Raw genomic sequence first — 284,100 nt, 5'->3', positions numbered from 1 at the left:
ATGTTAGTTAGTATAGATAATCTGTATTTCGACTGCTCATTATCAGTAGTTTTCATTACTCAGGAAATAATTTCTGCATCATTTTTAACTTGTGCTCTGAATAGAATTTAGATCATGTTTTTAAACATCACCAGTATTGAACAGAAACTTCAGATTTTCTCAGCATGTGCCTCCATTATGCCTTTACACTGATAAACCAACAAGAGTCACGGAGGCCAGCCTGATTTGAGATAGATTGTCCAGTCCCTTGGTGATCCTGCACCAGTGCTGCACAGCTGTCTGGGAGCTCTGAGGTAACTCCAGTCCCTCTGCTGGTGCAAAATTGTGTGTGTGACAGATGCCACATAAAGTGGACCAAGATATGACATCTTAACAGCTTTTGAAACAGCTTTTCATGCACCTCATAGCCTGGTGAATGAGCAGAGACAGTAATCAGGCCTTCTGAATTACTTGCCTACAGAAAAAGATAGTTAAGGGCTGAATTCCTGCCTCTGGTTGTTCCGAAAGTTCTTGTCTGTTCTCCCAAGCTAATACATCAGAAATGACTGCTCAACACATTGCTTACCTCCTGACATTACAGTTTTGAAGAAAACACATTTAGTTTCCAAAAAGGATCTGGTGGCAAAGTGGAATTTGGGGAACCAGGTGGGGCACAGCACCAGACTTTTTTTGTATTATGCTGATTTAAGATGCTCCTTCAAAACTTCTGTGATATGCAGAAGAGGAAATCACTGTAGCCAAACCTTAACACTGGCATAGGAATGGTAAGAATTTCTGCTATCATAGACATATTTATTTCACATTTTAAATCTTACAGGGAATTTTTTCATTGAATATCAGAAATCCAGGATATGCAAGTATGCACCAAATAGAGAAGAATAGTAGGCAGAATTCAAATCCAAATGCCAGTAGTGTCTTACAGTCTTTAGCAGTGGAATGCAGTACTTACATAGGTAATTTGTCCACAGAAATAAACTGATGTGAAGTGAGGAAAAAACAGGAAGTAAATGTGACTTTATAGTGACTTTCACACAAAATAAGGTTCTTAGTGAAACCCCACTAATATTGTTGGTGCCTGATACAATCCCCTGCTCCCATAAATACTTTCAATAAACGTGTCTTCTCTTTTTCTTGCACGTGTAGGGAAAAATAAGAGATCATTCCTTACTGGAATAAAAGCCAACAAAGAATTTCTGAGTGCATAAAAAGTGGAAACAAAAACAAAAAGTGCATATGCAGAGAGACTAAATCTTCCCAGGAGGGTTTTTGCAGGCATTCGGGTAGTGTATGGGACAGTATTCTATTGCTTATCTCACATCACAACCTGTTTCTGAATACCAGTAGAATAAATGCAGTAGAAAACATTTAGAATAGTATTTTCAAATGTAACTTGGGTTTGAATACATACTAGAATTTATTGAAAACCTCCACTTCAGATATTTGGGAAGTCACTTTATTTAGATTCTTAAAAAAAATCAGTTGTTTAAAAATGTGGGATATTTCAAACTATTCAATTTTGGACTGATCCTTCTTGGTCATCAGTATTGTAAATCTATTACCTGCATAAGCACACAAGTAAACGTTTATGAAAATCTTTGCCCTTTCACAGGTATATAGTTCTGTTATTAAAGTGGACTTCTTTTCATGTCATCTTTTGTTCTGTAGCTAAGAGGCAAATGAGATGTTGCCCCATGGGCTGCTGATCTCCCATTGAAGTTGCTGGACATCACTCTCTTGATACTTAGTATTTGGGTTAATGATTTGATTAACTCATGACTAATCCCCCTGATTGCAAAGAGATTAGCCATTTCATGGAATGAAATAGTTTCATCATGTGTTCCTTAAAACAAGCTAAAATGCTCTCTATTACTGCTCATCACAAGTCCTCAAGATCTTCCACTTTTTCCACGGTCTTTAGTGAGTTTTGTTCTTTTTTTCCTAGGGAAAGTAAATAATCTTTACTTACCTGAATAATGTGTGGAATAAACAGAAGCAATTACATTCTCACCACCATAATAATAATAGTTATTTAGCAATTGTTATTAATACCAAAAGCTTTTTTTCTGAAAATGCTAGTTGTGCTCTTTTTATTGTTACATGCAACCTTGCAGAGACTCAATTATTCTTATAGTCTTTTTAAAACCTGATGGAGTAGAGTCTTCTTTAAAGAGTGTTACCTGTTGCTGCTCTGTAAGACAGAAAGGTCACATCTGCATCACCACATTGCATCCTTGGAAAAAAATCGATAGTATTCAAGGATCAGTGAAAAGGGAGCCTAGAAAGTTGCTAGGCAGGCATTATTTGCTTCCTATGTTCAGCAACATAATAAAAGGTTCAGTCTGGCTAGGTTTAGCGGTATTAAAATGGAGAGCTCACTTGGTCACAGTTGAGAGACAGCTTGGAAAGCTGTTCCTTACTGTTTTCCCATTGTTAGCCGTTATTTTGAAACTGAAAGGCTGGTGTCTGGCTGTGTCTTATTTTGAATGTTGCAAAAATTTAGGAGTCCCAGGCACAGGCCAAATATTTTGTGTGAACATAATTTTTAAATGGTTGACAATTTTAAACTAGTGGGATGAAAGGAAATACTTGCTCTCTAGAAGAGCATAGGGGGATAAATCCTAGGAAAAAAAGAGAAAGCCATCAAAGCTTTAAGAGTTATAATCACAAAAGAAAGAGACATCAGCCAAGAGTGGCTTCAAACAGGAAATTAAAGACAATTGCAAATTGTGAGAAGAATGTGTTTTTGAAATATTCCTCCAGTGGAAATGGCAGCACAAACTCTGACTATGTTCAAATAAAATATGCATGTGTTACCTGCATATCAAATCCTGCTAATAAACAGAACTGTAAGATATATTTGCTTCCAAAAGTCAGTAGCTGATTAAAATTTAAATAGTGAGCCAAACTGAATAGTTGCCATTTCATGGAGACAAGCATTTTGCATCTGCACAGACCACCTGAGGCTGGCAGGCCTCCTTACACTTGCATTGAGATCATCAGTGGGTCAATAGTGCTCAACCAGCATTGTTTCAGACAAAACTCCCAACAAGCTAGAAAACTTCTATGAGAAAAAAAATCAGTCCAGGAGTAGAATCCAAATCCCCTAATAGGCTCAATAAACATTAAAGTTATAAATAAACTTTCGTTCCTGTATGGATAGGTAAGTCATTAACCAGTTTGAAAATATATAATTATTTTATCACTTTTAAAAAATTTGTATTTAAGTGGCAGGACAGTATATCCTGCCAGATCCAAAAGCCTGGGGGAGGCAAGGCTGCAAGGCAAGGTCCCTGTGTCCAACCAGCAGTGAGGCTGGAGATGCGTTCCCAGAAGGCAGAAGGACATAGGGTATGTGTACACTCCACATACCGGCCAATACGCACATCCAGACAGACATCCAGAGTGCTCACACAGACACAGACTACACTGAGGCTGTCATTCCACTCCCTTCTCCAGGGGAGTAGGATAGGGGTCAATAAGTGACAAAATATACACATTTGTGGATGAGGTGTGTCCCTCTGGCGGCTCTCTTAGACCCTGTGTCTGCCTAGCCACCGCCCCTTGATTGCAGTCTCCCCAGCTGCTAACATTAGGACACACAGCCCCTGGGGTTTCAGCATCACACCAGCTGCTGTGTGTTGCACACACACACACGTGCACACCGAGCTGGCTGGGACTCCTCTGTCCCCACAGCCAAACCCCATGTGCTCTTGCCCTCAGAGGACCCCACACCCACTTACTCCTGTCCACTTCACCAGATGAAGATTGTCATCCAGCATGATCCTCGCTGGTGCTTGTACACCCACTCCTACTATGGATACTGCACCACAGATATAGGTCTCTGACTCCAGCTGCTGCATTCAGACTCTGTATGTGTGCACACAAGTGCACATATGCAGCATACATACACACACACACATAAACACAGAGCTGTCAGAGTGACAAAGCAAAGAAGGACTCTGGTGAGCAGCTGGGACAGGCACCATAGCCTAGGAGCGGGGCATGGCTGACAAGCACACCCACTGGCTGACTACGTACCTGTCACCAGCTCTTTTTGCCCCCTCTCTCCTCATTTTCCTGGTCCTCCCCAAATCACCTCAACCTCTGACCCTTTCCCAAGCATCTCATAGTAAATCCTATGGGACCCCAAGCTACTCTTTCCTTGCATGAAGAACATGTCCCCAACCCTTGGCAGCAGCCCCCCACAGTCAGACTCACAGAGTGATAGAATCATTAAAGTTGGAAAAGACTTCCAAGATCTTTGAGTTCAACCTTTGACCAAACACCATCATGTCAACTAGACCAATGCGCGAAGTGCCACATCCAGTAGTTTCTTGAACACTTTTGAGGATGGTGATGCCACTACTTCCCTGTGCAGTCCATTCCAGTGCTTAACCATCCTTTCAGTGAAAAATTTCTTCCTGGTGTCCAACCTGAACTTCCCCTGGTGCAGCTTGAGGCTATGACCTCTTGTGCAGTAGCTAGTTGACTAGGACAAGAGATTGATTCCCACCTGGCTACAATCTCCTTTCAAATAGTTTTAAAGGGTGCAAACATCTTCCTTGAGCCTCCTTTTCTCCAAGCTAAACACCCCAGCTCCCTCAGCCTCTCTTCAGAGGACTATATCTCCAGACCCTTCTCCAGCTTTGTTCCAATCTCTGGACATGCTCCAGCACCTCAATGTCTTCCTTGTAGTGAGGGGTCTGGAACTGAACACAGAACTCAAGGTGTGGCCTCACCACTGCTGAGTACACACTCACTGACAATCCCTGCCTTGATCCTGTTGGCCACACTGTTGCTGATACACTCCAGGATGCCATTGGCCTTCTTGGCCACCTGGGCACACGCTGGCTCATGCTCAGCCATTCTGATGAGCACTCTCAGGTCATTTTCCATAAGGTAGCTTTTAGCCAAGGTTTTTCTCAAGCCTGTAGCACTGTGTGGGGTTTATGTGACCCAATAGCAGGACTCAGCGCTTGGCCTTTTTTCACCTTATGCAACTGGCCTCACACCAATGATCCAGCCTGTCCGGATCCCTCTGCAGAGCCTTCCTACTTTGCAGCAGATCTGGGCTACCCCCCAACTTGGTGTCATCTGTGGTCTTACTGAGGGTGCACTCAATACCCTCATCCAGATCATCAGTAAAATATTAAACAGGACTGGCTGCAATCCTGAGCCTTGGGGAACCCAATTAGTGACTGTCCAACAACTGGCTGCAGCACCTTTTACCAGTCATCCAGACATTTCTTAACCCAGAAAAGAGAGCTCCTGTCCAAGGCATGGGCTGCCAGCTTTTCCAGGAGAATGCTGTGGGAGACAGTGTCAAAGTCTTTACTGAAAACCATGTAGACAGCACCCACAGCCTTTCCCTCATCCATGGGGTGCGTCACCTGGTCATAGAAGGGGATTAGGTTGGTCAGGCAAGACCTGCCTTTCCTAAGCCTGTGATGGCTGGGCCTGATCCCCTGGTTGTCCTGTACAGGCCATGTGTCACATGCCAGATGATCAGTTCCATAACCTTCCCAGGCACCTGTCAGGCTGACAGGCCTGTGATTCCCTGGATCCTCCTTCCAACCCTTCTGTAAATGGGCAACACACTGGACAACCTCCAGTCATCTGGGACCTCCTCAGTTAACCAGGACGGAAGATAAATGATGGAGAGTGTCTTGGTGAGCTCTTCTGCCAACTCCATCAGCTCCCGTGGAGGAATCCATCTAGTCCCACAGACTTGTGAGCGTCTAAGTGCCACAGCAGGTCACTAATGATTTCCCCCTGAATTGCAGGGGGTCTGTCCTGCTCCCTGCCCTGTTGACCAGCTCAGGGGGCCTGGGAATAACTGGTCTTACTCTTAAAGACCAAGACCAAGAAGGCATTAAGTACCTCAGCCTTTTCCTTACCCTTGGTTACAATGTTCCACCCTGGGTCCAATAAAGGATGGAGGTTTTCCTTGGCCCTCCTTTTGTTATTAATGTATTTATAAACACATTTTTTATTGTCTTTCACAGCAGTTGCCAGATTAAGTTCTAGCTCAGCTTTTCCCATTCTAATTTTCTCTCTACGTGACCTAAAAACATCCTTCAACTGTCCCTGAGGTTCCTGCTTCTTGATCCAAAGCTCATATACTCTCTTTTTTCCCTGAGTTACTGCTGAAGCTCCCTGTTCAGCCAGCTTGGTCTTCTTCCCTGCCAGCTCATCTATTGGCACATGGGGATGGCCTGCTCCTGTGCATTTAGAGTTCCTCCCAGCCTTCCTAGACCCTTTTGTTATTACGGGTTTTTTCCTGGGAAACCCTCTGAACCAGTGTCCTGAACAGGCCAAAGGCCACCCTCTGAAAGTCCAAGGTCCAAGTGTTTTGCTGATCCCCTTCCTTACTTCTCCAAGAATCAAAAACTCTGTGACTGATTCCATGGTCACTGTGCCCAAGATGGTCTCTGGCCACCACTTCTCCCACAGCCCTTCTCTGTTTGTAAACAGCAGATCTGGCAGGGCATGCCCTGGTAGGCTCCCTGACCAGCTGTGTGAGGAAGTTACCTTCCACACTCTCCAGGAACCTCCTAGACTGTTTCCTCTCTGTAGAGAGATTCCATGTGGAACAGGAGCATATGATACCCCAGGACAGCCTGGGCAGTCTGGGCACCCCAGGGTTGCTAGGGAAGAACCCCTGAAGGGGCCTCAGGCTGCAGACAGGCTTGAAAGACACCTGGCAGCAGGCAGCCTTGAAAATCCTTGGCAAAGTTACACACTGGTCAGCTCTCCTGCTGCTTAGAGGCTGTCCCGTGGGAATAGGGCGTGAATCTTTGTAAAGTAGATATAAGTGAGTGTAAGTAAACAATAAAGGGAGCACGATGCTCAAATCGTATCGGTGTTCGTATTGTGACTCCAGCCGGCTCCCCTGTGCTTGGAACCCCTCCCCCTGCTAAACCTCTCCACTGTGCTGTGTTTCCAGCATTCCAGCAGACATTTGGCAAGTTAAAGTCTCCCACAAGAGCAAGAGCAAGAGGTCATGAAACATCCACTGATAGAATATTTCACTTCTTCCTGGTTGGGTGGTCTGTAACAGATTCCCAGCAGGATCTCTGCCTTGCTGGCCATCCCTCTGATTGTCACCACAGGCACTCAGCCTCATCCCCACTGTCCCTGAGCTCTGTACAGCAGAAACCCTCCCCAATGCACAGAGCCATCCCATGGCCTCTCCTTCCTCACCTGTCTCTTCTGAAGAGCTTGTAGCCATCCACTGCAGCACCCCAGTCATCCCACCACATTTCCATGGTGATAACTACATCATAGCTTCCTGCTTCCGTTGTTTGTTACCCATGCTGGGTGCATTGGTGCAGATGCACTTCATCTGGGCTGTCGATATCACCCCCAATAACGGCGTGTCACCCCAGGCTCATCTCTAGGTAGCTTGATCTAGTCCCTTTCCCTTTTTAAGCCAGCTCAGTCAGCACTGCCAACTCACGGGTTAGAATCCTTTTCCCTCTTTTTATACAGGTGAATCCCACTTGTCTGCAGTGGGCCTGATGCCACAGAAATATTCCCATGATCAAAACAGCCAAAATTTCCTCAGTGACACCAATCTATAGGAGAAAGTGAGAAGCATGGCCTGGAGGTGCTCCTGATAGCTAGGGATGGGTTTCTTGCTGGATGCCGACAGGAATCGTCCTGTGACCGCCCTGGGAGGGCCATGGCAAGGTGGTTTGTTCCTCAGGAGGCCTTGTTTTGGGTTCCTGCCTGCCATCCTGCCAAAGGGCTCCTCAGGGCTTGTGCTATGGGCCTCTGATGGGCGGGAGCAGCCAGGACAGGATATTATTTGGGGAATCCCCCTCCTGCCGTTGTCACTCTGTGCTCCTTGGTGGGTGTGCCTACGAGCTTCATCATGTATCCTAACAAAATCAGTTCAGTAATCAGATATTTACAACATTCCATACATAAAGAAAGCAAGTACCAAACAACAGTTTGATGACTAATTTTCTTTCATCTTTCACCTCACGTGCCTGTGAACACCCATATAATAGTACCGGAGGATGACTTGTTGCATTGTAGTCTTTCATCTTTGCTTGAAAGAAAGCAAGTAAGGATGACAAAAGAAGGAAGCAATGCTTTCATTTTTCCAGGGTTATTAGCTCTAGTAAGTCTACCATTAGTTCCTCCATACTGTCTCATTGCTGGCTTTTAAGAATTGACTCTCTTGGCATCGTTTACTATTGTCTGAGAAGACTGGAATAGTAATTAATTAAGTATTCAACCTGGGGAAAAATTGTCTGCATGACAGGAAATGATGAACTGGAAAAGCTGGGTTGAGCAGGCAAGGTTGATAAGAGACTTTAAACCCATTAAAACAAAATGACATTTGACAAAATCAATCACATTGGTACCTCTAGTCTTATGAAGGAAAACAGAAATCAGTTTGGTTCCCTTCAATTTTTCTTCTGTTTTCTCAGTACCTGAGATAAAAGGAAGGTAGAGATTGCTTGCTTGTTTCATGTTGGCTTTGTAATGAAGATTTCTAATTAATACTTAAATTATTATTTTTCAACTATGTTAAACAGTATTACCTTTGAAAGTAAACCTGTATTTCCACATGTCCCAAATATGACAATGACTTATATTGAATATGTTCATTCCCATGACATTACAATAATTCTTTTTTAAGGGCATTTTTTTTCAGGATTATACATCTTTGAATTTTTCATATGTAAATGGAAACATCTTACATGTCATCATTAAAGCAAGGTACCACATTTTGAAGTCTTAGGTAAAAATAAATTAATTTTCAGCAGAATGTGACTTCAGATGCATTAAAGCAAGCCAATTAAACTTCAGGTATACTGCTTTTCAGCTTTTTTTTTTTTTCTTTTCATATTTCAAAATTACATGTGCCCCGAACATTTTAAGTAAGTACTAGTGTTTCTTTGGGACATCTCATTGCAAGTGTAGTTTATCACATAGGAAGGTCTAAATTTAATTTATTCTTTACATTCATTCCTGACTTGCTCTTTCTGCTTGGCATAAGTAAAGCCTATTTACTTGTAGCTGTCCAGAATTGAAAACTCTGAATGTTCAAGGCTAGCTATAAAACTCCTCTGTTTTCTATTTTTGAATCCCCCCTGCATGCATGCAAGCGCACACACACATTCGCGTGCTTTAATTGGGGGGTTTGGTGACACTTCATAGCATTTTAGTACTTCTAGAATGTCTCGGCTTCAGAAGCCAGTGTCCCTCCCAGCAGGTTATAGAATATAGCTCCATGGCAAGGGGTTGGACTAAATGATTTTGAAGGTCCTTTCCAGTCTAAACCATCTTACAATTCTATGATTATTCATTTACCTTAATAGCTTTTTGCACAAAACCCCCGATGCTGCAAATCTCTGGTGTATTTTGCTCTTAACTGGAATGATTGATGATCCCATTATCATTGGTTAACTTTCAATTACAGTGCCTTGACAGTGATAACAACTACATCTTAACAACTTAACTTAGTGGTAAGGCCTTGAGTACTTTTAAACAACTTAATGTCTATTATAAATCTTTATGTTTAAATACAAATTCTGCTTTCCACATGCTGTTCAATTTTGCGACATATTGGTTCTACTCTAATGTGGCATTACACATGTATCACTAGACACTTGTAGCGTGCAGCCCCCATGCTAATACCTCTTTTGTGGTCTTGCAGATGATAACAGTATTTTCTGCTGTCTTTACAGAAGCACATCTGATTGGAAAATGTAGCAGCATGGAAAACGTGAGTCCACATAATCTGATTGTGGACAATAGATCATTCTGACTCTCTTAACTAAGCAGCCATACAGGGGAGACGCTTAAGAGTCAGACTCCCAACAGCTGGAAGACATAGATAGGTATACATCAGGCTACAGGAGGTCTGCTTCAAGACTGACCCTGAAGAAAACATGATCTGGAAGGGTATTAGATAGCAGAAGCAAACCAAGGAATGCACAGTTGTCCTCGTTGCCAGTTTCCCCAGCATACTGTAATGGAAACTCAGGAGCCAGCCAGAGGCAACATGTGAGGAGTTAATATGGGAGAGACAGACGTTGTGTTTAAAGTGAAGTTTAGCAGACCAGTAGCCATGGGGTTACCACTTCTCAAAATATGGATAAATATGATAATGGAGAGGGGACTGATGATCACAATGTTGTTATTCTGCTTGTTACTTTGTCAACAGTCTCTTGAACCACTTATCAAACAGTTACATTAACCTTCCACTTAGTTATGGCAACTCACCACAATTTCTTGAATTTCAGAGTGATATTTCTTTTTGTCAATATATTTGATGGTGCTTTTGGGGATTTTAAAACCATGAATTAATAGATGCCTAACAAGATGTGAAAAAATATTATGCTTTCAAATTTAGACAGAGTGGATGCAAACAACAACTTAAAGAACATTTTTTAATGTTCTTTAATGTAAAGGATCGCACATGCTCCGTCTGTAATGCACAGATTTTGATCTTAAAATTTAATGAACTTTTAATGACAATTTAATGAAAATTTAATGATCTTCTTTTATGATGAAGAGCTAGGCTGCCCACACATCTTATAAGCAGTAATTTTGTGCTTAAGATAAGGTAACAGAAGTTATTTCAACCAATAGTTGCTGTAACACATGAAATCTATATATATAGTGGACAATAAGCTATTTCTCACACACTTCCAGAAATTAAAAGGAATGTGCTCAGAGCTGCATAATCAAATATGGTTGGATTGTGATATCCAAAGGCCAACCACATTCTGTTAATAAAAGTCACAAGGGCCTGGAAGGTATCTGCTCTCAGGATAATCTTTTAAGTGCACTCATAGGTTAATCAGTAACCATGTGAGCAAGACACTCTGGAAACAGGCACATGCAGTACTTTGGAATGCATTAAATGCTGGAAAGGTGAAGAGACAGAGCAAAGTACAATTGGGCAATGCTTTGCAGGTAAATTTGGATTCAGAGGACAATGCTTTTACAGGATATATTTAACCCTTGGAGGTATAACCAGCCCAGGCTTACAAAACATCTGTATTTACAGATGAACTAGTGTGATTTGTAGATGTTTTCATCTGGGACTTCAGTTTGGGCATCTTTATAGCTGGACGTGCCAAAAAGGCCAGATTCAAAGCTCTGATGTGAGGTACAATGATAAACATGCAAGTGTGTTTGATGTAATAACATGATTTCTGAGAACAGAGATTTCACATAGAGAAGACCAGTCCTTAAATTCTCCCCTATAATGTTAGTTTATTTTTATCCTTTTTTTTTTTCCTGAGAAAAGATGTAGAATCTGCTAGTACATAGTAATTTGAAGAAATAGGATTTTATTAACCTTGGGAGAAAATCTTACTTTTAAATTCCTTAAGAGCTCTCTTGCGCTGATTTGGTTTTCTGTGATTTCTTTAAATAAAAAGATACTATTTTTTCTACTGGAAGATAATTTGGAAATTTAAAAAAATTAGGAAAAATCTACTTTTTGTTGCCACCATGCTTGGCCTACACTAGAAAATTGTTTTCTCTCTGGAAAATTTATTACAAGGAAACATAGCCAAGATGCTTTTAGCTTATGACCTGGCAAAGAAATATTGGTGGAAAACAACATATTCATTGCCAAGATGCAGTCAGTAAACACAGGCTGGAGAAACATGAAGCACCTTAATTCCTTTATGCATTTCAGTGGCCACGAAACGATTTAAGTATCTACTTGTGTACCATGACCTAACAACCCTATAGAGACATTTCCTAAAGAAAAAGCTACATATAAAAACAAGCTACTCTTACAAAACGGTCCTGGTGTTTACTTCTTCCCTGTTTTAAGAATATGTATCAAAGGTGCCTGAAGGAAAGCTTTTCCATTTGAATAGCGACGGAATTGATACACTGATGCCAACTATGCTTGGTTTCTAGACATAATAATAAATGTGTGTGGGAAACAATCAGACAGCAGAGATCCTTTAAAGCATGACATGTTCAGTGTGTTTTGTACAGTGTGCATTTATGTGTTTGGTCTCTGCTGAATGAGACCTGTACCTTGTACTACCAGCCACCTGTCTGCCACAGATCTCACTTTTGGACATTGGGTCCCAGAGCACCTATTTCCTTTGTAATCACTGTCAAGGGTCAGGCCATCCACATTACAATAACAATCCCTCCTTTAATTTTGTCTAGGAAAAAAGAGCTAAAAGCTTTATCCATACTTTCATGGTGACATGGATGAGATAAATAGGAACCCAAGAAGGATTTTCTATCAGAGAAAGGGAAATGGTGCAAAAAGGAGCCTGGGGTATGTTGTCTCTGAAAGTTGCTCAGAAGTGACTGTTCTAAGCCTTCATCTAACCACTTTGGTTAAAAGTTGATTAGAGGTACAATTAATATTTAAAGGGGCTTAAGTTATTCCCCTATTTTAGATAGAGACAATGAGTACTCTTAAGCCTTGCATTTCCAGACCTCTAATTGCTGAAAAGCTCTTTCACTCAGAAATATCTCACTACATTAAGTAAGATCTTTGTCTTCCCTCTTCTCTGGGATGACTTCTTGACAGAGTATCAATCAAACCTGAATGTTTTCAGCAAGAGAGTTCTGGTGATCTGCCTAAACCAAAGGCACATGCAACGAATAGGCAATGTTGTGAGGGATCACACGGTCTTCAATGGCTAAAGAATGCAATCTGTAAATTAGAAGTCTATTTTTGTTAATACGAGGTAACTGAACACAGAAATATTTGAGCATCAATTATTGTTGCTTTATATTATTAATAGTTTTCTAGCAGTAACTGTTAAGGACTACTTGGCACAAACTTCACAAAATTCCCATGGCTTTGTTTTTTAACAATTTCTAGTAAACTTGACACATACTATTCCAGTAAAGGTCAGCTACTTCTTTTGTTTCAGGAGAAATATATCCAGCAGGTGGTTATTTTCTAGTATTCAGGCTATATTTACACTGAAATAAGAATGGTGTATTTCAGGGAGGTTTCAAGCATCCTCTGAGGAATGCAATTAAAGGAGTGGGAGGTCCTAGGGGTATTTCAGAAGTTTACCTTGAGTTCTGCTACTTTTCTGCTTCGAATTGTAGACTTATATAATATCCTGAGTTGGAAGGAACCCATCGGGATCATGGAAACCAACCTCTGACCCTGCACAGGACACCCCAAAACCATGTACCACAGAGCATTGTCCAAATGCTTCTTGGTCAGGCTTCTTCTGTCAGGCTTGGTGCTGTGACCACTTCTTTGAGGTGCCTGTTCCTGTGCCCAACCACTCTCTGGGTGAAAAACCTTTTCCTGACATCCCACCTAAAGCTCCCCTGATTCAGCGTCATGCTGTTTCCTTGAGTCCTGTCACTGGTCACAAGAGTGAAGAGATTGGTGCCTGCCCCTTTTCGTGAAGATGTTGAAGACCTCAGTGAGGTCTCCCTTCAGTCTCCTTCAGGCTGAACAGACCAAGTGACCTCAGCTGCTCCTCATACAGCCTCCCCTCCAGACCCTTCACCATCTCCATGGCCCTCCTTTGGATGCTGTCTGATAACTTAATGTCTTTTTTATATTGTGGCACCAAAACTGCCCCCAGCACTCAAGGTGAGGCCACCCCAGTGCAGAGCAGAGCAGGACAATCCCCTCCCTTGCCCAGTTGGCAATGTTGTGCCTGATGTCCCCCAGGACACGGGAGGCCCTCCTGGCTGCCAGGGCACTGCTGACTCATGTTCAACTTGCCATTGAACAGAACCCCCAGGTCCATTTCCACAGCTCTGCTCTCCAGCCTCTCGTTGCCCAGACCACACACACATCCAGAGTTGCCCCATACCAGGTGCAGAATCCTCGTTAAACTTCATACAGGTGGTGATTTCCCAGCCCTGTAATTTGTCCAGGTCTCTCTGCAGGGCCTCTCTGTGATTTACCAAAATATGAATATCGATCTAATATCAATATCCAACTGAGATGGACAAAAACTCTCTAACAGTTTAGAGTTAGAAAGTGTATGTTTTATTTGGCTCCAGGCTCTACATGGGATAGCTCCCTAAGACACAGGCCCTGATATAAGCAAACATGATACCTTTTATTTCCAAATATTATGAATATCCAAAATACAAATGCATATTCATAGCGTTAACACCTCCCATTCTCCACTTCGTATGGAAATGAGCTTACATGTCATTAAGCATGCATAGTGTGTGTTCTGAATTGAGTCGGTGGTCTTGAATTGGGTCAGTGGTCCTAAGGAAGATGAAGTAACTCATCCTCCTCTCTTTGACCTTTTTGCCTTTCTGAGTTTTAACAATCCTAATTACTTTAGTGACCTCTAAGCTTCTTCTTACATGACTTTTGGACGGGTTCCCACAAAGGGAGGAAATTGGTAATTGTCCTTGTTCCATATACCAACTTATCAATGTTTCTACTCCTTATTCTAAGCACAGCTAAACAAACATGCAAATGACAGATCATCAGTTATTTGGTAATCAGTTACTAACATCTAAAACCCTATTTCAGGTCCAGCTCTCCTAACTATTTTAGTTAACCCTCACTGGGCCCAAATTCTTTCCTATTCCACCTTTTCCCTTTGGAGGAGGCACTCATTTTGGAGCACTTCCTCCTAAAATTTCACCTCTCAAAACTGAGCATGGCTAGCTCAGTTGGTAGAGCATGAGAGCCTTAATCTCAGGGTTGTGGGTTTGAGCCCCATATTGGGCAGCAAATTTATGTCCTGGTTTTTGGAGACAAAATTTTAGGAGGAATGAGCACCTCCTCCAAAGGGAAAAGGGGCTCCCTTTTACCTCCACCAATGGGACAAATTGGTAACAAGAAGTGAATGTAGGAAAAAACAAACTGTTTATTAACACAAAACAAAACAGAGTAGAACAGGATAAAAAACCAAAACTCAAAATACAACAAATGCCCAGAGAGGGAACAGACACGCATGTTCGGACCAGCTGGGGCCACCCTGTGGGCCTGTTGGGACCACCCCGAAGGCTCCCCAGACCAGAGGGAAGGGAAGGGAGGCAGTGAGGCAAGGGGAAGGGAAGAGAAAAAACAAAAAAACCCAACAGAAGCTTTTTCCAGAGAGGCGGAGCACAAAAGGAACCCAAAGATGAACGCAGCGCTCCCGGCGCACTCCCTGCCGAGCCCTGCCGAGCCCCAGAGCCCCCGAGCCGTCGGGGCTGAGCCGTTGAACCGACCCGCGCTCGGTCCCGTGGCTCCGCCCCCAGCCCCGGCTCCATCTTAAAGGCGCAGCGTCCTTGGGCAGTGAGCGGACGGTTAAGGAACAGAGCGGCCTCATAACATCACCCGAGGACAGCTTTCCTCTCATGAAGCCATGCTGGGTGTGACCAATGGCTGCATTGTTCTTTTGAAAACTTCCCAGAAAAATATTTTCCATTATTTTACTGGGCACAGAAGTGAGACTTACAGGCCTGTAGGACCTCCTTTTTGCTCTTCTTAAAAACTGGAGCAACATTAGGCAGCAGATCCTGCACAAGTCCAGGGTCAACAGGAAACTGATCTTTCTTGCAGTCTTGGTCCTCCACCTCAGGGCACTGACACCCCCTGGTCTGTCATCTGTGTTGAAGACAGAGGTAAAGACTGCATTAAACACCTCTGCCTTGTCCATGCCCCTGTTTGTGAGATGACCATCCTCATCCTGTAACTGGCTGACGTAATTTCTACACTGCCTTTTGCCGTTAATATATTTGAAAAAAATCTCTGCTTATTTCCCCCCAAAGTTCTGCCAGCTTCAACTCTAGTTGAGCTCTGGCTGCACAAATTTTCTTCCAACAAAAAGAGTTTGTGGGGAAGTGAAGTTCCTCCCTCTACAAAAATAGGGCAGGTTCAGGACTACTTGAACTTGAAGAGCCACCACTTGACGAGACTTGATGAGATACGTCCTAAGATCCTGAGGGAGCTGATGCTAATGTTTCCAAGCCACTCTCCATCATATTTGAAAAGTCATGGTGGTCAAGCAAAGTCCCTGGTGACCCGAAAAGGGTAACATCACTCCAATTTTTAAAAAGAAGAGAAGGGAAGATCTGTGGAACTACAGACCAGTGAGCCTCCCCCCTGTGTCTGGGAAGATCATGAAGCAGATTCTCCTAGAAGATACGCTGTAGCACATAAAGGACAAGGAGGTGACCTGAGGCAGCCAGCACACCTTTAGTAAGGGCAAATTGTGCCTGACCAATCTGGTGACCTGCTATGATGGAGTGATGGCAGCGGTCAACATGGAAAGACCAACAGATGTCATCTATCTAGAATTCTGTAAGGCCTTTGATACGATCCCACATCCCATCCTTATCTCTAAATTGGAGATACATGGATTTAATAGATGGACTTGATCATATATTTGGTTCAGTGGATAAGAAATTGTCTGGATGGATGCAGCCAGAGAGTTGCGGTCTAAGGCTCTGTGTTCAGATGAAGGCCAGTGACAACTGATGTCCCTGAGGGCTTTCTCTTGGGACTGGTGCTCTTCAACATCCTCATCAATGGCACAGACAGTGGGATTGAGTGCACCCTCAGCAGGTTTGGAGATGACACCAAGCTGAGTGTGCAGCTGACACAACAGAAGGATGGGATGCCATCCAGAGGGGCCTTGATAAACATGAGAATTGGGTCAAAGAGAACTTCATGAAGGTCAACAAATCCAAGTGCCAGGTGCTGCACCTGAGTTGGTACGATAGACTGAGAGAAGAAGTCACCGAAGCAGCCCTGTGGAGGACTTCTGGATTCTTGTGGGTGAAAAGCTGGACACGAGCTGGCAGTGTACACTTCCAGCCCAGAATGCTAATAATATCTTGGACTACATCAAAAGAGAAGGGATCATCAGGTTGAGAGAGGCAATTCTCCCCTACTACTCTGCCCTTGTGAGACCTCACCTGGAGTTCTGCATCTGGCTCTGGGGTCCTCAGCACAAGAAAGATGTACACCTGTTAGAGCAGGTCTAGAGGAGGTCATGAAGATGATCAGAGGGCTGGAGCACCTCATGTGAAGACAGGCTGAGAGAGCTGGGGTTGTTCAGCCTGGAGAAGAAAGTGTCTGGGGGAGCCTTCTCTTCATTGTGGCCTTCTAGTACTATGAAGCGGCTTATAAAAAGGAAGAAGATAATGCTTTTATTAAATTTACAGCCCCAAAGTCCTGCTTCAGGAGTGGTAATGGACACTTGCCTTCACCTCCCTTTTTGTAAATAGAGTTGGGATTGTTCCTGCCAGTATACATCACCTTGTGTTTACTGACACTGTATTTCATTCACCCTGTGTTTTGTTGCCCACTCAATGGATTTAGTCAGGTGTTTCTGCCATTTTTCCCTTGGCCCTTGTAATTAAAGATTTTTTAAGCTTATTCAGCAAGCCATTACCTTACACACATTTTCAGGTCATTTTATTCATGTATTTCATGTTACTTGCTTTTTCTCATGAATTTAGTGTAGTATTATATAATTTTTCCTTTAAAGCAACCTTCTTTACTATAGGAAGATCCCAGGAAAAAACACATTTTGTTGTACACCCTTATTGATTTGCTCTTCTTACTGCTGAAAACACGCGGCTGAATGGTTTTTAAAACTTAGAGAAAGGTATAGTTCCTCAAATATGAATTTATATTTCATATGTGTTTAAAAACCCCAAATAAACAATACTCTCGAACATGTAAGTTCCCAAGATGCAAATATTATCTGGAAGATGGCTTTTTGAAACAAAGTGCCTTATGCAGCAACTCACACAACATGTCCTGCTTCAGTGGTAGGTTCTGATGTAAGTATTTGATTGAAAAGACATCTCTGTGGTATTCCAGAAGATGGAGAATCTGGCCAGTATCAAAGAATTAAAAAACCAAACCCACAGCATGGAAGGTGGTGGTAGAATAATGACAAGAGTAAAATGAACACATTTTTAAACCTAGCTCTTTGGAGACAAGTCCAGAAGTAGGGACAGAAAGCTTTTAGATCTGATTAAAAGATTCAAAAACTGAACGGTCTGAGAAAAAAAACCAACAACCTCTTTCAAAGGCAGCTGGTTCTACTAGAGTTAGAAAGAACAGGATGAGATATGATTTTATGCTATTTAAGAGCACAAGTGATGAACAAATGTACATACTTCGTTAGACAGTCTTGTTTTGACCAAGTAAACCTGAGAAATCTTTCAGAACAGTTTTATAAGGGTGGAATGTGTTTGTAAGAATTACATTTTTTTATTTATTCTGCTTTTCCTTTGTGGATTGCTTTATCTTAAAAAAAAAAAATGTTCCCCTGGAGTTAATGAGTTGGATTAATATAAACTGCTTTCCTGTTCCCTGCACTGACTAGGAACCACTCACTAATTATCACAGGCAATCAGCTTGCCTATGAGTATTTAAGAAGCTTGTCTTTTTACTTTACACTGATTTTTTGAGAAAGATAAAAAATTCTTTCCTATTAAGACTGTGCAGTCAATGGAACAGAAATCCCACCTTGTCAGAAAGCCCATGAAATATCAAGTACCTTCTCAAGAATAAGCAGAAGGAGAAGGAATAGGCCTCCATGCTGCCTTTCTTCTTCCTCACTGTGTGTCACTCTCTCCTTAGATGTTTACAATTGGCAATATTTATTTTCTGGAGGAAATGCCGAAGTATCTTAACAGATGTGTACTTCTGTACATAACATTTTCTAAGAGAAATAGAATTTCCAAAGGGTCAGGAGAGACACAGATCCCTAATTCCACACGGCTTAGTGTGGTCCAGTTGTAGTTTCTCCACTGAAATAATAGCAGAAAATATTAGTGGAGAATATATAATATAGAGAGTGCAGTAATTTTCATGCAAATTTTCCAGGTGAACTCTGCACTTTCAAGCTCATCCAATTGGCCTTCAGGGGAATTCTCCTTTTTCAAAGATGTGTCCAAAAAACAGAATTGGAAATGAAAATGTTACATAGTTGAAATGAAACCACTTACCACGCCCCTTCAGAGGGGCGTTCAAGTCATATGTTCAGGTGCCCAGGGGGCCACATCCTCTCCTTATCTCACCTCCTCAGCAGCCTCCAAAATCTCCACTGAACCACAGATAGAAGGCTTTTTTAAAAAATCCCATCTCTTTTAAAAGGTGTTAAGAATTTCTGTAGTGTTGCCACTGGCCACAGTATAAGTGTGAAGATTCAGGGGTCTCATTAAAAAGTATAATCAAATTACAATGAACCTAAGGAGAATTTAAAAAATATCAACAAACGAATATGAAATTAATTAGTATTAAATTATCTTTTTCTTTTTCCCCCCTCTAATTATTGTAGAGCAGTTGAGCAACATTTTATTGAGAACCAAACTTCAACAAACTCGGTTCATCATTTCGGGTGCAATTTGTGGAATAAAAATGCTCTTGCTACAATTGCATGGTCTTTCTGCATGGGCTAATGCCTCTGTGTCGCCAGGCACTGGCCATAGGTGATAGTCCAGCACTGGTGTTGGGGTTGTGCCACTTCTACACACTTTTTGTTTTGTGTTTTCCTTGGGAATATGCAAGTTAGAACTGGTTGGATCACAACATTACTCCTTCTTCAAATAGGAATATGAAGTTAATGTCTTGGTTTGAAAGACAGGTGTCTGCAAAGGAAGGCAGAAGTCTCCCTTGGAATGGCAGATGCAACCCCCTTCCCTCCGAGTTATTATAATTTTGAAATTAAGGGGCTTTCAGGCAAAGGTATGAGGAATAGGAATAACAGTTCTTTACTATTATATATCTATATGTGTATAACCAGTCAAACAAACAGCAATAACTATGCAGTAACAGCAAACAATCCCAAACCCAGTGCCAGCCTTCTCGGCTGTCGGGCCCTTTCCCCTCGGGTGCAGTTCCGCTCGCAGCCGGCAGGGGCGCTGGCGGCTCCCGGTGAGCAGGGCAGGTGCGATGGTTTCCCCGCGGCTGCAGGGGGCGCTCCGGAGCGAGCTCGGGGAGCACGCGGCAATGGCGGCCTGGGATCCCGGGAAGGGATGGGACAAAGGCTTCACAAACCCCTGGGCAGCCGATCCCGGTGTCCGGCCGGACCCTTGGGAACAGCAGGCTGGAACGGCAGGCTGGAACGGCAGGGGCAAGCACAAATCCCGGGTGGCAGATGCGATGTATCCAAACGGGGAACCCCCCCGGAAGTCTGGGAAGGCAGGGCAAGCACAGCTACAACGTGGCGAAGGCTCAAAGCAACGGCAGGGGCAAGGGCGGCCACAGACTGGCTCCAAGCAGGGCAGGGAAGGCGGGCTTTGGGATTCCGGGGCTTCTCCAGCAGAAGGAAAAGCAGCCGAAGAAAGCAGCCTCCCTCTCTGTCTGAACACTGGAGACCTAACTGACCACACACCCAGGTGAAACAAAAAAAGTAGCCAGCTCTTTTGTTTTTCTTAAGTACCAAGCCATTTGTTCCCCTAGCAACATGTATCGGGGAAATTCCTTTAACAGAAAAAAACCCAAAAAACCCAAGAGAGCTCCTAAAACCCCAACAGTTAATTAGTTGTAATTCTACAACCTTTAATCATTTGTAGAATTTAAATGCTTGTGAAGTTGTTTTTAGTTTTTAGTTGTTCTTTGTTTGGTTGGTTGTATTTTGGGGGGGTTGCTTTTTTTTTTTTTTTTTACTTTCCTCTTCTGCACACTGAGGTAATAAACACACAGAAGAGATTATTTTTTTCCTCAACTGAAATGGAATTTATTTTACACCATGAAAGCTTTTGCTGGACATAACTTCTGAAATTACTATGAGACAGGACTTTATTCAGTGTGTATATAGGCTGTGATGGATGCCCAAATAAAATGTTGAATACCTGAATTTCCTAAATTATTCTATTGACTAATTGTAAATAAAAATACTTTACAGTTCTATATGCTTGTTGGGGTTTTGGGAGTTCCCCTTCTGCTTTTTTCCCTCTTGAGGAATTTTCCCCATCTATGTTGTCTGGGTGACAAATTGCTGGGCATTTGGGGAGGACAAAGGACCTAGCCACTGAGGGTGTGGGCCAACAGGCTGCTCTCTTTCACCTGGGTGTGTGGGCGGTGTGTGCTCGGCGTTCAGAGGAGGGAGAGGCTGCTGCCGTCCTGTCAACACTGCAGGCTTTCTGCTCCTTCAGCTGCCTTCTTTCTACCTACCGGAGAAACCCCGGGATTCCCAAACCCGCCTTTCCCTGCCCCTGCCGTTGCTTTGAGCCTTTGCTACTCTGTAGCCCTGCTCACCCTGCCTGCCCAGACCTCCCAGGGTTTCCCACCGCAGCTCCGCAGTTTGATCCATCTCATCTGCCACCCGAGATTTGTGCTCGTCCCTGCTGCTCCAGCCTGCCGTTCCAGCCTGCTGTTCCCAAGGGTCCGGCCGGACACCGGGATCGGCTGCCCAGGGGTTTGTGAAGCCTTTGTCCCATCCCTTCCCGGGATCCCAGGCCGCCATTGCCGCGTGCTCCCCGAGCTCGCTCCGGAGCGCCCCCTGCAGCCGCGGGGGAACCATCGCACCTGCCCTGCTCACCGGGAGCCGCCAGCGCCCCTGCCGGCTGCGAGCGGAACTGCACCCGAGGGGAAAGGGCCCGACAGCCGAGAAGGCTGGCACTGGGTTTGTGATTGTTTGCTGTTACTGCCATAGTTATTGTTGTTTTGTTTGACTGGTTATACACATATAGATATATAATAGTAAAGAACTGTTATTCCTATTCCTCATACCTTTGCCTGAAAGCCCCTTAATTTCAAAATTATAATAACTCGGAGGGAAGGGGGTTGCAATTTCTTTTTCATTTCAAGGGAGATTCCTGCCTTCCTTTGCAGACACCTATCTTTCAAACCAAGACAATGCTGAAGGTTACAACTCTGAAAATGCCTTCTGCAAAATGGAAAATTCTAGTTCTTAAGGGAGCTTGAGGTGGGGAGGGGCACTTTGAATGGAGTGAGAAAAGCTTAGATACACACAATCATTTTTTCTACATGACTTCAATGCTCCTGAAAGTGAGAAAATAATAGCAATGGCTTTGATTGGACATGGTGCAAACAACCACTCTGAAATTCTCCCCATACAACTCTCCTAATGCACCTCAGTGCTGGCTTGTGACATCCCTCACAGTTCTGGTTCTGGACCTTTCTTGAGCAGAGGCTGCCAACTGTATAGCATTGTGCCAAATTACATGGTGGTTTTCAGATATGTGCAAATTGTGCCAAAGAGAAATTTATTTGAAGAAATGAATCAGATGTTGAGATGAGGTTCGAAATAAAATAGTACCATTTATATGCTGAGTTTATTTCTAAGGTCTCTTTGATACACAGGTCTAAACAATCCAACTCTTGTTAAAGTGCTGGGGTTTGGGTTCTTTTCCAGATATAGAACACGAAAGCCACTCTGAACACGCTCAGCTGAGAAGAAGTTGGTTAGTTAGTATGCATAGTAGCAACCTCCGGAAATATTTGGAAAGAGCCAAATGTGGAACAACTGATGCAGTGGAACAACCTTTTCCAAATTTTCAAGGGTTTGCTTCTTGGAGCTTGTTCTGTTCAGCACACAAAATGACAGAGAGATTCGTGTTCCCATGTAAACCACATGTTGCTAGATCCCTCAGTAGGACATGTGTGGATGTAAGACGGGAAACTTCCAGTTTTAGGTTCAGCTCTGCCACAGAGCGTCAAATCATAACAAAATTATTTTTAACATGGTAACTGCATACCCTAATTTCTTGTTTCTATTGTTCTGGAACTAGCATTGATTAAAGAGGAAAAAAAAGGCCTGGTCACCATGTTGTAAGTGTTTTTGAACCCTTAGGGTAGAATTTTTAAAAGTGCCTAACCCTGGCCTTTCTTTGTCCCTCTGACATCAAGAGGAGCAGAAATAAGCCAATGCAGGCAACACTATCCTTAACATGTTTTGTAGCAGAACTTATACCTCAAATGACCCCTTATTATTCCTCTTCTCTTCTTTACTTAGTAGTCCATTTTAATTCACTTAATCTCCAAATTGGTTAGCCGGGAATATTTGATGGCTAAAGGCATTTTTGTTACTTCATGACTATAAAACTTTCATGCTTTTAGGAAATGCAGGGTAAATGCATTCAATTTCAGAAACTATCTGAGCATCACAACATCATACTGACTAATACAACAAAAATACATGAAGTCTGTTAATATAAGGATTAAAAAAAGGATGATTGGTCAGAGCATCTAGTATACAAAATGGTCTAGAAATCTTACAAATGCAGTGAGGTATTTTTATGAGGTTGCTAGTGTATCTTGCTTTTAACACAACTGGAAGGATCACAGTAAAAAATACATTTTGGTCTTTTCTTTTTGGTTGTCTGACTGCTTCTCTTCTCACCAAGACTAAAACTTAAAGGGGTAACATAAACCAGGCACTTGAATATTTTGAAAATGTAAAGTTTAAATGTACCTTTTTCTGTAAGCTCTGGTCTGGTCTTTTTTGATGGGATCATAAATCGAGAAAGAATATCATGGCAAAATTCCCCCCCTTGATCTAAAACTGAAGACTAAGATTCTGTTCTTGGTTATACCACAGCAAGACTTGGCTGGTATTAATCAGTGAATTTTCACTTTTATCATACATGAGCACTAGACAATTTAGAATTTTGCACAGAGACTTTTTTATATTTTGTGCCAAACACTAATGTGATAATACATGGAGAATAAAACTAAAAAAATGCTAACTCTACTTCAGAGCTAGCCTAACATCTCATTTTGACCTGAGGGAAATTCTAAAATCTTGAAGCTTTTACAGAATTCTGGAAAAAGTTACAGAAGAATTTGATGTTACCAGGGAATTACTATATGCAGTGATACAATTCTTCAGTGATGAACTAGATAAACTGCGCCACCATCCTTGGTCATAATTTTTCCAGTTTTTGACCAATTACCTTATTTAAAGATGGCTGGAGTCAGCAAAGAGTACCTAAACTCCAGGGATTTTTTGATCTGATCCTGTAATCTGGGTTGGAACATAATGCTAGCTTTGAAAATGAAGGAAATGTGAAGGAGTGTAGATCCTGATCAAAGCAGCTTGTCTTAGACTCCTCATTGTTCTTTTGCCTGTGGATTTCACTGTCAGACACCACTGGCTGGGTTTTTTTCCAAGCAGATAGTTAAATGGGGTCTTCTGTTCCTCTTTATTTGGATATTTAATGGAACTTCTTGATAAGACAATTTTGTTAGAAATAATTTTAGGAGAGATTTTCTGCATTTTTCTACTAAAACATTATACTTTTCAGTGATTATAGTGTTTCCCTTTATGTATGAATTGTTAATTGCTAAGGCAGATGCAGTAAATTTTTAAACATGGAGTTATATTATTATCATTAACTTTAATTAACATTAAGGAATAAGAACTTTTCCTGCCATAACCCTGCAAGGTTCAGTTGTCATGACAACTACTATATGTCTGTCTTTTTAATGCAAAGAAAATACTTTCAACTTTTCAACTTTTTCAATAAACTTCTTAAATTTTTATTTTCTGAATTACAGATGCCATAACAATGAATTCAACACTGTCTGAGCTGGTAAAAGAGTAATATGGAGTACCAGCATATTTGCCTCTTCAACATGGAAGACTGTACACAGCAGACAACAGTGACCTAGTTACAAGGTGTATTACAGGGAATAAAAGTGAAAATGGAGGAAAGTAATCACAGGCTACTCTTACTACCAGTGGCTCTTTCTGCAAATAGCAGGATTTTTCAACTTATGACACTAACATTTTTCATCTATGACAATAGAAAGAGATGAATTAGACAATGTTGATGGAATAGCAAAGCAAAATTATTTTAAAAAAGCATTTCAGAATATGCTTTTCCTCCTTTTCTCCTTTCTTGCTTTGCTGATGAGCTAGTAGACTCAAACATAAACTAGCCAGCAGGTGGTAGCAGTGTTTAAGATTTCTGGAACTGCTATATAAATCATGCAAATTACTAATACATAGACAGAGAAAATATTTCAGAGTACAGACCACACAGTCAATGCCTCTGCAAGTTCATGGCAAAGTTCTTCCATCTTTATTAATGATGTATGGACATTTAGTTGACATCTTTAAGCAATTTAAAAGTTTATTTCATGTGCAGGGTAGTAGTCAAATGAGACTAATAGGTTGTGGGGGGTTTTGTGCAGTTTTTGTTTTTGTGGGGTTCTGTAGCAGTTTTTTTTCTGGCTTGGTTTGGGTTATTTGGCAGGAGATGAAATATTAGCCTAACACTTCAACTTCACTCATTTCACTGCCGTTTCCTTTTCATCTGTAAAACATAGAAAGGTTTTGACAGTGTTCACATCAGAGGTTGTATTTTTATTTCATATTCACTCCAATTCCAGTAAATTTCAGCTTTATCCTTTCATTTTGTTTGGCTTCTTTTATTATAGTTGTTAAAGTGAGTGGAAGAAAGGTACCCTATGGAATCATGTCTTTGCAATTCCTTTTGTTATCTAAAATAAGTAATTGCGAGCAACATGAGAGCTCTGGTTGTTGTAGCACACACAAGGAGTGTTTTTAACTGGAGAACTTTTGTGTAATAGGATAATTTTGGGTCATGATACATGCAGTCATTGGTAATGGCTAAAATTTTTCTGAAAAATTCCTGAGGCAGGTGCCTCTTAATGAAAATTTTGTGATACCAACTCTGTAGCAAGGTACCTGTACTTGAGTAAGTGACCCTAATCAGAGAAATTTTGATCCATACTAGACAATCACTAAGAACAACATAGTTGTGTTAAAATTACTGATGCATATAGTCATGGAATTTCCCAACTGGTAAGTAGAAGGAAAAAAAGCGTATCTCCCCACACCTCAGTTTTAAGATGTTACAATTAAAGTGTTCAAATTATACTTAAAGGCCTTTCAACAACTCCCCACATTCATGTAAATACTAACATGAATAAAATATACCAGGCATGAATGACATATCAGGTCTTTTCTTTTGTATTTAAGGCATATTCATTGCTCTTCTCCATGACAGGCAACCCAAAATATCACAAAATGGGAAGGAAAAGAATGACTGATAGGATATAATTATGACAGAAATGGAAAACAACTTATACTGTAAAATACTTCCAGGAAACTATTTTGTACTCCATATCCCCTCTGATTTTAGAGGGGAGAAGAAAAAATAGTTAGGCACTGAGAAAGAAGAAAACATATATCTGAGTCACAAGTTTGAAACACAGAATGATTTAATCGTAACGTACCATCTAAATACAGCCATGGTAGACTCTTGCAATAGATCAGCAGACAAAAGGGCCTCTAAACAATTACAGAATCAGAGAATCACAGAATATGCAGAGCTGGAAGTACCCTCAAGGATCACAGAGGTCACCTCTCAGCCTTGCACAGGACCATCCCCAAGAATCATAGCATATGCCTTGTCAGACTGTGATCACTTCCTTGGGGATCTGTTCCAGTGCCTGGTGGTTTTTCTGTGTGAGAAACCATTTTCTAATATCCAACCTAAACCTCCTTTGACACAATTTTGGGCCATTTCCTCAGGTCCCATCCACTGATCACCATAGAGATCAGATCAGTGTCTGCCCCTCCTCTTCTCCTCACGAGGAAGTTGTAACTGCAATTAGGTCTCCCCTCAGTCTCTTCTCCAGCCTGAAGAGACCAAGTGATCTCAGACACTCCTCATATGGCTTCCCCTCAGGGCCCTTCACCTTTTTCATGGATGCTGTCTGATAACTTAACGTTTTTTTAATACTGTGGTACCAGAACTGCCGCAGCACTTGAGGTGAGGCTGCCCCAGTGCAGAGCAGAGCAGGACAATCCCCTCCCTTGCCCGGCTGGCCATGCTGTGCCTGGTGCCCTCCCAGGACACAGGAGGCCCTCCAGAATGTGGCTGAGGTAGTTTGATCTGTAGTGATGTACCTAGTGACCTTATTTATGAGTTACTAAGTTCTATCTGTATGGCATATTCACTTATCTATACAAATAGGCTCTGCTTCAAGAACATTGATACAGCTGCCCTGCACAGATATTGCATACAGAATATTTCATTATAAACTATCTGCAGTTATTTTGGCATTAAAATAAATTCATCATATGATTTTAGAGAGATACTTTAAATATTCCAGATCACAATGCACATATAATGTTCATTTAGTATCGTACCTGTCAGAAAGTTTTGTTGGTACAGCAGCATATTGCAATTCCCATCTGGGGATGTGTAGCTTCTCTGAGTACCTTGACATGCTACACCTCTTAAGAAAAGAAACAGAGATCTTGTGTCCTTGGTACTTGAGAGGTAGTTGCAATATATAAGCCTCATACAGCTGCCAAGAGCTGTTCCTCTTGGCAGGGTCAACCACATTTTTGGTAATCCAACTTTCTCTCTACCATTTACAGCTGGTAATTAATGTAAAATGTTTTATTTCTTCAGGTTGTGTTTTTATTTCTCTTTGATAATGCTTTATAATCAATTGATTTTTGATTCAAGAAACTCCCTAGATGTATGTTGTCAATAATGTTTTCTTTTTCTTGTGTGAATTTAGTTACGAGTAGTGCTAGTAAAACTTCTTTTACTGTCTTACATCCATTAACAGTAGAAAGAATAGAAAAATGCAGTTTTTTGAAAAGAGAAAAAAAAGCTAATAATTAGTGTAGAATTTAGTTAAATATTTGCTTTCACACACAAGTTCACAGGGTATTCTTAAGCTTGTAAATGTAGGCAGTTGCTGAATTAGGTCATTTATAAATTACCATGTGTTACCTGTGCTAACTTGTTAAGAATTCAGTGGCAAGTAGACAAGAAAACCTTTGCTGATTTTCCTTAGTAAGTGGGCGCAATCAGTTGCCTAGAAGTTATAGGGTTGTGTCAGCATACCATGTCTGATGTATTTCATTGGCTTTTCCACACAAATGCAAAAAGAAACATATTTTTTTTGTAGAGTGTATTGTTAAGATTCTTAATATAGTGGGCTTTTTCATGTTTATTACTTGAAATGTTTGATCCTTTGATGCTTTCTGGTTTTCAGGTCATAAATTTCTGGAATGAGAAGTAGGATTTGACACGTGGTCTTTCATTTCCATTTATTTCAGCTAGCATTCTTTCATAATTTATAGATGACTTTCATATCAATATTTGCTTCATGAAACTCTTTAACTTGCCGATACTAGCTTTTTAACGAGTAGCATATTACACAGTTAATAAATCATTTTCACATTCACTTTTCAGAAAGAATCATAGAAATGACTAGAAGTCTTCAGTACTTGAACATGATGGTTTATTGTCTGTTTCAGTTGTGCTTTGTATGCACTCATAAATATGTTGCACTGCCAGCCAGTAAGCAATTCCAAGCACTCTTGTTTTCATCTTGTATAATGGTCAAAGGACAGACATCTGCAGCAGCTGTCTTAAGTGTTTGGCTAATTCACTATATTTCTATACTTCTGTGAAAATACTTAATCCCTCCCTACATTTTTTTACCTATCAGGAGCCCCCACTGCGAGCATTCCTCTCAGCAGCATGTTCTACACTGACTAAGCAAAAGTTAGCAAGGCTATACTGTTATTTCCTATCGAGCACAATAAGACCATCTTGTTTGAGGTTTTCTTTTACATTCCTGCCATAGCTTCTTCTTCTTGAAAGGCTGAGTGAATTTCTATATAGTAAACATACCAGGTATTGCCAAACCAGTTAGTCCATACGATAGCTGTCTTACTAAGGTAAAAGTTAGGACTTGCTTGTTGTTTTGAATATTGAACAATCCCTTCCTTCCTTCCTTCCTTCCTTCCTTCCTTCCTTCCTTCCTTCCTCCCTCCCTCCCTGAATTCCTGAATTCCTTCCTCCCTCCCTCCCTCCCTTCCTATTTCCATGCATGTAAGGGATGATTACCTGCCTGGGTGAATAGGATATTGAGATACTAAGATTCAAAAAAGATAACACGACCTGTTTTTTGTACTGATCCATAGAAAAGGAATCCTAGGACATACAGTAACATGAAAAAATTGCAGTGTTGGTCCAACTAACCTGACTTCTCACCAGGCACTAATTATCCTAAGAAAAACAAGCTGTGAATAATCAAGTGCCTTGTTTCTGTGATGTAGCACCTGGACTTGTTTAAGGAAGGGATGCCATGTTTACAGACAGCCTAAGGAAGCTTATCAGATGCTGCAGGTGGTGCAGTCAGTCTGTGCATGTCATTTCTTTTTATAGGATTGATTTGTGGATGAATCAACCGTAAAAAATTATTTAATATATTCCATAACTTAGAGCAAAAGAAATTACTGAGTAAAACTGAAGCAGTTGAAACACTTTTAAAATGAATCTCACAAGTTGCTTATTTACTTTTCAGAGTATAAAACTGAGAACTCTGGAAAAGGATCAATCTCCTCTCCAGTAACCACCCACACTGTCCCTCAAGCTCTGTGCTATCATGACCTGTTACTTCACTTCCTTTTTCTGGTATCACCATCTAAATATGATTTACATGTGTAAATTGGCAAAACCTTATTCAGTAATTTAACTCTGTCATTCTGGATAACCTCTCCACTTTCTTTGTTAGATTGCTTGCAGTGACTGTAACATGAAGTACTAATCAGCAGTAATCAGCTAGCAAGCTTGCCCTGTTTTTCCATACATCTGCTGCTGCTTATTGTTGATGTTTGGAAGTACACACGCTTTTCTCTATTGAAGAATGTAACTGAAAATTCCAAAGAAATGGATAAAATTTATAAGCAAAATTCTACAAACTAGAAATGAGAACTGAGGAACACATACTCTACTTTGGCTTAGCAATACTTTGGTTGAGTCCTGTTTTTTTATTTGTTTTTGATGTTGTTAGGGTTTTTTCCTGTCAGAGCTTAAGTCTAGGGAATGTCTATGTACTTGTGGCAGAACAATGGTATGGGAGGATTACTGGGCCAAGATTTTCATTAGAATGAAAATTAGGAGAAATTATTTTAAAATGTGAACACACGTAGATGACAAACTACTTCAATATATTATTTTTAAAATGCTTTTTATTTAGTTAGTTTATGGCTATGAAAATGCTGCAGGCATGTTCACAAGTGTTTCTTTCTATTCTTTTCTTCTGGGTGGAGGGCTTGGGGATACACTTTTGTTCTACATTACAGTTTCCAGTATGTTTTTGTTTCCAATAGTAAATCAATTCCTACAGTATATGATCTTCCCCAGTGTGGCTAAGCTTCAAGTCAGACTAAAACAGGAAACCACTCTTAATCTTACCTGATAGTAATAATCTGTTCAGTAGAAAGGTCAAATGCCTACCACATCTATCACAGCCTTTCCCCTTGCAATGAGACATTGCTAATAACTCAATTAAGGGACCTTGCAGATTGTAAAAACTTCTAAAGTCTTGATTTGACTCCTGTTCAGAAGATCGCATGGAACAGAATAATTTCTGTTCCTCCCTGGGGGATCTTGTCCATGACAACATTTTTGACCTCCCTTGGCTGATGTTCAAGTATACGTACACAAATTAACGCAGCATATAAATATGTATTTACACACATACACACATGTTCACATATACACATATGGGTATCTGTAAACACACAAATATATACAAATAAATATATCTCTATCTAAACAAATATGAAACTCTTCTAGCTGTAAGAAATTATGAGTTTACAAGGATGATAGACTCATATAACTAAGTAGTACCTTTCAGACCATGATTTGAAATTTATAAATTTATTTTCAGATACTGTCCTCTTAGCATGCTTATTCTCTCTTTCATTTTGGTTTATATCTAATAAACATATATGGAGTTTCCCCCATTTTTCTCCCTCAAAATCCGAGTAATGGTGGAATAAAGTTTTTAAAACCATATGTGAAACTGTGCTCAAGGCAGCTATGTTGACAGGGTGCTAGTAGTGATGACTGGCATTTTGGCATTACCCAGTACTGTTTTCTTCTGGCTCATGGTTCTGTAGATGTGTGTAATGTCATGTGCAACATTATCAAAAGCTTTTCTAGACAAACCCAATACTTGTGATTAGTGCTTTCCTTTGCTCAGGAGGCTATTAGGTTGTTTGAGGAAGAAAAGGGATTGTCTTGGCATTATTTGGTTTTTGATTCAGTTTGCAATTTGGTCTATTCTTGTCTTGTTTTATTTGAAGAGCTGACATTCATTTACTTGCTTCATGTTTACTCACTCTTTCCCCTTGCCCTCATGGACGTTAAACTCAGGGTTGTGTATGTATCTCTGGAGGTCATCTGGTCCAAGCCCCCTAATGCAGCAAGGCCACCCACACCTAATACAGCAAGCCCGCCCCCAACAACTCATGAAAGCCACTCCCTAATTCAGGCCACAGTCAGTTGCTGAAAGTGGTATCCTGACAGATTTTTGGTATCTCTAAGGAGGGAGGATCCACAACCTCCCCAGGAAACCCATTCCCTTTGCAATTATTAAACCTGTTGTTGGAAATATTTACTTGGCAATAATAAAGTGAATGAGAATGATCTCATTCTTCACCTGGCAAGCAAAAGCGGTAATAGGTACCACCTCCACCTCTCTCCTTCTCTCTCCTGTTTTTTCTTTCCAGATTTAGTTTGCAATTGGAGTTTTGACAGATGTGAAAAGCTGAGTTAAAATAATGAAGCTGTGTTAACTTCAGGTCGTAATTCTAGGTCCTCTATTGGGACCATATCTAGAATCCCCAAATTTGTGCTACTTCTGCTGCCATCAACTCCACTGTTTCACCTATCTGCTGCCAAGCACTCTATCTATGGTTAGTGGAGTACATGAAGGAAAACACCTTTTCCTCCTTTTTATGTAGAAAATAAGGTTTATCATATGTCTTCCTCTGATCATCAAGGTATAGGACGTTTTTAAATAGGCTGTTTTTTCTCTAATTCTATTTTCATTAGATAATTTTGGGTATCTGGTCATGAATGAATGCCCTGAACAACAACTAATTCACTCAGCTATTGTTTATACTGAATATCCAATAAAATATTTGGTATCATAAAACTAACTGTAAGAGTGTCAGAATACCCTACAATGCACAAATGAAATTCCCTGTGAGGAACAAGTTGCTCTTTCTCCTCTCTATCTCTGCTGGAGAGGTCAGATTTGTAGTTAAGGGTCCCTGACTTCAGTGAAAATCTTCATCTGAAGAACAAATATTTTGTGCTGTGAAAAGGAAGAACTGGACTTAGTAGAGATCACAGGATTCTAGTAGAAAATAAAAACAACTTGCCTTCTGAAGTTTATTGCTGGGGCAGTTAAACCTTACTCCTTCAAACATAACATAAAAAAAAGTAATTTCAGAACAAAATTAAAAAATAAAGTGCTTTAAAAACTTATTTCCTTGAAAAAAATTATGAATTGTCCTAGTATTTTTGCTTACTGAAGTATACTTAGGCAGTTTAAGTGTATGAAATATACAACATACATACAAGCAGAGCATAATTTAGAATTATGTCATCTGTGCCTAAATGTCTAGACCAGGTATCCTGTTCAGTTCAGCAGCAGGCCAGCTATTACAGTATACTGTAATATACTATATACTATATAACCACTTGGAACTTGGATAGGTTTCAAAAATACTAATGGTATTTGCTTTTCTAGTCTGGAAAGTGACCCATTAGCTCTTCACCTACTGTATGTAGACAACAAACAAGACCATTTCAGCTATAAACTTGAAGACCTCTAATTAATTCAGTAAGATGATTTATTTCATTATAGAAGCATAACTGTTGGACTTGTTAGTCATGGCCTTTTTTTTGTGCTGAAAGTATCTTTGCCTGGGTAGAGTACATGATTAACAATCGAGATTGTTAACATTTATCCCTGGTTCTTGAAATTATTTGTTGCATTATTACAGGTAAATCACTTTCTCATCTTTCAAAATGCATCCCACAACTTTTAACTACTTTTCAGAATATAATACTGATGTCTGTACAACTATTTGATATCATTGAATAAGCAGTATTAAAAGTAACAAAAACTCTTTCTAGATATGAGAAGGTTCAGATACAAGTCCAAACATAACTGTATCGCAACCACCTGTCCTTTATCAATAATATTGTATACTTATATTTTCTTAAATCTGGGACAATAATAAAAGAAGTATTAATTACTTTACTAGGAGTAGATAGCCTTGATGACTTCTTTGCTCTTTGTCTTGGAATTTTATTTGTGTCAGTGGAAATTCCACATGTAGTTCCAAGATTAAGGAGGAAAACTTGCCTTTTAAAAAATATTACCTGGAAAATGTTCATATTATTTAGAGTGTTGGGTACACCTCCTTGCTTTTTCACTAGCTCTGGACTTGTTGATACTTGCCTTTTATTAAACTTACAGGTGTTCAATATCATGCCAGTTGCAAAAATTAGGAAACACTGAGCATTGTTTATGTATCAGTTCTGTCAGGAAGTGTCAGGTGAATGTTACTCTTTTAATCAGATGATTTGAAATACAGGAATACAGCATAGTATCTTGCTTTTTCTATGATATTAGCTCTTACATATATAGTGTTACAGACACATTCAACTCAGCTTTTATTAAAGACAAGATGCATAAATATTAAGAAAAAGGTATAATAAGTAAAATGGAAATAGTATCGTTAAATAACTTCAGAGTGTAAAAGACAGACATAATGTCAACGTCTGATTTTTAAAATCTATTTATAGATAAATATAGTCGAATATGCTAAAACTCGGAGAATAATTGGCCCCATAGAGTTTCTTTCTTGCTTGCAGAAATAAGGTTTTCCAAAGGTAATAAGATTACCAGCCTTTGTCTTTGAATTACTTAGAGGGCAATTGAGTAGTATCAGTCTTGAAAGTGCGGAGATAAAAACATTTAGTTTCCAATGCAGCCCTGGAGGCCACACACTGCCTGCTCTGCGCTGTCTGAGGAGTTCATGTTACTGAAATATAACAGTCTAAATGAGGGAAAGACAATTGCAATGTGACCTTTCGGCCCCATCAGAGTGACCACTGTGCTGAAGTAACAGGCCCATTGCAAAGCTGAGGGCTTAAACATACAGTCTTTTGAGATATGAGCTTGGGGCAACATTCTTGATTAAAATAACACAATATAAACAAGGAGTAATTTGGTTTATTTTACCTGACCCAGAACAGAAATGGGATCTTCATATCTATACAGTGGTGATGCACTTTTGATCTTACACTCCCTGCAGAGACCCAGTATCCTTCAGTCTTCCGCTTTTCGGATGAGATCAACACTGCAGAAGTTCCTGTCTCTGTGTCTTCCCCTCAGAGCTGTGCAGAAAGCACACCTGGTCAAATTTGACAGTTGACAAATCCCAGAAACTAACATTCAGAATTATTTTCATTTTTTTCTATCATTATAAATTTTGATTTTAGCCAGGAAGAAGGTCTGGCAGAACTGGAAAACAGAAGTAGATGATTAATCTGAGTGGTCCCACCAGGAAATCTTGGCAAATCTTAGGTTACAGGGGATGATCAACTTCTTACGTGATTAATTTTAAAACTTCAAAATTGGCCTATGCAGGACATGTTATCACAATTTTCAGATCTGGTAAAAAATGAAGTTGTTTATGTAGGGAAAGCTAAATAAAAATTAAGAAAACTGGAAGAAATTATCCAAAGAAATGATTTCTGATGTTTTCTGTATAGGAGATAGTAAACATAATGGTAAAGTTGTAATAAGGATTTCTATGAAAAAAACATGTGTTAAGCAAAAAAAATTAGCCTCCAATCTATGTAATATGGCTCTTTTTCTGCCTTACCTGTAAATTTCAGCAGAGATTTAAAAGATTCAGCTTTCAGTAACAAAATCATTACCATATAATTAGCCTAGAACATTAACTGAAATGCAGAACAAATTAATTTGCTTTACAATAATGAATTAGTGGTATTTGCGAGGTGAAAATATTGTAATGTCAGTTTTTGTATTAACAAATTATTTGTTAATTAAGATGTCAGAAATGCTTCATTTGTATTGCACTACCCTATTACTTCCATGTGACAGCTAAAGTTACTTTAATGGTAAGTACAACACAGTATTTATTTTGCTAATTAATCATAAATGGATTATTTAATCTGTTTTCCTGTAATTAAATATGGATATATAAGAGCTATTGTGCTCTAATAATGGCATCCCATACCAAAGCAAAAATCATTCTAGCTATTGTGTCATTTCAGAGTGACCATACTAATGCTCTTCTTGTCATAGTGTCAAAGTAGCTGTGAATTTAGGATTAAATTAAATCTCAGTGCCAAAGGGACAAACTTAAACGACTTCAAAGACATTACTCCTGTATATCTTTGGCCAGCTTCTAGTACCCACTGCTCATTCTGAAATACATGTTAAATCCCTGTAACACCTTTGTTGCTTCTTTCCTTGTTTTTGCTGAAAGCACTTTGGCCTGGTATATTGAATAAAAACACTAAAAGTATTTAGGTATTTAAAATGTTTATTTAATTGCTTTGACAGATTTGAAAGCTCACATCACCAATCCCTTGGATAGATATGAAAATTATTATTGCACTGTATTTTTCATTGGTACCTAGTCTCTGTGCTGTTCCTACCTCCTATCAGAATGTCTGAATTTGTATCCCGAAGCTGAGTCTTGCAATGCCTTTACAATAGATACACAAATAACTGCATATTAAGTATAGGAGAATTCAGATAAATGGATAGTGATATCTTTGAAACTAGTGTCTCTGACTGTGTAGTATTTCCATTTTATTGTGTGCATTTGATTCTTTATTTGTAGGTATTTTAAAAGAATTAAGACACTAGATAGTCTTCTAGGCCAGAAGAATTCTAGAGTTAGATTAGTTCTAGAGTCTCTAGCTTCTAAAGTTCCTTGCAAGTAAAAATATAGGAACAATTTTCATTCATTACTTTGTGCCACAAAAATATCAAGGCAAACTAACGTGCTACCTAAAAGCCTTTTTTTTGGAAAATAATCAAAGAAGTCTTTTGCAAATATTTGTTTCAGCCTAAGGAACATAAGTATTAGTTAAAGAAAATGGTTTTGCCCAAGAGTTACACTTGCAAGACATCTTTCTAAGTATGTGGACTTCTCGTGGTATCACAGAGAGACTTATGTTAGAGAAAGGCTGTATCAGACTCAGTCCTGTTTGTGAACTTGCTGTGTTGGACCTATGCAGAATTCCACTGATACAATCAGAGTTCAGGGAGGCATAAAGCCAGCTATGCAGCAAAGATTTATTTGCAAGGATCAGAGTCTTGGATGGAGAATGTGTGAATTTTGTTGGATGGTTCATTAATTTTTCACAGCTTTGATGGAAACACAACCGACAACAGAACTATTAGTTTTACAGCTCATAGATCACAACTACCAGAAAAGGACAGAGTCAGCTGGCTGGGGTAGTGTAATAACCCACCAAGGGCTCCCACCATCAGGAGCACAGACTTCCTGTTACATGGTGGGGCGGCATCCACTGCACTTGGTAGCAGGTATCAATTATTTCAGAAGTTCACTTTGCTACAGTACAAGGCTGTAGGATTTTACAGAATAATTCATAGGAATGCTAATGGTTTGTTTTGCCAGTATTTATCAGTGTTGGGATGTACCTTTAGACTGTTGAAAATATATAGATTTAAGTGGATCTGAGACTTTGACAAGATATGACCTTGAGAGCAGGTGATCTTTTTCTCTGATTATATAATTTTTGAGTTGGCAAGTGCAGCATTGATCCCTGTACTTTTTATTATTAGTCTCATTGAAAATGCTTCATGGTTTAGTTGTTTCTCAGGACAGTGTCAAAATAAGGACAAAGGTAACCAAGACTATGAAAATAAAATACTCTTTTCTTCTATGCCCAGAAAAATTTTTATTTCCTACCAATGGGCTCCCTCAGGAAAGAACAGAGGGAAAGAGGAAAGAACAGCTAATCACGTTTTTCCTAGCAGTAGCACACCTGGAAAGCTCTGACCTACACTGCAACCCCTGCTAGGCAGGGCAAGACTTCCAGGACCATGGCAGAGAGAGCTGTGGATAAAATAGTTGTTGAGAAAGGAGATTAAATAAATGGGATTATCTTTAATAGGATCACTCAGTAGGGCAGAAAACTGTGAAAGAATACTCCTATAACAAAGCAAACAAACTCCAAATTAACAGTAGGCTGATGTGACACAGGGCTAAGGGGAGTGGAAATTAACTTCATAATGGGGCTATTTGCCTTTCTGGAGCTTAGTTTAATGGAGGGAATTTAATAAAATTTGTCTTTGACTCTTTAAATATTAGATATAATATGAAGAAGTGGATTTCTTTAAGCTTAGAGAACTTTCACTAAACAAGCTTACTATGTAAGACTTTGTAAAATGTGCATTCTTACTGGCTTGCCCAAACCTAGAACTAGTATAAAACATTTTTTTTTTCCATAGTACCGTAGTTTTGTTCTTGTGCTAAGCAAAGTTGAAAAATTAAACTTTCAGAATGCTAATCCCAGAAAGAGTGTCAGGAACTTTCAGTTCATTAAAGGAACATATATTTCCTAATTGACTTCCTATTTAAATAAGTGTAACATCTCCAAATGTTTTTGTTCAGCTTGTTGAACTGCCTTTCTTCTTTTATAGAGATTTAATGGAGGATTATTTATCAATTCTACAGGTACATGACAGGTAATGCCTCCCAGATAAGGCCCATGGTAAGGCTTGATAGAAAGGTAGGGTGCACTGCAATGCAGAAGAGGAAATCTTAAATGGATCTAAGGCTCAGAAATAAGTATGGTACCTTGTATTACTTATAGGGCAAGGTGTTGCTAAGAAAATGTTGAACTGATTAGTTCAACAAAAAAACCCATTCTGATGGACAACACATTTTATATCAGTCATTGACAAAGACGAATTTTAAGCCTAAACTCTATTCTAATTTTAAACCTAAACTTTTCAAAAATGACTGATCAGGTGTAAAATGTTGACCAGTTACATACTGAATTATCTCTTGCTGAATAGCAATGTTACATTTGATGCCATTACTTTTGACAAGCCGCAGAAACTCTTGAGTGTGAATTAGGTTCATTGACAGAATGTGTTCAGAAACTGCTGTCCCTAAACCAGTAATTTTAACACATCCAACATCTGTATTACATTAGATTTAATTCATACAGAATAATTCCAGTCATTTACAGTAAGTATTGAAAGCAATATAAAACATATGTCTCATAAACTGTCTGCCATAATCTATGTAGGTTCTTTGCTACAGTACAAATGCTTATGTTCAGGATGCTAAAGAATGGGTTTAAGCATATTTTTGCATTTCATGAAAATCATAGGAAGTTTCAGTCAGATTTTTACTTTTGTGCATCCCATAGAACTGACTTGTCTTGGGATAAGCTACCAAAATTACATGTCTCTAGTTGAGCTGGACAAATAGATTCAGCTCACCCTATGAGAACTGGAAAAAACCATTTGTTTATTGACGAATCCATCCCTTAGTGGGTGTGTCATGCATTCCAATAGCCATGACAAATTATCTATAGTTCTGTGTATATAATGTATATATATGTGTATTCCTATGACACCTGTCCAGCTAATTCTACAGAATGGGTCATAAAATATAATGACTCTGATTGCATCTTCAAATATTCACCTTGTGCCCCTGCTAGTTATATGACTTGTTATCTCTCTTTAGCTGTTACGTTTTTATAACAATAAGCTTGTTTAAAATTCTGCTTTAATTGTGAGAAGTAGGATGTTTCCCATGTTTGTAGTAAAAGCTACTATCACTATGACTGTGATTCTTTCTTTTTCTAGGAAAAAGAAATCTGATGAATGACATTGGATATAAACTAATTGAAAAAGTAGAAGGAAGAGACATGGAGCATGGGATACAATGATATTTACACACTTTCTGGGTACTAACTAAATTGTTTTAATCCTTTTCTTAAGTGGGCAATGGAAAACCTAATCTCAGTATTCTAGTCTCTAGGAGAACACAGGGCAATTATGTTCTTTGTCCTGGAACTAGGGGAAAAAGTGCCAAATTATTAGAAAGAGCAATTTAGGTTCTTAGGACTTCAGGGAGCATCTGCATTTACATATATGTACATATATACAGGTATGTATGTGTTGTCACATATTTTTATACATACATATTTGTAAATAAATACAAAGATAGTTACAGACTTGAGCAATGGGCCAGCTCCTTCTGAGGTGTTTCGACTTTCAGTTGTGTCACACAGGGATTCTCCAGCTACATCTGGATAACAACAGTGGGACTTAATTTTGTTTCCACGATGGGGTAATGAGGTTCATCTGCAACAGTTTTAGAGGTACAAGGGAACTTACGATGTGATAAACCTCATCCTGTTTTAATAAGCACGTCTGCTTCTTTTCCTAAACTACAACAGGACATCCACTCTGGTACGTCCAGACCTTCTCTTTGAATGTTTATTCCTGCCTACTTTTCATGAAGTGGCTTTAAATGTGAGGTTAAAAAAATAGTGGCATAGAAATCATAATTTTTATACCTTGTATTCACTTTCAACATAGGTTAATGTTCCAACATATTAGGAAATCTTCAGTAAAGAAAAAGTAAACTTTGGGCAATAGCATTTTCTTAAGAAATGTTTCAAGGAGCATATACATTTAGCAATCCTGGTCCCTCTGATTGAACCACATGGGCAAAATTCTGGCACCACTTGAATCAGCTGAGGTTTGCCTGTTCTATCCACTGAGACAGGATACCCTCTCCTGTTTTTCACCATCTAGTCAAATGAAAATAAAGGAAATATTATCTCTATGAGTTTTGCAATGTCAGCATCAGAAAACACATTTTTTCTGTCACTTTTAGTTGTAGATAAGATCCTTAGATGCTACTGACAATTAATAAGTTAATTGGTAATTGCTAATTAGTCATGTTCCTAAAAAACCACAACCAAATATTTCATTAAAGTAGAAAGAGGATAGGAGTCACAGACATTTCATGTGAAAAAGCCACATACAAATTAATGATTATCCTCCTGACCTTCCAGAAACATCTTTCCAAAATCTATGAGAAACCTACCAGGAAACAGGAATCTAAGTCAGTAGTCCCTAAGGTAGTTAAGCATTGGTTGCTACAGTAAAGAACTCTTTGTTGCCTGAACATTTCCTTTGATTTAACTTGGAAGGATTGCTGGAAAATTGTTTGAGTTGGCCTTTTCCCGTCCAGTGATTTTTGTGTAGTCCACATCTAAGTAAATATGTAATCACAACAGCATAGAATTATGTTAAAATCTGACTCTAGAATAGTAAAGTATTTGGAGACTTTGATAGCCTTGCCTTTTTACAGTTGAGAGGTATTTGAGGGGGCAGAGAAGACAAACCATTCTGGTTCTCAGAACCCTACAGAATAGTGTCTAGATGAAATCTGATTCTCATAAAACAAGTACAAATCCAAGAACACCGCACAGAATGACATGTGAGAGGAACAAATACAAGGAATACAGTAAAATAAAATTTCAAAGGAAATGCACATTGGAATTAATATCATTTGTGGAGTACATCTGTACCAGTGAGTACAGAAAATTTGATTCTCTATTAAATTCTGACATTTCACACTTATTTTACTAAGAATCAAATCAGCATATTATGAAGCAACCTACAAAATCACATTCCATTAAGTCAAAGCGCATTTCAACCTCGGTGATGATTCATTACCTTCCACATAGAATAAAACTTTGCACCAACCTCAAAGTTTTCTTTCACTGCCAGCCAGATTATATATTAAGTTCTACAGAAATAATTTTTATAAGTTTGCTTTTGGCAACACTTACAGTGTGAGTGATATGCAGTATGACACCAGATTGAATTCCTGTTACACATTATAAAAGACACCTAGGTGGCAGTTTCTCCTCTCCTCTCCTCTCCTCTCCTCTCCTCTCCTCTCCTCTCCTCTCCTCTCCTCTCCTCTCCTCTCCTCTCCTCTCCTCTCCTCTCCTCTCCTCTCCTCTCCTCTCCTCTCCTCTCCTCTCCTCTCCTCTCCTCTCCTCTCCTCTCCTCTCCTCTCCTCTCCTCTCCTCTCCTCTCCTCTCCTCTCCTCTCCTCTCCTCTCCTCTCCTCTCCTCTCCTCTCCTCTCCTCTCCTCTCCTCTCCTCTCCTCTCCTCTCCTCTCCTCTCCTCTCCTCTCCTCTCCTCTCCTCTCCTCTCCTCTCCTCTCCTCTCCTCTCCTCTCCTCTCCTCTCCTCTCCTCTCCTCTCCTCTCCTCTCCTCTCCTCTCCCCTTTTATTTTTCTGCTTCTTTCTTTTCTCTCTTGCTTTATACCAAATCTTGTAATGATTTCTGAGGAACAAGAAAGCTGATAATGAATATACAGAGATTTGAATAATCAGCCAGTTCCAAGAAAAACACTGGAACAAGTAGTTCTTGTACTGCAGTATTATCTGAATTCTTCTTTCCAATTTCTAAGAACAGATTTTACTCTAACGGACTGTGGAGACTTTGTAAGTCTATATGAATTTGACTTTGAACATATATTTTCAAAAATATACTGTGTTATGTCACAGATACATATCACACAGATACATTCAGGGGTTACATAAAGGTCAGGCCATTTAGTATTTCTATTTAATTTTTTTACTGAAAAAATTTTTCCAGTTTTCAGTTTTCATCTTTATTTTCCAGTGACCAGGATGTTATAGCTTGAAGAAATGATCAATGCGAACAATTTATGAAGGAATAATACACAAGTATTAAAAGTCAGTATAACAGGAAATGTGAGCAGAATTGGATGCAGAATGCTCGAATTCTGAGACTTCATATAACAACATTTCTGTCTTCAGAATACTAATGAAATTTCTTATCTATATATTTTACTTCACAAAGGCAGAAGTATTTCTGAATCTACTCCGTTTACTGCTGTGAGAGGTTTCTTTTGCCATTGATTTCCATGAGCTTGAGTTGAGATCAAGATGAATAGTAAGTACTTTGAAGCATTTATTGATTGAAAAAAACCCCATGATTATTTTTTCTTTACTCATCTCCTTAAAAGGCTATATTGAGCCCCTTCTTTAGACAATATATAGAGGTTTGAGTGTCTCTGATTTTTTGCAATTTTCAGCTTGCAATATTCAGATAAGGATTTCTGCACTCTCTTTGTCAAGAAATGTGTGACTGACACTGATACAGCAGCCCACACATATCTGTAGCTAACTGAGAAGGTGGCAGCCTGTTGAGACAGAAGATTTCTTATAAAGAAAGTATGTAAAAGTCTTAATCCTTCTTCCTGTAGAGGTCGGCTGGAGTTTTGCATTTGATTTTGTGGAAACCAAATTGGTCCCCAGTTGAATAGAAAACAATCACTCACTGTATAGTGAGAATTTATATCCTGCAAAAAAGTATACATTATTAAAAGGGACTGACATAGGGGTCACTGAGCAATTTTAGTAGCCTACAGATCATTACATTTATTACTCAATTTTTTTTTCCTTTTATGCAAGAAAAACTCACAGTGACTTCAGTAAGAGTTTTTCTTACTTAAGGAGTACAGAACTGAGTACTTAGTTGAGAACGAAAGCAACATTAATGACTTCCATATGTTATTGCATAAAACTCATTCATATGTTTTTGATTTAAAATATTATAAAACAGAAAACAAAAATATTCTGTGTAACTTTTTGTGAGAAGTAGAAATGCTCTAAAGATCACGGATGAGAACAATTGGATTTTAGTTAGATGTGCAGTAATCGTTTGAACCCTGGAAATAATTTCTTCAGAATAGTCTCTTGTTCTTTTTGTTCAGTCTATCTGTCTTACATACTGTTTCCATTCTCTTGTCTTCGCCTTTATTATTTACAAAAACCCTGTGGGGATATTATGTCAGCACTTCTTGACCTCATGTGGTGAAGTTGTCAATGTTGAATTAAGCATTTTTTTACTATAACCATACTAATCCCATGCACAGATCTTTCCTGCAACATCCTTGATCATGGAGTGAGGTGAAAATACATAGGAAAAACCTGTAACTGAACTACAGTGAAAATGTGGGAGCTTACAAACCAATTTAAACTTGTTAAATAAATTATGACTTGACATATGAATACTGTTCAGCTCCTGTTTTTATGTGGAAATCCTTAAGCAGAGACAAAATCCCCTGTCCAAAGATAAGGAATTGTAAACACATCAAAACTAAAATTCAAAAGAGGAAGAAAACCTTTTGCCACTGAATCTGCAAATAGTATTAGCAGCATCCTTAGGTACTGAAAATAGTAAACTTTGTTTTTCTATTTTTTTGAAATAAAACCCATAAGAGAATATGCTATAACCCACTACTGTAAGGACAGTAGTCCAAGCTGGACTTCTACTTCAATCTTGGTATCTGGAATTTGAAATTATGTGTGCTCTCTAGCTCAAGTTTTTCTCCATGGCCATTATTTGGGTTCCTCTGCCAGAGGAACTTTCATGCTGTAGCCAGACAGCATGAAAACAGCTGCAATTTTTGCATTTACTGTATTCAAAATTTAGCTTGTAATTTACCTGGATGTGAACCATGTAAAATAGTGTAATCCTTAAATCATAATACAAGCAGTTCATCTTTTTCTTCATATTTATTTAATGAACTGTGCTGTGTTATTTTGTTACTGATGAAGTGAGGAAGAAAGCATGAATATGGTAGTCTTCTAATGAGATGTGTTCATACCAGACTAGCAGTTTTCAAGCAAACATGCTGTGGCTGGAGATTTAGGTCAGTAGGTCAGGAATTACTCTTTTAGAGAAAAAAGGCTGAAACTGACTCACAAGACTGTAAAATTTAGTAGCACATGTTAAGTCAGACATGTATAATAATAGCAAATAATGCAAGCTGAAATGAAATAAAAGGATCAAGGAACGGGAAACATCTCCAGTCCTCTTCCTTTGTATTGCTACATTTTTAAGAGCATTGAGGAAGACGAGTCAGTAGGATGAGAGGAAAAAGCAATCATCATTTCATAATTTTATACACATATTAGAGATAAATATAAAACATAAAAATATATATTATATAACATATAATATACAAACAAATATTTATATGATTAGAAAAAAAAAACCCTTGAAATCTGTAACTCAGTAAGAAGAATCTCTCATTGAAACATTATCTTCTTAATGTTGACAGTAAGTGAACATGGCATTCAAAATTAGAGGTGGAGAGTCATCTTGGATATCTCTTTTCATTGCCTTGCATCCTTGATTCACCTAAAGTTCCCAACAAAACAGACCAGCAGCTTGTGCCCCATCCAGAAGCAGGAAGTCCTTACATTCTCTAGAGGTACATTCTATTGGCTCACTTTCTCCAAGATCTTGCTTTCTAGGGAGGCATCCAAATTCAATGTAAACCTCTGAGTCTTTTTATAGAAATTCAGTACCTTCTGCTTCACATCAAAGTAGTAGTAGTTGCTTACTATATAACTGAATGCATATAGTTAAAAAAAAGTGTGTGCTCATCCTCATCCTGCCTACAATGATGTAATTAGAAAAGTAAAGGGAAACATTGCATGCAATTTATTTCCTGGGGTAATTCCTGCAAAGCTGTTTTAAACATATAGCATATTATTGCATTATTAGTGCAAATTACTGTGAGGCTTTTCTAGCACTAGATATCAACTAAAAAGTAGATAACTTGGATCGATATTTTTAAAAAACTTACTCTCCAGCCACTATGCCCCAAACCTTCAGCATTTGTTTTTCTTTTGGTGGGAGAACATTGATCACATTGTGTCAAAGACTAAAGAAATATCACTTTGACAAGAAGGATTTAGTTAAAGAGTGCACGTTGTTAACAGAGGTGGTAGTAATAATGTACGGAGTGTAACATACACACTTGGTCTGGCTTCCAGCTGTTTGGCTTCACAGTTATTATGTGCACTGTGAAATAAATAAATCTTTCAGTAATATAGCAAAGTATTTTGGATTCCACCAGTTACTCTTTTTGAAGATGAAATAAAAGTTTTCTTTCACTATTAATTTTGAGGTTCTACATAACCTCTCTCAGGTAAATCCTGAAACCTTAGGATGACCAGTGAATTTTGAGAGTGAACATAAAAGTTAGTTCAAGAAAATCCACTATTATTTTCCTAGATACAAACATACTCACTGTTTAAAATTCTTAGCTTTCCAGAAGTAAACACAATTTCAAGTCAGTAGTATAGTTAATATTATTTCAGAATCCTCTCTTCTGATACTGATTTAAATCTAGTCAAGTATAAGAGAAAATATTGGCAAATTCAACTTTTGGAGAAATTGTCTCAGGTCTCATCAGAAGGATGTCTGTATTTTTCCAATTTCTGTCCAGATTTGTTTATTTTTTCTTTTTTTTTCTTTTTTTTTTTTTTTTTTAATTTAATGCCAGATGTTCTCCAAAATGCATTTGATGGAAGTCCTTTAAGGCAGCTTTATAATTTTTACAATACTTTCAAGTGATCACATTTTTAATAGGGCAGTATTTCTATTTCTTGTACTTGTGTGTAAACTCTTTACAACATAACCCAAATCTGTGTTTATATCTAGGAAGAACTGTACAAGTCCAGAAAAAGAACAGAAGCCAAAGATGGAGGTAAATACAACATAACATTGGATTTCTAATACTTGGGTGGAAGGAAACCCTGTTCTGGCATTATCACATCCTACTGGCTGTAATACGTTTGTTACTGGGACACTAGAAAGTTGAATTTTAAATCAAGTATAAGGACATTCTGAACCTGATAATTTCTGTAAGACCCAGCATTTAATGAGCAACACTGAGATTTGAATGTGAAATGTACAAATCATTCAATGTGTTGAAAGAATTGACTGTACAAGACCTGACATGCTTAGCAGATGGGAATCCTATCTGTTGTCCTATTTAACTGCATTTAAATGTTGCTATTTTCACCATAAACACAAGAACAATACACAAACAAGAACTTCTCTTGCTAACATCCTGATAATTTTGCCAACAAATTTAAGAATTATAACAGAAAATAAGAGACATTTAGGAGTTTAAGTATTTCTTCAGTCTGATCTGTGGGCTTCAGCTTGATATATAAATGCAGAAATATATAAAAACACTTAAGCAGTGAAAGTAATTATCGTCTTTCCCCTAGGTGTTTCATTTCAGCAGATGGCCAGTATGCTGGAACAAGACACAAACACAGTAATTACACCTGTATAAAATGCAGGGCTCTGTGTGTGTTTGTATGCCCTATTACCCAGTAAAGTGAACTTGTTGTGATTTTTTCCATCTTTGTATCCAGGTTTCACCTAGATGAAAAATGACTGTCTGTGGGGAAACACAAAAGGTGGAAAGCATTTTAGGTGTGAGAAATAAAAGAAGGCTTCAGAAAACAAAGCAAAAGGATTTAGAATTCAGCTTTCCCTGTGAAAACTAGAAGAAAATAGAGTTATGCAGTACCAAGGACATTAAAACAATGGTTAGGGTTTCTAGGTTTGGCCTAGAGAGATTTTGGAGTTGCAAAAAAATATTCTTAGCAAGACAGATAAGTTTAGGCCTTATAATGGGATATTGTGTATTGTTATGTCAGGGCATAACAAGCCAGTATGGTATTCAACAGTTGTACGTGTGCTATTACGAATTGGTTAAGACAGCTGTCTTCAACTTTTAGAAGCATGCTGATTGGCTAACAAGCTTTTGAAAATGCTTTGCAACCAGGAAGTTGTTGGATGCCCTTGGCAGCGCGAGCTTTATACCAACTTTGTCTGAACTCGGTTTGTGAGACTGATAATGGAATAAAATAATAAAAGGCTCCTGGAGCACCTGACCAGGCTCCCTGTCCCATTTGTCGATGAAGATGCCAACATCTGTCATTTCAGAAAAATGTTCTTTTTGGGAGAATGGCTACTGCGGAGTTTGGGTTTAACTGTGAGCCAGAGCATAGACAGTAACTGTCTGGGTTTCTCTGTGTTATTCTATCCAATTCACTGATATTTCTGCATCCATCTTACAGCACTACACTTGACCTCATCCTCCTATCTGAGGTGAAGTCATTCATCACTACTGTTTTCTTTTTATCACTAGGATTGGGTTTTTTTGTTCTGTCTTGCTGTTAATAGTTTTCTTGGTGGACCTTCTGTGATAGTCTTGTTACACTACCAAAAAGTATTTTCTCAGCTAACGTAATTTAGTCCATGTCTTAGCTGTTTATTCACATTGTATTGTAAGAAAAATAAAAGTACATTGATGGTGCTGATTCTCAGTCTGGAAAAGCACAGAGTCCCAAGCTTGTAGGTAGCTACTTTGAAGATAGATAACAAAAGAAGACAACAATAGAACTATATAAAAGCTCAGAGTTTTGTTCACATGGGTCTAATGGGATTGGGATCCAAAAATTATGTCCTTACAAATGATCTGAAAAACTTCTCTTTGTCCAGGTACTTCTTTTTTATTTTGGTTACTTGTGAAAGTCACATCGCTATCACTATGTGTGTGGGAGCTCCAAAGGCTAAATTATATTTTACAAGTGGGCTCACTTGTATAAAGTGCTAGAATGACTTTCCAAAGACCACAGAGGAAGTCTGGGGCAGAAAAAGAACAGAATGTGCATTTCCTACAACCTTGTCCAGTCTTTGAACCACCGGTTCAGCCTCCTGTTTCACTGTTACTGTCATCACCATGACTCACAAGTTGTCCAATCTGCAGTCAAGCTTGAACATTTTAGTAATTAGAACTGGCCAAGTTTTCCTTCTAAAAGAAAAACTTGAAGTATTGAAACAAACATGTGAAAAGGGGGCTTTGGTCAACTTTGAACACCACTTGTATTCACTAATTATTGCTAATTATGCAACGGAACCTCCTTAAAATGATTTTTCTGAGAAAGAAAGCCAAGTGGTGGACATTTGTAATACATAATGGGATCATTTCACCCATTTTTCATGGGTAAAAACTGAGAAACTCTTTTAGATATTAAGAAATAAAAAAATATTGTGATCCTCTTTAAGGAATTCTGAGAAAAAAACCTAAATGAAAACATTTAATAAACAATTACATAAGAAAAATTTTCTCCTCTCAAGGATTTAACTTCTTGTCTTTTAGCTAGATCAAAACAAATTAAACCATTTAATTCAGTTTATGCTGAAGAAATCTCTTCTAACAGCCACAAATTAGGAGCTTCTGTTGTGAACAGAAGCATTTTTGTCATGTGTTTTAAACATCTAACATTTTAAAAAAAGTTTTCTTAAAATAATATTTTTATGTATCTTAGAATTGCTATATTTTAAGGGTTTTTTTTTGCTTATCACTAAAGCTTACCTCATTTGTTGGCACTTTTCTTCCCTCTGGAAAACTTTGACATACATATTTATTGCAGTTCACAGTTTTTTGTGTTTCATCTGTCACTAAGGTCTCCTTACACAAGTGGAGAAGTATGCAACAATGAAAAATAATGGCAAGAAAACACTAAGACAAACATTTCTAACGCTGCAAGAGAGTTTGATCTGGCATCAGAGATCTGGCATAAAGGTTCAAGTCATGGGGTTAAGACAGGTTTCTTTTTTTTTTTTTTCTAAACTCCTTTCCTTTCTTCTCAGTGATACCATGAAAGAAAATCTACTAGCACCATGAAACATTCCACTGTGTCACTGAATTTATGTACATCTGTATTCCAGGAACTGCTGCAACTAAGAAAGAAGCTGCTCTTACTTTGTGAGACCAAACTATGTCAATATTTTAAAGAATGATGCAACTAAGGTAACTAGTTATAAAAATAATTCTACATTTTTCAGTTTACTAAAATGCATCTTGGACTTCTGACCAAGACAGAGCTGTCAAAAATTGCTTTTGAAGTGTCTACAAGTTTGAGTAATTTTTCACATCCTCACTGAAAGCACAGGTCTAGGGGAAAGAAAGGTGCCACTCTACTGAATGGGAAGACAGGTAAGAATGCCTTTGCAGTTTTTCTTTGGGGGAAAAATCAAGGTCACTCACTTTAATCAGCTGTGACAAATAGAGTTTGGACATGGATTTTAGCTGCATGTTGCCTGCTTGCAGCTAGTGCAGAGGTCGCCTGGCACCAAGTGAAATGACTTTCTATCTGTTCTTATCTCGTCTTCCACTTCTTTCTAGCACAAAGCCAAGCACAGTATCTTAAATCTGCTTAATTTCATCTGCCCAAGTAGAAAGAACCAGAAATATTAAAAGATAGAAATATTTGAAAAAGTGGGTTAGGAGAAACTACCCTATGCTTTTCATATACTGTCCTTTATTTTATCCAAGAGATTACCAGTACTTTTGTGAATGGGCTTAGGCAGATGTTAGCAAGTCAGAATAGCATCAACAGGAAATTTATGAACAAATCTGAATTGAAAATTTAGAGGTATACCTCTGTTGCAGTATCTCCTGGGAAAGCACTTCAGCAGTGCACAAATCTCATTAGCTCTGCGACAGAGCTCTGCATAGGGCTCTGCTGCCTTCCATGCTCCCTCATTCACCATAAAGATCACACCTATTGCCTTACGTTCTTTCCTCTTCAAGAAGAAGATAATGAACTTCCCAATGGTAAAATACACAAATATGAAGGAGCAGACAAGTGGATGAGTGAAGAGCTGAAGACTAAGATGAAGCAGCCTTTTAATTAAAAAAAAAAAAAAAAAAAAAAGTACACACATAAAGATTTATGTTAACATTAACCAAAAAGCAAACTACAGCGATTTTTTTGGTCATTTTACCACTGTATTATACTTGATTCCTCTTTTGTGCAAAAACCTATTCTAGAAAGAAATTCTTGTCCAAAAATTGACCAAGCATCTAGACAGCTAGACACTCAGAGGTGTACAGTACTGACTCTAGCAGGACTTGTGTGCATAAACACAGTTGTAGAACTGAGACGTAGTATTTAGCACTGGAATGGTTAAGGATATACTAGGAATCTCTTGCAGTTGAATCTGCCTAAATATCTTTGAATTATTAGTGGGTTAGCACAGAAAGCAGGAGGGGTTACTAAAGCACTTCTTACCCTGTTCAAGTTGTTTATCAAGTTCAGCCAAAGTTAAATGTTATGCTCAATGCACTTCAAGTTTTATAGGTGGTATGGGGATAGATACATGTAGAGCTCTGCTACTTTCTGCTCGTATTCAGCAATTGCTAACTTTCTTTTGCTCATTATCTAAAGCTGGTCTCCATGGGTCGCAACTATTTGGGACACATACATTTAGCAACACCCCTATGTTAATATGGTTCTCCAGAGATCACAGCTGGGACACAGCGTTTCTGTAGCTGCTTGTGATTAGATTAAGACTGTTCTCTTTCCAACCTTTACTTCTTATGTCACTGTAGAACCATGAAGCCTGCTTTTGCAACTTGTGCCCACTTAAATTCTGGAAACATCTCAATGAGATTATGGTTTCTTGTAGTTTTCTTCTTTTTTTGTGTGTGTTGTTTGTTTTAATTTGGTTTTTTTAATATTAATTTTTAATTACTCCCGCTGACATTTAAACAATTTTACTGTAAATATTTTTAAATCACTCTTATTCCTGGAGGAATTACAAAACAGTATGTTCACATCCCCCTTCCCTTGCTCTCTTATTGTGAAAAAGGAAAGTATGTTCATCACTGCATTTATACAAGAGGGTACCATTTGCTTAAAGCTGCCATCCAAGTTCCTTGCATAACAGCTATTTAACCCACTTCAGATGAAATCTGCTCTGCAACTGTAAACTTACTAAGTACTGCATGTGCCCTGAATACTTATTTTAACTGTAAAAAGGATAAGGCATACCAGATGAACATCTTTACCACTGGATACAAAAGGGTGTGCCTGAGGAGTCTGCAGCAGAAGACTTAATTTCCGGCTCTGACATTGCTAGATTTCAAAAAGGACACCCCGTGCCTGAAACTGGGCTTCCAGGCCAGTACAGATACAGACTGGGAGTCCAAAAAAATCTCAGATTCCCTTCGCAGGAAAGAGCCTCTTTCAAGTTTTGGTTCTTGACTTGCTGTGTCTAGATTTGACCCTCCTCTCCAATGTGCACAATTGTGCACGTATCCACAGTCTTTCCTACTGATCATATTCCTCTGCCTCTGTAAGTGGTACACTATTTTCTTTCTTTTTAACTGTTCCTGGTTTCTTTTTGCAATATTCCTCATGGCTGCCTCCAAAAGGCAAAGCCCTTGTCTTGTAATGGGTGTAGTGCAACCAGGTTTCTGTCTCCTGGTTAGACAGGGTACACCTAAACATCTGCAAAGGTGTACACATGTTGTGTACTGAGTGAAGAAATATACTGAGTGCTTTCACATGGATACATCTATGTATCCTTGTAGAGGACAAATCAGGTGTAAGGCTATCAGAAAGTTCTCTGGTACTAAGTGAATTTATGATATTGCCTATTTAGTAATGAAAACGATCTTGAATTAATATTGCTTAAATGCATTTTGTACTTGCGAGGATTCTTCTTAGGTGAGGCTTTTAGTTTCATTCTACTTACTGCTGTCCTTGCTAATATTCTTCAAAAATTAATTGATTAGTTGTTTTGCTTTTCTGGAAAAACCTGGAGAAATGCAGTGAAGTTTAGACGCCTGTCACCTTGTGAAAGACTATCAGAATATCACATGTGAAAAACTAGCTGTGGTTTAACAACTGCACATTCATTTATTAACTACCTGGTACAAGCATTGTGATCGTATCTTCCATCCCTGAGATTCAGCTCTGTGGGACGGAGACCCTGAAATGGAGTCAGTGAAGCCCATGAGCAGGATAGCAAAGCCAGCTGCTTGCTGGAGACCAAGGAGAGCAGGCTGACATCCCGCACCCATACAGTGCACGCCAGATCAATGGCCCCCAGCTGTTGCAGGAAGTTTGTAAACAACTGAAGAAAGCCTGAGCTGCACTCCATCTCTCATCTTCCCTTTTTATCACCCAGCTGTGAGTATTCATGCAGACAGTTTTATTGATGTGGAGTTAGTACAGAGCTACTAGCTCACATGATCCTTATGTTGCAGCATTTGTTTGTTCGCGTTTCCTAAAATCCTAACTCCTGAATACCTGTGATTGAATGAAAATTTAAACTCAGAATATAAATTTCTAACCTCCATTTTACCATTTTTGCAGGACAAAGCTCTTCACATGTCACAGCCTCCTAATGGGTGATACTTTGCATTTAGGGACTTTGGTCAAATTCCTTTCTATGTTCTTTCCTTCTTTCCTTCTCCCTAGTCCATCTTTATAACATCCACATTTGAAGAGAAAGTAAATTATGACACAATTGCTGAAAACTTGCTTACTTTTAAGGTTTGGTACAGTCATTGCAAGAAAGCATATGTAATGTATATAAGGATCTAATTTCTATTAACACACATTTATTTTATAACTTTTGCATGATGCTGATATTTCCTGTGTAATGGATGGATGGACACATATGGTGCATGTACAGTATATGGTGTATGGCATTATGATGAGGGCATTTTGACACTCTAGCTGGCAGCTGATTCTTTAAGTAGTAAAAAAAAAAAGACTCTCTTGATCCTGTCTGTTCTTCTATATAGTGGCACTGCAAGTGTGCAGATAGACATAAGTATTAAATCACTAAAATGGTGTAGTATGTATTTCTTTGAAGAATAAATTATGTCCAAAAATTACTGTTAAAAAGTAATTAAAATTTTATCCAGTGTAAGACAGGGCTAGTCTCATAGCTGAGCTTTGTAGGTCTCAAATTTGTTAATGATTTTTATTGGTTTTCCACTGCTCTTCTTTTTTGATATAATTTTTATTTTTATTTAATTCTTCAGTACTGCTGAGTACTTTTTCAGCTGGCTTATTTCTGAGTAGGGCTCTAAGGAGGGGGCTTGACATAGCAGAAAGAGCTGATAGCTGCTCCTGACACTTCACATGGTGGCCACCTTCAAGATAGGATTTAAAACATGTAATGAAAGCTCTCTATCTGTAGCAGATTAAAAAAAAAATCTTGACCACCCGGCAGAGCTACCAACTCACATGATCCTTACGTTGCAGTGTTTGTGTTTCCTAAAATCCTAACTACTGAATACCTGTGATTGAATGAAAATTTAAACTCAGAATATAAATTTCTAACCTCCATTTACCACTACCCATCTATATCTTCTCTGCAACCTCCTAAAATTCACTCCAAGGTTTGAAACTCTGTGTGGAAAGAAAATAATATTTAAGAGCAATTTTTGAAAACCCTGCATTAGCTGGACACAAAATATTAACTTTATTTTAGTTCACATTTTTAGACCTTTCCCATGAATGTTTTTATAATATTAAATTTTAAATATATTATAGCACTGAAAAAATATGTTCACATTTCACATAGTTATTTAATCTAGTTGATGGTTATCCCATGAAACAATAAGGACTCAAATCAGAGAGGGGTGTAAATAATATTGTTTGTGTCAGTACTGTCAGCTCAGCATTTTAAAACTGGCAGAAGACTAGGTGAACAACATGTCATCATAATGACATTTTATATCATTAACTGAGAAAGCTGATAATTTTAACAAGTGCAATTTCATTCAATTTAATTTATGTTTAATAAACGCTTTTAATATTGTCATAAGCATTGTTTTAATATAGACTGGGAAAACAATTGGAGTTCCCTCAGACTCTGAATTTGCATAATAGCTGTACTCCATACAGCGCTTCACTCCATAGCTACTTTCACTAGAATAACAAGCTTTAGAGGAAGTTTTTCCTATCAGTCTCCTAATTCCTTCACTATTGCAGCTGCAGAGCTGCAGTTGTAGAACTTCAGAACTTCAAAGGGTATAGTGACAGTAAATCTGCAAAGAAATGTAGAGGCTTCAGTACAATCTAGAACATCAAGGCCATCTTTGATAATTTAGAAATGCTTTGGTATGAGTCTGGTTTTAGACTTCAAATTTCAAAAGAATTATTTCTATTACACATAGTTTCTTTTTTTTTTTCCCTACTCATTCTCTTTTTTGATTTGTGCACAGTTTCTTTATGATTCCCTATCAGATCAGAGAAGCTCTTTGATCTCTAGAATTTACAGACTATGCACCTGGTGTTTGCTGAACAAATTTTGGAAGTGGTAATAAACTGGAAAACATACGACTTAATTTTGTTTCTGTATCCTTTCTTTGGGGAGAGGGGAGGAAGGGATGAAGGTGTTTTGCCAAGTTTAGAACAATTGGTTGAATTTGACTGTTGAATGCTAAGTTACTGGAGGACTTGTCTGACTTGCCAAATCCTAGAATGATTCTTGAATGTTCAGTAGAATGAAAATTGACAGTCTTATGGGTTGTTAGTTTAAAGTTTGCTGCGTTTGTTGGCTACATTTTTTTCCTTTTTTTTTCTGGCAGAATTGATCTGGATAAATTTTTTTCTCTCCCCTTATATATAATAGTAAAAATATTTTGGAAGAGAACACTGAACTTCTTTACCTATCCAAAATCTTGGAAAGTTGCTAACAACTTTGCTATTTCCTTTCAGCTCATCAGCTGACTGTAGTTTAGTCATAACCTAAAAATCACTGTGAAGTGAGTGGTCAGTTCCTAGAAAAGGATAGAAATCAGCTGCCACTTCTTATGTGACCCTGTAGTCTTCAGAACAGGACTCTGCTATTCCCCAAAACACTGGTTAAGTGTGAGGCTTGGGAAAATGAAAACAGTAAAAAGCTATGAGAGAGAGAAAGAATACACCCAATAATTTCCTTTTTATTGCTTTGTTTCTTTGCATGCCGTCCTTTCTCTCTCTATGTCCCTTTTCCTAAAGTGAGAAATGTAGTACTGTGATCAGAAAACTTAGGTAAATAGTACTTTAAAAATATTTTAGTTCCAGGGTTGAGTAAAATTTTAGTAAAGAGGCTCTGATATTTGGTCTTACGCATTTCCCTCACTAGCATCATGTAAAGCTGTGGAATCTGCTAGAAACCAGCATTCTAATCCCTAAGATAAATATTTTTTAGTTCTGTAAGCAATATTGTGAATGAGAACATATGGCTGAAACAAATGGTAATAATACTCTTTTTTCACCAGGTCATACCAGCATGAAATACGTGTTCTGTCATTTATAACAATAAAGGGATTTGTTTTATTAAAGAGTTGTTTATTCATACACGCTATGCAGCTGCTAATGTCAGTTTATCATTGTGATCTTGTTATGTTCATTATGTGGCAGCTGGAGGTTTGCTCTCCATGGGCTTTCCAGAGGTCGAAAGAAGTCTTTCTTGTAATTTAAAAGGCTCTATTCCTTAAAACGAGCTTGACATCTTTCAGAACATAGTCTACTTTGCTAATATCAGACTATTCTACATAGACATGTATTTCAGATATGTTTTGTGGTGAGGTATTTTATATATATACACGAACCTTTATACATAGTGCTAAAGACAGAGATTCTTATCTGTTTTCTGTTCTGATTTTCTTGTGGACCATTAAAAATCTGTCTCCTTTATCAAACACAATTTAGGGTTTGGGGTTTATTTTAATGACTTATTAGAGTGGTAAAGTGAAGCAGTAGGATCAATTAATTACATGACTAAGCAACTTCATTTGTATTTTTCATACTTGTTTTTTTCTGCATAGATTTGTACTGTAACTGACTGAAACTCACAAAAAATTAAAATGTTTCTATTTCCTTCAGAAAAGATCCACTCTGGAGGAACAACTACGTGTGATATCTGTTCCTTTCAAAACTGGTGAAGGATTTATTTATCTAAAATAAGAAGAAAAAAGAATCAAATTTATTATCTAGATTTCTTTGATAAGAGTCTGTGAATGCTTGTGTGTAAATGCAGAGTGAACACCATTATTTTTAGAGGTTGCTTGCAAATGAGAGAGAGTTTTGGTTTTGTTTAGCAAGCAGATAGAACTCTTATGATTTTGTTTTACTCCTCACATTTAGGAAGATCAGGGTTTGACATGTTTCTTTTTTATTTTGCTTCAAGGGTAGAAAGAACTGGAGTGAGGTGCAGCATAGTTTTGTTTTGTCCAGACAGAAGAAAACATGTAGGCTGAAGGCGCTCATTTGAATGTAGCCTATAATTTGGATGGAGAAAAGAGTGAATTTCCCATTCAATTATTAAAAAATGGTTATTTTAGTCCAGAGGGATTTAGAAGCTGATACGATCTTTGTTTGCATGAAAGTAAAATTTATACTTCTTTGAAAAGTGAGTGTGTTTAAGTCTGCATGAACTGTTTTGAGATTAATTTTGGTATAGACTTCTAAGAATTTTCACAGAATTAAAGCAACACAGGGGAAAGAAGCAGCTTTTCTCCTGTGTAAACCTTGATCATCTTCTCTGTCTTCTTGAACTTCGTTCATTCAGCCCATTGGGGCCAAACTCTTACATACTATACCAATTTTCAGGATTTTCCATCTCTTCTATTTTGAATTGTTTGATTCTGTTGAGTGCAGTTGTAAGTCCTGGCGAGAGTTTTAAAGATGACCTTTATATTTAAACTGTTATGAGGAATATGTCCTCAAGGAATTAAGCACATACATTTCAGTGTAACACTGTTGATTGAGACACTCCTCATCATCTCCTAAAATCTCTATCTTTGCCCCCAGTTTAACTTCTAGAGAGTGAATTAACTTGGTGACCTAATGACTTAGTTTTTTAATAAACATTTGGATACAATGACATAAACCAGCAAGACAGGCTTATAGCCAATAAAAAGGTTTCTTAAGATAAAGTTTATATATCAAAAGCAGCTGGTTTTCCAAGACATACTTCTTTCTAATTATGCTTGTTACTGGAAATCAAGACAATAAAATAATAGATATGCTATCCTATATAGTAGAATGAAAATAGACCTAAAATGTTAATGTCCTTTAACTTTGAAGAGCAGAGAGTAGAAAACTGATTTGTTAAACTTAATTAATATTTTAAAAACTTCTTTAAACAATTCAATTTTATTTCCCTTCCAGCTTTAAGAGTGTGAAAAAACTAGCTTATATTTTCCTGATTGTTATGCTTACTTCTAGAGAAATCTTCTAATTTTCTACTTGATACACAAAGTTTGCATGAGGACAAGTATCATTTTTGTTCCAGGTCCACATTTATTCCAAGTACGTGACCATAATGATGTAAAACACATAGCAATGCATAACTTGGATTAACATTTATGGATCCTTCTTAACAATAAACATACCTTATATTTCCATTATGCACATTTTTTAGATTTTTATATGTAGCATTCATTATTCCTTCAGTAAAACAATGGAGGGAACAAACAGTTTCTTTGTTGAACACCATTTCATCTGGAATTCTGAGGATACTTTTTTTTAATATTGTGTTAAATTGTTTTGCAACAGATGGCTCTAAATCCAGTTGAAGAACATGTATTTGGAGTAAAATTGTTCTTCCAAGAATACACACATGTTATATTTTTTGGACAAATTAATTTACTACTTTAAAAATACGTACATACTAACATTCATGACAATGATTAATCAAGTTTACATAAGAGTTTTAGTGTAACTGTAGAAGATCAGTCATGTTTATCAATCTCATGCTAATAGCATTCCTTAGTAGTCCAGCTCTTTCATGTTCCTGTCTTAAGTCTTTACTCTTGTAAACTTCTCACTCATGCGGTTTTGTACTCATGAGTGAAAGATTAGCAATGAACCAGACTAAAATACACTCAAGATCTGTCCCCCTTTTTCTGACCTTTTTTTCTTAGTAGACTGCGAAACTGCGAAAGTGCTGAGATTATTTTTCCGTTTTCTTTATGAAGGAGAAGAGACTTAGCAACTTATACTTCTGTTTATGAAACACTGTTTTGACATGAGGTATCTCACACTTTGTACGTGTTTCTATATTATATATTGGCTTTACAGTGAAAAGTCTCCCATTACATTGTGAGATGTCTATGGGCCCTTGAAAGTCCAAATTCTATACATGCTTGACTCTGTGTCCCCAATGATGTTCTTACTGACATAACAGTGTATGTGCACATTTTAAAATTTTATGATACTGAAATGAAATGCTGAAAAAAGCAATCCTACCTTTTTATTCTATTTGCTTGTTGATAGTCTCACATGAACTGGATAGACAATAAAAGCTATTTTCACTTTCTTTCATGAAGGATCTAATCAATCTCATATTTACCCATGTAAACTGTAATTTTTAAATCAGTCTTTTAACAGGTCTGAAAAAAACTTCATCAGTTGTATACTGCTGTCCTTGAATTTAATAGGTTGATGTTAAAAAAAGATCTCACTATTGAAGGCACTGAACCCATAACAACAGAGGATTTCAAGGGAAATCTGTGTCTTCCATCTCTGACTCAGTGAAGTACATTATACAGTACTGCTGATTTATAAGTAACAGTTCTTAGATCTTTAAATTAGATTCACTGTGACTTGGATAATTTCCAGTATCATTGAAATACAGCAAAGAGTATCAGTAAGTACTCAGTACTGCTCTTAGAAAATGTCCTCAGGAAATGACTATAATAATATTTTTATGCTACCAGTCTGAACTATTACTATGTGTTATCAAATAATTTCTATGAATTAAAAATCTTGAATGTAAATGAAGCTGCTTTTTACCTGCCTCCTACTGCTACTATCTCACAACTTACTTGAGAAAAAATCTCGGTTTTTTGTGAAAGGAGCTGTAAATCGTAGTGTCATTAATACATGTAAAAATTAGGTGAAATTTGCTCTCTTTAGAAATAGTTCTTTGTCAAGGGAAAATGATTTTGTAAAAAACTAGGTAAACCCTAAACTAGTAGTCATAACAAACAAATGGAAATAAAAATATGTTTCTAATAGCCATGTCTTCTCAGTACAATTAGAGCAAGAGACTAAACATCGTAAACAACTTTTTATATGCCAAAACATGAGTTTAGAGCAATTATATATACAAAGCAGCAGTATAACTTTGCTCTTCATATTTGCTTTGCATTTTAAAGATGCCATCAACACCAAACCACAAAATAACCAAGCAATAACCAACAGAACAGAAAACAGAAAACAGCCTTTTAGGCTTTGGTATTTAAATGAAGAAGGAAATAATTTTAAACAGTTTGGCTTAAAAATGTATTATAAAAAATTCATTAGTATTTGACTAAAACTTGAAGATACTGTACATTTTAGAACAAAAAGAATTAATTTGCTTTAAAATTATATTTAATAGAAGGTTTAATGCCTGAATATAAAAATAGAAAAAATACTTTAGAAGCATAGAAATATAAAACTTTATGCACCTTTCCAGATAGGTAAAGCAGCAGTTAACCCTGGCAATACTGAGGCAGGGTGGGGTGTTGAAAGTTATGAAGATACTAGTCAGTGTCTGCTGTATATGCCTCTCTGCTCTCACCATCTTTTGATGGTTTTCAGTTGCACTTCAATAGCAGGTGCTGTGCTATTTAAAACAGAGCTGGAAAATTAAACCCATTCAATCTGCTCCTTTTTTTGCCCACCCCCTCCGATAATGGAGGAATTTTCGGAGGGATTATAAATTGGAATCCCAATTTACTGAAAATCGCCATATTAATAACAAGGAGTCTACAAACAAGAGATGGTGTTTTATCGGCAAAAGGGTATTCACCACTGGACAAAGGAGAGTTTTCATGGCTTAATGCCTGCATCCCCTTCCACACCCCTTCAGTCCAAGAAAACAATGAGGAGCTGCATCAAACAAACCCCCTCGGAAGCTAGATCATCCCTGTTGTACTACACACTCTCCTCAGATGTCTCTACATTGGTTCGACTCCGTGCAGCTGCCTCCAGCACCAGCACCTCTCCACTCAGCTCTGCTGGGATTGGGCACCACACAGCTTGGCCCTGTGCCACTGCTGCTCTTTCTCATTTCTTTTTCTCAGAGTGGCATCTTGGGCTTGCCATCTCTGTCTTTCAGCACTAAACCACAAAAGCTGTGTTTTAGAGCAACAGGAAAAGGAACCACCAGTGCTGAAGAGGGTTTAGACCTGCCTGGATGACCCAATACCTTTTTCCAGAAGAGATCCAGGCAAAAAAGGCCAACTTTCCATTTCTGGGCCCATATTTTTTTCCCCATGGAAAGCTTGCTTCCCCAGCGATGACATGTGTGGTATTGAATAGACAGTTCTAAAAGCTCCACCCTCTTGTCTCTGTAGCCAGGACAGGTCCGTATCTGCATTACAGGTTCTTGATACTGTATGTCTGGATAGTCAGTCTTATACAAAGAATATTCTTTCATCCAGACTTGTTAATTTGTATTCCATGTTCAAGATATGTGAGCCTTCTCTTCAATTAGTAACATAGGATGTGATCTGAAAGTCCTGAGCAAAACTCACAAAATATCAGACCAGATAAACAATGAGTGCTGTACAGATATTTTTGCAGAAATGGAGGGCATCCATAAATATTTCTGGAGAGAACAAAAACATGACATGCAACAGAGAATGGGACAACATTCTGAGCACATCTAATAAAGTTAACCTTCTTCAACAAGAGACATGCTATCGCTGTGGACTAGTTTGTAAGCATTTATAATGAATAGTCATTTACAATTGTTTTAGTTATTGGTGCTGATTTCATTTAATTGTAAATTATGGAAAGCAAAGGCACTCCTTTTCAGTTCAAAATCATTGGTTTATACAGCACTGAATGGATTATTACTCTTCTTCTCATTTTGCACATTGAAACCTTCCTCCAAATAATATGTAGTGTAGGTATTTCTTTTCCTCATCCTGAGGACTGCTTAACAGTTTGCGACATTAAAAATATCTCCAGGCGCATTTTTAGCCTGGTTTCCTCAGGAAACAAGGCTTAGGCACTCATGCTGTCTGTGTGTCTCAGTTTCTCTCACTGGTACCCTGGAGCGCCTTGGACAGTTTCAGCAAAATTTGACAGACATTGAGTTTTCAAAGTATTAAGCTCTTTCAACCAGCCTGCACAAAATATTGCCCTGGGGCCTCGTTCAGGCTCCAGAGCTGTTTGTTTGATCCATCAGAGTTGAGTTGTTCTGTTTAGGCTCACCCAGCAGCCAAGAAATAGTAACTAGCCAGGCACTAAGCTTGCAGAGAGCTGCTGGTCAGTTGGCACAGCACAAAGCCACAGTGTGTGATACTTGCTGAGCTATCAGGTCAGGAAAAGATTGATAGGGACCTGACAAGTTGTGGGTAGACTCCATGCAGGCGTACAGATATGGCTGAGTAGAACCGCAAAGGACTGGGTTTTTAACCATTCTATAAAATAAATACTAAGTGAAACCCTGAAAAACCAAATAAACCCAATATAAAAACCTCTGTAATTTTATTTGTCACAGAACTACTTAAGTGATGAAACGAAACAAAACACAGGGTTCAACACTCATCCAAATATGTGCATAGCACATCTGTTAGGAAGCACTCAGTATCTGAAAGCTACAGAAACAGACACGCATATCCAGAACGCATGTGAGCATGTGTGTGCATGTAGATATATATGCATACTTGCATATGAATGAACTAATCCTTGCATCTTCATAAGCTGATGGACACACTCCATATAAAAACCCTCAAATTCTGTGCCCTTGGTATTACCAGCACATTCTGGCCTCAGGACACCTAGTTGCTACTCTACTAGATGGTGGAGCATAGTATTTGGCCAGTAAGATTAGGGTCAACTCTACCAATTTTAATCAAGCTTACTGATTTGGCTTTTCTAAATAAAAATTCTGGATAAACTATGTTGTTTCTCACTAGCAGGGCTCATAGTACATAATTACTATGTAAGCTGCAAATAAGCTTCACAAGGGCAATGGTATCACAGAAACTTTCTAGTAGTTCTAGAAAGCAGCTTTGTTTCAGGAAAAAAGTCAGAAACTATTTCACAAATTTCTTTTATTGCCAAAAATCTATTTCAAAATGTGTTAACCATTTGCCTTTGCTCTTTACCATGAATTGCTGTCTGTCTTCGTTTAAGTGCAAAGTGATTGGAGCCAAATGATTAAGGCAACAATTTAATATTTTTGTATCATTTAATGAATGTGTATTAAAAATTAGTAACAAAATTGAAGGAAAAAAACCAAAACCAACATTTGAAGGGCATTACAGAGTGGACAGCAAATGTCCTGTAAGTAATGCCAGCAGGCAGGAAATAACATAGATTAAATTCAAAGCAGCCATTCGTGTCTTCAGTCTCTCCAAGAATGCTAGTATAAATCCAGCTGGCACCTCAGGTAGCTTCTCTAGCCACATCTGCCTGACGCATTTGGCTGTGTCTGATACTTTTTTTTCTTTCTTTTTTTTTTTTTTTTTCTTTTCTTAAGGAATGGTCTAACTGCTAGGAAAAGTATAATTCATTTATTTCAGAATTTCACAGAACAGATAATTCACCACGTGGCAACTTCTCTCCTCTTTCCTCATCAGGTTTTTCCTACTGTTGAATGCTGAGCAGGAATAACTGAACAGCTATGATTGCCATGCTTCATATTATTTAGAGAGGCATGGCTGTACTTCCATCACATGCCTGTGGTTTTCCTTTTTCAGCAAGATGCCCAATCATGAGCTTGAAGAAATGGTAACTTCTTGCTGTTGCACCTAGAAAGCCCTGAACCAAAGCCAGCAGTATATCAGCAAGCAAATAGGTGTTCAGTCCAACTACGTAAAGCACTAGCTGGTTAGCATCGTGCTAGTCCAAAATGTTTTCACAAGAATATAGAAATAATTTTGCACCAAAAATTATCTGGCCAGATCTCACCTTCAGTTAATTCTGCTGAATTTTGGCTTAAAATCAGGAAGGATTTGGACAACTGACTAGAAAAGGATCATAGTCTCAAAATGTGAATCAAAACTTTCAAAAGCCTCTAAATTAGAAGTGGAGTTTTGTTACAAGGTGTCTTTTTTTATAACAACAGGACAACACGGGATTACGGAATTTAAATGCTTTTTATTTTGGTTATATGTTTTTTAGCTCAGGAGAGTACAAACTATTTCTCTACTTGAAATAGATGTCTTTTGTATATCTGCATGTATATGATGCAGTCATCCTGGAAAATGGTATATAAATTCCCAGTTCAGATTTGAGTTAGAAGTGTTGTGTGAAACCTCAAAATGACAATACTCTATTGCACCAAAAAAAACCCCAAACAAAAAAACCCATAAAAAAGTGCATTATTCAATCTATTTCTTTATGCCTGCACAGCATCAAGCAAACAACTCAATAAACCGTACGAAATAACAAATAAGCACAAGAGAGTACAGCTGAAATAATCCCAAAGAATTAAGGCCAAGTAATTACAGCTTCTTAGATATGTTGACTATAAAGTAGTGTTTTCCTTGAGGGAATTTGAGGTTAACCATATGGCATACTGACCTAATCTTCAAAGGTACAAGAATGGGAGGCTTTAGATGAAGCATGGTATTGCTGTCTAATTCTGTGACACAGAAGAACAATTTATGTAGCTCTGTAGATATTTTGGTAGTCTTTATTATTAAAGTAGTTGTGTAAGTTAGTATTATGGCCAACATTCAAACATAATTTTTTAGGATATAAAGAGAGGAGTGATAGAGCCAGGAAACCAAGTTGCCTATGTGGAACAGTGATTCACTGCAGAATGAGTCACTTGTGTCTAAGGGCAGAACTGGTCCTATTTGTGTTTTGCATTGTGTCAGTATTTCCATGGCAAATCATTGTTTTCAGGGCTTCTATCCATGGAGAATGGATTTTAAATTAAAACTGGTACACAAAACACCAGGCCAACAGCACAAGTGTTAATTGGTGGAAGTTGTAAGTGTTTTCCCATATAAAAGCCATTTGGATCATTTGTATATATTTTTCAAGACAAAATTGATTTTGAAATGAATATTTGAACCATATTTATATTTTGTGAACTTGAGAGGAAAAGATCTGTGAATTTTTCTGTCTCTCATTTTTTTAGCTTTTATATTATTGCTCATTCTTTCCACTACCTATTCTTTGAATCCTTACTACTTTGTACCACAGGCATTTTTGTTTCAGGATTTTTTTAGCTAAGGTGTAAACCCAGTTGACCTCTGAGAGCCTGATTACATAGTCAAACAATAGCAGACTTTTAACTCCCAATATGTTCCCTGCAATGGGACTTATCTTTATGGTTTATTTTCTAACTATTTCATAACAGGTAAGATGAAAATTTGGGTTATAAGTGTTTTTAGTTTAAAAATATAAAAGGTTTCAATGAAAACTTCATGATCAGAGCAAAATCTTTCCAAGTAATGACAGTACATGAATAATTCTAGATCTCCCAAACAGATAGTATGAACCCAAGTGTCATTGGTTTCTGTCTGGCATTTGACAGGCATACTTAAAACTTCAGGTGTGACAAACGGACTTCTTCAGAAAAGTTATAGAAATGGAGGGGGAGATCTTTTTCTGTCCAGTTTGGGAGATGGATAAACTGGACACTTTAATGTAAGCCTGTTACCTGTGTATTAAACATCAGTAATATATCTCTATAATTTGAAGATTTCCCACCATGAAAATTATTTTTTTCTTAACTTTTTTTCACCAGATTTTAGTACTTTGGGATTTATATGCATGTATTTCATTACCAGGCACCTACCTTGAAATAAGTAAGGCTGCCTGACAGTTTGGTGAAGAGGGAGGAATTTAATAAGTGGTCACAAAGATTAATAGTAGTAGGGCATCATTATACATTCTGTGAAGCTTATTTATCCTAGAACAGTCTATCTTGGAAATATTTGAAATGATCTGGTGTAACTCAATGTGGGGTTGCTTTTTTTTTTTTTTTTTTTTTGGCACAAAGCAAAACAGCTAGGTCAAGTTATAAAAGTTTTTGCTAAGGGGAACTTTTACCTCTGAAGATATGATGGAGTTTAGACACCTGCTTTTTCAGATGCAAGGAATTATCTTTTCATTCATGATTATACCCACTGTTAAGGTAAATAAAATTACCATCTCACAATTATGAAAATGTCCAATGAAATTAATAACACCACTTAAATTATCTTTAAAGTGTGTTTAGGATAGCAATGCAAACTCTAATAAGTATTCAATAAAATATCAAATCAGAAACATAATGCTGTTTAATAAATACTAAGGACAGAAGATGATGATGATGATGACGATTTAAAATCTTAGAAATTTCTTGCACTGAGGTCAATACTACAACACACTGTCTTAATATTAAGAGCTTTAAGCCCCCCCCCTTTTTTAAAGTTTTAGGTTTTATTAAATTAAAAGGACAACTCAGAATTACTACATAACTGTGACATCACCTTTGACACCACCTATTACCCATGCACTAATATTCTGTCACTTGTCTCATAAGAGTTTCTTCTTTCACAAAGAAATGTAGCTAATACCATGGGTTATAAAGAGTGTTAAAGATCTGAAGTCCAGCTTTTCTTTTTAATAGGGTACAGAGACCCTAATGTGAAGTTGTAGATTTTTCAAAACTTCCTTTTTAAAATTTGAATAATTGTATTTAATATCAGGAAAAAATTATTTATTACTACCACAAGGTATTCAGGTCTAAAATTTAGAAAGAAGATTAAGAGTTCCTTCTAAAAAACCTTTTTCTGCATAAAGTAAACGTGGTGAACTTCTACTGCCACTTCTCATTTTTGTGGAAGAAATTTTGTTTTCCTGGCTTTTTGTGTTTCTTTTCCTCTTCTGGCCTAAATTTAAAAGTTTGAATTTAGGTTTTAACCTGAAAGTACTCAGGGAAGATGATGGAAGAAATCATCACCCCTCCACTTCTTGGAGTGGAAGGTTGCTGAGAACAGTGAACCAGCCTACACAAAATAGGAGTGAGAAACAGATGGGAATAAAGACCATAATCTCGTTTTCCTCTCCATATGACTCAGAAGAGCAATTCCTTGTGTGGGTGATATATACTTCATTTGAATGGATGTGATATTTCCATTTTGCCCTTGCAGCCCAGTAGTCAAGAGCTATGCATATGTCACAATTCTGACTCCAGGCAAGAAAGAGGTGGTCAAGATAAAGGGGAATGGTTAAAGGTCTTGGGTTTCCTGTGGTATACCCACATATGCACTGTGGAGACTGTAAGAAAATATTTCACACCTCCTCTTGTCTTTACTTTTCCAAAAGCGGAAAATTTTCTCTGAAGTGTCAGTGGATTCATTATCTCTGGCACAGATTATCTGAGTGCTTCTGCAGGGAGATGTTGCTCTGCAAGACTTTAGCAGAAGTTTCACAAGAGGACATTCACTTTCACTGGGAGCTCCCTCCAACACTTAATTTTGTCTCATTCAATTATTTCATTCTTGAAGATGCTGAGTGGAATTTCAGCTAATGCCTACAGAGAGTTTAGCAATAGTACTTTGCCCACTGCACTCTGTGGCAAGGCAGGGCTGCAAGAGCTGTCAGTATGCTTGCAATGTAGTAGGATTTCTTTGGAGTAACTCTTTATTTTAGAAGCTTACTGCCATTAATAGAAAACACCCTCAATGGTATGTATGCATGTTTCTTACATAGTGAAGAGATCCATAGTGTTGCATCCAGAAATTTGCCTGGAGTTTGGATGTGTCTCTTTAGTCAAAATTAGAAGAGTTTTATACTATATTCATCAAAACATGACTTTTCTTAAATGAAGATTACAAAGCTATTATAGATGTCAAAGAGTAGCAGTTGTCTGCTCAGCTGGAAACCACGTATCCAGTAACAGCAGTCCCCATGATGTGGCTTACTGTGCATAAAAGGATATAGGTGAAAGATGATTCATAATGTTAGCCTAACAGGCTCTTGAATGAGCTGAGATGCATGAAAGACTCAATACCTTCTGCTTGTATGCTGCAAAGGGAACTCTGTTATACAAATGTGCACCTACTAAAGGATTTAGCAATATTTCCACCCTTAGAGATATCCAAAGCCTGTCTGGACACAGCCTTGAACAATCTGTTCCAGCTACCCCTATTTTGAGCAGGGATGTTGGACTAGTTGATCTCCACAGGCCCCTTCCAGCCTCAACCCCTCTGTGATCGTCCATAATAACATCTATGTGATAATGTGCAAAGACCCATTAAGTTGGGTGCCTTTCCTTCCTCAGCCATATCCCAATTGCTAATTAATATCATTTAGGATGCTTGCAAGAGTAAGAAAATCAAAACTGGTTTGACTCCACCTTTTTTACACTTTTTATAGCTCTGAATCCCAAGGAAAACAAATTTAAAAATGCTTTTACTCCCAAAGAAGTAAAAATGCTTTATTTTTTTTTAATTTTACCATTTTGTGTAATTTATTTTCTGTCAGTAGAATGATAATTTTATTATTCATAATTCAAATAATTTCTCTATATTGCCATGCTTCTACATACAGAGTTCAGTAGCAGAATTAGCTGATTCATTTTTGATAGTAAGCAATACCTGCCCCTGAGCCATTGGGAGTTGTACTTAAATCCTTGTCAATCTAGAAATAGGAGATGAAAAATGATAACTCTTTTTCATCTTTGAAGTGTCAGTACTAAAATCTCAACATGAAAAGCTCCTGAGACATGAAATTTTATAGTTGTGTGTTTTCTGGGTGAAAAACATAGTGGAAATCATTCCGGCTTTTTAATAATTATCTCATTTTGAGCTCAGTGCAGCTGGTTTCATAGTAATTAAAGTACTGGGGGTTAAAAATTCAATACAGAGACCATAGAATAAATAGAATTGAACTTCACATTCTGCACACACTGAATTGCACTAGGTAGTTGTTGTATTGTTGTTCCTAATACTTGGGTTTTTTCTTGGTTGGTCTGATCCAAATGGCATGCAGGCTCCTCTTCTAAAGGTTATAGTTCCAAGCCCTGAGTTTGGAGGTTTGCATGTTTGTATTTAGCTTATGAAGAGCATCACATTGTGGAAAGACACTGGTATAAATATTGTAGGCAATGGAGCTGGATAAACTTTCATAAAAAAGAAGCCAAATGTCCAGTTTCATATGTGTATCTGGTTTTGTTTTTTGATTTTTGGGGGGTTTTAAAGTTTTGGTTATTGGTGCTTTGGGTTTCTAAAATAATTTTATTTATGCAGAATTTTTTGCCATTCAAGGGTTAAATCAGAAACCACACAGACTTTGACTACATTGTCTCCCCCACCCTGCATCCATTAGAAGACTTTGAACTCAATTCATGTCTGCAATCCTCCTTCCATTACAAAGTAATGTCAAGATCTCTGCAAAGACTGTGCTCTGTTTAATGTCTTATTTGTCATCTAGTTAAATCCTACTGTTTGACATTTAGAATTATCTCTAATAGCTTTGCCACTTTCCTAGGATCTTCATCCCCATTCAGCATAGTTGTTGTATAATCTTTACTAAAATAGTATGCCTAAAAACAAATAAGGTATATGTTACATAGATTTTGGAATTGTAAAAGGCTATGTAAACATCAAGTCTGTGGAGATTCAATCATGTTATTTCAAGTGTAAAGAAAAGAAAACAGATGTCATACATGAAACTTAAACTACCTTAATCATAAACAGAAAAGATTAAAAGAAGGGAGAAACTAGTGGTTGCTGTTAGTCTTATTACAATCAGCTTCAAGATTACTTCTCACAATTATCCCCTTTTCAAAATGGAATTTAAAAAACATCTGGGACAATCTGAAGTCTTTCCTTTTCCATGCTGAACAAACCCAGTTCTTTCAGCCTTTCCTCACAGGAGAGGTTCTCCAGCCCTCTGATCATCTCTGTGTCCCTACTCTGAACTCACTCCAACGGGTCCGTGTCCTTCCTGTGCTGAGGATCCCAGAGCCGGATGCAGTGTTCCAGGTGAGGTTTCACCAGAGCAGAGTGGAGGGACAGAAACTGTAGCCTTTATCTTGTCCACTGATGGAGTCACTCCATCATTCAAGGCCACTGGGTTGGTCAGGCAGGACTTGTTGTTGGTGAAGCTGTGCTGGCTGTCTCAAGTCATGTCCCTGTCCTTCATGTTCCTTAGCATGGCTTCTACATCTTGTAAGTAAAAAATAACTTTCCCTAATATGTAATTATTAACATGAATTAAGGGAATAATTCCCACTACACTATAGGCTTGACTGTACAGTAGTAGCATTAATCTGATGTTCAGACCAAACTTCCTTCTTTGAGATCAGTCATTTAAATTATATGCTGCTTTAGTCTGCAAATTAGAGCATTACATTTCTTACGCTCAAACTTCATTATTTAGATGGAGAGTTAACTTTTTTTTTGTCAGAATTTATTCTGTTCGCAATTTTCTGGAAGCATTTGGCACACAAATTCATTGCTACTTTCTTCAGGGAACAAAGTTGAATGAGGTGTACCCTTTCCTTCCCAAACCTCCAAATGGTGCTTCTGATTCTCTGTCCCAGTATACCAAATCCTTGTCTGTACCTCTCCAATTCTCTGTGGGATAGCATTGCAAATGAAATGATCTTTGCTTGAAGTGCAACAGGTAAACTTGAAAGAGTCATCAATTAGCAAGCATACCTGTAGGGGTGGTGAGGGATTCAGCATCAGGGACATTCTGGCTTTTTGCTGTTGTTTGCACTAGGAGAAGCTCTCTACCTGGGGATTGTTCCTACTGACATTGCAACGTACAGACATGGTGAAAAACGTTCACTGTTAACACAATTACTCAGTCAAAATGCAAAGGAGAATTACAATTTCTTGTGTTTACACAGGAAACAGGAGTGGCCAGAGACGAGGACATAAGTATACATCATAATATATCAAACTGGTTGTTCTGACATGGATAAGGAAAGCCATGTCCATAAAACCTGTTGTACTCTTCCATGGGTGTACCATCTAAAATTAGCAGGATAACAAGACCTTCTGAATGACAGAAACTAGCCCTGAATCATAGTGAGATGCTTACACCAAAATGACTAGAAACAGCACATGTCTGTGACTTGTTGCAGTGCAGGTGGCAGTGGCCACTGCAGCAGAGCATTCAGAGGACTGGTGGACAGGCTTCCAGAACACAGAGGTCTGATTCTCACCCCATGGTTATGGCGAGTTCCCATGTTCCTAGTGGTTCTTAGTTTATATGTTTTAAGTTTATTGGTTCAGGAGTTCTCCACCCAGTTTTATGTATAAGTTTCATGTTTATGTATTTCCCCTAGTTGCCTTTGTATTAGTTCTGGAAAGTTCTCCCTTCTTCGATGCTTTATATGCCTACTTATGTAATTCCCTCCCTTAAGTTATCCCTATTGGATATTCCTCTGTTATCTCTTCCTCCTCAGTAGATCCCCATTGGTTATTTCCCTTTGTTCCACTCCCATATAAAATAGTGTGTTCTCTCCTTTTTGGTGGTCTTTGTCCCTGGACCCTCCACCAGCAATAAACCAGCTGGAACCTACACAAAGACCCCTCTCTTGTCCTTTGCCTCTGCTGATGCTTTTACACCACCTTTGTTTGGGGCTTGCTCCTTGTGAAGGAGGCAGCTTTCCCTGCAGGCTGCAGCTAACCCCCAGTGGTACGTTGCCAGTATTTTGTCCCCCATCTGCAAACAGGCCAGCAAAGCCATCATCCATCATTATATGGATGATGTGTTGATCTCTGCCCCAACCAAGGAATATCTGGACTGGACATTACATATCACTACCAAGGCCCTAGAAAATCAAGGCTTTGAATTGCAACCAGAAAAGGTACAAAGAGCGAGCCCATGGAGATACCTTGGCCTTAAGATTACAGAGTGTACCTTCACAGCCCAGCCATTGGCCATCAATAATAACCCCAAGGCCCTACAGGAGCTATATCAACTGTGCGGGTCCCCTAACTGGCTAAGGCCATGGCTGGGCATCACGATGGAAGACCTCGCTCCTCTTTTTAATCTTTTGAGGGGGAGTGATGAACTGACCTCCCTGAGGACCCTCACAGATGAGGCCAAGGTATCAAAAAAGCATAGGATGCTTTATCTTCAGAACAGGCTCACCGGTGTTCACCGAGTCTTCCTTTCCAGCTCGCCATCCTTGGAACACATCCACCTACACAGCCTCATGTTCCAGTGGGACGAAGGGCAGAAGGACTCCCTCATAATCACTGAATGGGTGTTCCTTCCGCACCAACCATCCAAGAGTATCACGACACCACAAGAACTAATGGCACGGCTTATTATGAAGGCTAGAGCTCGGCTCCTCACCCTGGTGGGGTGTGATCTTACATGCATTTACTTACCAATCACAAATGAATCTTTGGAATGCCTAGTAGAAAATAATACAAATTTGCAATTTGCATTGGACAGTCACCCTGGACAAATTCTGGTCCATTACCCTAAACACAAACTGTTCAATTCGACATTCAATTTAATTCCAAAAGAAATCCAAAGCCACAAACCTCTCAATGCTATGACTATTTTTACAGACAGCTCTGGGAGATGCTATAAATCAGTGGTGACTTGGAGGGATCCCCAGACACAGAAGTGGGAGTTTGATGTGGAGGTGGTTCATGGATCACCACAAGTTGCTGAACTAGTGGTTGTTGTCAGGGCATTTGAGAGATTTAAGGGACCTTTCCATCTGGTTACTATTTGACCTGTGTTGCTGGGGTAACTGCAAGAGCTGAGAATGCTCTTCTAAAAGAAGTATCCAACAAAAAAATATACAACTTGCTGTCAAAGCTCATTTATTTCATCTCCCACCGAGAGCAACCTTTTTATGTAATGCGTGTGAGATTGCATACCGATCTCCTGGGACCATTGCCAAGGATAATCGAAAAGCAGATGCCCTAGCCATGCCTGCTCAACTTACCATCTTGCCAGACATCTTCCAGCAGGCGAAGCTGAGCCATTCGATGTTTCACGAGAATGTTCCAGCTCTTATCCACATGTCCCACCTCACACGGGAACAAGCGAGAGCAATTTTGCCGACATGTCCTAACTGCCAAAAATATCAATTACCATCCCTAGGCAGTGGAATGAACCCTAGAGGCCTTAATAGCGGTGAGGTGTGGCAAACCAATGTCACCCTCTTTCCTGAGTTTGGGAGACTTAGATATATTCATGTATTGGTGGACACCTTTTCAGGAGCCGTATATGCCTCAGCCCATGCGGGAGAGAAAGTGAAGGATGTAGAAAAACATCTGATACAAGTCTTCACTACGCTTGGTACCCCCCGTGAGATAAAAACTGACAACGGGCCTGCATATACCTCTCAATAGCTTCAGCGATTCCTGCAGCAGTGGGGAGTGACCCACAATACTGGTATCCCTCACTACACCACTGGTCAGTCAATTGTGGAACAGACCCACCAAACCTCGAAAAGGGTTTTGCAACAGCAAAAAGGAGGATCGGAGATAAACTCACTGGTGTTAAGGATATGTAAAGCCCTATTTACTATTAATTTCCTCAACAACTCCTTTGATGACCAGAATCCTCCAGTGCTCAGGCATTTTCAGAACATGAAACAGCAGAAATTGAAAGAGAAGCCTCTGGTTCTTACAAGACCCGGAGATGTTACAGGTCCAAGGACCTTACCAACTAATCACCTGGGGACGTGGATACATGTGTGTGTCCACACCCTCAGGCCTAAGGTGGATCCCAAAAAAGTGGGTTAAACCTTATATTCCATCAAAAAACTTAAAATCACAGGAACAACAATCCTCACGGGCAGACAATGACCCAAAGGATGTAACATTTGCCGCCTGGAGGAGACGCCGTCGAGAAGAAACAGGAAACCCTGACCCCCTCAACCCCAACAACCCTAATAACCTGTTCTTCTTGCTCTTTCTGGTGTAACCCAAGTTTACCTAATTCCTTGTATTTACCTGTTTACCTGTTTTTGGTGAAAAAACCCCAAAAACCTTTATGTTGGAAGGAAGAGCCAACAGAAAGTCATTTAAAATACTTACCTTATATGTTTTTCCTTTTTAGAGCACTCATCATGGCACCCATGAAAGTTCTGACCTACCTCTGGTTCCTGATGTGGAGATGGATCCTCCTGATGTCCTCATCAAGTATCGCATGGATTGTCCCTCAGCCTCGCGCAAATATGTGGACAGTTCTGGCCAAGATCATTGGCCAGGACCACATGTGTTTGTCCATCAGTAGTGTGGATAACCCATTGTCATCATGCCTGGTGGGCGTCCCCTTAAGGCTGAATGAAATGCCGGTTGTTGGCCCAGCAAAAGGTTGGGATATCTGGGTGAACTCTCTAAAAATTGTTCAGGATGAGCCCCAAGAATTTGAGTTATTGGGGTCTTACAAAGCGGAATTCAGTGTAAATTGGGATTTAGGCTGACAGTTAGAACATCATATAAAAATTTGAAAAATGTCAGCCCCAAAGAGGCTTATTAAAAATTTAAAAATTGGTGCAATCTCACCCAGGTGTCTCAACTCTATGGTGGAGTCCCTACCTCTGCCTCAAGTGTCCACCACACAGAACTCCCTAAGGGGATGTTCTAAGTATGTGGAAGGAGAACTTGGGCCAGCATCCCATCCAGTCTTCTAGGAGTACCCTGCATGCTTGGCCAGCTCTCACTGCTCCCCCCCCCCCTAAGACCCAGCTCCTCAATTGGAGGAACCAGGCACAATTGGCACGACCAAAAAGAGAGGCACAACAATTGGACCCAAATTGTGATGATGATGTCCACGCCTGGTCCCATACACAGAGGGTGGCTGCATCCATCTTTGTGCCATGGATAGCAGCAGCAAAAGCCCTGGGGGAACCTTCCCATTTGGAGTGTTGGGTAACGAGGCAGGCCAACCTGACCTCTTATGCCATCAGCCAACTGCTGGAGGATGAAGAGACCACCAGGTGGGCCATGCTGCAGAACTGAGCAGCCATAGACTATCTGCTGGTCGTCCATGGACATGAATGTGAGGACTTTTAGGGAGTCTGTTGCTCTGTTTATCATCAAACAGCAAGAGCATTCATGCGATGTTCCAAGGAATGAAAGATCACATCAGGAAAATCCAGCAGGAGATGGAGGACTGGTTCAACGGTTTGCTCAAAAACTTTGGGATGTCAGGATGGGGTGCTTCAATTATTAAGTTAATATTTTGGTTTATATTGATTTTTGTTCTTATTCTGTTTGTTTTGTTTCAAGAATTATTTAGTTCAAGCTGTAACCAATTTCTTCTTAAAAACAAAAGGGGAGATGTTGCAGTGCAGGTGGCAGTGGCCACTGCAGCAGAGCATTCAGAGGACTGGTGGACAGGCTTCCAGAACACAGAGGTCTGATTCTCACCCCATGATTACAGTTCCCATGTTCCTAGTGGTTCTTAGTTTATATGTTTTAAGTTTATTGGTTCAGGAGTTCTCCACCCAGTTTTATGTATAAGTTTCATGTTTATGCATTTCCCTTAACTGCCTATGTATTAGTTCTGGAAAGTTCTCCCTTCTTCGATGCTTTATATGCCTACTTATGTAATTCCCTCCCTTAAGTTATCCCTATTGGATATTCCTCTGTTATCTCTTCCTCCTCAGTAGATCCCCATTGGTTATTTCCCTTTGTTCCACTCCCATATAAAATAGTGTGTTCTCTCCTTTTTGGTGGTCTTTGTCCCTGGACCCTCCACCAGCAATAAACCAGCTGGAACCTACACAAAGACCCCTCTCTTGTCCTTTGCCTCTGCTGATGCTTTTACACCACCTTTGTTGGGGGCTTGCTCCTTGTGAAGGAGGCAGCTTTCCCTGCAGGCTGCAGCTGACAGCTTTGCCTGCTTGCTGCAGCCAACCCCTGCCTTTTGCAGCTGACAGCTTTCCCTGCTAGCGGCAGCTGACCCCTGCCTGTAGCAGAAGAAGTCAAGGACGTCTGCAGCTGGACGCTGTGCTGCCTTGGGCAGCCCCAACAGTGTCAGTGACTGAATGCTTTCAAATAATCCTGGCATTTCTTTTCCTAGCTGAAATCTCCTGTTGACTAGCTTATCTATCAAGGTCGAACTTAAACACTGATGTCAATGGAAAAAAGTTTCTTTAGCCTGACATTTTCCTCAAACTGGTATTTGTGGCACAGTCATCTGCTACCTATCCTGGTAGAGAGGTTTGTAATTTTATTTAAGCTTTTACTGACAGCAGTGACTGATGTTATAAACAAAGTCTGTTCCCAGATTAGCTAGTGAAAACCAAGCCCAATTGTCAAATCAAGAGGGTGACTGTACTGATGGTGACAGACTCAGCATCACAGACAAGTATGGGGTAAGTCTCCACCACCACCATGCTAGAAGAGAATGAACACAAGCAAGCAGGGCCATAGGTGAAAAATTTGTGGCAAATGCTATGTAAACACCTAGTTATATGCTCCAGCTAATTAATTAAAAATACATCTAATCCAGATTCAGTTTACATTACCTAATGATCAAGCAGTGCAAATATCTGGTATCGAGGACCACCAGATCTTTGGAGGGGTGGGAGGGAGAAGGCTGGAATGCATTTTCTGTATCTTAGTTTCAATGTTTAAATCAATTTTTAGCAAACTTTTGAAAATTTCCTGCTAAGTGCTTTTGAAAACAGCCTGCTAAACTGTGGTGACTTGAGCATTGCAGAAGTCTGTGTATGACTGCAAGCACTCTGAAGAATCTATTTTTGGTGGTACTGTGGCATGGAAGCTGGACACGTTTCTTTGTTTTGAATCAAATACTATGTGTGGAGATAAGTAACAGTAAAGGAACAGCTGTAAATAGATGTAAGTCTTCAAACTGCCTGAGAACTGACCAAAACTGTAAAGGATGAAAGAGAACTACAAACTGAGAAAGAAAAGATGAATTAACACATTCCTCTCCATTAGAGCTAAGAATGCTGCAAATGTGTTGGGGTTCAATCCAGGACATTTAATGTTAGAGAAGTGTCTATATGTAACAAAGAAGCAAATGTAGCTCCTGCTGCTCAGCATTTTTCCAAGTTTGTTTTATTTTCCTGGTCACTGCTATTTGTATTCCTGATGCAATACAGTAGGAAAAGTACCATGAAATATTTAGAGACGTTGTTCCTAGGAAACTGCTTTTGGACAAGGTGGCATGAGGTTCTACAAGTTTACTGTAAAGTTACTGAAAGAGTATATTTACTACTCAGAACGTCATGTTGACTCTGAAAAACACCAAGTGCAAACTAATCAACATTATATTCTGTACAGACTACCAGAAACTGTATGGAAATGCATTGTTTCCTATATAGAAAACTGCAAAACACAGTCTGTAAAATAACAAACCTATGTGGCACAATTTACTCAAATGCCTTCACTTCCTGTGCCTTAAAGATGAGTTTGAAAGACTTAAACTCTGTGTTACATTGTGCTTGGCTTGGAAATAGGAAACACATTTTAAAGCTGAGATTTGGGTTTCTTTTTTAGACAAAAAAAGCTAAACTCCCTGCTCAAGTTCCCTTCTGGAACAAAAGAAATTCCAGCCCGAGATCACTACATGATTGCAGCTGGCTGGCAAGGCAACCTGAGGTAGACTTGGTCTCTGTGTGCCCCATACCTTCCCCTCCATTCAGATGCACAGCAAAACCAGGAATGTCCCGGAAACTAGAGTGTCTAAAGCATCCAGTGGGAAACACAACCTACCACCAAACCCTGAAAGCCTTCACATTCTCTTCTGTGTCAGAGCAAAAATACACTAACCTGCTAGTGACTCATATATGGCTGAGTGTCACAGAGCTAGAAATCTACCTAGAATTTCCCAGTGTTGGGAATTTTTTGACAAATGGTACGCCCACCCTATAGTAAAACCAGAGTAATCAAACCCAAGCTATGCTTTGTTGCAGTGGGGATACTGCAACATGCATATACCAAACCAGGAGTCCCGTGGAAAGGAAATATATATGGACTGACAGATTCTTGATAGCTGTTTCAGAGATGTTTATTTCTCCAGCCGCATGGCCGGGGCTCTGCCCAGGAACTGTTCCAGTCACCGCACCAAGGGTCCTTCTGCCCGCGCAGGGAACACAAACCAACCCATGGGAACGAGGCTGAGCAGGGGCAGGGAAACCCCGTGTCTGTGCCCTCAGGGCCCCTCTCCCAGGGCTCCATGGCAGGGGAGGGACCCCAACACCTCACCCGTTTTATTTTAATAAATGGAGAATGAAAACAACTGGATAAGCATAACAAGAACAGTTTCAAAACAAAACAAGCCACCCTCCTGAGTCTTTAAATGTCCAAACAGATTCTGTGGAACATCTTAGGGCTGACAGAAGGGAGACAGAACTCTCTGAGCATGCTTTGTGGGGAAACTGAGGCAGGAGAGGGTTTAACTTCTTCCCTCCCCCTTTTCATCCCCCACTCGGCATTGGAAAGGGATTTTTGGGGAAACAATTGGCAAAAGCATGGTTTTGTGAGGGAAACCACGGATGAAAAAACGGATTGGGAATACACTGGGGGTAATAGGATATAGGATAAAAGGGAAAGGTGGGATTAGGAAAGGGAGACTGTAGGGGGGATTTACAATGGAGATATTGTCTAACATGACTACAATTTTTTGCATATATACTGCCTTTTACAGGAACACCATCAGGCCCAGTGACCTGCGATGCTTGTAACCCTTTTCTCCCTAGCACAATTTTGAATTCCACCACCTCTCCATCTCCCAAGCTTGGGATGCATTTTTCAGGGTTATTCTTTTTAATAGCAGTTGTATGCACGAATATGTCTTGCTGGTTGTCACACCTTGTTATAAAACCATAATTTTGCTTAACATTATACCATTTTACTGTCCCTAAGATCTTTGTTACTATGATCTTTTCCTTTTTCCGAGTGGCTGCTGTTTTCTGTCTCGCTGCGTCTTTGCTCTCTCTTTCGGTCGCTCCCGTGTTGGAATTGTCGGAGCTGCTGGTGCCTGCGCGCTCTTCCCGGGGTCGCGTTCGGGGCTGCGCGGGCCGGGCCGGGCCGCTCAGTTCTCCGTGCGTCGCCTCCTCTGGTCGCAGCTTCGCTGCCGCTGCCAGGCGCTGCACCCACGTCTCAGCCGGGCCCCCGAGCGATGACCCCCCCGTGCCCTGCTCCAGCGCGCGTCTCGGCTGGGCTTGGTTCTGCTCCACCGCCATCGCCGCCAGCCGCTGCCCGCGCGCTGCCCCTCTCAGTCGGGTGTTCACGGGGCTCGCCCCACCACGCGCTGCACGGGGCCATGAGGGCACCGCCGGGTCCCGCCGCTCCCGCCGCGCCTCGCTCCGCCACCGACACTGCGGCTCGCGTGGCTCCGCCCGCACGCGGGAACTGCCTCGCTGCTGCTCGGAGAGCGCTCGGTGCACGTGGCCGAGGCCACACGGTCCCTGCGCCAGGCTTCCCTTCGCCAGGACACAGCTGACATTGCTCAACAGTCTCGGTAACTAAATAATATTCACGAAAATATTCTTCCATTGGCATATATTTTGACTCCAGTATTAACTGTGTCCAAATGGTTTTCCAAAAGCCCTTGGTAATAATTAAATCCCAAGAAACATAGAAAATGTTCTTAAACAACCATGCCAGGAAGTGTTTCAGTTCTTTTTGAGCTTGAATCAAGCTGAAATTTACAAATCGTTGTTCAAGAATCATTTTAAGTTTGAGATAAATGTCCATATGCGGCTCTGAAAGCCAAGAGTCTTCCCACGGTTCCTCTATAGTTTAGATATGGAATAGCAAAGCAAAACCAAGAAGAGGAATCCAAAGTTTCCAGGGTTTACTCACACAAATCAGTCGCTTAGAGATCGGGGATCGTTCTGCTCACAATTCTCTACCATTATGTTGCAGTGGGGATACTGCAACATGCATATACCAAACCAGGAGTCCCGTGGAAAGGAAATACATATGGACAGACAGATTCTTGATAGATGTTTCAGAGATGTTTATTTCTCCAGCCGCATGGCCGGGGCTCTGCCCAGGAACTGTCACAGTCACGGGACCAAGGGTCCTTCTGCCCGTGCAGGGGACACAAACCAACCCATGGGAACGAGGCTGAGCAGGGGCAGGGAAATCCCGTGTCTGTGCCCTCAGGGCCCCTCTCCCAGGGCCACATGGCAGGTGGGGAGACCCCAACAATGCTTTATGTATACTTTATCTTAACACATGGTAAATTGCCATCTCTGAAGGGATGCAGATGGCTTCAGGCTAGCAGGACACCAGTTTGCCATTACAGTTAGCATGAGGCAAAAGCAGAACACAGCAAAAATATCTGGCAGCAGCTCTTAACCTGGTGGGGACATATAATTTCTTCAGATTCACTGACTCTTGAGTTATTCCAAGCTCTATTATCACAGGTGTTCAGCCATCCCCTATGTATCTCCGGTTGCCTTATTCCCATTATCTCAGTAAACAGAATAATGAAATACCTTTGGGTTAGAGTGTAAGGGTAGGCATTAGGACTTCCCTGTGGTCCTTTCCTTCAATACTTTTATTTTGCTGGAACTTGTTTCATTTTACCCTGCTGTGACGTGGCCTGTCAGGACATGACAGCAGACCTAGGCTCCTAATTACCCTTCCAGCCCTCAGGAGAGCTGGCATTTGGATTGTGAAAGGGATCTTTTGAGCCACAAAAGGTCTCTGCCATCTCTAATACTAGCTAAGCACAACACTGCAATCATTCTGCTTTGCTGAGTAGTGGGCAATGTGAGGTATAAAGTAAGAGCAAGAATTTATGTTAGCTACCAATGGAGACTTTATTGCAGAGCTCTGGCCCTGCATGTTAGATTTGCTCATTTAGAAAGCGTACGTCAAATCACCAAAATATTTTCCTTTCTCTTTTCAAATCATCTGCATATAATGTATGTATATAGCAACTTACTGTTCTGAAAAATAATTAATAAATTATATGTATAAAATATCTATAGAATGACAATAGTTTAAAAAGCATGTGCATTTGTCCATTTCTGGCATATATTTTACCCATCTCTGATTTTTAATCTCTTGAATAGCTGTCTTTTGTACAAAAATGCCCTAGAATTTTCACACAGTTCAGTCTTTCTTTATTTGTAAGTCCTTTTTCTACTCTTCCCCTTTCTGCTCTCCCCTTTTTTAATGGCACACGACTTTTTCTGAATAGTAATCTCAGTCTGCTTTCAAAATACATTTTTTGCTTTCCTGTTAAAGACAGTTTTGCTGACTGTAGAGACAAGACAGGCTATTAACAAGCTTCCCATGAAACACTCTATTTCTGTCTAATACTTTTATAGCTATTACTCCTGTCCAACAGAAGGCCATTCTGCTATCTATGACTTCAGAACAAGAGTGACTCAGAGCATAGGTCCCAGGTTTATTTCTGCTTGAAAAGCAGCTCTAAAGTATTTGTGTTTTCATAATCATGAACTGCTCAGTACAATAATATGCAAAACTGCCAGTATGTCAACCCTGCCCAGTCTTCTTGGCCATCAATTTTATATATCTGTACTAGTTTGAAAACAAACCAGTGGGAGGCACCAAGTCAGAATAACAATTTAATGGGGAAGTTAAAGAAAAGGAAAGAAAAAAAAACTAAAAGAAAACACTGGTTCAAACTGACAGAGTCAAGATACAACCTGAGTCCCTGTTAGGCAGGGTGGTGGTAGCAGTCTGCTAGAATGGTGGCTGCAGTCCTCTGAAGCGGTGATCCTGTAGAAAAGAGGGTCTGCTCTCCCTCAGAAGGTCCAGTGGTGGCTGTGTAGCTCCTGTCCTCTGGAAATCCAGTGGAAAGGCCTCCTCTCTGGTGTTCAGCCTCAGCTTATATCCACGCTGGGATGCTTGGTTCCTCCCTCTGGGTGGAGCATCTCACAATGGGGTAATGAGTCATGAGGCCAGGTGTTGATTGGGCCCATTAACAGATGATAGTCCAGAGGGAGTTATCTATGAGTCATGCGGCAGGACAATGATGGGCCATTAACAGCAAGATAGTCTGGGGGGAGGAGGCAAGGAAACACTGCCCCACCTGATTTCAACGGCTGATGGGGATGGTAATAGAATACACTGCAACCCAGGACATTATCCACCCCTTATTCTATTACCATCTACATCATCCCAAATCAATACCTTCTTTAAACTCTACACACACATACATATATATATATATATATATATATATATATATATATATATACAATGAAACCCTACACACCGTTCTCACCTAAGATTAGGTCTCCTTGTGGTACACAATGGGTTTCCCCATCTTTTTGCATTACCCACCAAGTGCAACCAGGTCCTTGAGCAAAGACAATCCCACGGATGGGTTTGCCTTTGCCTGAGGTGGGATTGATCCAAACAGTCTTTCCTAAAATACCCCTCAGGTGTACCGCAGGGACTCTATCTCCATCCACTGTGTGCAAGGGTTCAGACTTGGCGGGACCAGCTTGATTGATGGACCCTCGGGTATTGACCATCCAGGTGGCCTTTGCTAAGTTCACTTCCCAATTTTTGAAGGTACCCCCACCAAGTGCCTTTAGGGTGGTTTTAAGTAGTCCATTGCAGCGTTCAACTTTTCCGGCAGCTGGTGCATGATAAGGAATATGATATATCCATTCAATACCGTGTTCTCTGGCCCAGGTGTTGATGAGGCTGTTCTTAAAATGAGTCCCGTTGTCCGACTCGATCCTGTCAGGGGTGCCATGTCTCCACAGGACTTGCTTTTCCAGGCCCAGGATGGTGTTCCGGGCTGTAGCATGAGGCACAGGGTAGGTCTCCAGCCATCCAGTTGTCGCTTCAACCATGGTCAACACGTAGCGCTTGCCTTGGCAGGTTTGGGGAAGGGTGATGTAATCAACCTGCCAGGCTTCCCCATACCTGTACTTTGACCATCGTCCACCGTACCACAGAGGCTTCACCCGCTTGGCCTGTTTGATTGCAGCACAGGTCTCACAACTGTGGATGACCTGTGAGATGCTGTCCATGGAAAGGTCCACCCCTCGGTCACGGGCCCATCGGTATGTTGCATCTCTCCCCTGATGACCAGAGGCATCATGGGCCCAACGAGCTAGGAATAATTCTCCCTTGTGCTGCCAGTCCAGATCCACCTGAGATACTTTCACCTTAGCAGCTCGGTCCACCTGCTCGTTGTTGCGATGCTCTTCATTAGCCCGACTCTTGGGTACGTGCGCATCCACGTGTCGAATCTTCACGGTCAGCTTCTCTACTCGGGTGGCGATGTCCTGCCAAATCTCAGCGGCCCAGATGGGTTTCCCTCTGCGCTGCCAGTTGGCCTTTCTCCAGCGATCCAGCCATCCCCACAGAGCATTAGCTATCATCCATGAGTCGGTGTAGAGATAGAGCCTCAGCCACTTCTCTCGTTCAGCAATATCCAAAGCCAGCTGGACGGCTTTAAGCTCTGCAACCTGACTCGATCCAACTTGTCCCTCGGTAGCTTGTGCAACACATTGTGTGGGGCTCCATACTGCAGCTTTCCACTTCCGGTTAGCGCCTACAATTCGGCAGGAACCATCAGTGAAGAGGGCATAACGTCTTTCAGTCTCCGGTAGCTCGTTATATGGTGGGGCTTCCTCAGCACGAGTCACTTGCTCTTCCTCTTCTTCAGAAGATAATCCAAAAGTCTCACCTTCAGGCCAGTTTGTTATAATTTCTAGAATCCCAGGGCGATTCGGGTTTCCAATACGGGCACGCTGTGTGATGAGGGCGATCCATTTGCTCCATGTGGTGTCGGTGGCGTGATGCGTGGAAGGAACCTTTCCCTTGAACATCCAACCCAGCACCGGTAGTCGGGGTGCCAGAAGCAACTGTGCTTCAGTGCCAGTTACCTCAGAGGCAGCTTGGACTCCTTCATAGGCTGCCAAGATTTCCTTCTCTGTGGGAGTGTAGTTGGCTTCAGACCCTCTGTAGCTTCTGCTCCAGAATCCCAGTGGTCGGCCCCGAGTCTCACCAGGCACCTTCTGCCAGAGGCTCCAGGACAGACCATTGTTCCCGGCTGCAGAGTAGAGCACGTTCTTCACCTCTGGTCCTGTTCTGACTGGGCCAAGGGCTACCGCATGAGCGATTTCCTGCTTGATCTGGGCGAAGGCTTGCTGCTGTTCAGGGCCCCAGTGGAAATCATTCTTCTTGCGGGTAACCAGGTAGAGAGGACTCACGATCTGGCTGTACTCAGGAATGTGCATCCTCCAGAAACCTATGGCGCCTAGGAAAGCTTGTGTTTCCTTCTTGTTGGTCGGTGGAGACATTGCTGTGATCTTATTGATGACCTCAGTGGGAATCTGACGCCGTCCATCTTGCCACTTTACTCCCAGGAACTGGATCTCTTGAGCAGGTCCCTTGACTTTGCTCCTTTTGATGGCAAAGCCAGCTTCCAGGAGAATCTGGATGATTTTCTCTCCTTTCTCAAACACTTCCTTTGCTGTGTTTCCCCACACAATGATGTCATCGATGTATTGCAGATGTTCTGGAGCCTCACCCTTTTCCAAAGCAGTCTGGATCAGTCCGTGGCAAATGGTGGGACTGTGTTTCCACCCCTGGGGCAGTCGATTCCAGGTGTATTGCACACCCTTCCAGGTAAAAGCAAACTGGGGCCTGCATTCTGCTGCCAAAGGAATGGAGAAGAAGGCATTGGCAATGTCAATAGTAGAGTACCACTTTGCTGCTTTGGACTCCAGCTCGTACTGAAGTTCCAACATGTCCGGCACAGCGGCGCTCAATGGTGGTGTGACCTCATTCAGGCCACGGTAGTCCACCGTCAGCCTCCATTCTCCACTGGACTTACGCACTGGCCATATAGGGCTGTTGAAAGGTGAATGGGCCTTGCTGACCACCCCTTGGCTCTCCAGTTTGCGAATCATCTCATGGATGGGAACCACAGAGTCTCTGTCAGTGCGGTATTGCCGGCGGTGCACTGTTGCTGTGGCGATTGGCACCGGTTGTTCTTCAACTCTCAGCAGTCCCACAGCAGAGGGGTCATCTGAGAGGCCAGGCAATGTACTCAGTTGTCTGATATCTTCTGTCTCCACAGCAGCTATCCCAAAAGCCCAACGATGTCCTTTTGGGTCCTTGAAATACCCATTTCTGAGATAGTCTATGCCGAGAATGCACGGGGCCTCCGGGCCCGTCACGATGGGGTGTTTCTGCCACTCGTTCCCAGTTAAACTCACTTCAGCTTCCAGTACAGTCAGCTGCTGGGATCCTCCTGTCACTCCAGAAATAGAAATGGGTTCTGCTCCCACATACCTTGATGGCATCAGAGTACATTGAGCACCGGTGTCAACCAAAGCCGTGTATTTTTGTGGGTCAGATGTGCCAGGCCATCGGACCCACACAGTCCAAAAGACCCGATTCTCCCTTTCCTCTACCTGGCTAGAGGCAGGGCCCCTCTATTCCTGGTCATGTTGCATGTTGCTCCCTTCCGGTGAATACGTTCCTGAGGTCCCTTCAAGAGGATCGGTCATATTATCATTCCGGTACCGTCTGGAGTTCTGTGTGCGAGAGACCGGAGCAATATTGACTCTAGATGCGCTTCTTGTGGTAGTTGTCCCTCTTTTTAGTTCACGTACCCGAGCTGCTAAGGAGGAGGTGGGTTTTCCATCCCACTTACTCATGTCTTCTCCATGTTCCTGAAGGAAAAACCAGAGGTTACCTCGTGGGGTGTATCCTCTCTCCCTGGCTGGGGGACGCCGGCTCCTAATGGCAGAGACTCTTGTTGGTTCTGGCGAGATTGGGTAAATCTCTTCCTTAAGTTCCTTTTTCAGTTTCTGATGGCCTTCTTCAATCAAGCTCCGGACTTGCTCAGCCAAAAGACTTGTTTCCACGGATGAGACATGGGTGCGAAACGGGGCTGTGACGGTGTCCTCGTAAATCCTCAGTTTGTTCACCAAGACGCCCACCCTGTCCTCGTCTTCCCTCCATTGCAGCGTTGCCAGGTAACGGGAGTATATCTCTGGTCCAAGGCGTGCGAACCTCAACCACATCTGTGACGTGCACTGGACACCATCTGGGCTCTTAGGAAATCTCTTGTCTTCTGAGAAAATGATCTCCAGCACAGCCAATTCCCTCAGGCACCGGATACCTTGTTCCATTGTGCTCCATTTCCCTTGGTGCACCTGGAGGTCTTCTTTACAAAGGTACCTGTCCCTTACACTTGTAAGCAGTCGCCGCCAGAGGCTGAGAGTTTCTTGGGTTCTCCCGATCCCCTGGTCAATGACCACATCCCGGGACAGAGATCCCAGCTGCCTGGCCTCACTTCCGTCCAGAATGGTGTCATTGGCTGCAGCGTCCCAGATGCGGAGCAGCCAGGTCAGGATAGACTCATTCGTCTGGCGGGTGAATTCCCTCCGCAGGTCACGCAGCTCACCCAGGGATAGCGACCGAGTGATGATCTCTGGCTCTGCCTCTTCTGCTGGGTGCGAAGGTCCTGCTGCATCCTCGTCAGTCACAATGCGGGCTGATTTGCTTTTTGATTTCTTCTTCTGAACGGGGGCAACTGCAATTGGTTTAGGCTGTTCTGGTTCGGTGACGGTTTGCATGGGGACACTGAGAGTGCTTTTGGTTCCCTTCTCCTCTGTGTCAGTCTGAGTGGACATGGACGCTGTTGTCTTGCATCTGGGTCCTTTCTCCTCTGTGTCAGTCTGCATAGACATGGACGCTGTTGCTTTGCATTTGGTTTCTTTCTCCTCTGTGTCAGTCTGCGTAGACATGGACGCTGTTGCTTTGCATTTGGTTTCTTTCTCCTCTGTGTCAGTCTGCGTAGACATGGACGCCGTTGTCTTGCATCTGGGTTCTTTCTCCTCGGTGACAGTCTGAGTAGACATGGACGCTGTTGCTTTGCATTTGGTTCCTTTCTCCTCTGTGTCAGTCTGCATAGGCATGATGTTTGTTGCTCTGCTCTTTTTCCCTCCCTCATCCTGAGGATGCTGTGCCATGGCTCTGATTCTAAGCATGGTGTACATGGTGCAGGCTGTACAGAGAAGACAAAGCAGAACTGACAGCAAGTTTATGCCGTCTTTGACATCCAGAGGGAATTCAATATTTTCAAAAACTGCTGTGCCTGGCCTGAAAGGCTGGAAGAAACCACTCTCTACTCCTCCCACCAGGGGCTGGGTGCGATTGTTGAGGAGATCCCAGACATAGGAGCCCAGACTAGGACAGCCAAACAAAACTGAGTATATACTCCGAATGGTATTCATCGCCTCGCAGGTTATTATGCTGTAGACATAATAAACCATTAAAGCAATTCTCATACCATTCCCTGGTTTTAACAGGAGTAATACTACAGGCAGGTAGTTCCCCATGTGAGGAAAAATATAGAGAGCAAGATACAGTACCCACGTAGACAAGCTGAGCATTATGGTGAATAGGTTTCCGTTAACACAAAATTGTAATTCTGACTTTCTCTCAGAGCGGCCCCACATTGGGCGCCAAATTATGTACTAGTTTGAAAACAAACCAGTGGGAGGCACCAAGTCAGAATAACAATTTAATGGGGAAGTTAAAGAAAAGGAAAGAAAAAAAACTAAAAGAAAACACTGGTTCAAACTGACAGAGTCAAGATACAACCTGAGTCCCTGTTAGTCAGGGTGGTGGTAGCAGTCTGCTAGAATGGTGGCTGCAGTCCTCTGAAGTGGTGATCCTGTAGAAAAGAGGGTCTGCTCTCCCTCAGAAGGTCCAGTGGTGGCTGTGTAGCTCCTGTCCTCTGGAAATCCAGTGGAAAGGCCTCCTCTCTGGTGTTCAGCCTCAGCTTATATCCACGCTGGGATGCTTGGTTCCTCCCTCTGGGTGGAGCATCTCACAATGGGGTAATGAGTCATGAGGCCAGGTGTTGATTGGGCTCATTAACAGATGATAGTCCAGAGGGAGTTATCTATGAGTCATGCGGCAGGACAATGATGGGCCATTAACAGCAAGATAGTCTGGGGGGAGGAGGCAAGGAAACACTGCCCCACCTGATTTCAACGGCTGATGGGGATGGTAATAGAATACACTGCAACCCAGGACAATATCTTTAGTCAGATTAACCAGTTTCTGTTGAAAACTCCCCTTTCTTCAGCTGTCCCTGTGAAGTGCCTAGAAAATCATTTCAGTATAGACTGTCTGATGTTCCACATCTTGTGTTCTCTTTGTACCAAGTATTTCGGTCAAACAAATATTAAACAATGCTGTACCAATTGAAAAATTTTCCACATGGAGAAGGGAATGTTTGGTTGTTTCTATTTCTTTTTAAAGTGCATTGATTTCCAAGGAAGCATAATAAAGTCATGTTTTCATGCTTATTCGTGACCTGAATAAACAGTACTTTTGTAAGACCTTTTTTTCAACATCTACTGTCCAGAAATATTGACAATCAATGAAATCATTAAGCTATAAAACTTCTTTTTGCAAATAATTTTTCAAAGTTCTGTGATGAGTTTACTCTGAACAACTTGGTCTGTTTCTTTTTCCCCAGACTATGTGAGACTGTGAGATGCACAAGTAATTGTGATGATTCTTGAAGCATTTCTAATTCAAATAGAGAGGGTTATTGAACTGACATGGCATGGCCATACACTATATTATTGACAGAATGGATGGGTTCATTTTTTTTTGAGGAGGGAAAAAAAAGGCTTTCACATGAAAAGGACCTAAAAAAGAAAAAAAAATTGTTTACCTGTGTGTTCCCAAGATTTAGAAAATAAGAAGGGCAATCCATTCTGAGATGTTCCGTAGATCTGGGAATTTTCCCTTGAGACTTGTTGGAAGGCATTCATTAAGGCAATCATTGCGTGAAACAAAAAAATTTGTATTTTTAAGATGATGTAGTATAAAACTCTAATTTGGCAAAAAGAGAAATGCAAGATTTTAATGAATTCATCACGTCAGAGTAAAAGTAAAAATTCATGATGAAATGAAAACAGTAAAGGACCTGTGTGAGAAATTCTGGCTGTGTGTAGAGAAAATAGAGTAGAATCCAGAGTACACATATATTTGTAGGCAACATGTTAAAGAAGTAACTCATTGAAGACAAATTTGCTCCAAATAACAAAATCTACCAATAACTGTTAAACAGAAGACTGCTTGTTGAAAACCATTGAAAAAACCTTGCCCTTTTGAATTTATTAGATTAAAGGGATTAATTAATGATCTATTCAGTGATTGAGAAGTCTCATCTTTTTTTGCCTGCACTTGCACACTAATGTTGATTCTAATTAGGTAAGGTTCATACAGCTGAAACTAAACTAGTTTTCAGAGCTTCAGTACCTGCAGTAGCTGACCTTTAAAAATCTTTCTGAAGGTTAACATAATTCTGAAGGTGTTTCTAAAATATTTTTCACACATCTAATGTGACTTTAAAAACCCGAGCTTTTGACCTTTATGAACATATCAGGAAGACTGATGAGAAGTTACTCAAGCAGGAAAAACAAATGAGTGCACACTTGTTATGAGTAAATATAGACTGGAAATTATACTTCTAGGAATTCAAGGAATCGGATTTTGGAGGAATTTTCATACAGGGATAAAAAGGAACAAGTTATTTTTTAAGCGTAAGTTTATATTTTTGTGGAGGACAGGATAGAAGATTATTTGCAGTAAAAAGGGTCTATACTTACTATTCCAGGAGGGTCTTTCCAGTTTTATGTTCTTATATCACATTAGAGAAAACTGCAAGCTGTTGGAGTGTATGATTTTTATTGGGCAGTTGCTGAAGCTCCACACAGGAACAAGGGTTAAGTCCTTAACCCAAGGGAGTCTGAGTTTGGTTTTCAGAGGAACAGTACTCAGCACATTACACAGTTGGAGCTGGTGTCTAAAATACACAAAAATACCAAAGTTAAATACCCGTTTTCAAGAATTTGCTACTTAGCAGCTTACAACCCACTCTCTTAAGTAAGATGCTACTAGAAATAGAATTTATTTTCTTAAATCATCTAACTGCTTTAGAAATACATACTCATTAGCTTCTCTAAGTGCATGATCAGAGAAACATTAATTTTTTTAAAAAAAGAATATTTTATTAAGAGCCAGCAGGAAATGACAGAGACATTCTGGGGTTTACGATTCAGCATATGACTTGATACAATGTTTCATCTTATTTCAATATGTCAAATTAAATTGGATAATTCTGAAATATAAATTATCTATTTTGCCACATTACAAAATTGCTACATTTGAATGAAGAGCACTACAAATCTGTAAAATACTGGTCAGTTTTTCTATTTCCGTATTTCTTCAATTAATAAAAGCAATGTATCAAAATTTGTTACTGTTCTAAAATTGCTGATTACTATCTGTTATTTTTTAAGCTAGTTTTGGAGTGAAATTTTAATGTAATTGCTTTTTTTTTTTGGTGACAATATTCCACAAGTTGCAGCTCAGCAGACATTTGCCACATTTATATGCTTAAATAGCACAGATCATGATTCTTAATTGAACTTACAGTTAGGCAAGGTTATGCTTTCTACAAGGAAACTGTGGGAAAACACAGGTAATTAAGCCGGGTTGCAACCTTGCATAAATCCTTAATTTGTAATAGCCTTGACAAGGCAGCAAATAAATAGTGTATCAATATTTGGCTCTTTTTTCCTCTGAAAAGATCTGTTTCTTCTTGTGAGTTTCAATGAGCTCCTTCCCACGCCATACATCTGAAGGAGAGCAGTAGAAGCCCCAAGGAACACTTTCTCTTGGTTTCACAGCATCGTTCTATCTTCTGTGGACAACAGCTGGCAATTAATCACAAAAACCCTGGTCCTATCCAGACGCATTTATATTCCAGGTGTTCTTCTGAAAATCTAGGCTGTGAATGAGATTATGTCTGCCTTTTTAACGTTGCTTGCTCTCTTGGCTTTACAGCACAGTACCCCCAAGCGGCCTGTTTAAGTCAGGATTCAAACATAATAGTTCACTGACGGGTTTTTAATGAACAAAGCTGAAACTAGACTAAGATTAAGAAAATAAAGAGGGTAGCAGGGAGCATTTCAAAGAATCCTATGTAAACAGAACTCAGCTCAGCAACCATGTCAGAGGAAATTAGTGTTTTACTTAAAATCACTCAGAAGACAATCACCTAAATTTTCACTTTGCAATGCCTTTCAGTGGCCTGTGGTCCTGGCTCATGATTTTGCTCAGAGTGTCTGTAAAATGGTAACACTAATCTTTGGAAGTAATTTTTTCCCTCGTCATGGAGGTTTTGTGTGATCATGAGCCAAGAAGGACTGGGTAGAACTCAAACTTTTTATCGTGTTTGTCACATGGCATTAAAAACATCTGGGCAAATTCTAGCCTCATGACAGTGACACTGAAAGGATGGCAGAAAGGAGAGAAAAGGAGAGAGGGAGCTTCACCCATACCGTTTTTTTAATTGGCAGTTCCCCTAGTTTTTATTCATGAACTAAAATGTTGTACATTCTGTACTGGAAACTTCTGCTTCAAGTAGCCAGTCAGCTTGTTGAAGTAAAAACTCCCTGGACAGTTGTCATCAGGTGTTTTGATTGAAACCATGTTGTTTTAAACAGATGAGGGATCATATTCTACAAGGACCCAAGTGTTGAACAGCCTCACTGAATTCAGTCGCAGGTGAAGCTGCACTGGTTGGTATCAATCAGGGAGAGTGCAGTTCCTCCTTCAACATGCAGCCTTCAACGTGTCAGAGGAACTGGCTCCATAATTGGCTTGGGACTGCCGAGGATGCTGAATACACTCTTGCTGTAGTCTTTACTCACAGCCCAGTGAGAGTTATTCTGGAGCTGAATGGTGAATCAGATGATGAATGAATATTTGTTTTAAGGTCTGGCTGGTTTATGTACAATGATAAGGATGTTTTCATCTGATTTGTTTCTACCACTAGCATAATCCTTACATAAAGGCTAAATACTGCAGCCATTCTATCTTTCACCATAGTATGGTAGGATATCATGCCTTGAACTGAGGTTTCTGGGATATATCTCTCCCTGAACAGTGTCAGTTAATTCATCTGAGTGAAAGACAATCATGTGACAGCAAACAAAGGGTTTCATGTCATATGGTAACTTCAGGATTTTTTCCTCTTGTTTTCAAATATGAAATATATAGTACTGTATGTGTTTAGGATTTTGTGTCAAAGACAAATTTCACCTCATTGAACATGATAGCTGAATGATACTGCCAATTGAAATACCAAGTTAAGATGAACCACATATTGTCAGAGTCCACATGGTGCTTTATACAAGAACTGATATGTGGGGTTATATTGGGGGTATTTCAAAAGTGATGCCAAAAATGGCTGGATGGAATTACAGCAGCAGTAGTTACAAGTTAACTACCAACTTACATTTTGGATTTTGTTTCTTTTTCACCACATAATTATTTCATCAAATAAAAAGAAAAGAAAGAGAGACGTTAAAATAAAATTGATTAGTTAGGATTTGAAACATTACTACACAACTCTGAGTGCTCGAGGGTCTTCTGTTAAGGGCCGCAACCAGAAAACTCTGACCACCTTCCCTACAGCAGCAGCTCACCCAAAGCCAAGGCAGTGTGGCTTGCATGGGGGTCCCACCAGCAGAACTTTTGAATCTGCATCTTCATTTTTAGAAAGATACACTAGTCTAGAAATCTTATTACTCTCTGACAATAATCATGATAATTTTAATGAAGTGCCATAGGGTAGATTAAAGAGCAAAATAATGAAATTACATGGGGAAGCTATAATCTACCCTCTTAATCAGTTTTATTGTTAATAGTGTAATTGATTATTGCATGCTACCAACATGCACATGAAAGGAAGTCATATGCCCAAGGGATTTACAGTCTTACAGACCTGTTCTTGTCTACTGCTGTATGTGATTGTATACATGTATATATGTACCATATATATGCCTGGTAAAAGGAAGGTTTCCCTATCTTTGTGGTATCTCTGGGACCAAGTAAATTTAAATCTCACATTTAAATCTCTCATTTTATTTTAAGGTAAGTTGTTTCATTTTGTGTAAATCCATGAATGATACAGAATGGTATTTCAGAATTTGCCAATACAGGACTGCAGAATTAAACAAGAAGATAATGCCATGTAATTCAGTAATTTTTTTCATTTGATACTAGAGAAGTCAAGCTGACATGTGATTTTGATGCAGCTTTTGTTTACATGAGTCACCCCAAACCAGTCCACAATATTTGTTCTTTTTAATCCCCTAAATTAAAAAGGGAGTATACATTAAATACACATATGTAGAAAGAAAAAATCTATAGCTACATGATGAATTTGAAAGTTTTTAATTCTAGAAACCATTCTGATTAACCAAAGATTTAAGCACATTAATGCTTGATTTTAAAAAATTATTTAAAAATATCTTTAAATCAAGATATGAAATGAAGTTGATGAAAATGCTCTGGCATGAAGCATTATAAAAGTTGTGAGAAATGCTTTATAGAAGGCAAAAAAAAATTTAAATAAACAAATCAAATAAAATCCACATTAGCTTTTTCCAGTAGGAAGGAGTTTGTGACTAAGTCCCTTTCAAGCTGAGTAAAGACCATTTCTCTGTTCATAAAAGCATCCAACATTTGTAAGGCTATGGGGATATTGCATTTCCTGTCTGAAAAAACAGATGTATGACAGTCAAAACAACCTCATACTGCTCCTCATAAGGGAAGCCTTAAATTTATCCCAGCACCCACTTTTAGGCAAATGTAGACTGGGAAGCTTCCTTTGATACTATATTAAAAAATTACAAAAATTCAAATATAGATTTTTAAAAATAAATTCCCATCCATGTCACAATGAGGCTAATCTATAGCACATGAGCTCTGTTTTCTTTCATGTTTTAAAATGTTGACTTGCAAACTGAAGTAGGAAGTAATTGCACTACAGGAGAAACCTTCCTTTTACCAGGATAATTGAAAGAATTTTTATTCTTTTGTTTAAACTTGAAGAACAGATCTGTAAGATCTAATTTAAAGTAATAAGGATGCTACAATCCAGAAAACTGTACTTATGAAACACCCTGACTTTTCAATGAGGTACAAAACATTTCGTGGTATATGAAATCTGCCAGGAGAAGAGTAGTAGAGAGAAACAGAAACAGAAAACAGGGACAAGGTCAAGTCTGGAATATTTCAGAGACTGAACAAATGACAGATGAGTGTGATAGAGGCATGAAGGAATAGATTCCTGGAAATGTATTTTATAATTAGAACATGAGTCCTGAGTATCTATCTGGTGGGCAATCTTCAACTCTAGTTAGGTCAACAGATTAAATAACTTTGTGTTTTCTTTCAATATAATGGGTAGGTCACCGCAACTTCTTATATTCAAATCCAAATTTGGCATACTGTCAGTAGTTGGCTATTCACCATTTCTTTGGTTACTCCAACTAGAAGTCAGAAAACTGGGCACAATGTATCTCGACAAAAGGAAGAAAAGGTATTAGATATTCGTAATTTCTCTGGAGTTTGGTATAATTGTACACATTTCAATCAAATGCCAGTTGCGAGATCTGTGTAACCCTACTTTGCATCATTTAAGCTCATCTGTTAGAGCTAAAAATGATTTAAATAAAGATCTTTGGATGCAGGTGAATTTAATTTATAATTACCATTTCATAATTTTAGAATTACTAATGTGGAAACAAGCCAATCTTTTTCCATATGAAAACCTGATATAGAAAATTGTTCTTTTTTCACTCCCTTTTGGTACAGACTACCACAATTTCTAGATAAAATCATGTGATGTGAAAAAGGAAAGCCAAACATACCAAAACAAAGATTTATTTTTGTAACACTGAAGACAGAAAAAGGAGATAAAATTGAAAATCGATGAACAGAAGGTATAAGATTTTCTGATACACCTAAAAAAACAGCTTGAAAGAGATTTATGAATGTGATGACAGTACAAATCAGGGGAAGGCTTAGGAACCACTAGCTTAATGAAGATGTATTGATTACTGTTTTAGCAGTTGCTGAGCTTTGTCTGCAGGCTTTCCACCTACCATAATGTAATCAATGTTATACACACTTCTTCAGTGCAGAATTAAACAGATCGGACCATTTCATCTTGGATCCCCAGGGAAGCCAATCTCAGAGGCAGTAACAGTGAGGAGCTCTGGAGACAAAAATTGCAATTGCAAAGATACACACAGCAGTTATAGTGGGATTATTAATTAAGATGTTTACTTCATGAGGTATTGCCAAATGGTACGCTACAACAGTCATGACCATGCTCTTCTGAGACCCTAAGCCAACAAGAGTCATTTAACTGCAATTAGAATATCACAGAGCCCAAGCTAATAAGCCTTGACCTGAAGAATGGTATATTATTTTAGGAAAGATGCCATGCTAATGTGGCATGGATTGTATTGGTTGAGAGTGCAAAAGAACAAGATTATTTGCTAGCTAAAACCTGTGCAGACACCATCATACTTTCAGCACAGAGTTTAGGTTGCTCTGGTAGTTCAGTTGTGTATTTCTAAATTGAGTATTTTCTACAAAAAAAAAGCCAGAGCCCCAGCTAAGAACAAGGTGACTGTGTTTCCACATAGAAGTTATGATATCTGCTATGTAATAGTTTATAATTAATCTAATCAAATCCTAATTTCATTGCTTTTTAGCTATCATTAAACATAATGCTGAAGTTGGGGAGAAGTGAGATTGCAAAGAGGTTAACTGCTCTTTCTCTCTCTTTGGAAATAATTGAGGTCCCCACAAAATTACAAAAACATGCTACTTTGCCAGAATTGTATGTTTTAAATTAAGATTGACTTGCTGTTAATGGATAATACAGAATCACAGAATCACAGAATCACTGAATGACAGAACAGGTCAGGTTTGAAGGGACCAAAGTGGGTCATCTGGTCCAACCTCTCTGCTCAAACAGGGTCATCCCAGAGCACATGGCACAGGGTTGTGTCCAGATGTTTCTTGAATATCTCCGGTGAGGGAGACTCCACCACCTCTCTAGACAATATTCAGGCAGAACTTCCTGTGCATCAGTTTCTGCCCATTGCCTCTTGTCTTATTCCTTATACCAAGAAGAGCCTAGATCCATCCTCCGACACTGTCCCTTTAGATATTTATGCACATTGCTGAGGTCCCTTCTCAGTTGTCTTTTTTGAAGCCTGAAAAGACCCAGCTTCCTCATCCTTTCCTCATATAAGAGAGGCTCCAGTCCTTTAATCATCTATAATCATCCTCTGGGCCTGCTTCAGGAGCTCCACATCTCTCTTGTACTGAGGATCCCAGAACTGGACACATATCTGTACATTCTTAGAAAATACATTCTATTCTCAGGACATCATTATGACTGTTAAAAGACTTCTTACTTTGGAGGATAATATGACTTGCTGTGGAGCCATCTCATATGTAGGTGCAAGGTGACAGGAACTGAGACGCTGGAGGATGCAGAACTGCAAAATCATGTTCCATGAGGGGTCCCTCATTCTGTGCTTATCAAACAAACGGGTACCAGTACAAATGAAGATTTTCAGACAGTGGCTTTTTTTAAAAAGTGTCTTGGACTAAAACATTTACTGTGTTTAGCAAGTGAAACAGGAAGTAATAGACTGGTATTCATGTTATGAGCTAGGACTGCCTTCTAAAGGAAAGGAAAAAGATGTGTTTGAGAATACAAGGGAAGTAGAATTGTGGAAGAATCTCATTCTTCCCCTGCAATTCAGTTACAGACTAATTTTGGCCTATCCAGGACCTTTGTAAGGCCATCAAAAAGAGGAGCAGTGAGGGAGTTCTAGAACAAACACAAACAATTGGCAAAATATTTAGACCATTTCATATTTTCCTGCATATGCCATAAGTTAAGCCCCCCCCCCACCCCTCCCCCAAATAATAATGTTTTGTAGTCTGAACAAAAGCTTTCAATCCCCAAAGCTAAGCAGGCAAAAACTGCTACACTGACTGAGGACAAGTGGGACCATACCCAAAGCAATTTGAGAGTCAACATCCACAATAAAGCTACAGACCCCAGAACTTCTCCAAGAGCCTGGAAACCTGATTTTCCAAATGTAAGTTTGCTAGAAAACAGATTAGTTGGAACTCTATTTTTCAAGATGCTGTATTTCTAGCATAGCAGCAATGTATAATGCACAGACCAATGACCGTGACTTCAGGTATTGAAGTCTGGGGTGAGACATAAAATCCTTCATCCCAGTCCAAAAAGAAAACTACCTCAGTAGCAAAACATCATTAGAGAAATCATGTGGTGTCATTCATACTTTTCTCAATCAAATTATACTTTGGCATCAGCCAAGTACAGCTGTCATATTTAATAGAAACATGGATGCAGTGAGCCTGTAATATTTAAAACTCATGCCAGAGGAAAAAAGGAATTGCAGACTTACAAAAAAGCAAAAAATGACAAACAGAATAGCCAATATAGTACAGTACCTGAAGTATTTTCCCATTCAGAAAAAATGTACTATATATCTAGCAGGGGAAAACAACAGTAACAGCTTATAATGCAGTCCTGAAAACTTGGTGGACACAAACTGAGACAAGTTTCATTGTAGCATCCAGCAAAAATGAAGAGAAGGGGTGATATAAACCTGCCAATTTGTACAAGAACACTGAAACTGATAACACTAGAACTAGCAACCCTACCAAAGCAAAGAGATCCCTTAAACATCTTTAGCAAAAGTAATGCCTGTGCCGGAGGGGGAATCTACAGATCCAAGTCACTGAGACACATCACACATACATCAAAAGTATCTGATACATCTTATGGAGTACTCTGCTTTCAAACATCTTGCCTTAACTACACCTAATATGCCATATTATTTGTGCTTAGCAGCGCCTGAAACTCTAGTAAATTAGCACAGCATCACCAACAGGGCTGTGTGTGTAATAATCCTCATAAACTGCTGGTAAACGCGGTTTCTAAACTAGTAGCTTTCCTGCAACTAACAGCAGTGTTGTGCCTCAGAAAAATCTGACTTTGAAAATCCCATTGTGCTACTACAGGGGTTTGGTATGCTCTTTCTTGTGCTATCTAGACTAAAATGGTTTGTTCTGGTTCTGTGTTCATCTTCCCTGACAGCTCGGGAAATGTCTTCATGTCTTTTCCTCCTGAGATGTGGCTATTCCCAGAATGGGAACTTCTTTAATAAGAAATCTTGTTTTACTTCCCTCTTACCAGTTGTCTTAGTTTTTTCCCCTCTGTGTGGCTCTTTTATGAGATATGACGAACTGTGAAAAAAGGTCTGCCATCAACACAGTTCTGGCACTTTTGTCTACATCTTGGTACAACAAAAATGGAAAGCAAGTCAGTGAAAGAACCATAACCAAATGCTACTATCAGAGATGAGGGATCGGAACTAATACGAATCAATGTAATTGTTCAAATCATTAAGATTTGACAGACTTAATTGTCCCCAGTATGCTCCTGTGCCAGTAGGAAACAGGATATTACCCAATGCGCCAAAATGTTTTTGAGAGGAAGACAATGCATTGGATGAAGTAGTGCTTTTGAGGATGAGTTCTGCAGCACAGAAGTACTGACCTCAGCTTAGCGAAGGTTGAAAGTAAAGGCTGTGTCCATCCATTTAGCCTTCTTGGCAGCGTGCTCCCTGGGGTGACAACTGTGAACAAAGGGGTGTCATCAACATAGTTCTGGCTAGTGAGAAGGAGGCAGATGTTGGGCTGTTCATCCTTGTAGACAGCAGCTGTGGTTTGGGTTATAACTCCTTGCTGAGCAGTGTAGAGAAAGATTGCAGCCTTGTAAAGTGTGAAGGAACAGTTTGTCTAACATGTAGCTTGTTTTTCATGGATGTGATGTATTGCAAGCATTTTCCTTATTCCCTAGGGAAATGGTGGACTACCAGCTGCAGAGCATAATTAATATTAGACTGAATCCCAAATGAGATCATAATAAATATCATAAACATCTTAAAGTGCATTTGATGGTCTCCTTCAACATCTGTAGTTTAAACATCTGTAGTATTTGTGGCAGTCATCACTTTATGGGACAGAAAAAGATTAATATTTTGCTAATAAAAAAACGGTCTCGATTGTTTTTATCTTTTCTCTTCTCTGTGCCTACATTAATTCTCCTAATCTTTTTGAAATAATCTGCTCCTCAGATCCTTTTTGCTAAGGCCCAGTTTCCTCCTAAGAAAATCTTACAGAGTGAAAGGGAGCAAAAGACCATGATACAAGGCAGACACTGTTTTGCAGTAGGATTTTTAGATTTTGGCATAAAAATTTCTCTGCAGTAAATGTATGTTTTTCATCAGACCTTACTCTACCATGTGGCCTAATCTTCTTGATATTTTGCCCAACATATTATGAGCTCAAACTACTATTTCTTTCCTTTGTACAAGCCAATAATATAAATGCTAGAGCAAATGGTATAAATCCCAGTGGAACACATATATCTATTTCATTTGGGTTATTGGTTGCCAATGGGAATAAACAGATTTTTGTCTTTGAAGAGTTCATTAGCTTCTAAGGAAAAAAAAAAAAAAAGGCAATACAAAACTCCCTTTCTAACCTTGTAAATCTATTGGGAACCAAACTCAAAACTTCATTTAGTATTTTTGGGAGCGTCTGCTGACCTTGGCTTTGACAAACCTTGTAAGCTGTACTTTAGCCCACACAGCTTTAGATACTCACAGTTAACTTAGAAGATATCCAATACTGCTTGTGTCCCTGCTGAAAAAGGTGTTGGTTTAGAAAACAACTGCCTGAGCTAGCATGATGAACCCTTCTATTTGATTATCCCTATTGCCAGCTTTTCCCTACTGTTTGAACACTTACCTTTTCCTCAAGGTTGGCCAAGGGAGTATTATCTTTCCTGGACAGTGTAAAGAACCCACCAATATCCTCTGAAAATCCTATACCCTTATAGAAGTGCAGGGTATGCAGGAGGTGTGAATCTCCAGCTACCAGTCTCACTGTCTGTTTCCATTAAAAAACTAAATATAGGAAACTAGCAAGATATACTAGGCCAAATACTATGATTCTTACTTGATTTAAATTGCTATCAACATTGAAAGGATGACTGTTCAAAAAAATACCAGTAAGTCTACTGGTTTTGTTTTCCCAGAAGGCACTGTCATCCTGCTCGTGGTCTTGTCTCTAGACTGAATCTCTAGAGGGAATTCTAAAGAACCACTTCTAATCATAGGTACTTCACAATAAAAAAAAATTATAAAGTGGAAAAAGAGTCTCTGGCTAAAGAGTAGATAGAAGAAGATGCTAGAATTCTTTTTTATTTGGGATCAATTTTACTTGTTCCATACCAACTTGAAGTAATTGGTTTATGATGAAGAATACTATGTTGAAAGAATCAAGTAATTAAATGAAATGATTTTCATCCAAAATGTATGCATGAGAGCTTGCAAATGTTGGCAAATTAGTTACAATTTTCAGACCTCTAAATACAAATTCCTGAATAAATTTATAACATCGAATAAATAAATGTAATTGTACTGCTAAATCTATATATAATATTTTCAAATAGATTTCAAAATATATCAGAAGTGATTGACAATGTATTTTAAAGTAATTTCAACTGTTAAAATGTAGGCTAAGCAGTAATTACATTACCCTAGTTGTTCACACTTCTTACAAAGTATTTATTTGATGTAAGAAAATAGTACCAAGATATTAATAAAAAGTCATGTAAGCTCTTATTTTTTTTTTTTTTTTTTTGGTGCGTCGTTAAAACTGATTGGTGAATATAACATCAGGTTTTCTTGAGATATGAAATGTCCATAGGTAGTGTGACTATTACTGTTCCAAGAACAAAGCCACAGAAAACCCAGCATTCAGATTTCTACCACAATCATCTCTGTGTCTTCTGTTTTGTGGCTGTCTCACACTCCCCCACACTTGACTGCCTCCTTCAAAATAACTGTTATTAAAATTCAGTTACTGAAGATAATAGGGTCTTTCTTTCCTTCAACTGCTATCATGAGTTTGTTTGAATTTCATGTCCAACCATTCTCCTAGCACAAGCATTGGACGTTTCTTACATAAAGTCTCTTAAGCGATGTCAGTAGTGGACAGTTTCATCAGCTATAGAGAAAAAACATGAAGGAGGAATTACCTTCCATGTTTGAACTACATTTTTTTCTAGTGCTATTATTTTTTCCTGTCTCTTTCAGGATAGTGATAGGACTGTGTTCAAATTTAGTCAGCCAGTTCACCATGAGCTCTGGGCCATCACGAAGCAGAACACATGACCTTTAATGCATTTGCACAATGAAAAATTATAGTCAAGGATACTGGTTGTAGACCAAGCAACCAAAGTGTTTAATAGCCAAAAAACATATCCAGCATTTCACAGCATGCCTCCTTATGTAAACAAAATTACTCTGTATCATTCTAAACAATTTAATAAAATGTAAGAAATATAATAATAAATGAGTATTCACATGCAACATATTATCAAGGCTATTTTCTTCTGAACAGATATAGTGGTTTCATGTGTACCATAGTCTCAGAACTTAAATAATTGTATGGAGTAAAGAACAGAACCAGAAGATCTTGCCCAAAAATTTAAATCCAACTATGAAGTTTCTTTACTCATGCAAACAGAAGGAGCATAAATGTGGTGACACCATGCAGCGAAGACAGAATTTAAAGGGAGAACAACAGAGGAATAATGAACCAGAATTAAAATAGTACTTTACCTTTCCAGAACAATGTTAAAAGTTGAATTCAAGGGCCAAGGCAGAATGGCTAGATGGCATGAGAGTATGGAACTAGAAATTATTAAAAATTAACTAGAAAGTATTAAAAATGAAAACTGCTGTTAAAAATGAATTTACTGCCCCAGATCAGGAGAATTTCATCATCTTCTCTGTAGAGTACTGCAAAGTCCTCCCTTGTGGCATAGTTGGGCTCAGAGGAAGATCTTTAATTCAGAGTGAAAATTGAAACAGATTTTTCCTGTGCCTGTGATTCATGCACTACATATTTGTGAATTATTGTCCTGGTTTGAGCTAGGGTAGAGTTAATTTCTTCTCAGTTTTTCTTTCTAAATGGGAGGCTAACCTTTTGAAAGCAGAACACATGTGTAAATCTTATTAGATTTTTGATCACAGGAATGTGGTTGGAAACTGCCATGATTGCAGCAAGTGCTATTCCAGCCTGTACCAAGATTTGTTTCCAGCACAGGTCAAGAGGCACTGTTGCTTTTCTGTGACGTAGAGTGAGATCCCACATGTAAGGAACATGGTTGCAAAATGAAACAGGTGATGAAAAGGAACTTTTTCACAAATTACTGATAATGGTAATGACAGAACAGCAAATATATAGGAATTATAGGTACCTATAATCTAAATATTTCTAGCTATCAGTAGTGTTATAGAACCCTCCTAGTACTGTGGGTTTCAGAATGTAGAGATCTGTCCTTGCCTGTTATGAGCATTGTAGTCAGAAATTTGTATTTCCTTCTTGAAAATAATCCAATAATATTTCCTCCTCATAGTATGAGAAACTTCAGAAAAATGAGAACTAATTTCTGCTGTGAAAGTTTTTCTGTATAGATACAGAATCTAAGAGTGAAAACAATCAGTAAGGTTGAGTGAAGAGGTTTAAGCAGGATACTGCTTAGTTGATGATATATTAGCGTGTAAAGAACCACAGGTAGACTACTAGAGATGTGGGATGACACCTGTAATCTTCTCAGTTTTTGGAAAGTGTGAGTTAAAGGACAAAACATGCAAGGCAGCAATTTTGGAGGTACAGCCATCTCAAACAGGGAATTTGTACTAGCATATCCCTAAAAACTGTGTATTTAGGGATATCTTCAGATGCTTGCATCTTTCCTGGGCCTGTGTCATGGTTTAATCCATCGGCAGTATGAAACATCCCATTGGTCAGTTGGGGTCAGTTTTCACAACTCAGTATCCCTCAAAATTCTTGTGCACCCCAGCCTACTTGCTGGAAGGGCAGTATGAGGAGCAGAAAAGGTCTTTACACTGAATAAGCAGTGTTCAGCAATAACTAAAGCATTGAAGTGTTATCAACACTGTTTTTATCACAAATCCAAAACAGCACCAAACAAACTGTATGAAGAAGATTAACACTACCCCAGCCCAAGCCAGTTGAGTCTGTCCATAATTTCTCTCACACTTGCAGTTTCAATTAAAAATAGTTTCTTTTTAAGACATAGTGGTAAAAGTGTAAATGAATACATTTAAATGAATGTAAATGTAAATGAACAGGTGAAGACATTTTGTGTATGGAAACCCTTTTTGGGACGGTTTCCAGCTTTAAAAAAAATCAAAATAAATAAAATCAGCAGATGCGTCAGCATTTGTCTGTGAAATTCTGAGGCTCCAACTCTGCAGGCAGAACTTACAGGCAGTTTTTAGAGGCTAAAGTGCTTCTATAATCCATGTGTGAATCATTTATATTTAAGCCTAATCAATGTCTATAGTATGGTAAGAAATTCTCATCTTCTCCATGCAATGAAGAGTTCATTTCTTGTCTAATTTAATTTAGTTTATGTAAGTCTGACAACAAAATCCAACAGAAGATTGTAGATACTCTGTACGTCCTGTGATTATTGCACTATGACATTGTCATGGTTTATCCCCATCCAGCAACCAGGCCCCTCACAGCCACTTGCTCACTCCTCCCACTTTATCAAGTAGGGAATTGGAAGGGTTAAAGGAAGAAAGCTCATGGGTTGAGATGAAGACAGTTTAATAGGGAAAACAAAGGCCATGAACACAAGCAAAGGAAAACAAGGAATTCATTCACCCCTTCCCATGGGCAGGCAGGTGTTCAGCTTCCCCAGGAGAGCAGGGCCCCATCACATGCAACAGTTACTTGGAAAGACAAACACCATTGCTCCAAACATCCCCCCGTCTTTCTCCTTCTTCCCCCCACTTTATAAACACAACATGATGCCATACAGCCTGGGATATCCCTTTGGTCAGTTGGGTCACCTGTCCTGGCTGTGTCTCCTCCGAACCTCCCATGCACCCCCCAACTTCCCCACCATCACAGCAGTGCAAAAAGCAGAAAAGGCCCTGGCTCTGTGCAAGCCCTGCTCAGCAATAACAAAAACATCTCTACATTATCAACACTGTTCAGCACAAATCCAAAAGAAGCTCCATACCAGCCACCATGACAATTAACTCTACCCCAGCAAAAAACAGCACAGACATATTTTTTGCATAGACATTGTAGAAGTAATGTACCTCGGTTGTACTCTTACAAAAACAAAATAAAAATTTGAACTCACTAACGTCTAGCTGGGACACCCTCTCCTGCTTATCAGGCTGCATCACGATTCATCAAACATAGGTTGCATTACAATCTCTGCCACCTTTTCAGCAGCTGCTGCTGCTGTGGTTTCCTTTCCTGCTGGGCTTTTCTAGCATTTCTGATGCCAAGCCTGAACTGCTAGGCCCCACAGCATCTATTAATTTTGGCTCATCTCTGCACACACTGTATCTTATTGAATATTGGATTAGCTGGAAGTCGTGAGTTAATATAACATTATATTTTCAGGTATAATTATGACCATTAGCATTCACTTGGATATTAGACACAGAGATCACTTGTTAACTAGTGGTATATTGCAAGTGCACAAACCTCACTACTGAATTACATGCCTTACCTAAATTGTTAACCATGAGATATTTTCAGCCTTTCTGAGGATGTTTGTAGCATTCTGCTGTTGATTTATGGTGCCATTTACCTCCATGCATGACATATACCATAGGTGGAAGCCCAGTGAAATGAAAAGATGGATGGACTTCCCTCACTCCAGTAGATTACTGGACATATTTATTTTAGAGCTGTTCTATTTCCCACTTAACTAAATAGCAAAATTTTATTTTAAATTAAATACTTAAATAATTCATTTAGTTGAGTAAAATACTTTTACTTGAACAGATAAAATGTGAATAAACTTATTGCCCTGGGACATTTTAGTACCTATATGAACACCAAATCCTCTGAAGAGCTTCAAAAATTCATACTTTCTGTAAGTAGCAATGAAAGGAATAATTACTTTTGTTATGGACCTGCTTTTTACCATGCCTTTCTCTGATCTTGCTTTTCATACAGGACTGGAGAAAACAACACTGCAATATACAGAATCCATATTATATAAAAACTCTAATTAGAAATCACCGAAATACATAACGATTAAAGATTTCCTCATTATTGTCTGGACCACTTGCTGATCCAGACTGACTATAAACAGTTCAGAAAAAAAATTGTTTTGCTGCCTATTTAGAGACTAGGGAACCATTGTTCTCACAGTTGTAGGTGCAATATTACCCAATAATGCTTTTCAAGACCTAGCTTAGCAATGTCCTGAAGTATCACAGGAGATAACTAGAGTGTCAGTGACAAAGATGCTGGTAAAGCCTGTCTAATGCCATGACTGCTCAGGAAAAATCATATTAGTTTTCTTTTCCATGACATCTGTAACATCTCAGTCAGTGACTAGTTCCAAGTAATTGTCTACTCTTGGGGCTGGTTGAGTGTTTCATGATGAGGGGTTTTTGTTATACTTGGATAAACACACTAAAACTCAGAACTGACTTTTGGCTTGCACACTAAAAGCTGGCTTCAGAAAGGACAAATGTTTTTTTGGCTTGAGTTTTGGTCAACAGTATCTCTTGGTGAGACTCTAGAAGTACTAGGCGAGTTTCAAACTGATAAATAAGCCAAACATAATGTTGCTTTTGATCAATGAGGATACTGGGAGAAAAGCAAGATACCACTTCATTTGTTCTCATTTCTTTTTGCACTGACAAATTTTTTGTTTACCAACTTGCTATCAAATATTCCTCCTATGACAACACATACTCAGAACAAAAAAATATAGAAGCTTTTTTTCTCATGTTTTGTTTTGTGGCAAAATACTGTGCCTATGCCAATACTTGCTTGCGACCTTGCAATAAATGGGAACAGAATGCAAATTCTAGCCATTTATGCTAATTGAACAAAAGGGATTAAAACCATAGTCTAACATGCAAAGATAAATCTAACTTGGAATAATTTATTTAAATTATTTACAGACTAAGAACAATTGCCTGGGTCTTGTACTCCTGTTTTGAAGACAATTTTCAGTAGCAATAAAATAGCAGTGTCTGTATCTATTACTCAGCTTGGTACTGTAATTTACTAGGTAAGACAATAGTAGTCAGCTTGTCTCTTTTGGTAAGGGCATGTCTGCAAAGATGTTTGTGGGGAATAAAAATAAGCAGAATTAGCCTCGGAAAAATTATTAGAACAGCTAATGGCATTGTTCTACCTTCTATTAGGGAGTTGTAACTGGGGATTCTGACCCAGAGCTTTCAATTGAGAGGATTACATGGATTTTTAGGAAAATTTTCTCAGAAAGGAGTATCTGCAAAGTTCAGCTCTCATTTAATTTCCATATGTAATATAAATACTCTGTTTCTATTTTGATTTTGTTATTTTGGCTTTGAACTTTTATCTGCTTAATTTCATTGGTTCCCATGTGATTCAAAGACAGCTACTCTCTGAAGACGGCTACTATGGCAGGTGAGAATACCCTCAGCATTCCAGTTAGAATTGACTGTTTATTCATGAGAAACGGGAACCAAAGTTCTTTTTAATGAAAGGCTCCCCACAGTTAAAGATCCCAGATGGGGCTGTTGTAGTCTCTTGTGACAATGCTTATCAGTATATGTAAAGTCCTTAAGAAATGTATCTTTTTCACAATAGGATTTCCAATTCGATTGTGCTAAACCGTAATCATTACTAGGATAATCCTGGGAGAACTAATGAAGATGACTGATATATTTCCTGCCCTCTGATCCACGACATGCCTTGTGTTTGGGTTACAAATTATCAATATCCTGCTCTTGTTATGCTATAATGAAAACAAAGGGCCTAGTCCTTTGACAAAATTTTCAAGTATAATACTGAAGGACTTTCCAGTCCTTTCCCTAGGAAATATACAGGACAACCTGCATGGAATCTTACTGCTGCATGAGCAGGTTTGTCACTAAGCATATGGCCCAACTGTACATACCTGATTTTGGAGCAAATTTTGTTGTTCCAGTGTGTTTTGCTCAATTTTCATTTATTTGACACTTGTAGTTTTAGGTCTGCTCGCCTCAGTCATTACAACAATTACTCTCTTTTTCTTACTTTAGTGACTCTTTCTTTGTTTTTTTTCCTGTTCTCATATTCCATCCTCATAATGTCCCAGTAGACAAATTTCCCTACACACGGAAAGGTAAAGATCCTACTTCTTCCTCTGGAGTGAATAGCTAGATCCTGTTTTCCTTTGTGTGTCTGTCTGGCCCAGATGCCTTTCACAATCACTTACTAAGACCTGGTGAAAGTATTGTATTTGGGGGTGTGCCTGGGGGAAAATATTCATGGTCTCAGTGGATTTTAAATTGTTCCTGGTCTCCTTGTTTTTGTTGAACATGATCTAACACAAGCTCCAAATATATGTCCAGAACAAAACTAGACATTGAGTTCACTCTAACTTTCATGGCACAGATTCAAAAAGTTGTTATGATTGAAGAGAAAAAATGGCAATTCAGGCAAATATCTTTCTGTGCAATTAAGCCATACCTCTAGATTGTTCCTGGCACCTCAGAGCTGGAAACTTCAGTTTTTACTGAGAAAAAACCAAATTTCTTGGTATGCCTCTTTTCAGACTATGAACAAATGCATTATGCTTACTACAGATTCTGTGTTGTGGATTAAATGAAAGCTGAATCTTTTTAAACACACCTTCATGTCACCTGAAGTTGAAACACATGAGCTTTTATTGTCACCAAACAGGGAGCAAAACCACTTCATGAAGTAAAACAACTTTGGTATGGGAAATCAAAATAATAAATCTCCAAGATAAAATAACTTCAAATCCAAGTTTCTCCTACATGAATCAGTTTTAAAAAGATACCAGCAAATGCCAGAATTCAGCTATACGTTAATATATGAAAATGGCTGATCTAGGTGGATATTATAAACATTCTAGTCACTTGCTGTTGTAAAACTAAGATTTTAATTTCAGAAAAATATGGAGAAATGTGATGCAATATTATCTCCTTGGTGATAGCAGTGAATTAAAAGAATGATACCTGCATGTGAAGGCATATAGAAGGTTTTTTAGGACAGAAATGCAATTAATTGGTCACTGAGATAACACATAGTCTGTTTCATAAAATCATAGCATGTGAAGGCATATAGAAGGTTTTTTAGGACAGAAATGCAATTAACTGGTCACTGAGATAACATATAAAGTCTGTTTCATAAAATTGTAGTGTCATAGAAGCATAACCATAGAACCACAGAATGGTATAGGTTGGAAGGGATGTTTTAATCATCCAGTTTCAACCCCCTGCCATGAAAAGGAACTAGACCAGGTTTGACTGCAGCTGACCGACTGTATATAAAAAAGAAAATAAATAAAATAAATAGCTCAGAAGACACTAGTAATCTTTCTAGATGTCCAAGTACATAAAAGTTTGGAACCGCAATGTGGGCACAAAACTAATCTCGTTCAGAGTCTCAGTCACAGACCTTTTTCGGTTTTTTGTTTAATCAAACTTTTCCCCCCTCTTTTCTTCAGTACCACTTTCCTAATTTTTGTCCCATGAATTGCCTGGGCTTTTGGATAGTGAAAATCAATGCTTGATCCCACAGATATTAAAGCTAATGAAAAAGTCTACCATCTGCATGGCTAAATAGAAGTAATCTTTACTGCTGGAGGGCTATCAACAGTTTTAATTCTATCTGCTATTTTATTTCTAGCTATTACTAAGAATCTAATTTTCTATGTTAGTTCTATGGCTTCCAGACTCTTACACTAGTTTTGATTTAGGGTTTGCTTTCATGTTTTTGCTGTGGTTTTATTTTTGGTCAATTTTTATTAAAATAATCTTTGAAAATTCCATTAGACTTGACAGCTTCTGTAAGTTCAGTCTTGCACTGTCCCCGAAAGAACAAATATTCTGTTGTTTTTTCTGATAGCATTTATTTTCAATAGTTTTTCAAGATCTCCTTTGGCTATTTTGTTTTTATGCTTAATGTTATGCATTCTCTCTGTTATTTTTAAGAAATCCCCATGTGGAGCTGAGTGACTCTAAATAGTAGTTTTGATATCATACTGTGGGGCTTTTAGCTCTCTCTTGTAAGGACCCTATCTGTAGCACCAAGATTTATTGTTTTGTTTTGTATTTTTTCTTTCCTCCGGACTGTTGGACTTGCCCATGTTTCGGAGAGTAAGAGAGAGTTACTGTGAGCTTACTCTGTTATCATTCAATGCCATGTTCCTATTCAATTCAGACATATCTACCATAAAAACAGTAAATTGTTTCTGTCACTTGCTCCAGCACTTTTACTTTCACATCCATCTGTAAGTTTGTGTCCGTTCCTATATTTTCACACTGAAAATATACAATTTCCTTTTGCTATAGAATACATGCCCACAATGTATCCATGTGTTTTGGGCGCTGTAGGTTTACCCATGAACCAAAGAGATTGAAGGACAGCAATATTGAATTCTGTCTTAAATGCTTCCTTTAATCCGTTTGGTGATGGACGCTGCAATGGAGAGCTGGAAGGTTGCTCTGAGTAGTTTCTATGGAGAAGTGCAAAGGAGAAATGATGAAACTGCTCAGTAGTCTAACTAAGCCATGGCTGAGACCAGTCCCACTTCCTTGTAGCATGAGGGGAACAGAGTTAGAAAGTCAGAAGGACACAGGAAAACATAAATGTGTAAGAAAACAAAAGGTTGGTGATGATGATAAGTTTTATAACTACCCCTAGAGAGCTTGAGAGCCTGACCCCTCCAGCAAACATTTCACTTCCCTCTAGACTGTGTCTCATGAAAATATGCCTGCACTCTGTTGGCACATTTATTTTCTATTCTTGATTGCATAATCCTGAGGTTGGGAAAACCAGAATAATAGATGCCAATGAAGTTCAATTTGAGTTCCTTTCACATGAGAGTCATTAACTATTCCCAAAAAAGGTAATGCTACTACTAACTATGGTATTTTTGCAGGCAGACATTTGGTGAGATCATTATACTTGCCTGCAGTTAGACTAGATAAGGCGAGATCATTAGAGAAACAGGTGAATTTTTTTTTGGTACTTAATTTTGTGCTCTCCGTGCAACTACTACACTCTGTTTATTTAAAAATTTTAGTCTACAGTCTCATTCTTTTTAGAAATTCATTCTGTTTATTTGTTGGCTATTAAACAGAGAGAGATTTACTAAAAGATAGTACCTACCATTTCTATGAGCATTGAAACTGAAGGCCATTTCGAAGAGTCAGGACTTCAAGGTGTCACAGGTTAATAAAAGGCCCATCACTCTAGCTTATGACTACAGCACCTGCTGAGGAGAACCACCATAATGTTTTCTAATGCTGAATCTGAAAACTACGGGAAATCATGCAGAGAACACTCTCAAATACAAATTATGGAAGTTTATATACAGGTAATGCCAGCTAATACCTAGAATCACTCAGAGAAACTAGGAAGCCCTAGTTATTAATTTAATCGTGGTTCTTAATTTGACTGTAGCAGGGGAAATCAAAGAGTGCTCTGTGTGCTACAATTTTTCTCCTCACTGCCTTGCTCCTGCTGGTCTTTTGAATATATTAAAAATCTACCATGCTTCTATGTATCTTTGCTTTTGTATAGAATTTATTCTAGAAGAAGAAATGGTATATTTTCCTGGAATACAATGTACCAATACTGACTTACATCACTTAGTCATTTTGGAACACATTTCCTATGAAATAATACAAGATAAGTACATTACATAGTTATTTCTTATGCTTACAAAGGATTTAAAGTCATGAGAGCTTTCTTGTCTGGGATCAGGACCAAACTCTACGTCAACAAGTTTCCATACGGGTTGCTGGATGCCTTCTTGTACATCCTAAATACTTGTGCTTTTTAAAATCCAAGGGAACAAAATATTTTAAAGCACTTTTGCTTCAAATGTGCTGTTGAAGAAAAGCATGAGAAAACACTGAAAAGAAACTGAACTGTGGTGAAAGAGCCTCCTGTTGAACAGAATCGTTCATCAAGTTCAACAGCAGTAGAGAGTAAATGAAAACGTGACTTAAATCAGCAGCAGAAAAAAAGCATAGATGTTAAGGCTGTAAGAAACGCTTCTGTCAGATTTTTGGCATAGTTTTGCCCTTATATTATATGTCTAAAATACTGTAGGTATGTTCTCAAAATAATAATGATAATAAAACTGTAGTAGACATTAAAGCAGTTCTTCTTGAAGAAGCAATAGAAGTTTAATAGAAACCATCTGTTAAGATGCTTAGACTCAAGAGGCCATTGTTTCAGCTGGTTATTTTGATCTTTTTCTGTGATATTTTTAACAACAAATTTTTTGCAAAGATACTCTATTTAAATAATTTCTGAATTAGAATGTCTATATTTTTCCATTTTTAAAGGGGGGGGGGGGGGAATTCAATCATGCTGTCCTTTTATTTACCTCATAGCTGCTTATATGCTCTCTTAGTCATGGGAATAAGCTTGTCCTGGAACCATTTGATACGTTGCATGCAATGAAGTTTTACTGTAAAAGTTTACTTGTAAGTACAGCATAAGAAGCTGAAGCCTGTCACTAATATATTGTAAAGTCAGGGTTTTTCCTCTGATTTTTAACACTTAGCTCTATATTCTGCTCAGTAATATGTATATGGGAGGGAGATTCAGACAGTAGTCAGTAATGAGATTAACTAAAAGCAAAAGCACTAATAAGGAAATTTCTTTTTTCTCTCTGTGAGAAAAAAAGATGTCTTAAGACGCTTTTTTAGTTTGTACTTTCTTTCATTTAGAGGTCACCTCTGTGCATAGCACTGCAGTGTTCCGTCCTCTGAAATAAGCCTTAACTAGCTCTGCTAGCAGCACAGTTTAGTGGCTGGAACACTTAGCACAGTAAAATGTCAGAATATTTTCTTGCCTCACACAGGTTTTGCAGTGAGGCTGCTTCACATAGGAGAATTTTTTGCTGCCTTGACTGCTAGCAAAGCCAGGGCCTGCTAATGCAAAGCAGACGCTGAGAGGTTGCAGCAGTACAGCTGTATGGAAGCAGCAAATTGAACAGTGGGTAAGAAGTAGACTTTCCAAGGAATGAATAGAAGAAATGCACCAAGACAATTTGACTCTAATTTATGGCCCTAAATGAGAACAGGAGTTCAATTCTTGACCAGCTCGAAGTACATGAGTAAAAATTGTAACCTTGTCAGAGCTCATATGCCTTGTCTGGTCCTACCCTAAAAGCAATGGTTGTTTTGCCTAACACAGTTATCAGGCTTTTCACTACATTTCTTGTACAAAAGATGTTCTCTGTTTACACTTAGGCTTGAAAACACAAAAGAAAGTTTGTATCTTTTTATAAAACATTATCTGTGTTTTTGAACCCACAACGGAACTACCATTTTAAGATACAACTGTTAAGAGCAGACTCTAGTTTGATTGAAAAAATAATGTTCAAAGCAAAAACTAATGTTTCACAGATCATTAGGAACGTAGGTGTTGTGCTTAGGACAACATACAACATATGTTGCTATTTCAAGTTCAAGTTAACTTATCATAATTCTGTGTAGTGTTATGGGACTTACACGTGCCAGCCACCATAACAGGGTTAAATACCAGGTGTCAACTGAATCAAAAAGCTGAAAGTTTGTTTTATCAATAGCGTTGAAGCTCAGGCTGGGTGCTTCTGATAATGGACTCCAAACAAATAAATTGCTGGGCAATTACGCTCTTAGCATCTAAGTTCCCCATCCCTCAAGGGATAGGTTGGACCTGTAGCAATATTAGCATCCAGGATCTTATTGGTTTTCCACTGTTTTGATTTGTTTTCTGGTTTGTTGGGTTTTTTTGTTTTGTTTTGTTTTTTTTAACAAAGAGGTTGTTAAGTGGCAATCTTCTTGTACAATATCACATCATCTTAGGTCGGCTTCGGCTGTTCCTGCGGTTAGCTGTTTCACATGTTGAATTCTGGTTGCCGTGGATCATAAGCCATGATGTATAGGCTCTGCCTGCTCTAGCTATTACTACTGTTTAAGCTGCTAGCTCCAAGTTTTGACTAATTTTGTCTACAGCAGTAGGTAGACTGCAAATTCTTTTAAAGTTCGCTTGAGTAAATATGTAGCTGCAGAGCTCCCTCTAGCAGAGTTAGTTATTCTCAGTCATTTTATCCAGCTTGTCCTCTGAAGTGGTTCTATGACTGCTTTTCTCCCTGTTTTCTTAAAACACATTGCTTCACACAGATCCTTTTTCAGCAGTTAAGGCTAGATATTCTAGAGATCAAACATATTTTGAAAGAGATTTATACAATGCAGGAATATTATTTTCATCCCAGACACAGGAGATGAGAAAAAACCTCTTATCTTGAAAAGATACCTGAAAAGAACTTTGATCTGTCTTTTTTGGTGGTAGCATAGTTGTCTCTTTTAAGCACACTTGACATGTTCACAGGAGGGTACAGATGACTGCATATTTCATACTTTTTCACTGTATACAGAATTGGAAATGCTTCTTAAGAATTTTGTAATCAGTAAATTGGGAAGGTATCTCCATTTAGTATATGGCTGTCTTCACCGAGCTATTAAAACCCACAATTTGTATTTGAATACTCAATAAAAAAATTGAGATAATTTTTTTCAAGATCAAGCCTCAAGACACCTAGAACATTATTATCGACTGCTGATCTTCTATGATGGGCATATCTATTTGTCTAGAAAAAATGACAGCAATTATTATTCTTAAATTAGATAAACTACTGATGGACAGTAGGATTATAAAGAATATAACCTACTGATTGATGTTAGGAATTTTAAATTAATAATTTGATAGCTGGAAGTGAGATGAATTTCTTTAAAGAGAAACTTTTCTTTAGAAAAGAACATGCAGAAGTTTGACATAATGTCCTAAATGCTTTAAAATAGTATGTCTTTTGTAAAGCTCTGTGGGTTACTAAAGCAGGAGCAAAACTTCAGCAGCCCTCAAGCTGAAAGTGGTATGCTAGAGAGCCACCACAGAAACCTTGCAGTATTCATAGCCATTAAAGGGAAAAGGATGTTGTCTCACTTTTTCTTTTTTTTTTCCCTTTTTTTCCCCCTTCCCCCCCCCCTTTTTTTTTTTCTTTTTATTTTTAATTGTCTTTTTGTTCATTCATCAGTTTTGCTTGTATTTGTGAATCACACTCCTTAACAGGAGAGCCACTTGATTTTGTATAGTGGAAAGTATTTAAAAAAAAGAAGAGTAAGTTGGGAAAAATTAGAATGTTAAGATGGGCAAGCCAGCCACATCTGAACTGCACATTTGTGCTTTCTTTGTTCAACAAGTGCAGCTGACCCTCTGTGTACTAAGGACTGAACAGTTTAGTGCAACATGTTCTGCAGTACCTAAAAGCAGGGGAAGATTTTGCCCTCTAAGTGCTTCCCTTTTCAGAATGAAGCAGTGGTCATTCTCACTAGTTTTTCATTGGTCAAAATGGAGAAGAGGTGGAACAACTTGCTCATTTGCAGCATTTCCACTACTGAGACAGCCATTCATAGGTCAGGAGGGACAGCTAGAGGGAGAGCTTGTTATTTGGCCAATTTCCACATCATGCCTTCCAGTCAAACTATATCCTTGTTTGCTTTTGCTGTGCCTTCATCTCTTTTTCTCTAGAAGTCATACTAAAAGCGAATATAAATTATATGGTCCTCCTAGTTTGTGAAACTACATGTTTCTTAAGGCACTCTAATTTTCATGACCTCAAGTCAAGAAATAACCAAAACTGATCTTTTTATAAATATCAAGTGGAAAATACAATGATGCTTTTTTATAGATTGTGAAATACAAGCAATAGCTATCATGGGGTAAATGCAGTATAAACAACTATATTTATCTTCCTTGTCTGAACTAAACTGAAATCTTAAACCTGAATGCTCAGTTTTCCTCTGAGAAAACCAATGGTTTAAAGCTGAATTTAGGATTTTGATTAAATGGGAAGAGTCCTACCTGTGTAAGTGTTTGCCTCTACAGCCCCCAGCCTGAATTAATAAGAGGCTTTTTGTGCTAGAACACCAGGTTACAAAGAGGGTAGCTTTTTAACCAGGCAAGGGACCCCACTTTTTGAATTTGGCACCTTACAGATTTTATTTTAAAGCCTCCATCTCTCCACCCACATCCAGGTTTCTTCATTGCTTTGCAAAAATTATTTCTTTGGCTCCTTTTTGCATTTGAAATACTTTTCCAGAAGAGATGTCTTTATTTCCAAAGATCAAAGGAAGACTTTCTTCTCATATGTGCAGACTGATGAATGAGGGGATAAGTAAAGTACAAAGAAATCCTGCTACATTTAGAATGAAGCTGGAGGTGCTGCTTTGGCACCAATGTGCAAATACCAAACACAGGTTTCCTGAAGCAAAAAGCAACCCACCAATATTCTCTGATCTGTGTTCTGCAAGTATTTACCTTTTGCGGGTAACTGCTATGTGTTAAAGTATATTCTTTTGTTCTTTTAAGTAGCACAAAGCCAGATAGGCTTTGTTTAAAATACGCTGCTTTCCCTTTAGGCCCATCTTCTGCATGTATTTATGAAAAATTTGTACAGAAGGTTTGTGGATAAGATTAAGCCAGTTTCATTATTTTTGAAAAACTGTCACACTGACACTCATCTTGTTAAATCAGCTATCCCTAATAGTATGCTTCTATAGCATTTCATTCACATCAAAATCGAGGTAAGAGATGAGAGGGGAAAAGTGCAGATGATCTTACTTGTTTATGAAACGACTGAATTGATAATATCTTGGGTTGATATTATCTTACCTAGCATAAATATTAAAATAACTGGGTTTGCCATCCAGGACACCAGCTTGGAAGTGAGGGATCATAGAATCATGGATATAATTTTAAACTCAAATTGTGTAGCTTTCAACAGATCACTAGTTTGTGTCTTTGTGCTTTTTTTCACCAAATAAGAAGATGAAAATATGCTTTTGTATCTTTCAATCACGCAAGTAAATTCAAACTGTAAAAAAGCTGTGATAGTAGGACCTTTAAAAGTAGGATTAGGTACAACATAAGTGGATTAGTAACAAGCTATTACTTTGCTGTTCTGTTGGAAATATTTCTACTCATAGGAAAATTACTTCATGTATTTTTTATTATTTTTATTAGTTTATTATTATTATTTCTATTAGTTTATTATTATTATTTCATTATTTTATTATTATTTATTCAACAATTGTGAGTCTTTTTTGGAGGATAACCATTCCATCTGGTTTTTTTAGTGATATACTATCAGTCTCAGGCGTCATACAGTAGTATTTAATTTGAATACATGGAAACCTGTTTCCTTCATATTGGACATGAATCAGACTTAGATGGCTATCTAGGCATGGAGGTAGATTCCTTGGTCTACAAGCTTTTACACTGGCTGAAAATGCAGGAGCAATCATGGACACCAGATTTACATCAGCTGGTTCAGAAAAAGTATTTGTAAGTAATCCCAAAGTTTTCTGAACTACATAGCATTTTACTTGATAACTGAACTCTTTAGACAGTAATGATATATACATTTAATCTTCAGGGAGCTCTGGAAACAGAAACTGATGTCTCCTCCACAATGGAGATCTTTGAGCTCTCTGTTGACTGACACTTCCTGGTTTTGGCCAGGAACATAATCACCATTGTGTGGCTTGTCAATTTGTTTATTTCTACTGCCTGATCTTGCTTAAATACACCAACTTTTGAACTTTTGTTCTTATCTGTCTCAGCATAATAGGAGAGAGAATGAAGCAGAGATTAAGAATTATGAAGCAAAACTTAGAACATCTCATAGGATGCCAGTATTTTTTTTTCCACCTCTATTCAAGCAAAAGACTTCTAGAGAGTAGCTTGGAAGCCCTTTAGCCATGTGTTCTTGGCTTTTTGCCTGTTTAACAGAGGTCTTGCACAACTTGTGTTTTATGTGCTGTCACCTTGATTTCTCTATATTTTAGCTGGTCTCCTGGGTGCCACTGTTTGCCATTGGCCTGCCTTCAAAGCGAGTGCCTGTGGACAGTACTCATACGGTATGTAACATACCGTATGCTTTGACAACTCATGTGGTCTTAATGGGTTTCCCAGTTACAGAGGCTAAAAGAGCAAGGCAGCCTGTTCTGCAGGCTACCACACAGCAGTTCTTATGAATAAATCCTTTAGATAGGAGAAAATAAATCATTTCTACAATGTTTGCTTTTTATCTGGTAGTTATAATGAAGCCTTTCTCTCCTGTGGCAAGGGAAAGTGCAAATAGGACATTCACACTGTCATCTAAATGAATAATGACTGGGAGACTATTTAACTTCATTTCTAGGGTTTCATGATATCTTCAGGGCTTGCAGATAGGTAAGAAGCTGAAGGCTGCTATCTAGAAATCAGTGATTGTCTTTGTTTAGCTCTGTTATTGAATGCTTTCTTTAAATCCACACAGAAAGATGTGTTTCAGAAAGCAAGGCTATTCGTACACGTCACCTTACAAAACAGCAAGGAAATTACCTTGCTGCATGGACTGCTCCCTTTGATTTACTTACAGCTTTTGAAGTGGAATCTCATGATCATCTCTGTATCCTCTCTTGTTTTACTTGACTTTGTTTCCTTGATCAGTTTTCATTCACCTCTGGCTTCTCCTGGTCCTGGATCCCTTCTCCTCCCTGTTGCCTTCTTTTTCTCAGTGTGAGTTAGCAGTATAATAGAGACGTTTCTCCATAATAAAAATGATAATGCATCCGTACTGATAAACTGAAGATTATACTGCAGTTTAACTGACTGAAACTCTAGAACTTACTCAGTTATTTAAACATCTCTTGGAGACATATTTCATGTCATACCGTATTTGCCTGCATGGCCTTTCATATTATCATTCCCAGTCTGATATTCTTCTTTTTTTTTTCAAGTTTATATGCTTCTGAGTTATACTGATTCCTTGACTGAAAAAATAGGGGGGTTTATTTTTTTTCAGAAGAGAAAATGCTGTAACTAGATTATGATGGTAACACCACTTGGCATCTAAATTGTGTATGTAAGCAATAGAAAGTATTTTTAACTCACTGTATAACTATTGATATGATTGGTTCATTTTTCTGATAAAATCAGAATAAATTCTGAAACAGACTGACTGACTAGTAGGGCTGGGATAATGGGCTTATAGAATATTTTAAACTTACTAATTTAAACATAGCAGACATCTATCTAACATTTATTAATAAACTAATGTAGTTGCCAATAATTCTGGCTTTATAATAAATGCTACATTTTGCACTCAATCCCAGATGTTTGCAGTTCCTACCAAAAATTTTCTTTTCCTATAAGGTTTGTATTCCTGCCTGCTGTCCCCACCTCCTTTAAACATGGGGGAATGTGTGGGTAGAGGGAGCATGAAGTCACCTCATCAAATTCCCTGATTTTGTTTCTGATATAAATTAGAAGAGGTTTTCTGGTTTTTTTTTAAATAAAAATGCTACAAATGGGATAATTTTCCTACAGGAAGCATTTCCACCATTTTTGGTGATGCAGAATTTCTTTGCCCTTCTAACCTGTTATTACAGTGTAGTGGAGGAGTTAACTTTCATCATCTTTATTTTGGGGAAAGACTTCCTTCCACTCTGAAAATTCATGTCCCTTAAGCCCATTTTAAGGATATTTTCCATTATTGCATTTTTCAGTAGTTAATGTTTCCATTTGCTCATATACATTTATAAATTATACTACAGTTCTAAACTATTTTTATTTTGAGGATGCGTTCTAAAAGAGGATTATTGCATTATTTTAAAATTTAATTGTCGAGAAGAACCACGCAATGTTAACCAACAATGTGAATTATTCTCCATAAGGATCCTCTGCTATAGCATCTTTTTACACTCTCCGAAGGCAAAGGTTCAACTTGATGATCTCAGAGGTCTTTTTCAACCTAAATGATTATGGGATTCTTGGAAATCAACAATTTTTTTTCTCCAAGAGATGACTTTCGGGTTTCAAATTTGAAGCCTCGCTCTTGTAAGGTGTTCCAAAAACGGGAACTATTTCTTGATCATTTTGGAGTAGCCTGTTCCCCATAACCGATCAGGTGACATGTTCACTTATTAGATGATTCAGTTTTGAACGCTGAGGAAGCTCCACTTTGAGGGAAAACTTCAGCTTGGGAAGGTGTTAGGAACTCAGGTTCACACAGAGTGCCTTGCTGTCTTTAAAGTGGTTTCAGCTTAAGTAGAGTACTTTACTACCTTCCATTGTACAGGCCGAGCTTTCTGTCAAAATGTAAATAATTGCCAAGCATATTTTTTTTTTTCTGAAAAAGGAATTACTAAATTAAAAGGGTATAATAAAAGAGCTGTGAAGGCCTATTCTGTTTAAGCCATGACTTGGACAAGCATTATAAATAAATAGGGTAAACAGTGTTTTGAAAATGTATTTTTAGCTGTCTAATACTATCCACAAATACCTTGATCAATGTGACTTCGAGAAGTAACTCACAAGGCAACAATTTTAACTTGAGGGTAAATTTCGCTGAATTACCTAAATTCAATTTAATCATATGAAGTAGTGGGGTGGCATAATGACATTGAGCTGCTACAGGCTTAATTTTGCCCTTTTAAAGTTGATGCGCTTTAAACCAGTAGAGGTATTAAGCTCACAACAGTTTGACACCTATCTTACTCAGCAGGTCATCCGATTGTACAACTGAGTTCAGAGGTAACTGTAAGATTTGCTCTTTAGTAAGAGCTGCTAAAGAGAAGTTGTTTGAAGTGGTCTTAAATACATACCTCTTAAATAAACCTTTTGTTTTGAGCACACAAACAACAGAATATTGAATTACAGACTTAAGTGCTCAGAGTTTGTGAGCTAACAGACAGTGGAAATTCACTGTTCAGTCAAAGAGATATACAAGTCACTGTTCAGTCAAAGAGGAATACAGCATTTTCTAAAAGGGAAAAAAACTTCCTTTGATTGATGCTTCGGCAGAGAAAACTTGCAGCATTGGTTCACATACATCTTGCACATCAGAAGATATTTAGTTCAATCTTCTTTTAAACAAGTTTATACTGAGATAACATTTGCAAAGCACCCCAGAAACAGGAAGATGTGAGTTTCTGTTTCTAATCTCAATGGACATATGATATGTGGCCTTAATGTAGTAAGCACCATTCAAAACAGAATAGATTTTTTCCATTCATCCAGAATATTTTCTTAAGTTGTAAAAATGTGAAACATCTATAGTTAAAGATTTTTAAAAAATCAATGGCATCATCAATAGTTATATATAAAGCATATGCAAAAAATAATTAGTAACTATATCTGTGTGAAAAGGATTAAAGGTTTGTGGCTTTTTGGTAACAATTACTGGAGGAAATCTTATATATAATGCAAAGCTGAGGTAATCTTAAAACACTTTTGTATGTATAAACTTGTATAAGTTTTTACAGTTAAATGATTAAGTAAAGGGAAAAAACAAACCAAGGAAAGCCTCTGACTGATGTGATGTTTACATTGCCAGAAGCTGATATTTTGAATTCAATAGAATGATCTGTCTATACTCACCTCAATCCCCAGAAATAAATCACTCTTAAAAGATAGTGAATGAAATGAGGCTCTGGGGGAAGCAGGGATTCTGCCCTTGCTTATGTAAGGTAAGACAACAACTGCAGCACAGATTTAAATAAAACCATGGGGTGAGGGCTGTGGAAGAAGAATCACCGATGTCTTCAAAAGATGGCTTGAGATGTCTATGGTTTGTCATCAGTGATCATGAATGATGTTGGTATACTGAAGAAATGAAAAGTCAGCCTGTGGTGGGGGCTGGGAGAACCCTTGCCCTGCCAGTCCTTAAGGGACTGATGGCACAGTTCTGTAAATTTAACATCAGGGAGGACTAAAGAAAAGGAAAATGCCAAATCTCTGTTGAGAGATTGAGATTGTTGAGATGTCAACAAAATTAGGCTTATTTATCTCAGTCAGTAATGACTGATGAGGACATATTCTTTACCTCATTTTCTGGTTTTTTTTACTCATGTCAGTGAAATGGTCTGAATCATTGTAATATTTTACAAATTAACACATGCTTTACATTCGTGATTCTGCACAAGTCCCTTGAAATGCCAAAAGGCTTTGACCTTTCAGGTAGGTAATGCAATTTTACTGGAGCAAACCTAATGTTTCTTTTCATTTTGCTTTTTATCAAGTTTGAAGATACTATTTCTTCCAATTCTACAAATGCATAGTTAATAACACTTCCTGTACCATATGTTCTGTAAAATAAAAACTACTTCACAGAGTTTTGATGGCTTTGTGATTAAGAAAATAGTCATTTGTAGAGTACATGTGGATACAATATTCTCTCTGCAAACTAACTGTGGTATGAAAGAATTGTTTTGTTCCTTTAATTCTTATTCTCTTAGACATAGGCTTCCCTGCACTAGTCTCATAGTGACGACAGTTAGCATGTGGTGGGCTACAATATCATCTACTAGCATTAACCTATGACCAGACTCTTTGTTAAAACTAATGAACACCAGTAGGGGCTCTATTTTATAGTGCACTTTCCCCAAACTTAAACACAGGGAACTTCCCCCTATATTTTTACTTTAACTACTGAAACGATAAAAACAAAACATAAAATGAACTAAAGAAATTTGTTGCAGCTCCATTTTGACTTTAGCTTGCCTTGTATTCATATGTAGAGAATTACTAAAAATGTTCTTTTTCCTTTGGCTGGTGATAGAGTCAAACATATAAAAGTCTTTCTCAATTGGCATTTCTTAAAATGTCTTTACCCTTTGAAGTTTGTGTTGAAAAGGCCAAATTCTCCTTACCTTACTGTCAAAAACAGTGCTTTTGTCTTTTTACTAAGATTGTACATGTGAGTAAGAGAAGCAAATTTTGTCCAAAGGGACCAAAGACTTCAGCCTATTGAAAAGTTATAGCAATTTACAGTTTTAAAGTAAGCAAAATCATATGCTATATCTTTTTACCTTATTCCTGCTTGTTATCCATTTATGTATTTTGTGATGTAAATGTATTCACAGTAAAGATCCTCTCTGTGCATTTTTGCATCTTGCCTGTACATTCTGATTTTTTGTAACAAAAATACAATCAGAATTTCTATCTAGTATTTGCCTTATAAACCACATTTTGCAGCACTTCCTGATCAGTAAGGAGAGTTTTGGCTGTGAAAAGGCTGCAGGATTTGACCTATTAACTAGATTAGTACATATGTTGTTATTTATTTGGAAAACAAAGCTTCCCTTGAAATGCATTTTAAGGTCACCTAATTATCAGGCAAATACCAGTTTGAAGCCCTGAAAAACTCCCCTCTTCCTAATCAATTCATCTTGTTTTCACTGGGTCCCTCTGATTTTGCTTAGTGTTAGTTGGCTCAGATGTCAAAAAAAAAAAAAAAAGAAAAAGAAAAGAAATTAAAAAAGACCATTGTATGATTCATTTTACACGGGAAAAAAGTTAACAACTAATCAAAAATACTATTCGGAGGCAGCTGAGAATACCTACCCATGCAGCATACATTTCAAGCAGCTATTGAGCACAGCAGAGACTAAAACCCAGCTGCATTTGGCTTCCGTGGAGTCTAAACTGTTTTTTATTTGAGCTGTAACACGTGATTTTTGTTTGTTTGTATGTTTTCCTTTTCATTTTACACAACTAACTTCTAGAAAGAATTCTTAAAACTTCTTAACTTCCCCTTAATGGCACAGATGGCTTTCCTCACCGCACTGAATTGCTCTGTTTTCCTTTAGGCACAGCAATCACCTTTGACACCAGTAACAGTAGGTAAAGCAGCAGAAGTTATGGCAAAATCCGACTTTTAGAGGGACGTATTTACCTGTTGCTTCTGCATTTCACGCTGATGCTAGATGTGCAGCTAAAGCTTTTTGCTCAACTCCTCATTCACTCATTCCTCTGCTGACAAGGGCCGGGGTGGAAAGTGATGGGTTTCCGTGGAAAGCTGCGTGGTGGGGGCAAAAGGAGTTTAGAATCAAATTACACAAAACTAGGCAAAAGTGGTCAATGTCTGCTGCCCCCTGAATTTAGGCAAAGCCTCCGCAAGGCTCCGCTTGCTGGCGACAGGGATGAGGGGAGCCCTTCCTGCCGCCGGGGCGCGCCGTGCGCGCCCCTCACGGACGGGAGGGGCTGCCGGGGTGCGAAGCGCCGTCCCCCGGCGCCGGGGCTCGGCTGCTCGCGGATCCCCCCGGGCGCCTGCCCGCGGCCCGGCGGCGGGGTTGTGGCGGGGCGAAGGAAGGGGGGCCGCGGCGGGTGCCCGCCCGGGCGGGGCGGGGCGGGGCCGGACGGGACGGGGCCCGGCGCGTCCCGCCCCGTGGGGGCGAGCGGCGGGCGGGGGCAGCGCGGTCGCTGCCGCCGGGGCGCAGCTGCCCGCCCGCCGCCGGGCGCTGAGTGCGCGCACGGGCCGTGCTGCTGCCTGCGTGCGCCCACACGCACAGAGACACGCGCGCAGGGACACGCACACACACAGACACGCACACACACACACGCCCGCCCGCCGTGCGCTGCGCATCCCGCGCCGCCGGTGCTGCCCGCCCGCCCCGCCGGGACGCGCCAGTCGCGGTCTCCCGCAGTTTCTCCGCGGGTGCCCAGGTGGCTGTGCCCCGCGGCGCTTCCCGCTCGGCCCGGCACGACTCAGCACGACCCTGCGTGTCTTGCCAGCCGGCGTCCCGCGGGCGCAGAGCCGATGGCTTTGGGCGGGAGGATGCGCCTGAGCCGCGTCTGCTGCGTGTTCTACCAGCTGTGCGTGCTGTCAAGCGGTCTCGGCGCAGGTAAGTGCGCGCCTTTCGCGGGACGGGCCGAGCCCGGGGCGGCCTCCGCGCCCCGCCGGCTGCCGGTGGCGGTACCTGGCCATTGTTAACCGCGCCCGCCCCCCGTAACCCATGGGTGATCAGATAATGCGCTCCTCGGCTGTGAGGGTGCACTGCGCAGCGCTCCTCTGTACGAGACCTGATTTCCACAGGCAGCCCTGTCATCTCTGCCGGCTGTGCTGCTCCTAGAGTGAGATGAATGTGTAAATAAAACCGTTTCCTGTCTCAGGCCAGCGGAGGTTGTGTGTACTCAGATGTTTATAAACATAATGCTGGCATGCTGGAATTTGGGTTGTATGTAGAGTGTGTGTGATATGCAGACATCACTAATTCGTGATTCTAATTCAGTTTCATTATAAGAATTACCATGATACAGCATGTGTGTGCAACTGCCACTTGTATGTGCAGCCATGGTGTGTGTGTGTTTATTTGGCTGAACTTTGGAAGGCATAATGGTTCTTACAAAACATGCTGACAAGAAGGTTGAAATTTTCAAATTTGTGCAGGTTTTCCCCAGCAATTTTTTTTTAGCTATATGAAAAAGTTGTTAACTTTGTCTAAATGATGAAGGGTTTATGCAACTTTTCTTGCTTGGAGGTGGTGATCAAAAGGAAGAACATCCCCAGCTGCTGGTACAAACATAACTTCTGCCCAGCTTGGGCTCCGGCTTTCTCTCAATGTTCAGCAGGACCCTGGTGTGTTCCAGACGCATCAACAGGCACAGACCCATCTAGTAGCTGGCTCCCCTGCTGTGTGTAAGGACAAGATGAAAGGGACAAATGAAGCCCACTGTATTTTGTGTGGTGTGCTTGTCGGTCTAGGAGTCAGAAGGACCATCTTGTGTTGTCAAAGGGTACGTTTCTGGCAGGCACTGGATGCTGCTCGGTGCTCCACTCATTTAAAGCATCTGCTGGCTTCCCCACAGGTCTCCATGCTTCAGAAGAGACTGAGGAGTGGGAGATCGTCTTCCCTGCACTGTGGAGCCCGGGCCAGCAGGAGCCGACCGGTGGCAGTGGTGGTGGTGGGGGTTGCAACGTCGACCCCAGTAGTGGGAACCGAAGCAGCACTTTCAGCGCCCCAGTCACATCTAGCCCAGTGGCTGGCAGTTCCCGAGAGGTGCGTTCAGTCTCCTCCTCGGTAGATGGGCAGGTGCAGGCTGTAGGGGAGGCAGCAGAGGAAGAGGACACGGAGGATGAGTATGAGTCTCAGGAGTTTTACCACTGGTCCCCCCTGCCCCAGGGGTCTGGTGCTGCCTCTCAGCTGCCACCACCACCGTCCCCCCCACCACCACCTCCAGCAGAGGATGGAGACGAAGTGCTGCTGAGGATCCCAGCTTTTGCTCGGGAACTCTACCTGCTTCTCAAGAGGGACAGCCGCTTCCTGGCTCCTGGCTTTGCTGTGGAAGAGCGGCTCGGGGCTGAGGGCAAAAGTCCACCCAGTGCCGCACAGTCGCAACCTGAGAGAGCCTGTTACTACAGTGGTGCTGTCCTCCGCTACCCGGGCTCCTTCGCCTCCTTCAGTACCTGTGGTGGATTGGTAAGATGACCTTGCATGCAGGGGTAGCACCCAGGTCCCCATCCAAGTCTGCTTCATCTGTTGCTTTTCACTCCCATTCTTTTCTTAAGGTCTTCTTTCTTCCATATTATCTTGGGTCCTACCTCTGTACCTACCCTTCTTCTTAACAATTTTCCTATTCACACTCTTCTCATAACATTTCTCAAATCCATAATTCTGCTTTTAGCCTGTACAATAGTGATGTTATTTATCCCATTTCCAGATACATACCTTTCTGGTTTTGGATTTCCATCTTCTTATACCATCCTTTCTTAAACTTTTCTCATCTCCATCTGTAATTTTATTTTGCTGTCCATGGATGTCTAATTAGGTATCTCCATGCTCCCTCTCCTTTCTTTTCACTGTGTCATCATCTCTCCTTCAGTCCATCTGTAATCCATTTTCTCTTCATTCTCATCCTGTATTCTAAAGTTATCTTCCTCCTTTGTATTATCTCAGTTTTCAAACTGTTCTGCCTTTCCTATTTCTACCAGTATTTTACCAGTGTCTCCTTTCTCCTTTTCATTATTCCTTTTTTCATCTCTTTGGCCTTTTTTCTCTACCTCACAGCTTCCCACATGTGGTACCTGTAGTTACTTGAATTTGGGACTTCTTTCCTTTTAACTCCTCCACAGAAGAATGCAATGAGTGTGTTCTCAGCAGAAATATTAACACAGTCAGACTTTTTAAATTGTTGCTACTTCTGTGGCATACCTCTCTTATTTAAAACAAGTTTCTCCTGCTATTATTTCTGTTGCATCAATCATGATTTTTGCCAGATAAAGAGGGTACACTGACAACAGCAGTGATGATCCAAAGAGCTGCAGTCCTAAGGTACTTGTGGGTTGATGGAAAGTGTGGAAAGAAAGTTTACCTGCAATGGTACAGAATGCTGGCAGGATCTAAAACAGAACTGATTATTGCTACTGTTTTTCTCATTTGCGGCCCTTATGTAGCATCATAAATGCATGTACCTGCAGCACATTACAGAATTTAGAATACAAAGAGTAACGGTGCTAGAAAGGGTTAACATCCTCCATGATCCTGGGGTTGGGGTGTAAATCACCATAACCACATGACAGATATTTTCTTGTAATTTTTTTCTGAATTTGAACATCTAACTTGTTCCACTGTTGATTCTTGAAGATGTGCCTTTTTATTTGTATGGCCGTGAAGTGAAATCAGGTAAAATGTGGAAATTTTGACTGCTTATTCATTTGCCTGTTTGAACTTATTCAAAAATCAACACAAACTGAAAATGGTGGATTGACACCAAATAAAATATTTGCCTGCACTCCTGCAAAGTGACACCGCCAAGTTTCACACAAGTCTAAGTGGCTGGCATCTAATTATTTATATTTTGTCAGATTTTCCGAAGCATGGTAGTAGAATTAATTGTGGAGAAAAATACTGAAAGTCAAGTGATGGTAGTTTGAAAGCAATCAGGTAAAAGAGTTTTGTATTCATGAAAAGCATTTGACTTCTGTGCTCCTTTTTATTTTGACAGTTTTACTTCCTTCTACATTGTGTTTGGGTAAAATTAGGTTAGAAAATCTTTGTAAAGAAATTGGTGGAAGTAATTATCACCTTTTTATTATGTCTGCTCAAAAGCCATGTACATCACTGCATGTCTGTAACACCTCTGATTTGTTATAAAAATTGAAATTCACTTTTTGGATAGATCCCAGTTTCTTAAGAGGCCCATTAGTAATATTTGATTCTGTGAGACTTTACTAGGAGTACCAGCTTACTCCAAAGCGTTTGGCCATCTAGAAAGCTGCAGCTGAAACATAAAGTATTCTGTGTATCTCAAATAAAATTGGAAACTGTTGTTGATGTTGACTGGTGTTGTCATGATCCTCAACTGCATAGTCTTGTTTGTGGTGAAACAGTTAAGCAGCAGTTTTTCCTGAGAGTGTTGCTGCGTCAGGCATAGTTAAAAAAAATTGCACAGTGCTATTATGTCAAAGTTGTCATAACAAATCCTAAGCTATTTGTCATTCTTTATTCAGTCATTGCTTGGGCTCTATTACATATATAAGTTGCTGAGTTTCCAAGAGTACTGAAAAAACATCCTAACATGCATTGCATATTCCACCCTGTTTCGTCTAGGCCTGGCCCTGCAAATAGGGCCAAGCACTATTTCAAACTACATTTAAGATGTAAAATAACACTGAAACTTGAACCCACAAATATTTTATTGTAGTTTCTGGAATTAGAATTTATTTTTTCATTTTAAATATAAAGACATTTCAGAGAAAATATGAATTTAGATATACACTAATTTCAAAGCTTAGCAGACTTTGGGCTAGGTTTAGTAAGCTGCATACATTTTAGTAAAATGTGGGCTAATACGCAGCTTAGATTACACCATTCTGCTCTTCAGAAATGGCCTTTTAGTGAGTCTTTGCTCACCAAGTACATTAAGTGTAGTCTGATGGACAACAGTGATTTTGCCATGTAGGAGGAAGGGTGAAGGAGTGCAGTGGTTTGGGCATCATGTGCAAGGAAAGGTTGTACCTGGCTGTACAGATGTATGGCTGTTGCTGTAGGACTAGTTTTGTCAAAAGGTACTGCATCTTCAATAAATTAAAGAGACGCCTTAGGTGAAACTGTTGTACCATCCACACAGAATGCTGGTGTCCGTTCCAACTTCTCAAGGCACAGAGACCTGACATGCCAATGATATTCAGGAAATTGGAAAAGAAAGTCTGTGTAGAAATCAACTTCTACTTCTATACAGAGAAAAGCGGAAGAATATTGATGCAGATGTTAGGGGTCTTATCCCTCTGAAGCTGAAATTTAGATGCTTTTTTAATATTTCAGTGGTTGTACTTGTGTAAAGCATCTAACATACAGCACAACATTAAAGCTTCCCCGTATTATTTCACAGTTTTTGAGAGCTTCAGTAGTGTGTTTTTTCTTAAGCTGCTTGCCAAGAACCAGTATGGAGGGGTGATAATAATGGGGCTCCTAACATACCATGAAAGTAATGCAAAAACACAAATGAGAAATGAAAGCTGTACTCCTAGATAATTACTAACCAAATTCTGACTGCAGGTGTGGTCTTTGTCCAGCCACTTACCTGGCAAATGAAGGAAACATAACTCAGTGGTTATTTTCTAATGAATCTAAAGGTTGGAGATAGGCACAGACTATCTAGAAACTTCATCATGGTGACTTTGGTGCAATCTCAGAGCTCACATGATCAATGGTGACAGTCCTCTCCAGCTCCTTGGTAAAACACTTGCGGATGCTTACATCTCTTTGAATCTCAGTGGGATTTACTCTGAGTACATTTTGGGATTCTGCACTGGTGCTCTGGGAATAAGGAGAGGTTTCCAAGGATTCTCCCATCTGTATGCCGACTGCCTGCTTTTTGTTCATGGTTAGCCAAATACCAGGATGTAAACAGTTCTGCTGATGCCAGTGAGACTGTTCTGAAAATGATGAATTGCAGAGCTGGACCATTAATTATTTAAATGCTTTTTTCTTCTGTTTGCTTGTGTTCTCCCATAATATTTGAAATAAGAAAAAAGTTGTGTCAAAGGTTATTGGACAGTTTTATTTGTGGCTGGTAATACATATATATATGTGGTAATTCTTTTTGTAGCATGATGTAGGAGAAATTTACTGTGGACTTAAGAAATCAGACTACTGGTTCTTTATCTACTGCTAGAATGAAAGTTGAAGTAGTCTCACTGCTTTTCCCACAGAGTGCTGTAAACATGGCAGATGTGTGCTTTATCCCCTACTCATTTCATTTCAAAAAGAGAGGTTTTACTACAATTTTTTCTCAGTAATTAATTCCTTAGCTAGTACTCTATGGCTGTATACTGACAGGCATGTGTTTTCCCAATGTTTCTTCTTATTTCAGCTGAAACAGTTTGCAATAAATAGAGAACAGCTATTTCTGTTTAGGCAGAGAAAGGATTTGAATGCTTTTTTTATTTCTAAAGCAATGGGGTATGTTTAGACTTTCAGGAAGTGCAAACAGGAGCAGAGACAGAGAGGACGGACAGAACAATGCAGCTTCTTACTGCTGTGCTGTTCATCTCAGCTTCTTAGCAGGTTGTCTAACAGAACATATCTGGAGCTCTACCGGAGAAGACAACATTGACATTTTGGTTAATTTACTGGAGAGAAGTTTTGAAATTCATCTGATTTTCACTGGATGTTAAGAAAGTGAATCAGGCAATAGCATATTTATAGTTCTGATGAATCTGTGTAAAATACTATTTGCAATTAAAAGTAATGTGCATTTTCACAGTGATGTGAGTTTGAACAAGTCTCAGCGTATCTCCAGTCCAGGGAATAGCTCTCTCTATAGAAGTGTATGGTGCTTTTATTAGGCCTCATTGCCAGTAACAAGCACATGTTAAAAAATCTGACCGACAGTTTATAGACAAGTACTTCACCTGCATAGCACTATCCAAAGCAATGCTGCCAGCATAAGCAAAAGAATGGATGACAGTTGTTCTGTGCCATGCTGAAATGTGCCAAGTGTCACTGGACAGCAGAATTTCAATTAATATTTCTGATTGCAATGTTCTACTTTTACAATAAAACAGAAGTAAATAAGGATGTGAAAAACCTACATGCCTTCATTGGCTAATGGAAGTGCTTCAGTAAGATTTGAATAAAACCTGAAGCGCCTCTACAGGAAATGCATGACTTTTTTTTACTTCTGACACAAACTAGGTTTTGAATATTAGTGTTATTAACTACTAGTAATTGAATGACACATGATGGATTAAATATATTTTAGATTTCTTAGGATATTCTAATTTCACATGTCCCTTACATTCAGGACACTGGAGCTTCTAGAAAACTGGAATTTTTATTTTGTACCTGTCCATTGAGGACAGTCTAACTTCGTAGCTTGTCTCAGAATAAGCAGAATGAAATTGGAAAGAACAATAGTAATCCATTAATAAATTTGTATTTTCCTATAATTCTGCACACAATCACTTTTGGGGATAGGATTCACCCCAAAAAAAGGCTGAATCTATGTTTTGACATCTTTCTTCCTAGACAGGGATTTTAACCTCAGTGTTTCAACATTTTTATATGGGAAAAATCCCAGTGAATATAGTCCTTAGTTACACTTCCTCGTGATTCCTGCAATGAGAATAGTGCCTTGACACTGACCGTGCCTTAATTATGCCTCCCCTGATGGGGGAGAATTTTAGAGTCTTTGCCAGGAGTCTGAGAGACGAACGGGGCCATCAGCCTTCTTGCTTTCAGACAGTTGTTTATTAAGTCTTATCAGAGAAATAGAGCCACTTAACGTGACCCAGACATTAAGAAGACAGAAAGAGAATGCAGGAGAATGCCAAATTATCAAGATTACACAGCCTTTTTAAAGGTAAATTAACCAATGGTCACCAAAAGCGTACATTATTTTTAGTTTTCCACCAATGTATAATAAATCATCTAGTCACGTAGACGGGAACTGAGGAATTCTTTATCCAATCATCCCAAAATACTTCTACTGCAGAATATGGATTAGTAGAAGAAGAGGGTCTGGAGAACAACAACAATCCTCCATTTTGAAGTTTTTTGCTTTTATCTATTTACTATATTAACAAACCCAAATCCTCTAAATTTTCACCCTTTGACAATCTTACATAGCATTCTATCACCTAGTTCACACCAGTGTAGATTCTAATTCTTCCCAGAGGGTAGGCAATTTTCTCCATGGACAAAGGTCAAAAACAGTGTTGTTCAGCGGGGTAGAACCCTTCATAACAGGCAGAGAAATACTCTCTGCACTCTGGGTTCCTACAGTGCCTCATACGGCAAGTATACTTGAATTTTGGGCAGGTCAAACAGTTTTGGAGAGCTTCTACCTTTTGGTTGCACAGCTTTCAGTGGCAGTGCAGTACATAACCTGCTGCAACTCCTTTCCTGGCATAGGATCTGATGGATTGAGAATGAATAGGCTGTTTGCGTGTGGTGTGAGTAATGAGTCTGTTTGCTGTGCAGTGAACATGCAAGCTAAAATCTTGCTTTTGTGAGTATCCCTGCTTTTGTGCGCCTCTGGGAGGAGGTGGTCAGAACAACTCATACATTTGGGCTTCATACATCGCCCTGGGAAGCTGTGCTGTTACAGCATGTGAGCTCCTGCTGTAAGGCTCTGAGAGTTACATAGAGTTCTTGCATCGATCAGGCCGGAATGCAACTGCCCCATTACACATCCTGAATCATATAGTACGAACATGCAAGCTGAAATGGGTTAAATACCCAGCCTTTTGTCAACCAAATGTAGTGCCCCTTCCTCCCCACCTCAGTGACCCTTGCAGTTATACATCCGTATTGAGTAATTTCCACACCAGATGCTTTTCCAAAAGAAATTTGAGACAATTACAGCTTCTTTTATGTTCGTGGTAAGCATTAGAAAACAGAGATCACCAACAATTTTTTTAAAAAAGGGTAAAGAAAAGAGACTGTTAGCAGTCTTTATGGTCCATTTGATACATACAGGCTAAAGTTTGACATTGCAGGAGGAGGATTATAAAATTGAATAGGATTATCATTACAGGCTGCCAGAATAAAATTAAGTACACACTCTCTCCTTCTATTCACCCAGCTTCCTGGGATCTTAAGGGAGAACAAACAGAAGCAGTCTGCCTACTGTTTCATTACAGGTTTGTTAGAGAAATGAAACTTTACTGACGGGGACAGAAATAAATGGGTGAATGAGGATACTCTATGAGTATCCCATACTGAGAATTCACAGGTTCAACAAGATTTGCTTTGTTGATTTTAAAGTGTGCCTTATTTGTGTTTTAAACACCTTTAAATGGGTAATATAAAATTTCTGATCAGTATAAATAGATGAGTGAGGTAGGACATGAGTGGAAATGTTAGAACAGAAAGCAGGTTTGCTCTGTTATCAAAGTGTTTTGAGTCTTTTTTCCTCAGAAAAAAACCCAAGCATTCCTGGGAAAACAAGGCATTGGACAAAAAATTAGTTGGAGAATGAATGAAAAGAGGTAGTGCTCCTGGAGGAATGCATTCTTTCACTGTCTGTGTTGAAACTCATTTGGATTGTTCCTCCTGGATTTACAGGACAGTGGAAGGTGGGAAAGAGGAGGGCAGCCAGACCCGTAGGAAGTCTGGTTTCCAACAGGACAAAAAAAGTTGTTTACATGAGGTTACTTTGGCATGTTTAGGCAGAGGCATATCTGCCACATTTTTGCCTCCAGCTAAAGCTTAGCTGCTGCAATTGTAGTGTTTCTGTTATATTCAAATCCCTTTATTAAAATATCACCTTGAAAATGTAAAGAAGCAGAACTCAACACACAGTAGAGAAGCCCAAGAAAATTAAAATGGAGGGAGTGACTGCGGCCAGCTGAATAACTAGCAAAACACTATTAATGCTACTAACAAACTAGCTGAACAGTGAGGTAGTTACAAACAAAACTGTTAAATCTGAGTTGTGGGGTGGGGTTTGTTTTGTTTCGTTTTGGTTTTTTCTTTTCTTTCTTTTTAATAAAGGAAAGGAATACTGGAGATGGCTTCCCTTTAAAAGTTCGATTACTGTCATTAAGTGCCATAAACCAACAAAGATCTGCTTAAAGATAAAGGAATGAACCCTCTTTGTTTCTGTTTTCCTGCTGGGGTTCTGATACTGCAGTCTGTTGCTATTTTTCTTTATCTTTCTGATGAAATATCTTTTGTTCAGATTTTTGTTTTGTGTATCTGTGAACTCTTCCTAATTCATAAGAAGGATATGGCTTTTAAACAGAGAACACTAACATTAATGTAAAGCTGAAAGGTTTAGAAAATCAGGTTTGACTTAGGCCAAGACTACCTTTGAACTATAACAATCTCTGTTTCCTTTAATATTAAACGCTGTGGCATGGTATGTGAGATTTTGGGCCACAATGCCTCAGACCATGTGGTAATGATTCCTTCTTCTAAGAGCTATCCTACAATCATGCAGTTGCTCCATCCTGAGACAGCTTTGATTTGTGATTCTAATCCTGCTTATAATAGCCTGCTTTCTTCCTAAAGTGCTTAGTTTCAGTAAAAATACTTCCTTTGAAATATATTTCTGAGTGATAATAAGAAATGAGAAATACACTATCTCCAGAGTGGCTTTATTTGAAAAAAAATTGAGATTGCTGTGCATCATCTCAGATCTCTACCCATTGTAATTAACGTATAAAATTGTCAAGGTTATTTTTCAAGATAGAGAAGTGAGTTGGCAAATCAGAAAAACTGGGTAATTCCATTAATTAAATTAGTAAATTAGTGAAGTTTTGGCCTCCTAATTTGAAGTTAACTGCTTTAAAAAGAAAAGGCAGAGCACTGAGCGTCTCCCAGCTACAACTGCTGTTAATGAAACCAACATTTTCTTCAGAACATGTATCCCTGGCTTATATATCTCATGTATGTGCCAATTGTTTCTTCTCTAGCAAATGAACCAGGATTTTTAAAAGAACCAAATGTTCTCCATGTCGCAACCCTTGTAATACTACGTTAAAAGGACTGTTCTTTTTCTTTTTAAAATGTTTTCTTGCAGGAGTGGATATTATTGTGGTTGTTAATGATGAATTGTGACGGGGTGGAGGCGGAAAGGAGCAACATCCATGGTCTCCATGCTAAATAACATAAAAATAGGGGGACCTGGGAAATAGGGAAAAAACCAATAGAAAGCATTACGTGCGAGAGCTGTGAGATTGATGTTAAGTGAGAATATTCAAGGAGGAGTCTGTGAAAACCAGGGGTTGTGTAGAAGTAGTATTCAAATGGTGATCATACCTCAATAGATGGGAGTGAGACAAAGCTATTTGGATTTGTGGCAGAGTGAGGTGTTTGCAGAAGTTTTTCTGTGGAGTGTGTGTCTTTCCTTGGTTTACACAGATCTCTCGGGTGACTTCAGGGATATAGCATGGTTGGTTTCTCCTTGCAGAATCAACAGTGTAGTGGAAGTAGTGTGAACTACACTGAGCCATGTGCATGAACATGTGTGTTATATTGCATATCCAGGCAGTAGTTGGTCAAATTTTTATAAACCAATAGCCCAAAACATAATAGTTTTAAGATCAGATGTGCATCTGCAGCGCATTAACAGTTCCGTTAACTTTTTGCTGTTAACATGTCATTGCCTGGACAATCTGGTCTTCTTGTTTATTTTTATTGCTTCTCATATGCCATCATAAATAAGCAATAAGTATTATTTGGAAGTGAAAGAATGAAGAATATTTCAAGTGTTAATTTTAGAACAGTTGATTTAGAATGAGAAATCAATCTCCTAACATTAGCTGCTAGTAATACATACATCTGCACGTAAGTGAATAGAAGTAAAATTTTTTTGGAAGCCGGTGCTGTTGAATGTTTTTCTTGGGTCTACCAGTACTTCAGTCAGAATTATTTTCTGAATGAGTTTTGCATCCAAAAATGTAGAAATGTGCCCAAAACTGACTTGTGAAGTGATTTAGTTTCTGTGTGATTATCTTCCAACAATTGCATATGCTTGTTTTATGATCTCAGCTGTGCTACCTTAAGTTCTCATTAGATGTCAGAAGTTTAACTGGGTCAAGTCAGGTCAAGCTTATTTAGATAGCAGTAAGTTAAGGAAAATACAGCTATTTCTGCACAAGATGTTAATTCAGCTGAGGACAACTTCTTATGCTTCAGTACAAAGTAAATGTCCTGTTACGTCCCTCTGGGCTTCAGGGTATGCTGGGTGGGAGAAGTGCCCGAGTGATGGCTACAGCCATTATAGTAATGCCGTCTTTTGTATAGAATGTTAAACTGTGCTTCAGATGTGCTTAAAATTTGGAGTGCTCTTCTTTTTTCTTTTTTCTTTTTTCTTTTTTTTTAATTTTGCTTGTTTGTTTTGTTTTTGTTGTTGGTTGGTTGTTAGTTTGCTTGGTTTCTTGTTTGGTTTTGGTTTTTTTTTGTTTTTGTCAGATTAGCCTGGCAATTGGATTATAACCCTGAAAACTCAGATGTAACTGTTCTTTAAGGCACGTATGAAGTGCTTTGGTCTTCTTCTGAAACTGGGAGACAGGAAATAAAAGGGACATCATCAGGGACACATTTTCTCTTAATATTTAATTGTGGTCTTAATTCTGAAAAATACATTTAAGCATGAAGCTGTCTGTATCTGTTTCTGTTGTAAATTGTGTGTGAAACTCTTCTAATTTGCACAACTTTTGAAACCTCCTGAGAATTGACAATCTTGTTGTAAGGTAGGAGACAGGAAGTTGCTTAAGTGATTTTATGCCTGAGTAAGAGATTGCCAATCTCTTTCGTCTCTGTGACATCAGTGGACCTCACCTCAAATATTTATTTAGAAACACATGAGGGTAGTGAGGGAGTTTAAAGAAGAAGAGGGCTTATAGAGTAAAATGGATGCAATTAGGCATGTAAAAAGCTTAGTTTTCTTCTGTAGTAACCTATCTAAGGAAGCACAGTAATAACAACACATTTCTTGGATGTCTCTTCAGGGTTGGTTTTTTTTTTTCGTCCAATACTAAATCATTTGCATTGGAAATAATGGAAGGAAATAATTGCTTTCCTTTGTATTTCATGTTGGATAATAAATCCTTTGCTTATTTCATTTAACCAACTTTGCTTAAAAGTGACCAGTCAAGACTAATGGTACTTGGTTCAAGATGCTAATGTCAAAACTCGATTCTGATAACCATTTGTGTTCTTATGCACATAAAATCAAACTCTCTAACTTAAAAGGAAAAAAACCTTAATCCAAATATTTATTTCTTCTTCTAGTTTAAATAATAGTTCTTGAAAAATAATTAGATACTGTACCTTCTTTCCTGAGGGTAGGAGAGCTTTAGTTGCTTTGTGCAAGAAAAGGTAAATTGATTTTTTTTTTCCCTCAAAAAAAAGAAAGGAGGATCTAGGTTTAGAAGTTGAAAGCAAAATACTATCTATAGTTTGGAAAAAAACCCCTGAATTTCAGTTAGGAGTCATAGAAGAATATCACTGCTATATATTTTTAACTTTTTAAAACAATGTTGTGAGAGTTTTGTTTATTTCTCTTAAAGCTGACTGTTTTGGATTAATGTAATTCTAGACAGAGATATAAAAAAGCCTAAGCATAACTTTATTTTATAGAAGGACTAACTTTATTTGTTAGTAGTTCTATACCTATAAATATATTTTACTTTCCTTTCTTGAATTACTGTTTTCCACAGTTAGTAGTTTTGGCAAATTGCAAATTTGAATGAAACTGAGTTTCATGGAGTGTTGCCTTGAATTAAATAATGTTTAATAATAGTAATAATAGGAGCAAATCAGCCTCTCTGTCAGAAAGAAACCAAGATAATGGAGTCGTGCATAGATACTTCAAAAAGGATTAGCAGCGATTAAATTTCTCTATGGACAATCATGGGTGTGTTTTGGAACTCTGCCATATCCTTCTGTGGCTACAATGAAAGCACATGGGTTTGGACAATGGTAACTCATTGGTATGCACTATTTAAGTATTTTACATGGATGAATCAATTTAAGCTTGGATCCCTTGTATTGGCCTTCTTGGTACTAGTCTAGGTGTTTTATCTGATGGAGATTACTTGCACAGTTGTTGATATTTTCTGTTTAACCTCCTGCATGGGACTAGGTGTAGAATGCTTAGTGCTCATCCTTTGTGTATTATTATATTATTTCCTCCATAAAGTACCATTTCAGATTCTGATGGTATAAAATCCAGGCTTGCACTAAAGAAATGGCTTTAATGCTGTTTCATTAGCTAAAGGTACAGCACTTTGATTCATGTTCCAAAAGAGAGGTTTTTAGTCTTACCACAAGAATTGCTGAAGTTACTCATATTACACCAAAATGTTCTAAAGAAATGTCTTTATGAGCATTGAGTCTTTAATTGCAAGGATTTTTTCCTGAGGTGGTATGTTTCCATAGGTGTTGTTTTTTCTGTAACTAGTCATGCTTAGCTGTGCAGAGAGACTTTCTTAGACAGTATTAATAACGACTGAAACATTGCTGTGAAATAAGTGATCTGAAATATCACTAAACCAGCTTATTGTAAAGAATTTTTAACTTAAGTTTTATGGAATAAAGTTTTTTAAATCCTGGCTCACTTTATAGAAACTCTTGTATTTATTCTGGAAAGGAGTTATGGCTGGGTTTGTGAATTTTATTTTTTTTTTTAACAGTAAGTCAGTGGTTGTGTTCCACTTTATATAGCATTTACTTGATGAACAAAACCAAACGATTGTTAATATCATGACTTAGTTAGGACAAAATGATAGACACAATCTACAGGTTAGGTGGCTGTTTTAAAAATTGATTTTTTTTGAATTCTGCAAGTAAAGGGCTGTGCCAGGCTTGTTAAAATATAATTCTATTTTGATTTTTCATTTTGATTGTAGTTTTATTTTATTGGCCTATATTAGTCGTCTGTGGTTGGTTGAACATATTGCTCCAGCATACTTTTGAAGCAAAATAAAGTAAGGCTTTTCAGAACATTTCAGGCAACAGACAGGAAGCCCTTTTATGCGTCAGTTGGTGCATGCACCAACAATGGAGTTGAAGTCAGGCAACCACATAAAATTTATATTTAATACAGGATTGTACAGGGGACAAAATGCAGATCTTTGTCCCTAGTATGCAAGCATTTGATATTTTTTGTTTTTTTTCCTCAGGTTTAGCAGCCTTTATAGTTGGTTAATGCTTTCTTTTGTAATGGTGGTTAGTTTTTTTCATTCATGTGGAAACTGTGCTTCAACCACAGTCAGCTCTGATCATTGTGTTCTTAATGAACCGAACTGAAGACATGGCCCTTTTATTACTTCCAGCTTCTTGGAACATATGCCTACATGAAAATGAGAACTGAGAAAAATGAAAAACTAATTCTGTAGCCCTCATAAGGACAGATCAAAATATGAGACCTGAAAACCAAAATGCTGCGAGACCACTGAAAGAACTTTCTTACGAAAAAAGTTTCTTTCTGTAGATGATCATTTAGAGCTGTGAGTATAGAAATTTTCTATGTTCTTTTAATAGAATTTTAATTATTTCTGAGACAGTAATAGTAATTTTTTAATATAAGTGAAGAGGAATAAGTTAGGTGGCCAGTTTTTTATTTTTGCACAGACATTGCCTTCTAGTTGTCTTAGTAGCTCTAGCTCCATTCATTACTTGTTATTTTTAAATAAATTAATTTTGTAGCATAAAGCTATAGGCAATGGATTTTGCTACATAGCATAAATTCAGAATCTTAATTATGTAAAAACTTTACTATCAAAGCACTATCATTGATCTAAATCGGTATGAAGTCAGATCTGAGTATTAGTGTTTAGCTAGCTAGGATGGAATACTGTATCTTGTTTTATTAAGCATATATTGGCCAGAGCTGATTGAGGTTTGTCATCACAGCCATAACAACAGCCTCATTTGTCTTCCCTTTTAACATTCTATAATTGAGAAAGTTGCTTCTGATCTAATTGTAGGCCTACAAAAGAGCTGGAGAGGGACTTTTCACAAGGGCTTAAGAGTGACAGGATAAGGGAAATGCCTTAAGAACTGAAAAAGGGTAGATTTAGATTAGAAATTAGGAAGAAACTCTTTGCTCAGAAGGTTGTAAGGTGCTGGAACAGGTTGCCCAGGGAAGTCGTGGATGCCCCATTCCTGGCAGTGTTGAAGGCCAGCCTAGATGGGCTTTGAGCAGCCTGGTCCAGTGAAGGTGTCCCTGCCCATGATGGGACTTGGAATGAGATGCTCTTTAAAGTCCTTCCCAACCTAATACTGTCCCTGCTCGCCTCCGTGGGGTCCCACATGCACCCACAGAAGCACGGATGGGTTCAGTATTACAGTCAGTAGCAAAGAGCCGAGAAGGGCGCTTGCGTGTGTTCTGGCCGGAGTATTTATTCCTGCTACACTGTCGAAGGGTGCAGCAGCAAATATGAACATGATCCCGCAGCTGTCAGTTTTATCCGGGGGCGGGGAAAAGGCAGGACTAGGGAACGGGGACCAATGGGGAACTCTCGGGGAGTGACGAGGGGTAGAGGCTGACAGCCAACCGGGGAATCCAAACTGGGATAGATTAACAGAACAGAACAAGCATCCTGGGAGAAGGTTTTTTGGTCGCCCTAACGTAAGTGGTTCTTGTGTTACTAGGGGCTTGTCTTACTGAAAACTCTCTGTCCCTTGTAATGTATGTTCACCAGCCACAACACCAACCCAAATCATTCTATGATTTTGGTAATTCATCTTATGTTATTGGACTAAATAGTCAGCCTTTAAGGCTTTCTAGCCCTTCCTTGGAGCTTCTGTTTCTTCTGTAATAGAAGACAAACTACTTGAAAGAGAGGAATAATTCCAAGATCTAGTTAGTTTTACTGATCAGTTCAGCCTTCTAAGATAAAGGGTAGGAGCTACTGAGTGAAGGGAGAGATGATCAGAAAGAGATTTAAAAAAAAAAAAAAAAAATTACTTGATGGGTTGGCACATTACATATGCCGATGTCTTTTGTGACATAGTCATGGTTGCCTTGTTTTGGGCATCTAAGGATGAAAGTGTTGTGCTTGTTTTCTTAAGGATTACAAAGTGTGCCTTGAGTGCAGTTATGGATATTCTGAACATTAAGTAGTTGCACCACTGATGAAGTCTGACTTGCCAATAGCTGTCTCTTTCCTTAATCATATTAGTCAATACTTGTATAATTGCCTGTAGTAAATGAATAAAATAGTTTTTCAATTTAATTAGTTTAAAAATCAAGGGTATTTTCAGTGTGTCATTAATCCTGTGTGTCTTGAAAATAGGTTTTAAATTGACCATCACATACATTGAATTTCATTTCAACAATACCTTGTAGCACTTGGATCAGAAATCCTAATTTGGTTTTAAAATGTTATAAATTACGCTACCTGTGCTGGGAGTAGTAGGCTTTCTGTACCTCATAAACTTCCAGAATGCTGCATAAAGAAAAGAAATAAGAACATGCCTGTGCTAAGTGGGCAATTCTTAGTTTGTAGTATCTAAGTATGAATCTTAAAGTATTAATAATTTTGGATTTATGATTTTAAATATGTAATTGTGGAATACTTTTATTGAGTGAACATGAAACTGTTTTGGTGAAAGGAAAATGGAAGTTCATGTACTGCAAATTTCTAGACCACCAAATTTCTAGACCATCTCTATATTTTGTAGTCTCTCTCCCCTTTCCTTTCCCTCCTCTTTGAAAGGCTGTAGAACCTAAACACTTGATAGATTAGTAGACCTAAAACTATTCTATAGCTGTGTATCTAGAATCTTGATATCTGCAACTTAGTAAAAAAATACATTTATTTACACAGTAATTTTAGCTGTAAATGGTACATGGTAACAAGAAAAAAACCCATTTAGAGTATTTCTGCTTCTGTCAAGTATTTTTCAAGTATTTTTGCATGTTACCATGCAACTGCAGTTCTTTGTTTTGTAGATGTTGCAATTGAAAAGTAGACTTTAAATTGTGATTTCTGTCAAATTTTTAAAATATAGCCACTGGTTTTGAATATCTCAGATTTTTAGTATTCTGTGTAAACACATACAATCCCCAAACTGAATGCTAGTTAAGAATACATAAGTATCTTGGCAAAATTTAGATTGCAAGTTGATGACAGAACAAGACGAGAATTCAAAACTTAAAGCAAAGACAGAATAAAACTACATAATAGAATTGGACTAGAATTTAGAGATCAGGACAACTGATTAACGACTTTGTAAAACATCACAGACAAGTGTGATTCTATGATTCTATGTCTCCCCTCTAGGGGAGGTGTGGGTGTTGATGCAGGCAATGGCATAGGTCAGTTGTTACTAGTGGAAAGAATCAAATTTCAGCAGAACAGAATTATAGGGGTTATTTGGCCTAAACTGAGGAAGTGCTGAACAAGCTTTTAGAAGTTGTATCTTTCAGAAATCGTAACACCACAATGTTCTATTATTCATTCAGATTTCCATTACTGTGGATTTTTTTTAAAAACTTTGGACAAAAATAGTTGTATTAATTTTCTTTCTTACTGATGGTATGTTACACTACAGAGGGTTATATAAATTTTCATTAGGCTTTTTATCTTTATTTGCGTATGATCCTTTGTTGTATACCTACTGTCCTCAAGGACCATTTTAACCTATCTTCTCACAATCCATCCATCCATCCATGTAATATGAAGTCTGTACTAGTGCTGGGGGTGGATCTGTCCCAGGGACTGGAGCTAGGCTTGGCATTCATCCTAGATGAATTTCACAAAGCTCTTTCTGATAAATAAATACATTTCTGTCATTCTATGGCTTTAGTGAAGATGCTGGAACTCCTGTTGGCTATTGCTGTTCTCTGTGCTTTTATCTGGCTCATAGACGACATTCTTTGTCTGGTCATACCTGTTCAAGCCCCAAAATATTAAATTGTCTGGAGGTTACTATTACCTATAGTGCATATCACGCATAACAGTATTATCTTCATGTGACACTGTGTGAATGAGTTACCTGCAGTTAGACACAGTTGGTTTGGTTGCCATCCATTTTTTAGAAAAACAGGCTGTACAGCAGAAATGGTACATTTAGCTTTAGGGGTTTATGTTTCATATTTGTTACTTTTCGGTTTTAAGCATTTGAAAATAGCACTTAGAATTGCCTTATGGAAGTAGTTTTCAATGAATTATTATTAAAGATACTTTGATTACCTCAAACTGGAAAAGATTAGTCTTGTATCTACAGAGAGAAAGAACAGCACATGCAAATACAGTTCATGAGACAGTCTGTGTACAGTAGTAATTGTTTATAAGATTTCTATAGTTTTTCCAGAACAAGTCATCATAAGAACTGTAGGGTTTCACTCAGCATCAGTGCCTATTTATCTTTTAAGGTTTAGTTTTATGAAATTTGAGTTACGTTGCATTAGAGATTTTGAAAATTTTCATGTATGCTTAAACTATTCTGTGCCCTCTCAATGCAAGATTCTAAAGTGTTTGAGATGAATTCTCTGTTTTAAAACATTGAGGCCATTCCAGTGTTTTTACACAACTAATATGACTGAAAAAAACTACAGCTAAACTGTTCTTCAGGATAACTGCTGCCAAAATAAGAGTGTACAGTGGAGTCCATTTACAATGTACTGTTGAAGCAATAACTCTGTGAAAACTGCAACATATGTTTAATTTCAGTCAACCTCTTAAAATTTGCCTTTTTTTTTAAGCATGCATGATGTTGTAATGAACTTGTGGGCACATTACTTAGGTGAAACAATTTTTACCACCATATCATGTTTCTTGCCATATGCCTTAGGAAAAGTAAGTAGCTCCAAAGACTAACAGATAAAACTAGTTAGATCTAGGAAATTGAGATGCAAGGAGATATTTTTATAAAAACTGAATGTTAGGTGTGACCATGACCATAAATAATACGCTGGAAATAGCAAAGTGTAGGAATTGTGTTACCTGTAGTCATCCTTTTATGTTTATATTTGTTGTTCCATGCTTTCCCACTTCTTAATGACGTCATTCTCCATGTGAAGCTATCTGGCTTTCAGTGGAAGATGTACCTTTGGTGTAACTTCCTATGATTGCTCTGAAGTCCAACTCTCACAAATTTAACTGGCAGAGTGAGAGAAAGAGTTCCAGTAAATTTTGCTTGGTTTTCAGTGTGACTATTGTTCATATTAATGTGGAGAGAAGGCAGTGTTTTAGACAATAAATGTTTTCAAAGGAAGAAAACCTGTCTGTTGCTGGAAGGCTCAGTCCCTAGTCATGAAAAACCTAGTTCAGATGCTTTATGTGAGCCAGAGGTAAGGTCAGTAACAATACTTGGGGACTTGACTCTACTTTAGTGGTAAATTCAGAGCTGGGAGGCATAGAAGAATTAAACAGACCAAAGGCTGTGGCCCAACCAAAGGTAAGTTGCTTCTATTTGTGACTTACTACATTTATACATTTATACATTTGCTTTACAGACTAGTGAATTAGCTGACAGTGACGGGGAAAAAAAGATTGTGTATTTTCTGATCACAGGATCATTATGAGCCATCAAGCATATGTAATTGGTTGAGGGTGTTAAGTGAAGATATAGAAACTTTGTTCTCATTTCATGAATTTGCAGTGCAATGATAGCTGAAATGTGGCTGGCAGTTCTGTTTGCTGATGTTCAGAGAGAGGAATTAATTTGTGGTTACAAGGATAATTACATAATCAGAATATTCCAAGCTGGAAGGGACCCACAAGGATCAAGTCCAACTCTTGAGTGGCCCATACAGGTATTGAACCCGCAAACCTTGATGCTATTAGGACCTGGCTCTAACCAGCTGAGCTAATCTCAGAGTTATAGTAAAGCCTGTTTCATCAAGCAACAGTCAAAGGCTAGTGTATTTGTCATCACACAGTAGAAACTGCAGTACAGTATGATTACCATTTATAAAAACTTTGGAGTGAGTATCAAGGGACCTGGAAAGCTGGCCTGGAAAGCTGGCCCAGAAGGAAAGCAATGTAGACCCTGGATCAGACGGGTGTAAAATAATGGCCATGAATCAATAAAGTTGTAAGATTGGAAAGATTTCCAACTGTTAGAAGAGAAAAATATGAAACATTTCAAATAAGAATAGTAAAATAATAGAGAGCAGTTCTATTGAAACTGTTTTATTTAACAGTAGCAGCAAGGAAATGTAAAAGGAAGTGTAGTCTGACAAAAGATTTGTGTTATAAGAGTAAATGTAAGAAACCCTCTATTTTAAAAAATCTCCAATGCATAGGGGACTGGACTTGATGTGTGGATCTAAGACATTAAAATACAGAGGCACTTTGCATCTGTATTCTCCATTGTGTCTTATTCATTATTTTTCCATTACTACAGGACCTAAGCAGTGACAATTAAGGTGCTGTAATGACAATAATGAAATAATGCATGCTGCCTATGACATAAAGAAAAAATTTGGCTTGACTTAGCACATTGAGTTTAGCTGAGTTTGTTTCAATAGTCAAGTGAAATTTATAAGCAAACCTACAATTCATGAGTCATATATTAATATATTTTAGTACGTTTGATTTTCTGCCTAGAATAAGAAGATTAAATGGCTTTTTATGACTTTGAGACAAAGCTGAAATTCCATTGTGCTAGGTAAGTTGCTAGAGGAATCAGCCAATTGTTCTCTGAGCTGATGCTTCCCTCAAGACAGTGTCCTTTGTTCTGAATAACACACGAACTGTGTACTATTCAGAACAAACTGGGTGCTACAATCAATATTGGAGAACTCTAGATGATTGGTAGCAAGGGGTCTTTCCTGCTGGGTTTTTATTTCTTTCATAGAATACACGGTCTTTCAATCTTCTCGTGAGTTGAGGTGTGCTTTCCTTTGTCACAGGTGTTTCTTAAGTTCAGGTGGTTTTGATCTTCTAAGCCAAAGACTAGTCAACCAGAAACTGGGCAATAGCTTCCTGGGCACAGGAAGAGAAAGGGGGATGGAACACAGTTTCAGCATTTTATAGTTGGGTTGTCAGTTCTCCTAAATTCTTCTGGTGGTCAAAGGTCAAGTATGCAGTAGTTGAAACTGCACTGACATTTCTGAAAATAGTGGCACAAGCTGAAACAGGGAACTTTGTGACGGTGTGAGTTGCAAGAGTCTACAGCCAGCTGGTATTTGTCGTAAGAACAGAGAGTAGTTGTCATGTAGAAGAAGTGGTCACTTGAACCTGATGACCAGCCTGTTGTATTGCACAGAAAGCTGTGGCACTTGGCTTCTATCTGGTTCATGAGTTTCACTGCTGATAGCAGTGACCAAATATCTGACTTTAAAATGCCACCATGAATTTAGGAAGCACGCTACCTGTCCGAAAGCTGGAAGACAAGAGAGCTTTCCCGGGCTCTGTTCATTCTTAAATGTGGATCACAGAGGTGTGTCAAGCTTCTTAAGTGGCTTTAAAAGTTGCCAATATTCAAACTAGCCAGTTGATAGGTTCTGTCAGGTCGTAGAAGAAGCTGTAAGCACCTCTTTGCAAGAGAATCATGTCTGTAGCTGATGGAGCCCTCTTTACTAAAAAACCAAACTATGCTAAGCCATGGCACCTGTTTAATTGTGAGTTGCGTAGTGAGTGCTGCTGAGTAACAACATAAATATTTTCCTGCATCTTTGTGCATCATCAGGTTGTTTTGAAAAAAGTAGTCATCCTCTTAAACATGAGAGCAGCATCCTATAGAGAATGATTTTCCTAAGAATTCAGGGTAGTGTGTATCTTAAACCAGACTGGGAGTGGAGAAGTTTGGAAGGATTCTAAAGCCATGGAAAAATTTTTTCCACAGACCTCAAATTTGGGGGCTAGTACCTGAATACATGCTTTTAACCCAGTGGTCTCTGCATAACAGTCTAAATGTTTTTCCTCTCTCAGTGCTATAATGTGTAGTATTGTGCAGGAATGTGTTCTTCCATAAGACACAGCCCTAGGATTAAAAAAGATCCCAGAAAGGATTGGATTGAACACTATGTCAGCAGCTGAAAGCCAGTCAACAGTGATAATACCGACTCTCTCCCCTCTGTGATGTCTCCTATCTCCATGCAGCAAGGTGGAGTGAGCAGACAGGTAGGGAAAACCTCCAGGAGAAGCACAGTGTATATGATGTGCACGGCTGTGAAATGCAGTTAATTGAAGACAGAAGTTGCTGGCACTTACGTTTCTTCAGCCTTCAGCAGTGAAGGTCCTTATAGACGGAAAGTGGTAGAGCATTTGAATAACATCAGCTTACAGAGTTCTTATAGTGTTATTTACACAGTTTGAAAAGTTATTTGAGCTTGCTTTATTATTTGCCTTAGTAAGAGCTGGAGACTTTTTGTTGTATTTCAGCTGAAGTCAGGTTCTGATAGAATTGTTAGAATCATGATACTAAATTAAATCTGGATTTTTAAAATCATGGGGAAAAACCACCTTCAGAGGGGGATACTGATATAAAAATCTAAGATTTTGCCTGTTTACTCAGGAATATATCCTCAGTTTTGGGACATTTGACACATAGTACAAAGCCTATTACCAGATTATGTTTCAAAACAAGTAACTATTGAACTTGTAAAGAAGATTTGGTTTTTTGCATGGTACGGTGAAGAGGATCTTTCATTTTTACACTGCAAATGTGACATTAATATTTTGGCACCGATGGATGCAATATGTGTAGTAAGAAACATACATTTTCTGCATATGATAGGAATGCATTTTTCCCATTAATACTTGCCTTGGACAGTATGGTGGGAGCATGAAGAAGTACAGTCTTGTACAGCCTGTCCTTGCTCACTTGTGTACATTTGCTTCACAAGAGAGTGGAGAGTTGACTGCAGCAGGGAGAAACTGTAACATGCTGACCACACCCGCTGTTCCCCACCTGCCCTCACCACTCAGAGTGCTGGGGAAAGGTGTTGTTTTCATTAGTCTTGGTTTCCCACTATCCAAATTTGGCAAAAAATTAATTTTCTGCAAGCCAAGTTTTATTTGCCCATTATCTGAATTTTGCCCTACACTTAATGTCTCTCTTTACTGCATAAAGTAAATAAATACAGAGTAAGTACTGAGTTCATCAATACCTACAAAATTTGAGGATATTTTTGCCAAATGAGATTAGGATGGGCTTGAAATTTACTGAGATATGTGTACTACATTTAAGTTTGGGGTTTTTTTTCAGGTAAGAAACTTGATAAAGCAGGGGGAAGAGCGGCATGTTATGCTACCTTTACATGAGATAAGTCCAGCATCCTGATAGGCTTTTTAGTTGCAGCTGTGAGCAGTGATAATTTTTCAGATGAAGCTGGTGGAAGATCGGTCAGTTAGTCGGAATTCACAGTTCTATCCCAGATGGATATTAGGGTTTTGCTTTTCCATCTTTTTAATCTTTGTTTTGCTGTACATTTTCATGACATGGAAGTTTTGTGATTTGAACTGTCTAAAGGCTGTAATTGGTCCTGGCATTCAATATATGAAAATGTGTTGAAACTGTAATGCTTTAATGCATGTCTTTGACTTCTCTGCTTTCTGTGTTTACTTTGTTAAAAGATATTCTTAGCTCTATTTGTAATGCTTATGAAAAAATAAGGACATGGCTGACAAGGCTACCATTTCATCTACCATTTTCTACCCGTGAGATTATCCAAAAGTTGGAGAAATAATGTCTTTTTTTTTTTTTTTTTTTTTTTTTTTTTTTAAAGCAGTCAAAATAGCATCAGAGATTATTTGGTTATCCAAATTTGTCTTGAATTACCCATATGTATACATACAACTTTACATCACCGTTCAGTTCTTTAACTTCTGGCTCAGGAAACAGGCAATAAATTTTGGATTTCTCTGCCAATGAATTAAACTTCAGTCTATGCAAGGACCTGGAAGAAAACATTAAATGTTGGTCCTAGCAAAACTTTTCAGAATGTCTAGGTGGCAATCTGAAGGACATAATCTTAAAGCCCTGGTTTCATTTTGCAGCAAAGAGAATGAAGACGGAAGAAATGTGGCAAATGTTCTATGATTGAGTCTTTGTTCAGGAGGGACTAAGGCCTTGCTTTTTGCTGGTGGACAGGGGAAACTTGCAGCACTACCTAATGGGCTGCTGTTCCTGTTCTATATTCAGTTTATCACCATCTTTCATATACTAAATAATTATTAAAAAAAGTAAAAAAGTCTATGCCTGAGTGAAATTCAACATCAGACATAAAAATAAAATGAAAAGTGATTTGTGCATTTTACTGATGTTTGAGAACTATGCTTTTAAATAAAAATTCATTTCACATCATTTATAGTTTATGTAAGACAAGTTTAATTGTTATGTAAAAGTAGCATTTTTCAAGATACATGGAAGTGTTATCTTGTAGGTGTACAGAAAGTAATTAGCAATACATTCCTAGCTAATCTTCCAGTGTGTGACATTTAAAGTTCCTGGTGAACTGAATCTATAATGTAAATGCAAAAAGGAAAAGGAACAGCTAAAACCCCAGATACTTTTGCATTTGTGTGCAATGTTAGTGATGACCTTTCAACATCTCTTCAGCATTCTGTAGTGTAGCTGATTGAAAAAATTAAATGTATGTATTGACATTTATTTCATGTGATTGTGCAGAAAGATTGTTGGGTTTTTTCTTTTAAAAGTATTGTGTTTGAATGAAATTGTGTTTTGTACCAGTTAAAAATTTTGGTTTAGTTTTCTTCCTTGGGTCAGAATATTTTTGGATGGTTTATTCATCTGTCAGGCAGGATTTCCAATGTGATAATGGCACCTACATAATTCCAGAAGAACAAAATTATTTTCTGTTTCTCTCCATTGATGCTATAGAAACATACAGAAGAGCTCTCTGCTTCTCTTAGCCAAATACATCACATTGTTTTGTTTCTGTAGCAAAACAGTATAACAGGTTTAAGCTTAGAGAATGAGGAAATTAACTGTCAGTCATGCTGATGCGGGGAACAAAACCCCACAAAACCTTGCTGTCTCCAGCTTTACTCTTGATAGGAACTTGTGTGCATTGGCAGCTTAACAGTTTGAGCTGAGTTTTATTTGTGTGGTATTTATGTAAGTATGTTATACAGTATTATTTTTTTAGCTTTGGCTACAGTCTTGTAATATTAGATGTGCACCTGGTGTGTTAACTTTTCTTGTATGTTTGTGTGTATAAATATGTTGGGATGGGGGAAGAGTTAACCAACTAAATGGCTGTATTCATATATTTTTCTGGTGTAACTGCTGGAAACCAAGAAGGTATTTCTGCCTTTTTTTAAATAGTTTTGGGTTTTCTTAGTTTGAAAAAGAGTAAAAAGAGTGCCGTGAGAATTCTTTTCCATCCTCACATTTGTTCAAGATGTATTCACATGCCTTATGTTGTTCCTGTTATTTCATTAAATATAGTTATCTAAAAATGTGACAATAATAAACAATAAAACCAGTGTATAGACTTTTCTGTACATGCTGTACATATATAAATGACCCCCTGGGTCTCCCAAAGTAAACTTTTAACATTCCATATCTTTTACTGTGCATATGCTACTGGCATGTAGCCACCCACCCACCCAGATTTAGCTGAAATAAATGAAATTTATTCTGGTTCATTTAAGTAGAAAACTTGTAAAATACAAAGGTACTCACTTTGCTCATAAGGTTACTAAAACAAAGTGTTTTCTTAAATGGAGTTTTGTGGGGTTTTTTCCTCCTGCAGGACTGTGCACAACTCAATAAATTCTTACCTTATATGTTCCTTTTGTTTTCCTTTGCAGATGGGGTTTATACAGATTAATGAGGACTTCATATTTATTGAGCCACTCAACCGCACTTTGGCTGTGACAGGACATGCACACAGGGTGTACAGACGAAAAAGATCCATAGAGGAGAAAATTTCTGAAAAGCCACCTTCTCAGAATCAGTACTGTGGTGTTGTTACAGGTAATATACAAATCGCACTGAAAAGTTGTAATATTGCAAATATATTTTTAAGAAAAACAGATAGTAGTTAAAAAAGAACCCTGACAAAAGCATATCTGATTACTCTTGTAGCAGTACCCTATGGTGGACTCCGAGGTGGCATGCTGAGGCTGCAGTTTCGCTTGTTGGGAGAGGGAATGGATGCTGCTTCTTAATATGCTTTTGTATTTGAAAGCAGAAATCTTCAGGGCATTTTTAAATTCACCTTAATACTTAAAATCTATTTTCTGTCCCTCTCTGTCTTCAGAGCTGCTTAAATTGCACTATGTGCAGTGCTTGTACTTAATTTTCTGTTTTAAAACACAGTTAAGGAGAACTTCCTGGTTTTGTTTAGTAAAGTTGTTAACTTCCAAATGTGTCTGAATTTATAAGTGTTTTTGTTCTATGAATGACACTTAGAAGATGTGTATGAAACAATCCTAAAGCATCTTCCTCAATGGCAGGTAGAACTTTTTTGAGGCAGTAGGGTTTCAACAGAAGTTTGGGACATAGTGATGACTTCATAGTTTTCAGTGGAGAAGGGAAAAAATGGCTTTTGTGAAAGATGACATTTCGTTTTTTCTGCTTCATCATCAGCTCTCATTGTCTAAAGGGTTCTTCTCGGTCCTTTGACCTCAGCATGAGCTGGGGGTGTTTCTAATCTTGTTGTGAGAAATTATTTTTCTCCTAGGAAATAAACCAGAATAAGTGATTCTTAGATCAGATTTTTAGGCATGTTTTTCTTGTATAAATGAGATCCTAGCAAAATGCAAAGAAATGGCAGAAGTGGCACCTGGATTATATGACATTTGGGATGAGGCAGAAGGAACTAAGTTATTTCAAGTAGGAGAGGAAAGATAAAGGGAAGGATGCAGCTGCAGTTTTCTGGTGCCTAAGGGTCTGCAGAGAGAGGATGAAGCCAGACATTCCTTAGAGGTATGCTGTGGCAGACAACAGTTGTAACTTGTGTTCAAGGACATTTCAATTTCCATAAGGAAAAAAAAATCTCAGTAAGAATGCTTAGCACTGAAGAGGTTGACTAGAGAGGCTGTTGAGTCCACATCCCCAGGTATTTATAAAGCATGGCTGGAAACGGCTCTAAGAGAGCTGATTATACTTTGACACTTGCACTGACTTGAGCAGCAGGTTGGACTAGCTGCCCTCTGGAGATCATTTTCAGCCTAAACTTTTCCATGGCTGTCTGATCCTTCCTGAACATTTATACTGCTCTGTCCATTCTATATAGTTACAGAATAAATGTGGCAGGTTTTGTGGTGGAGTTTTTTTCCATTTTGGAAGTATTGTTTTTATAGTTAGGCATCCATTTGAAACCAAAGATAAAGTAGCAAAGCAAGGCTCTTTTTGCAGCAGGATGAAATAAATGACACATACTTCCTCCAGTGGCTCTATATTACTTTTCTAGGCATTGTACTACATTGACACTGCTTATCTGAAAGTTAAATTTTCTGTATTAGTAAAGGTTGTTCACATTAAGTAAAGCTGTTTATTTCTCCCTATTAATGAAAAGTGTTGTAGGGTATGCATGCCTGCATATGTATGGCAATGAGAAAGAGAAAATGAAAAGTATGCATGGTGTATGCACTGTGAAAGGTGGGGAGGAGTATCTGACGTAGCAAACTGTGATGGGTATGAAAGTGAGTAAAGATGCAAACTCCTTTGTAAGGACATTATTCTTCTGTGATGTTCATTATCAAATATCCCCTCTAAAATGGGAAAGTCAGCTTATTCTTTTGTAATAATCTTACACTCAAAGCTTTGATTTGTTGTAAATAATCTGTCAACCGAGAATCAAATATCTGCTTGAAGGAAGTTTCATTATACTTACTACCAGCTTTGAAATTTCAGAAGAGTTCAAGCTGTGCATAACTGAGTAGCATCTTCTGACACAATGTTATTGCCAGGGACTATAAATATCTGCAGTTTCTAACTGATGCTGTTGTTCTAGCAAGACCAGTCCCTCAGTCCACTGCTACAGGTTGTTTTACTGAGACGGACTGCAGTATGCTTAAAATTTTCTGTCTATGCTGGGAGGAATTTGTTCGTGTGACATGAAGTTAGTTAATATCACCAAGATATTCATACTACAGACACAGCCTTAAAGGTGAATTGAAGCATCAAAAATAAACCTTTACATAAATATTTGAAGATTCTAAGTCAAATAATAAGCTAAGTAGATCAATTAAACAAAAATAAAACAGATGAGTGTGTGGGGCTCTGAGATAGTCTCAGCTGCCTTTGGTAGAGGTGTAGCTGTGTGACATAGAGCAACTACAACCTTGGTGACACAGCAACTTCTCTGCAATATGGTCCTACCTTACAACCGTATCTCTTGCTTCTACAGTACTTGTGTGTCAGAAGAGGGACAGGTATTTCTGCTGCTGGTTTTGATCCAAATCGATCTCAAAGGCTGGCTACCTATCAAGTAAATGAGTATTGCCAGTGATGAACTGTAATTATTAGAATGAATGAATGTCTGTGCTGGAGGTGCTGAAGGATCACTATTGGGAATAATAGCTTTTCATGGAGAACTAGCAAAGGCAATCAAAGAAGGTATTGTTTGTTGTCCATTAACCACTGAGGGGTGGATTGAAAGTTGCTACACAGCCAAAATTGTTTGGAGAGAACAAAGAACTTGTTTTTGTGAATGGGGTGGTTTTCTTATTAATTAGGCGAGGGAAAGAATCATACTGACAGAAGCAGATGCTTTCTTGGTTGTTGACAGTGTGCATGTATATAATTTTGTTGAAAGTGTGTATGATTTATTTACATATATAAGCCAGTTGCACATCCACAGACCTTACACTCCACACCTGTCTTTAGCACATGGCCCATGAAACCTTTAAAAGAAACCAATTCAGAAGTGTGTTACAGAAAAAATGTGAGAGAAGCAGTTGTAATTAGAGCAAAGGGCCACACTGGGAAGCTAAGATATTTTTCTTCTTCCTAATCTGAAGCACTTGTTCCAGACTGAAGTTGTTTGTACAGTGAACTGAAGTCATGGTCAAGGCATGGGGCATGTTGAGAAAAAAGAAATCTCTTACCCAGGATATGAAAAATGTGAATTTCGAATCCCCTCTGAATTTGTGAGATTGGAAGACTCCTCTTCTACTTCTTAGATCTGGCAATAAATAACATACTGTCCTACAAGTGTGCTTTTCCTCTTAGAACAATATCATTTTGCAGGAAAAAGCCAGCTAAGTTTCACTGAATCAAAAGCAGAAGTTTTACATTTTGGGATGTAGACTGCGCAGTCAGCTGGGAGAGCTGTGTTGATTCTTTCTCTACAGCCTGTTTCTATGTGATAGTCTTGCAGTAAAATGTGCAAACAATCCAGGTCATGGATGTATGAGATTGTGTCAGATGGAGACTGGTGCTACTTGAGGTGTTCGTTTCTACTCCAGAAAAAAGTTGTCACTCTGTAGAAAAGTATTTGAATCCCTGATCAAATTACAATGGAGGTATAGCTCATGTCTTGCTAAGCTCCTGAATATTCCTTATGTAGGCAGAATGCTGCAATTTCCGTATGACTAGGTTACCCCCTGGGGAGTGGTGGTGATTCCCCTGTAGTCTGGGCCTCATGTGCATGTACTCAGGAAATGCTTTTGTGCCTGAGGACTTGAAGGTGTGCAGGAGTCCTGTAGTCAGAGCCTCTTCTTAGTGGCTCACATACTTTATGTAACCTGTGATTACAGTAGCTGGATTTTAATCTCTCTAAATTTTTTTAGGGTGGGGTTATTGTTTTGTTAGCATTCTTGTTGTTTTCTCTTAATTGCCTATTTTATGTCAAATGTCCTTGCTGCAGTATTTTTAGCCATCTTGCTGGAGTAATGCAGTATTCCTAGCTTTCCTTTCACTCAACTGTGTTTAAATAATATATGAATATGGAATCTTCTTATTTTCCATAGTTGCACAAAATAGAGGTCTTACTGCACACAGAACCCTCCTGTAGAATTTATTTTTTATTTTGGCAATGTAATTAAAGTTTTAAGATTAATTAATGCATCTTTATTCTGACTTTTATCTTGATAGCACATGCGTTATTGATGTAGCTGGGTTTTTTGTTAGCAGTTGTTATCTCTTACATACTTTGCCTTCAATAATGACCAGTTCTTTGTAATTTTTACTTATTAATGAGTATATAAAGAAACAATTGATTTTGTCTAAAGCCTCTTTTGCTTGTTATGTGGCAGCAAATGTGGCAGTTGTTTGAATACCAGTAGTACCAAAATTACTAATTCCATTTATCTAAAGTTCTTCGAGAAGAGCTACAGTTTTCAGATAAATGAGATCTCGTGATGGGGATTTCTGCCAGCAATTTGGAAAAGGTTGGCTGGCCAAGAACAGATTGTCCATTGGTTTGTTAATGGGAGAGATATCTAAGGCAAATGATGGGCAGACAGCTTGTCTGTAGAGCTGGGTAGTCTTCTCATCCACTGCAATCCCAAAAGACAGAGGTTTCAACAGTTTATGGGACCACAGTGTTCTTAGTGTTTAGCACAATGATGTATTTTATTGTGGACTGTCAGTTCTGAATAGAAATGCACTCCTAGCTATAACTTTAAGAGAGATGTATTAAGAGACTTCTCTGTACATGCTAAGGTTAAATTTAAAGTTTCCAATCACTAGCTGCTGTTTTTTACAAAGAAGTGAACAGTGAATAAACTGTTGCTGGAAGCTGCACTGTCCCTAGGAGGAAGGCAGATTAACCAGGTGGCTTATAAGAGATCTTTTTTAACCCAAATGAGTTTACTTTTTAGACTTAGATATATAGCTTACCCTTGCAGCTTTAGATGTTTGTATGGTAAGCCATAGCTATATAGCTTATAGGAGGTGGGTTTTTTGGCACAAATACTAACACTGCGGTTTTATTAGAAATTATCCTCAAAAGAGCGATGAAAACACGTATGGTGTTTTATAAACTGGGCTGTAGATCCACAGTTAGCAAACATGAATAAGGCTAGAGTGTAGCAGAAGTTATAAGGCTAAGCAAGTGTCTAAAGGATCAAAGTAAGAACTTTAATTTTAGATAGCCTGAATTTATAAGCTCTTTCTAGGTAATCAAACACCAAACATTTATGTCTGCAGAATACATACTTTTTTCTTTTAGTGTGTTAGTAAGTCTTACACTGTCACCAGTTGTAGGGGGATCAGTAAGATCTTCTCAGATGTAGTGGGATGGACTAAATCATTCACATACATAATCTTTTATGAATGATACAGAAAGAGATACACAGCATTTTTTAAGCGTGCATAATTTATGTGTTACATTGAAAAATATATCTCTATATTGTATTTACATAAAACCTGTATTAAACATATATTTAAATCACAGACCCCTCTTCCACTGGTATTTTATATGTTAAGTTTAATTTGTGAGTTAATTGACTTTGTGAGTTCGTTCGCACTTTCCTGAAGAGTGACTTATTTTTTGGAGAGTGGTCATGTATGTGAGGAATGAGACAACTCTTAGTAAAAATTAAAATAATTTATTAAAACTGGAAAAATTGAAAATTACAAAAATTAGCAAAACAGAAAAATTTGGGATCCTAGTGGCTCAGGAGGTATGCCCCAGGAGCGCAGGAATTTGAGATCTTCAGGCTAAGACAGCACTGGACCTGTGGTGGAAAAACCTGCAGTGCTGGGCTGATTTTTAGCTAATCCAAAAGTCAAAGGAAAAAATTATTAAAGGCTCCTTAATAGAGTAAGGCTTTAATACCCAACACTGGCATCGACCACACCTAATGTGCAGAGGTCTGCACTGCTCTGAGGCTTGCCTCCTTGTTTTATAGTGCCTTTGCTCCACCCCAGTCCGCCCACAGCCTGCCCACAGACCGCCCACAGCCCGCCCACAGCACACCCCTTTGGTCCAAAGTGATTGGTGCTTCCCTTTTGACAGATCATCTCTGTCTACCAATAGCTCGTCGTTGTCAGGGGGGGGTAGTAGCAGCTCAAGCAAGGGTGGTAACATGCCCTCATTAAGATTCAGGTTGCCATGGAGCTTGCCTGCAGAATAATGGCTATGGGGCTAAAAACAGCTGTTGGCTGTTAGAAACTGGGGTTTTGGAGTTGGTCCTGAGACTAAAGTGCAAAGTAAAACCCTTAAAAAAATACTAAAAATACGTCTAATACATCTTAAAACATTTGTAAAAGTAGACAATGAACATGGGAGAAACAACTCTTACAGTGTACAAGTGGTTTAAAGTTTGAAAAGGGATTTTTAACTGGGAAACTTTTAACTGGGGGATTTTAACTGGGACTGGTGCAGATAAACTACTTTGAGCAAGTGAAAGCACTAATAATAGAACTTGATTTTTGTACCTGGGCTGATGGGTTAACTTTAACATTCAATTAAAAAAAATATTAACTCAGAATTAACTAATTAAAGCACTTAACATACAAAGACCAAGCTAATTAAGGATTTCATATATGACAATGTATTATAAAATGCAGTGCAGAAGCTTTCCTATTGAAGATGAGATTGATTAATTGCAAAACATTTCCTCAAAATTTCTGAATATTTGATTGTTTCCAGAACATAACTGTCATTTCAAACATCACATTTTTTGCTAAAGAAAGCCTGATATTCCATTGTGGATGCTGGGAAAAACTTCATTTCATTCATTCAATGACCTCGGTCCCAGAAGCTTCACATCCACTCAAAATGATCTAACAAAATTTGGCTATTACAACAAGGAGTTTAATTTTGCATTCTGTTTTAAATTAGATTATTTAAAATGGCATTGCTAGCTGCTGTCTGTAAATCTGACCACCTTCTGGCTTGAACAGTTTCTGTGTAATTGGGGGGGAGTTAATATATGTTGTAGTAGTAATGGGGATTTTGTTGGGTTTTTGGAGGGGAAACTTAAAATTAACACCATCAGTAACCTCAACCTTACCATAAATATAACATGTTTTCAATTTGTAGCTTTCTGTAGATTTGGAGGCCTGTTTCTAGGGTTTGGTTTTGTTACTTTGCTTCAGCTGCTTATAATGACATCAGCACTGACTTTGAAGTCGTGTCAGTAAAAATTCACTTTTTTGTTTCTAACAAACCTGTATCATTCTCTGTCATTCACCTGAAATATTCTTTCCTCTTTGCAAATCATGGAATTGTTGCATGTATTTACCTAATACATGATTTTATGGCAAATCTGTATTTGTTGTCTTGTATGCTAAGATACAATGACATCAAGATATTTTCTCTGTGATTTATGAAGATGGACAGACAACAATTCTGCAATGTCAGTGAGACTATTTTTCCTTCAGATCCAACATGAGTTGCGTTTTCTCCCACAAACCAGAGTGAGACACATATTCTTTTTATAAATATGTTAGGTGAAAGGATGCAAATAATCTTTCTGACTTTATTTGAAAAGATGGATAAAATTTCTGTTTTCTTGGTATGAGCTAATATTTATACTTAGTATAGACCTTCAGTATGAGCCTTAGCATTGGCAGAGGCAAATAAGCATATATATATTAAAATCTATAGCTATTACTTTCCATATAATGAGAGTTATAACATAGCCAAGAGTAACAAATCCTAAAAAGTACTGCAGGGGTAGTTTGATGGATGAGTTTCTCAAGTGCTGTTTTGGTTTACAGATAAAAGAAAATCCAAGAATCAAAAGGTGTCAGAAGGTGGAAGAGGAAAGCGATACTCTTACAAGTTACCTCAGGAGTACAACATAGAAACTGTTGTGGTGGCAGATCCAGCTATGGTTTCGTATCATGGAACAGATGCTGCCAGAAGATTTATTCTAACCATCTTAAACATGGTAGGAAATATAAAACTAATTTTGATCTTTTGCCAACAGTTCATGCCCAGCAGGCTTATTTAATTACTCCTTCTAATGATTCTGACTGAACACCTGTAAGGGACAGTTAGTACATGACCATCAGCAGGCTGTCAAGACTTAGCCCATATGTTTTGCAGCAGAAAACCATGATGCTGCAGACTTATCTGTACTGTCATACATCTCAGGGAAGCCTGGAAGTGAGAGAACAAGATAAATTTTTGGTTAGAAGCTCATGGTGTTGTTGGAAAGGTTGGAATATTGGGTAGTTTCTGATCACCTATGCTTGTTAAGGAGATATTTTCATTTCATGACATTTTCCTCTTCCAGGAAGAGGATTTTGTGATCAATAGTGGTAGAAAAAAAAGAAAGAGTGATGGACATGGACAATTACATTCCCTTCTGGATCCATCTGGAGCTATAGTGCACTCATTTGGTGCATAAAGCAGTGAAAAATAGCATCTGTAGTATACAAGGAAAGATTGTTCTAAAGAAGGGGAGCATAGGCTGAACAATTAATATAAGAAGGATAGGAAGAATCAGAGGTTAGCTCAGACCACTTGGTCCCTGATCATGGATTTAACTGAATAGAAATTTTCATGTGAACAGTATTAAATATGCGTGTAAATATTTGGAGAAACAGGCTACAGTTTATAAAGTGGCCATGGCCATTCAGAGGATAATGTGTATTTTTATGTCCCTGGAATGATATTGCCTAAGCTCTGTTTTTCCTTCAGAAGACCAACGTAGTACATTATCTTAATGCTCTGTTCAAATTACGGAAAATATAACAGTTGCAGTAGAATATGAGAGTTTTGAGGTTCTTTGGGGTTCTGTTGTTTTTAGCATACAGTGTTGTGTTGTTTTTAGTGTACGTGCAATACAAGTTCATATTTTTATTTGTTGGTTTTTTCTGTCTTAGGTTTTTAATCTTTTCCAACACAAGAGTCTTGGACTACAAGTAAATCTTCGGGTGACTAAGCTTGTTCTCCTTCATGAGACTCCAGTAAGTATTTATGATGTTTGTCTTAGCCTGTAGAGGGTAATGCTACTTATCTTGTTGGTCCACAAAAGCTTGCAATATTAATGAACTTTAATGGCTAAAAAAATTTGTCAGTTAACTTTTGTATATTATTTAGTGATTTGCACTGATGAGCAGCCCCAGATTAACCTTCTCCTAATTTGAGTGCTGCATGTATTGAAACTTGTCTGTGCTTACAATTAAAAATCAACTGAAGTTTCTATGTGGAAATCAGGTAGATCTTAAGAAAATCTGCTTCTGCTCTGCATTTTGTGCATTCACGTATCTCAATAGAAAAATAGTCTTTAAGCCCAATGGATAGTAGAAGGAGGACTGATGTTCTCTGTTGGCCAATCCCTAGACAAATAGAAGCTGATACAGCACTTAGTTCATAAGGAAATGAGATTCCCTTAACAATAGTTCTAATTTAAAATATTATAATCTTCCAGTGAATAAGTAAGTATTTCTTTCTCCAGTTCCTCTCAGTAGTTGGAGTAATCTCATTTCACGTTCAAATTCTGAATCTTAACGTCATTATACTTTTCCTCACTATGGATAATGAAAAATCATCAAATAAATAAGACAAGAGTTTGAGTGAACAGATGCATGTACACTGTCAATGCACTGTCTTCATTTGTATCTTTAACATGAGAAAAAGGTATTTTCTGCTCCTGAATTTTGAGTTATTTTGCTGTGGATATATTATCTCATAAAAAGCAGAATAGTTTTAGTAACTCAGTCAAAAAATGCTCTGAATTCTATTTACAGAATCCTAGTTTTAATAAAATGAATTGTTTTTTATTTCCAGGCAGATATGTATATTGGACATCATGGGGAGAAAATGCTGGAAAGCTTTTGTAAATGGCAACATGAAGAATTTGGCAAGAAGAATGATATACACTTAGAAATGTCTACAAGCTGGGGAGAAGACATGTCTTCAGTTGATGCAGCCATACTGATCACAAGGTAAAGTAGTGAAAGATGAGCATTAAAAAATAGGCATAACACCAGTGTGAACGTAGATTGAAGTAGATGGCCAACTGTAGTGGTTTGGCCCAAAATACTCATTACTGTTTATCTTCTGTGAGATAAGAATTAGGAGAAACGCAAAGCAGGCACCAAACTTGAAAGAATATAAAGAAGTTTATTAACAGACCTAAAAGAGGGGAAAAAAAAAATTATACCACCTTCAGAGCTCTCCTCCTTCCCCCCACCTTCCTCCCTTCTCCCACTGACAATGTAAAAAGACAACCCTTAAGATGTTCAGTCTGTTTACTACTTCCATAATAACCTTGTTCAGTCCATTTAGAAAGAGAAGTCTCTTCTTTCTCGTGCTGTGAAAACATTATCACAACAAGACAGCCGCCCACTTCCAAATATTGTTCAGTCCATTTAGGAAGAGGAGTCTCTCTGCTCGCATGTGAGTCCTTTCCCCCGACTTGCAGCTTTTCCCGCAACTGCTTTCGAGGGTCCACTCTTGAAGTTTTTGGGGTACAATTTTAAGGTGGAGCCATTCAGAAACAAAAGTTGTCTTCACCCATCTCTGGGAGCATTTCATCTCTAAGAACAGAGGCCCTCTGCCTTCCCTGGGAGCAAAGGGTCCTCCTCATCTTCATCTTAAGAGCTATCTCTGGGAGATCTCTAGGAATTGAGGTTTTCTCCTTTCTCATTTGGAGCAAAAGTCCTCATCGATTCCATCTCTCCCTGTCCAAACTTCTCATGAAATTACAGCTGCATCAGCATCTGCCTATCTCAGTGCAGGTGCTTTTGCTTATGAGCTGAACACTCCACCCCCCATATCTTCATGAAATTACAACAGGATACTCTGATATATCATAGCTTCACAACAGAATTTCAGCTTTAAGCATCTCCTCTCTCTCTTCCCTCAGGTTTTCAGCTCTTCACAGCAGTAAAAGGGTTAATCTCACCTTGGCCTTGCAGCTGTGTGTCTTACCGCTGTTGGTCACCTGACCTCTGCCGGACAGCGGTGCCGCTTTTGCTGAAATCTTGGTCGAAGTGGAGGTGGGGGGAGTTCCGAGCTGCTCTGGCTGCCCACAGCCCTGCTGGGGGGGTCATCCTGGAGCCATGGCCCGGCCCGGCCTGGCCTGAGCAGGGGCCGGGCCCAGTGGCCCCCGAATGGGGCCCGCAGCCACCTGTCCCAGCGCCGGAAACGAGAGAGAGCTTGGAGGGGGAGTTTGTCTATTCTTAAGTGTGGATCACAGAGGCGGTCACAACTTTAAGTGGCTTAAAGAATTGTCCATATTCAAACTGGCCAGCTGATAGGTTCTATCAGGTCCCAGAGGAAGCTGTAAGCACCCCTTAGCAAGGACATCCCTTCTGGGACTATGCTTGCTAACCTATGGCTAACCTATGACACCAACACAGTAAGAATTCAGTTTGCAATGACAAAGGGAGCATTTTGAGGCATCTTGATCTCAAAGGTGTTGGTAAAGTGTTGGTAGAGGTGGTGCAGAAAGCAGTATTTCCCAGATGGTAAACGTTTGAAATGATTAATAGGTTACTTTCTTGTTTCTTCTTTGGCTCTATAGCTGAGGTCTTATCTGTATAGCAAAGGTTGGAATCCTTCATCCATGTGCCTTCATTTAAAAGAGGCAGCCCACACAGACCTGCAGATACTTTCATTCAAAACAGAAAACATATTTAAGCCTTTCAGAGCTAGATCAGCATTAGGCACATTACTGAGTTACGCGTTCCTCTTACTGACCTAGAGCTAGTATGTTTCATTGTGTGCAGAAGGTACTTCATGTACATGCTCAACATGTGCTCTGCAGCCACAAGGTTATGATTCCAGATCTGCAGTTCCTTGTAACTCTTTAAGTGTCAGGCATTTCACACATTGAGAAGGAAATAGGCCTCCAGTTCACCTCTTTTGTTCCAAGCAGGTACTGTCATGTTTTTGGCTGTAGGTGGTGCACAGGGGGATGCATGTTGGTGTTCATCCAGCATGCAGACACGATCCAGAGGAAAGGACATAATGATGATTCGACCAGCCCAGGGTTGGACTAAGTGCCATTTTTGAGGTGGAGCTTGGGCCGGATAACCTTCAGTGCTCCCTTCCAAAGAAAATTCCTGTGATTTGCTGTAGCAGAATACCACTGTGCAATCCCATGCTGGTCAGTGATGTGGTATCCTAAAACCATGTGTAAGCTTTACACTTACATGACAAAGCACTGTCACTGGGAACTTAATGCATTTTTCTTTTAGATTAGTTACATTCTGATTACTCCAATATCTATAGTGTATTTCAATTTTCTGAAGCAGAAAAATGCTTCCCTAAATTTTCCTGTTTTAGAGAGCTGGTCACTTACGGGAAGCAGGAAATTTAGAAATTTAGCTGTGGCAACAGCTTTGTTGCCATTTTTGCTGTTCAGTCCCTTATCTTTTCTTGGAAAAACCCCCACTTTTTACTCTATGTCATCCTTCTGTATTTAATGTGTATGGTTGTTTTATGGATAGCTGGGGCTTTGAGGGGGCAGATTAGTTTTCGTTACACATTAACACATTAGCTAAGCAGTAGCTAAGCTACCCACAAGCTCTTTTCGTCTTTGGTGGAAGACATGAGAAATGTTCTCTGCAGCAAATTTTCATTAGCTCGTCAGAAAGCATACTTGGGGTAACAGACTAGAAATAGATTTCGCAGATTAAGACCCCAAGCTGATTTTAGTAGTAGTGAGTGCATTGTGGGGCGGGGGGACGGGGGGGCGAAGTCTAGATGGAGAAGAAGAGAAGCAAGCAGTAAGAAAGAGTATAATGCAGCACTTGTGCTCGAAGCACGAGCTCTGGCGTGCCCCAGGTCAGAGAGAGTCCAGCTGCGTTCTTCTGTGCGTTGCTGAAGCGACTTCGGCATCAGGAAAAGAGCTGCTGGCTGAGCCAGCTAGCTGGCTTCTCGGCAGAGGAAACACGGCAGGAGCCGATGGTACCGGCTCACGTTAGCTCGGAGGCAAAGGAAGAGAGAGGCTGTTCTGGTCTGGCTCCTAACAGGTTTATTCTTAGGAGTTTCGCCACCTGAACAAGCTCGGAAGGGATGGAATGCGATGGGATCCTTCCCCGAGGCTTGTCCTCAGTTTTACAGGCAATTTGAAAACCGCGGTGAAAGGGGAAAACAACCAATGAGTTACAAGCCAGGAGGAGGATACAATTTAACAAGAACCACTGGGGGAAAGGCGAGAGTTACAACAGAGAACCAGCGAACAACCGAGTTACCGGGAATTTTCCCGAACCGGGGGAGGCGGCTTGGACCCGGGCACCGCCTGGGGGGGAGAGGCTTAGGCTTCTGAGCCGCCCCTTGACCCACCCCCTGAGCCTGCCTCTTCGGGAAACTCGATCCACGGGGTGCGCTGGGATTGATTGGCATCCTGCTGCCCCAGCCCTGCAGTGGGCTGGGTCACCGCAACAAGAGTAAACTTGGGCCAAGGCATAAAGGATATCTGAGTATCATATGTAGCATTGCGTTGATCAAGGTGGCTAAAGGGGAATAGACTTCCTTACATCTAGATGTTCCTTGTGACTGTTCAAGGATAATGAGCAATAGCATTCTGCTTGTTTGCTAGAAACCTTATCCCTGGGCTCTCTTTAATTGAGACAGCTGAGGCAGCTAGCAGTATCTGCAATAGCAGCAGCAGTTTGAGCGAGTATCAAATGCTTCAAGCCTGTATGGCCAGGAGAGTGAACCTAGGGCTGCATTCTTTAGCTGTAATATGTATCTTGTGAGTGGCAAGATGCTATAAAATAAATAAAGCATGTGACACCTTTTTCCTCTCATTTATTCATCTTCAGCTTAATGAACCTTTATGGGAAGAGGCAGAGGCATTCTGAACTGATGCAAGAGATGCTAGTTAAGATAGAGTCAGTGGTCTGGAGATAACTTCAACTGTCAGTGCTTTTGGTCACACAGCTTTTAGGATTTAATGCAGCATTTCTGGGAGTATTGGTGGATGAGAAGTTGACCATGGACTTGCAGTGTACCCTTGTGGCCCTGAGGACCAATGGGATCCTGGGGTGCATTGCAAAGAATGTGGCCAGCAGGTTAAGGAAGGTGATCCTGCCCCTTCTATTTGCCCGCATCTGGGGTATTGTGTTCAGTTCTGGGCTCCTCAGTACAAGAAAGACAAGGAGCTACTGCAGAAGGTCTAGCAGAGGCCACAAAGATGATTTGGGATCTGGAGCATCTCTCTTATGAGGAGACACTGCAGGAGCTGGGCCTGTTTAGTCTGGAGAAGAGAAGACTGAGAAGGGATCTCATTAGTGAATGTAAGTATCTCAAGGGTGGGTTTCAAGAGGATGGTGCCAGACTCTTTTTAGTGGTGCTCAACTGCTGGACAAGGATCAACGGCTATAAACCAAAACACAAGAAATTCCACCTCAACATGAGGAAAAACTTCTTTCCATTGAGGTTGTCAGAACACTGGAACAGGCTGCCCAGGAAGGTCATGGAGTCTCCCTCTCTGGAGACATTCACACCCCACCTGGACATGTTTCTTGGTCACCTGCTCAGGGTGACCCTGCCTTGACAGGGGAATTGGACTAGATGATCTCCAAAGGTCCCTTCCAACCCTAACAATTCTGGGATTCTGTGATTCTAAATGTGTGAAAGTCTGATCACATGTTAAGATGCTTTTCTGCTTTGTAATAATGATATACTGATTTCATAGAATCATAGAATTGTTTGGGTTGGAATGGACCTTAAAGATCATCTAGTTCCAAACCCCCTACCACATGGGCAGGGACACTTTGTATTAGAGCATATTGATCAAAGCTCCAGCCAACCTGGCCTTCAGAATTTCCAGGAATGGGGCATTCACAGCTTCTCTGGGTGACCTGGGCCAGTGTCTCACACCTCTACAGTAAAGAATTTCTTCCCTATATCTAATATAAACATAGCCTCTTTCAGTTTAAAGCCATTCCCCTTTGTCATGTCACTATATGACCCTGTAAAAAATTCCTCTCTAGCCCTCTTGTAGGCCTCCTTTAGGTACTGAAAGGCTGTAATATCAACTCCTCTCTTTTGCGGGCTGACCAACCCCAACTGTCTCAGTCTGTCTTCATAGGAGAGGTGCCTCAGCCCTCAGATCATTTTCATGCTTCTCCTCTGGACTCGCTCCAGGGTTGTCTACAATTTTTTAGCTGTCAGTTTAAATACAATTTTTTGGATTGAATCTTCGATCAGTTTTAAGGAAATTGAAGTAGAGAGAAGGGAAGTGATTGGTTTGATGTCAAATAGTAGGTAATGCTGGAACTAGAAATAAAAGATCTGTTCTTCTGATGTTTTTATTTTTCAGTGGTATTATTCTCTAGACTGTACTGCCTCCCACCTGAGAGCTGCTTTAGCTGCTAATAAATCACACCAGAGCAATTTTCTGACTGTGGAAATGTTTTGCTAATCCAGGCTACCTCTACATATCATCAGGTTTATGGTACAGCTAACACCATGTGTGGCTCTACATGTGTGTTTTGTTAATTCAGAGTCTCATTCTGTTTTGCAAACATGGAATAAACTCCTTAGTCAAAACTTCCAGAGAGCTTTGGACAGCAGGTCTGCTTTATTGAGAGAAGTAATGTTGTTCATACAGATGAACACCAACTGCTTGGTGTTTTTCGAGTAAATATGTAAAGTTCTGGATATGCCACAATTTCTGTGGCAGCCCTCCTAAAACTTGCCGCATCTCCTGTTTTGTCTCACATGATAATAGGACAGCAAGGGTGCTTTGTAGAAGTTTTCCTGAGCTTTCACATGCCAGTTTTGTGTAGTAACCAAGAGTTAGAAATGAAGTATTAAGTGTTCTGCAGAGCTAATTTTTAATGCCTATGTACAAAGAGTGTAATGTGGATGTTATGGAGATTGTTATTCAACAGCGAGAGGGTCATCATAGGCTTTCCAGGAAAAAGGTAGTTTTCAAAACTTATTTTTGCATTTGTTCTGTAAAGAGGAAAGCAAAACCAGCTTCTCCCTACAGCTTTTTTTGCTGCCCAAAGACTTTAATACATATGAATCCGCTACAAATTCATTTCAATTTACTTTGGTCCTATTTCATGATGTCAGTTTTTGTTTAGTTTCCCTTTAAACCGGCTTATTTTGATGAAGTAATATCCTGTTTAAAATATGATGCCATGAAGGAGGAGAAAGGCAGAAAGAGTTTGTAATGTATTTAGAAAAGATTACTGGGGAGGTTGATATAAGGAGAATGTGATAAATAAGACAAAAATTCATTTAAGGACTGTTTGATAAAACTACCTGTTTTGTCAGGTACTTTTTACTGTATTCAGTTATAAATTAGCATAGTTACTTTAGAGATAGACATTATGAGGAATTTCCTCTGAGGAAAAAATGCACATACCGCATCAATGTCCTCCTTGCCTTTTAAATCACAGGGTCTGAGTGTGCAGAGACAAGCCCTGATTTTGGTGGCCCGTGAGATGACATTACCAGTTGCTATCTGCATGGGTTGCTTGACCTGAATGAAGTAACTGAAACTAAGGCAGGAAAAGGCCCATGGTGTTCCCAGTTGTTCTGTGATGGTATTTAAGTTCTTATATATTCTATTCTAGTTCTTACATCCTCTATTGCAAATTAGGTAATGAAGGCTTTGAAGTGTATAAAAGTGTGGTTACAAGAATGAGGCAGAATCTACCTTCAAGTAAAAATTATACATCTTTCTGCTTTTCCAGTGCATTGGTCAATCTGTTGCATCACAGTGGTTTTAGAAGAACAAGTATGAAAAGAAGAATACAGAAAAATACCAAATTCTTTATTGTCCTTCTCAGAAATTACATTTTCATATGTTCTTACAACAGAAAGTAGACCTCTGATTCTCCTAATATTCATCAGGTAGTGATGTTCCATGTTGACAGTGTGCATCAGCCGTTTATTCATACTTCAGTATCTGAGGTCTCCTTGTCCTGGGTGACACGTAACTGAAACAGTGCTGTTAGGCATTTTCACCGTAAGAAAGTGCCTCGTTCTAGAAAAGTAGGCAATAGCATAAACATTAGCAAGTAGATTTCATAAATATTGTTTTACTTCCAATAGTTCCAACCGTCCAGACCTCTCCCCAAAGCTTGGACAAGATTTTTTTAAGTCTTACTGTTATCTTCCAATACACACAAGAAGTACAAGTTATTTTTCTGACTTTGCTTTTTATTCCTTTATTTCCTCAAGAAAGTCAGAGGAAGAAGACTGTGAAAGATACCTGCATGAATGAAACTGGTATTACAGGGTCACCCCAAAATCCTGGAGTGTTTGGCTGTCCCAAATTGCTGCAATGTATTGAGAGAGAGAGAGATTGGGTTATTCAGCAGCTACTGCTGTCCTTAAACTACTAGTGAATTTCAGCTTTGGAAAAGTGAGTTCTTGCAAATGCATGGTGAGAGATGAGATTATTCTTAATTTTGTCTTCATCACTGTGATTTCAATACTGCCAACTCTCTTGATAATTTTGTACTCAATTTATCAACTCTCCTGATAATTTGATTTATTTGATACCACCAGCAGACATCAAGGAAGTTCATGAGAATCTCACATGGCATTACTGTTAATTGTTTAGTAATAGGATTGTAGATGCAGAAGAAAGCAGGAAAACATGAAAAAAGCATATTTAAATAAAAAGTTCTGTCCTTTTGGTTTTTTTTTAAAGCCAGAATCTCCTGTAACATTGAAGACCTGTATTTTTTTACCTTGTGTATTTAAAAAAGTCACACTAATTTTTAAGTCATCAAATGCTGTTTTGTTTTTTTCTTTTTTAAGTTTATGTTAAGTTTTCTTTTTTAAGTTAAGGTATTTGAGTCTGTGAAGTGGTTGTGGGAATGGATGTGGGAAAAATTTCCATGAATTTACCTGTTGCTCTCATCTTATTCTTTCAGGCTGGTGTAATTAGGCTGTGTATGTTCCATTCACTAGTACAGATCTGTTCCATAGGAATACATGGACTTAAGCTGAACTTAAAATCTCTGAGTATCTAGTGCGAGACCCAAATGTCAAATTTAGACAGTAATTTTTACATATTAATTTTCCTGGTGAGCAAGAAAGGTAGACAAGTCTTAAGAAAAAAATTTAAAAGAAAGGAAGATTAACTGTGTTCTGCATTTGATTATTGGCACAGTTATTTACTTGCTGAATGGACAGTTGGACTTATTCCTAATTTTTGTTACTTCAGCTTTCAACCATGAATCTCTTTGTACCCTTTGCTGCTAAAATCTGTTAGAAAACTCCTCCCTATGAAAATACTTGTAGGCTGTGCTCAAGTAACAACTCTTTGTCTCAGAGTAATTTACAGAGGTTATTCTATGTAATTATTCTCTCACCTCTTTCCAGACCTTTCCCACTTTACAAAATTATTTTTTCAAGCATAAGCACCAAAACTGGACACAATGTTGTGTGAACAAAGGTAGTGGTGTTATTCTGACATTTTTCTGCATCTTTATCAAAGGATGCTATTCTGTCCTACTGCATGTTTTCAGAGGCTCATTTTTTGCTCTTGTTTTGTCTAATTAAGTCAGGAGGCCAGTTTTGGCTACATTAGAAGAAAATTTACTCAGATGAGTCATCTTTAAGATTTGTTCTGTCTTGATTCCTATGTGTATCTATCAGAACTCATTTAATTTTTAAAGTTTAGCAGGAATGTTCTCCTATTTTCTTCTGCGTCGTTGTTTAATGCTAATGCTGTGTCTAGATTCTGTTTGATTCTGCTCAAAAGCACCTTCCTTGGCTTCCTAACTATTCTGTATCTGTTTTGATATATTAACTATACATTCAGTTCAGCTGTTGTCACACTTCTGAACTTTGTTTTTTAGTTAGACTGAAGTGTGAGCTTTAGAAGGACTGTTTATATCATCCTTTTTAGTCTCAATTCAACTTTACAGAGCCTAAGTGATGTGTTACCTTTTGAAATATTTAAATATAGTATTTCCTGTTTTTCCTGAAATTCACTAACCACTGCATACTGGTACCTTTGAGATTTATCTTCAAAATAATAAACAGTTTCTGACATACCATTTATGCTAGTAACATTGTCCATTTATTTAAATTCCCAACTAAATAGTACATAGGTAATTTTTCTTGTGGTTCATTAACATCAAAATAATTTAAAATATAATCATTGCCACTAAAAGTGCATTTATTAATTAGTAGATATGTGCTTTTTTTATATGTGAGAATTATTTCAGAATATCCTATTATTTGAAGAGACACGAACATCTTCAGTGTTGTAGTTATTCACTTTGCACAATGCAAGTGAAGACATTTACAAAAAAAAATTGCCACACGTGCCATTAATTGCAGCTGTTCCTTATCAAAATCTTGGGATTTGTTGAAACTTACTACTTGGGCAATAAGCCTCAAAAATGTTGTAAGCCCTGGAATCAATATCAGCAGAAGTTAGACTGCAGTTTCAAGCCTGTGCTGCATGTTTCAAAATTACAAACATTAGAGAAATTTGAGTAGAGTGAAGCCAGAATGAAGATCTGGTAGACTGGTAAAATCTGTTATCTGTCCTCTTCTTTTTCTTCTTTTCTCCCATCTAGCATATGGAAGGAAATTATATACCAGCCTGAACAAAAAATAGATCTTTTGACTATTTTGACTTGCAAAAACAAGTATTAAATTTAACTGAAACGACAAATTGCTTGAAATTATTCACAAAAACAAGTCTGGATTTTAATTTTGTCTTCCTTTACTGTTCGTGATGTCTTCTGTTGTACATCCCATCTACACATCAGGATTTATTTTAACAAAGACAATGTACTGAGATACTTGGTATTTAGAAATCAGAAAGTTTAGAAATAGCTTTGTTTGCTGTGAAAGTCTTTCATAATGCTATTTGTAATCAATTAAAATCTACTAACTAAATACAATTTTCTGAAACAATGCATTAGTGGTTACCTATCCTTGCTTATTATCCTTTTCTCGTGTTAGCCAATTCATTCAAGTGCAGAATTCAGGTGTAAATAGTGTGAAAGCTCCTCTTTTCCTTCACTTGAATAAGGACCTGTTTTCCCTTCCATGTGTATGCAAAGTAACCGTTTAGAGGAATGGATGTTTTGTGCTGGGTACTGCTTACAGTGGGTGGGCCTTAACCAGTTTCTTGCTTTTGTTGACAGACTCAGTTACTAACTTGTGCCACTAAATCTTCAATATGTGCTAGTGGTAATTTTTAATATCTTTGCCCTGTTTTGCAAAGAGAAAGGATGAAAAGGACAAAGGCAAATAATCTCTCTGAGGACTTAGTAGTGTGCTTTATTTTTGTGAGAGTCACTGGTAGGTTTAGCTAGAACTGTAAATCTTTACTAAGGAGCCTGGTCTCAACTATATGTAATGCATTCATATTCCTGGAAATTAAAGGAGGTATTACATTCTTTCAATGTAAGGTGGGAACTAAGAATGGTTTACTGTATTTCCCTCTTGCCAAATCATAGCAGTACCATTTCCCCCACGTCCCATAATGAAACCCTGAATGCACAACATAATCATAGTCAGATTCAGCCAAGAACTAAAAACAAAACAAAAACAGCTCAGTGAGTATTTGAGAACAAAGCTATTACATGGGCAGAAACCTCTTGGATGTTGGCAGTTTTAAAATGTAACATTTGAAGGTATGCTCTATTTTTTTTTTTTTTTTTTTTTTTTTTTTTTTTACTTGTTATTACATCAGTTAATACTTATGGTGGTTGGGTGGGTGTGCGTGGAAGGCAATCAGTGTCCTTAGATTGTCTTTACACATGTTCTCTTGCTTCACCACAAGTCCCATATTTCTAATCGTTCTGTCATGTTGCTTAACAGGACAATAAGTCCCCTGTGTCACATAGCACAAAACAAAGAATTGTGTTACAACGCAGTGAATTAATGCAATTTCTTGTAGGTTTAAAAAAAACAAAACTAAACAACTTTCTTGTGTATCTGATCGTAGTTTCTTGTTCACCACCTTTTGCTCATTTCCCAGGCCCTTTTGAGTGTATTCCCAGAGCATCCTTATTGGTTTACTCACAACTTTATTAATTTATAACACTGCTGCTCTTCTTCTCTACTGTGTAATTATCTGGCAGTGGCGACTGGTTAATTAAAAGCTATATAACCCCATGTATCTATCTGTGTGGCCCTTAACAAGTGTCAGAAATTTGCCAACCTCTTGAAATTGCTTTTGGGTCTAAATCCCTATGTAGAAACAGTCTGTGGGAAACAAACAAACAGCTCTTGGAGTAGTTACATTTGTAAAAAAGGTAAGTGTCAGTATCTTTCATTTCAAGCACCAAACAATTCCTGCATTTTGTTCCTGGAAAATGGGTCTTTCTCTCTATGTGTATCTTTATCATTATCAATCTATGTGTGTATCTATGTACCTTCATGGACAGAATATAAAAACTAAATTTCTCTGATTCATATTGTCTTTCTCTCTAAAAACAGAGAGCCTTAGTCTGTGGCACAGCAGAAAAACAGAACTTCTTTATTTGTGGGGTTGCTATACCTGGAGTTCTTTTGTTGTATTTTTCCCCACTGGTTCCCTCCCAACCTCTCCAGTTCATGCATACCTCAGCAACTCTTTTTTAACTTAAAATAACAAATTAACATTACTCATAAACACTCCAGTAAAAAGCAGTTTTCCCTTTGCTCTTTTAGTAACTTGTGTGCCTCTGAGAAGAAGTAAAATACGTGTGAAATCAAAATGAATCCCAAGCAGATGTTTACCATACACTTGAAATATGTATTCTCCTTTATGCAATAGAGCGGTCTTATTTATAGACCTATGACTGGACTAAAATATGTATTGGAGATAGGGTAGTTAATTTTTATAAGTCTTCCACTACCATAAGGGGATGCCCTAGCAAAAATGTTTATTGTAATATTGCTATTAGTGTTTTTAAACATTGACTTGCTAGAATAAAAACTTTCCGACTCTATCACTGATTTAATGCTGCATTTGAATCTCATGTTAAGCATGAAAATGTTTTCATTTCAAACGTTAGAAAGACTAGCTTTAGAGTTGTTGCTTCTCAAGATACTTACAGAAACAGAAAAAAAACAAACAAACCCCCAAACCCAAAAGAACCTAGAAATCAGGTGCAATGCAATTTGAATATATGGTACATGTAATGTCACCTGACTACTCTTAATTCTGTTCTGAGAATAAGCTGGAATTTAACTGCTCTGTGTAATCCTGGCCTTTGCTTCCCCTTGTTCTTTGTTGAGATAATAGTGTTCTGTATTTATTCATTGAGCCGTAAGAAATGTTTCTAAATAGGTTACGCAGTTGTTAACATCTAACAGCTTGACTTGCTTAACATTTTTCCTTTTCCCCCCTCCCCCCCGAATTCTAGGAAGGACTTCTGTGTACATAAGGATGAACCATGTGATACTGTTGGTAAGTAAATAAACATAAGAGACTGTGTATAAACTACTTAATAAAATTAGTGTTATATAAATAGAAATGTGATACTAAAAGGTGACAGCAAAATCGGTGATGGAAAGCAGTAACTAACTAAAATGAAAAATACATCCTAAATGCTGATAATATTGTTGGATTGGTGTATGCTTCTAGAAAAATACTGTGTTTAAGTACAATATTTCTGTCTCTTTCGTAGAACAAACGTTAAAGTTTTTTTCTTTTTAGTCTCTCTAATAGAAAATTGTTTTACTAGTTTTAATTATGAATATGAAGCTAAGAAGATGTGTTTATAAATTTTTTTTATGCAATGGATTTATCTTTGGTGTGATATTTACCATATGTTTATGATTTATAAAAGAAGTCTCCATAAGAATCTAATGTATGATACAGTGTTTATGAACTATGTATTTATGAACTTCTTCAAAAGAATACAGGATGTGAGCTATTGTGAAAGGCATCTTCTGATATCTTCAGTTAAAGTGAGTGCAGGCTGCCCTGAGTTTTTCTGTAAACATTTATGTAGTTCACACGCTTTTTGGAAGACATTTTTTCGGTGTAAAGGTCTGGTGGAAAAGGTAGTAAAAAGTAGCAGTTGTTCTGTTCAGTTGTAATTCTGGTTGAAAACACGCCATTACCTTAATTGAAGGCTGTCGTGGTGTGTTCTTAACAAAGAGTTTCAATTTGCTAGTATAAGTGTTTAACAGTTCTGTATGTAACTACAAGTAATCAGAACCTATTTTTTTTTTCAGTAAGATTAGGATTATATCATACTTGTGCTGTCTCCTAAGTAGAGAAGAAGTAGATTTTTTTCCTGTTTCATTTCAGTTGCAAAGGTTTGAGGAGATTTCTTACGTAAACTGTATTACCTCACTACTTGCTAGTCTTTTTTCTCTTACTGCTGTATCCCAGATGTCTGTGAGTGTGTCTGTGGAATGGATATCAATAAAAAAGCCTTCTAAGTAAGAATGGAATATGTTTCACAGCAGTAAATGGTTAAGAATTCATAGTGTTCTTTCACTAATTGGTGTATTAGTCTTAGGTGAAGTACTTCCAGTATAGCTAAATCAGGATAGGCTGCTGCCTGAATTTCAGAATTGAATTGAATATATTCAAGGATTTTCCCTGAACAATATTTTCTCTTTGGCTGAATCTTGGAGGTAATAGGAGGACCATTTATCTCTGAATTTGTCTGTAGAATTTTAAATGGAATAACATTAAACTGACTCAAGTATCAGTCGTTAACAGTTCTGTGGTGAAGATGCTGGGATGAAACTTGAAAATGTGGCAGTCTATTAATTATTAAGTGCACAGGAAGTAAAGAATTTGCAGTCTTAATATTGTGATAATCAAAATGAAGTAGAGACCTTGACTGAATGACCTGGCATTTTGTGGATTGGCTTTTGTGGACTTTCCCATTCTCTGTGTTGTTGTTCAGAGGTTTCTTCAGGATTTGAAACTGTATGTATAGTTCTTTCCATGTAGGTACGGTTGTGCAGCAAAAGCAAAGGTCATTCTTTTCCTTATATTTCATCATTTATTTTATGAACTTCAATCTTTACTTTCCCAGATGAATATAGCACCTTTCCATAGATTTAGGGTATTGTTTCTTCCATGAATTTTTAAAGTACTGTGGGTGCATGCTCACTGTTGAGAAGAAAATTTTCTGAGGCTCTTGTCCACCATTCTGGAGCTCATTTAAGGAAGAGTGTTGAAAAACTTGGCACATTCTTCTTGAAGAGAATTTTTAAGTTATCTTACTGGTGTGGATATATTATGTCAATTATCTTTAGGATAACAGGTCTATAATGCCAAGCTGTTGAAATTACATGTAGAATGTGGTTTCATTTTGGTATCTTCACTTTTATTTTTGTTCCCCCTAGGAAAACCAAAAAGAAGATTTTAGATTAGATCATAAGTAAAAGTTTGTTGAAAGCAAATGAAGGGCAATTTGATCTTCCTATATTCATGCAACAAGTTTATAGGCAAAAAGAGACAGTACATTCCAGAGATTTGTCACATGTTGCAAATTACAGAATTTGCCAAAGGCAGTAAGTGAGAAATGCTAATGTCCTATACGACTCCCCAGTGTCCAGACCTTGCCTCACCTTCCCCCACCTCAAAAAATCCAGAAGAATGCACAGTACAGACTTTTCTCTACCATAAAGAGAGAAATAATACATTTATCTCTGTAATATTAATATAACTGTACAGGTATGTGAGGCAGTCAAGGTGATCTTTGTAGCACTTTACACAATCCAGAAATGAAAGTCAAGAGAAGGGAGCATGTACAGGACAGACCTCGTTACTGGAAAGGGTTGTCATGTTGGATAATAGTTCTTTCCAGTGATGGATATTAAGCAGACAAATCCTGGATTTATTGTTTAGTCATTACATGCCAAGACTCACAGTTTTCAGACTGGACATGAGTATCCACTTAAGCCAGAGAGAGGAAGTGCCAGTATTCTGTTATATAGACAAAGTTTTCATATATTTAGGTGGCAAATAACACACTTTTCTGTACTTCCAATCTTCTTCTGCAGAAAGTACAGAACTTATACACTTTTCAGTAAGTAGTTTTTCATTGTTGTGTAAAATAACAGTGATTTATATGAAGATTTAATGGTTTAAAGGTATAATTAACCAAGAACTCTGTTAACCAGAAAAAAATGTTTACTCAAAATCAAAACCATATGACAAATCTCCCTAGAAATATAGTGAAATGTATTTCATTAATGATTTTGAACAAAATATGTGGAGATAATCTTCTAAATATTCCTTCAGGAAAGCATTTAAGGTGGACAAATACAAGATTTTTTTTTTTTATATAATGATAAAAAACATGATTTGGATTGATTATCAAAATGTTAAATTCTTACTTGGGAAAAAAAATATCTCTCTCTTGGAGACCAAACATCATGGAGAAGAGAAAGCTTCGGGGAGACCTCACTGTGGTCCAGTACCTGAAGATGGCTTATTAAAAAGAAGGAAGAAGGATTTTTTATGCAGGCAGATAGTGGCAGGACAATGGGAAATGGTTTTAAACTGAAAGAGGGCAGGTGTAGATTAGATATAGGTAAGAAATTCTTTACTCAGAGGATGGTGAAGCAGTGAAACAGGTTGCCCAGAGAAGTTGTGGATGTTCAAAGCCATGTTGGATGGGCCCCTGAGAAACTTGATCTAGTGGAAGATGTCCCTGCTCATGTCGGGGGGGTTGGAACTAGCTGATCTTTAAGGTCCCATCCAACCATTCCGTGATGCAAAATCATTAATACTTCATATTTTATACTTTTTCAAAGTAGACAGAAAGAGAAGAATTATTTCAGGAATTTTATTTGATTCCCCGAAGTGTGTTAAGTTTAGGAAGTAGAATGTATTTATTTTATGCCTTTCAATACTAAGTATTTCACTATTGCTAGAAATATTTGGAAATCTCTGATGTAGCCAGGGATTTGAGGGTTTACTTTCTTACTTCATAAAATAAATCCAGAGTAACTCAGATTAATGCCTTCCTTATCTAATCCCATGTTTCTGTAAAACATTAAGATAGACTCTCATGTGGTATCAGTCAGCCCAGGTCAATTGACTACAGCTAAGATATTCTGATTTCAGCATTGTCAATTGTTGCAGCCACTGTCAAATTCATTCTGGATGGAGAACCACAAAGCAATTGTTTCAGGCTGAAAATTGACCAGATCCAAGTGTTCTTGAGCTTCCTCTGGTTGGTTGGTTGGCTGCAGCATTCATTTTTCTTTTTGCCCCTCCTCTTCTGCTCATGTGTATGCTTTCCATCCCTTATTCCTGCACAGAAGTGATATCAAGTGATACCTTGTGATTCTCACAGTTCATCTGTAGCTTAAGAGAGGTTTCAGACTTGTTTTTAGGGGCATAACAACAGAGGATTACAACAGAGGATTTCTCAGAGGGTCAAAAAATATGAAGATGTTTTTATACAAATTAAGTTAGCTAATGAGAAGATTGTTTTAGATATGTAATTGCTCAAGGTTCTTTTCTCCCAGAAGGCAACTGGGTTTTGGGATCTTAGCATGTTTCTCCTTCAAACAAGCTTTGTTAACTTAGTCAGAGGAAACTACCTTTTGAATTTGTGGTGATTTGGAATGTTGTTCTTTCTGTTGTGCTGATGACAGGTAAAATTATGAGTGTGGATATACCAATGAATTTCTAAAAAATTTAAGAAGTAATTCAACTGTCAATTTTCAGAAAATTAAGTTCATTGCAATAGAATCAACACAAAATGTAAACTGGGGATTACACATGTTGTATTTTTCTTGTGTGTGACTCTTCTGGTATTATATTGAAGTAACTGAGATGAGCAATGATTCATAGGGCAAATTGTTATTGGGAAATTGCACAAACCTTTATGAGATGGAAATAAACAGATATTTTCTCAACAAGTAGACTAACAAGTAAACACAGTTTCTTGAAGCAAGTGTTTGCACATTTGAATTTCCCTTCCTCTTGTCTACGTTTCCACTTCACCAATGAAGGTTTTGACTCTCTGAGGCATACTTCTGGATTAGATTTGTTGTTTGCTGCTGGCTAATGTCTTCTGTGGAAACACTATAATAGCGAGTTCTTAGAGTGCAGTGTTACAGGCATGGAAAGATATTAAAATGATGCTTGTCTTATGTTGGCATCAGTTTGGTGCCCTGCTAATCTGCAGAAAATCAGGTAGTGACTGTTTCTGGTTTAGATTTTTAGATCACCATTTTCAGTTAAAACAACAGCTGTAAGAATATTTGATTCTATCTAAACTGTTTGCTAAAAGGCATTTTCCAATAAAATGCAATCTCTAAACACAGTTCCTCTAAAAAATTGTCAGATTGGTTTTGGGCATAAATACAGTATACTAAAAGTTTCTAAATTTGATAACAGCCAGTGTTGCAGATACAAAAAAAATAGCAGAAAATTAAGATGCCATCAGATCTTTTTACTGTTGCAAAGGAACTCACTGGCATGAATACAAATCATGACCGGTAAGGAATCAGACAAACATCCATGAAATAAAGACCACAAACCAAAATGAAGTGAAAGAATAAATTTTCCATCCAACTTAGAAAAATACCAAAGACAGATTTATTTACTTTTCTTTCCTAATATGAAAGCTATCTATCTTAAATGCAAAGAGCTCTGAATTTTCCTCCAAGCTTTGCCCCTAGGGACAAAGGTTTAGACCAGCCCTACGTATTAAGAGATATGACAGAAATAGTGAATTGGGCAGACTATCCATGTCCAGTGAGGGTTAATGCCAGAAATACTGAAGCTGAATGCTTAGGGCCAGTTACCAGTGAACAGGCAGCCAAAGAAGTTGCACAGAACACAGGCAGCAGCACAGCAGAAGTAAACTGAAGAAGTCTCTTCCCTGTACTTCTTAATCTGAATCCAGTCATCTGGCATACCTCCTCTCATCCAGACTATCTCTCTTGTTGTAGTCTTACGCAGCTGCTCTTAGCCTAACTAGCTGGTAAAAGTTTGTTGAGAATCACAGTGAACCTCCTCATGCTGAGCTGTGTGCTGTGGGCACTCGATGCTGCTAATTCAAACCCAGTTCAAGTACCTGTGGGATGTAGAACAGGAGCCCTTGAGGCTTAAGCCATGTTGGCAGGGTTAGTCATTGTTAGTCTTTGTCTTTTGCTTGTTTCTTCTCTTTTGTTGAGTCACAGTTATTGAAAAAATGCACTTGCAGCGGTTCCAAATCAACGCTGTAGGTTATTCAGGTGTTGTATACACTTGCAGCAGTTCCAAATCAAGACTGAAGGTTATTCACTTGTTGGGGAGAGGAAGGTTTCTGATCAGTCAAGGTAAACAGGAATCCAAAAATCCCAGAGCCTGTCATTTATGATACGTCCTAAAGCTGACATGCATTTTTGGAAACAGGTGTCTCCACAAGAAAGCTGAAACTAGAGCGTGGTCCCTGACTACTTCCATGTAGGATAGAATATAGAACCTATGTATAGGTTCTGCTCTGTACATAGCAGAGTACAGTCAGTCTTGCAGATGGAAGTGTAGGAAGCATGCTGAGAGGATGAAATCAGTTAAGGTTAGAAAGATGAGTTTTGTAACATTTTTTAACACCTGTGTTTTTTAACATTTCAGCACTACACACAGTCTAGTTGGATATTGGTGAAAAGTGTTATGTTTTAAGTAACTGAATACTTTATGAATAATTACCATTTTAAAATTCTGTTGACTGAGGTTACCCATACATAGCTATGCACGCCAGCAATTTTTTCAAATGTTCATCACTAGTGTAATTAATTTGCTTGGTTTTGTTGTGAATGTTACTGGTCTTGGTGCCATGGGGAATTCAGAGTTGGAAGAGGGCAGTTGAATGACAGACTGGATGGTGAGAAACAATTACAGAAACTTTCTCCCAGCAAAGGCATAACTGCAGTCTGTTAAATTTCCTAGGTCTTAAATGTTCTCTGACATATCTCCAAGCTTGATGCTAGACAAAATTTGCAAAAACAGCAAAAGCATTGTAAACTTTGAGTTTTGCTCTCTGAATTTGACACTGATTTGCAGAGACAAACGGGGACTCTCTGCCTTCGCTGCTTCTTGATAGTTGTTTATTAAGTCTTATCAGAGAAACAGAGTCACTAGCGTGATCCAGACATAGCACAAAGCAGGGAATGCAGGAGAAAGCTGGATTGTCAAGATTACACGGCCTTTTTAAAGGTAAATCAACCAATGGTTACTAAAAACGTACATTATTTTTACTTTTCTGCCAATTATTTAGTAACACAGCTAGGAACTGTGGAATTCTTTGTCCAATCATCCCAAACTACTTTTACTGCAGAATATGGTGTAGTAGAAGAAGAAGGTTTGAAGAACAACAACAATCCTCCATTTTGATGTTTTTTGCTTTTATCTATTTACTACATTAACAAACGCAAAACCTCTAAATTTTTCACCCTTTGACAATCTTACATAGTAGTCTATCACCTAGTTTACACTAGTGTAGTTTCTAGTTCTTGTCTGATAGTAGGCAGTTTTTTCCATGGACAGAGGTCAAAAGCTGTGTTGTTCAGGGGGGTGAAACCCCTCAAAACAGGCAGAGAAATATTCTCTGCATTCTGGGTTCCCACAGAATTGATTTGCCCCACTGAACAAAAGGTACTCTAAACACATCCTGTGTAAAGAAAAGATAATTTTTTTCAGTAAGATGGCTGACATTCAGAAAACTAGACTCATCTTCTAATCTGCAGGAGATTTCCAATGTCTAATCTAATCTAAGTCATTCACATAAAATTTACAATGCATGCAATTTTGCATTCTTACAACATCCTCTTTTTCAGCAAGATCATGATATTAATAATTTGCAGACTTGCATAGATAGGAACATCTCATACAGTGAGAGCAGGACCCTGATTTAAGTGCTTTTGTGGAAAAGCTAGCCGAAGAGATCTCACTCAATTATAATTCCTGGACTTTTGTTTCTTTTGAAAGAAAAGTACTGTAGCTCAGATGTGTAGTCAGTAGCTGCAAATGCCTCAGTAGCTCCATTGTTCACATGGGGCTTCTGAACATTGATTTTCTTCTGTAGAAATGCAAAAGTTCCCTAGGAAGTGATATCCATACAATAGTCTAGTGTATCTAGTATACAAATACCTTTAATACACAAGATTTTTTTTAAATAATTGGAAAATTTTGACTTCTACAGCATACAGAATAAAATTTGCTTTTGCCAGTGAGTTGCATGTCCATAAGTACAGCAAAAGAGAACCTAATTAATTGTGAATTCCAATAAATGTAAAAAACAGAAGCAAAATAAGTAAATAGAATTTAGTTTACCTCATATGTCATAAAACATCAAATGAATTATGCATGCTTGGTGCAGTTTCTCAGAAAAGCAGAATGTGGGACTGCAATACATGTGTTCAGTCATCAAGTCCATACATTGCTATTACAACCCTTAACTTTATTCTTCTTATATGAAATACAGTTCTAAAAATTACTGAGCTTCAAGTTTCCAGCAAAACTCTTAAGATGCAGTCCTATCTTAGCTTGCCTCTTGTTTTACTGAGTTGGAGTTGGTCTCACTCCAGTGCATTTGTCTTGTGAATTGGTTTCACTCCACTGAGACCAGAGAGATAAATTTTCACATCGAGATATGCAAACCTTTGTTTTCAAGTGATGTTGTAACTCAAACACAAAATAACTAGGTTACAACACATCAGATTGTTTTATTTTCCAGTGCTTTATTTAAAGTGTTTAAAGCTTAATTAATCTCAACAGTAGTAGGGTGACAGAGAATAAATCTCTCTGAATGGACTCTTGATGGCAATTTCATAATCACCGAGCTTTTAGTTAGCAACACTTACCATTCTTAAAAAACAAGTCTTTTCTTCATTAAAAAATTGATCAAGGACTTGATGCAGGCAACTCAATTTTTTTCTTTATTTGAATGTATTTTACTTTGAAGTAGTTAGCCAATGCATTTAGAGAGCTGCAAGTAATGGGAAAAAGATATTTTCTGTTTTGTTTTTCAGATTATACTACAGAGATCACTTACTGCTTTCTTACTAAGTACATGTTAACAGTTTGTCTTAGGAAGCAGTAGGGCCTTTGAGTGTGTTTAGGAAAATGGGAAGGTTAATTTTTATGTCTACATACAGTTTCAGAAGTTTACAATGAAATCTATGTAAATGTTAGAGCTGGGAAAATCTATGACATTCTGTATTGAACTTCCATTAGCCTCTGGATGTTCTAGTTCAAGGAATTTTTGAGGCTGAAACATGTTGCTCATTTGATGGGCAGAATAATTTTGTGTATTTGTTGGTAGTGTTGGTGTGGTTGGTGTGGTTGGTGTGGTATGGTTGTCTTTGATATTATTTATTTGTATAATAGTTGTTTATTTATGTAATAGTTCTTAATAAAAAATAAATGTGGTATATTTAAGATGGTATTAAAGGTGCAATCATTCCTCAGTTACTAAAGAAATTAACTCTTTCAGGTAGTGTCTGTCTTGAAATACCTCTGAGGTTAGATGCCATTTTTTCTTATATTGTAATAATATCTATTAGTTTAGACACATATCTAATTCCTGTTGCACATTCCATTTAAGATTTAGTTGTGCTCTTTCTCATCTAGTTATCATGTGATCATTGTTCTTAACGTATGTTTAAATCCCAGTGGATTCAGCTCCAAGCTCAGTCTCTGAATTTGATCCTTGACTTGAGTAAGGGGTCCTGTAATATGCCACAGTGCTGTCCACAGACCCTTGTAATTTCATATCCCTTCTGTGAAAATGCAATGAGACTTTGTCATTTGCTACAGATTATACTGGTTCATCACCAGGTATATCTTTAATTTTATTTTCTTTTCTGTGTTTAGTTTCAACTTAACCTGAGATATTTAAAGTGCTCTTCCAAAGGAATTTAAACTATAGAGAGACTTACTATTTGTAAGAACTTTAACATTACAATGAATAGCATTTAGATTATTTATGTTTTGACCTGGAACTTCAGTTTTCTTCATAGACAAAATTCCTGCTTCCATCAGAAAAAGGCATTCCAAAGTAAGGACAAAAGAATCTCATATATTATACAGTGCATATTTACTATGTGTTAAAGAAAACAGAAGGAAATTGCAAGTTAATTATCACAGTAATTTGCATTTGTCTTGTGAGTAGTGTGTACTTTCTAACTTCATGTGCGGATACTTCACTTAATCATGCCAGATGCAAAAGTGAAAAATCAGTGAAGCCTCAGAGAAAGACTGCCATGGTACACAAGAGATATCATGCCAAGGATGGGGCAGGGTGGTGGGACACAAAGCTGAGGACAGAAGTGGACATGGCTTACTTAAGATTAGGCAAAAATTCTTTCACCAGTATAAAATTCACCATTTTTGCTAATCAGATTGTAGGAGATAAAAGCATGAGTGATTTAGTGACCCTCTCAGTGCATTGAACAGTGAATTATGTTTTGTGTCACTTTATTCATTGAAATTGTTGAACAACTGAATCAGCTCCAAGCAACTGTAAGCACTTAAAAATGTCTTCCATTGTCTCCTGGATTTTATAACTTCACTACTCATCTTTTACAGGGTTTTTTGTATAAAAAATGTAAAATCATGTGGGTTGGAGCTGTAAATAATCATGCATAAATAATAGTTACTCTATATGCTATAATACCAGTATATACTCTGGATTAGTTTGTATAAAGAATTGTTCCTCACTTAATGTATCCTGCATACAATTAAATTTTAAAAAGGAAAAAAAAAAAAAAAAGTGTTGTCACACATTACAAATTAAAGGCATTCAAAATATATGGCTGTAAAATACCTGTTTTCTAGCTAGCCATCCATTGCTAATGTTAGTCTTGTGTTTAGCTCTTGGTAGATATGCTTGCATAAAATATTTTTATCCCTTCAGAAGAAGTATTTGCAAAGTTTTGCATGAATAGTCAACTTTGTATAGTGTTGTGGCCAGTGTTTTTTAGTGGAAATGTTTTCATAACAAGACAGGTAGCTCCTTGCGACTAATGCATCAGTTTCTATGTCCTGTAACTATATGACGGGGGGGATTGGGGGGAATTAGAATGTAAAAGGTATAATGGAATTAGAATGTAAAAAATGCATTTTTTTGAAGAATGGGAGTGGTGGTCAGTGATGAGTCCTTTAACTGAGGAGGAAACTAGAAGAGCTCCATATTTGTGGAGAGAACTGCAGATGATTGATTCAACTGCATCTAACTTGTTAAAATACAAGGAAAAGTGCTCCACAAATGTCAGCAGAAAAGAACAGAGAGATAGGGCCAAGTCTCACTCTTCATTTAAATGCCTTTGGGAGGACTTTCAGTTTGAATCCATTTCATAGCTCCCTTTTGTGACATTTAAGTGGCAACAAGTTTTTTTTGTAGTTTTGTTTTGAGTCCACACTAAAGTTTTATGTTTGCAGGATGATAGTACCCTACCCTGAATAAAACATCAGCTAAGTCTTGCTTTATTCAGAGTGCTCAAGTAGGAGCTAAGGCTGCATTCTCAATTACCTTGCAACTTGCAGACTTTTCAAAGGTTATTTTGGATAATATGCACCCTGGAAGAAGAAAGACCTGATTGTCTCAGTCTGTTCAGCTTGCTTTCATTGAACTCAGACTTCCAGAGAAGTTCATCCCAACAAACTCAAAGCATTTATGAACTGAAAACAGTTTGCAAGAACATTGAGACATGAACTTGAAGAAAGTTGTGCATCAGGTTGTGCCACTGGTCAGTTAATATTGACTGTTACTGGGGCACCATAAACACTTTGATCATGTGTGATAATACAGCATGAAACAACATAGCCTTAGTTGTACCAATGTAGACAAAATGCAGGATGATGATCTGCAGATAAAAACAGTGATTTTAAATCAAATTATTTTAGCTGAAAAGAGGTATGGTGGAAGACCCTTCTCAAGATAGCTTTTCCTTTATCCTCATTTATCAAAAGATGCTAGCTATGTGCATCCATGTTTGGTCAGTGTTTTCTGTATAAAGGAACAGTTGGCTATTCAATTCACATTTCCTAGAAGATGTGCTAATAGTGTCTGCTATAAGCAGCCTCAAGATCAGTGACTTTCTTATAGCGCATCTCTCAGTGAAAAAAAGTGTCATTTCACACAAAAATCTTAAATGGCACAAACTGCAAAAACTTTGGCCATAGAGTAATACATTATGCTAAAAAACAAAGCAAAAACAGACTAATACCACTTTCAGTCCCACTAGCTGGACCTTGTTTCACATAAAAGAGAGTGCCCCATTAAATAATGGGGGAAAAAGTCCTAAATATTTTCTTTAAGTGGGATCTCAGCAACAGTTAAATATTCACTTGCATATCACTTTTAAGTTGAGCATATCTTAAAAACATGAGGAATGTTTTACAGGAATTACTCAGGTTGCAGAAGATGAGGAAATGTTTTACTGTGCTGAAGCCCTGTGTATCAAGGAACAATTTTGTGTTTCTATAACACAGTGTCATTTCCACAATGTTGGTATAATAAAATAAGTTGCAAAAAAAAAAGCAAGACAGTCTTGTTTCTTGCAGGAACAAAAATAGGTCTAAATAATGTATTAGAGGGTGAAAATGATGTGAGTGATTTCACACTGGATTGTTGCATATGGGATGGTAGCAACCATCTTCCAGGAAGAAGGCACCAGAAATTAAATTACAGGAGAATCAGCTTAATAGGATATGAAGGCTGGAATTTTTTTAAGAGCAGGAAAAGCATCAGTGATATATTATGAGTAGATCAAACCAGTAAGGGGAACTGATGTTATACAAGCCTTGGAAACATATTCAGGAAAAAACATGATTTGATGGAATGAGACAGGAGGTGAATTCAAAGGCGTTGCAATGTGTGTAGATGTACAGAACATGGGGGCAGCTTTAGCAGCTGCACATTTTATGAATGTGATGAGAACTGAAATCCCGATGTCAGGAAGGCAAGAAGAGAGATGAGCACCTGGGTGAATATTTTCACTAGTTGGACATAATTCTTAATTAATGCTAGTATAAATTTTACTTTGTGATGCTAATATATTTTGATCCAAGTGTATAGAGTTGTAGGCTTGTAGTATTCTAAAATACCTTAAAGTGAACTCACATGGCACAGCAGTGGAAGCAGTTCTGACAGCTAATTGTACCATCCTGTGTTCCAGGGCTGCATTTAGTCATCATATTTTTTATGGGGAGAGTCAAATTTTTTCAGAGGTGGAATCAGAGACAAGGGAGAGTTGTAAACATACAGCATTTGCATTGAAGTAGGAGTGCAATAAATATTTTTTTCTTTTTTGTTTTTTCTATTTAGAAATAACAGAGGACATTAAATCTTGACATATGCACTTAAGTTTGAAGGCCAGCACAATTTTTTTAAGGTTACAGAAGTGCTGTCAAATTTCCATTTAGAAAATAAAGGCTACCTCAGAACTGATCTTGAAAACTAGAGTAACTTTAAAAGCCCCTGTATAGTTCCCATGGAAGTCTAAAACCTACACTTACATCAGCATTTTCATAAACATGCTGTTTCTGTGCACTGTGCTTCCTACTTCCTTAAGCCAGGGCCCATGACATCAAATGATAAGACTGCTTAAAAAAATACTTTAAAAGAAAATATTGGGGTGTTTTAATGTCTTCCAGACATTTAATATATTTTTAAATTGACCAAACCTTTCCATATGTTTTTTTAATAAAAATATGCTTAAAATAGTGATTAAATTAAAAAAAAAAAAAAGGTAATTTAAAGGACTGGCAGCAGCAAGAAAGTATCTGAGAGCAAAGCTGTAACAAATTATTAGAAAGAGTTGTCTTCATCAAATGAGGTCAGTTTCTGTTTCTTAATGGTAGCAAGTATTCATATTGTGATTTCTTATACTGTGGTATTCTTGGAAAACTAAAATTTCACTTGCCTTTTTGGCAAAGGTATCTCCCTTTGAATTCAGACTAGAAGCTGTTGTTCCTGCTTTCCCTTTTAAAGTCATACCCTAGCAGAAGCTTCAGTATATAAGCCTCCAAAACATTTTGCACAGTTATACTGGGCTACAAAATGAACTTGTTCTCTCTTTTTGTTAAAGTTAACTCTTTCTAAAGACTTGTCCTAGTAAATCTATGCCTTCTATTTCTTAAAAATTTTTGAATGGACAAATACCAGATATAAGTCATCCAGCACTAATCAGGCTGTTTAAGCGTGAAAGATTTGTTTCCATGTGTCAGGTGTTTAATTTCTAAAAAAATGTTCCAGAAAGAAAAATGGACATCTCATAATGCTTTTTTCCTCTTATCTGTTTTTAAAATGGGACATTTGTTTTTAAATGATCTGAAGAATAATTTGTCTCTTTAAAGAACTTCACAGAGAATTTTTGCTTTCAAGAACCCCTCTATTGTCAAGCTTTTGTGTGGCACTATTAAACACAGATAACCACTTACGTATTCCAGATGTTCACAGTGGTCCCACTTGCTTCCTGACAGTTTCAAGAGCTATTATATGCCCTGACATAATATTAGTTTCCAGCAACTGAACAGAACTTGACTCAAACTGAAAACAATAAGGAAGAGAATATGTTTTAGAAAAGGCTGTATGTATGCTGTATAGAACAGTATTACTTCTTCTTCTATCTTTGAAAGAGTATCCTCTGTGGAGAGTAATGAAATGCACAAGGGTCAGAATTCTTTGACCAGGTTCTGTTATGTATTGCACATGAGGAGGGTTTCATGTTTAAAACAAAATGTACTTATCTGAAGACATTTGATGTTATGTGGGATTTTGATTTAGCAGAATGATAGGGCAGCATACTGAAATCAGTGCAAGCCATTGTATAGCCATTACAATACACAGTGGGATCACAGTACAAATCTCAGTCTCACTATTGGCCCTCATATGCTCACTGTCATAATGCTGAACATCTCCTGGTGCTGGGAAAGAACATGTGAGTTAAAGTCAGCTCAAGCCCATTGCTCTGTTCACAGTTCATTTTGTCAGTTGTTCAGTTTTTATACAGCTCTTTTGGGCTGAGCTACATATGCACTTACCCCTTGCTGGGGTGGCTAACTCAAGAAGCCATTCGCACTCTTTTGATTAACTCAAGGATAAATATTTACACAAGCAGTTAATCCACTGAACTGATACAGGCATTTATCTAAAGCTAACTCTCCAGTCCCTCTTGAGTTCAGTTTTTTTTTGCAGCAGCTGTGGTCAGTCACTCCCTACATTCTTTGTTCAGTTTCATAAGTATATCACCCTTGCCCACCGCATCTCTTTTAAGGGTTTACTGACCAAGAATCAAAAGGTTGCTTTTTTTTTTTTAATAAACAGGTTTATTTAAGAAAAGCAGATGTGGAAAAGAAAAAAGGGAGATGGACTAAATAAAGATAAAAAGAGCAGAAAAAGAAAAGTGTATATATTTATGTACACAGAAGTGCAGAGACAGTCGAATAAGTTGCAGCCATCATAACGTGCACCTTGTAGCACTATACAAATGTAGGTAGTCTGGACTAGCGGTGTATATGATCACAAAGGTACGGAAGTAAGAGGGAAGTGTATGCTTTGTTTTACGTATTTCCAAGTCATTGTGATGATCCATTCATAGCAATCTTTCCTTAGCTTCTGTGTTGAAAAGCCTGAAAGACTGCAAAGCAACATTGTGACATTGCCCACCTTGAAAGAAAATGTAATTGTAAAACAAGTTGGAAAACAGAAAGCAAGTTCTTAAAATTACCTCCTGTGGTGTACTGCACTGTTCACTGTCATCATCTCATCATTTTGTAGAATAACAAAGGGTTTTTTTAGTGTACTTAAACAGTTTTGTGGTAGGAAGCAGGCCCAAACTCATGATCTGGGGCATGTGATAATCATTCACAGTAAGCAGTGTATCTGTCATGTCTGTCCAATGCATCAGTGAAAAGCATATCCTCAAGATTAACTTATTTATGTTTGTATTTGGTAAGAGCTGTTCTCATCCTAAGCTTCTAACCTGCTGCCAGCTCTTTAAGTAACAAGCTTTCCCTTTACTAAGAGAGCCTCATTCAGTTTTGTTGCCAAATAAGCGAGGTGTCTTCAAAGTCACATCTTACTTGATTGTATACAGCAGTTCCATGAAGATTTCATAACGCACTCTTACAATTCACCAGATAATTTAAGGACTGAAAGTGCTTATTGCGTAAGTCCTAAAAATAGACATTTCTACTTCAGTCCAAAAGTTTAATTTTTATATGTAGCTCAAGATTCTTATTAATTTTCTATGCCATGCAAAGCAAACATCTAGAAAAATTGTTCATGAAAATTATGCCATGAGGAAGTTAAAGTAATGGATCAAACTATTTCAATTTCTTAGAAGATTGAGTTACTTCTTAGAAAGGTTACATTTGGTTTTTCTTTCATGTTGGTAGTATGAGAAAATATGAAGCAAAGAAAATTTTTATTACATAAAACTTCATATCCAATTTTTTGTATTTTCTTCTGAGTAGAATGATTTAGGTCCTCTTCAACACTAATTATATACAAGCTATTCAAGTTGGGTTTTTTTTTTCTTTCTAGATTACAGAGGAAGGTTAAATGAGGAGAAAAGGAAGTTGTGACTTTCTCAAATTTATGGCTTTCTGCTTTTCATTTAACACTATGCAGTTTTCTTTTCCATTTGAGTCTTTTCCTGTTCGTGCATATTTTTATGGAAAAGTTTTCCACTTGGTGATGTTGCCTTTAATAAAAAAAGGGGCAATTAAAAGACTTCAAAAGTATACTGACTGTACTCAGTGACCATGTTACAGTGTTTTATAGCTTTAAATATTTTCCTTTAAATTTTTAAGAATTTTTTATATGTGACTTATAAGTTAAAAGAAGACATGGGAATTACTTGTCAATTTTTACACTAGAAGAAGGTATCCTTGAGTTCCGAGCTTCCTTGCTCCATATACTATTTGGAGTAGTGGTGGCCTGCATATGCATTCATATGATTTGAAGCATTCTGGATAGTTCAGTATAAAACTGACAAGAAGAATTGTTCACAGATGTCAAGATACTGAAAAGGAAGTGAAAGAGAAGATGGAAGTATTGACAAACTAATGCATATTAAGGAAAAAAATTAGACTTTAGCCTATATGTATGAAATCATGGGCTTTGCTACCACTCAGGAAAGAGATCAGAGAATGAAAAGGGGCAGTTCTCCAAAAATCACTGAATTTTTAGGTTGGAAGGCACCTCTGGAAATCATCTAGTCCAATTGCCCTGCAAGAGCAGGTTCACCTGGAGCGGGTGACTAAGAACCATGTCCAGGTGGAGTGTAAATGTCTCCAGAGAGGGAGACTCCATGACCTCCCTGGGCAGCCTGTTCCAATGCTCTGACAACCTCAATGGAAAGAAGTTTTTCCTCATGTTGAGGTGGAATTTCTTGTGTTTTGGTTTATAGCCGTTGATCCTTGTCCAGCAGTTGAGCACCACTAAAAAGAGTCTGGCACCATCCTCTTGAAACCCACCCTTGAGATACTTACATTCACCATTGAGATCCCTTCTCAGTCTTCTCCAGACTAAACAGGCCCAGCTCCTGCAGTGTCTCCTCATAAAAGAGAAGCTCCAGATCCCAAGTCACCTCTGTGGCCTCCACTGGACCCTCTGCAGTAGCTCCTTGTCTTTCTTGGAGCCCAGAACTGGACACAGCACTCCAGATGTGGCCTCACCAGAGCTGAGTAGAGGGACAGGATCACCTCACTCAGCCTGCTGGCATTGCTCTTCCTAATGCATCCCAGGATCCCATTGGCCCTCATGATCATCTGAGTAAACGGAACATTAGGGCTGACTAGGAAAGAACAGAAAACCACAGAAAAATCATGATGTTGCTCCTCTATTTGGTACTACAGTCTTTTTGACTATAACCACTTCTGTCTGAAAGACTGTAGTAGAACAAGAGTAAGTGAGGTGTGCAGTGGGCTATAAGATGTCAAATAGGTGTAGATGGCTTCTGCCTGAGGAGTTGCTAAATTTGCTGTATCTTCTCAGCTGGTCATTGCAATTGCTGACAGAGGTCTGGGAAGGCATAAATGACTTTGAATAGGTGAACAGAGTTTTGTATTTGAGTTAGAGTACTCCCTCTGCAATCTTCATAAGAAGAGAAATATGTACTGTTGTAGGCAACTACACTCTGGAGTTGGTTGCCATCACATCACGTCTGTTGGGTACGGACCCAAGTAGATGCAGGTAAGAAGGAATACCCAAATTCAGAGGATAAGTACTTTGCTGACTATTAAAGTTGACAGTTGAGATGCAGCCAGCCTTTAGCTCAGGGCATCCGTACATCCCTTGTCAGCCAAGGCCAGGAATGGGCAGTGGGGAAAATTTACTTATTGTCTCCTCTGTGTATTCATCTTGGAAGACATTTTTTCCATGTGGGCTTCATTTTAGAAGAAAATTAGTATCTTCCAGCACTTCTGCCATCCCATCCCTATATTAGCATCTCAGTTGCCTGTGGATTCTTCAGAAATTACAAGAACTAAGAACCTAAAAATGTATAAACACACATTCAGAATTTATTTTTGCATCTATGGCATACACATACGCTCTCCATTTTTAGACTTTTTTCCTGCTCTTAGGATTCAAGTGCGGCAGTTTGTTTCAAGGTGTACAAGTAAGCTTAATAGTCTATTCTGAAACATAAAATCACATACTAGTACCTAAAAATTAGTGTAGTTATTGATGTTCTCCTGAAAGCATGGATTTTCTAAGATGTACATAAATCATAAAATAACAAAAGACATGAATAAAATTTAAGTTACATTTGGGAAAAATGCAACGGAAACTGATTTGAAGACATTTTTTCTGATGTCTTGCATTGATGTGTATTTGTAAAGATGCAAGACACACATGTATAGGTATATTTGTCCTCACTGTTATATGTCCCACTTTAAAAGAGAAAAATAAATATTCCTGGGCTTTGCATTTTGTATTTGAGATTTCTGATTGTTAACTGTCTTGTTTTGATTACTAACATGTTTAAGAGCTGCTGATTCACAGACAACTTACAAGACTTTTTTTTCCTGGAAGTCATCTGTGACTCTCTTCAGAACATCTTGTGCTAATTAGACTTTGAAGTGTCGGCTTGGTGGAAAACTTTTTTCTTAAGAACACTTGCTTCTTAAGAAAAGCATCTGGTCTGCTAAAAAATGTAATTTTTTAGATTAATAATAAAGTGCAGTTAAATAATGGGGTTTCTTATGCTGACAAGCCCATTGATTTGCCAGTTCATTCTAAATGTATTTTAAGTACTTTTTACTGTAAAATATTTATTTGTGAATCAAAAGCCAGATGTACTTGGGCTTTAAATTATGTTTCTATTGTAGTGGCTTGTGAGTTTTGTGCATCAGTGGTAATTCAAATGAAGATCATGCTATTGGAACTTATGAATAAACACATAGCTAATACCATGACAAAAAAACTTTAATGTGTTGTGAAGCCAAGGAAGTTCAGAGGAGAAGAAATTTAAGAAGGAAAAGAAATTTAAGAGGAAAAGAAATTTAGTAAGTAATTTGGGTGATTAGACTTATAGAATATTAGCTCTATTTCTACAGTGGCTCACTGTAAAAGGAAAAGTAAGAACCATTTTCTAGCCTTTTAGAACACATTATTAGAGTCATACCTACTTGTTTTATGGTCACTGTAAGGAAGACCAATGATTGTAAGTTTGACTGCATACTCTTAATGTGATTCTGTTTGGGTTTTTTTTTTACTGCGGAGTTTTTGTTCCTGGGGGGGAATGCTGACAACAGCCTTTTAAACACAGGTAGTGTATTTATGTTACAGGCAGCTGGCCATGAATGAGTAGGTAGAGCTAACAGACTTGTTCAGATACTTTACACTGGTTAAGTGTAACATCCCTGTCAGCTGAACTAGCACTTTTCAACAGAGAGGGTGTAGATGTGTGCCTCCTTTGAAAGAACAAGAAGGTTGGCAATTTGATGAGGGTGTTCATTAGCAAACAAGAATATTTATCATAGTTTGTAGAATGAAATGCCCATGTCTATGGGTAGCACTAACAGCAGGAGTAATAAACTACTGCTATCACTTGGGAAAGGTTCTACTTTTCTGAAGCAGCATGTATTTAATTTGAATGTTTCCATGTTTGATAAGAAAATGTAGTCCCTTATGTGGGTCTTCTTAGGCATAAAGTTAAGCTTTACTCTTTTAATTGATGTGGCATGTATTTTCTTCTGAATTAACTTGAGAAAAAGTTATCTGCAGAGGGAAGTAATTTGAATATATTGCATCTGACATGTATTCAATCAAGATTTTTTTTTGTTTCAAAACATAGGTTTTATAGATAAATAATTGGATCCTTATATTTTCAGTGAGACGAAGTTACTGATTTCTAGCCAACACTTTTCAAATACTAAGTGTTTTAATTTGAAACAGTGTGTTGAGGCTATGGGGTTCACTAGAAATATCTTAATCATAACAAGGGAGCAATTGTTCATTGATTTTTTTGTTTTGGGGATTGGTTTTTTCTTTTATTCTTTTTTTTTTATTTTACTGTGGATTTAACCTTGGAGCAGTTCCAGATGTGTTAATAAACTACAGGAAGCTGCAGTGAACATAAATATATTTAAAGAAGGAATTCTGTCTCTTACTTAATACACAGACAACTAAGCAAGAGCAGCTGCTGAAGTCAGTTTCTTCTTCACTGCATGTGAAATTCATAATCAAAGACAAGACATGAAACTAGTTCACAGCTAGTAGTTGGCTGATTTACACCCCATAGTTGCTGTTGAATGTGGCTGGCACACACGAGGTTGACTTTGTTTAGTAGGGGAGAAGTCATAAAGCATTAATCGCTTTTGATTCTTTCAGAAATTTCTAGAATCAGCAATCTAAATCAATCTCAATGAAATTTAAATCTTGTGTTTTGTCTGCCAAATTTATAAAGCTCAAACATAATCAATTTTCTTCAAAGAATTCCAAGTAAGAAAATAATTTTTTATTATATATGAGGATATATATGAGCATTATGTGAGTATTATATGATCAATATGAGTATTATTGAAAATTTTAATACTGCTGACTGCCTCTTTTGCAGAACAGGTATAAAACTTGAAACATTCATAATTCTTTGGGAGTAAACAGGGGGCAGTCAGGATAGTGGACAGGAACTGGTAGTACTCATGTTGTTGTATGGAAAACCTGCCATTTTAGCGGTCAGAAGAAAGTTAGGGAACTACTTCTTCCTTCAGAAAACTAGAGATTATCATAGTTTTCTGTTAGTACTGAGCATCACCAGGAAGAGGGAAGTTTGGGAATTCCCTCTCTGTAGATTCCGGCAAGTAAGTTTTATCCAACTGAGAATAGCCATCAACACTGTCATGACTGAGCTCCAGATGGCAACTAAACACCACACAGCTCCTTGCTCTCTCCCCACATAGTGAAATGGGAGGAGAGAATTGCAAGGATAGGGTGAGATAAAAATAGTTTTGTAACTGAAATAAAAATAACAGTAATAATGATAGTAATAATAATGAAAAGGAAAATAACAGAGATAAGTAAAAGCTAAGAAAGAAGAATGATGCTGCTAAAAACAATTGCTCATCAGCAACCAACCAAAGCCTGGCCAGTCCCTGAGCATCAGCCCCCTGGCAACCACCTCCCTAGTGTGTTTGCTGAGCACAGTGCTGCATGGTGTGGAATATCTTGCTCAGCTGGGGTCATCTGTGTTGGCCATGCCCTCTCCCAGTGTCTTGCCCAGCCCCAGCTGTCCTGGTGGTGGGGTGGTGTGAGGAGGAGGAAAGGCCTTGAATCTGTGTAAGCACTGCTCAGCAACAGGGAGCACCTCCCTGTGTTATCCGCACTGTTTTTCACACAAACCCAAAACATAGTTCCTTACCAGCTACTGTGAAGGCAATTAACTCTATCACAGCCAAAACTGGCGCAAGAAGAAAGGTATTTTGGAATGTTTTGCATTATAGTAAAGGATCACTCCCAGCGCTTCAAAATGCAGTATTGGGTTTTGTCTTTGGCAAGAGTGATTTTTCTATTTTGTTGGAGCACTTCTTAAGTTTGCTGATGATGGCTGAAGTCAGGACCCTGATGTTCACTTCTGGTATTGTTACCAGCTGTACTACTTCAAACTCCAGCATTAAAAGTTTTTCTATCTTTTTCAGTTTGGTCATCAAATCTTAGAACAAGATGCATACAGTCGTGGAACTACAAGGCACAAAATGATTTTAGAAATATTCTTGTTTTTATTTTAGCCTTTGGAGCATAACATTTTTGAAATAAAACATTACATTTCAGAGCATTTCTTCTCTTATTTTTATTCAAGTTCGTGTCGGTGATACCTACATTTAGCAAAAGGTCTCATTTGAAGGACTACATTTTTTTTTTCCTTTTCCTTTTTTTTTTTTGTATCCCAGATGGCTATTCCCTCTTTTGGAAACAATTAGTAAAAGTTGAAATAATCTGCCTTATTCAAATTTAATTTATCATTGTTTTGTTCAGTCCTGGACAACATTTTTTTGTCAAAAGTTCTGTGTCCAAAAGCTTTCAGCCAGTTCTTTTGAGGGCAACACTGCCAGAATAGTGATCGGGTTACTACTTGTGGGTGAGGTGTTGTGCTCACAGACTGACAAATACTTGGACTGTAAAAGAATGACTTATCTTATTAACTTGGAATGATAATTATGACTAAATTTCAAATATTATTTCAAATATTCAAATCTCAAACATTTCAAACTTGACCTTTATGTGCAAATATCCAGCAAACATGCTGAACTGGAGGGCACCATTCAACTGAAAGGAAGTTCCTGGGAAGAAGGCCAAACACTTGAAACAGTGTTTTGGTTGCTTCAGATTTTCAAACGACATGTGATGACAATTGTCCCTGCTAAATGTGTTTGTGGTCTAAAACCCAAATTAAGCTGTGCATTCCTCAAGCTTTTACAGTTATAGACACTCTACTTTTAAAAGCTGAACTTGAACTCAAAACCCTACCACTGAAGCTTCTTTGGGTTTTTTGGAAACTAAGGTGTTATGTAGTAGAGGCATTATAGCCTCCACAACAAATATTTTTGACAGGCTGCAGTCTCCTTCTGGGACATCTGACTCTTCTGAACATTTTTAAAACCACTAACATGCTGAATGCTTTATCAGTACTTAGCAGTGATAAGTGTAGGGACACAGCTCTGTGCTTTGCACTCTGTTCTTCTAAGTCTGTCAGAGGAAGCACCTGTTCAAACTTGTGCTCTGTTGTTGTAGACATCTATTTTCATTTACAGCAGTACTGACATTCATGCATGTGTTCTATCACATCTCATTAAGGTACCGAGCAGTGCTTTTAAGGAATGCATTTTCTATACATTGCAGTCCATGTAATCATTACTGTGAGGTAATGTTACCACTGGTTGCAAAATGAGTAGGTAAACCTTTGTCATATCTGTTTATATACTAGGATGACTCTGACCACAACAAGACTGGGTTTCAGTCTTGTTTGGGTCTAATTATCCCGTAATATGTAAAGTTAGTGATAACTAAAAATAATTGAATGTGGTGGTTGTATTCCCTAGGTATAGCATACCTGAGTGGAATGTGCAGTGAAAAACGAAAATGTATAATTGCAGAGGACAACGGTCTGAATCTCGCTTTCACAATTGCCCATGAAATGGGTCACAAGTAAGTATGTGGATATTAAATTCTAGTATTTGTTTGCACGTAATACTAGTACAATTTGACTAATCTGACTGTGTGCTTCAATTTTTTCTTTTTTTCTGTAAGGAGGGGATTTAAATGAAATGAAAAATTTGGAAAATAGTGTTTCTGTTAATAATAATAATAATAATAATAATAATAATACCATGTATCTTTATATAGTATGTAGTTTAAGAAAATGTTTACAACTTGAAGTAATACAAAAATCTTTATAGCTACAAAATAAATAGATTAACTGGAAAGACTGCCATTGTGTAGAGGAAAAACAGGTACCCCAAGATGTTTTTTCTTCTCTGACTATGGTGTTGTGTAACAGACCCAACTCCAGCAATTGCTGCCAACAAACATTTTAATGAGATCATAAGTTGGAAGAATCCTTATTTAGTTTGGCTTTCTCAGGATAGATCCCATTAAAGTGTAGATAAGTCATTGGTCATTGCAATATTAATACTGTTTTTCTTCGCAGAAGGAGAAATATGGCAAAATGAAGGTGAAGGAAACTGTCCTTCACAATTGGGCTGCATGTTTTAACTCATTCAGTGTCAAATATTTTAACCCAAAGTGAAAAATTCTCATTTTGCAATAATAAAAACTGTTAATAAAAGTTGAATTTAATTCTTGGCTTCACTACTTGTAAAGAAAAAGAAATAGAACATGCCTATAGAAGTAGAACATGCCTATAGAACATTTCTAACTGAAACAAAAGGGAGGCATGTATTTAGCTGTCATTTTTGTCTGCAGTGTCTGTGCCGGGTATCTGTGTTTTTGTATTATAATGTCAGTTTCAGAGAGACAACAGAGAGGGATGTTCTGCTAAATGTGTGGTTAGGTATCTTAGGACAAGCACTGAATTAAAAGTGACTTGGTTTAAATTAGGACAAAGCTTTCTGAGAATGGAGATCCTAGCATCTAATGTTGAAACATGAAGTTAGTTGAAAGAAAAAACCAAAATTTAAAATATTTCTATTGATTTTTTTTTCCCTGGATGCAAAATAAGCAAATACAGAGCAATCATATAAAGATTGACACAAGTATAAGTTGCTGCATAAAATTGATTTTTCCTGTTTTTTCTTTTTTTTTTTTTTTTCATTTTCATAACTGCAGAAAGCAACTCCTGGTTAATGTAAGCCAGCCTGCTTGCATGATACTTGTGATAAATGAAAGACTTAAAAAGGAATATTATTTGTGTTTTGTAGCTACATACCATTCTATTTCTATTTTTTGCTGTAGTGTTTGCTGGTATTAGTAGAGGGAATGGGTAGAGGAAGACTTATTTTCTGTTGCAAGTATAAGGGGAAAGAAACAATCACTGAATATGATCTGCAGATAAGTTCACTGGTGGAGTAAATTAGAAAATTGTTTGAGACAGATATGATAATAACAGATGTAAGTACTACTTTATGCCCAACACAGTAAAAATATTTTTAGAGAATAGAGACCTTAACAGCAGAATCACTGTATTTGAAAAAAGAGACATCTTGATCAACAAGAAATGTAACATTTTATGCTCCCTGAAAAATGCTGATACATTAAATTCTTGCAAAGCTACAAGTGGTGTGTTGATTGTGCAATAGCAAATTTGAGAATGTGGGTTACTGATCTCAAAAAGCTTATGTAGATGCACAGTTGTAAGGTTTTTGTCTTGCAGCAGACAATCAAACCTATCTTTGACATGCTAAGGTCTTCTAGACACCAAGCAGCACATGAAACAGGGTAGACAGAGAAGCTCACTGGTGCTGTTAGCAATTCTTCCAAGGCTGCAGGACAGGCCAGGCTCTATAACCTGTGTTACATGTGTTTGTGAACTTGAAATATCTTCATGGCTTTGCATTGCTGTTGGACTTTGAAAGAGAAAGGATTTTGCAGGAACGTAAAACTTAAATGGCTAATACATAAATCCTGGGGGAAGAAAAGTTACAAGGCTACATATGAAATTTCAGAGCTTTCACATCCTTTCATACTAATTCAAATAAACCTGGAAAAACAAATCATGATGGTATCCCAGCCATCATAGTCTCACAGTAGTAATGGCATTTGGATGTCCTTAGAGACATCCTCACAATTCTCTGTGGGTAATGTAACAGATATTTTTAAAAAGTGGAAATAAAGAATAAATCAAACCTTGTGTCATTATGAAAGACAGGATGTTGATTGAACCACACATTTCTTCAAGAAATCTGAACTCACGAAGGCTAGTAACAAACCAGATAGTAAATAGAAGGACTACCACAAAAATGAAAGAATAGGTAGCCAGAGATATATGTGCAGCTGCTGGGGAAAAAAAAAAGAAAGAAAAAAGGGGATCCTCCAGTGTAAAAGATGCAGAGGCAGAAGGGCATTCACCTTAATCCCTGCTTCATTATGGAGTCAGAGTCCTTAGCTGTCACAAATGGAAATAGAGTGGTCTTGCACCAAAGAGTGTAAGGTGGTATTTTAGAGACATTTGTTTTTTCTGCCTGTTTTTTCTGACTGTCTCTGTTTACCAGCCAGGCCCTGGCAGTTGTAAAGAAGACACTAGAAGTAGCTGAACCTTTGTGAAGAGACAATATAAAAATATTTGAAGACAAACATTTGAATGTAGATCCTATTGGAAAGGACTTCAGCAGATTCAAACATATCTAGAGTATCTCTCACAGAGATTTGTCTTGCTCATTCTTAACTGCCTCAGAAACAGAGTTTAAATGCTCACCATACAGACCAGTCATAAATTGTTCTTCTTTCAACACATCATCTTTTCTATAAAATTTTCACTAACTCTTTTTGAATCTTGAAGTCGTTTAGCTACTACGTTGTTTCTTTTGTGTGTAATATCTTTAACCATTCTAGTTGCTCTTGTGAAGAGTCTAGTTCAGCAGCATGGAAGCAATAGCTTTCCCGAAGACTTTGCTTCTTGAAGGATAAAGAAAAAAAATTGTATTTTTTTCCCATCTGTACAACAAATATTATTCTTGCCCATAAGTTATCATACAAATAGATTCAAAACTTACACAATTTAGATGCTGTTGATTTTTGTTTTCTGAGAGCATATACAAAGTTGTCATTGTATTAATGAATATAAAGTTCTGATGCTTAACCACCCTTTAATTGAAGAAATTTTTCCTGATATCCAACCTGAACTCCCCTGGCACATCTTGAGGTCATGTCCTCTTGTCCTGTTGTTAGTTGCCTGGGAGAAGAGACCCTGATATTGTGTACTTGTGATACATGGATGTTTATTAAGCATTGTGTCGTTGGTTTTTTAGTTTTTCCAATTACAACAGAAATATTCTCAATGAAATACAAAGGCAGACTAAACCTGACTTTGCAATATGAAATGTCTTTGTTCTAGCCTTGTGTATCTGAATGGAGATGATATTTTAATTAAGTCAACAATTGATTTTTGAGCTCTGTCTGTGTAATCAGTCATTAAAAACTGTATTACCTTACATTAATTTTTCATGGTTTAGTGGGTAAGTTCTTTAAAAGTTGATAATCTCTTGTTCTCCTGCATCCATATCAAAGTAGACTGTGTTCCACAGTCATATACTTAGGCTTCTTCAATCAGCTTAAGGTCTTACTGGGCACATGGGTATATCATTCCAAACTTCAGTGGCCTGAAAATTGTACACCAAAATACACTTAAGATTACAGATAACAGAAAAATAATGAAGTCTGTTACATACTTAGCATTTCTGTTTACTCTTACTCAAAACATATCTGGTATTAAAAACCATGAAAAAGAAAATTAGTTTTGTTGGTCCAGTTCTAGTCACGGAAAGATCTTCACCTCACACATCACTGCAATGCCAGGCAGAAATAAAGCATCACAAGCCTTTTGCTGGTAGCAAGACAGCTGAAGAAAGAAACAGCTCAGGAAGAAACGAAGCATTGAGACAGGGAAGAAGCACTGCATCAGCATTTTAGTAACTTTGAAAGATATGGTGATTTTTTACTTGAAATTTAGATTAGTCAACCGTTTCTCTGGCAAGGTATTAAGAGTCGCATTTCTGCCAGGCTATACTGTTTCAGGATGGATTTGTGTTAGATTTTCCTTAGGATAACATTTGTAAACTAAACAGTTATTAACTGGGCAACATCCTACAAAGGCTTAATTGATAATCTAATACATTTAAAAGAGCTGTGAAAAAGTTGGCAAAAGATCAGTGTCAGTGGTTTTTTTTGATAAGAAGACTATTTTTTTTAGCTCTTCACCCAAGTATGTAATAGCTCAAGAATGTGGCATGGGTGTCATATTTGCCAGAAGCAAATGCTTTTCCTGTATTATATGATTTCTGTAAAAAACTTTCAGCAAGGGGCAATTTATATTTTCACGTTTTGATGCTAAATACATCTGTCACAGCAAAGCTTTAAATTATTTATATACTTCAGTCAAAGGACCGTGGCATCTTTGTCTAGATCCAGCATCATGGAGCATGGTGGTAGAAGTATTGGAGATACAGAGAAAAAAACAGCTGTTCAGCAAAAGCTGCAAAGTCAGCTGGACAGTAGCATCCAGTGTATGTTAGTATCCCTATACTAACACGCATGTGGTACTTTTACCCAATTAAGACTGAAAATGTAATCTGAATTGCCAACGTTGTGGAGAATGATTTATGATTCACAAAAGAGAAGTAATAATTGCAAATAGTTATTTATTTTTAATTTTTCAGATCATCTAATTATTAACAAGAAGATTGAGATTTCCTTGTTCAGTAGATTTTCCTTTGAAGCTAAACTCTTTTCAAAAGAAATAATGTTCTCCCTTTTACCATCATAGTTTTTCTGTAGCTGGGTCAATTGCCTTTCACTTTCAGCTAAATAATTAATTTACAAGTTGAAATGTGTCTTATCACATTTATTCAATGATCTGTGAAGCCCTCATATGTTTTAAAGGACATACAAAGAAGTCATACAACACTTACTATTTCACTAACTGGGATTTAAAAAAAACAACAAAAAAAATTTTAAAATTAAAAAAAACCCCAAACCAACATATAAAAAGCTTATAAAAACTGCAGCTAATTTGGTCTTTTTATACATTTTTCTCTATAAAAATGGCACTGTGACAAAACACTTTGTTGAAAAAGTACAATAAAGGTACTGAGAAAATAGTATAGCTTCTGTCTCTGTGTCTCTTAGTCACATAAGGGGTGTTATTTTCATTTATCAAATACATCCTCATGATACTGCAAAATTTCAGATTAGAAAAATTGATGTAAGCTTTTAAACCTTGTAATTTCTGGGTCCACAGTTTAACAATTTTTGATCATTCTAGCATACTATTGGACAAAATGATGACAAAAAAGAAAGCAGTGGAAATAATAAGGAAGATAACACTGTTATTAATAATACTTTTAAAACAAATTTTTATTTTCAAGGTAATAGAATTTGTTATGTTTGTGATTTATTTCACAGAATGGAAAAAATATGTAGGATAAAAATTGTAGTTAATTTCCAAATACTGTGTAGTAATCACTTTTACTAAAACGAATTTTTAAACAGATCAGATGGCACCATGATCCCATCACACATCACAGATACAAACTGCCTACTGCATTCAGAGATTGACTTTCTCCTTCACAAAGGGAAAGTTTTCTAGTAATTTTCAGTCTCTCCTGAGCTTATACTAGTAGTATTATACTTGATCTGCAGTTTATGCTCATCGTTCCTTTGTTCTATATATGACTCAGAAGAAATAGCTCTTTTAGTGTTTGGGGATCTATTTATTATAGTGAATATTCTAGTGCTGGATCCTTGACCACTTGCTCTTGCACTTTTCTTAATCCATCTCTTGCTTTCTAATCTGTCTCACTGTTAGTGACTGGAAAAATCTGAGCAGTAGTAGTTCTCTTTATTTAATTCTCTCATTTTTTGTTTACAGATAAGCCTAAAGTAATTCTCCACATCTATCTGAACTGACCTAATTAATTGCCCCTGTATCAAGTTTTTGTTACTATTTGATCTTTGTCCCTTCTTAGCCTGTTTCTGGTTTTAGCATCATTCTTGTTCAGCTGCACTACTTGCATTTTAAGTGTAATAGGATGGTGACAACCATCATCTGCCATTTGCAAAGCAAAAATAAAATAATGAATAAATAATAAAAAGCTTTCACCTGGAAGCATATGGGGTCACTGAGCAAATTCATGTTGTCATGAAAGTAGCACATGTCAAATAATTTTGATGTCCTACAGTGAGGAGAAATATAAAATAGCAACGCAGACCTAGTTCTTCCAAGGTGTGTGCATGACCTTATTTAGCTTATTTAAATATAGAATAATGACTGAGGATCCTCTGTTGAGGCTTAAAAGAGCTTTGATTTTGTAATACTTCACTATGATAAGGTCAAGTTAAATTATAATACTTAGTACTTGTTCAGTATGTTGACACTGGGAATGCATTTTGAATGCAAGAATATAACCTATTCCCTAAAATGACACGAGAGATGCTGTTGTCTGATTCCAGCTGTACACATATAATTGCAGTAGTTAATTGCAAAATAATTGTTTTTTAACTGAAATATTGAACTAATAGTTTTCTTCTACATTCAGCGGCCTGAGTTCTTAATTCTGATTTCCAAACACAGAGAATTTAATGATGTTTCTTTCTTTGTACTATTCCTCGTTACTTACTAAAGATTTAGGAAAAATGATTCCAACTTTACACATGATATCACTAAAACCATAAATAATCTTCTAAAGAATTTTTAGAGGGTTTTTAAACAAAAAATATTTTTTTCAGTGGACTTGACTGATACTGTTAGTGGAGTTTATTGGACCAAGGCTCTTTGCCAAAATACTTTTAAATTGAGATTATTAAAATATAGTTTAATTGCATAGTGTGAATTTAAATGTTGCTAATATTTTACTTAGGGAAGGCATTCTATAGAATGCTTCCTACTTGTGTATTTTATTTGCTATATACAGCCCTTAACCAGGATGGGTAGAGCATTTTTATGTAACACTGAATAAATAACACTTCTGTTCTTAAAAATATATTTTATTTCTATATATAGACATGGTGTAGTGGTTAAAGTACATCACTGTCTTCTTTGTTAATTGTATTTTTTCAGGCTATTACAAAGTTATCCTGTAATCCCAAACTCCTTTGTCTTCTTCCCACATGCACATCGTGTTGCTTCACTCTTGTATGAGGTTGAATGATCACAGCTGTGGGAGAGAGGAGAGGGGGCAATGTGCTAAGTGCACAGTACATTCTATAGGAAGAGGCAGAACAGCACCTTACACAGACACAGTTTCTGTTGTACCTTTGTATTAGTGAAAGGATATAGTTGTCATGGGCAGCAAGGGAGGCTAGAAAACACCATGACCACCACTGCAAGCATTGAATATTGTTATATCCTTGATTGTTAATGGAGAAGTAGGTACACATGCTTACATTACTCATTCTCTTGTAAATAAAGCAATGACTATTCATCATCTTTTTTTCACCACACACATAATGTAATGAGAGAAATGAAATCAGAAGTCAGTTCTGCTGCACATTGACTTTTATGTGGTCTTGTAATTGATACCAGTTCGGATAAAAATATGCGGCCACTACCATTCCACAGAAGAGATCAAAAGACCTTACTGAAGAAAACATTTCTGAGAATGTTTAAGAGCAGGTTCTGTTGCTTCTGTAGCTTACTTCTCCGATATTGTCTCGCGATTTAGTTAAATGTTGTTAACATACAACCTGCATTTACCTTTTGAATAGGCATTTTTAAATGCCTATTCATCCAGGTAGGCAAAGTCTTCAATACTTGTCTTTACTGTTTTCTGGATTTTTTTCTGTGTACTTAGTTTGGAGGTGAAGAGAATTGAGGAATGAATTCCATTGGATTAGTGCAGATATTTTGAACTACAGTTGAATGTCAAAGCAGAATAGGAGAAGTGTTATAAAAATATGGGCAGCTAAAGTCTTGGATGATTATTAGAATTAAGTTTTTTATTAGTGCTTAAATAGCTGATATACACAGCTGTTACAAGTCCAACAGTTTTTACTACTTCTTACTTTAAAGCAGTGTTTTCCTCAGAATTCTTTTGCTAATAAACTTTACAAAATGCTTCTGTGGTAGTAGATTGGAAAAAGTGGGTACACTGATATATGTATGCAGTGGTGGCTAGTGTAATTGTTTTTTCAAACTGTCAAGATCATGATTCAGCTCAGCATACATTTTTCTGGATGACTTTAGAGAAAGACTATTTTGTGAAGTCTAGCTTCAAGAATTGCTCTTCAGAGTGAAGAGAAATAATAATTAGAAATTACTGGGGTTTTGTAATTTTCATTTAAAAAATGTTTTAAACATATAAATGTGTTAATTCCATTCTGCATAAATGGGAGCTATCAATTGTATAATAAATTTTGTCAAGATTTTGTGTTGTAAATGTTTTAGTTTAAATCCTACAGTATATGTGATACTGACAAATGAGTACTTTTAAATGAGTACTTTTGCACTAAGGAAGCATATAACTCAAAGAGCTATAAGCAAAATTTATTTCTTATGTAGTCCACGAGGTTTAGTATCATTAGATTTTTTTGTGTCTTCCTCCATAGTTCCTACAGGTGTAAATAACTCTGGAGATAGAGACATCTCAAATTCTGCATGTGAGGCATGCAAGGAGAATGTAAAGCAAGTGCAGAGGCACTTCTGTGTAGATGTTTTGTCCCATTCAGGCAGGTCAGGAAAAGACAGAGGCTAAGATGAGAGTCAGACAGATTTGCTTGCCTCAGTTATACTGTTTACAGATAGCAAAATATCCAATTTATGCAGAAGCCACTGTTCCAGAGCTCCAGACTGTGGGATGTACACATCAGTGTAAGACACAGAGCACTTCTGTAGGCAAGGTAAAGCCCTGCATGATATTTCAATTTCATTAGTAAACACAAAGTAAAGCAAGTTGCAAATTTATGTAAAATTTGGTCTAGTCATGAATGGATTTTGGGATAGAGTGGAGAATAAAAGTGTTGGGAGACAGGCCTTTTTTGCCATTTGCCACTGTGGTGTGGTGAAATAAAGAGAAGCATGATGTACTCCAGTTTTTCTACAGACACAGCAAATTTATTCTGTCTTTGCAGTCTGTAAGTGAAAGAATCAATACAAGGCATAGAGTTTTATCAGCTGTGAAGCTTTGCTTTTCTGCAGGGCAGATTAGTGCTACAAAATTCCAGCACTACTTTAAATCCAGTACTCTGGAGAGTAATCTCATACTCATTTGTAAATCTTCAAAAACAGCTGAGTGTATTTATTTCTTATAACACGAGTCAAGCATGATCCACTTAGCTAATTTTGAAAATCTTATTTAAGTGTATCTTCTTCCTCTCTGTTTGCTAATTGTGAATGAGAGTGACAGTGAGTCTTCGGTTAAAACATCAGCTTCAAGCAGGTATTTAGTAGAATTTTTTATTGCAGTGCATTGAGTATGAGAACTCACTGGGATGCATATAGATGCTACGTCTTTAAAATCAAAATCTATTTAATTTCATCAGTGTTACTTTTAACAAGAGATTGAAAACACATTTAGGTGTTTTTGTTTAGAGACAATAATTACACATTAAAGGAGTAATAATTTTACTGTTCTGTAAAATTTCAAACAATCAGTTCCATATAGAATGAAGATAGAGTCACTGCCAAAATATCACTAATCTTAAAAAATAAATTTCCAGTATTTTTGTTGCCCATTTACAAGAGAAGTAGTATTCATTAAACTTGCAGTAATTGTACAGTTTTGAAAATTCAAAAAGTTGTCCAAAATATGTTTTCAACTGCATGATTAGAATGCAAATGAAAATATGATTAGAATGCAGTATTTCTCATCAAATAAATGCAGCTCCACTTTCATCTTTAATTATAGAATTGGCCTCTACACATGGTTCCATGCACTTCTATGAAATACAGCATGGGAAAAATAATCAAAAGAGAGTTCCTACACATAGTATATATGAGCTTTTTACAGCCCTTTGCAAGAGTTTTAACTTCCAAATTTCTGAAAGCAACTTGTTAATTTGTTGTGCTTTGTTTTATTTTAATCACTTCAAAATTCAGCATGGGGATAAACCACGACAATGACCACCCATCCTGTGCAGATGGTGTCCATATCATGTCTGGGGAGTGGATTAAAGGACAGAATCTTGGCGATGTTTCATGGTCTCAGTGCAGCAGGGAAGACCTGGAAAGATTTCTCAGGTATATAATTCAAGAAAAGAACTCTTACTGTATGTCATTTACAAATAGTTGCAATTAATATACTGAAATAATAAGTTCTAAATATTTTTTGCTTCTGTGGGAGATTTGTTTTGCAAAATCCGTCAAAATATTTTAAATCATCTCCATCTAATATTAGATTTATTAAAATCTGTTTCCAGCAATTATGTGGATTTTTATGTTTTCATGCCTTAAGGTATATGATTATATTTTTATATACTTATATACACATTCTATATATGTTACTATATTTACAATATATTAATATGCTGTGTACTGAAATGTTTGGCTACCAAAACCTTAATCCATTAGGTAAGTTATGCTAAAATGTTGGCCAGTACTTTTCTGAAATGTTGATAGATTAGATTATCTTTCTGCAAATGTGCAACAGAATACATCAACTTATAACAAGTGGGCCATATCAGTTTAAACATGAGAAGCAGCCCAATGCTGATGAATAAAAAAATTGTAATTGTCCACGTATTTCAAATGTTGTATGCAAGTTTAAGTTGGTGTGGCAATCAGACTCTTGGATTGCTCACCATATGAATCTCTGCATATTACCAGGTCAAAGGCCAGTAACTGTCTGGTACAGACGAATCCTCAGAGCCTCAATTCTGTGATTATTCCCTCTAAGCTCCCAGGAATGACATACACTGCAGATGAGCAGTGTCAGATTCTTTTTGGACCAACTGCTTCCTTTTGCCAAGAAATGCAGGTAAGACTGTGTCTGTACTTCAGAAAATACATCTGCCATCCAATTTTTGTGTAAGAATAGCTTTTGTACATGTGTTTGGTAGAGAATGTAGCACCTTTGAAATAAGAATTTTACACTTGCTTTCCAAAAATTAATATGCACATTTTCATTTGTTTTTCTTGTAAGTCGTGCTTTGGGTCTCTGGATATCCTGAAATGTGTTTTATTGATACTTTCGTTGCACTTTAGAAACAAAAGATGTCATAGTGTTAAGACTTCTTGTTGCAGCAAGTGGAATATCTGCAATTTATTACTTGGGTTCCATTTTTTTATGGTTTGGGTACTGACTGGCCATTTCTAACGTTCAGAAGATTATGCTGTGCTTGGAGGAGTAGTAGTGGTGTTAGCTGGGCTCTCTGCACCTCCCAGGAGGCCCCTGTGAGCCCAGGCAGAGCTGTACAGTGCCATGACAAGAGGAGTTCCAGTACTTAAGTCAGTTTGCTGATGTTGCTTCATCAGCAGTGTGAAGCAGTGTCACTAGATATTAACCTTAAAAAGACAGATTAGCAAAATTGAACAGGTCTTCCTAATTTTATGAACTGATACTAGTAGACATCTGATTGAAGAAGCAGTTTCAGAACGGTTTTTACAGAGAAAAGTCAACCTTTTTTAACATCAACAGGAGAGACTAAACATGTTGGAAGCCCTTAAGACACTTACCAAGACAAGATGGGAAGATGATATACAAATAAATAAAGAGCTTGGAGTATGGATTGATAGAGCAGGGACTAGAGGAACTGTGAAATAAAATTCCATCAGATTCAGTGGGCAGATAGCCTGAAAAGCTTAGGAGTACTAAATAGGAAAACATAATTCCTTTTCCCCTTAGTTCTTCAGTTCTCTTCCTGTTTTCAGTTTGGACATAGTACTATTTCTTCAGAGACTTTCACTGAGACTAATCTTTATCTAAAAGATCCTCAAGGGAAACATTACAGTACATGTACGACTAAGGCATGCTGAGAGTGGTAGAGTTGAAGAGAAAAAAAAGCCATAGTTTCTGGATTTTGTTTTAGCTGCCTTATCGAAAACATTTTCACTCTGGCCACAAGCAGTGAAACTCTATGTCACAGTTCTACAAATGTTCTTCATTACTTCCAAGGGCTTTTTTCATGAATTTCAACCTGTTTCTTGCTTTTTAGTACATTGTTTTCAATTGAAGGATGCGATTTCTGTTTTTCATTTTCTAAAGTCTATTTTGAGCAAGAAAATGGCAGAGTGTTTAGTATTTCTTGTAGGTCTTCTTTAATGATTAAAGATTCTCAAAAGTAATTGAAGAAAGAGACAAAAACTTTGCTGAGACAAGACTTGCTGTTGCATAATACCTTTGTATGCTTTTCATTTGTCTGGATAAATCCCTTTCTTATTACCTTTGTGTTTTGTTCTACTTCAGATATTTAAATTCAGATAGTCAAGTTGTCCTGTGCTTGTTGTGTTTTTTTCATAGATGCAGTGAATATTCTTTTGACTTCCTGACTCTGAGGTTTCTTTGTTTACATTATTATTTTAGAAATATTAGGAAATTAAATTCAGTGAATATTACCCAGGCAGTGTTCAACTGTTTGCACAGAGATTACTTAGGTTCTAGGTGCTCACACCTTATTGTCCATTTCTAGTCATCTTCAATTGTGTTCCCCTCTTCTGACATTCTGTATGTAAGAGGACACCTTTCAGCTAAATCACTTATTTTAAGCTAACTAAATTGTTCTGCTTTTTCCTACTTACTGGATCATTGCTTTATATTTATATTAATATTTATACTTATATTAAAATTGTCAGAAATTTCCTATTAAATATTTGTATCAGTATACAATTTTAATTAAAATCCAAGTATAATGTGGGTTTGCTGTGAAGGAAGAATATAGTAATGATTCAAGACAATAAAAAAGGCCTGTGTTCATTTCAACTATTCTTTTTTCCTGACAAACTGCAATTTAATTTTAATGCTTGTCATAAAACTGAATGTGTTACTTGATAATCTTATGGTCTTAACAGTTAGAAAAAGAGAGCCCAATAACAGTTTCTGAGAAGAGAGCAAGGGGAAGAACTGTCTGCAGTTTTTCCAAAATCCTCTGCAAAACTGTCAACCCTGAACTGGAAATGGTATAATGAAATGTTGAACCAAGACATTATTGCAATGAATTTTAAGAACCTTTGATCTATTAGAAATTACATACAAATGAATAAACAACACTAAGGACAAAATTGAGAAAACATGGTGAGAGTGGTGAGATAGAAGAGAAGTTTTCCAAAGCTTCCTTGAGACCTCTGTAAAGTCACCTTGTTGGTTTTCTTCTGTGTTCTTTTATCTGGAAGCAAAATTTACACTTTTACCTTCCTTGCAACAAAAAAAAAATCCAAGAAACTTGATCCTCAGTTTCTAGACCTGACGAGCTACTTAGAGCAAGGTTAGGCACCATATTCAGATCTTCTTCTTTTGTTCCCTGCTGTGGGTCTTCAATTTATCTCATCCTTTAGGGAAGTTTCCTGCTAGTCCAATTAGATATAGAACTTCTAAATAATAGAAATAATGTTTCTTTCGTGAAGGGTAAACTCAGAGCAATGGATAGAGCACAGCCCAGGGGATAAGAAAGTCATCCTTCTCTTACATGTTTTCTTCCTGTTTAGGAAGTGAAAGGAGGAAAAAGAAGTTACCATTTGAATTGGGCTAGAACCGAACCATTTAAACTTTCCAGAAATCCTTCATGAGTTCTAGCACGTGGACTGTGCAACACCAACATCATCTAACTGTGAAGCACTCTTACTCAGTATCTCATTTTATCATCTTCTTCAGAAATAAAAAGATGTTAGATACAAAAAACAAATATGTTGAATCTAACTTTGCATATAATTGCATTTTACTTAATATAAAAATGACTCAAATTTCTTTTTTGTTCATTATGCAAATTATTGTGGCTGCCATTGGAGAAATCAGCATTTAGAAGACCTTTCTAAATTGAATGCAGTATTTCATTAGTTATTGTATTACTTTATTACAATAATTATTTAATTATGCATCGGTTACCACTGAATATTCTGTGATATCTAGACTACTTCCTTTAATCTCTGTATAGTGTCTCCTACTCTGCCAGTAACTGGCAGTTTATTATGGTTATAGTTGTTGTCCACAAGCCAGGAAATGAGAGAAACACACTCCTCGAAGGTTCATTTAAATGTCAGTAAATCCAACAATTTATAGCCCAGGATTTTTTGGACATGTTCTACTTGCAGAACAGTTCATGCACTTCAGTATAACTGTGTAAACGATAAATTATGAACTATGTCACAATCTTACGTATTTTGAGACTGGAAGATGATTTAACGAGCAGAGTTCCATACTGTCTTCTACATTAAGCAACTGTGTTTCATGTGTAACAGATATTCAACTAAGAAAACAATGGGGTAATGATGAAAAATAATCTTAATTCTACAGATATCATTGGTACAATCAATAGTGCATTTGTGCTGAGATGTAATTTTCTACAACTGTTAGTACTGAGGAGCACTTTCAGATTGCACTTTACAGACACATTACATGGCAACCTCAGAAATACTACTGATGCTAATGATATTCCCTTGCTATAAAGAATTCCTCTTTATAATTTAATTTATTGAATGAAGTAAAGAACTGAAGGAACCACTGAGATCCTACTCCTATATTTTCCTAAGTGAAGCCCTCCCATTCCCTTTCATAAATGGTGTCCAGACTTTATTTTTTTCCTTTTCATCTTTATTTCAAAGCCTTTTTTTTCATATCTTAAGCAAAATTTTTAGACCCTAGAAAAGCGTAAGTGGATCTCCAGGTTCAAGATTTATACCATATCTCCATGCTTACCTTGTAAGGGAGCCAAGTTTGCTTTTATGCCCATAATGTCTCATGCAAGAATCAATTAGATCCTAACATTTTTTCACATAAGAGATAGTGAGATCATGGCCCAGAAGTCGTTCTTGGTGATTAAATGGGATTGTAAAGCTTGACAATTTAATGCAATTGTTGAACTATTAAATATTGGCTTTTAAGATTAAAGTCCAGGATGTGAATGCTATCTGGTCAGTTCCACTAAAACAGTTCTTGTCATAACACAGCTGTGAGCTTTGCAAAGTAGGAGAGTGGTTGTATTTCATGGTGATTTTTAAGGCATTTCAGGGAAAGATCACAATGAAAAGGACAAAAGTAATGGAAATGCTATAGTCCTGGTGAAATATCTGTCCTCATCTCAACCACCACATTCTAAACAATCTTGACTTTACACAAATACTGTTCTAAAATTCCCTTTTTGTCATTCCCAGTCTGGTCATTCCTCTCAACTGAACTTTCTTTCCATATGCTTTTATGATTAGAAATGCATCCTTCTGATTCACATACACCTGCCTCTCTATTTTAATTTAAAAACTCCAGACAGACACAAACCCCCCACAAAACTCCAAAGCTGGAGTGACCTTTGCTACTTCTGTAGTACATTGTGACTTTCATGTTTTATTTTACAAGCTTTTGCTGTTAAAACCTCATGACTAACACATTCTTTTAAAAAAAAGTCCTTTGTATGTGCTTGGCAATATTTTGTTTTCCAGTGTCCATGCAGAGAAATATTTTACAGATTGTGAATAGTCTAATATCACAATTGTAAACTTTTAATCTCCAATATCTGTTCCTTCCCTTGGCTCGCCTAGAAAGCTGTAATGGTCGTTGAACTGTACTTTTCATAGAGAACTAGTAAACCTTTGTGAGTGTTAGCTTAGATATATTGATTTTGACTGAGGAAAGTTTCTCCCCAGAGGAGTAAAATCCTGGTGTATAAGTGCCCTGATTTTGGAGTGACTGTAACATTGACACTGGCCTCCAGATTTCTGTTTGTTTTCAAATCAGTCTGGATCTGCTTCATTGCAGGTTGCTAATGAAAAACCCACATGGTGTGTCACATTTCCCTGGCCTTATACAGAAATCCTTAAATGTCAAAACTTAGATGCTGACAGTAATCTCCATATCTCATACCTCTGGAACAGAAATACAGTCTGAACTGTAACTAAAGAGTCTATTTGTGATTTGACTGAAATGAAAAGCTGAGAATAAAGCCTTACAAGTAAACCACAAATTTTAGTTTTTCTTGGGTTTGGGGAATATTAAAGTTACTAATATTGAATGCTTATTTTAACAATTGGTGAAGTGAGTGTTTTTAGAATACAGTTCACTTACAGCTCAAAGTAGTTTCTGTCTGAGGAAGTTAGGCTTCCCTGGGTTTGTAGGGAGGTGGTATACAAGTATTTGTAGAAACAGTAACATGCATACAATGCAGATTAGCAAGTAAAGTGTCTTGATTTGATTTACTTCATTTAGTTTACATGGCTCAAGTATATCTTTGTGTTTAGGTACCCAAAATACCCCAAATCCTGTAAATCTGACTTAATGCCTCTCTATATTTAGAAGAATTGTTTCTAAATATGTAAAGAGCTGTTTGTTGTAAGCCATAAGGTCAAAGTGTTTAGGGAAAAAGAAGAATGATAATGTACTTAAAAATGTGAAAACACAAGAGAAAATTTGACTCTATTTTTTTTAAAAATTGGATAAATCTGGATAGCTTTTCCACCATTTTAGTCACTCAGAAATGAAGATTTATAGGTATTCCAAAAAATATTTATTAAGAACATTATATTAGCATATATTTTTGTGGAGTAGTTCCAACAGTATGTCTCTCATTTCATACTTGGTATGGAAGCACTTTGTCATGAACATCTGATACTCTATCTCATCTACTATTGTCATCATCTACATTGTTTAAAGAACAATGGACAAGAACAGAAATTACAGTTTGTTACTTGAAAAATGCTTGCTAAGATTACCCAGGAACAGGATAGAACTTCTGTAGCTGTTTTTTGGAGACATGCATAAGCTGGTTGTTGTGTTGTTAGCTCAGCTTCAGCAAAAAACTCTTACACGATGAATTAGGAGTGAGTCTGACTGCTGCCATCCTGTCTCTTGTTTCTATACAATGCTTCAGACCTCTACAATTTTTGACTATTTTTGACAACTGATGTTACAGACATTTTTATGTGCAAGACTCCCACTGGAACTGCCCTGTTTCCTGGTTCAGACACAGTCTTTTGTTGAATTACGTTTCGTCTGCTTTTAGTCTTTTCTCAAGGTAGCATAAGATTTATGACACGTTTTTCATGCGTAGTGTAAAAGGCACAGAGACTCATACTGGGTGTACCGATATAACAAATCATTTCACTCAGAAAAAGCAGGTCTTCTGGCAGCCCTGGTTTAAAAAACCCAGCTGTTCTTTATCTTTTATCCTCCTTGCAATGCATTCCCCTCTCCTGATCCTTCTTGCCCCTCTTTGGGCAATATACATATTGAGGAGGATCACTGTGCCTATGCAATAATATTCAGGCCACAGTTCAGCCCCATGTGACGTCTCTTCACTTCCACTTGGTTTATTGTTAAGGGGGGAACAGACAGCAAGGAGAATGAAGTCATGACTGAAAACCATGGGAGAAGGAGGACTTTTTAGAGAAAAATAGGGAAAGCTGCCAAGGAAATTCAGGGAAATGTGAGCCAGCATCCTGCAAGGCTGTGCTTTCTTTTGAGTAAAGTAAAAACTCTTTTGTTCTTATACTTCTGAGGGACAGAATGAGCAGCTTTTCTTTCCATCTCTAAAATTGACTGCCGACTTGAACCCCTGTCATATCCCGTCTCTTCTTTCCAGCAAAAATACTTCATTTGTCAGGTTACTTTGTGTCTTCTTTGTGGAGATCAGGTTTGATGGCTTTTGGAATTTTTTTTTTTTCTAGAGTAATAAATGAATTCTAGAGGAATTATGAATCATTGGAAGAGTGTGATAGCAGCAGTCATTGGGATGGCACAAACAGGAGGGATCTAGAAGTCCTAGAGAAGCATGATTAGTAAAAGTCTGAGGAGACTCTGCCCACTTGGGGTTTTTTGCATGTTTAATGTGTCTTTAAACATATTTCAGTAGCATCAAACTAGTAAATTTAGACAACATTAGTAGACTGCATGCAGAAAGTAATTTTGCATAGGATAGATTTTGTGCTTACTCTTTGCTTGGTTTTCAGCATGTCATTTGCACTGGGTTGTGGTGTAAGGTGGAAAGTGAGAAGGAATGCAAAACTAAACTGGATCCACCAATGGATGGAACAGATTGTGACACTGGAAAGGTATGCCTCTGGTGGAAAAGTAATATCAACTATACTGAACATCTAATAGTTAAGGAAACAAACTGAATAGGTCTTTGCACTTCTTTTAAGTTCCTATTTGCCTCAATTATCATGAAAATAAACTAATTATAGTTGAATGTATTATATGTGATGTATTTTATAATATAGATGTGAAAAAAGAACATTTCCCTAAAACCAGTGAATTAAAAAAAAGTTAGCCAAAGAGACAGGTGTTTTAGTATTTATGCTGTTTTATTTCAAAATCTTTCTCATTTTGTATCATATTTATGAATAGAATGCAATTGTTGCTCTTCTAACTATAACTAGAAACTTAAGATTTTAAAGATACAGAGTTCTCAGCTATGATTTAAGATTTGGAAAAAGTCTCTTTGAAAGAACTGATACAGATTTGTGTTAAAAACTTTCAGGATAAGTTTTGTAATGAAATATTTATAGTGTAAGTGCATGTAAAAGAGTGACAAATGCCATTAAAAGTATTCCATCACAGATAATTAAATGGTCACCCAAGTCAGACGTACATTAAATGTCCTTCAAGAGTTTTCCAGTTCAAATAATCTGTAATCTTTGTATATATCTGTAAATGAATATAAATAAACCCCAAATAGATAACAGAGAAAGAGCATACATATGTCTTGGGATTTTCCTGATACTGTGCCGACAGCCATTTCCCACAGGAGTGATTTACTCTTTTGAGTCATATTACATTCACCAGAACTCTCATCATTCTCCTAAAATCAAATCAATCAACTAAGATAAAATTTTCAAAAAATATAATTTTATATGTGAAAGGAAAACCAGGTTTTATTTCTGTTCATATCTCGAAAATAATGACAATTGCTTCAATATTTTAATTCTGATAAAATTTGTAGTGATACTGTCTGAAGTCAATATCTGGAAAATAAGGGACATTTCTGTTGTTTGATATCACATGTTTTACATTGAGACTGGGCTGCCCATGCTATGGAATAAGAAAGCAGAACCTCTTACAAAGATTACCCAGAATTACTGATTGTAATTAAAATGGCTCATTGAGCCAGGCTATAGAGATGCCTTTTTTATGTATAGCAGTAAAATCTAAGCAGACTTTACCAAACCATCCCAGGGGATGAGGAAGAATTATTCTTCTTGTTTGTTATCTGTCCAAGATGGGCTTTAGGTTACACAAATCACTGGCTTTGGGGTTTTTTAGTGGTATTGTGGAGATGAATTACTGTTGTCTTGTGCTCCTCTTGGGATCTTAGGAAGTGATGGAAATGCCATTTGCATAGCCTGTCCAACCTGTCTGGGGTTTAAGTCAAGGATTTATAAGCATCCCTCAGACTCCACATAGGGCAGATGCTATGTCTATAGAAAAATCCATATTTTATCTGAAGCAATACCTTTAAATAGATATGAGCATTTTTGATTTGAAACATCCAAGAGCATTACAAAATTTACAGTTTCTGGTTAAAAATCTAATATAAAGGTGAAGCCATTGAACATGAAGACTTTTCAAAAGTGGTATAATTATGCCATCATTTTAATGTGATGATTTAAGAGAGAAAATTAGGATCAATTGATCAGTGAAGGCCAGTTTGAAACTGCAGGTGAAAAGGTTACCAGATAAGGATTTAGCACAGAGACTAAAAGTTACAGAGGTGTCTTCTAAAAGTAACAAAAGCCTTTATTGAGTGCATTAGTGACACATTTTGTTTTGCTATAAATAGGAGACTTCTTTGTGAACTTTTTCCATTGATAACAGTCATTCACCAACAGTTCAGAATGAAAAAAGAAATGAGTTAAATTATTGATGTTAATGACATTAAGTGTTTGTTGTCTACTTGTAGCCTCATTGCTTTGTAATTGCTGAATCACAGAATTGTAAAATTGTTACGGTTGGAAAATACCTCTACTTCATCATACACAGGACAGATAGCTGGTTAATTTGGTAAAGCACTAATTTCTGCAGAGTTTATGATGATTTATATGAGATATCAACATAGGTTACAGAGCATAACAATAGTGATGAGATAGTTTTTGAGTGAGAAATTGTGGTTGTCCTGGGAAACGATATATGCATGCAAGATCGTTGAGTTTATTATTACTATTTAAATAAATAACAGAAATTCTTTTGACTTTCTCAACACCAGCTTTTTGAAGCTTCCATTTTATCTTTGAATACAAGCTGTGAATAAAATCTTATTTTCTCTATTACTTTTTAATATATTTTTCTATTGAAATTGTCACTGGGTAGTCAGGGACAATGAAGTTCCTGCTGGTGGGAACTGTCATGCTGAAACAAGCAACTCCTGAGAACAGCCCTGGACACTGTGCTGTGATCATCTATACAGTTCAGCAGGATGATGATCCCTGCAATAGGTTTGGACTGGACCCCAAAATGCTTTGTTAGGCAGTGCCCCAACTCAAATTAAGGGAGACATCATAGTCTGGATACCTTTTCTAGGAGGCATCCTTCATTGGAAATGAACTTATTTTTGAGGTTATGGACAAGAACTGAATCTGCTCCTTGTCCACTGAACCAGAGAAAGGTCTCTGGCTGCTGCATTTACTAGGATAGACAAAAAAGCTTTGGAGAACACTAGGCAAAAATATATCTGACTGATACGAAAACTGTATGTTGAACCACGTGTTTATGTTGTGCTTCCATGTGCTTGTGGAGAAGTGAATTGTTTTGCATATGCCTTGATTTTTTTTACGTAAGAGCTGAATTTTCCCCTAGTGGTGTAAGGCTGGAGATTGTATCAATCGGACCTCTTTTGCGGAGCACATGGAGGGAGAGTGGAGCGCGTGGAGCACTTGTAGCCGTACTTGCAACACTGGAATCAGTAGTCGACAGCGCAAATGCCCTGGGTAAAAACAAGTTCAGTTTTCCATTTCTTTTCATCAGAATTTCTGAACAAAACTTAAATGAGTACAGAAACCATGAAGAAACAATTGGCCTTTACCTAAGCAATTAATACTTTTTGTATACTGAAAAACTTAGAAAAAGAGGTATTTCAGTTTTTTTATCGCATGGCAACACTATTTTTCCCCTTTTCTGCTTCTGTCAAGAGCCTAGATAATATTAATGGAAGAATAAAACTTTCTTTTTAAGCTTCACCTGAAGAAGCAACAGAAACTTTAATTCACAATTTCTGACTTGCAGATCATCAGGGTGTAATTCTAGTCTTTAAATTTTTTAACTGTAGAAGATTGACTTCTGCATCTCATCTGGAGAACCAAGGAATTGAAACTTTTACAAAGAGATCTTTCTGCCAGTTTCTCAGACATTTAGATAGACTGTCTGGAAACAGAATTTAGGTTCCCTATCTTGTGAAAATGAAAACCTTCTGCCATTGGGGATAAAGGGATTTTTACTTTTGACTTGAATGAAATTTGTTTTGCTATGTCTCAGTGACCAGCTAAAAGGTGTTTTCCTTTTAATTACTCAGTACCAACTTGATTTTTGTGGGTCATTTATACACCAAGTGAAAAAGAAAAATAGGCATAGAAGTGGGAACAGAGTAGAGTAATGAAGGCAAGTATAGGGAAGACTAAACCAGAGTGGGTAAGAGTCGAGTCAATGGTTTTAAATAAATAATAATACAACAACAAAAGGGGGAAATGAAGAATTATGGAAGACAATATAGCAGATTTTGGGGCAAAATAGACAGGGGGATTAAAAAAGATAAATTCGCATAAAGAATGTTGCAGAAAAGTTGGATATGACTATACAGAAGCATATAAGCATAAGTTTAACAGAAATTCAGGTATGCAGAATGCTTTCATAGTTCATGCCATCTAAACACCTCTTTCAGCCATATACATTAAAGCTATTTCTAGAATTTACAGATTTCTTAATTTCACTCTCATGAATTCATTTTTCCAGGCAAGGTTCCAAATAATTAGCTCCAGTTTCTGCAGTTCTCTCTTCTTTTGTATTTGTTTATTAGGACCTGGAAGCACAACTGAAGTGACCAAAAAGAAACAAAGCATTTGTCTGAACCCTGTAACACCACACTTGTTAAAAGTGAAAAAGGAGAGGTAGCAAATCTGCAGGTGTTGCTTCCTTTCAGTAGCCCCTTTGGCTTAGCTCAGGTAGAGAAGAATCATCTCAACTGTATCAAAACTGCAGCTGTGCTTCTCCTTACTGAACTCCTACTAGTCCGAATGCTTCCTTGAGGCTAAGTGTAAATTATGGCTTAGCATCCATCCCTCCTTATATGTAATGTAACCAGTACAAAGAGAAGGCAAACATGTTTTGTTCTGTGACTTTGATTTTTTATGGGTGATTTCTGGATGCTAAGTGTCAAAAAAAACCCTGCTATTTTGAGTTTGTGTCTAGCATAAATAAACTATACTGTAAATCTGACAAAATATTGCCAACAGTAAAGGGTTGTATTTATGCCATCTTTTCTAGTTCAGGCCTTGAAGGAGAGTGTCATGGGCCCACAATGCAGTATAGGGTATGTGAAAATCCTTCTTGTCCTGCTGGTGTTCCTGCCTTTAGGGACTGGCAGTGCCAAGCTTTCAGTATCAGATCTTCATATCAGAAGCATGTGCACCAGTGGCAAGCTGTCATTGATGATGGTAAGTATAAACCATCTCCCTTGTTCTTATCATCTGCTTATATGGCTTACAGCTTGTTGGTATTGTTGATCAAGAGAGCTATAGTTAAAACTAAAGTAAACAAATGATGAATGAAAATTGAGTCAGCTTTTTCCTATTTAATCAGAATTGTAGTATGAAGAGTCTCAGAAATAGCACTTTTTAGAGTAATGGTCCATCATTAAACATGCATATATCAGTTATGTTTTTTACCTACAAAGCCAAAAAGACAGTGCAGATGTTGTGAGTCTCTTGTTTTTGAGGAAGGAGAGAACTTACAGCTTAACATTGTGAGTATTTCACATACCAGTCAGTGTTTGATTTTGGCAGCAGTCTGTATGTAATACATGCTGTAAACGTCAGTAAGATTTCTTTAAATCCTAACAGCTACTGCATGCAAAGTCCTGGCATACTGTTTGCATGCTTCCATGCAACAAACTTGCTTTCATACCATATCATTAGGAAAACACTCAAGTGGGAGTATAGTAAGATTAGACTTATCTGCAAAAAATATTTTGCAAAAATATATGCAAAAATATTATCTGCAAAAATAATGTTGGTGTAGGACATCAGTGACTAGAAAACAAATTCCTATGAAATGTAAACAATAATTGCCACCCCACTGAATTTTCTGTAATTTTTTGTTTTAATTTATTTAAATTAAAAACAAACAAAGGAAAAAGCACAACAAAAGCACATCAGTTATGAAAACAGTTGACTTGAGAACCTAAAGTCATATCAACCCACAGTAAAGAAAACCTTGAATGACACAGGAGTACTGTGTTACCAAATTTTAAGTAGTTCATTACTATAAATTGTTTTAAGTCTTGAAACAATTTATCAGAAAGCATCAGAAAGCACAGAAGACTATTTTGCTATCAACATATTATAATATATATGCCTAACTAAAGAAGGTTTTTTTTTTCCTAAGCCTTTTCTCAAGGTGCCAAAGGGAAAACTTGTGATACTGTTTTCATTAGGCTTGTATATTAGCTCATTTCATTGTAAGAAGAACTCTCTCCAGCTATTACATAGGTGCTTATTGAGTCAATTACTTTTGGTTTGTTTTACTAAATTTCATTTTAGCAGAGGACCACATGATTTATATCCTAAAGGATCTAAATGTTTAAATCTGACTTTGAATAATGTTATTTCATTCAGATGAAAAAATCTTGACACTCTCCTGTGCCATGTTAACGAGTATGGATGGTTGCTTTCATCTAACTTCGTTCTGAGTAATCCTACTATCTTGAGGTGTCCTTCAGGGACAAAAGTGGACCAGACAGAGAGTTCCAGTATCCCAGTATACATTGCTCTCAAATCCTTAATTGCTTGCTCTCTTAGTGGACACTAATGGTACACCATATCCAAAATAGTTACTGTATGAGGGTCTGTAGTCTGTTGAAGTTGTCTGGTGTTGTTTAGTTGCTGTCTCTTTGAGTTCAGTGTCTTTAAAATAATGTTTAGGTCATCAATCATGTATTCCTTTAAAAAGATGCTGATACATGTGTAAAGGCCCCAGGGAACTTTGAGGTTACTATTTAAGGAGTATAACAGGAATGCAGAGGGCACAAACTCAGGCAGCTTTTTAGCTGGAGATGGCTTGTGTCTGACTAGCTTCACATGTTGGCAGAAGAGATCACATCTGTTTGTACTGGTCCTCTAGCCCTGAGGCTCTGTCAATTTTAGTAATTTAAATGTGCCCAGACCACTCTCTGTTGTGTAAGTCAGTTGGCACAAAAGTCCTGTCTGTACTTTCCTACTCTTTTGCATGCTAAAACTACTTTTTTGAAAACAGTCCTTTGCAGATGGCAATTTCCAGTCTAGACTGAGCTAGTGCTAGTTAGCACATGCAAAAAAATGTGGCATAGACTGTTTTACAGTTCAGCTGTATAGACAGTAGAATTCCTGTGCCCCTGAATGTTTCCTGGAACTGTTTAATTTACTAATAAAAATGCACTCCAGGAATCTAGAAGTCAGTATGAAGTCAGAGTGGCATAGATTGTGTCCAAGTGAAATCAGTCTCAGGTTCAGGATTGACTTTATCCTTTCAAAAGTCTGCAACAGATTTAGGAAGAAGTTCTGAGTCAGTTCATTTGTGAACAAAGATACGAAAAAATCCTGTCATTTTGTACTTTGTGGGCCACTGAGAAGAGACTTAGTTTCTTTTATTCGCTATTACTTTCACAGTGGTGAAACAAACTTCATTGTTTATAAATGAGGCCATTAGAAATACATGGATACATAGGCTATTACTACATTTTTATGTGCTTTCATAATTAGAAATGATTTACAGAATGTTTTAGAAATTTAGTAGAAAATTGCTTGAACTTTGTAAAAATGTCAAAAATAATGTTTCCAGGGGGGTTGTGGGTTTTTTTTTGTTTGTTTGTTTTTTAAGGTGGAATTTGTAAATTCATATATTTTTCTTCCCAGGGTGTGTCAGTTACTTCATTTTTTTCTCCTTGACCTGCATAGTTAGGAAGTCTGGAAAGTGTTAAGCTCCTTTTTTAACCAATATTTATGATCTGCCAAAAATATAGGAGAATGAAAGTATAGATTACAACCAAAATATTCCGACAGCTGTAATGTGTATATTCTTAATTGCAACAATGAGCATGACATGAGTACTATGTAGGCCAAGTTTGTAGCAACAGCATGCTGTAGGGGGAAAAAAAACCTCAAGTTTTTCAAACAGCTAAGGAATGGATCAAAATCTTTTTTGTTTTTCCTGTGTCTAAGAAAACTTCTTATGTTAACATAGATGCATGCCATGCATAAGCAAGTATCAGTTTTAACAATAGTGTTGATGATAATTCTGTATTTCTGAAGTTCCCTTATTCCAATATTGCATGTTTTTCCATCCATTGCTGCTACAGAAAAGCCATGTGCCTTATTCTGTTCACCGGCTGGAAAGGATCAACCTGTTCTTCTAACAGAAAAGGTGATGGATGGGACTTCCTGTGGCCAGCATGGGCTAGATGTCTGTGCAGATGGTAGATGCCAGGTATGAATTATTTGTTTTGAACCTGGATATACTGGCACACACCAAGCACACATATATGTTAAGACTTTAAAAGGTTTTTAATTCATATCAGGCCCGCATATATTAACTTTATTGCTGTTGTCAAGCTACCCCTGATACTAATTCATAGAAATAGGTCTAACAGTAATATGGAGATGCTTGAGCAAACTTAATTTATTTTAAACTGAATGCTTTTTAGCAAAACACGAATATAATTTATATTTACATATTCTAGACCTGTTTATGCCCTGTTCAGAATAAGGTCTTAGGCTGACATTAATGGCACTTTCCCATTGTGGGCATAGGAAAGAACCACCCATATTTGGAGTAGAAAGCAGGAGAGGCACATTGAATTCACTTAGTGGGAAGGCCTGTGGTGTGTGCGTTGCATAGGGCATCTGATGTGCCACAGGTCCCACCAGGAGATGGGAATGCGGTTGTGTTTCTCTTGGAGAGCAGCTGGTAGACTTAGCCAACCACATAGGAAGAGTGAACGCAGCAATCTACATAAAATCACAGGGGAATTCTCTATGGGACAGATCTCTGTCACGAGCTAGTGCAACCCTCATTCCCAGCAGGGCTGGGTCGTTGGCTAGGCATCTTACGGAAGGGAGAGGTGCCTGATACTAAAGGCAACTTTATGAAAAACATGGCCTCTATCTCAATAGCTTTTACTTTCTTCTGCAGAAATTTGGCTGTGATGGTATATTAGGATCTCTGGCTCGTGAAGATCATTGTGGTATATGCAATGGTAATGGAAAGTCATGCAAAGTTATTAAAGGTGATTTTAACCATACCAGAGGAGCAGGTAATGTCTGTTTGTTTATTTCAAATACTAAGGAAATCAGTGGCTTGTTGATTACTTTGAGCATTGGGAAATTAAAAAACTATATTTCTTAAAACTTTGCAGATCCTCAAAAGAACTGTAGACCTAGATTTTTAAAGATAAGACATTGAAGATAAGACTGCATAAATATTTTAAAATTTGTTGCAAAATTATTGCACATTATTTCGATTGCAAGATGAAGGAAATATCTTTCATTAAGAAACACTCTATTTCATAGAAGAGCCTAATTTTTAAGGAATATGAGAAATTAAATTTAAATCTAACAAATAGAGGAACTGTAAATTCTTTTCATGTTTAGATTCATTTAGTATTCTTCAAAATAAATATCCAAATTATGATTTGTTACCTAGAGTAATGTTATTAAACTAAGCCAGGCAGTGACAGATCATAAAGCCAAATACGTGAAGAAGTCTAATACCTCTTCATTACTCATTGTTTTATACTAATAATATCTCAAAAAGCCAATAGATTTTATGATGCAGAATGAACATGAGCTATCCACATGCAGCTGTGGTCTGTCCTGTGAATGAGAATAACTTACTGACTCCAGCACAATAATGTTGACAGAGTAGAGAATTGAAATCCTAATAATGTGCACCTTGCACTATGAATACAAGTCTTTCCTTTGAAACAGCATTTGACCAACTATCAGCATTTGTTTGCCATTACAATTCCAGTTTCTTGAGTAGAAAATGTGCAGAATTTAAAGGTGGTAAGTAAATCACATCAAAAAATACTGTAATTAGAAGCAGACAGCATATCTTTGAAAAATAAAGGATTTCAGTGGATTTTAGACTGAAGTATAGTACTTTAGGCAAGAGGGGAAAGTTAGGCATAGTCTTCAAATGTTTATGTCTGGCCCTCTCAAGCTGAATCTAAGGCAAAGCAGCAATCCCAAACCCCAGATGAGTCTGGAGGACTACAAGATACAAAAAAACCAGCAAAGAAGGTTCCTGCTAATAAAATCACATTATGTCAGGTCTCTTCTATTGAATGTGGAGCTGCTAATGTGAATATCCATGCACTTTAAAGTTTTTTCAAGGTGCTGTGTCATCCCTCAATATTGTGGTATTGCCATCTTAACACCTGTGTAAGTTATTTTTCTTCTTAAGAAGCTGTAAGCAATACTTAGAAAGTGTTATTAGGTCTTACAGAAATGAAAGATGCTGCTTTAATTTTCATGTTTCAGGATTATTGAAAAAGTGTTGCAAATGCTAAGTATTTTGTTGTAGAATATCACATAGCTACACATAATAAAAGATGGGAATATTTTTCCTTTTGTGAAGTTCACCTGGATAATCTAAAACATGGGTTTATTTATTTATGACATTCCTTCTTGCACAGTGGTTTCCACCTATATTGCCTTTTCACCATTTTTTACTTAAAAGGAATTGTTCAACATCCTCTCTTAGTCCCACACTATCAGGAAGCAATGTCAATTTGAAGCTAAAAATTAATAAGTAGATTTCAAACCCTATCATGAGAGGGTTTGAATATGTTAGATCAAGAAGAAGGAGATGGAACAAAAATATATAAAACAAACTAAATACCAAGCAGTAGTAGGATGCTTAGATTTTAGTGCTATACCATTTGTCTTTACATGCTGAGTGAAGCTGGAATTCTTTTTTAGTCATCTGGTGGTCATGGTGACACACAACTACCTAGCCAATGATAACTTCACCTGCTTCAGCCCCAATCTCCCAGCCTCACTAGTTCTTGTTATGTTTTACTGTGCTATGCTCTTTTGTGTAACATTGTATATATATATATTACGTGTAAGGCACAGGTCCATAGCTTCTTTTTCAATTTTGCAAGAATCCTCAAAATATTGTTTTATAAATTATAACTTCCTACATTGAAAAAGCAAAACAGGGGAGAAAAAAAAGAGGAGATATGCAAGATGTAGTTTTCTATGCTTTTCAGATTTTCTGTTTAACTTGGGACATCTGATTTCATGCTTAGGTTACGTGGAAGCTTTGGTAATACCTGCAGGAGCAAGGAGAATCAAAGTTGTGGAAGAAAAACCAGCTCACAGTTATTTAGGTAAACGTTATATATGCTTTAGTGTTAATGTCCTGTTTTACTCAACACTGAAATGTGCTAGGTAAACATGCCTTTGTGATTGAACAAAACTCTGGGTAGAAAAGTAGATCTGTGAAGAACTTGTCTAAGGAATGGAAAGAATTATTACAGAACCAGTTTTCATATAGGTCTTCTTCTGAACTTTTATCTCATCTTTTTTAGAGAACATTTCAAAGACTATTTAGATTATGCAAAAAAAATTTCTGTGCATACTTGCTCATTTTTAATTTTTCATATGAGAAGCACAGTAAAACTACTGAAAAGAATTTTGTGCTCAAACATAAAATTATGTGTGCTCAAGACACAAGACACACTCTGGGCAACATACAGCAGTTCCCTAAAAAAGTTGAACAGAAGTTCTAAAATTAGACTGAAAAAGCAGAAAAGTATTTCTTTGCACTATTTTGAATTGTCTAAATCTTCTAATAGGCAAACTTAATCACAGTGATTTTTTTTCTTTTTTTTTTCCATTTAAGTGAAATTGTCTTTCATTGATTAAAAAAAAAGTGTTTCTCTTTTAATGAGGTCTAAAGAAGTTGTGTGGGAGAGTACACTTTGTTACCATTATTGTTACAGGGTTTAAGGGAATATATGAAATATCATAATTGGTGTTGTTTTGTGCAGTGCTTAAATTTAAATTGAGAGAGACATGGTATGAGAAACAGGACAATGATATGAAAAATTCCCTGGTCTGGTCACTATTCTTAGTTACTTCAACTGAGAGAATGTTGAAGAGGGTGGATTTTAATTAGGAGAGTCTAGGTTATCAATGGATGACTGCTGATTTGTCTGAGGCCTGCACCTTTGCAGGAGGTTTTGAGATCTGGAATATTTAATTGTTCCCCAGTGAACCACGGACTTGGATAGGTAAGAGTGTTGAAACAATAAATGAAGTTTGTCTTTCTATTAACATATGTAGAGAATAGAAATACTATTATTTTCTGTTTTTTGAATAGTGCATAAATAAATATATGGTTGCTGACATTGCATTTAGGGAAATTTATTCCTTCTTTATGAGTAGCAAACGAATTTATCCCTTACCATACAAAAGGCAAAAAGAGTGAAATGGTTTTTATGCCCATGAAATAATGTCAGTCATGATGCTCATTTGTGAAAGTTGCCAATTAGCTCCTAGTTGCTTGTTACTGTAATTTTATTTTCATTAATTTTAGTGGTTTAGGTCTGACTGAGGATCAGCCAGTATTCTCTGCAATATCTTTTGTTGAGCCTTACGCCTTATTTTTTTGGTAAGCTTTTATGGGGACCCATTAAGAGGTCTGTTGCCACACCTTGAATTAAAACCTGTGTTATTGCACCATTTTGGTGGTTTTTTTAACTAGCAAAAGGTATTTAAAATTTCTTCATTTGTAGGTAATTTGTTCTGAAAGCATCAGAATCTGAATTGAAAAGGAGTAGTTTTTGAATAGGCATTACATAATGAAAGTTTTGGGGAGAAAGCTTAGGTCTTTAGTTGTAGAAACAATATTCTTCACAATACTGTCGTTAAAAATGTGAAATGTAATGCAGATTAAATTATTTCATGTTTCTGATTGGTTTTCCATCTTACAGTTCTTTATGTTAATTTTATGTGGCGCCATACTTGGTTTTGTACTTGAAATTAGTCAATACAGGCCAACACTATTTCTGTTTTACTAATTGTCCTAAACACATTTTAGGATTAAGGTCTGGAAATAATACAGCTCACTATACAACTAATAATTATGTAACTGGAGATAAAGTGTAAACACAATGTGTTCCAGCATGCACTAATAGCTGTTGCTTAGAAAGCAATTTTAGCTGAAGGAAGATTTGATCATTGTTGTACAGCACAGGTCAAATACAGAAGGAGTTAAAATACAGTGCCCTCCTCTGAATTTACTTGATGGTCAGGAAACAGAGTCACTATGATCTGGAAACTTCAATGGTTTTGCTAAATTGATTAGTAAAATTACAGCCCACATTTGTAGCATCACTGGATAATTGTGTTGTTGAAGCAAATAGTCAGAGCAGATGTCTTCTTTGTGTGAAGTATATCAACATCCACCACAGTAACAGGAGCTCTGGCGTAGCAGAGGAAAAGACAAGGCAATACTTGCAACTGCGTTTGCTGAACTAATTGACCTGTTGACAACTGTCCTATCTCTTCTCACCTGTGGAGAAGCAGAAGCAGGGATACAGTCAAACTGGGTATTCCTCCCTGCTGAAATTATATTGGAAAAAGCACAAGAGTTTGTGATCCTTCTTTTATCAGTACAGTATTCTGGAGTGGTAATTATATGTAGCAGTACCGTGGGTGGGGAGTGTTTATTTAAGTCAAGAATATTTCCTAAAGCATAAATGTACTGATTTTTGAATTACAAATTATTATTTTTAGAAATAATTTCATTATTTATTTTCAAAGACTAAACTAGCAGTAATAACACTGTTTTTGAGATTTGTTTCACTATCAGATACTTAAATATTTTAAGAACAGCTATAAAAAGTTTTTTCAAGCATTATCTACATTCCTATGGTATAAGATAATTAAAATATTTCTGTCTTAGAAGTCCTAGGCTTTGAAATTACAGAGCTCATTCATGAGACACTTGAGTGATGGCACAACAGGTCCAGGCTTTACAATGAATTAATGCGATTAGTTAGTGGAATACAACTATAGAAATTACTTACAGTCTAAACCATGGAATTTTTTTTGTGCTAATCAGAAATGAGAGAAAAGATTCATTTTCAGCTGAACTAAAGAAGTGGATTACCTGTGTCATTATTCTCAAATATATGATCAAGCTACCTCAGGGATATAGACCCTTCAGTTCTGCAGTGTAACAGAGTACGAGATTGTAATTGCCAATGCTCTTTTAGGCATCCAGCCTATAGGTGTGCTGTGTTCCATGTGATTTCTTTTATGAAATGCTTCCTAGTTAAATAAAAGCATGTTGGGTCACATTTTGAGACAGGAGGGTGTGGGAAAGAAGATGGTGTCTGAAAAATTTTGAATCCCTCATTTCTGACAATATTAATAGTTTAAAAATACCCTGAAACCAAATCTGTGTAATCTTTGCAGACAGTGTAATTTCAGATTTCAAGGGAAGCCAGTTGAGAACCTGGCCCCTGAAAGCAAAGCAGAGACCAGAGTCCACTGAGACTAAACATGTTTTCTTTTCATATAGAGAGGACCACAGAAAATGGTTGAAAGCCTATGGGTAAAAATTACATGCCAGGCCAACAAAGGAGACTTCTCTGTTGGGGGTTACAACAGGCTGCCTAACCAAGAGGAGTCTGTTGATGAAGTGCTCTTACTTCAGCTGCATCAATCATCATGCTTACAGACTCTGATCTGGCTTGGTGATTTCAGTTACCTGATGTCTGCTGGAAAAACAGCACACCAAGGTGTAAGCAGTCCAGGAGACTCTTGGAGTGCATTGAGGATAATTTTTTAATCAAAGTGGTAGACCAGAGTAATAGTGTTCCTGGACCTTGTTGGTTGCTTCCCAACACAGATGAACTATTTAGAGAGGTCAAGTTTGGTGGCAGCCTAATCTGCAATGATCACGCTCTGCTGGAATTCATGATTTTAGGGATACGGGCCAGATGAAGACTAAAGCCAGGACTCTGAATGTTATGAGAACAAACTTCCAGTTGTCTAAGGAACTGATAGCTGGTACCCCCTGGGAAGCTGCCCTTGAGTGTACAGGAGCAAAACAGAGCTAGAAGCTCTTTAAAGATTTAGGATAATAATTTTTAATAACAATTAAGGATAATAATTTTTCCTGGATTGCAAGACCTCTTGATTCCAACATATAAGAAATTGGGCAAGGAAGGCAGGAGACTAGCAGGGTTGAGGAAGTACCTCTTGGTCAAACTGAAGTGGAAGAAGGGAATGCATAGGCAGTGGAACCAGGGACATATATGCTGGGAAGTATACAGGCATGCTGCTCATATATGTGGGGATATGTTCAGGAAGACTAGGGTACAGGTAGAGCTGAATTTTGCAAGGAATGGGGAGATTATTAAGGGTTTCTACAGGTTTTTAGTCAGAAAGGGAATAGTAAAGAAGATATACACACCCACAACACACACTGAAAAATAGGGCAGGAAGAACTAATGATGATGGTCATAGAGAAGGCTGCAGTGCTTAGCAGATTTTTGCCTCAGCTTGAGTGGTAAACACTTTCCCCACATCTTTCAAGTCCCTCAACATCAGGGCAGGGAGTGGTGGAATGAAGTTCCTCCCATCATAGATCAGGTTTGAGACCAGCCAAGGAACCCGAACATACGCAAATATATGGGACCTAATGGGATGCATCCTATGGTCCTGAGGGAACTGGCTAATGTAGTTATCAAGTCACTCTCAAGTATATTTGAAAAGTCATGGCAGCCCAGTGAAGTCCCCAGTGATTGGAGAAAAGGGACTATTGCACCATTTTTGAAGAGGATGATAAAGAGGACACTGGCATCTACTGATCAGTCAAGCTTAGGCCTGCTGTAGTTTTCAAAAAGTTACTCGAATCTCAAGTCTCAATGTTCTTAAGATGGCTTGAAGGGACACCTGATAACCTGAATGGAAGTGAAACAATTACTTCCTTAACAAAAAATATCAGTGAATGGACTTTCAGTTAGAATTGAATTTCAGGTATCTTTTACATTTTCTACTGAAAAGTAGGGATCAGTCAGAATGGCATTATTTTGATATTTTTTGGAAAGTATGACTATATTTTAGACAAAAAAATCCACAAAATTCATTAAGTTAATACAGTAGAATGATTTGTTCATAGAAAAAAAGGGTTAGTAGGTACTGTTATACCAAGTGGAGGAGCAGAACCAGGGCACTGTTACTCCCCACTGAGCATTTGGAGATGAAATAGCTAAACTGTGATTTATTGTATCTTTCTGGCTGTGTAGCCTCTTGCACCTCATTAAACTTGGAAGAGTGTATAGCCCTGGTACAGTAATTAAAAAATACATTCCACTCATCAATATCACTTAAATGCCATTGTTATGACGGCTATTTTATGCTCTACAGAGACACAGTTGTAATTAGTCCCCTTGGTTTAGCACTGAAATTGTGGTTGTGGTTACAGTTGTGGTAGGCTTTCCCAGTCCAAGTGTTCTTTTGTTGTCTTTTCAGTTGTACGTGTATTGCTTGAATTACCTGAGAGAGGATACACTTGTGTGCTGAATGTTCTTCCTGTTTTGGGTTACTTTGTACAGGGCAACCTCCTCTGTCAAAAGTTAAGAAGAATAGGAATATGTGTGTGGTATGGAATAAAACTCCGTGAACTTGCTTACAAAATGGGGTGTGACAGAGTCAAGAACAGAAGCTGCACTGCCTGAATCCAAGTCCAAATTTAAGTCTTGAGAACATGCTTTCTGACTTTGTCTAAGACCAGTGACTCATATGAGGAATCTGAAAGCAGAAAATTCAAGATCTGGCATATTTTTGTATTCTGGAGCTGGAATTTCAGTTTCCTGCACATGTCTGCAAGCTATGGCACACACGTTAATTTTAAAGACCAGACAGAATGATCTCTGCTGCTCTCTGGGGAGAGGACGCTGCTCCATCTGAGCAGCATGACCCGGCTGGACCTTGGCACATTTGAGTACATTTTTTTAATTTTTCCACTGAGAAGTGGATTAGCTCCTACAGTTTGAACACTAAATGGAGCTTAATTACCGTTAACAATTGAATTTTTAAACCTAAAATACCAATTTTTAAATCTTTTAGAATCACTGGGGTTTTTTAGTACAAGACTGTTATACAGTGTTAATGGATTTTATAGTCTTAACATTTATTACACAGTGCTGCAGTGGTACACATCAGTGGTGTCTTATTCAGTTGGATTCCTGCCAGTCCGTAGGCCTGTTGCCATTGTTTCCCGTAGAAACAAAACATAACAGTATAAATATGAATAGGAGAGGACATGATTACAGGAGTGACTCACATTAACTTACAACTTTAAAAAGGGAAATTTTGGAACATGTGGAGGTTGTCTTACAACAATCTCATGCCAAACATGCAATTTCAATGAAGACAAACGTGTAAAACTTCTTGTCCAGAAGGTGACTTCAAGTATATTCTACTTCACAGGACTATTCAGAACTGATTGGAACAAAATAAAATAAAGTAAAACAAAATAAAATTACAAATCATTCACAGAAGAATCTATTCCATTTACTAATGTAAAATCCTTTGCTCTCAGTGTATGAAATACATCTTACATGGCTTGATAATGTTTTTAGATGTAAATTAGGTTAGCATGAGAAATGAGCCAAAAAGAGCAAGCTTTTACTACTTGTTAGAAGCACCCAATTACATGGTAATTGGTGTATAAAGTCTTATCACTTTCCAAGGTGCAGAAGAGGCAAGTGTAGTTATTAGGAAAGAATTTGGAGCTAGAATTTTTTCTTTTTTTTAAGTTTTAGCCTAGTTCCACAAATCTTGAAGAGTCTCATGTGAAAATTGTGTTTCCCGTGCTTTTATGGATTATAGAAATGACCACCCTAGGAATACAGAATAGTTCCCTTTGCCTTAAATTAATTCAGTGTTCAAATTTTGAATTATGTTGGAGCCTGTCAGTCTTTTTAGTCATTAAAACACTGTTGCTAACTTCAAGTAATGTTAAATGTTAAACATGGTTTTGCCAGGCATTCCCTCCAGAAGGTGTTTCTGAGGTATATACCAATTGAAGTTCATGTACAGTAGGATCCATAAATATATTTGCAATCAGAGTTAGGTGAATTTCAACTACTTTTTAAATTATCCAAACAGGAAGTGAGAGGAGAAGAAAATCACTACTGAACAGGCACCTTTTATACTGGGCTTTTTTAATATATTTTGCAGCTCTTCGGGATGCTGGAAAACAGTCAATCAATAGTGATTGGAAGATAGAGCATTCTGGAACATTCAATATTGCTGGGACCACAGTCCATTATGTTCGGAGAGGTCTCTGGGAGAAAATATCAGCCAAAGGTCCCACAACATCACCTTTACATTTACTGGTATGACAATTCGGGTTTTTTACTTGATTCCTATGATATAGAATAGTAACTAACATTTTTTCCAGACTGCTGAGGATAATGAGATATATGTAAGATATACCTACTTTTGTGTTTACATATATATCTACAAAAGTGGGAAGGGGGTGGTGGTAAGGAGAGAGAGAGGGGGAGAGAGAGAGAGAGGTCTGCTTGTAAAAAAATGCATTTAAATCCAAGAACAATCTTTATGTTGTTGAGGCAGGATTGAAGGTTTCAGCATTCCTACAAATGTCATAAAAAGCTGATGTGCCAGCTAAGGAGAGAGATTCAAATTAATTTCAGACTGTTTTAATCCTGGCTGACTATAGCACAGCATCACCATTTCAGAATTGCAATCCCCAAGTTCTCCATGGAAAAGTTGAGTTTTGATGCATTTCAGTTTAGGAGAGGAAAAGTTAATAGCCACCATAAAGAAAGAGGGAGACATGATGGGGGAGTACTTCACAATTCAAATCCTTTAAATTAAAGGAATTTTCTTAATAAAGCAAAGTATTTTTTCACATTGGCTTGATTTGGATACTCTAATTAATTTCTTCCAGCAAATCTATCAGGAGGACTGAAAGGCAATAGAGCATCAAGTCACTCTGTTGTGCTTTTCAAGATTATCTCCTTGCAGTTTGGAGTTTGTCTTCCATAGTGTCTGTGTATGTAGGAAGGCTTTCCTTATTTGTGTCTTGCAGGTGCTGCTCTTCCATGACCAAAGCTATGGTTTACACTATGAGTACACAATCCCGCTGGATCCTCTCCCTGAAAATCAGAGCTCTAAAGTACCAGAGCCCCTTTTCATGTGGACACATTCTACCTGGGAGGACTGTGATGCTGTATGTGGAGGAGGTAAAATAAGAGAAAAATGTACAAACACACACACACACACAGACGTGTATCAAAAACGCATATGTGTATACAATATGCATATATATATATATACATTGCAAATGTGTTATGCAATATGCACCTATATGTATAAACACTGTGTGTTTATATATATTTACAATTCTGATGGTCAGTGTTGTATATTTAATACTAATATCCTCATTGTGGCTTGTATGATTCCATACAATGTGGCCGTACATCAGTCTCATGCTTCCTAAATGCATTAAAAAAACTGTGATAACTGTAGGAAAAGATTCAGACTAAATATAAAAAGTAGCAAAAGATGGTAATGAAGGAGCAAAATCTAGACTAACAAGCAAATTCAGGACAGTTTCCAAGAAGAAATACAAGTGCAAGAGCTAGAACAAGAATAGAAAGTGCATTCCACTCTGTATTTGGAACTACTGAAGATAAATGATCTGTAAGAGACATTTCAAACCACAGAAAAGCTGAATCCCAGTCTCAGATCAAATAAGTACTGTTATTAACATAGGTTGAGGACGATCCAAAAACATATGGAACAAATATTACAACAGCAGATATTAGTATGCTTATGTGATATTTTTCCTATGTTTATTAACCATAAAAAATGTGATTTTGGAAGAACAAAATATGATTCTGAAAACAAATATTGGAATATGAACAGTATTGATGTAACAAAAATCTTTAAAACTGTTTTCTAGAAGATGTTATTTAAAATTATAATTACACTGGAAAAACACTTCTTATTTTTAATGAAAGCAATGTACAGTGATCTGTTCATACCTTGTGCAATTAGTCAGCCTGTGAACACTGTCCTGATTTTTGATACCTGTCTTTCGTGCTTACAATCTTGACAGTCATGGTTGCTCTGATCAACAGTTCTGAAAACTGCCATGCACGTTGTGATTGAATAGGAAAACCTGGAAATGCTTTTCTTTCTAATAACAGCAGCATAAGGAACACAGTGTTCTAGCTCCTCTGACTCTGTGAACAATCCTGGTGTCATGAAAGATTGCTGTAGTTTCCATAAACATGCTTTCTGTGGTTTGGTAAGAAAGCTTCTTCCCTAGTAGGTATTTTGTACATGGTGCTAGTAGCATCCTCTGATTCTTGAAAGTGCATTCTTGTTTACTTCTGAATTCACACTTTTACAGTTTCCTGATGGCTTTTTAGAATACTTTTAATGCAACTACCATCTGTCATTATTGCCCCAAATATTTCTGAAGTTACCTATCATCTGCAGAAATCTTAAAATGAAGTATGTCAGTAATTTATTCTACATTAATGCTTAAATAAATATTTAAATGTTTTACTCTAATGTTTATCTTTTTTTTTTCTGTCGTAACTGGCCTTCATTTTATGTTATTGTCTAAAATAGCTGAGTTATTACGAAATTCCATAGAAGGTATTCTTACTGCAAATATTCTGAAATACTACTGGAAGATTTTTCTTACTTTAGACAAAACTATTTTCTCTCTTCTTTCAGTTTCTTCCCTAAATATCAAGCAATAATGAAATTAAAATACTGCAGCTTTTACCCTAACTATTTATGCTTAAAATTTAGCATCAATATTTTGATTAATCCAAATAAATTATATTAAAACTATCAATAGTTTTGTTTAAATGCTCAAAGTATGTGTCAGGATAAAATTATTGATGAAGCCAATGTGGTTTTGTGTATGTTTATATATGTAACTGGTCTGTGACCTCCTGTGTTGCAGAAAAGTTTTCTTCATGTGGTAGAGAATACGAATACACAGAAAGAATTGTCAAACATTTCAAATGCTGTGATATGATAGATTAGTTGCATGTGCTCTCACGAACACAAGCACTGTGTAAAATGTCAGCTGTAATCACGCACATAATGTGCATTTATAACTTAACTGCTCCATCCACAGGCTCATTTTTGACCTCTGGTGAATGTTCATGCTTAAGCTTGCCCTGCTCATACACGCAGCCCCTTTGCCAGTAAACTTCCAGACAGTGTTAAAAAGTAACCATAGGAGCAAATGGTTATGAGCCTATTTTCTACTAACTGAAATCCTGAATTCAAGGATTGCTAGTTTTCTAAAATTTAGGCTCCAGTCTAATTACAAGTTTCTGCTTGTGGTCAGTATTACATTAAATTTTAATTTCTAATGCTTCAATGTTCAAGAGACACCAGGCTCCAGGCCACCCATCAGGACAAGAATTCTGTACAGAGCATGCACTGGATCTCTGCTACCATACTCAGCTTCCTAAATGATTACCCTGCAGATCAGGTCATCAGGCCTCTTTAGTTCATGAGAAATAGTGCAGGCTCCCCATTGAAGGATGCATGTGCTGATTCCCTTCATCTGAGTGCCTGCCACAATTTGTCATTTCTTTCCTCATCTTATGGAGTAATTAACAACCATACTTTTCTTTGTAACTTTCTGTAAGCTTTGCTCAGCTCTGGGGTTTCAGTGGTTGAGAAAGAAAATTATTCCAGTAAGAGTAAGGGTTTGGCCTGTAACTAGTTGCAGGAGTAAAGCAGAAGAACTCTGTTGATGGTGGTGTTCAAACACAAGGTTAGAAACTCAAAATGTTCCCTACAAACTGTAGGATTTCTTTCAAGCTCCCTGCTAGCTTTGAATTTCTTATACTGGTTTTGCAGTTATTTTAGCCAAACTGTATATGAAATAGCTGTATCTGTGTCCTTCCTTTAACAAAGTTGCATATTCTCAGTTTCCTCACATACCTGCTTCTTTTTTCACTAGGTGAAAGAAAGACAACAGTCTCTTGCACAAAGATTATGAACAAGAATATCAGTCTTGTGGACAACAAGAAGTGCAAATATTTAACAAAACCTGAACCACAGATCCGCAAGTGCAATGAACAGCCCTGCCAGACCAGGTAATAGTAATTTGGTTAAATTAAACTGTAATATCTAGATGTAAAAATCTCAAAGTGGACTGCTTCTGGCAATGAATGTGCAGTTAATACATTCATCCAAAATGTTATCATGCAAAATGTAGGGAAAACAGAAACACTGGAAGTTGTTTCTCCTGAGTTGTAATGAAAGAGAGTCCTTAAGCACCATGCCTAAATCAGTTCTTATTCAATAAAGTGATTCATTACTTTCCTCAGAAACTGTTCTGACAGACTGACCTGTGCTACAAAACTGAAATTTAAATGCTGTTTATATAAAGATGTATAAGGGATTTAATCCCAAGCTCTTAATTAATGATATACTTTAGTGGGGTTTTTTTCAATCAAGGCTCTGCTTCTTAAAAGCTCTTGTTAAACTCTGGGTACACTAAATAGTAAATAAATAAATAAATAAATGCTGTTAATCACTGTTTCTACATTTATGCAACTTGAAGTATAGAGAACCTGCCCCTTGCTCCTCTCCTCCCTCTCACCCTTGTATGTGGATCAATAAATAGGCTGAACTAGACTCTGATGGCTGAACACTGGAAGAGGCAGGAGGCAGCACCGTGTGCAGCCCGTGCCAGGCAAAGCCCACCACCCACTGGTGTCCCTGCAGCTGAACTGGCAGCCTGCTCCTTGCGCTGCCTGACCAGGACAGCACAGTGGCCCATTTCAGAGAGGTTCCATTTGGTAGCTAAGAATTATGACTTGAGGAAGTCCTCAAGAATCGCATGGACTTGTTTAAAGCATGTTAGAGCAAGTCCACACCTTTCAGGGAGGGGAGACCAGCTAGCAAGAGCTGGCTAGCACCTCCAGGAGTAAGCACTGGGACCAGTCTACTGCAGTCATCTGGAGGACAGGTAGATGGCATTTTTAAACAACACAATCCAAGATAAATTAAATGCAAATACTGTTGAAGAAAGTATGTAAAGTGAACTAGAAGACACAGCTTTCTTGGAAAGGATGCACTGAAATTGGTAAAATGCAAAGTGGGATACATTTTAAGTAAGACAAAACCACTTACGTTTGTACTTTCCCAAACTAGGGCATTACCCTTTGAAGGGATTATTTATATTTCATTACATGCATATTTGAAAACACCTTTGTTTTATTTTATTAACATTACTGTTCACTTAATGGATAGAAATGGAATAATCTAGTCTTTTTCTGAGGCATTGTCTACCATAAATTTTCAACATTCTGTGTTTTTTCCAGCTTCTTAAGTGAAAAATTTAAAATGTTGCTAATTGAAACTCAGAGATGCTGTGCTGAGAAATGTAGAAAGATTTAATGATCCTTAATGATCCAGTTTTTAATACACTGTAAGTGATCATTACAAAAAATTATTAGCTTTCAACAGAAATGTTACTGAAGCATACACTTGCATAACTACTTATTTGCTATTGGCATTTGAAGAAATACCTTAAAGTCTACTTCATTATCTTGACAGGCTATGATTTTAAAATTATATATATGGACTGATAACAAAAAACCCCTTAGTTAAATGTTCTATTTTCTTGCTACAAATGCATGACAGAAGGTTGAAACAAATTTATTAAATCTCAGTTTCTTAAGAACTCTCCTTGCAAACTAAGTTTCCTTGAATATGCTTGTGTACTGCATCAGGAGCAGAACTGTTTGATTTTTAAGGGCACATGGCCATAATCTGGATCTACAGACCATCTGGGGAAAATTATGTTCTAGAACAACTGCTCTCCAGGTATGTGGGCTTTGCCAACTGCATCAGCCTTCCTTGCTGCTGTGATTTAAACCATGCACCCTGAGTTAGGCCTGACTCTGAAGAACATGAAGAATTGTGGGCTTTTGTGCTTTCTCCAGAGCAATGAGTCTTTCACACTTGAGTGATTCTTTCTTGCAACAGAGTATTTTCAAGGAATGCTGAACTTTACATGCATGGCATACGCTTGACATAGACATATAGAGAAAAACAAGCAGGCTGATCAAGGATCTGTCATCTTTAAAATGTATATATATTTTGAAAGTTTTCTGATTGGAATTATAATTAGAGGAAAGTTCTTTGAAAACATAGGGGTAGTGGACTGCAGAAAGAATTTATATGTACATTAATACCATATTTAAGGAAATATATGTTAGATTAATAAATACTTCATTAGCAAAAGGACAGTAAGAGGAGGCTGAAAATATGCAAGTGTGTCTTGGGTGTATACAGTGGTGAGCAAAGAGAACCAGATAATGTGATGGTATTTTTCCCTTCCTGATTGCTTATTACTGCATTGCCTGTGTTTCTTCGCAGATGGATGATGACAGAATGGACACCATGTTCAAGGACATGTGGGAAAGGAACCCAGAACAGACAAGTAGCCTGCACACAGCAGCTCAGAAATGGGACCCTGATCAGAGCTAGGGAGAGGGATTGTCTGGGGCCAAAGCCTGCTTCTGCACAGCGCTGTGAAGGCCAGGACTGCATGACTGTGTGGGAGGCGGGAGTCTGGTCGGAGGTGCTGCATTTATTTATACAAATACTCCATAGTAGTTATTTGTGCCTTAGTATTTTTTGGAAATAAGGTTTTTTTCAGCATCAAGTGGCACAGCTCAGCCTAATGATTTTCACGGTCCTCATGCAACGATTTGGCAAAGGGTTCAGGGACTAGGAAAACCAGCTGTGTAGAACTACTACATTTTACCTAGTTAATGTCGTGGAACAGTTTCTTCTGGCCAGTTCTCAAGCACGTATAATCAAGTATGTCCTGACTGTAGTAGTGGGTAACTAGGGGCAAATAGAATTAAGGCACCACTTACAAGCTACAAGACCTTGGGCTCAGAGTGGGAACATCTGGGATGTACTTTCGTACCAAGGGATGTTGATCAGCTGATGGTTGATGCCATCCTGCTTCAGAGAGGCTTTGAGGGGAGCTTCTGGCAAAGAAAGACATTTTCTTCCCTTCCTCTTTCTTCTCTGCTCTTTCTCCAAAGCAACAGCAATAGGCAAATGGGCTTGCAAATAACACGATTTCACATATGTTGCATCCTGAAGGATTGCTGCAAAATGTAGTTGTTCAAAAAGCTTTATTAATTTAAGGTCTTTAAATGTGCTTGTCCATTTGGCTTTCTTCATCTTTGATTTCTTCTCAAATTAACTGACCATGCAGGAAGAAGAGTGTTGTTCTCACTGCCATCTGGTGATGATGATGAAAGGGTTATTTGGAACTTCTTCATTGGAAGAATAAAGGCAATTCTGATTGCCTCCCGTACTAGAAGCTGTGCTATGGATCCCTCTGTGATCAAAATACAAATAGCAGCTTCTGAATGTGGGTGCAATCCCTTCTTTGGATTGCTCTACTCAGCAGAACCCCTTGATCCTCAACCAAGAAAGAGCTAACAAATAAGGAATGTTTTCAAGATGAAAAACAGATGCTAAGGTAGAGATAGGAGATGTAAATAGCAGCACTTTCTGGTGTGGTACACAGTTTTATAATGCGAGGGCTGGTTGTGAGAAGAAAGGCATCCATTTACAGAGGTGAGAAAAAGAAATACCCGGATTGTTTAGTCAGTTTGTTTTACTTCAGAGATGAGAAATGAGTGAGCATGTTTTTGTTGGAAGCAATAAATATTTTTTGAAGAACGAGGTATTTCCCATGGCCATTCCTACTACCACCATTATGTAGGAAGCTAGCCATTACTGCTTCCTGCGGTTATAATCGGCTTGGCAAAGGAGAGTTTTGAACTGCAAGCAGTGGGATGATCAAAAGCAGTGATAATGTTTTGAGAAGGAAATGGCATCATTTTTGGCAGTTTAACTGGGAATGATGGAAAAACCCCATAGATTAGGACCTTCTGAGCAACTTGAAGAGAGTTTTCACATGCTGTCTATATAGACAATTTTCAAGTTCAGTTTGTATTCTTGCATAGCTTTGGAATATTTACTTTTCCATTCTACATTTTTCCCCCTCCCAAAAAAGGCCTGTTGGACACTAACAGAGCTTTTCTGAAGTTGCTTCATATTTTATTCCTATGAATATTATTTTGATTTTCTATCATTGTATTTCTTTTCATTTGAAGAAGAAAGATTGTCTAATATTTTTACTATAACATTTTGCATCCATTTAATAATAACTTTTCAGATATTTTCTTATTTTAAAGCCTATTTTTTCCTTAAGTTTTGATCTAATTTTAGGTAAAAATGAATCGATTATCATTCTGTCCCATAAGGATTTTTTGTTCAGTTTTTATTTTTTAATATAGCTGGTGTTGATGCAATTGAAGGTTGGCAGTCAGTAGATCAGTGAAGCTGTGAAATATTTATGTTGGCCTAGCAGAAGTCATATAGAAGGGGATGAAATGGGGTAAGTGAATTTTGTAGAAATCTGAAAAACATTTTTTTCCAACAGTGCTCTGTAAAGTGTGGTAAGGGAGTACGGCATCGGACTGTGAGGTGCACCAATCCACGCAAGAAATGTGTTTTGTCCACAAGACCTAAAGAAGCGGAGGACTGTGAGGACTATTCCAAATGCTACGTCTGGAGAATGGGAGACTGGTCTAAGGTGAGTAATCCTTGATACCAGTGCCCCCCAGCATAATACATTTCACAAGTTGAGTTCTTAATAAGAATTACTCTTATCAAAAGTGTACAAATGTCCCAGCTGAGGAAACAATAAGGCTATAGACAAAAAAACCCCAACCCTAAACTGGTAGTCACAGTGAGCCTACAGAATAAATAAAAATCAGGAATATGAAATAAGTGTGAGATAAATCTTCAATATAATTCAAATCTGTATGAATTTACTGTTGTCAGTAGGCAGGCAAGCAACTTCAGAAACTGCAATTAACTCCAACCTTACAGTTTACATATTTTTTTAATTTGTGTTTGCACATTTTATTTGTATTTCCAATAAAGTACACCCTCCAGCCTTATACAGGAGAGCCTTTAGCCTATTAAATTTCCACATAAACCATTTAGCATCTAGGAAGCATCTAATACTGTTATTCTGTTATTATTCTTTTATTACTGTGGATACTCAACATAGCTGTCATTACATTATTTCCTTGGCATATGGGTTTTGATTTTAGTGAGGTGGATAAGCATAGGACAAACAGTAACAAATTATATTGGTTAGATCTATGCTTGACCATGAATATCTGATACAGTTTTGGAATATCCAAAACATGCTGAAATTCTGAAATTGAATGTTGTCAAGGTTTTCTCTTGCTGTGTCACAGACTACACTTTAGCAGAAATATTGTAATCTCTTTTTATTTCCTTTGCTTCTCTTCATAACTTTGCACACAACATTTTTACTTTCAGCACCTATCATTATTGCAGCATTTTTTAAACTTGCTTGTATGGAGAAGTATTTAATGTATTTTTAGTTGTCTTTCATGTGATGTAGGAGCTGGAAACAAGGACTAAAGCCAGCAGTGTATGACTAGCCAGCCTTCCAAGAATTAGCTGCAAGTACTTCATGAGTAACTAGCTACTTCAAAAGCACATAGTATAACCATTAATTTTTTTAAACAACAGAAGCAACTAACTTTCAGTAGCAGTATTACTTTTACAAGAAGATACATTTGGCAATAAAGTTTAGTATTTCCATTTCTCTACCACATAACTATGGTTAAAACCTGCCTCATTTAGCACTAGCACCGGTAGGAAGTAAGCCATGGAGAAATGACCATCTGCTTTCTTAATTGAAGCAGTCATTCAAATTGGGGTTGCTGAGGCTATGTGGGGATGCTCAGACAGTTACACTGTGTTCCCAGTGCCCTCTGGAGAGAACTTTATTCTCTAATTCAGTACTTTTCACAAACATCCATGTCATAGATGAGTGTACAAAAAACTTACTGACAATCTTGTATTTTCTGCTCTCCTCCTAGAGTCAAAGCTGTAACACTCTCACCTAAATTGTACTTTGAACTTCACAATTAGGACATGAGGAATTATGGAATTGGCAAAATCTTTTGAACAGTTAACATACAGTCTGACTGTGACTTTTACAGCAGAGGTTTTCCAAGATTTATACTAAAAAATAGATACTTTGATTTCTCTACAGAGACACAAGTTCAATTTAAAATATACTTGGATTTGTATTTCTTTTCTCTGTTACTCTTCTATTCTACTGAAGGAGTACATAGCAACATGAAGTCATGGCATACATGTTAAAATGTCTGCAATGGTGAAAACAAATTAAAAGCTCAGATAAATGTTAATCTTTGTTCACTGTTTGTTTCTAACCCAGAGGTTCAGTGCAGCCTTCTGTGTTCACTGTTTTTACTCTTTAGGATTGTTCTTGACATTGACAGAAGTCTGTTCCTTTGAGCAGAGCCAAGTTCTCCTTAGCTAATGCCAAGATTTGACTTGAAAAATTTAAATGACGCTTCTCACACATTGAAACAAGAGGCTTAATGTGATCTTTACTCTCTTTGCTGTTTCCCTTGAACTCCTAAGACATAATTTAAAATGAAGCTTAAATTAAAGTATTATTGAGAAGACAACATTATTAATAATTATGAAGTGCTGTAATGGTGTTAATTTGTTTTATTGGTATAGTTACATAGAGATCAAATAGTTTTTAAGCTCTATGTTTCAACAATACCAAGATCAAAGAAAATTTGACCAAAAGTCCATGCTCCAACAGATCAATAAACACAATAATCCTTCTAAAACTCAAACTTAATCTAAAAGAAGTCTTCTGCCTGTGTGCAACATTTCAGTCTGTAATGGCATTTGAGTCAGTACAGTGAGTCAATATGCTAAATATCTCTGCTCTTAACATCACTTGGGCCCTGTGCCCACCTTTGTGAGGAATATGATTATGATGAGAAAGAAAAGAATAAAAGCTCAAACTGAGCTTCTGGAGCTAGTACCTAGCAACATTATCAATGACAATGTATTTTCCCAGCGAATGCCATCCATGGAATATCCTACCTAACAATGTGAGCGTAACCTTCAAATGAGGACTGCTCAGAGATCATAGCTATTCTGGCACCAGGTAGGGCAAGATGTTGTTAGCACCATTGTCCCTTGCTAAGCTGCCCACTGGCTACCCATTTCAAAGCCATACGAGGACAGGATCATGCTCAGAGGCATTCATCAGCTAAGTATAAACAAATACTCCGAGGAGAGGTGAAATGAAAAGGAGATGAATTGCATGTTTACACATCTGCACAGTTTACTACAGAACATATCATTGTAGAAGTCATTCTCCAAAAAACACTTAAATTTCAGCAGCATAGGGTGCTCAAAAGGCATGTTTAAGGTACTTTACTTTATGTAGGAAACTATATTTTTTTCTGCTACTATCTAGACTCTTCAGAACATTGTCAGAATAAATGAAGCATGAGAAGCAGGATGAATTTTGGAAGAGAATAATTTAGAAAAGTGGGTATTGAAAATGGTATTTGAAAACCTACATTTGATATGGTACTCTATCATTCAGCAAGGAAAAATAGGATCAAAAGACTGGGCAACAAACTAGAATTTAGGCGCAGCAATTTGTAAGATGAAGAGATATATATAGTATGTGTGTATAGGAGACCAGAGAGGATAATGTGGCATAAGTTGTAAAAGGATTGGAAAAAGGATGCATTCTGTAAAAACTAAAGATGGAGCAGCAGCAGAATTTTGAAGTAGTATCTGTGTGTTAGACCAGAGATGCTGAGGAGTCAAATAGAACATCTGGGGTAGTGATCCCCATGGTTGGGATGCAGTTCACTTTGTCTCTAGCCTGAAGAAGCAGAAATGTGAAGCAAAGGTTAGTCTCCTACTCTTTTTTTCCACTGAGTCTGAAAGGGCATCTGAAGCAACTGCTCAGTTTTTACACCAATGAATCCCAGAATTCATGGCCTATTCCAAATTATTTATTTCAGACAGTACATGCAGTACTCCCTAGAAAGTGTGTAGATGGAGGAAGTCAAGTCTCCTGCTGTTAGCAGGAGACAGAATCAGAGTGATCTACTAAATGAGTGCTACAGAAAGCAGATGTCAGTGATAAGGATTGTTTGTCTTCTGCCCCAATCAGAGAACATGTGTAAACAGAGAGAAGGTAAAAACCCACAAACTTCTTTTGCCAACTATTCAAGAGCATGGGGCATTCAACCTTTAAATTGTGTGCTTAAATATTTAAACAACCTCTAAATTCCCATGGCAAACAAACTCAACTGATTTAATCTCCTCCAATTAAAAAAAAAAAGGATGATATTAATGTTATAATTTTACTGACAAGGGAATTAGTCTTGGTTTCTTTCCTTGTATCCCCATCCAAAATCATTAAGGTCGTTTAGATTCTTGGAATGGAATAGTGCTGGCCATGAGTCAAAATATAACACTATCAGTAGATTTATGGACAAAGAAATCACATTATGTGAAATAATATACATTAAAATAATACTGTCATCACGTCAATAACTTTCATATTGACTTACATATCATTAATTTGCAGCAAATGAAGTATGTCTTTGTTTCAGAAGTGAAGCATGAGCAAATAATATGGAAGATGTCAATATCATTAAATGAGATTGGGAAATTTTGTACATTTCTAACCAGTCCTGTAATATTAACATCTTCTGTTTCAGATAAAGTTTTTTTTTAGATCAATATGCTGTAGTATTTTGGCTGGAATAAATATAGTGTCATGTTAGTTTCTAGAGAAACAGAATGAGACTACCCTTAATGATAGAAGAAACCACTAATAAGACTGGAAAGCATTTTAAAAGTAGGTATCACCCATTTTGCACACACAAAAAATCACACATAAATGGGAAACTCTAGCGTCTGTATCACACCTAGATCTGCTAAGATGTCTTTGTTGGTTTTCTGCTACAAGTGTCTTTAGGTTAAGAAAGTTTTGGGGAATACCAAATTGGAATCTAAAGGTAATTATGAGTGAGTGTTGTGTTGTCTCTCAAGCTGCATTATCTGTAAATGTGGTTATATTAGAAAATAATTAAGTTGTAGTACATCTTAATAGTTCACATCTGGATTGAACCTTCCTAGGCCTCAGAGAAAATCAAATAATGAAGAAACAAGAACAAAAGAAACTAACAGCTGCTCCTGAAAGATGCTTGCAATCTTACTTGATATGGTAATGGGAGAACTATACAATCAAATAAATAATGAAAAGGAAAAGAAAGAAAAAAAATTTTAAGTCCACCTCATAATATATACTCTATTTTTCCCTGTATGTCCTAGGGGAAGGTCTTAAGCAGAAGTTACCACTTTTATACATTACTTTTTAACTTTTTCATCAAGAAGTGAACAAGTTTGTTCCCAAAATGACCTTCACATGGAGTATAAGAGATGGTATGGTGCAAAAAGAAGGGTGCATGTGCGGAAAACCAACCCTCGTAGCTAGAGGAGGATGCCTGGAAGATGGCAGCACGTAGTGGAGGCAAATGCAGCCCCGTGCTTAAATGTGTCTGTACAACCACGGTCTCGCCACACAATGTACAACATGCTGCACAGTGCCACCTGAAGAAGCAGTACGGGGAAAGAGGAGATTCACTCCACTGTTGGGAGACACTGTTGTGTCTCTGACACTGACAGAGAAAGAAAAGGGTAATATTGATGCATTCAGCAATTGAACAAAATTGTTTCGGACTCTGATGATATTAAAAAGTGGTTTCCAGGGAAGCAGGCTGAGATGTCTTCTGTAGAGACACAAATCAGTAGTGAAAAGATTGACTTCGAAGTCACCTTCATAAACCTGAACAGTTAGAGAAAACCTAGGAAATTCCAAAAGAAAAGGAGGTCTGAAATATACTTGAACAAGGTAGGGTTTTTCTACTCCCTGGTATTGGAAGTAAAATGATAAAATGGTGCTAAAATAGATAATTGATAACATTATAAATAAATTTTGTTTTCTTCTACTTATGCCCAGCAATATTTCAAAACTAAATATTGTTAATATTAGTATGCAGTTATTGACTTTGAACCTTTAGGCAGCTCTATAAATCTTCTGTGTGCTCCGTCTTGCCAGATTTTCTGTGGTTCTACCTACAGACTGAAACCTTTGCTATAAGCAAAGCAGTGGAGCTGCTATTTCCTGTACCAGCTTTTGGCACTCTTTGAAATTGACAAGAGTGATTGACTGGGTTTAGTGATCCCTTGGAAGGCCAGGCGAAGGAGACAAGCTGTGTTGTGCAGCTACAAATAGAGAAGTTACGGAGAGCAGTGTTGGCAGCTTCCCATCACCTCCTTTGCCACTGCTAATGTCTTCCAAGCCATTCTAGTGCAGGCTATACCCAAGCAGATACAAATTCCAAACTTTTCTGCTTGTTTTACAGTGCTAGGCCATGCATTACTGTTTTAGGGGATTTAATTTATGCATATAAACATAGATGTAAGTGAAGAAAGCCATTCTTGGGAATTGCTGAAGAGAAGAAATGTCCTATGTCTGCTATGTACTTTCCCAGAAATGCCTACCAATTTTTTTTGAGGGTGCGGAGATCTTTGAACAGTGGATCTTCTGGAAGGCTGATGTGTATTTTAAGCAGGTAGATAAATGGTCTGGTGCTGAGACTCAGTGCATTAGGGGTTCTTTTGCCTGCTGTATCTCCATTTTTAAGGTAATCTCTCTCTTTCCAAATACCTTCCTCAGTATCTCTGACTATCATCTGCCAACGCATAACTCTTATAGCTGGTTCACTTGGTTTCTGTTAAAATTTATGTAATCCATTCTTTTTGGTGGGACCTAGCTGATTTTTGTTAGTTGGAAATTCTTTTCTTTCATGTTTCCATTTTCCTATATTTCATGCAGCTAAAGAAAATATTGCCTCAGGTTTTCATTTTTGTGATAAACTTGATCTTCTATGAAATTCTTATTCTGTCTCAAAAGTATTTATTGTTTGGTTTTTGTTGTTTTGTTTTAACCTGTGTGATTGTCACTTTTTTGCTGTTTTCTGGTAACTTATGACTAGTGAAAAGATGAAAACACTTTAAAAACATAAGAAATAACCGAATCTTGAAAATTTCTTTTGAAATAATTGTTTCAGAGGCTGTCTTCAGCACAGCAACCATGAAATGATAGAGTTTTCAGTTTTCAAAGCAGTAAGGAGAGGAGGCAACAGAACTGCCATCTTGTACTTCCAGAGGGCAGACTTTGGCCTGTTTAGAAGACTGATGGACTGAGTCCCTTGAGAGGCAGTCCTGAATGGCAAAGGAGTCCAGAAAGGCTAAACATTCTTCAAGAAAGAAATCTTAAAGATTCCAGAGTTGTCTGTCCCTATGTGATGAAAGACGAGCTAATTGTCTGAACAGAGAGCTTTGGCTGTAACTTGGGGGGGAAAAAAGAGTTTGTGACCTTTGTAAGAAGGGGCAGGCAACTCAGGAGCACTACGAAAATGTTGTGAGGTTATGCAGGAAGATTAGAAGGGTCAAGGCCCAGCTAGAATTTAATCGTCCTACTACCATAAAGAACAAAAAATGCTTCAATAAACACATGTCCAACAAAAAAGGAGGGCTAAGGAGAATCTCCATCCTTTATTGGATGCAGAGGGAAACATAATGACAAAGGATGAAGAAAAGGCTGCTTCATACTTTCTTCACCTCAATCTTTAATACTAAATTCTGAGCTGAAAGACAGGAATGGGAAATGGAACCAAACCCTCATAATGGAAAAGAAAAATGGTCAGTGACCTGCTCCATCACTTAGAAGCTGACAAGTCTGTGAGGGTGGATGGGATCCACATGAGGGTACTGAGGAAGCTGGAAGGAGGATCCAGGGAACTACAGGCCTGTCAGCTTGACCTCAGTGCTGGGGAAGGTCAGGAGCAGATCATCCTGAGTGTCATCATATGGCATGTACTGAACCTGCATGATCAGGCCCAGTCAGCATATGGGTTTATTAAAAGCAGTTCTTGACTAACCTGATCTCCTTCTAAGACAGGGTTATCCACCTAGTGGATGAGGGAAAGACTGTGGATGTTGTCTACCTGGGCCTTAGTAAAGCCTTTGACACTGTCTCCCTCAGCATTCTTCTGGAAAAGCTGGCAGCCCATGGCTTGGACAGGCTCACTCTTTGCTGTTAAGAACTGTCTGTATGGCTGGACCCAGAGAGGAGTGGTGAATGGAGTTACATCCAGCTGGCAATTGGCCACTATGAGGTATTCCCTGGGGTTTACTATAGGGCGTGTTTAACATTTTTATTGATGATCTGGACAGGGGAATCAAGTGCACCCTCAGTAAGTGCACAGACAACACCAAGTTGCATGAGAATGTTGACTTGCTGAGGGTAGGAAAGCTGTGCAGAGGGATAAAGACAGGCTGAATTGATGGGCTGAGGCCAGTGGTAAGATATTCTACGAAGCCAAATGGTGGATTGTGTACTTGGATCACCACAACCACAGGCAGTGCTACAGGCTGGGGGCAGAGTGGCTGGACAGCTGCCTGGCAGAGAAGGATGGGGCTGATGGTTAGCAGTGACTGAACATGAGCCAGCTGTGCCAAGATGGCCAAGAAAGCCAATGGTAGCCTGGCCTACATCAGCAGTAGTGTGGCCAGCAGGACCTGGGCAGCAGTCGTCCCCCTGTACTCGGCACTGGTGAGGCTGTTCAGTTGTGGGCCCCTTACTGTAAGAAAGACATTGAAGTGTTGGAGCGTGTCTAGAGAAGGGCAACAGAAGATGATGAAGGGTCTAGAGTACAAGTCCTGTGAAGGGTGGCTGAGGGAGCTCGGGCTGTTTGGCCTGGAGAAAAGGAGGCTCAGGGTAGACTTTCTCTCTCTCTACAACTGCCTGAAAGGTAGGTGTAGTGAGGTGGGAGCTGGTCTCCTCTCCTGGGTAACAAGTGATGCAATGAGAGGAAATGGCCTCCAGTTGAGCCAGCAGAGGCTTAGACTGAATATTAGGAAAAAGTTCCTCATCAAAAGGATTAGGACAGACTGCCTAGGCAGACAGTGGAGTTACCATCCCTAGAGGTATTGAAAGACATGTAGTTGTGTTAGTTACAGACATGGTTTAGTGATGGACTTGGGAGTGCCGAGTTAATGGTTTGACTCAATGATCTTAGAGGTCTTTTCCAGCTTATCTGATTCTATGATTTTATTCTTGTATTTCAGCTAAATAGAAGTTCTAAGGGTTCTGATTCCTTGTAAACTTGGTTTGGTTTTTTTAATACCTTTCATAGCCATTTAGGTGAGGCACCTGCTATCATTTCAGGTCTTCATTATTTAAAATTTGGTAGATAAAGTGACTGGAAGTAAATTTATTATCAGAAAAGAGCTCTTTCATTTATTCAATCTACTGGAAAAACTTGAAAGTGCTACATAGTTTGATGATATTTAAAGGCCAGTGCTTAATTCTATGTTGTACAAAACAGCTTTTTGACATGTGTTTCTTTGATTTCTGAAAAGTAAATAGGTAAAATAGAAAATTTTAAAAGAAAGGATTTTCTTGGAGGTTTCATTTTCCCTCCTTTGAAATTTCCTTTATGTCCTTAGTGGGTTCTATGACCTGTCTTTTCATTAGAAATACCATAAGTCTGTAATTACTTCTTTGTGCTGTTGAGCTATGCTTTTCCCTGCAAGGTTTTCTACTGAGCATCAGGCTAGCCTTGTCATGTATCCTGATATAATTATGTACTCAAAGGTGAATATTTCAAATTAATTGTAAGAATTCATTTTCATCAGTTCTGAATAGCACACTCAACTAATTTAATCAGAAAGATAAAGGTAATTATGTCATGAAATCTAACTGTTTCCAGATTCTTGTTTGGATGTGTGATAGCTAAAATCAATGGAAGGTCATGTCCTGCCAAAATACCATGCAATGATATTTAAGATATGAAAATTTGAAATATAATAATGTCTTGTTCTTTGCTAAGCACTAGTGGCAATAACACATCCATGGGTGAGTCAGCACAGGCAGACATCCAGGACAACCACAATTCCAAAGCTAAAATTTATTTCTGTTTCCTCACTAAAAGGAGTCCCTGCAGCAGTGCCCAAGCAAAGGTGCACAATCATGGCTAAAATCTGTTAAACCCACCAGTGTTATGATGTCAAATACTATTTAGCAGTGTGTCTAAAGTCCTAAGTAAGAAAAAATAACTATTTCAGGTGGAAGTATATTTAACTTGCCTTAAAACTTGAATGTGTTTTTGTATTAAATATAGATTTATAGAAAGCATAAATACAAAATCTAAAATGGTGTGTAAGTACATCTGGAGCATATAGAGAAACTTGGCTTTCTAGATCTGTTATGGTACTACAGGATTTGTCCATGTTTTATATAGGTCATTAACGATGAGAGAAAAATGCTGATACCTTCCATGATACCGGGGGGAAATGGGAGGCTGTAATAGGGTCTTAGGTTTTTTATGGATTTGAACTCCAGCTTGTCTCTAACAGAACAAACCAGTGTCATTGGGATAATCCTGGTTTTTAAACCATGAAGTGGATGATTGTGTTTCATTAATTCATCCAAGAAAGAAATTGGATGATGGAGCCTGGATTTCACATGGAGACAAAGAATTTTCCACTTCCAAGCTGAGTCCAGAGAGCCCATTCAGATTCAAGCCTATCAAACCCCACTACTGATTCAGAGTAGACAGGTGGTGATATTCTGAAGAATAGGTGCATAAATACTGACCTGGAAAAAAAAATTTTCTTTTGTAATCAACTCATAAACTTTGAGTTGCTTTTTGTCTTGATACCAAAGGCAGTTCTGCCTCCTCTGCCAAACAACCAAATTGTTCTGCATGGGACCTTAAAAGGGATTCAAGAAAGAAAGGAAAAAGGGGAAGGAAAAAAAAAAAAAGAAAGAAAAAAGAAAGGTCCAGGTTACTGAGATGAGGTGATGAGGATTTCCACCATAGGAGCTCTATCTCTAGTTTATCAAGGGAACTTGGGCTCTGTCTGACTTAGTTGAAAATCTTACCTCTTTTGAAGAGCTATGCAGTACAAGCTCTTATCCCAGAAAGAGGAGCTAGAAAGAAAAAATGGAGGGACAGGGGGGCAGAAGAAGGAAAATAAAAAGAATGTAAAAGTAAAATAAATAGGGACGACTCAAACTTTCTAAACTTAGAAGAGACCAACAGCAGATTTTTTTTTATCTAAACTTAGCAGAAGTTCTGAATTTTAAATTTGGCATGCTGAGGTGTTGGGTGTGTCAGAAATGAGAGAGGCAGAAAGACCTTCCTGGAAATGATGCATGTGAGAACTCAGACTCCATCTTATGCTTGTATCCATCAGTCCCTCTTTTTTTTACACTATTCAGAAATGCCTATATTAAAAAAAAAAAAAAAAAAAAAAAAGGACTTAAATAAACTCCAGATTATTTGCTTGATTTAGGTAATCTTTAAGAATATTGCCAAACTCAGTAAAAAGCCTTTGCTGAAAAAAAATGCACCTCTTTATCTACTACCTGCCTTTAAATACAAACTTCATAAAAAGACAAAATAGAAAAAGATTTTGCAAGCATGTAAGCATGTCAGCAAATATGAATCCTGCTGCTAAAGTCTGATTGCTTGCTATTCTTGTTTCACACTCGCTTCATGAAAAGGTTGAAACCGCTTAAAAGCTGGAACTGATGAACCTATACATAAATGATTAGGAATGCTCTGCTAATAATTTCCAGTAAAACTCATCACTGAGTTTCCTTAGGAGCACGTCAGCCTCTGCTTTGAATGCTACTTAGACTTGTAAAACCTTTTATTGAACACTCCACTTACTCTCAAAAATAAATTGTCCAAGTCAATTCTGTTAATACTGTCACAGATTGGCTTTTTCATTGTGGATTGTATCAGCCTCTTCAGTGATTGCCTGTTGTCTTGGCAGAAGGATGCATTTTGACTGTTACTGTCTGCCAGTGACAATTTTTCCCTTAATTTAGGAATTCCTCCTTCTCGTGGAGGCCAGCTGGAAGCAGCTAACACATTACAGCAACTTCCTCAGATGTTGGCCTTGGGAATATGTATTCTCTCCAGAATATATATCTTTGGAAGGGAACAGAAAGAAGGAATCTTGGGTAGCGGGTGTGCATGCCAAGTGTAAGGATTGTTATATTTAACACATAGGTTTCTATCCTTGAAATTATGTCTAAAAGAAGTTCAAAAGTAGGATAAAATTCAAACCACAGGGTGGTTAGATTTTTTTTTGAAAGAAAAAGAAGAGATTTTAAAGAATAGCTGTTAACTATCTTTGCACAGGAATTTTTTGTAATCTTTAACAGGAATGTTTTACATGTCTTGCTGCTTGAATGGTTTTACAGTACCTTTAGGACTGTGTCCAAAATGTATAGATTAACAGCCACATAAAAAACCCCCTCTGGCTGTGTATTAGAACATTTAGTCTAAACCTACAAATAAAGTTGTCCTACGGGAATTTTTCCTAATCAGCTACATGGCCTTAAAGGGTAGGTCATCTGAACAGTGAGAAGTAAAATGCAATTAACCCCCACAAAAATAAGGTATTGCATGTGTAGGACTGACATTTTGGAGATAGAGTGGGTGGGAAGAAGAACTATAGAAATGTATTCTTCCATCACTACTAATAAAAGCTGTGGGTTTAAGTTAACCTGAGACCTGCTAAATTAATGAAAATGCTACATATTGGTTTGGAGTGGGCATTTTCTGTAAATCTTTAAGGTGTAAGCTTAAATCTGTAAGCTTTACCTTTAGGTATATATAGATGGATAGATAGATATATGTATATATATAAGCACATAAAAATCCAAGCAGTAGCAGTTTTGACAGATAAATTTATTTCTGATTGAATTCACTGCTTCATATGTAAAAGTGAAAATATTTTTATTTCTTTGAAATGGAAAGCTTAGTTAGAGTCTTAAACATGGAAATTCCAGAAATATGCAGAAGCTATACAGCTTCAACTACTGTCGTGGTTTAGCATAGTTGGGGTTTTTAGTTAAAGAGGGCTCCATCAGCCACGGAAGTGATTCTTTGCAAAGAGGTGCTTACAGCTTCCTCTAGACCCAATAGAACCAACCAGCTGGCTAGTCTGAATATTGGCAACTTTTTAAAGCCACTTACGAGGCTTGACACACCTCTGTGATCCACATTTAAGAATGAACAAAGCCCGGGAAAGCCTCTCTTGCTTCTGGCTTTCAGACAGGTAACCGGGGGGGCTGCAGCACGGCCCAGCCGGGTCAGCCGTGGCACAGCTTGGCTGAGATCTCAGTGGCTTCTGCTCGCTGGACACCCGGCACAGCCCCTCAGTGCTGGCCAGGCCGGCCGGGAGACAGCCACCCTGGAGCCTTGGAGCCCTGTTCCACCCACGGCCCTGCTCCGTGCGGGCAGCCCAGCAGTGTGGCCAGGCCGGCCCTCACCCAGTGTGGCCGAAATTCATCTGAGGCTGCTGCCCGGCAAAGATCATGTGACCAACAGCGATAAGGGAATTCCAGCTGCAGGGCCTGGGTGAGATTCACCCTTTTAGTGTTGTAAGATTCCTCCAGAGCAGATGAAGCCTGCAGACATCAGTCCTCTCCCAAGTCAAAAGAAAAGGAAAGGTGAAAGCATGTGAAGAAAACACCATAAAGACACCAAGGTCAGTGAAGAAGGAAGAGCTGAAACCCCGAGAGAGGAGAAAGAGGAGATGCTTCAAGCGTAGGAGCTGAAATTCTGTTGTAAATCTAGGGTGATGGACTATGATACATCAGAGTACCCATTGTAATTTCATGAAAGCATGGGGGGAAGAGCATTCAAACTGTGATTGTGAGCAAAAGTATCTGTGCTGAAACAAGCAAATAAAAAAAAAGTAGCTATGATTTGATGAGAAGCATGAACAGAGAGAGATGAAAATGATGAAGACCCTTGCTCCCAGGGAAGAAGACCTCTGTTCCTAGAGATGAAGATACTCCCAGAGATGGGGGAGGAGAACCTTTGCTTCTGAACAGCTCAACCTTAAAATGGTCAAGACTGGATCCTGAAAAGCAATTGTGGGGAAAGCTGTAAGATGAGGGAAGGAACTCTCACATGCAAGCAGAAAACCATCCTGGGTAGCTGTCCTGCTGTGACATTGAAGCCACGAGAGAACTGTTTCTTGTGGAGATGTCTCCGTAGCATGAGCAAGAAGAGATTCCTCTCCCTAAGTGAACTGAAAAAAAGAGATTATTATAGAGGTGGTAAACTGACTGGAAAAATCTTAAGGGTTGTCTTTTTACATTGTCAGTGGGAGAGGGGAGAAAGGTGGGGGGAGGAGAAGTGTTCTGAAGGTTTAGTCTGACTTCTTTTCTTTCTGTTAGGTCTGTTAATAAACTTATTTATATTCTTTTAAGTTTTGTTCCTGCTTTGCTTTCCCCTAATTCTTATCTCACAGAAGCCAAATAAGTAAGTAATGGATATTTTGAACCAAACCACTACAACTACATACCACAATCAGTATCTAAAATGTGACAGCTGCATATCCAGGGAAAGGTATTTACCTCAGATTCAGTATTTGCAATGAGATCAATCCAAAGGTGAGGCAAGCTTGGGAGGCAGTTTTGGAAGAGTCTGCTTCAGCTAGAATGTAAAATGAGGGTCAGAGCTGTTGCTCTGAAGGTACATCTGGCTGATCTGCAGAAGCTGAGGTGTCTCCTAGTTAAGTCAGACAAAGTCCGTATCTTTTCAGGATAAAGAAGAAAAATATTATGAATTACTTCTATTGTCCAATATTCAGTGTCTTCTCTCAGTTGTAACAGCAGTTGGCTGATGTGTTTGCAAAACAAATTCATGTTTAAGGCCACTTCATGGAGACAGAAACCTCACTGTTTGCCTGTGTAGCTAGCAAGCGCACTGCTAAATGCCTGCTGCTTTCCCTATTTCATACTATTTCATATTACTTTGAATATGGCATAATGTAGATATGGCAAAAAGATACTCTTTTTTCTGGCTTCCAGTCAGTAGAATTCTTAATTTTGAAGTCAGACGCCACCGCTGCTGCTGCTGCTGCTGCTGCTGTATGAATAGAAGAGCACAGCATGCCTATCAGATCCCTCGTTGGTTTTTAAATCCTAGCTGTGTAAAAAAATCTTGCTTTACTTACATACTGACTAGGCTGAGTTTAAATGTTTTGGATTACAAATCACTGTGGTAGCCCTGCCTCTTCTAAATATTCCCCAAACATCTTACAAGACTTAGTAAGTTCCCATTCTTTCAAAATAAGAATAAATGCACTGTGAAAATTTAGTGCATTTCTGTGGCGAGAAAAGAAGCTAGACCACTAATTACTTTATTTCCTGCATTGCCACATATTTCCTATATGAACTGAGACATTTCATTTAATCATCCTCTGATGTCAGTTTCTTTGTCTAAAGTTGTGATATTAAAAAGTAGGTAAAGCAAGGGTAAAATTAAATGTTTGCAATGTCTCTACATCTTTGGATGGAAAACTACATTGTAATGCTTCACAGCACTCTGAAATATCTCACCAAGGCCAGTGGAGGCTCAGTTATTAAAAGGATATTAATTCACCAATTAAGATTTTAATGCCAAAATCTTGCCAGATTCTGCCTAGAAACTCAGCGCCTAAACACTGATTAGCCAAGAGAGATCTGTCTGTTACGTGTTCTGTCAGCTGCAGTCACAACAAACTTTCAGGCTAGAGCTCGTCTGATGGAGGGATGTGACTGCTGCCAGAATGCTCTTCACAAAGGCACCTGCCTACATGAATTGCTTGGCATTATCAATTAGCAGATAAACCACTGGAGCCCATTTTATTAGCAAAAGTCTAGTGTTTTCAAATCCCATTCTCCCCTCCAGTACTCCAGATGGCTGGATTGCACCTACTCTTTGATAACCAAAGGTTAAGGGCAGATAGGTTTTTTTTGAGATCTTGTGTACCAGGTCCACCTGCCCATGTCCTCCTTCTTTGTAGATGACAAAAGGAATATCACAAGCTCAGACATCCTCTAACTTTGGTTGAAAAATATGCAAATCTTTTACTGAAGGGAAAAATTGTAATACTGTGTACAATATTACTCTAAATTAAGATCGCTATGGTAACATTTAAAGATTATCTTATTATTAGACATCTTCAACATATTAGCTTCATCATATCTCCTTCATTTTCCCTTTACTTTCACTTTTTTCTTTTTGTGTCATAGTTTTAATTTTGTCTTTTCTTTCCCCCTTGTTAATTTTGCTATTCCATTGTCTCAATTTTAATTTCATTAAAATATTCCAAAAATAAATATCTCTGACATCACAATGAGAGGAATTTAAGGAGTGGCCAGAATTTTGACAGGACTAAAATCTGTGTTCCGTCTGCTGTTGGGGATAAAATTCATCTAGGTATATGTGTGATTTTTCATGTTGACCATGTGCATAATGTTTGCTATTATAGGAACTCAGATTATTTTTAGCTGCACAGAGAAAAGGCAGAGAATTCAAGAAAAAGAGTTCTGCTGAGAGGCTTTTCTCATGCAATTTTACAGCAGTATACTAAATTTAAAGTTGATAGCATACTTTGAAAATTCTTCAGTACTAACTGATTTCCCTCCTCTAAACCATATATTTGTTCATGTGTTAAACTGTGGTTGATACTGGATAGACGACTATGTATTGTTAATTTAATATCTTTACATGCTGTGGCTCATGGAGGCTGTATCTGATTAACTCAGCAAGATACAGTTCTGTATTGACTCACTGAGAACAGAAGCAAAATCAAGTCCACTTGCTGCCTTTATAAAATGCCAGTGTTTGATTTCATGTGGTTACAAGTTCAGTCCCTTGTGAAAACCTCCAAGTGTATATCCTAGTCTCTTGAGCTCTCAGTCTCTTGTACCTCTCTTGAGCTCATAAGAGCTCAAGAGAGGTACAAGAGACTAGGATATACACTCTTGATGTACATTTTGGGATGCAAGCCCTCTACTTCCTATTTAGCACATGTAAATCTTTCTTCCAAGTAACAGTGTTTAAAGTGTCACTCAAAAGCACACAGATAACAAAACCAAAGGGTAAAAACTTGTTTAGTATTTCCAGTAGTCAAGGTTTATTCATACTTTGCAGAATACTACTCCATCTCCATCTTGAGACAGGATGGGTGGGAAACATTTTTTGTTATAGCACCTTCTCCTTGTCTTTCTCATTTCAGTTTTTTTTTCAGCTGCTTCTTGAAGTCTCGCAAGGAAATATATTCTGAATGTTTATGTAATTAAAATTATTTAGAAAAACACTTTCACGATTATGTGGCAAAATTTTCAGCCTGAGCTATTAGATTATTCATTACAAGAAATTGATTAGTATTTGAAGATGTTCTCTATAGTAAATTTCATTAAAACTTGGTGAAATGTGTGGGCACTTAAGTCAAAATCATTAGAGAGTAGGAGGAAATTCCAATATGTAATTCCTTAATAGATTTGTAGTTAAAGCAATAGCATGTGTGTCAATACACACAAAAGTAATTCATGTCTTAGGAAATTTTGTTCACATAAAGTCAGAGAGGGGGAAAGCATGGGGGGGGTGTTTTTTGTTGTTTTGTTTTGTTTGGGTTTTTGGGTTTTTTTGGTTTGGAATAGGTTTTCTAAGCATCTGTACAGCACTGTCCAAGTTTTCACTCTAATATATTATGTTACTGTGATAGAAGTAGAATGTTACCATTGTTACAGTGCTCAGTTGTTTCATTTCTTACCTCATTCTCTGTGGCACCAAGATGGCAAGATAGTTAAAGGCCAGGTATCATGTCTCACACTGTGAGTTACATCTGTGAGATATCTGTGAAAACATGAAGATGTGATGCAAAGACAGGAGGCATACACTCTGCTCAGCAGAAAGAGCATCTTTGCTGTGGTTAATTAATGGCTTTATTAAAAATTCTTCTCTCTGCTAGTATCTGTGAATTTTTTTTCCATCACTTTAACCTCTAATAAGAGTAAATTAGTATACAGATACAAGAGAGTAGCCTTTGCTTCCTTCAGGCACATTGCTGTATGTGAGTTTCATCACAGGCTCTATAAAATGGGCTTTGATAGCAATTGGATGCGGGAATGAGTCCTTCAATTAATACTGCTAGTTTATTTGTGCTTTGAAAATTGATTTTCATTTAGCTAACTCAATATAATGCAGAAATCTTGGAATTTGGAAGAAGCAGCCACTGAATTCACCTGGACTGGCATTTCATGTTCATGATTACAGGCAAAAATACCTTTCCACTGAATGTGTCTTCTGTGTGTTCCAGTGCTCCGTCACCTGTGGCAAAGGAATGCAGTCTCGAGTCATCCAGTGCATGCACAAGATCACGGGAAGGCATGGCAATGAATGCTTTTCTTCAGAAAAGCCTGCAGCTTACAGACCCTGTCACCTCCATCCCTGCAATGAGAAAATTAATGTTAACACAATAACATCACCCAGGTTAGGTAAGCAGTCAAAAATGACAAATCTCTTTTCAGTTCTTTCTCTCCATACAGTAATGATGATCCCTGTTTAAAAACAGAAGGCTAGGATTCAGGAGATATTCAGGAGATTTAAATTCTATGCAGAGACTGATCTTCCTGCCTTAGTTTTTGAGCATGCACAGCAGAGACTGCAACTAAGAATGGTGAAGGGTTTTTGTTATCCAAGGAAGGAACTTATTATGAGACTGTATGGTATTATGGGAACAAAGCATCCCATATGAAAATATATTTATATTAGAGACACTATAAATATGTATGTTTATAGATATATATATTCACCCATTCGATTTTATCAAACCTTTCTAAAGTAAGAAAATATCTTCTTTCCTGTTTAAAAATTCTGCAAACTGTGTTCTCTTGATGTTTGTGAGATCAAGGAGGCCTTTATTTGTTTCTCAAATACAATCACCTCTTTCCACTTGTCTTTAGTTGAAATGTCTACGTCTACGCCTGATGTATTAGGATGTGTGAAGGAAAATTAGTTTGAATGAAGAGATTTGCTGTACCTGGCAGAACTTAGGTCTCTGTTGTTCTTAAGCAAATTATGTTATTGTGTAACTACAGAGATGTTAATTCTGGTAGTTTTTATTTCCTAGTGTATTGTTGATGATGATTACCATTAGTTCTCCTAATTGTTCATTTGCATCTTGAGCATGACAAGAATATTCAAAAGCTTGCTGTAAGACAGCACACCCTTTCCAGCTGATTTTTCAGAGCCCTTTTTAAGATAAAGCTTCCTGTTCAATAGATTACTCCCACGTGGAAAACAAGACTGGCATTTCAGACTATATGCAATAGTCTTCCTTTAAGACAGTGGAGGGTATTTCTCTTTCAGGTTTTTAACCTTTAAACATTTCTGTGCAGTAGTCATTGTTTCAATTTGCTGATGCTTATGGCCCTCTCCTTGCTATTTCACTGAAGATTCCTCCTCTTCGTACTTCAGCTTTCTCTGTTCAGCTGGTCTTTCAGAAGCAAGATGCCATTGCCCCATCATTGATGATTTTCCTCTGGTGAGGTTATATAAGCAGCTTTGTGTCACAGAGTCCAGTGAATCAGAAAGAACCACAGAAAAAATACAGTGTCAATTAAAATTTGACTTAATGTGAAGTTCAAGAAAAAGAAAAAAAAGATTTGGCTATGTTGTCCTCACAGAATGGATTATGTAGTACTGAAATTAGTAATCTACAGGTCAATGTCATCCAGCATGGAGTCAGAATCCAAACCAGTAGAAACCTTAATATCTCCAAAATACATAATGCAATGCTTCTCTTCAGTGTATTGATAATTTTGGCCTCCCATTCCATCATATCATGCAGTATAGGTCTTTTGATTTGGGGGTAGGGCTAGTGAAAGCTTAAGGGGATTGTGCCACCAGCTCTTTTACAAATTTCTCTTCTTTTAAAATAGGAGATTAACTCAAATCTGAAATTGACTTATTTTCTCAATTCAGTGTTTGTGATGGATTTTGGACAATATCTTGTTCTTGTGCCCTGCTTTTCACTGCGTTCCCATTTTAATTCCATGTGTGTGCTACAGTTTGTATAACTAAATGTGCAAAGTTCCAGCTTTAGTACCATGGTCCTTCTATGATAAACTGTGTAAGAGGCATCATAAGTGAAACAAGGCAGAAAGATGAGCTCCACTCTCTCATGAGAAGACAGCTGCATGACATTAATTAAGTTCAATGCAACTTAATCCAATTTGCAAATAAAGCTGGCCTTAAAAATTTTTGATGTTGAATATATTGACAACAGGAGGACGAGGGGGATTCTTTCTTTTGTTAAATATCTACATCTGTTACTCTTTCTCTTCCCCAGATACACTTCTTGTGCCCTTGTCTCTTTTGCTACCTGATTCTTCACTAGTAAAGGCAACAGTAATGTTTATTTGATTTTGCTGTTCTTGTTTCACAGCTGCTTTAACATTCAAGTGCCTGGGAGACCAGTGGCCTGTGTACTGCAGAGTGATAAGAGAGAAGAACCTCTGTCAAGATATGAGGTGGTATCAGCGATGCTGCGAGACGTGCAGGGACTTTTATGCGCAAAAAATGCAAAAAAAGAGTTGACCTCTGTCAGGCTGGCTGGCTCTCAGCTCTTTGCAATCTTGTTATTTATAAACACACACACACCCACACACGCTTTTTCAGACCAAATATTATCAGATGACATATAATTTAATCAAATTAATTTATTTTTGCCTGCCAGACATCCTTAATGGTTTTGGTTACACAGCCAACATGTTTTATCTTCTGACATTTTCATAATTAATTTTTATATGAACACTTTTGGTTACATTTATCAGAATTTTTAAAAAATAGTAACTAGTATTTTGAATGTTTATTTTCAGTAAGGTCATCTGTTGCAAAAAAGTCGTGTTATCTTGAATTTATTTTAATTTAGCTGAATAGTTTTGTTGTATATGGAAATAAAGACCTTTTAAATTTTATTATATTTTTGGCATTTGGAGTCAGAATGATCTTGTATTTTTTGCAACAGATGTCAAAGTGAACAAGCTAACATTATTAAACAGGTTATTACAGAATGTATTGTGAAATTAGTTCATTTGATTTAGAAACATACTGAAGGGGATATTCTACTGTAACTTATAACATATTATAAACAAGAAAATTAAAATAGCTAAGTAGAGATTTTGATCATTCTCATGGACACATACTTGAACACAAGTATTAAATCAATGAAACACTGTAGAGATTTACACTGAATCACTATTGCACTGTTTGAGGTAGTGTAGAGAAATGCAGTCCTAGAACTTGTACCATCCTATGAATCCACGTCTGTAGTGTTTTAACATGTCACTTAATTTTAAAAGTTTTGAAACAAAAAACCCATGCCCCTCTATACCTTTGTGTGTCCTTTTGCAGATTTACAAATGGAAGAGTCCTTTCTCCTGCCACTTGTATGAATTAATCTGTTAAACATTCTCAGTTTTCTGTTGATGATTTAGAAAATAGCTTTGTAATACTACTTTAGTTTTATCTTTGTCTAATGAAAAGTCTTTATAAAAATTAAATGTTTTACAGTTTTGTGAAACATTATGAACCAGCTAAGATTTTCCTTATGAGAAAATATTGTACATGATTCACATGATTTTTACATTTTCAATAAAAAGTAAAGCTTCTTTTGTTATTTGAATTTTTCTTTTTTTTGGGTATCTGTGTCTGATAGATTAATCAATTGAGCCCTGCATCACAGCAGGTACAGCTACAGTACGAGTACCTTCTCTGCCTCTTGACTTAGGCACCGCTCTGCAGCTCCAGACAGACATGTCACTCTGTGAGCCTTTATATATATGGAACATTGAGAATAACAGAGTAACATTTCATGGAGAGGCAGTTATTTATTTCAGGTGAGTGCTATAGCCACTGAACCTGGCAAGTGGTCAGCTGTAGGTCTTCTGCCCACATTTTGTGACACAAGCCTTTAAGTATGCTCTGAAAATATGTAGGAGAGCAAAACCGAAAGGCAAGACAGCGGGAGAAATAAGTCAGGAAGGCATAATATTTTCTACTCAGAGCAAAAAGAGAATGCATCTTTATTTAAGTGATTGTTCCTTTTCATTCTCTGCAAAGAGTCTACTGTATAAACGTGATGTAGATATCCACACAGTTTAATAAACTGAGGCCCCCAGTCAGGACTGTGATTCTGTCCAGAGAGAATACTTAGATGCAGTCTTAACTCCCCTTGAAATGAACATCTGTGTTTCAAATAGCTGTACTATCAAAATCTTTGGCTTGGCATCTTACTGCTCTGCATTCAAAAACTGCAACTTTAATGAGGTGCCAGTGTATGATTTTAAATAAAATATCTTCTGGTTCTGAAAAATAAAAAAAAGAAAGAAAAATAACATCGACATAATGGAATGTTATATTTTGTATAATTAAAATACGCAGAATATTCAGTTGCTCTTGGGCATAACTCCTTATTGTCACAGCCATGCATTTGAAAGTCTTAATAATTATTGTAGTTGGCAGGCAAAAGAAACAATTATTATTTTAAATTTTCTTCTTAGCACCAGATATTGGTAATACTCCTGCACTCACTTGAATCACAATTGAAAATCAAGCAAAGGAAAAGATGCCTCCAGACTAGGGATCAGAGAAAAATTTTTTATCAGCCGGTGATATCATCCTCCCAGTTCTAAATATTTATTCTCTGCTGATTTTGAATATTTCACTAACAAGAATGTCATCTTAATCACAAAATTTAAAAAGTGAGTTTTAAATCTGCCTGTATCTGTCAAAAACAGATGAGTGACTTCTGCTGAAATCATCCTCCCATCACCTCTATAAGAACATCATAAAAGGAAAGTACTTTTGATTGGGAGTCAGGGATGGAAAGTTGTGGTCTGAAATGACATTTTTTTTAAAATCTAATGAGTGAAATCAGGATGTTATAGTGCTGATAACTCTGGTTCTGATTCCTTTAGCATCTGTTGTACAAAACTAATAGTTAAATGTGTGTGAATGATTTTGAAGCAGTTTTGTGTCTAAATAGCAAATATACCTCTTCCTTCTCTGCATGAATTTTAAAACAAGTTCATTTTACTGCTTTAGTACATTCTATCATCATTCAGAGGAGCAGTACAGACCAAAATTCCCCTTTGATCAGAAAATTACAAGGACGTTCTGAAAATGTGCCCGGGCTATGTCTTGAGCCACAGCATGCTGTGGGGAGGGCAGGCATATGCCAGCCCTGCAGAGCTTTTCCATAGACCTCGTGGCAGCAGGCAGCCCTTTCCAGCTGTGTTCAGGCAATCCATAGCCTTATGCAGGCATAGACAGTCCAGAGTTTACTAGGTTTTTTTAATTTGTTCTTTCTTTTTCAACACCCATCCCTCTGCTTTAATATGTTTTCCTTCCAGCCTGATGGATATGTAACAGTTCAACAAATGAGTCTTAAATCAGTCAAGTTCAGTTGGCGTGTAAAGGTGAAATTCACTCTTAGCTAAGGACTAGAGGAGGCCTCTCTGCTAATTAAAAACCACTTAGACTCTATTTTGTTGGATTAAGTGGGATTTAAGTGGTACACAGGGTTTGTGCTAGGCTGGTTCACAGCAGGCTTACTTCCTCCTCCCACATATGTGCTGGCCAGCTAGAGTAGTGACCAAAAGTTACAATAGCTACCACCTGTCATAACTTTCTTAAAGAAACACCTGAATTTTAATTGCATTGTCATTTATTCTGAAGGGAAATTGCTGCTTTGTTCTGGAGGAAGTGGGTTTCATTTTGGGTTGTCTGGGGTTTTTTCCATTCAGTTTTCATTATCTTCTTCAGTGACAGAAGATATGACAGCAGCCATTTGTATATTCTAACAATATACTAAAAATAGAAATCTTGCCTGCATCATAAGACCAGTGGAGGCCCTAAAACCTAACAGATCAATTGTAAAAAGAAAATTCGATACACTCATTTAAAGAGCTCTGTAAAAAAAGTGTGCAAACTAATAGAAAAGGAACTTGAAAAACATCCAAACCAGGAAGCCAAATAGGGAGATGGTGGGACCATCTGATAACACAGGGGGGAAAGGGACAGTCAGGAGTGATAAAGCTATGAAAGAGAAGTTCAGTGAATTACTTGTGTTGGCCTTTCCAGATGAAAGGTCGCAGGGTTCCTTACAGCAGAGATGTCAGAGAAGTTGGATCAAGCTGAAAGAAATACACAGTAAAGTAAGACCAAGTAAGTATGTTATATGCTAGTAGTATCTAGGGTGGCACTCACCTGAGAATACTGGAAGAACACAACAGGGAAATTGGTATCAGAGCCACCTGCCATGGTGCCTAAGCTGTCGTTGTAAACAGTCACTCTGCCAGAGGACTGGGAAACTGCAGTATAATTCCTGCCTGTAGGAAAGGCAGCCCCTTGACCTACAGATTAGGGAGTCTTGAGTTCCTTTCCTAGTGCCATAGTAGCCAACAAAAAAAAAAGTAAGATCCCTGGGCACGTGGATAAGCATGGGCTCTTGGGTGAGAGTCAGCATGGCTTCAGTTGTGAACAGAGCAAAGAGGATCTGCTGGACACAGAAATCTCTGACAAAGTTCAGTATTACAGGATATTCAACAAACTGTGTTCACACAGGACAACAGAAGCAATCTTTATGGCTTGAAAGGATTAAAGGACTGGAAGCAAAATGGTCGTCTTTCAGGATGGGGAGAAGTCAGCGGTATGGTTCCCTAAGGGATTAGGTTTTTTGGCATTTTCATCCATGGCATGAGGAAGAGTAAAAACTGAGTTCTCCATCTCTGCAGGTGACATTAAGCTCTACTTAATGTAATGTTAACTCCTGCCTCAATTGGCAAGAAACATAAAACTGAGTGGTTAGACAAGACATTAGCTGAAAAACTATGATGTAGCTAAATGTCAAGTATTATAGCTATGAAAAATAGCCCGAACCATTCCTATGAGATACTGAACTTGCAACTGGCAGTAATAGAAGTGAAGAAAAATCATGGTATCATTTGTTTCTGTGGTCTGAAGTTACTAGCTCTACGAGAGTTACTAACTGCTATGAGAATAGCAGGGAAAAAGGCACCAGAAACTGAGGGATATTGTCAGAAGCGAAGACATAATTTTTCCCATTTTTGGAACTGGTGTAACCACAACATGACATTGCTTTCATTTATGGTTGTTGTATTCTCATGAACAATTTAGTGGAATTACAATGTAACACATTGAAAATGGAAAATAAACGAGCAAGGAGATAGACTAGATGGTTTATGAGATGAGATTAAAAAAGTTGGTAATTCAGATAGAAAAGAAAGAGACTGAGATAATTATAGGTTAAAAAATCCTGAAGGTGATGGATAAACTGCATGGGTATCTCTTCTTAAAACTGTGCAGTACTGCAAAGAGTGCACCATGATATGTCTAGTATGGAAATTAATTTAAAAGACATAAAAGTAAGCAATTTAGGCAGATGGTCATGAGGTTCTGAAGCTTGCTTCTGAAGGAGGTACTATCAGAAAAGTTGAAAAGCAGTTAGATGGCTTTATAGACAACAAATTTATAAATAAATAATAAAAAAGCCTGGGAAATAGATACTTCAGCCAAAAAAAAAAAAAAAAAAAGTGTGTCTTTTGAGGGACTAGAAGAATGAACAGCAGAAAGTAGCCAGGTATACACTGTCTCCCTAAACAGCATCTGTTCTTGCCCTTTTTAAACAGAGTGATAGGTCCTGGGACTGGGAGAGGTCTGACATAGTGAGATGTCTTTTATGTTCTTATGTCTAATGAAGCAGTGTTGGTATGTAAATTCACACAGGTGCACACCACATCTTATGCTACAGTAGCACAGAAACCCCTGTGTTTTGAGAGATGCTGGAAAGTCTGTGTTTAAGAAGTCATGGCTGTATATACCCACATATATTAGAACAAAATAATTACTGTCGTAGTTCTGCACAGTGAAAAAGTGAGAATGCTGTGTCATGGTAAGTCTAAGACAGCATCTTCATGGTAATCCCTATGGTACACTGGAAAGGTGCATTGGTGTTTCAGGGCTTCATTAGACAGGGGAGACATAGTTGTAAATGTAGCAGCAGGTTCCCCACATCCACTCAGAAACACAGTCACTACTGTCTCTTTTGTGGCTGCTCGCAGTTACTTATTTGACCATCTGCTTGAAAGGTGCCAGATTAATAATTTTAAACAGATACACTGTAAAATAATCTCCAAAAAAGCAAGGAGAAATTATGAGCTTTCTAAGTAAATAAGGAGTTTAACTTACATGTATATCCAAGTATTCATTTACTACTTTAGGATTTAAAAAGTGTTTTACTATTTTTAGTTCATTTTTATATTTCAGCTATTTTCTGTGTGGTAAATAAATTGGTTTGATTCTGTGGTCTAAGGACAGGGCTAAAAGTTTTGTGATGTCTTAATTCTCAGCAAAATTTGATTCAAAATAGGTTTTCCCAGATGTCAAGCAGTGAACTTTCAAAAGCTTTTCCTCTGTGACAGTGTCATCAAAATGAAACATATCCTAGAAAAACAATAATATTTAAGAAAAGGTTAAAATAAAAATGAGGAGGCTATTTTTGCTAGTTATGCATAGAGGCCATAATGAGAAGGGTAATTTCATTAGCTGAAAGTCAAAAGGACTTAAGAATCATAAAACGATTATGAAAATATCAAGTCTCAAAATAAAATAATAGAAGTGGTGGGACTGAGACTATACCATTCAAGTCAGTAACAGTGAGTTTTTCTATTCACTTGAATGGGAGCAGAATCAATTCCCTGAAAACTTCTGTTATCAATTACTTGAAACAATCTAATATTTCCCAAGGTCAAGAAGAATTGACTGTGAAAGAAATCCCTGACCCTAAAAAAGTGCATGTCATAGATGTCATGGTAAATTGTACCAACCCACATAGCACAATGGAGCCTCTCGGTACTGCTGCAGAAAAGAAGCTTTGGACTGGAAGCTGCTTCTAATTTTCTGGGGGAAAAAATCTTACTTTGAAGTATTGTAGGCTTGACATTTTTGGCAGATAATTTGAGGAAGTGCTGGTATGCATTTAAGTGTCTTATGCATCTACTCACTGGTTCTCAGTTAGTTTTAATGATCACACATGTATCTATCAAACTAGACCTTGAACCTGAAAACTTAAGCTAGGCACTTACACTTGTTCTGTCTGCTCTGCCACTTCCAAACAATCTTTTATCATTGGTAGATGAAATAAGTGAGCCTGATACCAAACAGGGGTCAGATACAGTTTCAGGAAACTGTCGTATCCTTCTTCATGTCATTAATAATAGAAAGAGCATGCACAGCCAGGAAGCAGAAGCTGGGGCTGTGTTCAGTATTACTCTACAGCACAGAAACATGGACCTCTCTGTTTTGCCAAACAACAACCATCCTGATAAATTCCTGCAACTGGAGGTAAAATCTTTAGAGAAAAACTCTGCCTTTCTACCAGCCATCTGGGCAAAATTCCCAGAAGCAGCTTTACCTGGAGTGCAACGGTGGCACAACAGGATCTATTTACAGGTAAGGTCTAAAAGAGGCTGACATTTTCCTAATTTTTCTACCTTGTTTTTAGGATCAGGAGAAAAATTACATGACAGCGACACATCAGCTGTAGTTTCAGCTTCCCGTGTCTCTTAATCTGAATCATTAGTATTCCTGTAAATTTTCCCATTGACATCAGCGAGGATCAGGCTCCATGAGAAGAGTTACTCTCTTCAGGGGTTCCACTGACTTTATTTCAGTGTATTAGTCTTTCTACTGCTCTTTGTAACACTTTCATAACATTTTCCAGAAAGAGTACTGAAGTCAAATACCAATTAATTGTACTAAAGGTGTGCATGGAATATGCTCTCTGAAGAAGTACAAAAAGTCCCAGATTTAAAACTGAAAGTCAAGTCATATCCCTTCAATTTGATAAAAAGGCACATTAGAGAGACAGAGATTCTTCCTACAAGCGTATATATCTACATAGCTCACCATAACTTCCTCTTTATTTTGCCTTTTTATTTCCTCATTCAACTTTGGCATTCCTGTTGTACTGAAAGACAAGCGTTGAAAGTGTGAAACATGCTGACTGCATCAATCCAGGTTATTACATAGAGGTAGCAGCAGTTTCTTGGTAAAAATGTAAACGTGCACTGCCTAGCAGAGGCCCTGGAGCTGGCGGAGGAGAAGTTCATGTCTGGATCAGCAGCAGTACAGCTGCATCAGCTCACACCCCTCTGGGCCTCGCTGCTCCACAGTGCTCCTTCCCCGCTGCCCGGGGAGCCCCTCGCCTTTCCCCACCCCTAGCATGAGAAAAAGCTCCAAGGTCTGGTTCTTGTCAAGGGATGGAGACATACATAAGTGATTGGGGGTGAGGGGGTGATGGAGAAGAGTCTACATTCTCAGGATCCTTAGGGTGGGGGCCCGATTCCCCAGGGGAGTGAAGAGCAAGAGCCAAGAAATCTTGAACCTGGGGGAAGGGAGGAGAATGATGCCGAAAGTCTCCCACAGCTACTTCCTGTTGCACTTCTCCCCTTTCAGACATTTCTCCCCATCAGCTCTCTAAACCCCTTTGCTCCCTCCCGGAGTCCATTCCAGTCCTCCTCCAACTGCAAAAGTCCTCCCCCCGCGACACTCGCTTCCATGCTCCCCCCTTACTTTCCCTAGCTTCTCCCCTATCCCAGACACCCTTCCCTCTGCCTACTCCCCTGCCTCCAGCCACTCTGTTCGTGTTGTATAATTTTTGCTGGCGACTCCCCAAGGAGAGCTGGAGCGGGGAGCACACGGTCGCCCGTAGTCTCCCATGCAAACAGCCCTAACCAAGGGACGGAGCCTGAAGGATCCCGAACAATAGGGTATGGTGCAATGCTGGCCTCGCTGCCCCTCCCCCCTGTCCTCCCCCCTCCTCCCCCAAACCCCTCTTTTGTGCAGGAGGGAGGCAGCCACACACAGAGCCTTCTCCACAGCAGGGATCCTTCTCCCTATTGTTGTCAATCGGGACGCACTGTCACCGAGCCAGGGCTGCAGAGCTGCGGGAGGATTAAAAATGTGGGGGGAGCCCTGTGCTTTTTGACCTGTGCTCTGCTCTTCGCCACCAGTGAGAAGGTTTTCCTGGAACTCTGTGTCCCAGCCCCGGGATGGCTGTTTCAAAGGAAATGTCTGTACTCACCATGTCTCCAAATATGGCATTTGCAATGTGGTATATTTTATAAGTGTTAAACCTAGGACACAATCTATACTTGTAAGTGTAGCCATTAGTGATTTCAGGCTGTCCAGATAAAATTCATTGTGCCATTCTCTCTCCCTTAGGAGCTCGCGTTCTTTTTCCCCTTTTGCTGACAATCAAATAAAGGAAAAAGTACTGATGAGTTCCAGACATTAGAAGAAACACGATGGCACAGTGGAGAACTAATGGTGCAGGAATAATATATTTCACTTTAAGATGAGAGAGATAATGGGGTTAAGGGTTAGTTAGTTTAGAAATGGAAAAAGGGGGATTGGGGGAGAGAGAGAATTAATTTCAGAACATATGTGCGTGATCTAAAGATTCCAAAAGTCATTAAACCTTGAGAGTAGCCTAAATTCCCTTTTTAGAAGTCAATATTCAATAGTTTCTGTTAAGAAACTAATGCTACTCAGGGCTCCCTATGTGAAGTGACTGCTCCGTGGTGTGTTTGTGGACTCTTCCAAACCTTTATTATGAAATCACTTTAATTCAAATGCACTGAAGTGCTTATGTGTTTTCTCCACCTATAAGTTTTAAAATTTGTTTCCATTATAAAAAGCAGCTTCATGTAATGACAAAAAGCTGCTGCTCTTTCTCCTCATTTTCCTCTTTGGTATCAGGCAAACTAAACAGCTTCCCAGCTTAGCATGTACTTTCATCGTCTACTTTGACTAAAACAAACCATAAAGCAGTCCAGGAATTTTGGCCTTTCCTTGTGAAAAGCAGCATAAAAAGCACAGACATTCTCCTGCAAATGGATCGCTGCTGACCGCATTCTGCTCACCCTGAGACTTTCCAGTCCTGCTGGACCCTCTGCCCCACAGTATGTTTTAATACCCAGCACACACCAGATGATTAATCCTCTATATCTGTTTCTCATGCAAGTCTCCCCTGTAGTCAACCTGGTAATTTTCTGCAATTCTCAGACTTCTCTTTCTTGTTTATATTTCCATTTTTTCCCTATTTTTGGAAGACAGCAGAGAGCATTTAATCTTAGCAGCATGCTACTTCTTGGCATGGTGTTTTTTTGGCCTTACATATGAGTTAACGCCTGTGTCCTGTCTTTGCTTGTTTCTCAGTATACCAGGACAAGAGGGTTTTTTAAAATCTATAAGTTAGGTGCCAGGTTAGAGTCACTTCTTTGTCCCCTGGCTCATATGTGCATTACGTATTTCCACTCTCTCTCCCTTATTCTTCCCTAGACATCTGCAACTGGCCACAATAAGAGCCAGCTGCAAGGTTGGCAGGAGCTTTAGTCTGAGACTGAACAAAAGTTTTTATATAATGCACTCACAGCACTGCAGAACTCCATTACCAATGACAGACAAAACACCTTTTTTAACTAAACAGTTCATTACAAGAAGTAACCTCGATGAGCAATTAAAATAGTCTATCTGAATATTTACTTTTCTGTAAATATCCCTGTCACTTTGGCTGAAGTTTTTATAACCATCTACTGATCTCTCTCCTATCCATGTCAGGGGGCTTTTCAGTTTTTGGGGTACCTGACAGGGAGTCCAGTTCCTCTTCTTTTCCTTCCTTAAAAAAACCTTCATTCCTAGGATCATAGAATTATAAAAAGGTTTGGTTTGGAAGGAACCTTAAGTGTCATCTGGTTCCAACTCCTCTGCCATAGGCAGAGACATCTTCTACTAGAGCAGGTGTCTTCAAAGCCCCAATCAGCCTGGCTTTGAACACTGTCAGGGATGGGACATCCACAACTTCTCTGGGCAACCTGCTCCAGTGTCTCACCATCCTCATAGGGAAGAATTTCATCCTAACAGCTGATCTAAACCTGCCCTCTTTCAGCTTACAGCCATTTCCCTTGTTCTATCATTGTAAAAATTCTCTTCAGCTTTCTTGTCAGACACCTGTATGTACTAGAAGGCTGCTACATGGTCTCCCTTGTAGCCTTCTCTTCTCCATGCTGAACAACCCCAGCTCACTCAACCTGTCTTCATAGGAGAGGTGCTCCAACCCTCTGATCATCTTTGTGGTCTCATCTGGACCTGCTCAGGCTTCTCAGGAATTGCTGATGTGAGCTGTCTGCCCTACTGTCTTTCATATCTCCTTATGTGCTTTTGGTTAATCCTTGCCTTCCTGACAGTTTTTCCATAGCATCTTTTCTTGCTCATGAGCTATATGTAGATAAAACATAGTTATGTGTTTGCAGAGTTTGAGTTTTTTATCTTGCTAAATAAGTATTTCACAAAGGTATTTAATCTACAGTTTTTCAGTGTTTTTCAAAACTGCTGCTTCTTTGAGTATTCACTCTTCCCTCCTTCCATTCAGTGAATAATAACACAAATTGCCTCTGATTTTTTTCTGTTCCACCCTCATTCACACTGTCTTCTTAGATTCATTGTATATTGTATGAATTCTGTAATAGATATGGATACCTAAAGTATTTCTTTGAACATTTGCTTCATGTATCAGAGTCTGTGACAAAGGTTGGGATGTGTTTTGAATCTTAAAAGAAAAAAAGAGTAGTTTTTGCAAGAGTTAATACTAGCAATCATATTTTTATTGTCTAATCTTATGTTTCTCTGCTTCTAGAAATGCCTATGTTTAATACGATATTCTTCACATGTCTTTGTGTTATTTCTTAGACCTAAAACTTTAGGGTTTTGTATGTGATTCTGGTTTCTGTCCTCCTTTTCCTTAACTAGTCTGTAGGACATATCTATTGCAGAAGTTTTACCATCAAGCATCTGCTGTACTCAAATACATTCTCCCAATTCATTTGTCACTTCAATGTCTGTTCTCTAAAATTTCTGCAAACTATATCCTATCCCAGATTCCAGTCCAGTTCTCATGGTAAAACCCAGTTTCCCATCCCAATGTATTCCCTCTCTACATCTGCTCCAAGCTACCACATCCTCCTTATGCCCTTGAAAAGAAAGGTACTTCAGAGAGTAGGGGAAAAAGTTTTGCCACTCTTTTCATAAAAGAGCGCTTCATAAAAGCGCTCTTTTTATTAAAAAATTTTTGCATCATGCCATCTATTCCAAGTTTTGGAGAATTTTATTTAAAACAGCTTTAGAAATTACTGTCAAGTCACATTCTTTTCACAACATTTTAGCCTAGGGAGACCAGTCATCCCCTGGTGAGACAGTTCGCGTTCTTCAACAAAATGTTCTCCAAGTTCAACTATTTAGCAAGCCTGAGGGAAGAATCATTAAGGTCAATGACAAATCTTAAATAAGAAATAAAGTAAATAAAATAAAATGCAGTCAGAAAGAAAAGGCGGTTAAAAACACCAGCTCAGCTGAAATCTGGCCAGTACAGCCCAGAGGGCTTCAGTGCCAGCTGTAACTGCAATGCAAAAAGTAATATTATCAGGGGATGTGTGAAGGCTAAGGAACTACATGTGGAAATTATGAACTAACAGAAGGATGGGAGGTCACTGAGGATCCACCCGTCTACTAATGGCAATTATTGATGGGAAACATGCTTAGTCACTTCTGCAGGGTTTAGTGATAGGAATGCCAGTATGATGCTTCCTCGTAGAGTTTCTTAGACAAAGCCTGTTGTTTTCTCTTCTCCACCTTCGCTTTCTGAAGGAATTCAGTCCTCACACTTCCTTCTACACCTGGCTGCCCCAGACAAATGTATATGTGTCTATGCATGCACACAGACACTGCAGTCATGAAGTGGGTGATGACAAACAGCAGCTGACTCCCACTGAAAGTGGATTCACCAGCCCACAAAGTGAACAGAAAATTATTCAAGCAGAAGAAGCCAACAGTTTGCTATCATCTTAGGGACCTTCACTGACTTGATGAGGTGTCCAAGCATTTACCAAAGCCAGTGTGCAAGAGGTCAGATTCCCTGAGCTCTCACTAGAAAGGCAGAAGGAGAAGCAGAACATGCCCCTAGCCCTCTTGTGGCTGAAGTCCACCCAGCCCGTGGTACCTTAACAGCTGGAGATCTCAGTAAAATTGAAAAATTAGGAAAATTCATCCTTACATGGAAGTAAGTTTCTCAGGACCCAACCTCTTCATCAGCTGTTTATTTTGTGCACTTAACCTTACGTGCGTCTTGCAGCAGGTGCTGCCCACACCTTTGTAATTTCTGAGAGCAGGAGAGAGGTGGGGATTGCTGGACCACTGGGTCAGGCCAAGGCTCCCCTTGACTCAGCATAAAGTTCCTAAGGACAAAAGCACTAATGAGGAAGGATGGATGTGCTCTGGGTTGGTTCTGGGAGTCCTGAGAGGTGGGGGAGGTGTTATAAGACAATGGCATCATGGAACCACAGATCAAGGGGAAGGTTAATTGAAAGTATCGGGGACAGAAGGTTGTGATAAATATTGAACAGCCTGAACTAGAGAGTCTGATTGCATTTTACAGGTGAATTACAAATTGAAAAATACGGTAACTACTATTTTGCAGACTCTGAAAGAGGCCCTTAGTGCTGTTTTAAGAGGCAGATTGTGGTTTCTCAAAAAATGTGATCCCACCAGGGTTGTTCTTCATCTTCCTCCCTTGACACCCACATGTTCTAAAAGGTCTTATTTAAAAGCTTTTGTTAATGGGAGACTGCTCAGATATTTAATTACCTGTGAATACTGACAGTGCCCTCAGTCAAATGAAGAGCCTCTTTGACATCCTGACATGGGTCTAGCATTCAACAGGATGAGCAGAACTGCGAGTCACACCCCTGCTATCAAAGATGCATTTCCAGCTGAGGCTGTCATTTACACACCATTTCCCCTGTGATCATTCTGCTTTGTCCTTACACCTTTGCTGCTTCATCATACATCCATGGTTTTCACCAGAACTGTAATGTTCTACTGCAGTTCTTCATAGCACTGTTTCGTGAAAGCAGAGGCTTTCTTCCAGCAGGCAATATAATGTCAGTTCACATTTGCAAAAGAACTTAATGTTCAGATTGTACCCACCTCCTTTCCCCAGAAGGAAGAAATCTGTCCAGAGTGAGCAGTCAGGCTCCCTCACTGCACTGCAGAAGTTTGCCAGAAGGAGAAAAATGGTTGCATGTGTAGTTTTAAAATGATTTTGTTGCATTACAAGTGGTAATTCTGGAAGTGGGCCTGCATCGTAGGTAATGCAAATGAAAGCCAGGTTCTGATCTAACTTGTGTCTTACAGAGAGAAAAGAGAACTGTCACTGAGCTGCCAGGCTTAGACTTGAACAGGGTCAGTCAAGAAATAATAGACAAATCCCTGGGGAAACATATTACACCCATCACCCTGAAATCCGCAATCAAAAGCAACCCACTGTTTAGTGATATCCATGTGGAGGATGACTGGCAGGAGAAGAAAAAGACTCCTTCCTGGACCGTGCAGGACTATGACAGACAGTCACTGCACTCTAACTTGGCCAGCCACATAAAGGTAATTCGCTGCTGTGCTACATTTGAGCAAGTGAATTGCTGTGAGCTGTGTTGTGCATGCACAAACCACTGCGCAGCTCGCTTGGATGTTTAGGTGGGATTACAGAAGTAAATATAGAGGTATTTTCTGGTACAGGCATGACACTAGCATAAGTCTGATCAGGAAAGGAAGTCTACATATCTGGTCAGACTCCAGGAATTTAAATTTTACAGTACATGACCTCTGACTAGAGAAACTCTTAAAGCACAACACTGTACAACTCAGCTTCCCTGTTTACATAGGGAGGAGCTATAAATATGGCACAAATACTATATAGTCACTTTAATATCTTTTCATAGCAAATTCTGTTATCAAATTTCATATATTTTTCTCAGCCTCATCCACACTATCCAGGATCCTGCCTCCCTGTGGGCTGGCACAAACCACTTCTAGGATTAGTGTTGTAGGCTTTTTTTCCTGCTGTTTCAGTTTTTGAAAAGAGAGTCAGAGATGTGTTTATACAATGACATCTCTTCTTGAGAAGACAACATGGTTTGTTCTGGGTTTTTAAACACATTTCAATGGCTGGTGTCCTACTTTTGGTTCCTGGATGAAAAGTGTGGTTTTAATTTTCCCCAGTGGAACATTTACAGCATCTGGAAAGTAGCACAACCTACATTCAAGTAGAAGTGTCTTGCATATGTGTTATGATGTCTTAAATTCATTAATCAGTATCTGATGATAGCCAAAATACTTCTGGGTATGTTCTAATGACTTTGTGTGTAAAAGAGAGAATTTAATTTTCTGGTTTTTTTTCTAGGAAAATCCTAATGATCTAAAGTTCTGGATGGGGGATATTTATACTCCTGGGTATGATACCTTGTTAAAAAAGAAGGAGAGAGAAAAAAAGCATTCCAAATATTGCCGAATCGTCCTGCTCATGGTACTAGCTGTTTGCATCCTAATTACTGTAATCACACTCAGTGTTTTATTTACTTAGTACAGCCAAATGATGATGAATTTTTTTTCAATAAATATTTTAATTAAACTATTCCCTTCTCTGGTTTTATTTGAACTCCATTTTTTTTTTTTGGTCACAAACGCAATTTATTTGACATCACTACTTCAAAATATTCCTGTACAGCATAAGGAATTGACCCTGAAAAGAGACAAATACTCTGAGCATGGCTGAATGTCACCTTACAGGTATAATTTAAAAAGAAAACTATAAGCTATATTTTTTAGTGCCTTCTTTGGACTAGTGATTTAAGTCAGTATGTGTGATATATTACATATAGTATGTACAGACAACCAGCTGACTATTTGTTCTAATAAACACCTACCATCCTCTTTGTCTTTTTATGACAGCTATTTTAGAATACCGAAAAGCATTATAAAGCATCACTCAAGATATCACAAAGAATTATAAAACAAAAATTAACACATTACTTAGTGACTAAATGCATTGCTGCAATGATGCAGCACTTAGTAAAACCCAGCCTAAATGCATAAATATTTTCTTACACTTTTTCAGAGAAGAAAACCAGAAAATAGATCCCTGAGTTTCTATTAAAAAAAATTGCCTGAGAACCCGTGACACAGTTTTTCCATCCCTATGTCATCTTCTTTCAACATATAGTATTCTGTCTCCCCAAAAGATGGAGTGACAATATTTTTTTTTTAAAAAAATCTGCGGAGTATTAGAGTATAAACTGGAATTAATTCATCTTAAAAATATTAAAGTTATATGACCAGGCTGTGATAAAGGATCTTTGTAAATTAAAGGAACAAAATGAAATGTTCAGAGCACACAGACAACTAAGATAATACACCTCAGAATAATTCACGAGAATGAAAACATAGCAAAATAAAAAGTGAGTGAACAGGGAGAGAAAAACTTCAAGTAATTATTTCCTTTCTGAAAAGACACTCTGGGTGCTGCAGACCAGTTATATCTATGTATTTGGTATTTAAGGAGCTATGAATACTATTGAGATAGGGATTTCCCTTACTCAAGAGAAGATGCACAGAAGCTGGAAAGTTGAGGTTATACGAGGTCTGCTTCTTGTCCCACAAAAAAATGCTTTGGATTAGTCAGGAATAGAACTAAGGTAGGAGGTTTGTACTGTCCCCTCTGAATTATAGAATGTGCCCTACTTACACCAGGTTTACAGCGCTTTAACTCAAGATGAATTCATCTTCAGAAAAGTGTATTTCATTCCTTCCTTCTCATCTAGTCCATTATTGATTCTTGTGTGTTCCGTAACTTCTTGGACCCTGGTCTAGCTTGTACTATAACTAGTTTGAAGATTCAAGCTAAAAAAGCTTACTGTTTTAATCTGGTATGCAGACAACAGCAGAAGAGTAGCAGCATTTAAATACACATGCGTAAAATTAGGATCCCTGTTACAAAATTGGACATCGCTGTCAATTTACAAGGGAACTCAGTCTCCTGCCTTGCTGCAGTTTCAGCGCAGATTCTTTCTTGTCTGAAAGATCAGGCCCAGTCAGTTTATGAAAGTAAGAACTTGGGAGTATTTTACAAGACTAATAGCTGTCATTATGAAGTAACTACTCACATTAAACCAACAATACTTGACTTCTTTCCAGCCCAAGTACATTTGCTTTAAGTGCATTGCATACAATGCAGAGACGTACTTTTGTAAATTATTGAGGCCTGCAGGCGGGAAGCCTAAAAGCAAAGGGCTCCGTAATTTCCAGGAAAACAGCCAATAACGCGAGTTTTTCAGCTGCATTACTGTGTGAGGGCTTAGCTGAAAGCATAAAGCCGTTTCCTCCACAAGTCCACTACGGGCTCTTTCAGTCCTATTTCACTGCTGTCACCTAGCGGAGAGTCAAAAAAGAGGAAAAACGTGTCAGGAGATAAGATGCTGGTTTGAACTTTTTTTTTTTTTTTTTTTTTTTTTTTTAAATTAATTTTTTTTTTTAATATAATGTTCAGTTTGTGTTGGAGGTGGGGGAAGGGCTGCCGGGCTTTCTGCGCTCCGCGGGCGCCGTGGCGATGCGGGCTCCTTTGGTGACCCCTCGCGGCGGAGCGCAGGCGGCTCCCGCGGCTCCCGCGGCTCCCGGGAAGGTGCGCGGCGTGCGGAGCGCCGGCAGCGCCGGCAGGGCTCCTCCGTGCCCTGCGGGAGCGCCTGCCCGCCGTGAAGGAAGGGGCTCGCTGCTGCGCCCTTCAGAGAGCGCTCGCATGGGGAGAGCCCATTGTCTGTGTAAACGCGAGCTGTGCTCTTGGTACTGGGGAAATAAACAACACGTGAATACTTCGAGGGGAAAAAGACCAACCAGCGTCAACTGACTGAGAGACAAAGACTTTTCTTCAGGGGAGAGTGGTGGAGCCTCGGAATCCTTTGTGACGTGTGCTAACTCTGAAAACAATAAATGAGACTACCCTTCCTTAACCATTTAATGCAGTATTACTTTACATGTCTTGTAGAAAAAGAGTTTAAAGTTTTGGTTAATAGAGATTGTTGTGTGTTGTTTCTTTTGTCGTGTGAGTTTTTTTCTTTTATTGTTTTGGGTAGTTTGGGGTTCTTTTAATTCATTAGTGACAGAGAATGAAGAAGACAAGTCATCACACAACATTCATAATAAACTCGCATCAGTATTGTTGGTTGGAGAACAGAATGTTTAGTGTATTCCAAAAGTACTTAAAAAGCTATAGGAAAAGGAGGCTCGGGGGAACCATATCGCTCTCTACAACTGCATGAAAAGAGGTTGTAGACAGGTGGGTGTCAGCTTCTTCTCACAGGTAACAAGTGACAGGACAAGAAGAAATGGCCTCAGTTGTGCCAGGGAAGGTTTGGATTCAATATTACAAAAACATTCTTCTCTGAAATTCCAGTTTTCATGCACTGGAACAGGTTGCCCAGAGAAGTGATGGAGTTGCCACCCATGGAAATGTTCAAGAAATGTATGGACATGGTTTGTGGGGACGTGGTTTAGTAGTCATTACAGTGGTGCTGGGTTAAGAGTTGGCACAAATTATCTTAGAGGTCCTTTACAACCTTATCATTATACGATTCCATGAATAAAACAACTCTACTAGGTGAGTTTCCAGTACATAATCTCTGTGATCTACATTTGTTGGTCTCTCCCTACCCTGACACCACACTTACACAAATAATTTCATACTTTCACAGAATCACAGAATATGCTGAATTGGAAGGGGCCCATCAGAATCATCAAGTCCCACTCCTGGCCCTGCACAGGACACCCCAAAAATCACACCATGTGCCTGAGAGTATTGTCCAAATGCTTCTTGAACTCTGTCAGGCTCGTGCTGTGACCAGTTCCCTGGAGAACCTGTTCCAGTGCCCAACCACACGCTGTGAGTGAAAAACCTTTTCCTGACATCCAAACTAAACCTTCTCTCAGCTTCATTCCATTTCTTCAAGTACTGTCAATGCTCACAAAAGTGAAGAGATCAGTCCCTGCCCCTCCCTACAAGGATGTTGAAGACCTTAGTGAGGTCTCCCCTCAGTCTCCTCCAGGCTGACCAGACCAGGTGACCTCAGTCACTCCTCATACAGCCTCCCCTCCAGACCCTTCACCATCCTGGTGGCCGTCCTGTGGAGTCTCTCTGATACTTAGCATCTATTTTATATTGTGGCACCCAAAACTACCCCCAGCACTGGAGGTGAGGTTGCCCCAGTGCAGAGCAGAGCAGGACAATCCTCCTTTGCCCGGCTGGCGATGCTGTGCCTGATGCACTCCAGGACAAGCCCTCCTGGCTGCCAGGGCACAATAACTCATGTTCAACTTGTCCTCAACAAGGACCCCCAGGTCCCTTTCCTGCAGCCCTGTGGAAAACTTAGCTTCAATAAGATTTTTAGATTTTTATTTCAATAGTAATCAGCTAGAATAGCAGCAAAAACTCCTATGTAATCAGTGAAACTTCTTAACACACCACACCAAGTTGATATAACAACATCTTACCAGCACCTCGAAAAAGATGTAGGAGAATGGTATAACTGTGGTAGAATACTACCTTTTACTGGGAAAACTGGAATTTGCTGTAAGATGCAGTAACTGCAGGAATTTGCTCCTATAAACTGCACAGCAGCCACCTGGAAGCAAGTAAGAGTTCTGCAGATTGTGCCCACTTATAATAGCACTGGTAATTACTATATTTCACAAGTGATAGAAAAACTACCTTTTCTCTATTAAATGAGGTTTAGCTTTCAAAAATACCTAAGTGATTGAACTTTTTTGCTGCCTTTCAGTACAACTACTCTCCCAAATCACTAGAACATATTAGAAGATTCAGCCTTCCTCTTCCTTTGCTGCATTCTTCCCATCCCAAAACTGTTCAGAAATATGCAACTATGTTCCATTTTGTTTGGTTTTGGCCTCTAAAGTTACTGAAAACAGAGTCCTGCTTAGTTCTGGCACTTCAACAGGCACAATTTGGGAAAATTACAGCTACCACTCCCCTTCAGTAAAGTACAGACCTTGTCCATGAAAAGGATCTCACAGGGCTTGCTGTTTAGCAGGGTGTATGTTTTCATCTTCCAGCCTAATATTTTTATCCTTCCAATGCACCTATTACAGATGGCAAGGTCTATAACAGAAAAAGGGGAGGGAAAGAGACATTTCTGAGTTTACCATAAGCAAAATTATCTGGTCACATCAGGATTTGGAAAAGAAAGAAGCAATGTGAGTTGTGAGCTGCAATATAGTATAATGTAATATAAATATAAATACCTCTGGGCAGGTCAGAAGTTACTCCCTTAGTTATGATATTTTGGTGTGTGAATGTTGAATGAATAACCATAATAGCAGAACCTGTGTGGATGCTCTGCATCCCTGCTATCTATCACTGAAAGATCAGGAAGGTGTGCCACAAAATTCCCTACCCAAGGAGAATGTCCCACTGGTAAGTTCAGAGATATTTTGAAGCAGACCAGACTGCTGAATCCACTTCAAGGATCTATTATATGTTGATATGCTCCTGTAAATTAAGTAATTCACTGAAATGCAAATTTATAGGGAATCTAGTCAGCCATTAAACAGCCATCCAGCACAGCAAATGTGGTTCTCCTGTCAACTATTTTCTCATGTGGTTTTATGGGTTAGAAGATGTATCTAGATTTGAAAAGTTAGAGTAGCAGTTACCTGCTGTAAAAAGTGACAGATGTAAGATAAAGTGTATAATCTCTTTGTTGCATAAGATAAATATTAAAAGTTTTTAGCACCTAGTATTTTAAGTGGATTACACTTTTTGATTTAACAACAGCATTTCCTCCTATGTAGCTTCCTTTGTGAAAAGTGCCCTTTGAATTATCTGTTTAGGTTTTTTTTTTAATTTCCTGGAAAGCCTTACTTCATGGACAAAGAAGCATGCAAATCCAGAGCACTTCTGTGGATTGACAGTTCTTCTGGGGCCTTACCTACACAGCCATAAACTGTTTATTTGCAAACTTGATTATTTACATTCTGGAGAAATGCATTAATGAATGCAGGAAGGACTCTTGTGTCTGTGAGCTCCTGCTTATATGGAAAGGCTTTCTCTGTTCCAACTCTTGTTTCCCATGATATTGGTTTGGACTTAAGACATTGCTACATCCCTATTCAGGTACCTGAATTCATAGGTAAGAACATGACATGTGCCATGGTTCAATTAATTTCTCAGCAACCTGATGGCACTACAAACCCAATTGTAAGTCAAGTTCGACAGGCCTGTGCCCACTTATAGTCCACTGTCTGAAAAGAGAACAACAGAACAATGGTAGAGAAAAATACATTTATTCATGTAATACTTATCTGTAAGTCTGTGAATCTAAATCTGTAAAAGATTTAACTTGCAAGGTTCAGGATTTGTGGGAGCATTGCCCCCTCCCCTCCTCTCCAAACACAAACACATTCCAGGCAGATTTCTGCTGAAGAACAGATGTTGTTCAAGTTGGAGCTGAGGTGGAGTCTAAATGAACATGTGCTTTAGGTGAGCAGCTTTTGACTGGATCCCTCTATCTCTCTTGATTTCTTCTTTTTGCAGCTGTTTCTTAGTGAACTTCTCCCTGGGAGCAGCGAGTCTGGTCAGTGGTGGTGGTGCACCCTGACAGGCAACCCCCTTCCTGACAGAGGTACTTGTCAAGATTTTCTAGTCAGGGAGGCTGACTTTGTGAATCTTTGCAACTGGAAACTTGTTGTAATGATCCTGATACAGCTAAATGCTGATCAGAATGACAGACTGAATCCAAGAGTCAGAATATTTAGTTATAAATTACATATTGTTAAGGGTTCTTTTTTCCTCACCAGACTTACCGTAAGCCATCTGGTTGAGGAAAAAATGCTGGACACACTCTCCTCTGATGTATTACATTCTACTAAGGCAACCCAGCAACAAAAATCCTGTACACAGTTATATTTTCAATGCCTTATTGTAACCAGTTGGCAGGCAGTTTTTAGGCTGAGAGAGGAGGATGGTTAATTCATAGCAGTATGACTTGCTATGTCATTTTCATGAGAACACACAGCTCCTGAGTTTGTGTGCATTATTTTTTCCATCCATGTATTTAGCTTCACAGACAATCCAGTATATGAACCAGCCTTCCTGAAGAGGGCTTGTTTCTCTCTGGGGTTTCCTCTGTGCTGATTGTGCTCTTTTTGGAAATTCTCCAATAGGCCACTCTCAGCTCAAAAATCAATTTGCTGCAGCTGCTGTAGTAAATTGAAACTCTTGTAGCTGTAAGTGGGTTCATCTGTGGGAATTCTTGTTGCCTGTGGTAAGGTTAGTCTTGTTGGAGGGAGCATTGTGGAGTTAAGGTGGAAGGCAGAAAGTTTTATGGCAGCACAGTTATTGTTCAACACACAGCACAAATCTACTGAGTATTGGGCTTATTTGCTTCAAATTTGGTAGACTGCTGTTTTTAATACCTCTGGGTGTGTGTGCCTGTTCAGCCTTTAAAGCTTCTTTTCTCTAGGCACAACTGAATACTGAAAACACACATACAAGTATGCATACTGAAGCAGTATTTTTTGTTCAGCTGTTTGGGTCTCTCTTCTAAATAACTTGGTACTTCCTCAGAAAGGGAAGTGGTAGAGATAGTGGAAATAACAGGGGATGATTTTGTAGTGGAGGGGGGCTTGCTTTTGTTTGAAGTCTGATTCCTCTTTTCTACACCCACTTTTTTTATTTATTGAACTGTAAAAAGGATAAAGTTTTGAAACTTCTTGGGATAAAAAATAATCTGGATACAGAAGCTATTAGTGAATAATGTTCTGTGTGTGACTAGCCCTGGCGGTGAATTGCTAAGGGAAAGACTATGTGCCTTATAAAAGTAGTTCTTAGGTTAAAATGAGCACAGGGCATTAAATCTTTAAATTTGCATTAGTTCTCTTGCTTTTTAATGAGCAATGCCATAAATATTGTCTCAGCTCATTGAGATGTGAGCTGAACCAAGTATGAGTAAACTGGCATGTGGGTAATTTGCATAGCTGGGTGCCAAAAATTTTATTTTTATTTTCATTTTATTAATGTCTGTTTCTTAAGATTAACTGCATCGAGTTTCAGGATCATTTGTGGGGAAAAAAGATCAAGTAGGGAATATGGAAGCTCTATTTTGTCTGAAATGGTCTGTATTGCTCTAAACGTCTGACAAGTTATTGCACCCCATAAACACTTCTGAAATGCCTGCAATATTAGGTTACCATAGAGCACAGTTTATAGAGACTGTTTAAAAATAAAATAATGAGAAATGGAATGGTAAACCTCCTAATTTGTTAAGATTAAGTTGAGGATAAAGAGACAGCTATGACATTAAATCAGGCTTTGTCCCTGATGGAAATGTGACACAGAAAGTGTACTTAGGACAAGAATAAATCCTGGGCAAGGCATTTAGAATTGAATGAGCTGACTCAACAGTACCTCTGGCTTTGCACATATAGATTAAAATATTAAATATTAGAAGTATATAAGTCAGCAGTATCAGTTTATGCGAAGCTCAAAGCTAGAGAAAAATGGGTTCTCTTGGCAAATGGAGTAGAGATACTGTTTGCAGCCTGGAAGGCAGTGAGTTAAATTGCCAAGTTGTCAAATCCTGAGGCAATAGAAAACAAGTAAGTAAAAGGGTTTATAGCAGTAATGTTGTGTGGAAATGAATGTTGAAATACACTGCAAACTGCCAAGGGAAAGAAGAATTCACTAAGACCTAAATGCATGTCTGACCTTGAAGTGAGAAATCAGCTTCTTTGAGTGTTTTTTGACAAAAATAAAGGCATTTGATGGTAGGATCTACATAGTGAAATCCATGGAATTTTACCTTTGTAACTACATTTAACACTATGTGCCTTGGTCAGATACTTTCCCCAGTGCTGTGTCCATACCCCCACCACAAGCAAGGAGTCAGCTGACCTTGTTTTCAGATGGCAATTCTACCATCAGAAAATCTGCTTCCATTCTGAGACAGATCTCCGTCCACTACGATAGATTATTCCCTGCACCCCTGAGTTTGGATACAATAATTGTGAGGATGGCTCAGTCAGATGCTGCCAAAGTGCCTGGCCTTCCTCTCTCTGCATCCTGGCAGCGGGGAGCTGTCATCGACCTTTCCATTTGTTTGACACCTGTAACACTTCTTGGATCCTCAGTCATATACCTCTGGCTCCAGGCATGCTGTTCAGTGCATTTTCAATCCTGAATTACTCAGAGGTCCGTAAAGCTGCATTTCTCACGCAACTCTGATCTGAGGCTGCTGAGGGTGCACAGGGGTGTGGGCACCCCACCTGCCAGACAGGCAGTTCAGAAAAGGAGCTGGACACTGAAGCAGCTCAGCAGGCTCTACTGGCTACCTGGGGAGCAAGGCAGCCCTGCAATTGAGGGAAACCAGGGAGGCAGCATTGGTCATCTGTGCTGGCTCCCACTGGAACTTCTTGTGGGATCAATTCACTCTGGAGAGATGACCCTGTCTCTTAATGAAAAAGACCCTCCCCACTTTCTCACCTGCAAATGTTTTAACGTGTTATGACTGGAGGCTGAATGCTTGCTGAAAATAATTTTTTTTTTTTTGTTATTATTTTCTTAATCCATTTTGACTTAATTATTCACCATGGTAATGTGGACCATAAATGTGAGATAGAGTGTCAGCTCACCAAAACCAAAATAATAGGTATTTCTGTGAATTATCAGGAGTTGCTTAGTGTTCAAAATCAGTTTCCAACCTAGTAATTAAGTAAACTGCTGCTGGATGCTTATGAAGTGCTGAAGAATAAACTGTTACTGATGATTTCAGCAGGATCAATTGGAGGAAGCTGTTGATCAACAAGATTATGAGGAAGACATCCATCATAAAGTTCTGCAGACTAAAAAGAGCTAAGTTCTGTCACTAGTAACACAGTGGTATACTAAATTTGATTAACAAGTACTAAAGTCCAGGAGGCTTTCCCTGCCTGCCCTCTATTGGAAGATGTGCTTCCAGCTATACCTTTAAAACTTGATAACAAAGAGGGGACTTGTCTTGAGGACTCATTCTAGTGAGTCACAGTAATATCTTCATCAAAAAAATGTTCAATGGCTTAGGATTTTTTAGTTTTTTCCTTTCATATATGGCATCCAGAGATGAGGTCAGGATGCCTTGGAAATGGTTCTTTATGATATCAGCAGTGGTGTTGTTAGACAAATCCTCCTTTTACAGTGTAGTTATGAGATTCTTCTCAAGTTCCTTTTCTGACACAAAGTTAGCTCCTGCTGATCCATCCTGGTTATATCTGTGTATACCAACATCATATTTGGTTATCTGCCACAGTTCAAGTTTATGGAGCCAACTACATCCACAGCTTGCTTCTAGCAGATTTCAATTCATGCTGCACATTGACAGTATGCAAGTTTGGCAAGCACATTTAAGCTTCAAAATAATTCAGTGTATTTTTGCAGCTCCCTCTGATGTATTTTTAAGTGCACCATATTTACACCACAAGCAATGCAATATTCTCTGGAGACTGTCTTGCCACATTGATCTATCTCAGCCAGTGTCACACCAGCTGCAGGAAAGCTGCACCAGCACCCACATCAGTCATGCCACCTCTAAAAGTGGCCATTATGCCTTTAAAGAAACAGACTTCAAAATGAATGAGTAAAGACTGATGAAAACAGGTAAACTCTGAAACATGATGCTCTCACAGGCAGGATGCAGGTGACCAGGTCCTGTTAAGCAACAGCCCTGGGCTGCTTTAAGAAGTGGGAAGCTGAGAACTCCTGGGGAGTTTCTGACTGTCACTATACCATCACCCGCTTCCTGGGTGAGCAGATCGTACTGCTGAGGAACACAGCAGGAGCTGAGAGCTGCCTGACACAGAGACACTGCCTAAATTATCACCATGTTGCTTCTGACAAAAAAACAGTAGCTGGTTTTTATTAAAAAAATATTAAAATGTATTTCCCTACTCCCTGTAAAGAGGTGAATAATTTTGACTCATCTTTGCATGTCATTTCTTGCATGTGGTGATGTTAAGACACAAAATTACTTACTATCTATTACAGAAAACAAAAGTGAAGAAAGTTCTCAGTAAATCAACATGATGCTCATAAACAAGGATTTTGTTCTATTTTAATTATGCTGGCAGAATATGCCCAAAACCTAGATATTTCCCTCTTTTTTTCAGCAAGTAGAAGCAGATGGTTTTGCCTTTTAATCTAGTTCTATCTTCTAAGTTCTCCTGTTTTGGAGTTTCAAATGAAATGAAAAGAAAGAAAAAATGTATAGTCTTAACTATACAAGTTGGTTTTATAAGGTAAATGACCATAACTGCTATGCAATATAAGTGCAGGGTTGGGTCTAATTTACAAACAGTTCTTTTCTTCCAGAGAACGTTAACACACCAAAGAAGTCAATAAGCTCTATTATGAAAGTACTTTTTTTATGATGTAACATAAATTTGCTTTCCACTTAGCGTAACCTCTCCATCTACAGCTAGAATTCTCAGATGATAATTTACATTAAAAAAAAAGTGAGGTCTTCAGCAAACATCTATTCTCTTGATGAAAATACTGGCATCAAACCAGGGAACAAATTGTGATTACTGTTGTATTGTATAATTCCTTAAAAATTATTAAATACTTAAGTTTTTCTTCAAAACTTAATTTAATGCTTTTTTTTGAAAGTAGAAATAACAGAAGAACCAGGAAGAAAAATGCTTATCTTTAATTTTTGAGGGTTGACCTTTGACTTTATCTTTCCATTCTTTATATTAAAATAGCACCAAAAAAACCCTTGACTGTTACAGTGTGGATACTGCAACAAGCGTATCAAACAATGAGGCCTGCGGAAAAAAAAATATATGGACCAATTCTTGATAGATGTTTCAGAGAGATGTTTATTTCTCCAACTGCATGGCTGGGGCTCTGCCGAGGAGCTGCGGCAATCATGGGACCTGAGGGTTCTTGCCCACGCAGGGGAACACAAAACAACCAATGGGGAACGAGGCTGACCAGGGGCAGGGAAACCCCATGTCTGTCCCCCAGGGCCCCTCTCCCAGGGCTACATGGCAGGGGGGGAGACCCCAACATCTCACCCATTTATTTTTAACTAAAGGAGATTTAAAACTTAACATTGAAAACAACTGGATAAACATAACAAGAACAGTTTTAAAACGATACAAGCCATCCTCCTGAGTCTTTAAATGTCCAAACAGATTCTCTGGAACATCTTAAGGCTGATAGAAGGGAGACAGGACTCTCCGGGCATGCTTTGTGGGGAAACGGAGGCAGGAGAGGGTTTAATTTCTTCCCTCCCCCTTTTCATCCCTCCCTTGGCATCAGAGAGGAGTTGTAGGGAAAGGGAATTAATTGGGAA

General features: G+C 38.1%; 2 protein-coding genes across 2 annotated transcripts; both read left to right on the top strand.

Annotated features, from left to right (window-relative positions):
• Positions 1–122,052: 122,052 nt before the first annotated feature.
• On the top strand, positions 122,053–257,332 carry ADAMTS19 (ADAM metallopeptidase with thrombospondin type 1 motif 19; the record flags this gene model as incomplete). The annotated part of the gene is made up of 23 exons (XM_082301819.1): positions 122,053–122,137; positions 123,102–123,712; positions 147,928–148,093; positions 155,738–155,910; positions 156,851–156,934; positions 157,758–157,915; positions 170,273–170,316; positions 193,372–193,477; positions 203,538–203,678; positions 204,264–204,414; positions 211,524–211,625; positions 214,366–214,496; positions 216,046–216,215; positions 219,113–219,240; positions 219,946–220,066; positions 222,068–222,148; positions 229,023–229,180; positions 229,900–230,053; positions 232,813–232,948; positions 235,242–235,446; positions 237,337–237,489; positions 255,051–255,228; positions 257,181–257,332. The coding sequence occupies 23 exons, from the start codon at positions 122,053–122,055 to the stop codon at positions 257,330–257,332; spliced, it is 3,588 nt and encodes a 1,195-aa protein (XP_082157945.1).
• A 6,771-nt stretch (positions 257,333–264,103) lies between these two features.
• On the top strand, positions 264,104–272,291 carry MINAR2 (membrane integral NOTCH2 associated receptor 2; the record flags this gene model as incomplete). The annotated part of the gene is made up of 3 exons (XM_082301312.1): positions 264,104–264,268; positions 271,067–271,312; positions 272,112–272,291. 3 exons carry the CDS (start codon positions 264,104–264,106, stop codon positions 272,289–272,291), a joined length of 591 nt encoding a protein of 196 aa, XP_082157438.1.
• Between the last annotated feature and the right edge of the window lie 11,809 nt (positions 272,292–284,100).

The sequence above is a fragment of the Coloeus monedula genome (genome assembly GCF_965178545.1).
Source record: "Coloeus monedula genome assembly, chromosome: Z".
In the NCBI taxonomy this organism is placed as follows: Eukaryota; Metazoa; Chordata; class Aves; order Passeriformes; family Corvidae; genus Coloeus; species Coloeus monedula.
The sequence above is the reverse complement of the archived record's forward strand: the minus strand, read 5'-3'. Positions and strand labels throughout refer to the sequence as shown.